Source organism: Panthera onca, chromosome C1, assembly GCF_046562875.1.
Source record: "Panthera onca isolate mPanOnc1 chromosome C1, mPanOnc1 haplotype 2, whole genome shotgun sequence".
NCBI classification, from domain to species: Eukaryota; Metazoa; Chordata; class Mammalia; order Carnivora; family Felidae; genus Panthera; species Panthera onca.
Window position 1 is genome coordinate 63444718 of NC_138346.1, and position 243793 is coordinate 63688510.

Sequence of the window (243793 nt, forward strand, 5' to 3'; positions counted from 1 at the left end):
ATAACTCAAAATGGGGAAATAATGACAAAAATAAAAGTAGATGTGCATTCAGGATAATCTTACATGTGTTCAAGTGATGGTCAAGAAAGTGTGGCAGTTTTTTTTTTTTTTTTTTTTAACGTTTATTTATTTTTGAGACAGAGAGAGACAGAGCATGAACGGGGGAGGGTCAGAGAGAGAGGGAGACACAGAATCTGAAACAGGCTCCAGGCTCTGAGCTGTCAGCACAGAGCCCGACGCGGGTCTTGAACTCACGGACCGCGAGATCATGACCCGAGCAGAAGTTGGACACTCAACCGACTGAGCCACCCAGGCGCCCCGAAAGTGTGGCAGTTTTTAAAAATTGGCTGCAATTTCTTTGACACCCCTACTATTGAGAGAGTACATTTCCCCTTCCTTTGAATCTCAGCTGGCTTGTGACTCACTTAACCAATAGATGCAGCAGAAGTGATGCTGTGTCACTTCTGAAGCTAGGCCAGAGAAGTGATGTAGATTCAGGTTTTGGAACCCTGAACCACCATGTAAGTTCCCATGCTGCCATGATGGCAGAAAATCTAGGTCACACGAGATGCCATGTGTAGCTGCTCAGCACCAGCTAAGATCTGACAGGCAGCATCACCAGCCAGACATGTCAGTGATTATACCTCTAGGTAACTAGCACTTCTTTCCCTCCCATGCCAGAAAGTCAGTCCTAGCTGTTGAATCTTCCTATCTAAGACATGAAATACCATGGAAGCAGAGGCAAGTCTTATTCACTGTGCCCTGTTGTAATTCCTGACTCACAGAATTCATCAGGATAATAAAATGGTTGTTTTAAGGTGCTAACTTATGGAGTAATTTGCTACATGGCAATAGTGAATAAAATAGAAGGGATCAAAGGGAGTAGATTCATTAGATTCCATGGGAAGAAAACTAGGTTAAGAGATGACTATTGAGTGGAAGCAAAATTTCTTTCTTTTTAATTAATTATTATTATTTTTTTTAAAGTTTATTTTTGAGAGAGAGACACAGACACATACACACAGAGCATGAGCAGGGGAGGGGCAGAGAGAGAGGGAGACACAGAATCTGAAGCAGGCTCCAGGCTCTGAGCTGTCAGCACAGAGACTGATGTGGGGCTCGAACTTACGAACCATAAGATTATGACCTGATGATCAAAGTCTGATGCTCATCCGACTGAGCCACCCAGGCACCCCTAGTAGAAGCAAATTTCTAAACACACGGATAAGCCATGAGCAAGGCTTCATGTGGTGGTCCTTAATTCTGTTGATACCACCCTGGGAACTCTCCTTCATGCATATTACTTTAACAGCAACCACAAGAATTGCACAAGAGTTAAAATACTAATGTTCTCTTTTTCTGTCCAGTCTTTCATGAGTTGCTCCAGCTTTAATGGAATGTTGCTGGGTGGTGTAGTTACCCTTTCTTAGAGCTGTTGGTTACATCTGAAACAGTGTTTTTAATACTGACAATGAAGTTATATTAAGAACATTAGTAAATGGAATCATATCAAACATTAGGAAGTTAAGTTCACACATGTAGGACTCCACACTGTACAACTCACTTATCTAATTTACAAATAATGTCACTTAACTCTTATAGGTGGGTAGTTAAGCTCATGGGCACACTCAGTCTGGGCTGTCACCCAGCATTTCCTGAGATGCCCAGCAAGCAGCAAATCTTGTAATTCAGAATTTTCTTTCAAGTTCACTCCATTGGTTTTTTTTAATTTAAGTAATCTCTATACCCAATCTGGGAATTTGAACTCACAACCTCAAGGTCAAGAGTCATGTGCTTTTCTTCCTGGGCCATCCAGGTGCCCCAAGTTCACTCCCTTAGAACCATCATTTCCCTTTACTGTTGCTCCTGACTCTGCTGTTTTTGTTTTTGTTTGTTTGTTTGTTTTTTGGCTGTGAACATTTTTACCTCTTACTTCCATTGAAGATACAGATGGAGCAGTAGGCATCAACTCACTAAATTATTCTCCATACATCTTTCTGGGGTTGCCGAGCTATGGGTACACAAACTATTTTGTTGTTGATGGAGGAGAGGACACCTGATCTTTTTGCAGATGGTTGCCAACTTGTTTATCCTTTTCTTTTATTGCTTTTTCTCCAGAGAGGTACTTTCTGTTTCCATTGGTTTTTGTTGTTTTTTTTTTTTTTTTTTTTTTTTTTTTTTTTTTTGTGGACCCCTGTTTTCCAGGACTCTCTTATTACATGCATATATTGTACTGAGGGCAAATAAGAATTGAGGTGGGTTAATACTTAGTCATAACTTAGATGTGTTAACATTTAACTTTCTTTTTTTCCCCCTCTATACTTAACCTATGTTGTTCATGAGTCCTTGTTTCCTCTAATAGTAGAAAACACTTGTAATAGGATCTATAAATGGAAGTTTAAGCTGGGATCTTAAAATGACAAATGCCAGATGGCAGAGTGGATTGTGAGATCACAGAATAGAATTTGTAAAATTTGAAGGAAGTTTCTAAACCTTTCTCATATTGAAGTTCTAAAGGATAGCATTGGAAATGGGAAGAAGGGATTGACAGAGGATGTTTTTGAACAGAGCTCTGTTGTAAGCTTTCTGTACCTCGTTTTCCCTCATCTCAAATCTGGAGAGAAGAGTTTCTCAGAAATCTTGATACATGATTCATGCAGTTTGGTGGGAGGAGGGTGGCAGTGTGGACTGGTGTCTGACTTCTGACTGAAAAATGTAAAAGGCAGGAATGTGGACTATCCAGCTGATCCAAGGTGGGAGCAAAGGATGCGTGTGTGTTTACTCCATCAGATACAGTCATTGGGAGAAAGAACAGACCTGGGGCTCTTTTAAATCTTGTCTAAGCCTGGACTGAGTGATAGGAACCCAAGGGAGAGAACGGATGGTGGAATGCTGAGGTGGAGCAGCTAGGCAAAGGAAAATGTATTCACCAGGACTAGAAATGAAGTTGAATATTCCCAGTGAGGATTTCTGAAGGGGCTCACAAAAGGTACTATAAGTTAGAGCCAGCTTTGGACATCTGTCAGACCAGAGGGCAAGGACCATGGATAGTCTTGATCAAGTACTAACTTTCCTGTTCTCCTTCCCTGCTCCTCTTTCCCTTTCTCCTCCTCCTGCTTTGACCTTTGATGAGTCAGAAAACACAGCTAGCAAGGTAGCAAGATAGGGGTAGAAACCTATGTTGGGGAAATAGCATCATGTTCTATTCTTTGGGGCTACCTATAAAGCCCCAGTTGAAAGAGGGGAAAGTTGAATTGTTAAATCAAATTAAATTGATAATTACTTGAGATTGCTTTTATTACCAGATTACTTTTTTTTTCCTGAATTGATATTTTGTTTGCAACTTGATGTAACCATTTGGGCTTTTTGTTATGTAAGAATGACCAGAAAAATTCTGGGACTGCCTGAATTTCATCCAGGGTAAAAGGAAGGAACCAAGGAGCAGACTATGTATGTGAACGCTCCTCTTCCCCCAACCTAGAAAGGTCTTTAATCCTTCTTGTGGGGCTAAAATTCTGCCCTTCCTTATTTTCTAAATGGCACTGTTGTTATAAACTCTAAAAGAAAAAAAAAGTCTTTTGGGCTTTGGCTGATATCTTGCCAGTCAAATCTTGTTGCAATTCAAAACAAAACCATTACTGTACCTTATCAAGCACTTGCAACTTAGTCCCTTTGCTTTTTTTTTTTTTCTAAAAAGACAAAATGTTTTATTTTAAAACATTGGAAAACCATTGAAAGACACATGTCCATTATATAACTGTGAACGTGAAATATTTGGAAACTGTAAATTCTCTAAAATGTGGTAGGCACTTCTAAAGAGCTAAATACTGCAAATTATTCTACTGTATGTCTTCTCTAATATCAACAATACTTGATATGATGAAAAATACCAAGAAGACCCAACTAAATATTCAAAGTCACCATCTTAAGTTCAATGTAATTACACAAGTGAAAGTTTTGTCCAAGATGTTCCTGACATGGGAAGCTTCTAGATGAATTTCAGAAATGTTAACAAAAGTATCTTCGTTTTCTGCCTCTGAATGTTTGAATACTGTTGTATGGTTGGTTAAAATCCACTACAGATATGGGTTCAAGGCCAGCCCAAGGGTCTTCAAGCATCGAAGGCTTGAAATAACTTTCCCACTCATTAGACATTCTTTTTTCTCCACCACACACTGATCCAAAGGGTGTAGATGTCCTTGAAGAACCCTCGGGGTGGGTTTCCTGCTGCCCTGGGGAATATCCGAATTGCAACCCCACGGGTGACTTGGAGTAGGAGCCAGAATAGCTACCAGGGTACTGAGACCCAAATCACCCCTCTTTCCTTCTACTCCAGGAAGCTGCTGCCCTGTGGTGGAGATTGGCTGCTCCTGTAGGCCTAGACCCGGCCCAAACCACAGGCAGCGTGTGGCACACAGTCCCCCACCATCACAAGAGGAGGGTAGCTGTGGTCGCCTACGCCCGGGTACCCCGGAAGCTGCTTCCCTTAGTCCCTTTGCTTTTGCTTTGAAACAGTTGTGTCTTCTGTGAACTGATGAAGAGACTCAGTTGGCCTCTTTCTTCTAGGCTATATGTAGGGAGCTTCAGGGAAACCAGGAATTACTAAAGGTTATGAGACCAAAACTGCATCAGTTCAATATTTTAAAAATATGATCCTGACACGTGCCAGTTATTAGGCAGGCCTATGGCATATATTTCCACTTGTCTCCATTTGGCTTATAATGTCAAGGAAGGGTATGGCATTCATAAAGTTGTCTCTGAGCTGTACAAACAACTGTGGAAATATCAGCTGACTCCATTTCAGCAATTGTAGTGACTAGGGAGGAATTAATGCTTCCCTGACTTTATGGAGTTGTGAGACCTTGGTTGGTGGAGCAGAATAGAATAGAATAGAATAGAATAAAATAAAATAAAATAAAATAAAATAAAATAAAATAAAATAAAAATAAAATAAAAGTAAGTAAAATCAAAGCCAAATGATACTAGAGGAGATGCTGGAGGAAGACATTTATTGTCAATCAATATGGCATCTGAACTTGGAACACTGCACGTAAGAGTCTTCATTATCTCAGTTATGGTTCCAGGAGCCAGGAGCTCTTTTTTATTCAGATCCTACTCTTGTGGTAAAAGAAAGAGAGAAAGAAAGAAAGAAAGAAAGAAAGAAAGAAAGAAAGAAAGAAAAGGAAGAAAGAAAGAGAAAAGAGATGAGTGAAGTTTAGGTGCAGATAGAACAGTGTCTCAACAGTTTGGGGCTGCGGCTCCTCAAGGAACATGGAACAAAATGGTTCAACCAGCATTGTGGAACTAACTGTATGTACAATTACACACATAATAGTATTTAATACTATTGTTGAACATGGAGTGACATTTTAATGGTACAAAACTGGGAAAGTCTTATTGGTCATGCTCCTTGAAAGATCTTTGATAATTTGTACCATTCTTTCAGACTGTTTACTTGGACAACAGTTACCTATCCATTACTTCTTTAATCTCAAGTTGGTATAAACATAGATGTTGTAGGAACAATTTTGTGCTTCAGTGAAAAACTATGCACTATCTAGGGGACACCCTTCTATGTTATCTGATTCTGATTCTATGGGGGCTTTACAGTTCTGTAAATTGTAGATAACTGATAGTCATGTAAAAAAAAATTCTTGTCTATAGACATGCAAATTCTGTCCTGTGTAGTAGAGGTTCAATTGACTATCCTCCACTGTGGAAGAAGCTAGTTTTGCCTTCATTTGCGCATTCATTTCCCATTTCCTTACTCCATGAAAATTTGTGCTTTTTTGACTTCTGCTTTGATTGGTTGTAAATCCTCCTCAGTTTCCTCATTAAATTAAATAAAATCTTTAATACACATTCATCTTTGTATCTATGAAAGTTATGATTTTATCTTTTTTTTGAAAATTATATTTAACCATGAATTGTCAAAATATTATCTCGTAATCCATGTGTTGCTAACCAATGTCATGACTCTGTGATTACTGTAGCAGAGGTTTGATACAGAACTATAAGTTTTTTGTTTTTTTTTTTTTTTTAATTTTTTCAACATTTTTAATTTATTTTTGGGACAGAGAGAGACAGAGCATGAACGGGGGAGGGTCAGAGAGAGAGGGAGACACAGAATCGGAAACAGGCTCCAGGCTCCGAGCCATCCGCCCAGAGCCTGACGCGGGGCTCGAACTCACGGACCGCAAGATCGTGACCTGGCTGAAGTTGGACGCTTAACCGACTGCGCCACCCAGGCGCCCCAGAACTATAAGTTTTTAATCAAAATTTATTGGTCATTTGTCTTGGAAAATCAGTGGCTTTGGTGATTATGTTGTGCAGCCTGTTATTTATGGGCAACAGGGCAAAGAATGTGCAGGTCTGGGGCAAGAGAATTCCTATGACTGCAAAACTACTATGGGATAGGGGCACCTGGGTGGCTCAGATGGTTGAGTGTTTGACTCTTGATTTTGGCTCAGATCATGATCTCATGGTTCCTGGGATTGAGCCTGCATCAGGCTCTGGGCTAACAACACTGAGACTACTTGAGATTCTCTTTCCCTCTTTTTGCCCCTCCCCTACTCATGGTCTCTCTCTCTCCCTCTCAAAATAAATAAGTAAACATGAAAAAAAAAAAAAAAACTATTATAGGATCCCTCAGCCACTTCCTCTGCTCACTGTCCCATTACTGAACCAGGGGACAACAGGAGCACAAAAGAACCAAAATATCAACATCAAATTGCAACAGGCAAAGGCTACCTGTACCTCCCTGTGCTCCGGGACATCCAGAATGAGTTCCCTTCTGGTAATATCAATAGAGATCATCTCCTAGAGGCTTAGGGAAATGTAAAGACCAGTTTCTATATTTAACTAGAAGACTTGTGATGTTTTTTGATGGCAAATTAAAAAGAATCAGAGTGGTTTCTTGGCATGAAAATCTTCTCTCAATACACACTATTGTTATAGCAGCAAGTCATGAAAAAGGCCTGATACAGGTTGACATCCATGACCTTGTCAACATTGATGGGAACTTGTGTGGAAACCAACTTTTGTCTTCTTTGAAGTCTGAAGTTTTGAGTAGACTCTAGCTGCTTTGCTAAGGCCCTGATGCTGATTAGTTCTGATCTCTATCCTTTAAGATTCTCTTAGCAATTTGGCTGCTGTATTAAGAGTTGCAAGGGACATGTTTTACCGGTCCTCACAAATAGGGTGAAGTACTTGGCTTTACAGTTTCTGACACAAAAGAAAACAATGCCAACGAAAGTGAAACACTATCACTTATTGAAGTAAAAGCATAGTCTAAGGGAGTATGTTTTTCCTATCCGGCTGGTCTTACCGAATCACTCTGCCCAAGTCCACTTTTGATACTTGATATTTGGTCATTCCCCAGACAGGAAGGGAGAAAGTGTGCATTATCTAATTAGACTTTAAAGTCTAATTAGAGCAAAGGTGTCATATGAGTCTGGTACGTTTCTCTGGGCACTTTTTGGTGATAGGAACAGAGTTATTCCCATGTAACCTTGATAATAGCTGTTTAGATAATTGTTGCACAGTTGCCTCAGATGAAACACATTCACATTTGAAGTTAGGAGTGGAAGCCACTTTGCAAGAGCCTTGCATTTACTTTCTGCTATAGGTCTGAATTTCAGTAAACTGTTTCCTAAATTTATATAATTGGGATCATAGCTAAGGCTTCAACTTTGGAGATAGCTTTGTTCACTAGAGCATGAAAAGTGCAGGATATTTCTTGTAAATCAGGACTTTTAAGGTATAGTAAAGTGACCTGTCACAAGTGTGTGGCATGATTCCCATTCTGTAAAATCTGCAAGGTTCAGTCTTACAATATCATAGTTAATTTTAATTTATGCTTTCTCTGTTTCTTTTTAAAATGCCTATAAAATGTGATTATAGTGCTTTTTTGCATTTCCCTGAACTTGGAGAATTAGTGTGAGCTCATTAAAATTTCACATGGATTGGGGTACTTGGGTGGCTCAGTCAGTTAAGCGTCCGACTTCAGCTCAGGTCATGATCTCATACTCCATGAGTTCGAGCCTCATGTCATGCTCTGTGCTGACAGCTCAGAGCCTGGAGCCTGCTTCAGATTCTGTTCCCCCCCTCTCTCTGCCCCTCCTGGCTCGCAGTCTGTCTTTTTGTCTCAAAATAAAAAAAATAAAGACATAAAAAAATTAAAAATTTCATGTGGCTTATTGCCCTCTATTGAGGCTTTATATCACTGTCCCTGAATTTTATTTTTTTTTTTTTATTTTATTTTTTTTTTTTAATTTTTTTTCAACGTTTTTTATTTATTTTTGGGACAGAGAGAGACAGAGCATGAACGGGGGAGGGGCAGAGAGAGAGGGAGACACAGAATCGGAAACAGGCTCCAGGCTCCGAGCCATCAGCCCAGAGCCTGACGCGGGGCTCGAACTCACAGACCGCGAGATCGTGACCTGGCTGAAGTCGGACGCTTAACCGACTGCGCCACCCAGGCGCCCCAGTCCCTGAATTTTAAAAAGCAGGTGTGTGTGTGTGTGGGGGGTGTGGGTGGGGGGTACCATCCCATTCTGTTCCCTGTGTATCTATAAATATTAAAAAGATTTTTGCTTTCTTGATACTCAGATGTTTTCAATTCAAATGACTGTTCTGTCATTTAAAAGACAGCCTAAATATCTGCTGTTTTTTTTTATTCTTAATGGTGAATCACAATTATCCATCCAAGGGGTGCCTTGTTGGCTCATTAGTTAGAGCATGTGACTCTTGATCTCAGAGTTGTGAGTTCAAACTACACATTGGACATAGAGATTACTTTAAAAAAAAAAAAAGCTTATGCACAATTACCCATCCAAATGAAATATAATATTTTCCAAGGTAGTGAATAATTTGTTAGTTCCTTAAGACATTATTTTAAGGAGATAATAAGGTGTTGTGTGTGTTGCTGCTAAGGCAGGCTCCGATGTAAAAGCATGCTGGAACCTCAGGAACGTGGGCTGGCATGAAAAGAAGGAAGCTGGGCTTGAGATGAGAGAGAAATGAAAGTACAGGTTGGGGGGGCCTGGGTGGCTTGGTCGGTTAAGCGTCCGACTTCGGCTCAAGTCACGATCTCGGCTCAGGTCATGATCTCTGGTCCGTGAGTTCGAGCCCCGTGTCGGGCTCTGTGCTGACAGCTCAGAGCCTGGAGACTGTTTCAGATTCTGTGTCTCCCTCTCTCTCTGCCCCTCTCCTGTTCATGCTCTGTCTCTCTCTGTCTTAAAAATAAATAAACGTTAAAAAAAATTAAAAAAAAAAAGTACAGGTGGGAATGCCATGCAACACGATGCTCTGGGTCTAAAGGGTGTAGCAATATAAGCTTGTCAGGCAGTTAGCGAATTAAGGTATATACAAGAGTAGGAAAATGCTTCTGTGGGCTCCAATATGTGCTCCATTTAGTAGATAAGCCTACAAGCAGGAAGTTGTTGTGTATGCCAATCCAGTGGTTCCTGGGAGGACCCCTGCAAAGTTATAATAAACAGGATCCAGAATGCAGGGATAAATCAGGCAGGATCAAGGCAGGGAATCAGGATGTGAAATATTTTATGAAGCACACATGATTTGGAGCCAGACTGAAATGGTTATCCAAGCATTTTCCCTTCTTAGCTGTGTGACTTTTGCAAGTTCCTTAACCTTTCTGAGTCTCAATTTCTGTAACTGTAAAGTGAAATAATAATCACCACTTCACAGATTGTTATAAGGATTGGAAATGCTATATGTAAAATGCCCAGCACAGTAGTAGACCCACAATATGACATCCATTCTTAATTGGTTAAGACATCAGTACTTGTAAAGGCTGAGAGCTCCAAACAGTTGAGCCAAGGCAGCTGCTCAGTCTTAAGGACTGAGATGACTTGGTCAGGGAGAAGTCAGGTGGGAAATGTTGTGACCTGGCTATGTGGGATTCCAAGGCTCATTCTTAGCAAACCATACACCTTGTCTACAGGCTGGAGGGCCTGGGGCTGCTGATAAGGAATGGCTCAGAATAGGTCTAGGACAGAGGCCAGCCCCTGTAGTAGTCAGAGGACAAAAGGGGGGATCTGAGAAGGCAGAAATGACAGTGATTTTTGTTGGTGAAACCCATGGCCTGGTGGAGTAGTCTATGGTCTCGTCTCTAAAGGGACCAGATCTTTCTTTTGGTCTGGGAAGAGTCCTCAAGTGTATGTGTGTATGTGTATGTGTGTGTGTGTGTGTGTGTGTGTGTGTGTGTGTGTGCGCGCGTGCGCGTCATTAGCAATGATTGTTATTCATAGAGTCCTTTCACTAACCTATATTATTGTTTATTGTATGCTTATGCTGTCCTTGCAATAAGTAAATTATCATTTCCCTTTAATACCTAGCTGAGGAAAATAAAGTATAGAGTGAGCAAGTGATTTGTTCACATCACAATTGGAACCAGAATCTAAGTTTCATTTCTTCTAGACCAGAGCTTTTCCTCTTCTGTAGATTTAAAAATAAAATATTTTGAAGAGATTTTTGGTGCTGGTAATAGGACATACTTTACTTTGTGACTTGTGGGATTTTTTAAAACCATATCATAAGAGTATATTGGTAATTGTATCCTTAACTGTACCTCTATGTAGATTACAGATGGGACAAAATTTATGGGAAATTTCATGGCAGAATTAAAATTCCCAATTCCAGAGAAAACTTGCCTGACAGCACACTTTTTGAGGTAGTTTACAGCTCAGTAAAGACAACAGGATGGTTCTGGATTTGTCTGTAGCTAGCTAGCTCTGTGGCTTTTGGCAAGTCTCCCAGACTTGAAAATCTGGTGGACTGTGTCATTCTAGCTTCAGTGTTCTAAGTGACCTTTGAAAGCTTCTTTCACCTCTAAGTAATAACGATACTATGCTCCCACAACTGTGTTTTATGGATAGTATCATATGCGGGTATAATCACCTTCCTTTGATAGAAGAGGACCCTGAGGCTTAAAGAGATGAAGAGATCTGTGAAGACTGCACCAGTCATAAATGGAAGAGCAATTTCCAATGCAAGAAAAGACGGGTCCTTAAAGCCCTTGCTTGTTCCAGTGTGCCCAATCACCAATCAGTTAGTTTCTCTGCCCTTCACTGGTGAGAAGTCAGAGAACTGTTAGTGTAACACCTCCAGAATGGGAGGTACCCTCCCCAAGCATGTGCAAGATATTCCATTGTGAGATAGAAAAGAATGTCTCCACTTCAATTTATATTTAGTTCATACTTCAAACATTTTTATTTTGGGCATATTTTATAATATGCGTAAGAGGTCAATAGTGTGTCTATACCAAATATAAGTAATTTACATATATCATACATGGAGGTTTATAGGTTTATTGGTTTTTTTTTCCTGAAAGGAAAAAAGTTTGGAGAGCCCTGATTTTCAATCTAATTTTAATTTTTGATTTAAAAAATGATTGTGAAAGTAAGTAGGCCATAAAAGTATCGTATAATAGAAACCCACTTGTAAGTGATTTTATTTGGATTATTTGATTTTTTTGGATTATTTATACTTTCAGATTATCTGGGACCCCTGTTCACCTGTATCAAAGCAGCTATTGGAAACTTGATTCAAGAAGATAAGTCTGGTTCATGGGGGTTTGACTTTAGTAACCTTGCTGTTTCTGGTATTCAGGTAATAATAAATACTCTTATATATTTATGTGCCTGGTACCGTGATAAGCATTTAAAATTATATCTCATTTAATCCTCACAACAGCCCTGCAAGGAAGGATTAATAGCTCCATTTTATAGGCGAGGGATTTCAAGTTTAGTAAAATGCTGAGACTTGTCCAAGATTGCCCAGTTAGAATTTGGACTTTGATCTTTTTGATTCTTAAATTCACAGCTTGTTTGGTAATCTGTGTTACACATGTCATATGTATTTGCTAAAATATTAACATCATAAAAATTAAGGTTTTTTTCTTTCTATTCTTTAGAACCATTAAAATGGATGCCACAATACAAATCTTACCACAAAATTTCCAGTGTTCATATAAGAGATTGATTTACAAAATTATACATGCTATGCATTTTTCTCCTTATCTTTATTTTTTAAATTATTATTATTATTAATTTGTTTATTTTTGAGAGAGAGAGAGAGAGAGAGAGCAGGGGAGGGGCAGAGAGAGAATCCCAAGCATGCTCCACGCTGTCAGTGCCAGCCTGAAGCAGGAGCTCAACCTCATAAACACTGAGATCACAACCTGAGTTGAGGAGTCAGGAGTTGGACGCTTAACCAACTGAGTCTTTCAGGTGACCCTCTCCTCTTTAAATAGAAGCAAACTTCATCTCTGATAGAATTTCCTAATTAGCATATTTTATGTGCAATTATATCACCCTCAAGATTTCAAAATTAAAATCATTAATGTTTAATTATCTATAAGTAACTTACCAATCAGAACAGGTAATTTTGCTATTTGCTTTAGGAAAAGTTAAGGATATAAATTATCTTGTTGTCCAATTAGGTTTGCTATGTAATTCTAATTTATTCCATTAGCTTCTACTAGAAATTGAGTACACTGTTTTGTCAAGTGAAGGCAAATAGTCTTTTTTTTTAATTGAAGTATAGTTGACACACAATGTTACATTAGTTTCAGGTGTACAACATAGTGATTGGACAAGTCTATATGTCATACTATGCTCACAAGTGTAGCTACCATCTGTCACCATACAATGCTATCATAATACCATTGATTATATTCCCTATCTGTACTTATCATCCCTGTCACATATTCATTCCATAACTGGAAACCTGACTCTCTCACTCACCTTCACCCATTTTGCCCATCCCTCTGCCCCCCCCCCCCCCAAATTGCTTTTTACTGTTAGGTAAGAAAATGCATAAAAAAAGAGGATACAGACATAAATCTATTAATTATGTGTGAAATAAGGCTTACTAGTTGAATCTGGCTTTATAAGATATGATACACTTTGAATAAACAAGACATAGATTTAAATAATATTTACAATTGAAAACAAATAAAGGGACATTTTAGAAAATGGCTAATTACCCAGAAAGGGAATTTCAGTGGAAAAAAAAGAAAGGATTAAATTTGGCCACTGGGTGTCAATCTTGATCCATATTCACAAGCAGTTAGGGACTGAGAAATAAATCTTAGATGACTTCAGCTTTTCTTTGTAATTCTGTCTCCAGAGAGTAGGGGAAACACTTTTATTTAATAACTAACACAACAACACATTTTCTCTTTTAGTCTTTGTGATTTCTCTTTCACAACCATGAAGATTTCAATCTTCAGAAAATCTGAGGGCCAAAAAAAAAAAGACTAAAAACAGCAGCAAAAGAAGCAGGTTTATTGAAAATGGACTGACATTTGCACTTTAAAAATCCTCCTGGGCTTGACTAGCTGTTTAAGACATCATTGGGTGACTTTATTTCTGCACAGTACTTTGTGTTAAATTTCAAAGTCAAATATTGGTCTGGAAAATATAACTCTCAATTAAATGTTGCACTTTATTTCACGATTACCTTCTCAACCCAGAAAAATTGTATAACTCTGAAAGGTGTATAGTGTAGGTGGATATCTCAGTCCCAAGATCCCCTTATCTGATCCCTTTATCTGTACCTCTTTCTAATGTATCCTTCTAGAATCTAGATATGCACAAAAAAGCATTTATGTATACCTTTCTCCTTCCCCCCCCCCAACCTTTAAAAAAAAAAATACACAAATAGCACAGTATAGATGACATTCTGGAACTTTCTTTTTTTAAATGTTTAATAATGTATCTTTGCAGTTGCTGCACGTCAGTCAATATAGATCTACCTCATTTTGAATTGAGACCATCCTTTTAAAAATATAATAAATAGTCGTCTGATGTTCTCATCTCTTAGGATTTTAAAAGTGGCACCAGAGGCAAGAATTTGGTCAGACATGCCAATCCAGATTAGAGGAAATGGAACGCGGAGAAGTTGGGCGTCCTCACCTCTGATGGTGTGCAAGTCTTTGATGCCCCTTCTCCTCCTCCTTCAAAACCCGTCCAACAACCCTGAACATACCGCTGACTTCTGTTTATCTTACACTCCCTGATAAGTCTCCTTAGAAGCTGGTGGTTCACTTAAGCCAAGTCACAGCCATATCTTGGCCCCTAAGACAAACTGTAGCAATGTTAGGGCCTAGAATAAAATATATCATAAAATTAGATAAAGCTGGATATTTGTGAATAACATTTTGAAAAACTCATTTGGATTAAAACAATGCAGCTTAATTTCATTTCTTTCTGAGCAATTGACTTGGATTGAGCATATTTTCATTTGTTTGAATTTAGTAGTTTGAGACTTCAATCTGTCTTCCTATAAATGGAACTGCCCCAAATGAGTCTCTATAATTATTGTGGGTTGCCATAGTCCCAAACTTACCTTTCCATTATGTTGGACTGGCACTGAAACCATTCTGGACAAAATTCCAGTAATCTTCTTGAAACAAATGCAATCATCACGTGTTGAGATGTAGCTTCAATGAGTAGTCAATGATCCCTTGCTTTCTGGAGTAGCTGTGTTCTATTGCAGGGTTTTGACATTCCTTCTCATCCCAAGCATGGTGGGAGATTGTACCTAGGTTTTGAATTAATTTTTGGTTTTGAGTACTTTTAGAATGTTGCATCATATATGTGGGAATCATTAGAGATACTCCCTTTAAGTGCTGGGGATACCTGTTACCAAGCTGTGTTCTCTTTCTCAGCATAGTACTTAGAACCCCTGCTTAGTAAAGGCCCTTTGAAAAGCCTCAGGGCTTTACAATTCTACCTACAGTATACAACAAGCCCTTTGGAGTGACTGCAGCATTTCCTTATAAGAATTAGGAGACATGGTCAGTGCTTGTGTTCAGAGGGGAGTTTTGGATGTTTTATGCCCTGTCAGGATGTTCAGAGGCCACTCTTGATTTATAGCTGAAGTCCCTATTAGCCTCAGAAGCTTCTATAACACGTTGGCTGGGAATGACTTTAAGTCAGGGCTGCCCAGCAGGTTGATCTGTAGGCCTTTGGGAGCAGTATTTCAATGCACCCTTAGAATTTTGCCACTCTTTAAGTTATCAGGGCCTTGATAGCATTAATGCAGCTTCTGTAAGGGTCTAGTCCGCAGGAGGAAGCCCAGAGCTGCCAGAAGCAGAAATAACAGTGGTTGTGTTTCCTTTCCTCTCAGGCCTTTACTACCAACGTTCCAGAAGAGTGTGTTCCCTTCCTGGAACTGCTCTGGGGAACTTTGGCCTCTCCTTTTGCCTTTGGTTGGTAACTGCTGCCAAACCCAGGATCAGACTGGCATTTCAGAAAGGCAAAGGTGGGATTTAGTGTCATTCCTTGTGTGCCCTTGGGCTAGGAACTAACAGCTTTTTCATCTGTGAAATAAAAATGATAATAATGTCAAAAAAATGATAATAGCGTCTGTGGAAATAAATGAGACGATGTATATAAAGAGGTTGGCACAATGTTGGCCAATGTAAGTGCTTAATAAATCGTGGCCACTAACACAGGGAGAGAAGTTTGCTTTAAGGCTCCCTGAAGAGGGTGATTTTAGTTGTTCCTTGTCTAAAAGAGGTCCTGCCCTTCTGACTCTCTGATATTTGAAATTCTGTAACCAGAAATTCATTCTCAAAATCAAAATGTCTTGGTCAGTATAAACACTTTTGTGAGAGAAAATATTCAGGTTTGGCAACCATTTACACATTAATGAGAATAAATTAATCTTAATAATAGGTTTTGATAGGGAGAAAGATAAGGGCGCTGACACTTTGGGGAAGAGAAGTTTTCACTGAGTAGAAAAAAAGAAAAGATTATCAAGGCTCAGACACTGTAATTTTTTTCTACTTTGGAGTTCTATATAGAGCTCCCTTATTTCCTTGAATTGTGTCCCTTTGGGAGGAAATGATCCATAGGTACTTAGTCCCATGGTTCCTTCTCTTCTTTATTTAGAGAAAAAAAATTTTAATGTTTATTTATTTTTGAGAGAGATACAGAACACAAGTGGGGGAGGGGCAGAGAGAGAGGGAGACACATAATCTAAAGCAGGCTCCAGGCTCTGAGCTGTCAGCACAGAGCCCGACACAGGGCTCAAATCCACGAACTGTGAGATCATGACCTGAGCCAAAGTCAGACACTTAACTGAGCCACCCATATGCCCTGCTTCATCATTAATCACTAATTAACTTTTTTGCTTAAGTTAGAGTAAAACTGGAAACAGCATGAGAGCAGGGACCCCATATATATTCTTATTACCCATGTATATTGGCCACAGTGCCATAATAAATATTTGTCTTTGAAGTAAATAGGCACAATATTTTGTAAATCTCTGTCTAAAGTTATAAGTTATTTATATATAATTATATGTAATTGAATATATGTTCAATTGAATATATAAGTATTATATTTGAATATATGTATGTATTTGAAAGGTATATGTAGTTGAAAGTATATATTCATGATATTTTCATGCTAAGTATATTCTTTCAGAAGAGACCTTATACCTTTTCTACTTAAATATACTTACTTTACAGACAGGTATTTAAGGGCCCAAATGGAAAAGTTACTCCATCTAGATCTCACAACTAATTTGTGGCAGAGCCACAGGGACAAAACCTGGGGTCTTTTGTTCCAAAATGGTACTTACTGTGTAATACTCAGTGTAGCTGAGTAGTCAATGAATGCCTAAGACAGCTAGGTTGGTTTAATATATATATACAGATTTTATCTGGAGCCAAGTACTCAAAAAGACATAAATTTAAGTGCATTAAAATATATACTTATTAAAATGAACCTATGTGGTTAGAAGTGAGAATAGTGGTGTCCTTTGGGGGAACAGAGTGACCAAAAGGGTCATGAGGGGAGCTTCTGGGATGTGGATAATGTTCTGACTCTTGTTTTGGTGCTGGCTACATGGATTAATTTATGAAAAATCCATCTAACTGTATACTTAATGATTTGTGTATATATTTTCATCTTTAAAAAGTTTACTGAGAAGGATGTAGATTGGCTAGGTGCCATCTATATGTAAGACCTTGAAGTGCTATGTTTTACCCACATGAAAGTAATAGTTGGAGGTCAGAGGTTCACATTTTAGAATGGTCAAATTTAATCCTCCACCTTTGTCCTTTTATTCTCTCCTGCTTTCTCCAAAATAAGCAAATTTATTTAAGAAATGTCACAGATAAACATCTACCCCATGGGTATTGCCCAAACTGTATGGAAAAATTATTGCCATGAGCCCAGGGTTAGAAATGCTTGTCTCCTGTTTGGTTACTGCATAACCTTTTTATGTGCCTTAATCTGATCTTTCTACCCCAGGCAGTAAAGGAGATGATCATTTTTCCTTCAGGCTTTGCAAGGACATTGTATGCGGATGGATGAGAGTGCTGGTCGCACAGCCACGAGTTGAATAGAGCTATTTCAAATGTTATCATGATTCTACTCTTGTGCTTCTCACAGTGTGCGAGGCAGGTCCAAGCATATTTTTCTTGAATGTTAGCACAGAAGGGAGTGGGAATTAATGGGTTTTTATCAAGAAATAGGAGGAGGAGGCGGCTGAATGCTCTTGATGTAGAACTGACTATACAGCCTGCCACCTATTTCTCATCCTTTGATCTTTTGCCATGATTTTCACCTTTAAAATTTTTACTTAAAGCTTTGCCATGGAAATAGGACATTCTTATAGGCCCAACCGGAACAAGTACAGGGCTTGCAGTTTTATAGATTTTTAAAATTGAAATTAATTCTAGAAAACCTGAGCCATTTTAGACTTAAAATAGCTAACAGTTTTCTACAAATACAGTGATAGTTGTCTCAAGGTTCTATATTCCCATTCATTAGCTCCTTTTTTTTTTCTCAACATGACAACTTACCATATGAAGCTGCTCTTTTTCTTTGCATCCAAAATTCCTAAAAAATTCTTTGGAAGTGTAAATTCCTTTGATTTCACTCTTCCTTTTCTGGTTGAAATAAGAAAAACATTAATTTAAAAAATTATACATGCCCATTTTAGCAATGAAAAATGTTCTCCTTACATAGTTGGAAACATTCAGAAATGGCAAGACGCTTGTCAACATTTTAACTTGGTTTATATAACCGTTCACTGCCTTTGGCTCCCTTTCCCACCACCCCCCCCCCCCCCCAGCTTTATTAAGGTATAACTGATGAGTAGAATTATAAGATATTTAAACTGTACAATGTAATGATTTGATATACATGTACATTTTGTAAGAATTCCCTCCATGGAGTTAATTGACACATCCATCACCTCACATATTAGCCTTTTTTGTTGTATTTGAGAACATTTAAATTTTACCCAGCAAATTTCAGTTCTACAATACAGTTGTTAGCAATAAAGTGATCATGTTATACATTGGATCATTAGATCCTCAGACCTTATTCATCTCACAACTGAAAGTTTGTATTCTTTTACCAACCTCTCCCTATTTTCCCCAGCCCCTGGCACCCACTTCTCTGCTGTTTCAATGCATTCAACTTTTTTTTTGGATTCCACATATAAGTGATTCCATGCAGTGTTTGTGTTTCTCTGTCTGGCTTATTTCACTTAGCATACTATTTGACTCCCTATTTAAGGTGTGCTAAATCTCCTAGGTCTTAGCTCTGTGCATCTCAAGCCAGACCAAAGGACCTATGAGTAAATAAAAAGACAGAAGTTCAAAGAGTAAACATTTTGACCTAATGCTGTTTAAAATTCAGATTTTACAAAATGTTTGCAATATAGTTCAGCAATTCCACTTATAGTCTACTCACTCTGTATCAAGCTCCATGTTAGGCATTATACAAAATAGTGACTTTCAGAGTTGCTTTTGTGTAGAAGGAATGTGATTCTTCCTTGCCTTAAGGATCGAAATCATTGTAATAGATAGAAACCCAAAGAGAAAATGGGTCCCTGAGACTAATTTTGTTCTGCACTTTTACTGTTTTGATCTTCCAGTCTTTCAATACATATTATTTGAAAACCGTGCCTTCACAAATGCAAGGATGGATCCACAATAATTTAATTACAAAGCTTCAAACACAGCCACTATTTTAAAAAGTATATGTAACTGAGAGGGGAAAACAAAGAGACAAATGAAAATATTATAGTTACTAATGCGAATGGCTGATAAAAATGAAATGGAGACAGTACTTTTTTTGAGGCCCAGAGATTAATTTTTTTTTTTTTTCCATTGAGGGATATTGGGAAACTTCTTTAAAAAATTTTGTGCTTAGAAGCACATCCATTGAAAAGATTCTGGCACTACTACTCCCATCTACATCCACATTCCAGCCGTATCTCTAGTGCAGAGATCTGAGAGTCAGAGTTAGAGAAAGATTTTAGAAAATAGGATTTTTTTCCCCCTTTTTTGCTGTAATTCAACCTGAGGGCTTTTCATTTAAGTTGTCATGGGGGTGGGGGGGGGGGTGTGTGGACAAAAACCTACCACCAAACCTGATAATGCTCTCTTGGCTGGCTGCAGATAAGATTGCTTTTGCCATAAAGGAATGAGTTGATTTTGATTTAGCTTTAAATTACTCCAATGAATTGGTCGTCAAAGGAGATATGCATAGATTTAATATAATTTCTATATTTCCAGTAATTGGTACACAACATTTTTATATGTTTACCCTTGTTGTCAAGGAATAAAATCTGATGGAAGATCACTAAAAATTATTTTCATGGTATATATATGTGTATATATATATACACACACAAATGAGACTGCAATTAATTAATGAGCTGTTTTTCTCCTACCATGTACTTGTGGCATGACTCCTTTCTCTTATTGTACTGTCTGGAAAGTCATTTATTTTTACCTAAATCGACTAAAGTCTGTCAGTAATCAAAAGGTAAGAATATCGAACAAGTTTTCCTTTTCTCCCTAGACTGTGTCTCACAAAGTTTAGCCTGTACATATTGTTCCATGTAGCATTGCTTTATTTTTTATTTAAAAATACAGAATTTTTTTCAAGTATTGTTCTTTAAAAACAAGTACCCTTATTGCCAACATCTGAAAATTGGGGTGTTTTTCCCAAAAATCCAGATTTCTGGCTTCTGTTACAAAATTAGGGGCTGGTAATAATAGGTCTAACTTCTCTCAGGACAATAATTGACTGAAGCTGAACAGTAGCCAAGTTATACACTGTGGAACAATGTGAGTTTTTTCTTAAATATGACCTATATTAACTTATTTGTGTTACCAGCCTAGGCCCTGTAGGCCTTTGAGTTTGAGACTCTTCTTTGAGTCAGGAATTGGTCTGGGTTAGATAAGAGTTTAAAGGTAGCAAAGGATTTTTGCTGCTGTTGTTCAGAAAGCGGGAATGACCCTAGAGCTTCACGGTGGAGTCTAGACTTTGGTTCAGACATATACGTGCCCTGGTCCCTGCCCTGACATTCCCTGCATCTTAGAACTTGGGGCAAATTCCTTAAATATTCCTAAGCTGCTTCCTCTTGTGTAAGTGAAGCTAATAACATCTCTCTCCTAAGGTTGTTGGGAGGAGTAGTAGAGAGTGATTGTGTCCAGTACAAAAAGTTTTGCGAATGAAGAAATCCTCTAGCTAATTTTAAGAAATTGTTTACAGACCATTTACTAAAATTCTGAGAAGGGTGATACATTTGCGTATTTTAGATGGTCATCTAAATATTATCTGTTATCTGATTATCCCTCTTACTCTCCAAGTTTAGAATTTTATTTTATTTATTTTATTTTTTGAAAGATTTTATTTTAAGTAATCTCTACACCCAACATGGGGCTCGAACTTACAACCCCGAGATCAAGAGTCATATGCCCTGAGCCAGCCAGGTGCCCCTCCAAGTTAGAATTTTATTTTTAAAATTTATCTATCTAAATTCAAGTTAGTTAACATAGAGTATAGTATTGGTTTCAGGAGTAGAACTCCCAAGTTAGAATTTTAAACCATTTCCCCTGTAATATAATTCTTTCAAGAAAGTCATAGTGATGGCTTTTAGGCTGAATAAAGTTTCCTACATTGTTTGGCTAGATTTCTGCATTCACAGTAGCCATGCTTAAAAGTCACTGTAACTTCAAAGGTCATTCTAGAATAGATAATAAGAGAAATGTTAAAACAAACAAAAAAGCCCTCAGGGAAGGATTAAGAATCCTTTTTGTGTGTGTTTGCACAGAAAAGGGTTAAATCAATTTCCCTACACTGGTAAAATAGACTGACCTAGAAAAAAAGCCTTTCCAAAAGAAACTTATCATTCCTAACGTTCATAGAGCTACTCTTGCTGGCTGCAATGAACTGAGTCTTCACTTATTTAAGTGACGAGAGAGAGATGACGTTGGGGCAGGTGGTTAGTGAACACTCCAGCAAGGGAAGAAAACGGTATCCACAACAGTATAAGACAGTATAAAACATTTGAAATGCATTTCATACTTGACACAGTATATCTCATTTGGTCACATCAATTATCTCTGAGATGGATGTTATTATTATTTCCAGTCTATGGATTAGTAAAGGAACCCAAAATAGATATGAGTTTTTCCATAACAACTTGTCGCAGTGTTTTGATATCTAAATTAACATTGAGTCTATTTCTGAATTCCTGTTTGCCAAGGTCAGTAAACAATTCAATATAAATCACATACCTGCCATGGGCCTGTACAAGAACTCTGGCCTTATGGACATGATGCGTCTTTGGACCATAGTGGTCACCATTGTTAATCCACTTTTTCTGCTATATGATGCCTCTGTCACAACCTGGCCCTTTACTGTTTGGCTCCAGGTAGACCACAGAGCAATCCTTCCCTGAGATCCTCTCTAATTTCTGCAGCTTGGCCATGGAGATCCCCATTGCTATTCCCAAGTCTCTTGTCTTCCATAGATATCCCTGTACCCATCCACTTCCTTCAACATCTAGAGCACTGTGGAGAAGCTAGTGGAAGTTTCCTTTCCTCATAGAGCCCCATTCGTCTCCCAGTCTTGCAAAGATCAAATATTTGGGAGTCCAAGCCAGCACTCTCATTTCCTAGGAAACATAGAAGCCTTAATACCATTTCCTTGCATGGGTCAAGACTTCCCAAAAAGAAAGCTTAGGAAACACACAAAACACTGTTATTCCTCCTGGGGCAAAGGAACCTAAAACTCAAACACAAAGACTTGGCTGTATTTCTTGAATAGAAAAAGGAAAAATAGCATTTTTTTTCTTTTTGTTGATGAATTCATAACAGCCCAAATGACACAAATTAATTATAGTAAATCCTTGGATTGTAACTTGTTCTGCAAGATGAACAGACATTTGTAATAAATTGTTTTGTACTTAAAACATTTTTTTTTAGTGTTCATTTATTTTTTAATTTTTTTAAATGTTTAGTTTTGAGAGAGAGACAGAAACAGAGCACGAGCAGGGGAGGGCAGAGAGAAAGCGAGACGCAGAATCTGAAGCAGGCCACGGGCTCTGAGCTGTCAGCGCAGAGCCCAACATGAGGCTCAAACCCACGAGCTGTGAGATCATGACCTGAGCTGAAGTCAGAAGCTTAACCAACTGAACCACCCAGGCGCCCCTCTAATAAATTTTAACTTGATAAATGAGCGATATCTTACAATATGAGTAGTATGTGATGCTGAGTGTCACATGATCACAATAGAGCCAATGGTTCTTGAAATTCACTTTGATATATGACTGCTTTGGATTACAGGCATGTTTCCCGAATGAATTATGCTCGCAAGCCAATTCACACTGGTGCAGTATTAGAAACTTTCCAAAGCAAGTGAGACTGCTTTCTGAGTGATTAATTCATTAAACCTAATGGGTCTTTATACTTCATGAGTAAAAAAAAAAAAAGGACAAAGGCATCTTTGGTGAAGATATTTGAAAGTTGATATTTGAAATTAGATGCTATATTAGGTCTTTGATAAAACAAACTACCTCAATTTTTTAAAAAGATATATTTATTTTTCAGAGAGAGTGCACAAGCAGGGAAGGGGCAGAGAGAGAGGGGTACAGAGGACCCAAAGCAGGTTCTGTGCTGACAGCAGCAAGCCCAATGCAGGGCTTAAACTCGTGAACCATGGGATCATGACCTGAGTTGAGGTTGCAAGCTCAACTGACTGAGCCACCCAGGTGCCTCAAACTCCTTCAGTCTTTAATGAGGCTTTTTTGAAACAGTTGACTTTTCACAGATAATTCTTCTACAACACCATCCCCCATGCCCCTCCCCTTTTAGCTTTGTTTTTATGAGACTTCTTGAGTACTAATAGTGGCCTTTGTCATTGATTCTTATTCTTTTTTTTTTAAGTTTTTTTTAATGTTTTATTTATTTTATTTTTTTTTGAGAGAGAGAGAGAGCGTGAGTGGGGAGGGACAGAGCGAGAAGGAGACACAGAATCAGAAGTAGGCTCCAGGCTCTGAGCTGTCAGCACAGAGCCTGACTTGGGGTGCTCGAACTATTTTACTGCAAGATCATGACCTGAGCCAAAGTCGGAAGCTTAACTGACTGAGCCATCCATGTGCTCCATTGATTCTTATTCTAATAGTCACATATCTAAGTTTCAGCCAGAGAACTATCTTTAGTCAACAAGGGCTTACAAATCCTTGGGGACCCTTGGAAGATCTAAGGGATCAAAGGGTATTTTTGGCCCCACTTTCAGCTATAAGACCTCAACTACAAATATAATATAATCCAGATGGTCATTAGCTTGACTATGCCATAATAGATAGAGACCTCTCATAAACAGAATTTTAGCCTGCTCATCCTTCTTGCAAGTTAAAAGGGAAGGCCTTTTCTGAGGCTGCTGTGTTAACATCCCATAAATGACCTCAGTAGGGTCTGATGAATGGTGATAAGAAAAGAAAGTGTACAGAATTGGATGTTTATACTATATGGTGAAAACCGTAGGACCATTAATAGAATGAATCCTGGGGAAGACTGAGGATTCTTTGACAGGAAGAGAAGAGTGACTATACTGACTTTGTGAGAACTCAAATATTACAGTCATTCATAATAACTGAGTAGAGTTGGGATTTGAACCTAGGCAATGTAGCTCTTAATTGTGATGGTTGCCTGATAGGCTCAGCAGCTTTATTACTGGGAGGATCTGGGGGAGCTTGATGAAAATAATGTCTTTCTATGGTGCCAGCAAACCTTCCCTGTGAAGAGCTGCCAGCCCTGATGCTGGCAGTATATTGCCCAGCAAATCTTGCCCATGAAGCCCTTTACACGTTGTGCACAAAAGCAGCAGTAAAAGCTAAACATTTCCTTCTCTAACCAACCCCATGGTTTATCAAGTAAAACAGTTACCTTAATCATCTCAAGTTCCAAAGGTTGGAACTTTGCTTTTTCCTAAGAGATTATTTTCTGAGAAGATTCTTAACTTGCCAAGAAGCAAACACCTTGGCAAAGGGGTAAAAAATTGACTACTTAGCGACCATCAATCCAGGGGGCTCAGGACCTTTGGATTATTGACACAGTTCATCTACTTTGGCAGTCATATAGGATTTCTAGGGACTAGCACATTTTTATTAACTGTCTCTTCAACCACCAGACATGCAATTGTAGACTTCACATATTTAAAAAAACAGTTATAAAATTTTGGGACATTTTTTGGGGGGTAGAGTGACAAATCTGAAGAGTAAAATCATACAAATTCATGTCTATTCAGATCACCAATAGTGTGGCTATTGACTAATCCAATCCAAGTGGATCCTATTTTTTGTACTATACAATTTTTTAGCATACTTTGCTGTAATAGTTCTTGCAATACACTAAATTTCAGAGAAGAGTATAGAATAAGAATTAAATAATATTTAAAATTTGATGTTTGTGATCGTTAATGATTTGCAGCATGTGATAAAGAGAGAGCAACCAGTAGGCTATTCGCATTTTTCATTCCCAGTAATTCCTTTTTTTTTTTTTAAGTTTATGTATTTATTTTGAGAGAAAGAGAGAGACAGTATGAGTGGGGAAGAGGCAGAGAAAGGGAGAATCCCAAGCAGGCTCTGCCTCACCCCACCCCCCCCCCCCACCTGCCACTGATGGGGAGCGTGACCCCACGAACCGAACTGTGAGATCGTGACTGTGAGATCACTTAACTGACAGAGCCACCCAGATGCCCCACTAGTAATTCCTTTTGATTATAGAGTTGGGGTGTCCTATCCCCAAAGCTTATATTTTTCCTTATCCTTTCTCTGTTCATACTCTTCCTTTGTTTAGAATTTTCTTTCCTGAATTATCGCTTACGGAAACCCTTACTATCCTTCAAGGACCAGTTTGAAAGCTGCTTCTGCCCTGATGTCTTCTTTGATCACCCTGCTATCCTTTGTAGGCTCCCAGCACTCAGAACCTGCTGGGTGTCACATGGTGTTTAGTCCAGCCTGTCTGAATTTGCTGTTATTTCCATATGCATTTCATGTCACCTTCTAGATTGGGTGTAGAGGTTGGCAAACTCTATAAATGGCCAGACAGTAGATATTTTAGTCTGTGTGGGCTATGTGGTCTCTGTCAGAGCTATTCAACTCTGGTATATGTAGAATGAAAACAGCATAGTCAGTATACAAATGAACTAGTACTCAAATAAACTGGATTTTTGGAAACTGACATTTGAATTCCACATAATTTTCACATGTCATGAGATACTGTTTTCCTTTTGATTTTTTTCAACCATATAAAATTGTAAAAATTCTCCATAGCTTCTGTTCTATACAGAAATAGGCATCTGGTAGATTTGGCCTGCAGTTTGAACTCTGTTCAAGATTGTTAGTCCCTGGAAGGCAAGAGCTACATCTTAGACAACTTCATGTCTATCTCACACAACACCTGCCACAAAACCTTTCAATAACCAGGTCCATGTTATTTGTGGAATTAATGTGGCATAAAAAGAAGACATATATCTATGCCATTGAAAAAAATCAGAAAACTTGAATGGTTTATGACAATTTCATTTATTGTCTTATTCTTTCAGCTACAAGGAAGTTTGGAGAAACAAAAAAAGTGATCAATTTTCCTTGTGCAACTTGACATAAGCAGAGTCAACCACTGAAATACTGTTGCCACGTAAAGGACCCAGTGGGTAATGTGGCAGTCCCTTCACCCTAAGGTTTATTAAAAAAGAAACAACTCATTTGGAGTATAAATGTTTTAAATTACACACTTGCTTTTGAAAAGTGTGTGAACAGGGGTTTGTATCAGTGTGAAGAAAAGAGCAAGAAATTCTGAGGCCTTTCAGGAGGACAAAAACACAGGAAGTTCCGAAGGCACTTTTCAGTCTATTTCGATTGCCACATAGATTTTTACAAAAAGAAAATAGAGTAAAGCTGGCTCTCTATTGTGGATTTTCATTTATTTTTTCTCTTCTTGTTGGAATTTTATTGATTGTAGCAAGATACACTTAAAATTTACCATTTTAGTAATTTAAAGGATACAATTCAGTGGCATTAAGTATATTCACAATGTTACACAACCATAACCACTATCCATTTCCAGAATTTATCATCATCCCCAACAGAAACTCTGTACCTATTAAGCAGTATCTCTTGGGTCCCCTTTTCCCAAAGACCCCAGTAACCACCATTCTATTTTATGTCTCTGTGAATTTGACTACTGTGTGCACATATCACATACATGTGGAATCATATAGTGTTAGTCCTTTTGTGTCTTATTTCACTTAGCATAATGTTTTCAAGGTTCATCTATATTGTAGCATGTACCAAAACTACATTCCTTTTTTGGCTAGATGATATTGCAGTGTGTGTATATATCACATTTTATTTATTCATTCATCTGTTGATGGACTCTTGGATTATTTCCACCTTTTGGGTATTATAAACAGTACAGAAGTGAACATTGGCATACAAACATTTGCTTGAGTTCTTATTTTCAGTGTTGTTGGCTATATACCCGGGAATGAAATTGCTGGGTTTATTGTAATTGACATTTGATAAAACACCAAACTGTTTTCCACAGTGGCTACATTGTTTTTATGTTCCAGTCATCAGTGCACAAAGGTCCTGATTTCTCCACATTGTTATTTTCTATTTGTTTGTTTCTTTGTTTTTTTACTATGATCATCCTAATGTGTTGAAGTGGTATCTCATTGTGATTTTGGTTTGCTTTCCTCTAATGACGAATGACATTGAGCATCTTTTCATGTGCTTTTTGGATATTTGAATATCTTCTTTGGAGACATATCTATTTGCCTGAGACAATCTCTTTGCCTGTTTTTTAAATTGAGTTGTTAGTCTTTTTGTTGTTGAGTTGTAAGAGTTCTTTATATATTCTGGATTCTAGACTTTTATCACATTTATGATTTATAAATATTTTCTCCTATTCTGTGAGTTCACTCTGTTGATTGTGTTCTTTGGGGTACAGAAGTTAAAACAATTTTTTTTTAATTAAAGTATAGTTGACCTATGTTATGTTAGTTTCAGGTGTACAACATAGTGATTCAATAGTTCTGTGCTCACCACTGTAAGTGTAGTTACAATCTGTCACCATACGTTATTATAATATTATTGACTAGATCCCTTATGCTGTATCATAGTCATCCCCATGACTATTTACTTTCAGTTATACAATAAATAAGAAATTTAAAAATTTTTGATGAAGTCCAATTTATCTTTTTTTTCTTTTGGTGCTTGTGCTCTTGGTGTCATATTTTATTTGATCTTATTATTAGTTAATTTTTTTTTAATGTTTATTTATTTTTGGTAGATAGAACACAAGCAGGAGAAGAGAAGAGAGAGGGAGACACAGAATCTGAAGCAGGCTGCAGGCTCAGAGCTGTCAGCACAGAGCCTGATGCGGGGCTCAAACCCACAGACCACAAGATTGTGACCTAAGCTGAAGTTAGACACTTAACTGACTGGGCCACCCAGGTGCCCCTCTTATTATTAGTTTTTAAAGATCCAAGTTGCAAAGTACTTTATTAACAGCATATTTAAAAAAAATAATCTCTATGCCCAATATGGGGCTTGAACTCCTAGCCCCGAGATCAAGAATCACATGCTCTACTAACTCAGCCAGCCAGATGCCCTGGTGTTATATTTTAGAAAGCATTGCCAATCCAAGGTCATTTGCCCGTATGGTTTTTTTTTTTTTTTCCTATGAGTTTTATAGTTTTAACTTAAGTCTTTGATCCATTTAGAGTTAATTTTTATTTACGGTACAAGGTGTAGGGATCCAACTTCATTTTTTGTCTATAGATATACTGTGGTCCCAACACCATTTGTTGAAAAGTCTATTCTTTCCCCATTGAATGGTTATGGGTGGCACCCCAACCAATTGACCACAGATGTACGGGTTTATTTCTGGACTGTCAATTATTTTCTATGGATGTATGTCTCCGCTTATGCCAGAAACACATTGTTTTCATTCCTGTAGCTTTGAAATAAGTCTTGAAATTATGAAGTGTGAGTTGTCTAACTTGATTCAGATTATCTTTTTTCAAGATTGCTTTGGCTATCTTTGGGGTCCCTTGCAATTCCATATAAATTTTAAGGTTGGCTTTTCCATTTCTGCAAAAAATGCCATTGGGATTTTGGTAGGATTACATGGAATCTGAGGATTATTTTGGAGACTATTGCTATTTCAACAATATTGAGTCTTCCAATCCATGAACACAGGCTGTCTTTTCCTTTATTCTTGCTTTCTTTAATTTGTTTCAGCAATGTTTTCAATCTATAAATCTTTTGTCTCCCTTGGTTAAGTTTATTCTTATGTATTTTATTCTTTTTATGCTATTATAAGTAGATTTTTTTTTCTTAATTTATTTTGGATTGTTCATTGCTAGTGTATAGAAATACAAGTGATTTTTATGCGTTGATTTTGTAGCCTGCAACTTTTCTGAAATCATTTATTAGTTCTAACAGTGTGTGTGTGTGTGTTCTTTAGGGTTTTCTACATATGATATCATGTCATCTTTGAACAAAGATAATTTTACTTCTTCCTTTCCAATTTGGATGCTTCTTATTTCTTTTTCTTGCCTAATTGTTTTAGTTAGAACCTTCAGCCCTATGTTAAATACAGTGGTGAAAATGGGTATTCTTGTTTGTTCCTGATCTTAAGAGAAAAGCTTTCACTTTGTTCACCATTGACTATTGTATTAGCTGTGGGTCTTTCAGATAAATTCTTTATCATATTGAGGAAGTTTCCTCCAACTCCTAGTTTATTGAGTACTTTTGTTTATCATGAAAAGTGAGTTTTGCCAAACACTTTTTCTGTACCAACGGCAGTGATCATGTGGTTTTTATCATTCATTTTGTTAATATGATATATTACATTAATTGATTTTTATTTATTAAACCACCCTCACATTACAAGGATAAATCCCACTTGGTCATGGTGTATAATTCTCTTATTGTATTACTGAGTTCAGTTTGCTGGTATTTTGTTGAGGATTTTTACATCTATATTTATAATGGATATTAGTCTATTATTTTTTTTTCAAAATTTTATTTAAATTCTAATTAGTTAACATATAGTGTAATATTGGTTTCAGGAGTAGAATTTAGTGATTCACCACTTACATATAACATGCATTGCTCATCGTAACAAGTGCCCTCCTTAACACCCTCATCCATTTATAGCCCATGCCCCACCATCTCCCTCCATCAATCCTCAGTTCATTCTCTATAGTTAAGAGTCTCTTATGGTTTGCTTCCCTCTCTCTTTTCTCCCCCTTCCCATATGTTCATATGTTTTATTTCTTAAGTTACACATTTGAATGAAATCATATGATATTTGTCTTTCTCTGACTTATTTTGCTCAGCATAATACACTCTAGCTCCATCCACATCATTGCAAATGTCAAGATTTCATTCTTTTTGATGGCTGAGTATTATTCCATAGTATGTATATACCACATCATCTTCTTTACCCATTCATCAGTCAATGGACATTTGGGTCCTTTTTTCCATAATTTGGCTATTGTTCATAATGCTGCTATAAACATTGGGGTGCATGTGCCCCTTTGAATCCATATTTTTATATCCTTTGGGTAAAATACCTCATAGTACAATTGCTGGGCCATAGGGTACTTATATTTTTAACTTTTTGAGGAATCTCCATACTGTTTTCCAGAGTGACTGCACCAGTTTGCATTCCTACCAACAGTGTAAAAGGGTTCCCCTTTATCCACAGCCTCACCAACATCTGTTGTTTCCTGAGTTGTTGATTTTAGCCATTCTGTCAGGTGCGAGGTGGTATCTCATTGTGGTTTTGATTTGTATGGTCTATAATTTTCTTTCTTTCTTTCTTTCTTTCTTTCTTTCTTTCTTTCTTTCTTTCCTTTCTTTTTTTGGTAATGTTTATTTTTGAGAGAGAGAAGCAGAGCACAAGTAGGGGAGGGGCAGAGAGAGAGGGAGATGCAGAATCTGAAGCAGGCTCTGGGCTCTGAGCTGTCAGCACAGAGCCCAATGTGGGGCTTGAACCCACAAACTGTGAGATCATGACCTGAGCCAAAGTCAGACGCTTAACTGACTGAGCCACCCAGGCACCCCTATAATTTTCTTTTCTTTATAGTATTTTTGTCTGGTTTTGGTATCAAGGTAATTCTAGCCTCATAGAATTAGTTAGGAAATGTGTCCTCCTATTCAGTATTCTTGGAAGAGTTTGAAAATGAGTGGTGTTAATTTTGCTTTAAGTGTTGGGTAGAATTCACAAGTGAAGTCATCTGGTTCTGGGCTTTTCTTTGTTTGGAGGTTTTGATAACTAATTCAATCTCCTTACTTGTTTTAGGTCTATTCAGATTTTCTCTTTCTTCTTGAATCAGTTCTGGTAGTTTATGTACCTTTCAAATTTGTCCATTTTATTCATTGCATTTTGTTTTTTCTAGGTCCAGGGAAATCTCCCAAATTTAGCTAGAAGCTAAAATGATTATGATATATAAAATTTTTATTTTAGGAGTCTTAAAGTTTTCAGATAATGTTTTAATATCTAATGAATAGGTAAATAGGTTTTTGCCTGAGTAATATGCTTAGTGCATAAATACTTAGTGTTTCTAGATTGCCCTTTTTCTGAGCATCCCAATTTCTAAGACACCTAGCTTTTATGTTAAGTATGTACTTTTATCAATGAAAGACTTTTAATGAGGGAATTCATAATTTTACTCTTCAAAAACATACCTAATATAAGAACCTGGATATAGGGCTGCAGCTCCTGCACTCGCAGCTGCCTGCCTGCCCCTCCCTCTCCTCCTACCAGTGCCACAGACCCGGAGACGGAGCCGCCGCCGCCACAGCTACGGACACTATGGCTTCTGGAGTTACAGTGAATGATGAAGTCATCAAAGTTTTTAATGATATGAAAGTAAGAAAATCTGCTACACAAGAGGAGATCAAAAAAAGAAAGAAAGCTGTTCTCTTCTGTTTAAGCGATGACAAAAGACAAATAATTGTAGAGGAAGCAAAGCAGATCTTGGTGGGTGACATTGATGATACTGTAGAGGACCCCTACACATCTTTTGTGAAGTTGCTACCTCTGAATGATTGCCGATATGCTTTGTACGATGCCACCTACGAAACAAAAGAGTCTAAGAAAGAAGACCTAGTATTTATATTCTGGGCTCCTGAGAGTGCACCTTTAAAAAGCAACATGATTTATGCTAGCTCTAAAGATGCCGTTAAGGGGCGCCTGGGTGGCTCAGTCGGTTGAGTGTCCGACTTCAGCTCAGGTCACCATCTCACAGTCCATGAGTTCGAGCCCCGCGACGGGCTCTGGGCTGATGGCTCAGAGCCTGGAGCCTGCTTCCGATTCTGTGTCTCCCTCTGTCTCTGCCCCTCCCCCGTTCATGCTCTGTCTCTCTCTGTCTCAAAAATAAATAAACGTTAAAAAAAATTAAAAAAAAAATAAAGATGCATTAAAAAGAAATTTACAGGTATTAAACATGAATGGCAAGTAAATGGCTTGGATGATATAAAAGACCGTTCAACACTTGGAGAGAAATTGGGAGGCAATGTAGTAGTTTCTCTTGAAGGAAAACCCTTATAAAGTGCCAGTCAAGTGCCATCTGGATCTTAAGGAGCTTCCATTTCTCCAGCTCAATCAATTGAAATAGTGTTAGTTGTTTTTTGTTTCTGTTTTTGTTTTTTTTTCTCTTCCCACTGGGTCCTTCCAATACAGTGAATGAAGGAAATACCATTCATGTAAGCAGCCTATCAGTGATTGCCATTAGACTGTTTAATACTGTTACTTTTATGTAGAACCCAAGGAATGCCTTCCCGTCATATTTTAGCCAAAACAACTGGTTATATGCCTCCCTTGCAGCAAGCACTACAGTGAAAGTGATTGTCAATGTGAATAGCTTAGAATACTGCAAAGGGTAAGCTGATTGAATGCCTTGAAAGTATTATCCACTGGTCAGATGGTAAACTTTATTCAGTATTATTTATAGTTTCACTTGATTGCAGTTCTGTGAGGCTTGAGCATTCATACACCTCATCTGCCTTGACAAGCCTATTTTTGTGACATGGCAGCACAGATATAACACTATGCATTGAAAGCACTTTTTTTGTAATGAGTTTAACTCACTCTCCATCCCCCAAAAGGAATGCCAATTAAGTTTTGTTAACAGTGTCACCAGCTTATCCTAGTACCTCAGTATTCATTCCTGTTACCTGCATATCTTAAAAGAAACAGCTGTTAATGCCTTTTTGTTTTCCATTGAGCGTACACTACTGAATAAGTGTAGGAGTTTACGTTTACCATGTAAGTTTGGCAACACTAAAAATATTTTGAATATCAGTCATGATGGCAATTTCTGTATAAAAGAGCCTTAAATGGAACATTGTTTTTCAGATCAAACTCCTTACCCTCACAAAAATGACCACATCGCAATAAAAGTTGTGGCATATTACCAAAAGAAAAAAAAAAAAAAAAGAACCTGGATATAAATAATGGAAAGGAGATCTTGGGTGGATAAAAAGGGTGGATAAAAATACTTATCACATAAGGTTGTTGGGCACTATAATGCATCAATTAAAGGATTTTATTATATTCCTTCTTCCTCATTTCAGCCATATGAATTACTTATCTTTCAATATTCAGCTTATAGATCATTTTATTCCCCAACCTTGATTTTTCCCTTTCAAAGGAGAGATAGGTGTGCCCTCCTGTGTGTGTCCATAGAAATTGTTTTTTCTCTTTTCATAAAGATGGCATATATTCTTATAGATAATTTAAATAACATAGAAAAGTTAAAAAAGATCACCTCAAATCCCACCATTTGGAGCTAAAGACTTGTACTGGTTCAGTGATCATTCTTTTAGAGTGGAGTTCAATCTTGATCTTGACCTCATGCATCTCTCTCTCTGTCTCTACACACACACACACACACACACACACACACACACACACACACAGACACATACAAGCCTATGCAACCTAACAGAATAGCATGTAGAATGCACGTTACTTTGCAAACTGATTTCCTAAACATTTTTATGAAGATAAAAATAATATTTAATATTTAGGGGCACCTGGGTGGCTTAGTTAAGCGTCCAGCTTTGGCTCATGTCAAGATCTTACAGTTTTGTGAGTTCAAGCTCCATGTTGGGCTCTGTGCTAACACCTCAGAGCCTGGAGCCTGCTTCAGATTCTGTGTCTTCCTCTCTCTCTGCCCCTCCCTGGCTTGTGCTCTGTCTGTCTCTCTCTCAAACATAAACAGAAAATAATACTTAATTTTTATCATAAGCTGATGCTTTAAATTTCTAGTAACCAAAGTGACATGGCAATTAAATTAGAGTTAATTTACAAGTAAGGAGTTTATGAAAAGCAAATAAAGTTGTTTTATTAACTTTAATTTGTAAGGTCACATTTATAATACCCTTTCGCTTCTATTCTGACTGAGGCAATTATCTAACTGTTGGTTGAAATAACTGTATGAACAGGAAGGTACAGCAGAGAGAAGTCTTCCTTTGACTGGTGAGTGAAGACAGGAGTCTAGATGAAAACCAGCCAACTCTGAAGGAGCAGAGGCAAAGGCACTCAGGTATGGAAAATATCCTTATCTTTATCTGCCCACTGGAAAGGGCTGTGTTGGAAGAAAAGAATTTGCAGTTCTCTCTTCTAAAACCTGCATTAGGAAGCACCTCCAATTTTTCAGTTTGAGAAATAGTAAGGATTTTGATTATAAAGAGTCATATAAGTAGTAAATCAATTTTAAAGAATAATTTTTAGAGCTATTTGGCCAAAAAGTTTTCTGTCAGTTTACCCACAATTACCAAGATCAGTGTAATCAGATGGTAGCAGAGTCAATGTCTCTGTGCTACTCACCCTCCCAAACATTATTAATGGTAGGTTTTATTTTTATTATAATTTTTTTTTTCAGTTTAGGGAACCTCAGCTGATTCTGGGGATGGGTAAACATAGGTTTATTGTAATGTGTTATCTTCCAACTTGTTTCTGCCATCAGCATCTGCTTCTGTGTCACAAAATTCAAGGGGACTGTGTCCAAATATAACCAATGACAGTATAATTTATAATGGATATGGGGAGAAGTAAATGGCCTTTCAAAGAGAAATCAAAAAGACCATATATAATTGCTATATTTTTACTATAATTTTAAAAACTTTTCTTAGCCTAATTTTTCTTTCAGTTTGAGGTATTTCTAGACTTAAATATTATTTTATTTTATTTTATTTATTTTTTATTAAATTTTTTAAGTGTTTATTTATTTTTGAGAGAGATAGAGAGACAAAGAGTGCAAGCAGGGGAGGGGTGGAGAGAGAAAGGGAGACACAGAATCTGAAGCAGGCTGCAGGCTCTGAGCTGTCAGCACAGAGCCCTACGTGAGGCTTGAACCCACGAACTGTGAGATCATTACCTGAGCCCAAGTCCTGTGTTTAACCAACTGAGCCACCCAGGCGCCCTGACTTAAATATTATTTTAAAGTTATTACTTTCATGATGACAGAATGTGCAAATTTTGGATGATATCTCATCCAAATGTTGTTTTGCAATATATTCAAATTTAGTGAGTTTTTATTTTTGTGCCATATTTGTTACTAAAGAGGTTCCTATTACAGCAGGGTGTACTGCAAATATTAGGCAGAACATATTATGCTTTGAATTGAAAAATTGGAATTTTGGAAAACTGTATCTGCCATTGGAAACTGGATAGCTTAAGTATACTGAAAGACTTTTTTCTTTTTTTTATAATGAGTTTTGTGGTAATATTAGCCAATGTAATTTAAAAAAATATTCTATAATGAAATACATCAACATTTAGAAGAGCTGCATATGAGTGAATTAATATTTTCAAAATGACTAGTATATAATGATACAAAATCCATTCAAAGTTAAAGACCAATGGATTTTAATGTAATTGTGGATGAAAAGTTCCTTGATGTGGTTTCAAATTCCTTATTGTAATTAACTCTTAGGAACAACTTGTTGAGTTTTGGTGTAGTATCAGAGAATAGTCACAATTATATGAAAAATATATTTTAAAGTTAAAAATATGAAATAACAGTAAAGGCATTTGAGAACTACAGCACACTCAGCATTTGAGAGACCATGAGCCAAGAAAGAAAGGGAAAACACTTAGGAAAGCTGGAAATTCTCTGCTACTTTTCTTCTCAAAGCATTTCCAATTTGTAAGCTGCATTGATCTGAGAAGTCTAATATAAATAAATGTTTACACGTTAAGAGTTTAATCAGAGCTTTTGGTAGTATGGTGCTGCTGAGATAAAGACTGGAATTCAGAGCCACTAAGGAAGAAAAGTTCCTGGAAAATGCTGCACATTTTCTACTGAGGTATTTGAAGGACAAACCAGAACTAGTTCAGCCCTCAAAAAGATTGAAATCCAGGGGTGCCTGGAAGGCTCAGTTGGTTAAGCATCTGATTTTAGCTCAGATCATGATCTCACGGTTTGTGAGTTCAAGCCCCATGTTGGGCTCTGTGCTGACAGCTCAGAGCCTGAAGCCTACTTCGGATTCTGTGTCTCCCTCTCTCTTTGCCCCTCCTCTGCTCACATTCTGTCTCTCTGTCTCTCTGTCTCTCAAAAATAAATAAACATTAAAAAAAAGATTGAAATCTAGTCTTAAGACACTTCATTCTGGTTGGATCAAAGATTTACCCCTATTTTAACTGCCTACTTGAAGGAAAAGAAATTCTCTTTGGAGGAGATAGCATCATCTATAGCTTACACAATATGTTATACTCATTTAAAGTATTCAATTAAAATTTGCCAAGCATACCAGAAGCTAGAATGAAATGAATGGAAAAAAAAAAAAGAAAGATAAACAATTGACAGTTTCAAAAGATACAATTCATATGTTGGAGATGATGAAATGGACAATTTCATGTGAGAACTGGGCTCTTTAAAAAAGGATTTGAATGAAAATTCTGGAACTGAAAATATAATGATGGAAATAAAAAATGTAATAAATGACTTTGACAGTATATAAAACCTAAAGTTAGTAGAAAGATGGAAATAATGAAAGCAAAGATATTAATGAAATGCAAAACAAAAATAAAAATGTAATTGATGTAAAAACAAATCCAAAGTTGGTTCTTCGAAAAGACCAACAAAATTGGTAATACTAGAAAAGAAAAAAAAAGGAGGAAATAATCAACCAATAGAGTAATGAAAAGAAGGGCAGTACTACAAATCACGCAGATTCCAAAAAGATAAGAGGAAATAATGAACAAACTTATGCCAATATATTTGAAAATGTGAATGAAATGGAAAAATTCCTAGAAAAGCAAAATTGCCAACATTGACATAAGAAAAAATAGAAAAATCAGTCCCTTGGTGGCACATTGATTACATTGGACCCTTTATATATGGAGGAAGAGGTGATTTATTCTTTCCAGAATCTACTGGTACTTTGAAGGTGGTTTTGTCTTTCCTTTTCACAGTGCCTCTGCCAGCACCATAAAAATGCCTGATTTACTAACATGGGATCTTGAATAGTGATGCCTCAGAACAAGCAGCTTATTTACAAGTGAAGGAGGTTTAATACTGGGTATTTGACCTTGGAATGCTTTAGTTTTATTATACAGCTTGTCCCCGATTTAGGATTTGACTTACGATTTTTTGATTTTACAATGGTAGAAAATAGATATGTGTTCAACAGAAACAGTATTTCAAGTTTTGCATTTTGATTTTTTCCCCTGAGGTGGCAGTGGGTGGTATAGTGCTGTGTTGTGATGCTGGGCAGTGGCAGCTTCAGCTCCCTGTCAGCCAGGCGGTGATGAGGGTACACAACTGATAACACTTACAACCCTTCTGTACCCACACAACCATTCTGTTTTTCACTTTCAGTACTCTGCTCAATGAATTATAGGAGCTTTTCGATACTTTATTGTAAAATGGACTTTGTGTTAGATGATTTTGCCCAACTGTAAGCTAATGTAAGTGTTCTGAGCACGTTTAAGGTAGGCTAGGCTAGGCTAGGCTATGATGTTCGGTAGGTTAGGCGTATTAAATACATTTTTGACTTACGATACTTTCAACTTCTGATAGGTTTATCAGGAGGACGTAACCCCATAGTAAGTTGAAGAAGGTATGTATACCTCATAACCCAGAAGGAGCTTCCCTAATAGTACAATAGAATGACTTGTTCAATTTGTATTTAAATTACAAGGACAAAGCTTTGTAATTTGCTCAAGGACAAAGCTGTGGGATTGGGATATTGTCTTCTATGATCTAGCATGTGGCAGGTATATGCTGGTGCCTCTCATCATCACAGTAAGAGTTTGTTAAATGACAAGAATGCAGTTTAGGTTCTGCTGGATCAGAGATCCTGATCCTTAGACAGAATGATTTCACCAGGGGACACGGTAAAAGTACCACAGAACATTAAGGTATGACAACTGCCTAGTCACTTGACTCCTTACACGGGTTTCACCTCACCTTTACTGCAATCACTATGCTTCAGGTGTCTGTGGCATTTCTTTCATTTTGTGCCCAGGAGCTTCTCCATTGCTGCAGGCTCTAGTGGCTAGGGTGAACACACGTGCATACCCCAGGTGACAGGGAAGGTAATGCCCCCCATGATCACTCTTAACCAATAGGGGATGGGAGCTGAAAGAGAAAGAGTTCTCCTGTTGATCCAGGGGAATAATTCTGAGACTCGATCTAAATTCTCCTTAGGAGGGTTCTGGGAGATCTAAGTGCCAGATATCACAGCAGTGACATTGATATAGCGCACTCAGTCCCGGACAGGGTCCCGCCGCCTCGCCCTTCCCAGGGGCTAGAACCTGCCAGTTATTGCCACCCCTTCTCGCTGGAGCACCAACTGACCGTCTGGGACTCTGCTGACTCCCAACAGTCCAGACTGTACCTTCCTACCTTGTGTACCTTCCGTGGGCTTTGGTGATTGGTGACACTCTGAGGGGAGGAGGAAGGGGGAATTATTTTAGAAACACAAAAAGAGAGGCAGAAACAGACACAGAGAGGAATAAACCTAGAATTAAAAAAGAGGAGGGCTGTGAGAAAAGGTAGCAGTCACTTCGTGGCTTTCTTTTTGAGATTTCTGGATTTGGAAATGCAGAGCTCTCTGCTCTGACCCAAATCACTGGAATGTGGTTGGCCTCCCTGCACTGTGAAGTGGAGGAGAAGGTGGGATTGGGGACTGGAGGGGCAGAGGGGTCTGGTGCTTCCTGACTCTGGTGAGTTCTGGCTTGATCAGAACATCTGTGCATGCCTTAGGCTCACCTGACTCCCAGGGCTTCCTGTGATTGGGTCATTAAGTCCTAACATTTTTTAGCAGAGTCCTAATTTTATTCAACTTTTTTTTTTTTTTCAATCCGTGAGACTTACTAGATTCCCTGTTGTTTCTTTAAAATTCTGCCAGGACTTTTCATATGACTATATTTGCAAATCAGGAGGATTCTCCTATGATACTATATCTGGTGTCTCCATTTTTGGTTTGGAAAACGTGGCTGCTGCACTGGTTGTCCCTTTAGGTGTTGCTGTGGCTTTCTTGGCCCTGGCTACCTACCATGAACCGGCAGCTGACTTATGGCTCAGGACCTGGTTACAAGTTATTTAAAAAGGTAGGCGGTGGGAGAGTCATAAACGCAGTGTTTTTCCTTTTTGGATTGCAGTTGTTATTACATCAGAAGCATACTGGGGCTGCCTGGTAGGTGAGATACCTTAAGATGTCTTTTTGGTACTTTTTGATGGTTTCAGTCTTGCTCTGTTTTGCATGTGGCAGAGATCCACTCAAGTTGCTCGAGCAAAAGAAGGATTATTTTAAGGATATAGTAGGTTAGGAGCTAGACCTGGAGTGGAGTCAGGAGTTTAGGCAGCTCCAAGAACCTCTGCCTATCTCTCCCCTATGTCTCTGAATCTCACCATCAGTGCTGGGAAAGCAGATAGTATATTTGAGAAACCAAGAGGAGGCCAGTGTGTCTAGACTGTCATATGAGATTCAAGAGATTGCCAGGGGCCAGATCCTGCAAAGACTTGTAGATTATGCTAAAAATTTTGATTTTTATTTTAGAATAATGTGAAAGCTACCAAAGTGTTATAACCAAGTGATCTATGTAGTCTGCATGACTGCAAAATATTATCCTGGTTTCAGAGAGAAAACTTTGAGGAAGTTACGGGAATACAAGTGTGATGACAGCTGGACTGAGGGAAAAAGAGCTGTGAGGACACATTAGAAGGGACTCCTAAGTCACTATGTGGGGCTTGGGAGGTATTCCTGGAAGAAGAAGTATTTTAGATGAGATTGGAAAGTTTAATCGGAGTTAACCAGATGAAGAAAGGTGTTGGGAGGGAAAGAATGGACACAGGCAATAATAGGAGTGAACACTGGGACATAGGAGGGGAACTGTTCATGTGGATTTATGATTTCCAAGTTTCTCAAACTTGAAAAAATCATTTGATTTCAATATAATTTCAAACTCACAGAAAAGTTGCAAGAATAGTGCAAAGAAACCCTCACATACTCTTTGCCCATTTGCTCTCTCTCTCTTCCTAACACACACGCATACACACAAATTTTGCTTTCTGAATTATTGGAGAATAAGTTGCAAAGTCATGTTTCTGTACCCCTAAATCCTCTAGGATGTATTTCCTAAGAACAAGGACATTCTCTTTCCTAAGCAATGTCAGACAATTTAACATTACAAGATACTATTATCCAATAGATAGTCGACATTGAAATGCCTCAGTTTTTCCTATATTTTTCCCTAGTCCAAGTCCAACCCAAGCCTGTGTGTTGCATTTAATTACCATATCTCTAAAAGGTTCCTTAGTCTTTGTCTTTCATGACCTTGCCATTTTTGAAGAATACAAGTTGGTAATTTTATAGAATGTCCCTCAGTTTGGGTTTGTCTGCTGCTTTCTCATGGCTATATTATGCATTTTTGTCAGTATTACCATGAGGCATCTGCTATATTTACCAAGTTTCTAGCTTCTGTAATCTTTAAGATGCTTTAACATCTGCCCTGCAGGCATATGCTGGACACACCTTGCAATGGACAACCTGATGGTATGCCCTAGTCACCTTGCCTTGACCTCCTGCCTCCCTCAGTGCCTCCCTCCTCTGAGAGTTCTCCCAAAGGAGTGTTTTTCAAATACAAACTGGCCAACCCTGAGCGTGTTTACCCTCTCTGCGTATTCCTTCCTTCAGAAACCACAGAAAAGCTGCTTGCCCACATTTTTCCTCCTCTCCCTCTGGGAATGCTCACTTTGGTACTTCCCTGTGTGGCCCCCCAGTGGTGTGACACGTCTTCCCTCTCTTGGCAGCTGGACGCATATAATACACTACCTTTCCAATGGCAGTCATCTCCTGATCTATTGACCATACTATACCTAAATAATAATAAAACCTACTAAGGTATCTGCCAGGTTTCTCCACTTCTCCTACTATGTGTAATTTGTGGAGAGATACCTCAAATTTTTTTGACTGTTATCTATAATAAGGTGACCATATATACCTATATATACATATGAATGAACCAGTTTTGTGAAACAATACGTATGCTTTCCACATGAAAGTTATTTTAGTTTCTATTCTGTTTTATTTAATTTGAAAATAATTCTTGTCTGAACTACTGAATTGATTTCTTACCCTCTACTTAGTAATGATCTTTGTTTGAAAGCACTAGCCTAATGCAAATATCACTTTGGATCATCTGATTGCAGAATGGAAAATAGATGGATAGATGGGGGGGGGGGGCAAAACTGACAACAAGGAACTTGTATAAGGCTCTTGCCATCATTCAGGTGAGAGAGTCTAGGTGGCTACTGGCCATGAAGTTGAGAGAAGTGGGTGGGTTTGGGAGTAAAGAAAGTAGATTGAAGAAGAATTTAAGTTAACAGCACTTCATGATTGATTGCATATAGGGGTGGGGAAGAGGGAGGGGTCAAGAATGACAATTCAGGCCTTGGCCTCTGGGCTGGATGGTGGTGTCCCTTTCTGAGATAAGGAACAATGAAGGTTTACAGTTCAGGCTCCACCATGTTGAGTTTAAGGTATCAAGGACATTAGACTGGAGCTGTTCAGTGGGCAGTTGGCTCAATAGCATTTAAGAAGCAAGTCTGGGTTGGATTAATAGCAAATTGAAGTTGAATTTTACTCAAGGAGATTTTACAACTTTATGCCCACTGCAGGAAACAGAAGTTTGTTCAAGATAGGAACAAATTCTCTGAAAATAGTTTTAATGATTTGTTATTGAGATGCATAAGTAAAATAATATGCACAAGTCGAAAATGTTTCAAGGAAGTCAATTAACGTAAATTTAATAGAATATCACTTTTATGCACTGTTCCTCTCTGTCTCCGGTTAACTGTAAAGTCTTACATGCATATATATAGACAGAAATGTGGAAAACAAAAGAAATTGCTCTTTACATTATATAGAAACAATGTTGGCTTAAATCACCACTGTGGTAACTCGGGCTTTCCCGGATGCTGGTCCTCAGATTTAGCCCTCCAAATCTAGATTTTCTCAGGTATAGATACCGGAGATAAACAGGCTGCAAAAAGATGCTTATTTTCAAGCGGCACCAGTTTGGGGTTGCACTGAGAAAATGAGATTTTCTAGTGGAAAACTGTGGATGTGTGAATTTACACCCACAGCGTTGGGAGTGATGGACCGTGCTCCGTTAGTGGTCACTCATTCCCCATCCCCACCCTTTATCTGCTCCCCTCCCTCCCGCTCTCCCTCCATTCTCCCCCCCCTTCACTGCGTTATTCTGGGATTAACGGCGGGGTCGGCCCCGTACACAAACGCAGCTGGCTCGTACGGTCAGCCTGAGCCCCGCTGTGCAACCACGTCAGGAATTCCAGTAAGTTGGCAACACAGGAGCACAAAGACAACAACAATGAGGAAAACCCTTCAGTGCAGAAAGGAATGTTTGGAGCCCTGGCTGCTACAGTGAAAGGACACACACACACACACACACACACACACACCCCACACTCGCGCCCGCGCTCACCCTCCCACACCCCCACGCGCCCACACCCGCACTGGGAGCCACCCAGCCCCTCCCGCGCACGCCTCCCCAGCGGCCGCCGCAGCTCTTTGTAACTCCGTGGTGCGGGGACGCTCATTGACTATGCAGCGCGGCCTGGGCGGGCGTCAGAGCCGCCTGACCCCGGCGCGGTCTCGTACCATCGCCTCGGCCGCCCGGAACCGGCATAAATCACCAGCCGAGACTGAAGTGCAGCTTCTCGCCCCCTCGCCGCTTCCCTCCTCCCACCGGCCTCAGCCTCTTTACTTCCCAGACCCCTCTGCCCCTCCGGTCCCCAATCCTGCCTCCTCCTCGGCGCCGCCGCCGGACAGCGCCAGTGCCTTGCAGGGAGGCCAACCACGTTCCAGTGACTTGGGTCAGAGCAGAGAGCTCTGCATTTCCAAATCCAGAAATCTCGGAAAGAAAGCCACGAAGTGACTGCTGTCCCTTCTCACAGCCCTCCTCTTTTTTTAAGTCTAGGTTTTCCCTGTCTGTGTCTGTTTCTCTCTTTTTGTGTTTCTAAAATAGTTCCCCTTGCTCCTCCCCGCAGAGCGTCACCAATCACCAAAGTCCACGGAAGGTAGGGGTCCGGACTGTCGGGGGTCAGCAGAGCCCCAGACGGTCGGTCGGTGCCCCGGCGAGAAGGGGTGACAATAACTGGCAGGTTCTCGCTCCTGGGAAGGGCGAGGCGGCGGGACCCTGTCCGGGACTAAGTGCGCACAGGGCTGCCGCCTCCACTGTTCTGGCCCCTCTGGCTGGGGGAAAAGGGTTCCTGACTCCTTGGACCGGGACCTGGCCCCCGGGGCCCTGCTGCGGAGTTAATCCAGAGCCCGGGACAGGAGATTCTGGGGCGACCCCCCGCCCGAGAACGGCCCCTTCTCATAAGACAGGGATCCCAGGTCCAGGAAATAAGTCGCGCCACCCCTCCTTTTTTTCTGCCGGCTCTAGAGTCACGAACCGCCTGAGGAAGATGCTCTGAGGGTGGCTGTAAGGTCCCTCCGCAGGGCTCTTGGGGGCCGGAGTCCCCGGCAGCCTAACGCTGCCTTGCAGGAGGGAGCTTCAGGGCTCCCTGAACCCCTTACGTCTCTCCCTCATATAAAGGCGCACCAGTCAATCCAGAGGACATTCATTCTTTTCCAATGTTGCTTCAAATGGAACAGATTTGTAAGAAACGCGATCCGGCGGTGACACCTGTGTATGTGCTGCTTAAGAAAAGCTGAACAAGGATCCAACTCTCCCCCCAACATTGATCTGCCCCTTTTCTCTTGGAAAAAAACAAAAACAAAAACAAAACAGCACCCATCTCATCATCTCAACTCTATGGGCGAAACCGGGGTGTCCGAGAAGCCTAGAGATTTCAGACTAGAGAATGGTCACAAATCGCTCCCAGCGGGCTTATTCCTTCCGTTTTCTTCTCTTCTTTTTCTTCCTTTTTTAAGACTGTCGGTGGTAGGTTTCCCCGCGGACTGCGTAGCCGACTTCTGTTGCGCAGGCAAACCCGCGCAGAGGCTAGGGCAGAACGTGCCCGTGTGTGTGTGTGTGTGTGTGTGTGTGTGTGTGTGTGTGTGTGTGTGTGTATGTGTGTGTGTGTCAGGCGGGTGTTCGCACAAGTGTGAGGCTTCCAGGAGTGAGTAAGCGTGTGAATGCCTAATTGTGAAGTGTGCGTGCACGTGTCGGTGTTTGTGTGACTGTGGAGTACCGCACGCGTGTGCGACTTAGGAATGTGTGTGCCGGCGCGCGAGTGAGCGCGTGAGACTGTCAGTTTGTGTGACAGTGAGGAGTGTGGGCTACGGTGTGCGCGCGACCCTATGAAGTCGTGTGTGAGTGTGTGCGCGCGCGCGTGGGGTGTGCATTTGAGAGCGCACGTGTGTTCGAGTCCCTACTCCTCCCTACGCTGAGAAGTGCAGGGGGCGGGCCTGGCGGCAGGGGGCCTGCCCCGCTGGATTCCCGCATGCTAGTTCCGGGGCGGTCGGGTCTCAAGGGCTTTATGCACTGTCTGGAGGGTGGGGACTTGCGCGGGTAGAAAACGGGATGCCTCGGGCGCTGGGGCCGGCTTTCTGCCACTAGGAGCCCGCCGGGGTGCAGGCCTACAGGAGCGCTCGCGAGCAGAGGTGCCGCCGGTGCTGCGGGCTACGCGCGCCCACCTCCCGGGGAAGGAACAGCGAGGCCGGGGCCCCGGACGGTCGCGGGGATGGAGCGCGGGGCGGCGGCGGTGGCGTGCACGCTGCTGCTGGCTTTTGCCGCCTGCCTGGCGCCGGCCAGTGGCCAAGGTAAGCGCCCGCTGGCCGGAATTCCGCGCAGAGCTCGGGACTTACCCGGCAGTGGCAGGGGTCGAGTCCGTGAGCGCACAGAGGGGACCGCGGCCGGGAGGGGCCAGGGCAGGGCGGCGGCGTTGGAGCGGCTCCCGCCGGGGCGCTCAGGTTGCTCAGTGAGGGGCGAGCGCGAGCACCCCTCCTTCGCCCGCCCGGCAACCGAGCAGCCAAACTTGAGAAAGCGGCTCCGCCGGTTTCGGTGACAGCGCACCCCACGGGGACCCCGTCTTTGTTCCCACGGGACTTTCTCCTGACCCTCTGGAAAGCACTCTGCAGTTGGAACCCGGAGAATGAGGTTCTCTCAGCCTGTGCACAGTCTGTTCCCCCCACTTATTTATTCCCTGGGGGTGCTGAGCGGTCCTCGGAGCTGCTCAGTGCGCAGCTTTCCACCTGCAGCGCGCAGCCGGGGAGATCCCTTCGAGGGCTAGAGCACCCCCCCCCCCCCACTTCTTTTCCTCGGCGAAACTTGGTCCCGCGGTGACCCTCAAGAGACTGCATCTCGATGCAGATCATTTACGAGCCGAGATAAGGCAAAGAGGCGGGATTGGCGGAGAGAGCGGCTGATATACTGGAGCATTTTCTTGAAGGGTTTTCCTTTTCAACGGGGAGGTGGGGGCTTTTGTGTTGATGAATGGGGCCCCGTCTGCGTGGCCAGAGTTTTGAGGGCTCGAATGCAAAAGTTTCTGGTATGAAGCGCTTTAAAATTCTCTCAAGTTGTCAGAATTTACGTTTTTATAGAAACAGAGGCAGAGAAAGAAAGGGAGGAAGCAGTGGAGAGAATAAAAACAGTAAGGGTGAAAAACAGGGAAGACAAGTAGGGAGAAAAAGGGAGAGAAGGGAGAGGAGCAAACGAAGACAGAGCAGCGAACAGAGTGGGGGGTGGGTGGGGGAGAGAGAGAAAGAGAGAGAGAAAGAGAAAGAGAGAAAGAGAGAGACCAGGGATGAATGGGAAGGGCGAGGAGGAGGCCGGGGAACCCGCGAGCTCTCTCCAGGCTTTGCGTTGCTAGGTAGCAGCCCAGAGCTGCGTGTGACCGACCACCAGACAGACAGAACGGACGCTGCTGCCTCCACAGGGACTAATCTGTCTGTGGGGATGGGAGAGTTCTCCCCCCACTTTTCTCCCCTCCTGCTCCTTCCTTCCCGTCGGACAACTTAATTGCCCTACAATGAAAATGAAACCCCTATTGTTGTAGGATTAGCCAAAGCAATAAATTGATTTCCCTGGATCACATATTGGGGTTGACGGGTGGGGACTGTAGAAGTCCCCATTTATGGCAGAGAGAGGGAAAAGCTTGTGGATGGGCCGTGGCATGTATTCAAATGGTTAATCTGCTTTCTTTCCTCAATTCTTAGCGTAAGCTCCTTAGAGGGAATCAACTAAATAATTATACAGCAACTCCTAGCAGTACCCATTTCAGACTTCCTGAGAAGTTTGGAAACGCCAACAAACCTCACTGGTTTGTAAAAATCTTTGGAGAGGGAGGGGAGGCGGGGAGAGACTGTTAATAATTCTTGCTTTGCACACCTTTTTCTCAGGGTTGGTAACACGGAAAGAGGATTTATTATTATCGTGGAGGGTTTGCCGCAGCTCTTAGGGTGATATACATCGTATGTCCTAAGTATAGCCATAGGATTTACTCTATGTTCCTGTCAGTGCCTGGCAAAAGGAAATCTTGTCCGGATTCATCTGGGATACATCTGGATTGTTCCCATACAACCCAAACAGGTGTTTTCTCCCCTGGATTGATGGTTTAGTCACCAATAAGGTGTACTTAACTTTTTTTTTTTTTTAATTTTTAATGTTTATTTTTGAGAGAGAGAGAGAGAGAGAGAGAGAGAGAGAGCGAATGGAAGAGGGGCAGAGGGAGAGAGAGAGAGAGAGAGAGAGAGAGAGAGAGAGTTGGAGACACAGAATCCAAAGCAGGCTCCAGGCTCTGAGCTGTTAGCACAGAGCCTGCACAGAGCCCAAACGCGCTGAACTCAGGAACTATGAGATCATGACCTGAGCCGAAGTTGGACGTTTAACCAAGCCACCCAGGCGCCCCTGTACTTACTCTTTTTAGTGGTTTAAATCCATCCATCTTCTCTGATAATATACAATAATATGTACAGTAATAATAGCATATCATACACTTATACATGTGGCAGACCCTGTTCTAAGTGCTTTACACTAATTGACATTTAATTTTTATAATACTATAAATACTATAATGTTGACATTTAATCTTTATAATAACCCTTTGATGTAAGTACTCTTTCTGTATCTGTTTTACTGATGGGAAATGGAGGCATGGGTCAATGAAGTTAACTTGCTCAAGGTCATACTGCTAGAAAATGGCAGAGCTGTGAGGCCAGTCCAAGAGATTCTGAGTCCAGAGGCTATAATTTAACTGCTATAGTGTGTGGCTCTCTCCTCTATTTCCCTGTCTCTTATTTTGTACTAAAAATGTCATGCTCCCTAAGTCACTACCCATGTATGAGGTTACTAAAGAAGCTGAGTGGTATTTTACAAGTCTTTGCCACTTTGCACCATAACTCTGGATATTTTTTCAGAAATTCTTTTCAGGTTTCTATCACCTGACCTCTAGGTAACCTTCCTGTAAGGTTAAGGAGATTTCTAGATTCCTGTCGTATTGACTTATCAGGTGAAGTAAAGTATGACATTGTAAAGATCCTTATTTGAGCACACACTTTAGGTAAGATCTTCCTGCAAAGTTTGCATCATTAGAAATTGGAAAAGACCTCTGAGTATTTTATGGTTAGTCTTTAAAAATATTATAACACATCTATAGCTAAAATTATTTGTATTTTCTTCATGTTTTGTAGAATGCTGTTAAGAAATATTGGGAGAGCCTGAACTCTGGAGTCAGGCTGTCTGGGTTCTAGCAATGGCTTTACCACTTTCTAGCTGTGTGACATTGGGGAAGTCACTAAACTTTCATGGCTCAGATTGCTTATCTGCAAAATTGATATGATAAGAGAATCTACTCCATGACATTTCATTAACATAAAGAGATAAAAGGGCTGAATATGTAAGGCATATAGACAAAGATCGTAACTACAGCTATTATTATATTGACCAACTCTAAAAGTAACATTTCTTTTTTTGTTTTCTATTCGTATTTCTAATTTCCAAGTGCACATAAGGAAGCCTTAGGCATTTTCAAGTAACATTTCTTTGAGGAATTCCCAGATCCCAGTACATGACTGAAAGTTTTTTTGAGAAAATGGTATTGGTCTTTAAGTTATATTCTTTCATTCAATAGAAGCTGGGTTATGCCTTTTATAGTTAGTATCAGCTTTATGACAATTACACTTTCAGGTGAAGTTTATGTATTTAAAAGGATTATGGGCCCAGTAACAAACAGGCAATATTTTGGTTCTGTCACATCTCTGATACTGCTGCTGCTTTAATTTCACAGCAGTTGGCTTCTTTTTCTCTGCTTGAAGTTCTTCCTAGCCATTTTTTATAGTATAGGGCTTCTGCTCAAACTCCCTTCAGTCTTGTGCCTGTCCTGTTCTAATAGAAAGTTAGACTTTTATAGATGGGGGAAACCTTAGCTATCAGCTGGTCTACTTGCATTATTTTATAGAAAAGTAACTAAACCTGGAGGGAAGAAAGGGGGACTGACAGGAGGGAAAGGGAGGGGGGTTAAGCCCTTAGCCTAAGGGCCTGTGGCCCAGGATAGAACCAGCTCTCCTCTTTGTGTCTTCCTAATTGATCATTTTTAATTTTTTTAAATATTTATTTATTTTTGAGACAGAGGGAGAGACAGAGTGTGAGCAGGGGAGGGACAGAGAGAGAGACACACACAGAATCCGAAGCAGGCTCCAGGCTCCAGGCTCCGAGCTGTCAACACAGAGCCCAACTTGGGGCTTGAACCCAAGAACCATGAGGTCATGACCTGAGCCAAAGTCAGATGTCCAACTGACTGAGCCACCCAGGCGCCCCTAATTGATCATTTTTAGATATAGGGTGGGTCACATATCCCGGGTCTAAGAGGAATCTCAAGTCTAAGAGGATAGGTTAATACAACCATGTGTCATGTCCAGCTTGGTTCAGAACTTATGCCACGTTAGTGCCCCACCTTTCAAAGACCATATCTCTGGATCCATTTTTCAAAATCTTGGGCCATCGAAACGTGTTACTAAGGTTTATGGATTTCATAGTACAGAATAGGTATTTATTCTTAGTTGAAGGTAATTGTTAGGTCATTTTTTTTAAAGTTTATTTTTGCGAGAGGGAGGGAGAGAGGGAGAGAGAAGGTGAGCAGGGGAGGGCAGAGAGAGAGGGAGAGAGAATCCCAAGCAGGCTCCTCAGTGTCAGCACAGAGCCCTATGCAGGGCTCCACAAACCAACTGAGCCACCCAGGCACCCTTAGTGGCTACAACTTTAAATGTTAGTCTAGATTCATATTTGTAAATGACAAATCTAAATTAAACTTCCTGGAGACAAAAAAGGAAATTTATTTCAATACATAATTGTAAAGATATAACTATTAGGTTGAACCATATGGGATTGCTGTTTTTCTAAGAAAGACTCAACCTAACATAAAATTTTATATTTTGCTCAGCCTAATATAAAGTGGAGGCTCAGCCTATGTCAAGCTAATCTGGTTTCTCTATCTTCTGACTCTGAGAAGACTGTTCTCAATCATGTTCTTTAGTGTCTTAGGATGGCTGTCAGTGGCTCTTGGAGCCACGTTCTTTCTGGGAAAAAGCAAGAGTTTTTGTCTTGTCTTAAAAGTGTAAGTTGCCTCTTGGGCTCTGCTTAGGTCACAGACTCATTGCAGAACCAGTCATTGTACCTGGCATGAAATGTGCCCATGGCTTAGGCTTTGGGTCATATGCTTGGTTCCTGCAGTCATGGACTAAGGTCGACCATAGAGGGAAATTTGGATAGGGCTCCCACGTGAACAGAGGCTGGGCTGCTGCAAAAACCAAATCTGTCTAGGACACTTTATCAGGTAAAACCAGCTGATGCTATTTTTGTTTTATCCATGAAGACAGACTTAAAAGGCTGAAGAAATTTCTCAAGAGCAGTCAGTGCTGGAAAAACTCAATGAATTGAAGGGGGGAAACGTATTGGAAGTATTAAAGCAAAAGGGATGAAGTTTTATGTTCATGTGATCATGTTGCAATTTTAAGTTTAGGAGAACAGGAGAAAGAAGGACTTCTAGAAGATTTACGTGTAGCCTAAAGGCTTCTTATATGGAACAGATCTTTGTGATGGATAGGAAAGTTCTGAAAAGTGAGCTGAGAGAGCAGAGTACAGGAGCTCTTGAGTCCATTATATGATTCATTTTTCAGTGAATCCTACGTCCTTTCTCCTTTCCCAGCTAACTCTGCTTTCTTGCTTATATTTCTAAGACTTTGCTGCTTTTCCAGGCAGTAGGCCTTGGCTATGAGAATGGGGTGGAAAGAAAGAAGAGAGGAGGTTTGGAGACATTAAAATGCTTCTTTGGAGGGGTGCCTGGGTGGCTTATTCGGTTGAGCGTCAGACTCTTGTTTTCGGCTCAGGTCATGATCTTATGGTTTGTGTCGGGCTCTGTGCTGATCCTGCTTGGGATTCTCTTTCTCCCTTTCTCTCTGTCCCTCCCTCCCCCCCCCCCCAAATAAATAAATAAAAGCATCTAATTAGAGAAAAAAAAAAAGCTTCTATGGAGACAATACATCCTGGTGCAAATCCAAGAGTCCTTAGCATTTAACCTAAGAACTTCTTCAATAATGGTAGAGCAGGTGTCTTTCACACCTCCCTGGATTGATTCGGAATGTCAAATATATGTGCTCTATGCCAATTATTTTGCTGGTCTTTAAGTCTTATTTCTAAAGCATGTGCTGAGAAACTAGAAACATTATCATTCCAAAATTAAGATGGTTAACTTTTATATAAGGGTACTTCTGACTTAGTACAGTGCCAAAACCCAATGCAAGGAAATAAGAAGTCTCTCTAAGAAAGGTGACGGGTTACACAATGTGAAGTTTCATGATGAAAGCTCTATGCTTTTAGTCATTAGCCCTCAGGTCATGCCTGACCCCCAAGGTTATTGGGAACAGGGAGAAATGAATGAAAGGAGGAAATGTAATTACCATTCTGTGCATTGAAAAGTTAAGCCACTGTTACCATGGATACAATGGCTTGTTTATTGTCCAGATCTTGAGATCCAAGTTTGTAAGCAATACCAGAGGTCTCCTTTAAGTGTATGTACTATCGGTCAATAACACATGAAGATTCTTTCTTAGTAACTTTGAACAGAAGCCTTTACTCACTAATCTACTGATTGACATTAAATGAAAACCTATCTACTTTTGACGTTCCTATAGGTGTTAAATGTGAACAAGGGGAAGAAGACAATAGCCAGTTCTGTTATGCTAGACTTTCTTGGATTCTTATATAAAAACATCCTGTCCTATAGTGTCAGAGATTTGATTGTCTCTTTGGGCCCAATTTTTGGTTTTTGTTTCATTAGCAAGGAGAAGCTTTTTTGTGTAAAGGCTGAAAAAGCAAAATAATTTATTTCATTAGGGAAATCCTCAAAGTTGAACTGAAGAATGGAAGGGTTTTTCTAAAATATGAAATATATCAATCCTATGCACATTATAATCTCACTAAAGAAGAGGAGAAAATGCTAACATGTGCTGCCACACTGGTTTAATTTTGATATGGGGAAGGAAGGGTGTGGAGGATACTTTTTGTTGTGAGAAACAAGAAACTGAAAACCCACCTCAAACCGGCTTAAACAATAAAGGGTATTTATTGGCTTGTGTAAGAAAATTCTGAGGCTGAGTGGGGTTCAGGTGAGGTGCAGTCAGGGCTCCAGTTCTCTTTCTTTGTGTTTTTCTTGACTCTACTCTCTTCTAGGTTTCAGCTTTGTTTTCAGTCCAGCTTCCCCTATTGTTATATTATAGCTGCCAGAGCAAATGGGGCTGCATGTTTTCTTGATCATATCTAGGGTGAATTCAACATTGAGAGTTTGCTTATGTTCTCAAAAGCACTATTTCACCACAACTTAAAGAATGTTATAATTTTTAGGAACCCTAGATAGAAGTCAGCCAGTTCCCCTAACTTGGCATTATCATCAAAGTCACCTGGGGAGCTTTAAAAAGTGTATAGATTCTTAGGCAAAAACCCAATCTTACTAAATCAGGAGTATGGGCATCTGTTTTTAAAGAGTTTCCAGTTGATTCTGAGGGTCAGACAATTTGGAAACAGCTGATCTAGGTAATCTCTCATTTTTAGTTTTGTAGCTAAAGGTATACTAACATGCCACTGTAAATTCCTTCTAGCAGGCAGTTAAATACACTCTGTTAAATCCATACTTTCTTTTGAATGGGGATGTTGCAAGGTAGCTACAGTAAGAAGGAAAACTACTCTTTTATATCTAGTGCTGCCCCCATTTCTGGCCATCTCCTATCCTGCCTAACATGACCCTCCCTCCCTAGAGCTACTGTTTGTGTCTTAATTGTATTCTTTGCTCTGTCCCTGGACACAATTGAAGTCCTTCCTCCCCCTCTCAGAACCTTTGATTCTTTAAGCTGAGCAACTGTTGGATGGATCCTCTAATCCTTTCTTACCCAAATTAGGCAGATTTCTCTATAACCACTGTAATCTCTCTCCTCCAATTTATGTCAGGGCATCCTGACAGAGCCCACTGGCATCTAAAGCAGCCATCAATTCCATGGTTGGAATGGGAGTATTGGAAAACCTTGTAGCTCATTTCTTTTATAGCCTAGGCTCAATTCTTTGTTGACCCCACTGGGACTTAGAGTCGGTGATCCTACCACGTGTACACTGTCCCTCAAATCCCTTGTTTATTTACTTCCGCATCTTATATTGTTATGACTCTTCATTAACATTACTTCCTTGCCTATACCGCCAGCAGTCGGGCCCCCCTGTCCCGTTGTCTTGCTCTCTTGTGCTCTGCCAAAGCTCAGTCCTGGTTAAATCTAATGCTCCACATCTGCATTGCTGTAGCTAAATGTGGCAAGAGAAAACACAAAACTAGGTTGACTGATCTCATTATAAATTTGTGAAACTAATCTCAACCTCAGACCTGCTGTCTGGTGAGGCCATTCACTTTCCTACTTCCTTATATCTCCTCTTTCCTCAAACTTCCGACACCACCTGCTCAGATGACATTGCTTCTTATAAATGTGAAAATAGAAGCAATCAGAAGAGAACTCAACAAGCTCCCATAACTCAGCCATCATCACCTGCATACATCCTGTCTGTATATTCTGTCTTCCCTCTGGTTACACTGGATGAACTTTCCATGCTCTTTAAGTTCAAACAGTTCATTCATGTCCTACATTGAATTCTGTCTTAACCTCTCACTAATTAATTGTCTACTCTCTTTCCCCACATTTCTGTTCCTATTTTCTCTGTTCCTCTTTATGGCAAAATTCCTTCCCAGATTTGTCTATACCCACTGTAATTTTTCTCCAATTTTTCTCAAATCCATGCCTTTCAAGTTTTTGCTCCCACCCTTGGTAGATACTTCTTTTGCCAAGGTCACTAATGACCTCCATGCTATTAAATCCAATAATCCACTCTCAGCTCTTGTTTTGTTTAACTATCAGAGGCATCTGACACTGTGTATCCTGCTTTCCTCCATGAAACACGTCATCTGGCTTCCAAGAAACCAAATTCTCCTGGTTTCCTTCTTCCTTGCTATTTTATTCCTGCCCATCTACCTGACTGACTACTTTTCATCTCTGCCTACGCTACGTCTTTGGAGACTCATCCTGTCTCATGGCTTTACCATCTATATGTTGACAACTTCCAAATTTGTGAATCTGATCCAAATCTAGACCAATACCATAACTCTGATCTTCTCTAATGCCCTAAACCTGCTTTCCACATAGGCTTTTCCATCTTAGTAAATGGCTGGACCATCCTTGCCCAGATTCCTTTTTCTTTTATATCTTACATTCAATCCATCAGAAAATCCCATTGTTTTAATCTTCAAAATGTATCTAGAATCCAATCACTTTTTACCATGTTTAATGCTACCACACTGATCCACATCATAGTCAACTCTTACCGAGATTATTGCAATAGCTTCCTTACTGATCATTCTGCTTCCCTTTTGTCCCTCTTCTGTCTACTCTTGACACCTATTTAGAATATCAGTCAGATCATGTTACTACTGCTCAAAAGCTCCAATGGCTTCTGTCACACACAAGTTGAGTTGTCTAGAAACAGACACTAAGATGGAGTTTGGGGTAAAAGATGTTTATTAAGATCATTGCCCTTGAAGAGAAATGAGGAAGCAGGAATGGCAGAAGTTAAACACTCTGAGACGGCCTCAGTCAACCTAGTGGGGAGCTCTGGAGCAAGACTTGACTGTGAGAGTGTTCTATGGCAGGCTGCAATGACCTTTTTTAGTTACTAGATGTGGCCTGCCCTCATAAGGGCATGACCTTGGGCAAGGTGCCTTTCTATAAGTGAAGTGGACCCCAAAAGAGCTGAGTGAATGTAGAAAACCCTTTCTCCTCTCCCCCTCTCACAATGCTCTAGGCATGGTGATAATCCTTGCTTCCTCCCCCCCCACCCCCAACATAGTGTGTACCTTAAGGCTTTTAAATTTGCTTTCTCTCTGAGTGCTCTTCCCTCAAATTGTGCATGACTCACACTCCTTGCTTCCTATAGGTCTTTGCTCATAGGTCACCTTATCAGTGTGGTCTTCAGATTTTTCTTGATTAACTCTCTTCATTGCACTTATAACCATCTGACACAATGTATGTAACTTATTTATTTATTTACTTTTGTCTTCCTTTCTTTAAGATGCCAATTTCATGAGGGCAGGAATTTTTGTCTCCCTTGTTTATTGCTTTATACCTAGTATCTAGAATAGGGCTAAATAAATAAATATAAGTTGAACAAATGGATAAATGCCCCATGGACTCTAAAGCTAAGAAGGGGCATTCAGCTCATCACCATGTCCCTGGTATTGCCAACCTTTAATTCCCCCAGGCTCCATCAAAAATCCCATGGAGGGAATAAAAAATTGCTATCTCTATTAAAACAAGTGGCTTAGCAATGCTGTTTCTCTCCATTTGACTCTTCCCTTTCCTCTGCCTCGCTGACCCCCAACACTGATGATTCCCAATGCATTTGAGAGTAGCTGATCCTGCATCAGTCTCTTTAACCTTTCTAACGTTAACTTAGACACTTGGTTACCCTGTGAGAATCCCCTGTATATACAGAATGTGTCATTCTGCTATTTTTAGGACAGATTTGATACAGTAGCTTTTACAAAAAGATAAGGCAAAGTTTTTGACATTATGTTAGTGGACTGCCATTCTGCGTTTAAACAATACAAAAGAAAGCTGTCTGAGGCCACAGCACGGTGAAAACAGCCTTGATCACACAAAAGGGCCTCTTTGAAGAGGGGAGTGGTTTCCCAACTCAGGGAGGCGGCATGGACTATGGTGGAAAGAACATCACATGTCAAGCCGAGACATTCATCGGTCTTGTTCCTGATGAATGAAGGAAAAATGGGCTCAACCAAAGAAGGACCAGACTGCTGAAAAATGCCCATGACTGCTTGTCCTGTGGACACAACCTTTCTCATTCCAGGTCCCATTCTTTTGAGGACTCTATATACAACCATGATCAAATAGGTTAAAGGCAGAGGAATGGCTCAGTTACATGCATGAATGGGTAGTGAAGTTGCAAGAATGAGCTAAAATAATTATGGATAAATTTTTTGGAGTGCTTGCTACATGTCTGACACTATCCTAAGTGTTTTACAGGTATTAATTTACCCACTTCATTAACAATCTGAATTTATGGATAAAAGACCAAGGCAAAGACAGGTGCCCAAAGCCATCCACTTACTAAGTGGTGAAACCAAGATTGGAACCCAGAGCCCTTATTCTTACATATTGTCACTGTGGATAAGTAGGAGCAGGTGGAAGATAGTGCCTGTCTACACAGTTAAACAAAGCCTTATTTAATGGTTCATGTTATGTTACGGTGACCTCATTTCAGAGATTGTTAGCTTTGCAACCCAAATGTCAGATATTTTTGTGTGACTTTGGCAATCATTCATGTAATACATGTTGATCAAGACCTTATGCTCCCAGCGCGATGTAACTAGTTATATCAAAGGATAGAGAGATTCCTGTGACATATGCCTGTCCAAAATACCTTACTATTCAGAAGAGTACACTTCTATTTTAACCTACTTTTTCCTCTATACTCCTTGGGTATCCATTGATTCTTGCTTGCTGGCTTCCTCCTGTACTGCCATTCCTTATCTGGCAGTATTCTCTTCTCTATAATTACATGTCTTTTCATTCAAAAGATGACACCCAATTAGAGAGTTCTACTCTAACTTCCTCTTAGGGATGACAGATTTTAAAAGGCTGTTGTTATTTAATATTGATGGAAAAATTCTTAGTAAGTTCTCTTATTCAATATCTTAAAAGATAGTAATGAACAAGTGAGAGTGGAGTCCCTATATCTGAGGAGGCTGCTCTTTTTTTTTTATTAAAAAATTTTTTTTAATGTTTTATTTATTTTTGAGAGAGAGAGAGAGAGAGAGAGAAAGAGAGAGAGATAGAGAGAGAGAGAGAAAGAGAATGAGCAGGGGATGGGCAGAGACAGAGAGAGACACAGAATCCACATCAGTCTCCAGGCTCTGAGCTGTCAGGGAGCCTCTGAGCTGTCAGCACAGAGCCTGATGTGGGGTTCAAACTTGTGAACTGCAAGATCATGACCTGAGCCAAAGTCAGACACTTAAAAAAATTTTTTTAACATTTATTCATTTTTTTTTTTTTAATTTTTTTTTCAACGTTTTTTTTTTTTATTTATTTTTGGGACAGAGAGAGACAGAGCATGAACGGGGGAGGGGCAGAGAGAGAGGGAGACACAGAATCGGAAACAGGCTCCAGGCTCCGAGCCATCAGCCCAGAGCCTGACGCGGGGCTCGAACTCACGGACTGCGAGATCGTGACCTGGCTGAAGTCGGACGCTTAACCGACTGCGCCACCCAGGCGCCCCAACATTTATTCATTTTTGAGAGACAGAGAGAGACAGAGCATGAGCGGGGAAGGGGCAGAGAGAGAGGGAGACACAGAATCTGAAGCAGGCTCCAGGCTCTGAGCTGTGAGCACAGAGCCCGACATGGGGCTCGACACAGGGCTCGAACTCACGAACTGCAAGATCGTGACCTGAGCCAGAGTCAGACGCTCAACTGACTGAGCCACCCAGGTGCCCCTATCAGACACATTAAAAAAAAATTTTTTTTTTAATGTTTGTTTATTTTGAGAGAGAGGGAGAGAAAGCACGAGCTGGGGAGGGGCACAGAGAGAGGAAGACACAAAATCTGAGGCAGGCTCCGGGCTCTGAACTGTCAGCACAAAACCTGACATGGGGCTTGAACTCATGAACCGTGAGATCACGACCTGAGCTGAAGTTGGACACTCAACCGACTGAGCCACCCAGATGCCCCTTGAGGAGACTGCTCTTGTAGAGATGTGGAAGGCATTTGCCTATGGGCTGGAGGTGCTAAAAGGTCTCTTGGCCCCCAAACGTCTCTCATCTTGGCCAAAGATGTCTGCTTTGTCATCGTTAGAACCAGTCCTTAGGAGTAAGACATTGTTTCCTCCTGAAACTCTGTTTAAAAGGGTAGAAATGTTTACCCCTCTAGAGCAGAGGAGTTTGGTGAGATAGCCATGCAGGTAAAAGTTTGCTAGAGCAAGGTTCACTGAGAATGAGATCCAAAACTGGTATGGTTTGATGGGGGATGAAAGTAGGGAGGAAGCTGCCAGAGGTGAGAGGTAGTCTTGGAAGGGAGTCAACTTCATCTCAACTGGGTTGCCTAAATCAGCATTTCTAGGAGAAAAAGGTCTTAGGATGATTTTACAGGGAATTTCTATTGTGAATCTGTCAAGTGGACTTCAAAGAACTTCTTACCTTCTACTATGGCTCTGCTTCCTCAAGTTGGCTGTATTTGAAGTAGGACCTTAAAAGCAACAAAGTTGTAAGGCTCTATCAGTCATTCCTTAGCGATTCATCAGTGCCAAGTAAGATGGAGAGGAGGCTTCTGGATTGTACGTTGCAGTTATGATTTTTCTAGACCATAATGATGACTATTGATAGGTATTTCTGGTTTTGTTTTTAGCATGTAGTAAATAAAAAGAATTTGCAAATGAATAAAGTAAAATGCACATATTTCTTAAGTCAATTGTTAAATGGTTGATTTTTTAAATGTTTTTTAAAATTTTTTTTATTTTTGAGAGAGAGAGAGAGAAGAAAACTGCAAGTGGGAGAGGGTCAGAGAGAGAGGGAGGCAGAGGATTCAGAGTGGGCTCTGTGCTGACAGCAGAGAGCCCCACACAGGGCTTGAACTCACAGACTGAGCCATGAGATCATGACCTCACATGAAGTCTGATGCTTAATAAACTGAGCCACCCAAGCGCCCCCAATAAATGGTTAATTTTTGTGTACCAAAACTCTGAATTTTTTTTCCAGTTCACTTCTGCCACAAAAATTTACCTCTTCCCTAATATTTGGTGCAGTGAGGTGTTGAAAGAATTTGCAAAGTAATCATTGAAAGCCAAGATTCTGGTGAAAAACAAAATGCGTGGTTTAAAAATTGAACATACTAACTGGAAGGCAGTGAAAGTTAGATGATTCTCACTGTAAATAATTAAACCCAGCAGTGCAGACAAGAGAAAACGTGGGACTTGAGCTCAGAGGGATACATCTTGTATTGAAGGCTTTCACTTCTCTGTAAGGGAAATCCTAGAGGTCTTTAATAGTTGTTGCCGATTGTGAATATGTGCAACAAAATCCCACTGTAATCCAGATTTATTTTTCAAACACTTTGCTGTGATGGAAGGAATGAGAAAAGGGCGGGAGGGGAATCAGGTTTTATCAAGACCCTTGCGCTCTTTCCCTTTAGCAAGTGTAAGCGTGATTTGTCACAGTGACCTGGGACTTTGGTTCCCTCCAGAGCCCTCTTGTACTGTGGGTGCTTTGGTAGATCAAAGACAATTGGCTTTATTTTATTTTTTTTCAGAGAAGCAGTGGGTCTACTAATTGAGAACTGGGTAGCCATGAGAGACATGGGTTATATTCCTTCTGATTGGTTTTCTTATGCCTCCCCACCCCCTTTTCATTGAGGTGGGGGGGCAGGTGATTTGTCTTAATTTTTCTATCTTTAAAAAAGGGAATAAGGTTTCATAGTTTTTATGAATATTGGCATTATGAAGTGCTTTGTTTTATTTAAAAAATTAACACAGACTAAAATAGACTTTGTAGTGTGCAGCTCTATCAGTTTTAATATGTGTATATATTTGTGTAACCACTACCACAGTCAAGATTAGAACAGCTCAGGGGTGCCTGGATGGCTCAGCCGGTTGGGCAGCCGACTTTTGGTTTCTGCTTGGGTCATGAACTCTGGTTCATGGGTTTGAGCCCCGAATCGGGCTCTGTGCTGATGGTGTGGAGTCTGCTTGGGATTCTCATTCTCCCTCTCTCTTTGCCCCTCCCCTGCTCGCTCTCCCTCTCAAAAAACAAACAAAAAAAGACAATTTAATTAAACCAAAAGAAATTAAAAGATTAGAACAGCTCAGTAATAACGTGCCCCTCACCCCCATTCCCTCACACGATTTCTTTGTAGTCACACCCTCCAAATAAGTTCTCAAGTTATTTTTTTGAAAACTCACTTTCTCATGTGAAAGTCTCCATTGCCTTTCATTTGCTCATTTTTACTTGAAGAGTGTTCCTAGCTCATTTTTTAAAGTAATTCAAAATGACATGGATGGTAGGGTTGTAAGGCTGCTTCTCCCTTATTATAAAAGAGGAAAAAACCCTGGAAAGATGGCAGCTCTTTCAGTATAGCTGTATAGGGGAAAACACACACACACACACACACACACACACACACACACACACACACGCACACGCGCGCGCACACACACACACACACACACACACACACACTAAACTTGGCTTGTTGCTAGATTGGAATCTGCAAAGAAAACATGCTCAAGAAATCTCCCTTGAAGAGGGGGACAGAGGTTTATTTTTTATTTAACGATTTACCCCTTGACACCTGGGAAATGATTAGTTGATGTTTTCAAAGAAGATTAAGTCAGTGTGGTTAATTAACTGTAGTAATCAGGTGACTTAAATCAATTAACTCCTTGTTAACAATTTCCATCAATTTTGTAAATAAATGACTAAATCAGTAAATTGTACTCTTGAGATTAAAGGGTATTTCCTGATTTATTTTATTGATGACAAATTAGAGATTTTCTCCTTCTCATCTCATTTCCTCCCTGCCAACCTTACTGTTACAAATGAGAATTCTCAAGGTAGCTATAGTTTGAAAGAACACACCAGGTTAAGTTTTAATATATGACTTTAAAGAAAAGTCAGGCTGAAGGACACCTTTGCTCTATCTTAGCAGATGTTGAAAGAATCACTTAGGGAAATGAAACTTAATGAGTAAGTGTGTGCATAATAATATTAAGGGAGAATGTGAGTAGCAAATAAACTGACTGCAGGATAAGCTCTTACTATTAAGTTTTAAAAAATTTTATTTTCCTTCCTTTTTCTAAGTTAAAACTGAATGATGGATATAATAAAATGAAACAGAATTTGGCTTTTAGCTAGAAATAACCTTTGGATATCTTAGGTGCTCTATTTAAAGGGAACTTATAAAAATAATTGGATTTATTGATTGTATTAGTCTGTAAAGCTTAACTGCGTTTTAAAAATATCATATAAATATACAAGAAAATGTTGTTTTTAGAATTTTTTAATTGAAGGGTGCCTGGGTGGCTCAGTTAAGCACCTGACTTGGTTTCAGTTCAGGTCATGATCTCCCGTGTGGGATCCAGCCCCAAGTAGAGCTCTGCGCTGACAATACAGAGACTACTTGGGACTGTCTCTCTCCCTCTCTCTCTGTCCCTCCCCTACTGATGCACTCTCTCTCTCTCTCTCAAAATGAGTAAATAAACATTCAAAAAAAGAATCTCTATAATTGAAAATTCACTTCCCCGCCTATAAGATTTTATTATGTCTTCATCTCCAATGAAACATGTGAGGTGGAACATTAAAAAATGATCTCCCATACCCTCAAATACGCCATTGCATTTCCTAGAAGACATGGAATATTCCAGGGATTTGCCCTGTATACCAGATGTTTTAAGGTTGTTTAGGATTGCTTCAAGAAGGAATATTTGGCATCTTGAATAACTTTTGAGGAATTAGTATGTATTTGCAAAAATTCTATGCTAAAATAAACCACATTTTCTAAAGAGAAAATTCTTAAAGTTTCCTTGAATGTACAGAAAGTAGCCTAAATTGTGGGAATGCACTGAAGCCAGTGATATAAATTTAAATCTCTGGCTGCTAAGTAAAACTTTGGGCTCTTCCCGCTGCCCCTTCTCCACCTGCCCAAGGATCCTCAATCTCAAGGGTCTACCCTGGACATGGTTAACTTGTGGCCAAATCCTTTCTGGTGCTGGGACACTGCCTGGTGTTGGAGTTTGGAGACTTAGCTTGCTTACTTTCCAGATGTGTGCCCCTGGGCCACTAGATCTCTCTGAGCTTCAGTTTCCTTGACCTATACAATGGGTGTTAGTAATTTCTACCCTGCAGGCTCCTGGGAATATTTAAAGGACACTGTGAACATGTAAGTTCTTGGCACTTGGTGAGCATTCAGTAAACATTTGGCCCTACAGGGAACCTGGTGTTAAATCATTCATAGTTGACCAGCTCTTGGTTAGGTCAGTGCAGCAGAACAGCCACCATGCTGTGGTCTTTTGAAATAAAGGAACCACTTGTCAAATTCTCTATCCATACAACTTTCTGGGGAAAAGTATATCTTTTTTTTTTTTTTTTTTTTTTTTTTTTTAAGGAGGTGAAACTATCAGGCAAAGAAGAAACATTAGAAGACAGGCCTTATAATCTGTCTTTCTACTCCAAGAATTTTTGGTTCTTCACTTTTCAGGTCTTGAAAGCACAGATCCCAAAATGTAATGTTACAGAAGGTTTCAAACTTCTGAATGGATCCAGTATTTCCATTTCATGTGTTCTGTATGTGTTTCCTAGAAACTTGATCCCATGCAGAGTTTACTGATGAGGTCTTTGTAACTGAGAATGACAATGATACTCTCTACTTAGCCCAGTGAAGAACCTTGGGGCTAAGTAGAGTTGGGTGTGTCCCCTGGTCAAGGAGAAGGATTTCTAGGGGGAAGAGTATATTTGAAGATGAACACTTGGCTTTGTGAGAGGTTTTAGACAGAATGTGTAAGAATCACAATCAATGATGTGCTTTTTCTTTTGTGGTAGTGTCTTTTTGTTGCATGAAACTAGAGCAAGGTCAGTGAGGGGTGTTCAAGGTCAGTTCAAGGGGGTGAGAAAGCTATCAGCGAATCTAGTTTTGGTTAATAATCAGTGAATATTATCATTAATGTATTTATTCCACAAACATTTACTGAGATCCTATTGTGCCTAGAAGTGGAGACACGGAGGGATAAGACGCGTAAATAAACACTTGTGAGAGGTGCTATAGCAGAGGTTTGGGAACACAGGAAAGGATTGAAGTCAAGTAAGGCCTGAGGGGGCCAAGAGCCAAGAAGACCATAAAGATGGCTGTTTGAACTGAGTCTTCAGGAGGGTGTGCCAGCAGGAGATGGAGTTGGAAGAGTGGAGTCTGGTGACACCGTGGAGGACTTTGTCTGTCAAGAAGTTTGGTGCCTTTGAAGAAATGTAAGGAGGGAAGTGCAACAGACTTTTGTTTTGTAAAGATAATGCTTGCTGCAATGAGGGAAAGCAGATCAACCAGTTAAGTTAGAGGAGCCACAGATGATGAGGGTGGAACCAAACCTGTGGATCTGCAGGTGATAAGAAATGTGGAGAGTCACCATGGGATAGAGAGAAAGCTTTTATTTGTGGCTTTTTGGGGATAATTCATGTTATTTGTTTTATAAGTTGATATGCTTATTTATGGGAGTATTAGACATATCTTTTCAGTGTACATCCATATTATATACATTTATAACTACTTGATAGTATTTTCTTGAATCCTTTGTTTTAAACACTTCTACCTCATTGACCATCTAGGCATGGTGTGTGATGTCTTCTGTGGTTTAGCTCACTGACTCCTAGTTGGTACAGCTCACTTAAGAGGCATCTAGAAATGTGTAGGCTTTTTTTTTGGGGGGGGGGGTGTTGTCATAATGCCTGAGTGTCACTGCTAGGCGTTGAGAGGAGGGATGCTACACTAGCTGCAATATACAGGACAGTTCTATACTACAAGGAGCTGTCTAGTCCCAAATGCCAATACTATTTCTGTTGAGGGTCCATCTTGGTTGACAGGGAGTGAAGGAAGGAATAATACTATTACTAATAACTGACATTTTACTGAAACTTACTATATGCCTGTGATATAGTCACCATAGTTATATGTTCAATCCTTGTGTCAGTTTGGGGAGGTTCTATCCCCATTTTATAAATGAGCACACTGAGACAGAGTAGGAGGACTGGCTCTGGGTCTTGCATGCTTAATTAACTCTAATACCGACTGAACCATCCAAGCGCCCAATTCTTTAACTTTTATTGAATACATACTCAGTTTAATACAATAGATTGATCAATTACAAGAGGACAGTGAGAAATACATTTGCATGGTGTGCTTATACTTTATTAAATATCTCAGAATACATCTCTTGGAAACATTTCATCCAGTTTAGTAGAATATTAGCAAAGTATCACCTCCAAGTATTTTTTAAAATATGGAAAATGATCACATTTATTGATTAGGAGAAACTCTTACTTGATGGCAAAACAGTTGGTGCTCTATAGATGTCTTGTAAATTGAATTGACTCTATGGAGGCACTAAGTGGTTTTAGAGGGTGCTATGATCTTGAAAATTTGGTTTTTACTTCATGTAAAAGGGAATCTGCCTCAAGCACTCAAGGTCTTTGTAATTTGAAGGCATGTGTCAGTGATACAGGATGAAAAATGTGTCTCTTTCTTGGACATGCCTTACACTGTCTGGCCTCTGCCAGTTCCAGTTTGTTTCCTCTGCCAGAAATACCCATCCCTCAGATCTGCGTACTGGGGCTTATGCGCTCCTTTCTCCACAGGGCCTTTCTCGATTTCCACTCAATGTTATCTAAACCTCTCTTACAGCACTTATCATCATACCATGAATTATAATTATTTATGTATGTATTTTATCTCCTCTAGAATAGGACCACTAATGCTGAGTTATGCCTGCCTCCCCTGGTATCCTGTGTCTGGAACAAAGCCATGTGGAAGCAGGAGCTTGAGAAATATTTGTTTTGGTAGATATTTAAAAGAACCACATGAGTGTAGTAAAGCAACTCCATCACCTAGGAGAGGTGATAGGACTGTTGTTGCAGAGAGGATTTTGTTTGGCTTGACCGGATAAACATTTGTTTTTCTAACCAGCAGTAGAAGGCTGGCTTGGTACTCCTGTGACTCCTGTCTTCCTGCTCCACCATACTCTGGTGGTGCAATCCATCCCTAAGGTCACCTCATTGTCCGAAATAGCTGCTGTAGCCACAGCCATCACTGCTCCGTGCCAGGTAGTGGAAATGGAGGAGGAAAAGGAAGAGTGTGCCTTCTGTCTTTAAAAAGACTTCCCAGAAGTCCTGTACAACACTTCTGCTTGCATTTCATCTCCTTGATTATGACTTAATCCCATGACCACACTTAGCTGAAGTCTGGGAAATGTAGCCTTTCAGCTGAAGACCTGTTCACCTGAATAAAATTGAGATTCTCTTTCTGAATAGGAAGGGGGAATGAATATTGGGGTAGGCTACTTTGGTCTTGGCCATAGATGGCCAGGTAACACTGGGCATTTGTTCAGTGTTGAGGATCACATTTTGGGAGAGACAGAGACCATTTGAAATGAATTTGGAGGAGAGAAACAAGGATGGTGAGAGAACTGGAGGCTATGTTATGGGAAAATGGCTGGAAAAACTAGAGCTTCTTGGGGAGATAAGAGGGAACAAATGGCTGGCTTTCCCCAGACATTTGAAGGACCATAATGTGGAAGAAGGATAAGCCTATTTTAAATGGTTCTGAGGGATAGGAAGGAAATTGTTGGTGCATAGCATGCACCAATGGAATGTTGGAATTCTACTTTAAGGTCTCTTTTAACCTTTGACCTTATGTAGTAGAGCTATATTACTGTATATATGTCTGTGAGTCTCTGATTTTAAGGTTAGAAATACTGCTTGTTCCCTGGTTTCTTTATATCAAAATCAACCTCCCGCCTTAAAAAATATTTTTTAGAGAGAGAGAGAGAAAAAGGGAGAGAGCTCAAGCAGGGGAGGTAGGGAGGGAGAGAGAGAGAGAGAGAGAGAGAGAGAGAGAGAGAGAGAGAGAATCCCAAGGAGGCTCTGTGCTGTCATCACAGAGCCTGACTTAGGGCTCAGGCTCACAAACTGCAAAATCATGACCTGAGCCAAAATCAAGAGTTGGAAGCTTAAACCAACTAAGCCACTCAGCTGCTCCTAGAATCCCCCTTTCTTTCTTTTTTTTTTTTTTAAAGTTTTTTTTAATGTTTATTCATTTTTGAGAGAGAGAGAGAGAGAGAGAGAGAAAGAGCACAAGCAGGGGAGGGTCAGAGAGAGAGGGAGGCACAGAATCTGAAGCAGGCTTCAGGCTCTGAGCTGTCAACACAGAGCTCGATGTGGGTCTCGAAGCCACCAACTGCGAGATCATGACCTGAGCCGAAGTTGGACGTCCAACCGACTGAGCCACCCAGGTGCCCCGAATCTTTTCTTAATGGTTGTTTTAGTGGTGATACAGTCAGCAGTTTACATTTTGCAAAGCACAGGAATTTCCTCTTGCCAGATGTGGCCTCGGTTTCCTTCATGCTTGGCTTTCTTCAAAATGTCGTGGAGTAAGAAACAATTTCCACACTTAGGGTGTAGTGAGAATTGTTAGGTTGTAAACACTTAATATGAAGGTTTAGTAACTTCATATTTTTTAACTCAATAATACAATAAATACTGTCACTCTCAACTTCTTTGGACTGAGATATCTATGTACTAAACAATTTAAATACCCCTAAAATGTAATTGTTTAAATGTCTTAAAAGCAGCTATTATCAACAAAAAAATAAGCTTTCAGAGAGTTTATTTCACTAAGTAGTAATGTATTTTTGAAAGTGCATAGAGTAGACACATGCCTGAAAACTTGCCTATCTTTGTGAATTAAGTTCTACTCTTCTAGTTCAGTTTTATTTTGAATGCAGATATATTTTTCTCTTCTAAACTTCAGATATAAGAAACAGTTAAAGAGAGAATATAATTAAAAATTTTTTTCTTTTAATGTTTATTTTGAGAGAGAGAGAGAGAGAGAGAGAGAGAGAGAGAGCGCAAGTGGGGGAGGGGCAGACAGAGAGGGAGACACAGAATCTGAAGCAGGCTCCAGGTTCTGAGCTATCAGCACAGAGCCCGACGCAGGGCTTGAATTCACTGCAAGATCATGACCTGAGCCGAAGTTCGATGCTTAACCAACTGTGCTACCCAGGTGCCCTGAGAGAGAATATAATTTAAGATGAAACTGATAATTTAGTAATAAGGTATTATTCAAATTTCAGTATTAAATCAACTTTTTTTGGGGAAAGAAGCTATCATAATTAAGTTAATTTAAAAAGATTTTCAAACTATGTTGCAATTATGAATATGGAAATGCTAGAGTATGAGCAAATGTGTATGAAACAAACTAAAATTCAAAGGGAGACAATATATAAAGGACCAGAAAACACTTGTCTAAAATATTAATAATAACTAACATTTGTTGAACACTTAGTAATGTGCCAGGCTTATACTCCTTTTTCTATCTTCATATTAACCTCATAAGTAAGAGCTCTTATTATCCCATCTAAAAAGATGAGGAAAATGAGGCGTAGAAATTAAATAACATACCCGCCACAGTGTTATTAAAGCAAGAGCTGGGGTCTGAATCTATCTAGCCTGTAGGACTCCAGGGGCTGGCTTCTGGAAAATTACTTGGCTTTTGAACAGTCAGTCTTCCCTTCCTCCCTCCTTTTTTAGAGTAGTATATCAACCACATTGCTGGCTGGTTATTCAGACTTTGTGTTTTAATCTTCAACAGAAAAGCTGTTGGCTTTTAGACATACTGGGCTGATTGGAAGAAGGGAAATACAGACTATTACATTTGCTATGCATTCCTAAAGTTGCTCTTTGATCAGCAAGCTTTGATCAGCATTCCTTGATCAGCAAGCTTTGTAACACTGGGTGGGCCTCCTTGTGTGTACCTGTATGTGTATACAGGCGTATGTACGTGTAGATTCCATATTGGGTGGAATTGGTAAATCTTGCACTTCTAGTGGAAGGAGTTCTTTGAGTTACAAATAAAGTAAGGGGTTTCAGTTTACAAAAGAACCCAAATAATAGTATTTCAATAAATCATCTTCATTTGTTATTTGGGTCTCTCTAGGCCTTTGGAGTCATTGCTTTTGCAGTATTTCTTTAGTGCCTTTCTCTTCAGCCCAGAGTAATCTAAGACACGTTCACTGATGCAGAGATGACACCAAATTCTCCCGGGAAGCCCTTTGAGTGTGTTTTAATTGGGCTGTGCTTTTATGGAAAAGTGCTGTCTCACTGCTGATGAGGTTTTGGCACCAGCAAAGATGGCCTTGTACAGGTACCACCACCTATGTGGAGTCCTGATAAGATACTCTATCCCCCTAAAATCTGCCCCACCAAGCTGGTGAAGAAGGTATTTGTGCATTAGAGAATACCTAAATGCCACCATCAGAAAATTCATTCCTTTGCAGAAGGGCTCCCTATTTTCTGCTGTAAATGCAAATACCCAAGGAAGGGCTTTAAAAACCACTTAAACTTTGCTGTTAATAAGTCACTGGGAACAGATTTGGGGGTCAGGGGTGAGAGCCATGAAAGCTGTAGCCACATTATGGGGATCCAAGGGACAGAGAAGAAAAGGATTTTTAGACAGGAGTGTGGGGAAATGAAGCGGAGGTGGGGCCATTTAACTAGATAAGGCCCTAATTGCCTCATTCCTGGACTATCAGATGAGCCTTTTAAGTTTAAGTTGCTTTTCCCTTCTTCGTAACTTTACCCACCAAACTTAGTGAAGTGTTGAGTGCTCTTAGTAAACGGTGAGCATAGCCCTCCTCGGGGAAGAACTGGCTTCACTTAAGTTTCTGGCAGGACTTGGGGTGGTTATACTGGTTTGCTTAAGGAGAGCCAATCTGTGGCCTTGTTCTCTTCACAAAGGTGTCCTGCCAGTTGTTGTTGTACCTTCTTAAGAACACACAGATGAAAAGTCTGCCTGAGCTTCAGTCCGTGTTGGAATTTGGAGCCTCTGCTCTGTGAGGTTGGAGAATACTTAGGAAGGCGGTAAGGCCTCAGGGAAGCCTAAGGCTGGGGTCATGTCGCTGGGATATTTTACTCTTCTTTTTGAAGGGATTGGATGTCCGAGTTTCATAAAGCCTTTCTCATTCAGCTAGAAGCGAACAACTTTGTCATCTCGAGTTTTCCTTTGAATGTATTGTAAAGGCATGATCACACATGATTTTAGTCAAAAAATGCTTGCATTTTGTAGCATTTTTCTATAATATAGGAGAAAGTTTAGAGAACTAGGATAATGAATATCTTAATACTTGTAGGAAGAATTTGAAATACCATTCTTTTGAACCTAGGACCTGCAGCATTTCTGAACTTTCTAAATGGAACAATTTTTAGCTTAGTTTCACTTGATTAAAATCCTGAATTTCTTGGGACGCCTGGGTGGCTCAGTTGGTTGAGTGTTGACTCTTGATTTCTGCTCAAATCATGGTCTCACAGTTTGTGGGTTTGAACCCTGCATCGGGTTCTGCTCTGACAGCATGGGGCCTGCTTGGGATTCTCTCTCCCCTTCTCTCTGCCCCTCCCTCTTACCCTCTCTCTCAAAAAATAAATAACTTTTAAAATCCTGAATTTATTTATGACCTTCATTTCTTTATGTCCATATAGAGGCATACACTGAGGTCAATAGGAAAACTTGGGAGTTCATTGTATAGTGTAATAATGACTCAAAGCTCATTCTGGGAAAGCCTTTATATGTATCATCAAGTGTGTGTGTGTGTGTGTGTGTGTGTGTGTGTGTTGAAATTATACACTTAACAGTATTCCACATACAAACTCCAGAGGATCACCTAAAGAGAGTGATTTTAAAATAGATGAAATAATAAAAAATGGTCATTGTGGGAAAACAGAAAGATGCATAAAGAAAAGGGAAACTGGTGGCAGCCTTGGTTTTGGGTCTAGCTTGACCTTTGTTTCCTAGAATAAATCTTGATTTTCAGTCTTGCCCTTGACTCCAGACTTGGCTATTGGATACTTTGTTCTTGGGCTGGAGGCAAAGCAACCACCTTGCTCTCAATGCTGAGTGAGCTTCCTGGAAGCAAAGTGTGCAGGGTTGGGAGGTTTTCTCTCAATTAGAACAAACAGCTCTTATCTGGTGGAGGTATTGATCCTGGAGTATTTTATTACCTAGACTGTTACAATGTTAGAATTGGATGACAGGTGGGAGTACCCAGGAGGGAACGAGCCTTCGTGGAAGGACTGTATTTCTTTTTTTTTTTTTTTTTTAATTTTTTTTTTAATATATGAAATTTATTGTCAAATTGGTTTCCATACAACATCCAGTGCACATCCCAAAAGGTGCCCTCCTCAATACCCATCACCCACCCTCCCCTCCCTCCCACCCCCCATCAACCCTCAGTTTGTTCTCAGTTTTTAACAGTCTCTTATGCTTTGGCTCTCTCCCACTCTAACCTCTTTTTTTTTTTTTTCTTCCCCTCCCCCATGGGTTTCTGTTAAGTTTCTCAGGATCCACATAAGAGTGAAACCATATGGTATCTGTCTTTCTCTGTATGGCTTATTTCACTTAGCATCACACTCTCCAGTCCCATCCACGTTGCTACAAAGGGCCATATTTCATTCTTTTTCGTTGCCACGTAGTATTCCATTGTGTATATAAACCACAATTTCTTTATCCATTCATCAGTTGATGGACATTTAGGCTCTTTCCATAATGGGCTATTGTTGAGAGTGCTGCTATAAACATTGGGGTACAAGTGCCCCTATGCATCAGTACTCCTGTATCCCTTGGATAAATTCCTAGCAGTGCTATTGCTGGGTCATAGGGTAGGTCTATTTTTAATTTTCTGAGGAACCTCCACACTGCTTTCCAGAGCGGCTGCACCAATTTGCATTCCCACCAACAATGCAAGAGGGTTCCCGTTTCTCCACATCCTCTCCAGCATCTATAGTCTCTTGATCTGTTCATTTTGGCCACTCTGACTGGCGTGAGGTGATAGCTGAGTGTGGTTTTGATTTGTATTTCCCTGATGAGGAGCGATGTTGAACATCTTTTCATGTGCCTGTTGGCCATCCGGATGTCTTCTTTAGAGAAGTGTCTATTCATGTTTTCTGCCCATTTCTTCACTGGGTTATTTGTTTTTCGGGTGTGGAGTTTGGTGAGCTCTTTATAGATTTTGGACACTAGCCCTTTGTTTGATATGTCATTTGCAAATATCTTTTTCCCATTCCACCGTGGTTGCCTTTTAGTTTTGTTGGTTGTTTCCTTTGCTGTGCAGAAGCTTTTTATCTTCATAAGGTCCCAGTAATTCACTTTTGCTTTTAATTCCCTTGCCTTTGGGGATGTGTTGAGTAAGAGATTGCTACGGCTGAGGTCAGAGAGGTCTTTTCCTGCTTTCTCCTCTAAGGTTTTGATGGTTTCCTGTCTCACATTCAGGTCCTTTATCCATTTTGAGTTTATTTTTGTGAATGGTGTGAGAAAGTGGTCTAGTTTCAACCTTCTGCATGTTGCTGTCCAGTTCTCCCAGCACCATTTGTTAAAGAGACTGTCTTTTTTCCATTGGATATTCTTTCCTGCTTTGTCAAAGATGAGTTGGCCATACGTTTGTGGGTCTAGTTCTGGGGTTTCTATTCTATTCCATTGGTCTATGTGTCTGTTTTTGTGCCAATACCATGGTGTCTTGATGATGACAGCTTTGTAGTAGAGGCTAAAGTCTGGGATTGTGATGCCTCCTGCTTTGGTCTTCTTCAAAATTACTTTGGCTATTCGGGGCCTTTTGTGGTTCCATATGAATTTTAGGATTGCTTGTTCTAGTTTCGAGAAGAATGCTGGTGCAATTTTGATTGGGATTGCATTGAATGTGTAGATAGCTTTGGGTAGTATTGACATTTTGACAATATTTATTGGAAGGACTGTATTTCTAGCATTGTGCTGGTGTTTTACAGTTCTCTTCAGTCCTCACCTGAACCTGATGTTGTAGGTCAGAAAATTTGCAGGTTAAGGAAACTGTGTATCAGAGTTCATTAATTTTTTTTTTTTTAAAGTTTATTTTGAGAGAGTGAGCAGGGGAGGGGCAGAAAGAGGGAGAGAGAGAATCCTAAGCAGGCTCTGCAACTGTCATCACAAAGCCCAGTGAGGGGCTTGAACACACAAACTGCGAGAGATCATGACCTGAGCTGAAACCAAGAGTTGGATGCTTAATCAGTTGAGCCACCCTGGTGCCCCATGTATCAGAGTTTAAATCCAGGTCCCCCAAGGTAAGTCAGTTAAGCAACAAATATTTATTGAGTGAAGAGTCAATTGTTAGTAAGGCAAATAGTTCCTACCCTTATGGAACTCAGAATGATGTAGGGACAGTCAGTGCTATTGCAAGGGTTGAAACCCATGTGTTATGTCTCTTGGCTCATAATCTAGTATTTTCTGTATTAGTATCTTGTTTTAGCTCTTTTTTGTAAAATCTGAATTTGTTACTAAATTTAATTAAAAATTTCTTTAATTATTGCAATACCTAAGGACTCATTCTGAATATCAGCACATTCATTCATTATCTAATTTACAACTGTAACCATAGATATCCAATTTCCAGAATTGAGACAGCCAACTAAAAATTCTTGTTTTTGACCAAATCCTTCATGTCAGTTTATTTTTTGGTTGCCTTTTTAAAAAGTGTAATATAAACAATATTCCGATAAGAGATGGTTTTAATTATTTATGTCAATAAAGGTTTTATTGTGTGTACTTTCTAGTATAGTTTATTACTGGAATCATTACTTTTTTCCAGCATTGAAATTCTAAGGTTTTATTTTAATGCATGGTTAAAAGTTTAAATTTATAATGACAGTAGGTTTTTTACTATCATTATTTATTGTGTTTATAGTACAGATTAGGTAAAAGCTTAGGAAATGCACTCCACATTGTTTTTCCTGCTTCTGACAATCACCACAGATAAACTTATAATTTTATTTAAGCTGTTCTTAATATTAGGACACTAGAAATTCACCATATGTAGTCAGAAACCCACACCCCATTTTATCACACACAGGTATCAGTTGGAGACAATATAGTATCGTTGATTCTGTGTCAATAAGCTATTGAGTTGTTTCGAGTCATGGTAATCACATTATAATACAAAGTGATGACATTTATAGAGACTGGAAGTGATTTGGAGACCTATAAATGCTCTTCAGCACAGGCATAACAAACCCGGGCCAAGGGACTCTTACTATAACAGATAACCAGCTGGCGAGGCATGTCCTAAAGTTATTTTTGCTCAATCTGTTAAGATCAGTACAGCAGAGAAGACAAGAAATTCATTCAAACGTGAAAGTCTTTGCAAATATAACAGATCCTATTTTATAAATTCCCAAGTTAACAAAGGCAGCCCTACCTTTGACTCTGTATAAGGAAACCAAAATCATGATTATGTTGTTAGCAAATTTCTTATAATAAAAATTATAGCTTTTGATTTGTGGAATCAGATGTTCTTATAGGCTTTTGGGGGGGGGGGAGTGCAGAGTACTTTTTCCACTCTAGAGTAGTGCTGGATATAAACACGGGATCCCATCCTTTAGTGAATAAGCAGAGAATAATCTGAACATATAAACAGGCTCCCAAGTCCGTCTGGTGTCTCATGCCAGGTCAGTATGGAAGATGATTGTTGAAATGTTAATTAGATCAGAAGAAACAGTGCCTCTAAACAGTGGCATCCATTATCAAAGTTCAGAAATTACCAAGATTTCAAGCCTTTATCATCTTTTGGAAATCATCTTGGCCATACACACACACACACACATAAATTTTTTTTAGACTTTTCTTTTTAAGTTTATTTATTATTTATTTTGAGAGAATGAGAGAGAGAGAGTGGGGGAGGAGCAGGGAGAGAGGATGAGAGAGAGAATCCCAAGCAGGCTCTGCACTGTCAGCACAGAGCCCAATATGGGGCTCCAACCTACGAACCATGAAATCATGACCTGAACCCAAAATCAGATGCTTAACCAACTGAGCCACCCAGGTGCCCCTCATCCATATATTCTCATGGATCATATATAGTTTATTTATTGAATGTCATCTGGGTACTAGCAGGTACTCTACTAGGCACTAGGATTACAGAAGTATTTAGTCCCGCCCTTAGGAGCTCGCAGTTTAGAATTATGCTTTGTTCATGGTAGGATTGTAATTGAATCCTGCCACCTTAGCATTTACTCTTCCTTTGGTCACTTGATCTCTGTTCTTTACTTTTCATATATCAGGTCACGGTGGGAGAATTTTGAGCTTCTGTGTATAAAATTCTTTCTGAGCTATAACTTGTCACTAGAAGGGAAAAAATACAAAAAAATGTGTAAAACAACAAAAATTGGTTAATTTTTTAAGAAAGATAATAACACCATACATTTTTATTAAAAATAATGACGTCAGTTTATCAGATGATTAATTATCAGTACTTATTCCCAAGAACAGGTTTTTAAACTTACTGGTGGAATTATTTTCACATTCTTGCTGCATAATATTTAAGAGTTTAAGAAAGTTCTTTGTTGGCAGAAACCCTACATGCCCATAGCTAAATCATTAAGGTTGAGTCATACGTGTGTGTACCCCCATTAGTCTCCTAACAAATGAACTATGATAAAAGTCACTGTTTGTGTCAATAACAATGTAATGAGCCCCACAATAAGTATCAAAACTCCTGATCAGAGTTGTCATCACACTTGTTTATTGACATGGAAACATTGTTTGCTTCAGAGTAAATTATATATATGTATATATGTGTATTTATGTATGTATTTTATATGTAGTATATCTGATCTCTACTTTTTGAAAATGTACACATTAGAATCAGAGGGTTGTTTAGTTCCTAGCATGAAATTTGTGACCAATAAACCCACTTAGCAATTACATCCTGGTCCAGTCTGGATTTGGGACAAAGCTAAATAAGAATGAGTTAACCAAATTGAAGTTAGGGTTCAAGATGCTAGCTCTTATTAAATTCAGTGTCTGGACACTGATTATTGACCATAACACCTCTCCTTTCCTCCCTCTTCCTTTTTCTCTTCCTTCTATTTTTGCCTCTTCTTGCTCTTTTCATGCCGTCAGAGCTTGTTGGTGTAACTATTGTAATAGTTAAGAATGAAGTAACATGGAATAGAGGAGAAAGAGTACAGTGAGGTGTTTGTAAGATTCAGTCAAGAAGGTCTATTTAGCAGTTACAACTGATTTAGTCTGCGGCTGTAGAGAATCACCAAATCCACCACCAGTTGGGAATTAATTTCTCCTTCCGCTGCTATTGTAATTTCCAGTATCAAGCCATTGTCCATTTGATAATCTGGTGATCTAATCTGCTTGTTAAGGTGACCAAATTAGTAGTGATATTTGCAACTTTAACATATCTGTTTCAATTTGATTTATGGTTCAACACTTGGGGCTAATGCATCAAGAAAACCTTAGTTTGTTGCTGTCTGTAAACTTTGGGTTGAGAGTGGGTCTTTTGCACCATTTATAAGCCATAGGCAGGAAAGCTGCCTGCCTGGAGATGACTGTAGTCCCTTATTTCTCACAAGTGCCTAGTTTCTTTTTTAGTGTTTGATTCCATTCAACCATTTTCCAGTAATTCATATTTGCTAGTCACTAAGCCATATAAGAATACTTGGGGCAATTGGGGTTGGAAGTCAGCACTTAAATCAGGGTGATTTATAGTTTTTGTACAAGGCCTGTTAAATTATTATGTGCTGAAGGGTATTTTAGACTTTTCTTGTGTATAGCGTGATTCATTGGTTCCTTACTTACCTGAGCAGGCGACTGTTTCAAATTTTCTTCTGTTTGGATAGTGTTCTTTATGGCATCCTGTAAGTATAGCTCTTTGGCCATTAGAGAGGTAGAAAACCAGGTAGTCCCTTAGAGGGAGTGGGGTTGAAGGTCTTGGACTTAGTTTTCTTCCATGTGGAGGAGGAGTCCATCCACAGGAAACACAGTGACTGAGCTGATACAGAAAATACTACATGAATTACTTGGGGAAGTACAGAAAAGACTAATACAAATATAGTGTCAGTGTTTTGGTAGTGGCTGCCAGGAAGTTTTCATTGCAGAGTGTTCTGGGTAAAATCTTGGAGAGTCCTTTGAATGTTTTAAGCACTCATGTGATTGCCAATTTATATTTTATTTCAAAATTTTTAAGTGTAGCAGAGATCGGGTAAGGACATTTGAAGAAATTTTTTGTTACGATAATTATACAGGTGGAAAAAGTTTGCCCCATAAAGCAGATGTGTCTGTGATTTTGTTTTTCATAACAATGATCCTTTTACATTAATGAAGAACTGCCTGAGGATTTCAGATTTTCAGCCTTTTTTTTTTCTCTGTGTGACTCCCCCCACCCTTGAATGGGTAAGCCTGTGGATGCACTGTGGAACATTCCAGGGTAAAGTAGGCCTCCCTGGAACTTAGATTCTTTATCACACTCCCAGGGGAGTTGATTTCAAGCTGCTGGTACTAGGAGCTGCAACATATTGCCCAATCCCAGGCCCTCTTATTGCTGGGTGGGAGGGAGTGGGATTGCTGTTTAAGAAATTTTATTATCTTCAGAAGGGAAGAATTTATTATAGGGGTTTTGGTAGATGATCTCTTTCATGTGGATTAAGATGTTTTGAGCTCTGAATGTCCAAGCTGCTTAGAGGTTCTAAGTTGTTCTCAACTGGGGGTGGTACCGCCACTCTCGAGTGATGTTTGGACATGTATGGGGTGTTATTGTTGTCACAGTGACCCCGGGGAAGGGCACTATTGGCATTCCACATATGGGGGCCAGAGGTGCTATACATTCTGCTTTGCCTGGGGCAATTAAATAATTGTCCCACCTTAAATGCCAACTGTGTTCTCTTGAGAACCCCTTGAGAAGTGTGGTTTTATTCATAATGCTCAGGAGTACTGCCTGAAAGTCTGGTTGTTGGGGTAGGAGGTGCTCAATGAAAAATAAGTGGGATTTGAGAGACTAGGGGGAAGGGGAGGAAGGCAGGTAGCTTGTGTTTAAATGAAAATGGGAAATAGCTCAGTAAGTACAGGTGGAAACAATTTCCAGATTGAGAGGCTGCTCTGATAGGGCCTCACATTATTCTGCTGGCTTTTGGTTATTGGAAAGGCACTTAAAAAATCATTAAGCGAATATTTAAGCAATGACTGAGATCAACTATCTTTTTTTTTTTTTTTAATTCTTAAGTTAGTTAACATACAGTGTAGTCTTGGCTTCAGGAGTAGAATCCAGTGATTCATCTCTTATGTATGACACCCAGTGCTCATCCCAAAAAGTGCCCTCCTTAGTGCCCATCATCCATTTACAACCCTCCGTTTTTTTTCTGTATTTAAGGGTTCTTTTCTGGTTTGCCTCCCTCTCTGTTTTTATCTTATTTTTCCTTCCCTTCTCCTATGATCATCTGTTAAGTTTCTCAAGTTCCACATACAAGTGAAATCATGTGATATCTGTCTTTCTCTGACTGACTTATTTCACTTAGCCTAATACCCTCCAATTCCACCCACATTGTTGGAAATGGCAAGTTTTCACTCTTTTTCACTGCAGAGTAATATTCCATTATATATATATATATATATATATATATAGAGAGAGAGAGAGAGAGAGAGAGAGAGAGAGAGCACGCACATCTTTATCCATTCATCAGTCGATGGACTTTTGGACTCTTTCCATACTTTGGCTATTGTTGATAATGCTGTTATAAACATCGGGGTGCATCTGCCCCTTCGAATCAGCATTTTTGCATCCTTTGGATAAATTCCTAGTGATCAGCTGACTGTCTTGAGGGATGACTGAATTCCGTAGGCTGGATGCTCAGATGCATTCAGCTGTGAGAGGATGGTGGGGAAAGGACAGTAGGATACTTTTGGTGTACCTGTAGAACTTGCTGATCATTTAGCATGCAAGTGGACCAGGCCTGGGGCAACTTGAGGGCTTCAAGATGAGACTCATCTCTGCTAGCAGCCTCTCAGTGAACCACTGACCAGCTTGCTCACTGAGCTCATTTATGCTCTGGGTCGGTTTCTGGGGAAAGAAATAGAGCCCCAAGCCCTTCTCATGGTCAAAGTCTGTATCCTCCTCCAGGCTTACATCTACCCAGAACCACTGTTAGTTTTTTAAAAAAAAATTTTTTTTTCAACGTTTTTTATTTATTTTTGGGACAGAGAGAGACAGAGCATGAACGGGGGAGGGGCAGAGAGAGAGGGAGACACAGAAGTTTTTTAAACAGTTACTGGCACTAGTGATCTCTAAGCTTTCTTAAAGTTGACCCGTTTGATCACGTCACTCTCTTGCTCGACATTTTCGGCCCTTTATTGTCCATCTTCCCAGCCTTGTTGTCTTCCACTTACAAGTAGTTCCTTATGCTGTGGAGGCCTGCCCATTAGGCCTTTACCCATGATAGGCTTCTTGCAAGTTGTTTGGATGCTACACAAAGGACTGGTCCTTCCTCTTCACTTACCCAAATACTGCTCATCCACAAAGGCCCAGTGAAGTCTTATTCTCCTTCATGAAGCCTTCTCTAATCACTCCAGCATGTGGTATTAATTTTATTCTCCTTGAGACCAGTTGATTTTTATTGTCTATGTTGCTTATTTGGAACCAAATCCTCTACAGTCATATGGCACAGCTTTGGAATCAGTCTACCTAGGTCTGAATCCCCACCTCACTACCTACTAGTTGTGAGATTTTGTCAAGCCTCAATCTCCTCATCTATGAAATGGGGCTTTTAATACAATCTCACAGAGTTGTGATAGATAAGTGGGATAATCTATGGAAAATACTTAATACATGGCTAATTTATATTATATGTTACTTTTGTCCCCCCAGAATTTATAAACTCTATTAAAAAAAAACCCAACCATATCTTAACTTTCTTTGTGTCTTCCACAAGCTCTAGAACAATGTTTTGCATGTAGTAGGTATGAATTTTTTTTTTTTTTTTGGTGGCTTTAGTGAATCTGACATATTCTTTTGGGTCTCTCTCTTTTTTTTTAACTACACTTACATGATGTGTATACATGATCACTCATTGAGTGGCTTTGTGAGTTCTGCCTCAAAGTCCTTGACTTCTTGAAATGTCTTGAAATGAATGTCTTCTTGAAATGAATCAGGTATCAGGGCTCTGAAACACTATTTTGGAAAAAACAGTCAACTTAGTGGTTTGTAAACTACATTAAAAAAAAGCCCACAAGAATTCTGGCCACCTATTTGACAATCTGTTATGAAAACCAGAATGTTGCACAGAAAAAGAGTAGTAGGTTGGTTTGCTGGGCATGTCTGGTTTCAGTTCCATCAATCGAGTCCTTGACAATTTCACCAGTTGATGTTAGGCAGAGCAGGTCTTCCCCACAGTTTGTTACCCTTGCCTGTCATGGCTGCAGTGGTCAAGTTTTGGAAATAAGCAAGTGACTCTAAATCTTTGAAGGGAACTGGCTTTGTTGGTGGGGTTAGGGTGTGAGAATTGTAGCGAACCATCACCCAACTTACAAACACTGAGTGTATGTCAAGGGAATAAAAATAAAGTACAGAAAAAGTGAAGAAAGAATTATGGATGAATTAAGGAATTGCCTCTTACATTTGTTTGAGCACAGCGAAGGTAACACTATTAACATGTCATGTACTTTTACATGACGTATCTTTATTTTTTAATTTTTTAATGTTTATTTTGACAGAGACAGAGAGAATGAGTGAACATGGGTGGGGGAGGGGCAGAGAGAGAGGGAAACACAGAATTTGAAGCAGGCTGCAGACTGAGCTGTCAGCACAGACCCCGATGTGGGGCTCGAACTCACGCCATGAGATCATGACCTGAGCTGAAGTTAGATGCTAAATCAACTGAGCCACCCAGGTGCCCCGTCATATCTTTAAAAAGAGTACATGCACCTCCTCTTCCTCAGGTAGACCAAGAATCTGGAAGAACCAGCACATGTTTAAGAGGATCTAACAGGAAAATAGGATTTGCCGTAGAAATTACCTTACTCTGTTCACTTTGGACAATGTTCCATTGACTACAACTTGCCTTTCTCTTTTGAGAAAAGAATTTATGAGAGGGAAAAAAGAAACTTTTACAGGAAACGGTAGGAGAATCAAACCTTTCAATATGACTCAATTTTTTCCTTTTTCTTTTTTAAACTTCTGGACATTCTTCTTTCAAGTAATTTCAAATTTTTCCAGATCTCATTTTCCTTTCTTTGGATTTAAGATAGCAAACAAACTCTTAGAGTGTTACTGCTTGCCTTTATGGTTTTATATGTCTAATGGTTTTACATATATGATACCAAGAGGCTGAATCTTACGAAGAGGAATTTTCATTACCTGATGGATACGTGTTGATTATTCCATGCAGGCCTAGCACTGTGCTAGAGGCTAGAAAGAGTACAGAAGTGGTGTTCTAAATTCAGTACTATTTCCTGCACTGGGAAAACAAGTGACTTCCTCCTCCCTCTAGGCATTATCTGTTTCTCTAACACATTCTTGGTCCAACACTTAGACCAGGAAGCTTGGGATATGGCTATTTATAAAGAAAGGATTATTCTTGTTTTTCTCCAGCTTGAGGCTTTATAAGGTTGGAAAACAAGCTTATTCTCATGTCTAATATAATTTTTCTTGAAGAGATTGAAACTGTTGCTTTTGATTGGCCAATTTCCCTAGGCCCAATAACTTTATATGCAATGTTTGTTGCCAGTTATACCACTCTTCTCCAACTGAATCATACCACATATGATGTGGTCGGGATTCCACACAAGCCCAGTTCACAAACTCAGTTAATGTTGACAGCAACTTTGGAAAAAAAGTCACATTTTTACATTCATTCTCGAGCTTAGTGGAATCATTTCTGTTTCTTTTCCTTTTTGCTTTTTCTCTTTTCTTTCTTTGGTGTAAGGGAACACAGAGCAGTGGTCAATGCGGCACAGATGCCTTTGGACCTGAACTATAGGTGTCAGGTCCGAATTCTTGCATTGCACATGTTTGCTATTTGATCTCGGGCAAGTGACTGAACTGCTCTGTGCCTCAAGTTCTTTATTTGTGAAGTGTTCATAAAAATGACATCTATCTCATAGGGTTTTTATGGAAATTAAATGACTTGAAGTTGGCAAAGTGCTTACAGTGGTGCATGCCATTTAAGCACCATGAAAGTATTTTTCTTTTCATTTATTTTGATTCTTGGAAAAGGCCAAGGCTTGTGCTGGGGAAATAGTGTGTTTTCTTGGTCCCAGTGGTTTCTTGTCAATGGCTGCCTGGTTCCTAACAAAAGATTTTTATTTCAGTGTGGGTTATGATGTTTTCCTCGTTATTGCAAAATTACCTCTTGGTTAAAACTGGATTGACTGGATATGAATGTTTAGAGACCGTTTGTTGAAAACAATTTTTTTCCTTTTGCTCTATTTAGATTTTTTTTTCTTCATAAACTGTTTGGCTCCAGTGTATGACATCCCTCTCCTCGCTTATTTGGACTTCAAATTATTAAACAATAAGGTGTAGATACCTGTGGCGGGTTGACTTATGTAAAACAAACCGAAATCTGAAAATAAAGTGCATACAGATGAATTGAAATCGGGGGCACCTGCCATTGTTATCAGACCTGACCCAGACCTTTCCCTAGTAGTTTGCTTCTAAACAGCACATATTCTCTTTATAATAGAGTGAATGACAGGCTTCTGACACCAGTGGAGCACTTTGTTTGATTGCTGGGAGGCCACCCAGCAATGATATAGTATGGGTTTGTTTTTCCTGGAGAGGTATTTCCAAACAATAGTCATTTGGGAGTTACAACAGGCATAGAAGGTAATACTGAAAAGGTGAACTTGATGGATGAATTATCATGGATCTGTTGATAAAGTGAGTAAATGGAGTTTGATATATTTCTTTAGATAACTGAGTATCTGGGAGATCAATTATGAAAAAACTCTAACTAGAAAGGATTAATTGCAAAATTCCTCCTACCAGTTTTGGTTTGCATGTGTTTTATGCACTTGGCTTTGAAGTGCTTTAAAAAGTGACTTTTGGGTATCTATTTCTTTTTATGATGTGTTTAACTTCATATTTTAGGAAAAATGAAAAATAACCTTAAAATCTGACTTGTAATAAAAGTTGCTTAAGGATTATATATATTTTAAAACAGGCAATAAATTGCTTTTTGAGAATTTTCTTCTGTAAGCTCAGTTTCTAAGTTTATGCTTCTCATTTTTTCATAGCAATATGAAACTCTTTGTAAGTAGACTGACCTTTAGATTGTTACCATTTTTCAACCAGAAATTATTAGATACTAAGAGAGACAAATGTACTGAACCTACAAATGTATTATGTTGGATTCCTAACAATAGACCTAATTGATAAAAGTGATTTAATATATGTTGTGTTAATAGCTAAACCTCCAAAGCCCCTAATCTCCCATGGAAATATTGCTTTGTAGAACAAAATCCAATGAGAAGTTCTGGGATTCCAGAGTGAATTTGTACATTCCTTAGGGGCATTTTTGCAAGGGAGGTTGTTGTGTTTTAAAGGTAGTTGATAAGAGACCTGCACCACCAACCCCAGACCTGCACCACCAACCACCATCGTGCATTAGTCTATAGAAGGTATTTGGGTGTACGTATTCCTGTACCACTCGGTACCACCATTTAGCCAAGGGAAGTTTCTGACCATTTGCAGCATACATTATAAATCAGGATGTCACTACCAGACAATCAGATTTGAACATTCCATGAACAAAGTAGCCTATATCCCCTAGGAATAGATCACTTAACTATGTTTATGTCATGCTGTTGATATGCCAGCATTTACACAAGTCAGGATAGCACATTGTTTATTTCTCTTAGGAGTAGATAATTGATCTGTATATTTACCTAATTTTTGCTTAATTAACCAATAACTGAAATAGGTAATTTAGCATGATCACTGAAATACCTGGGGAGAATAATTGTATTCTTTTAACCCCCCAAATTACTCCTACCACACTGGGCTTGTGAAAGAATAATTTTGTATCTTCTCCAAGTTGGGCTGATGTTGGCTGCTTTCTTTAAAAAAATTTCCTACTTGGCACATGATACCTGGGGAAGTCACTGGTCACATATTTGGGGACTCAAAGGATTTCCAACTGCCTAATTAGTCCCCTGGGGAGACCTAGGATAATTGCTGGTTATATTGGTTGTATGAAATAAACTTGTTTAAGTTATATTCTCTTTCTGGTATCACTAGGGGATATCACTGCCACTTGGGAATGTAGTAACTTTGGGGGGCAAATTTGTGCCCTCTCGTGGGGTACAGAGATTTTTCTTTTGTTTGTTTTTTTGGCTTAAAACAAGCAGAGATGAGCTTACAGATCTGGCATCCTACAAATGCACTCAACAAAAAGCCAAAATATTGGTCTGAATCTAAGAATGTAGGACCATAAATTGCTATATATGATTTAGTAATAAAAAGGCACTTAAAAAAATAAAGGGCGAAGAACTGAAAAAAGGCACAGTCAAGCAAATAAGAAGTTACTCATGATGTTATCATTCAGAGATAAGCACCAATAACATTCTGGTCTTTCTCTACACTCCGTATGTAACTCTGTTAAAGGTAAAATTATACATCCTTGTCTTTGTTATATGATATAAGTTTTTATCCAAATCATTTAGAAGTTCTACATAACTATTTTAATGAGTTCTTCATATGTTAATATAAAGATAATAATTTTATCCTTTTTTTGAAATTATTGAATATCTAGGAAGCTTGCAATTTAGTAATGTTGTGATTAAAATCTGCATACAGAAATCTTTGTCTAATTCTCTGATTAGTTCCTTAGGGGGGAAAATACCTAAAAATAAAAGAACTAAGAAAAATCACTTTTAAAAAGCAAGATATATGTTGTCAAATTGCTTTCCAGATTGGTTACGTCAAGATATACTGTAGTGAACTGTGCACAAAAATGACCATCTTCCTGCAGACCCTGAAACAGATAATAAAATAACCATTATAAGAATGTTTTCTTCATTTTGTTTTATTTTATTTTATTTTATTTTATTTTATTTTATTTTATTTTATTTATTTTTTTTTCTTTTTTCTTTTTTTCTTTTATTCATTTTATAAATAATTTACGTTCCTTTGATTACTAATTGATTGAAAACTTTTATTTTTATAAAACATTTGTATTTCTTTGAAATATCTATGTGGGTAAGTTTTTTTACTCGTTTTTTTTTTTTTTGCATGTGGCATTATAAGAATGTGACAGTGAGCATTTTCGCTGTGAAGATGGGCATTGTATCCCTGCAACCTGGAGGTGTGATGGGACCAGAGACTGCTTGGATGACACGGATGAAGTTGGCTGCCGTAAGTGAGGAGAGGCCGGGCCAAACTCTGTTCGAGTAATATAAGTGCTTCCTGGTGAATTCAGCTGTACCAAAGATACAGTTGTACCTTTAGTGATAGATTCACGACTGGGCTCAAGTCTTTTGAGATGTCTGTTGTTGAATAGAGAACTGATGGCATTAATGATTCTTTTAGTTCTTTGGAGGAAGGGCTTCAATTCACATCCATTTCTATCTTACCCTTATCCCATGACCTTGATATGGAAACAAATTTGTGAGTAGTTTCCTAAAGCCTATAATAAAGTATTTCAGATTATTCACTCTGGAAATTTTGTGCACCAACTGTGATTTGTAATTCAAGGAGGAGTCTTTTGTATAAAGGACGTTGTGTAGCTTATGCAAATTACACAAAGAGATCACAGAAGAGGTTAGTGTGGTCTTAAATGTTTAAAAAAATTATAGTTAAAAACATATATTGTAAATCCAAAGTTTAATAACAATCACTTTCACATATATTCACATATATTTCTTCATTTAATTCTGTCAATATTCTGAGATAGGTTTCAAATTAGGAAACAGGCATAGTGAAGTTGAATCATTCATTAAAAGCCTCTTTCCTGCACAAATCCCAGCCCTTAACATCTTTTGCTTTCCCAGCTTGCCGTAGATGATCAATCACACCACTGCAGTTTCATTCATTCTGATTTGTGAACAGACAAGGGTTATCATCTGAAAACCAAGAAATCAGGGAAAAATTAATTTTGTTTGCAATTGTTGGCCATCCTGTGGCACAACAGAACAAACTTTGGTGTATTGTTTGGATCGTGATGCATTTGACAATGAGAGGAGGGTGGGGAATAGGTCCTATTCAGTGCTTCTCAAACTTGCACAAATGGATGCACAAATGGAGCATCGGGGAGCTTGTTGACGTGCTGGTTTCACATCCATATGTTTGGAGTGGGACCTGAGATTCTGCATCTCTACCAGCTCCCATGTGATGCTCATGCTGCTAGTTTGTGAATCATATTTTGTGCAAGGGAGTAGTTCTATCTGCAGAGACATGATCATGTGCTATCTGTTTGCCTCCTATGGGATTACTGAGTTCATTTTTAGATTAAACACCAGGAACAGAAAAGCAAGAACTGTGTATTCTGGGACAGAGGAACAAATACAGTTGTACCAACAACTCTTTAGAGATTGTTAATGTAATAACAATGTTCCATAACAACGATAATAACAACAGTACCAACAACAATAGTGACAGCAGCTAACATTATACTTCACTTGCACATAAATTATTTAACTAATTTTTTTATAGCAAACTATGAGATATAGTCCCCATTTTATGGTGCACACATTGAGGCTCAGAGAACCTGCCAAAGATCTTAAGTCAAGAAAATTATAGAAATAATAATTATTCAATTCTGGGTCTTCTTTTCCAAATAGCATGTTTTTTCAGCTCATCATGATGCTTTACTATTAGTTATTACAAAGCATTTCAAATAGTTTAGCAATAACTCATGGTTAGTTTGTATTTAAGTTACATTCTTAATTTGGTATTTTTTGGTCATGCCTTTGTGTTTTGGTTGTTTTATTCTTTGTATTTAATCTTGGCATCATCAGTTTGTTGTGATGCCTTTGTTGCAATTATTTGGCATTGAATGCTGATTAGAGTCCACAGGCTGTTTTATAGGATTGTTTACTATTTGCCATCAATGTGTTAAGCAGGAGTTGACACAGATTGTTTTGAAATAAGCATTGCTTGCTGGTGTAATAGGGTGGATGTTTCACACAATGAGTTGAGTCCTTTCCTGGTTTGTTTTAGCTCCCCCTTCTTGCAAGTCGAACCAATTCCTGTGTCAGGGTGAAGGTCTATGCATCCCTAACTTCTGGGAGTGTGACAATGATGAGGACTGTGAGGATGGCTCCGATGAACATCAGCATTGCCGTAAGTAATTGTAGAGGAATTTTGTTTTGGCCCCCTGGACACCTAAAATTTAAAAATAATAATGGGATGATTCTTTATAAATGCTGAATTGGAACTCAAATCACAGGGGGCACCTATGCGGGCAATCTCACCCAGGGTGAGAAGATATTGAAAGTGTGAACGTGCTGAAGAATTATAAATATACCCCAGCGATTTGGAAATAGGATAGGTTCTCAGTATTAAGAATATGTCACACTCAGTAAAGAAACAGAACATTTATTGGTATCTGTGGGGGGCGGGCAGTCTTCATTTGTGTGGTTGGCGGTTGGATGGGTCCTTTGGGTCCTGCAGTGCACACTGCATAATAACCTTCCACCCCTTCTGCCTTGGTGTTAAACTGCCTTCTTTTTGATTAAGTGGCAGTGTAGCGAGGTCTGTTGGAAGCATTGTTGCTTGTTGCTTCAGTGACTGCTGGTATAGCTTGCGTCGGATGAACTGCAGGAAGGAGGGAAACGGTAGCCCTGAGGAAGACCTTGGCAGCTGCTGCATTCCTGGACACTGAGGGAGTTCAGGACAGTAAACTGGAAGAAACGCTCCCATTCTAATTTCGTTGGGATCAAACTGTAAAAGAGTTTGAAGTGGGCTTGAAAATAATTTTGAGCAAGAGAGTAATCTTGGGTAAATATTAGATGGCAGCATATGAGAAATATGCCATGTGTAGCATTCCTTTGCTTTCTCTATTAAGGATATTTGTATAATTTCAAATTATTCCTGTATCAATGAGGATGTTTTTGGCTGCAAAGAATGAAACACACGTCTCAGAAAAGTTAAGCAAAGGGGGGAATTTATCTCACACTATAAGAAGCCTAAGTGTATTGTTGTTCCAGGGTTCTTTTTGTGATTGTATGAAAGCTGTAGAAGTCCTGGAATTCACATCCTTATAATTTCAGCTTCTAGAAGGGAGAACATAATATCCATTCCGTGTGTGTGTGTGTGTGTGTGTGTGTGTGTGTTTATAAGACAACCCCACCCAAAGCCCCCAAAGTGAAAAACCAAAGATCTTTTAGAAGTCCAGGTTAGACTGAGATGGAAATTGGAGAGCAGATATCTGACTGTAAGGAACTGCTTCAGGCTCTTGACCCCAATTGTTCTGTGGAAGAGTCTAGCTCTGATCACTGTGTGGCATTCACCTTTAAGCCTCCCCCACATTTTGTTTCATTAAATACACATCCCACAAATCATGGGCATCTATAATCACTTTGTTTTTTGATTTTAAGATGTCAGCCAAGATCCTGTTGGCATTTTTACAGTCATTGTCCACAAAGATCAAAGAAGAAACAGATGTTTTTGATGGCTACTTCATGTGAGAACTTGTTTAGTCATTATATGACTAGTAATGGAGATTCCATGGCCTTTCGTTGGTCCTGGATTCATTTATAAGAGCTTGGAATTTAGCCCAGTACTTTTGAGTCCAGCATTGACTGTGAACTCTTTTCAGTCGGGCCAAGGGTCTTTTGAGGAAGAGAATAGGAATTCTCAAAATACCCTTTAGTTTGACTTCAGTTTACTCCTAAAATGAAGACTGTATAATTAAACAGCCTGTTAGGGCTTGTAAGTGTTGGTCATGGGGACTTCCAGCAACAAAGAGATGGTGATATTTGGGACAAAGTGATGAAGAAGAAACCAGCAAACTGTGTAGGGCTGTGGAGGGTGGTGGTGACAAGTGACGATCTTGAGGAAGGCATGGACAGGAGCTAATCAAGGCCAAATGGGAGCATGGGATGTCCAGATGAGGTCCAGTTATGTTTCAGGATGTGAACATGTTTCAGGAACAACAAAAGGGGAAGAACAGATCTGAAAAAGGGAGATGGGGGATGATAGTTCAGAAGTAGTGAAGGGAGGAATTAAAAGTGCCAGGCATAGTAGGGCACAGGAAGAAATCCTTGTTTGTAGGAAATCTGTCTGGGCCAATACTATTTTCTGGCCAATCCCTCAAAGGTCCTAGGGGAAAGAAGCGATGACTGCAGATAGTGAGTGCTCAGTGAGAACAGGATGGGGCTAGATTGTGAATCTCTGGAGAGCAGTGAATATGCTTTTTGCAGCTCGCATCCCTACTAGCAGATAGTAGGTTCTTGATAAGCGGGTACTGAATGAATTAATGACTGATGAGTTATTTCTCTTTTGGCTAGATAGACCATTTTGGTTCCATTTTCTCTTGCTCCCCACACAAAGTAGGGAGAAAGCTGAGCTGTAGATTGTGATACAATGTAATGGATGACCCCTTGCCAATAATAATATTTACAGAGGGTATGCGAGCTCCTAAGGACAACCACTTGGGAAAAGAGACTGGAGAAAATGTTATAGCAGCAATTTATTTATTTAATTTTCGAAAATGTTTATTTATTTTTGAGAGAGAGTATGGGGGGGGAGGGGCAGAGAGAGAGGGGGGGGGGAGAGAGAGAGAGAGAGAGGGAGAGAGAGAGAATCCCAAGCAGGATCTTAGCTGTTAGTGCAGAGCCCCATGTGGGTCTCAATCCCATGCACCAAACTGTGAGATCATGACCTGAGCTGAAATCAAGACCGTTAACTAACTGAGCCACCTAGGTGTTCCCATAGCAGTAATTTATAAGCAATGTTACATGCTATTTTAAATGAGTGTGGATTTCACAATATAATTCTTGCATTTTTAATGTCATAAAATTCTTTATTGGGCATCTTTAGCTGCAGACAGGATATGCCACCACCATATTCACTAAGGTCACCAGGGAACTCCTCAATATCGGATGGACTTCCCTATTGCACAACTTTGGCGATCACGCCCTCCTTCTGGACACTACTATCTTGGCTGCCATGACTCCTCATTGTCCTGGTTCTTTTCTGAACTGCTTTGATCATTCCATTTTGTACTCCTTTTCTACCCAGACCCTAAGTATGGCTGTTGCTTAGAGCCCTGCACTTACTCAATGCTTTTCCAGGATAATTTCAACCAACCTTATGATTTCGATAAATCTGGATGACCTGGTGACACCCAAATTTATGCTTATGACCCAGATTTCTTGCCTGCACATCAGTCTTGCATGTTCAACTGCCTGTTGGAGATCTCCAGGATGCCTCAAATTCAAGGTGTCCCAAGTGGGATTAATAATCTTCTCCCATGAACTGTTTTTTGTTTTTGTTTTTTGTTGATCTACGTGAATTACCTTTAAAAAAATTTTTTTTAATGTCTGTTTGTTTTTGAGAGAGAGAGAGCATGAGCAGGGGAGGGGCAGAGAGAGAGGGAGACACAGAACCCGAAGCAGCCTCTAGGCTCTGAGCTGTCAGAACAGAACCCGACATGGGGCTTGAACCCATGAGCTGTGAGATCATGACCTGAGCTGAAGTTGTGTGCCACTGACTGAGCCATCCAGGCACTGCTATCTTTTTTTTTTTTTAGCTTAATTTATTTTTTTAATTTACATCCAAGTTAGTATATAGCACAACAATGATTTCAGGAGTAGATTCCTTAATGCCCCTTACCCATTTAGCCCATCCCCCCTCCCACAAGCACTTCAGTAACACTCTGTTCTCCATATTTGAGTCTCTTATGTTTTGTCCCTCTCCCTGTTTTTATGTTATTTTTGCTTCCCTTCCTTTGTGTTCTTCTGTTCTGTGCCTTAAAGTCCTCACATGAGTGAAGTCATGATATTTGTCTTTCTCTGACTGACTAATTTTGCTTAGCATGATACCCCCTAGTTCCATCCACATAGTTGCAAATGGCAAGATTTCATTCTTTTTGATTGCTGAGTAATACTCCATTGTATATATATATATACCACATCTTCTTTATCCATTCATCCATCGATGGACATTTGGGCTCTTTCCATACTTTGGCTATTGTTGATAGTGCTGCTATAAACATTGGGGTGCATGTGTCCTTTCGAAACAGCATACATGTATCCCTTGGATAAATACCTAGTAGGGCAATTGCTGGGTCATATGGTAGTTCTATTTTTAAATTTTGAGGAACTTCCAAACTGTTTTCCAGAGTGGCTGCACCAGTTTGCATTCCCACCAGCAGTGCAAAACAGATCCTCTTTCTCCACATCCTCACCAACATCTGTTGTTTGCTGAATTGTTAATGTTAGCCATTCTGACAGGTGTGAGGTGGTATCTCATTGAGGAACCCTTATCTTTTTATAGAAATAAAACTAACTCACTATAAGGTACTAGCAGAAAATACAACATCAGTCTTAACTACTAGAAATAGGCAGAGTGAGTCTTTTTCCTCGTTAATCTAGAATTTTATGAAACATATTTCATTTTTTTCTAAATTTTTAATGTTTATTTATTTTTGAGAGAGAGAGACAGAGAGACAGAGAGAGAGAGAGAGACAGAGTGCGAGTGGGGGAGGTGTAGAGAGAGAGGGAGACACAGAATCTGAAGCAGTCTCCAGGCTCTGAGCTGTCAGCACAGAGCCCGATGTGGGGCTCAAACTCACAGTGGTGAGATTGTGACCTGAGCTGAAGTAGGACTCTTAACTGACTGAGCCACCTAGGCGCCCCTATGAAACATATTTCATAATGAAAGCGTTAGAGGAAAAATAAAGATGGCTGTTAGTGACATTAAAGATGTAATCAATTAGCATGGAAAGGATAGCACAATCCCTTAGGCACCCAAGCTGGAAATTTGGAATTATTCTTGATTCTTCTGCCCACACTTAGTCAGCCAGCTCTGGCCTAATACCTCTGAAGTTCATCCCTTTCCCATTTATAGCATCATTTCCAGCATCTATCTGGGTGACTGCAGCAGCCTCTGGATTGGCCTCCCTGCCTCTAGTCCTATGCCTCCTCAGGTTCTCCCTGACACTGATACTACAAAGATTTAACTAAAACCCTTGGGTATCTCTCTATCCATCCCAAGAAGAAAGCTCCAGCTCCTTAACATCGTTTCATGGTTTACAGTGGCTTCTAAGACACTGCCAGCACTTATTTTCCCATGTCTATCACTTGCTATTCATGCCCGGAAATTTCCATGTGGGGTCACAGCGGTGCTTCTACTTCCCTTGGGCATATGGTGCTGTGTCCCTCTTTCACAACTGTGCATGCTGGCTGAATGCTTGTTGCTAGACAGTCCTTTCCTTATGACCTAGCTAACCTCACTGCTTCTCCTTTAAGACCCAGGTGAGGTGTTACCTCCTAAAGGAAGCTGTCCCTGTTCACACTCTCATCTCAGAGTGAATTAGGCACACCTCCCTGATCCTTCTATAATTCCTTGTATGCCTATAATTCACTTTCATCATTGTTTTTAATTTTTTTAAAAAAGTTTATTTATTTTGAGAGAGAGAGCCAGAGCAAGCACACAAGTGGGGGAGAGGCATAGAGAGAGGGAGAGAGAGAGAATCTCAAACAGGCTCTGAGTTGTCAACACAGATCCTGATGCAGGGCTTGAGCTCACAAAGTGTGAGATCATGACCTGAGCTGAAACCAAGAGCTGGACGCTTAACCAACACAGCTATCCAGGCACCCCTCTAATAAATTCTTAGTGTCCCCTAGAAAGCCATGAGCTCCTTGAGAGTAGGGAGTGTCCCTCATTCATCATTATATTCCCATTATTGGTGTACTTTGTGGTATATAATAGGCCCCCAGTAGAGGTTTATGTAATGAATAAGTGAATTCTAGCATCAGACTGGTTCATGGAACCATATGTTTTTAATTTGTCATTTTTCTGTGTTTGAACGAGCATTTATTTATTTATTTAAATATGAAATTTATTGCCAAATTGGTTTCCATACAACACTCAGTGCTCATCCCAACAGATGCCCTCCTCAATGCCCATCACCCACTTTTCCCTCCCTCCCACCCCCCATCAACCCTCAGTTTGTTCTCAGTTTTTAAGAGTCTCCTATGGTTTGGCTCTCTCCCTCTCTAACTTTTTTTTTCCTTCCCCTCCCCCATGGTCTTCTGTCAAGTTTCTCAAGATCCACATAACAGTGGAAACATATGGTATCTGTCTTTCTCGGTATGACTTATTTCACTTAGCATCACACTCTCCAGTTCCATCCACGTTGCTACAAAAGGCCATATTTCATTCTTTTTCATTGCCAAGTAGTATTCCATTGTGTATATAAACCACAATTTCTTTATCCATTCATCAATTGATGGACATTTAGGCTCTTTCCATAATTTGGCTATTGTTGAGAGTGCTGCTATAAACATTGGGGTACAAGTACTCCTATTCATCAGCACTCCCATATCCCTTGGGTAAATTCCTAGCAGTGCTGTTGCTGGGTCATAGGGTAGTTCTATTTTTAATTTTTTGAGGAACCTCCACACTTTTCCAGAGCGGCTGCACCAGTTTGCATTCCCACCAACAGTGCAAGAGGGTTCCCGTTTCTCCACATCCTCTCCAGCATCTATAGTCTCCTGATTTGTTCATTTTAGCCACTCTGACTGGTGTGAGGTGATAGCTGAGTGTGGTTTTGATTTGTATTTCCCTGATGAGGAGTGACGTTGAGCATCTTTTCATGTGCCTGTTGGCCATCTGGATGTCTTCTTTAGAGAAGTGTCTATTCATGTCTTCTGCCCATTTCTTCACTGGATTATTTGTTTTTTGGGTGTGGAGTTTGGTGAGTTCTTTATAGATTTTGGATACTAGCCCTTTGTTTGATATGTCATTTGTAAATATCTTTTTCCCATTCCACCGTGGTTGTCTTTTAGTTTTGTTGATTGTTTCCTTTGCAGTGCAGAGCTTTTGAATGAGCTTTTAATTACCCCCTCATAAACCCCTTTGAAAGGTTAAGCAGAAAATATACAATTGCTTTGGGTGTCAGTTTAAGAAGAAAGCCAAGATACTTAAAATACTATTGGCACTTGATTTAGTTTTTCTACGTATTTGTTAGTACTGCTACTCATGACTTGCCGTTTTGTGAATAAGAAAAGTTCTTTAGGGGTGCCTAAGTGTCTCAGTCAGTTGAGCCTCCAACTCTTGATTTCGACTCAGGTCATGATCTCATGGTTTGGGAGTTTGAGCCCCGCACCGACAGTGTGGAGCCTGCTTGGGATGCTCCCTCTACCTCTCTTTCTGCCTCTCCTTCTCTCTCTCTCTCTCTCAAAATAAATAAGTAAACTTAAAAAATAAATTAAAAAAAGTTCTTTAATTTTATGTGGAAATTGTCAATACATACTTAAGTAAATTATATGGGAATTTAATGAGGAAATATTAATCTTTTTAGACTTATTCAGATAAAATTGTGTCTGCTTTGGCTGAATTCAGACGTTTAAGTGACTTCTAGAAAAGTTGATCTATTCTAACTTTATTAATACAAGGTACCAGGAGAAAATATGAAATCATACTGTTGAAGTGTCAGAAATAGGCTGCCTGGAAAAATCTTGTTTGCTATTCAAGAATTACATAACACATACATAATGAAAGAATTTTCTTAGAACGGGATGACAAGATATAGTCAATTAAACACGGAATGTCTTATCATATGATAACCTGTATATGTTTGAATCTCAAGTGTCAGCTCTAAAACTGTGATTGATTATCCACTTGTCTTTTTGAAAGGTTTTTTTTAGAAAGTTTAGATGATGGCACACCCCTTAACAGATACGTAATTTCATCAGAAAAGCAAATTTTGCCAAACTTAAGCATCTTTACCATATGGAAGTATAGGAAACTGTAAAAATGCAGGGGAAACCTTTTTTCTTCAATTTGAGGACTATAATTTTTTTCAGTGGGTCACATTTCCCCCAAATGCTTCTCTTTTTATGTGGACAGTTGAAAAATCCCATGATAATTCCTGCCTCAGGCTTCCCAAATAGCATTCACATGGTGCTTGCAGCATCAACTCCTTTGATTTTTATCTGTTTTATCCAGAGGCAAATTTGATAAGCTACTGATGTCCTGATTTTACCTACCCTAATCAACATAGGCTAAAAACAAGCTAGTTTAAATTGTTTATATATACAATTGACACATGTTCGATGTAGAAAGCTGATATAATAGGGAAAAACTCACCCATAGAAAAAAAATCACCTACAATTTTATTACTCAGAAATAACCACTGTTATAACCCTTTGGCATATTTCCTTCTTGTTTAAGCAAGTATTACGATGACAGGTACCTCAACCGATACTCGGCTACTACTTATATCTGCAAAGTTTTTGTTTTACCATTTTGGTTGTCAATGTATATTGTATTCTCAACACATGTTGATCCTATAATTGTCTACACTCACATGCTTGAGTGTTGATGTGATTCTGTGAGCATTTAGATATGGTATCGTGATACCTTTGCTTTTGCATTGTAGACAGCTCACACTGTCTACCTTGGGGTAGGTGGGTACCCTGCTTTCTAAGCCTATAAACTTTATGTTCAATATACTCTCTTGCCTTTGCTTTTAAATTTTCCTCACTCATCTTTGGTAAATGGCAACGGATTGGTCTGTATTTGGCAGTAATTATAAAGTAGTATCTTTTCCCCTCCACAGCTGGGAGAACATGCTCAAGCCATCAGATTACATGCTCCAATGGTGAATGTATCCCAAAAGAATACAGGTGCGACCATGTCAGAGACTGCTCAGATGGAACCGATGAGAAAGATTGCCGTGAGTTCCTTTCAGTCTTTGCACTGTGTTTGCTTTCACCTTTGTCCCTTTGGCATTTTAATCAATTTGTTAGATCTGTTGATGGACAGAAATGCCTACAATATGCCTCTTGTTATTGAAATTTCTTGGCAGATTCTTTTGTGGATTAGAGGTGATATTCTGATAGGAGACTATTTTTAGCAAGACATTCTAAGTGTGTCCTGCCTTAGCATGTCAAGTTTCTGTATTTTTGGAAGAGACTTTTAACATTAGCATAGAATCCTGAAAAGTTATTGAATACATTGAATACAAAATCCAGTTTGGTCAATGTTGGGTTTTATTGAATTATGATGTTAAACCAAATGTCTCATTAGTTTTCTGCTCTTATGGACTCAGTATTTTCTGGGTTGCCTTTGGAAAAGTGTTACATTCTGAAAATGGCTTTCTCCAATGATGACATATTAGTTTGTAACTGATTACAAGATAAGGCATAGAAATCACACTATTCTATGTGTAATGTTTAGACATTACCATAACCAAAATAAGAGAGTGTATAATCATAGTGCATCATGTACTTCTTACAAATAAGTAATCTGCCTCTCTTGAGGTTTATGTGGAATTGTTAGAATGTGAGAATATTGGAATTATTCTACTATGTAAGTTCTGTGGTCTGTCTAACTCTATCTTTAGTCTCAGACATATTCAGTTTTGTTTAAAAGTTCTTATAAGTCTATTATTTATGCGTTTATCATCTGTGGTATCATTTATGAATCAGAATGTCCTTGAGGTTTTAGACATTTTTTCCTGAATTTCTTTTGATAGGCTGCGTCTCATAAGTTTACTGTGAGCTAAGCACAGTTAGTTTCTTTCTTTTGCTCTTAAATTTATATTTCGGAGTTTAGGGAATTGTTTTAATATTTCAGTATTCCAATACTCAGTGGATAGATTTTGAATGCCTTGATCGTAAACTTAGTTATGTCTCCAACGGAGATTTAAGTTTTAGTCTATTCTCATGGGACACCTCTATTGTTTGATCATTTTGATTTAATTTTAATTTTCTGGACTGTTCCTAAACTTCTTTCTTTGGTCCAATTGGTATATTTTATGCTTCATGAGGAGAGAACCATCTTCTGGTTCTTTTTTTTTGGTACATTTCCCAATATGGTGCAGTGCCTTGGGAGGGAGCTAACATAAACTGGTTATGAGCAAATCATTCCTATTTCACCATACTGTTCAAACTGTACTTTTCATGGAAGAAATATTGTGAAAGGGAAAGATCTGGCTCCAAATAGGTCCAGATTCATGTTGCATCCATACCATCATCACATGGTGCATTTTAATGTTTATTTATTATTATTATTTTTATTTTGAGAGAGAGAGAGAGAGAGAGCATGAATGGCAGAGGGGAAGAGAGAGAGAGGGAGAGAGATAGAATCCCAAGCAGTCACGCTGGCTTGACTTGAACTCTCGGACCGCGAGATCATGACCTGAGCCGAAATCAAGAGTTGGATGCTTTCTTTCCTTGGGTCTTATTTTCCTTTGAGAAAAATACTGTGATTTGTTTTTGTATCTCCATTTCCTAGCAGGATTGCTGGTATAGTTGTGTTGTGGTTTAATTTCCAACTTAAATGTTCTCTCGGAAAGAGATTATGTTGTCTCTAATTTGGATCTCTTTTCATTTTGGAAATTTTACAGAATTACCGGCAATTTTAAAGATAGTAGTGTATGCCTGGATGTCACAAAATATCAAGTCCATGAGTCAAGTACTGTCAGTACTTTGTAAAGCAAACAATAGGTCGTTCATTGTGGCAAGTGAAGAAAATGTTTTTGACTAAATAATAGTGATGAATCATATATTTTATAGTATTTTGTAAACTGTAAGTGTTATATAAATGTTGGTTGTTATTCTTAATTCGGTTCCTCAATGAGGACAATCGAGCAGGTGTTATTATTCTCTCACAAATAAAGAAACTAAAAGTGCAAAGAGTAGACTGGCTTGTTCAAGGTTGAAAATATGTGGCAGAGCTAGGGCTAAATCCATCTTCTGGTTCCAAGTCTGGTGATTGCTCTTCATGAAAGACTTTATTTACAGAAGGAGAAAGTTCTACCTTGTGCAAGTTTAAGAGAGAACCAGAGGCTGTGCCACCAGCCAACAGTCCGTGTCTTTATCCCTAATTTACAAGTGGATAAAAATGAGTGCTTTATTGGAAATGCAATGGAACTGAAGGAAATGCTACTCTAGGGAAAATAAAAGGCAACTGAAACAGACTGTTTGGATTTATTCCATGTGAACACCCTGCAGCCAAGTCTAAAGTCATCAGTACAACTGCCTCACAACTTTGCCAATAGACCTTCCGGAAAAAAGCTGGCTGGGTACAAGTATGCAGGCTGCTGTTATAGAAAGGGGTTATGGAAAGGAAGTGAGTGAGCTTTATAAAATATCTGAGCAGGAATTTTTAATCAAGGTTTTGTTTATTTTTTTAAGTGAAAGTAATAGGTGCAATAAGGATTTCTTAAGAGAGCCAGATTTATATGATAGTTAATTGCTCCTGGAATCATACAAGTCATGAATCCTTCAGGGTTCATGGCTCTAAGATGAATCTGACACATGCAAAAGGGGTTTGTAATGAAGTATTCTTTCCTATTTCTCTTTACCTTATTTATTTATTACTACGTGTTATTTATGGAGAAGTATAAAAAAAATCTAACAAATCAGGAAGTTAAGAAAAGAATCTTCATGCTTTGTGCTTTGATCTCCTGGCCACAGCCAGATTTGTACAAGAAACAGAATAATGGCCTGGATCAAAGTCTTTAGAAAGCGCTAATATAGGGAGACAAATTGGCCTCATTTTGTTTTCCCTTTGTTTGGAACCCTTGCAGGAAGTAGGGAAGAGAGCTGCCATTTGCTGGGCTCCAATCACTATTTTATGCAATTTTTACCTTAATGACACAAGGTAGGTGTGATGACCATCTCCTCAGGCTTTTAACCTAGGTCTAAACTGTATGCCCATGCAGGTTTTAAATATAATCAAAAGCAGAGTGAATTGATAATGAACTCCTTTGTACTCATCACCCAGTTATATCAATTACCAACTCATAGCTAATTTTGTCTTACCTATATCTCTTTATTCTTATTTTGAAGCAGTTTTCACACATCGTATAATCTTATCTTTATTTCATTTATCTATCTATCTATCTATCTATCTATCTATCTATTTACTTGAGGTGGGGGGAGGGGTACAGAGAGAGAGGGAGACACAGAATCCGAAATAGGCTCTGAGCTGTCAGCACAGAGCCCAATATGGGACTAGAACTCATGGACTGCGAGATCATGACAGGAGCTGAATTCAGATGCTTAACCAACTGAGCCACTCAGGTGCCCATATTTTATTTTTGAAATAGAGAGAGAGAGAGGGTGCAAGTGAGTGAGTGGCAGAGAGAGAGAATCCCAGGAGGGGCAGAGAGAGAGAGAGAGAGAGAGAGAGAGAGAGAAGCGGGTTCACCGGAAGTGGGGATCCTGTTTTTCCCGAAGTGGGGCTTCAACTCACCCACTGTGGGACTTGAACCCATGAACAGCGAGATCATGACCTGAGCTGAAGTCAGATGCTTAATGATTGAGCCACCCAGGGGCCCATAATCTTATCTTTAAATAATTTAATATTTAACTCTAAAATATAAGGACTGAAACATAGCAATACACATAACATAACAATATCACAACCCACACCTATGAGTTAACAACCACTAAAATAATCAGTTCTTAAAATTCCCCAATTGGTTTTTTATTATTTTTTTGTGGCGTCATTTAAAGCAAAGTCCAAATAAAATCTATGCATTGGAATTAGTTGCTGTCTTTTGATTTGTAGGTTTACCTTCCATTTCTGTTGTTTACCTCTTGCAATATATTTGTTGAAAAAACCAAATTACTTGTCCCGAGTTTCCCACAGTCTGGGTCTTGCTCATTGCATCCCCAGATGTCCTTTAACGTGCTCTTCTGTCCTGTAGTTTTTGATAGCTATATTTACAGCAAGGTTCCTCAACCTTTGTACAAATGACATCAAGGACCAGGTAGGTCCTTTTTGCACGGAACATTATGCATTGTAGAATGTCTAACAGTATCCCTGACCTCTGCCTACTAGAAGCCAGCAGTACCTCCCATTTGTCACAACCAAAAATGTCTCCAGACAATGCTAAATGTCCTGTGGGAGCAAAATCTCCCTCCATTAGTCTAGTTGGGAATAACATTAGTCTAGAGGCTTGAACAGATACAGACTTCTGCGTGTGTGTGTGTGTGTGTGTGTGTCTGTGTGTGTAGGGGCACAATACTTTGAAAATACAGGTGCATATTTCCACTAGGAGGCACATGTCTAACTATCAGCCATTGATTGTTGCTAACATCCATTTAGTCATAGTTACTTCACTTCAGATATGTAACAGCTATTTATTAGTTGTTTTAAATTGGAACATTACAATATGATGAAGGATTAAACAAGGCTTGCCCAGAAATCATTTTCATGAGACATGACACTTTATTCTATTGTTTCTGCAGTCATGGTGCATGGGAATCATTACCTGTGGACAAATGCAGGATCAGCCTATGAGTGTGACTTTCATTTCTCTATTTCTCAAAAGTAAGATTGTCTACATGAAGGGGTCTAAATACGTTATGCCCCTAGAAATCATTTAAATATAGTAATGATGTTGGAAAAGCTCCAAGGAAGGACCTAATTCTTTTCCCCAAATATTTGAAAGGATCAGGAAGCTCGACCCTGTAGTTCATAGTCCTGACTGTTGGATCAGACCCCTAGGTTATAGTCTTTACCCTTTCAAGCTTTCTAAGATCAAGACACTGTGCTCCAACGTAGAGCACCTTGTGTCTATTCCAGACATTCCTTGTACAGAACAAAGAAAAGTGTATAAGAGTTCTCTCAGGGAGGCAGGGAGAGGGGAGGGAAGAGAATGGGCCTGATGATGAGGAAAGCAAACATAGCAAGATTCCACTAAAAAGATTATCCTTGAGACAAATTTGTGTTGTATGAAAGCTTTTCATATTGTTTGGTCTTTTTGTCTGCTGTGTTCCAATATGCATAAGGTATTTTTTGATTATTCTACTATGTGAGAACGATTTCTGGTTATGTCTACTATAAAAAGCTGTGAAACAGGTAAAAGTTCATTTTCTCCAAGTTATTTTATTCTTCAGTCTGGCTATCTATAAAATGGCACCTACTATTAAATAGCTGTCAATTAATTTTTCCCCCCAAGGAACAGGAGATTCAAAACTGCAGTCCATTTTACTTCTAATGGGATTAGCATCAAGGAAAAACCACTCATGCAGAGTCTAAGATAAACATCAGAACAATGCAGCAATTATGGGTCATTCAGTTAATATATTACAGTGACTTTAAGTTGCTCAAAACTAGTACAGTTTTTCCCAGTTAAGAGAACAGATTATTTTGTTTTTATCGAGTGCCATATTAGAGTGATGTTGGTGTGAGTAAAACTATTGCTAATTATCACTGGTTTGCAGTACTTCTCTTTTGATACTTAGGAATGCCAAAGAAAGGGTAAAATCCCTATTACAATGAAGGCTTTCTTGCTGGTAATCAGCAGTATTTGGTCTGCCTGCAACTGGGGCCGCTTTGTCCGTGAAGTTTTATTTCTATTGACTTTCTGTTCTTTAGAATTCAAACATTTTCCTTTATATATCTAATTGCTGAAACTCCAAATGGGAAACAGAGGAATAAAGAGGATGATTCAAGTCATTCTGTAGACTATGATGGCTCGTAAAGAACATGCTTTTCTTCAAACTCAGTTCCACGGTTAAGCTGCCCCTTCAGCCTTGCTCTTACTGTTCTCTTTCTACTACTCCAGGTGAGAAAGCAGAAGCAGAGAGACTGACACCCTTACCTATCACATCACAGACATACCTGTTTTGGTGTTCTTACAGTCGAGATAGAATTCAGAGCCCTGAAACCTTGGGGAAATAAAAATTTCTTATTTAAATCTCCATCAGGGGCACCTGGGTGGCTCAATCAGTTAAGTGTCAGACTCTTGTTTTTGGCTCAAGTCATGATTTCGGGGTTCATGGGGTCCACCCCACGCTGTCAGCACAGAGCCTGCTTGGGATTTTCTTTTTCTCCCTCTCTCTGCCTCTCTCCTGCTTGCACGCATGCTCTCTCTCAAAATAAATAAACTTAAAAGAAAATAAATCGTCATACAAGCACATTATAAATATGTATTAAAAGCTCCCAAGGGGTGCCTGGGTGGCTCAGTCAGTTAAGCGGCAGACTTCAGCTCAGGTCATGATCTTGCGGTCCGTGAGTTCGAGTCCCGCGTCAGGCTCTGTGCTGACAGCTCAGAGCCTGGAGCCTGCTTCCGATTCTGTGTCTCCCTCTCTCTCTGCCCCTCCCCCATTCACGCTCTGTCTCTCTCTGTCTCAAAAATAAAAAAAATTAAAAAAAGTTAAAAAATAAATAAAAGCTCCCAAGACCCCTCTCAGCTGTTGTCCAATTTCTTTGCTCCCTTTTATAACAAAGTTACATAGAGTTGTCTTTAATATCACTGCCTCCATTTCCTCTCCTCTTTCCTTCTTGAACTCCCTGAAAACAGCAGTTTCCACCAATCTCCTGAAAGCATTCTTGTCAATGCCACCAATGACCTTGTTTTACTAAGCCTAATGGCTCCTGTTCAACTGTCACCTTATCAGAGAGCTGGTCCTCACTGTCACTCATTTATTTTTGAGAGAGAGAGAGAGAGAAAGAGAGAGGGAGACAGAGTATGAGTGGGGGAGGGGCTGAGAGAGGAGGAGACACAGAATCTGAAGCAGGTTCCAGCCTCTGAACTGCGGGGCTCAAACTCATGGATTGAGAGATCATGACCTGAGCCACAAGTTGGACGCTTAACTGAGCCACGCAGGTGCCCTGATTGAATAAAATATTTTTTAAAACATTGTGGGAATTTCTTTTTTTTTTAAGTTTATTTATTTGTTTTGAGAGAGAGAGAGAGAAAGAGAGAGAGAGAGGGTGTGCGAGCAGGGGAGGGACAGAGAGAGGGGGAGAGAGAGAGAATCTCAGTCTCCTCACTGTCAGTGAGGACCCTGAAGCGGGGCTTGATCTCACAGTTTGTGAGATCATGACCTGAGCCGAAATCAAGAGTTGGATACTTAACCAACTGAGCCACCCAGGGCCCCCCAACATTGTGGGAACTTCTACCTCACTTGTAATTTTAAAGTTTATCTCTTTATCCAGTTCATAGCAAAGTATCCAGGGAGGTGGATTTCAATAAATGTATGTTGGATAGAATGAAATTCTAATGAAAAGGAACGTAGCACTCTGTAGAATAACTAGCTTTCAGCATAATGACGTTCATGCAGCAATCATTTGCTGATGAATCTTCAATTATCTGGAACAGTTTCTCGATAGGAAGACTGAGCCACGCCATTTCTAGCTATGGTTTGCAAATGGCCACTCTCATAATTCTAGTGGTGCGGGTACTCTTCCTGTCTCTTCAGTTAAAATTTGCGTGTTTGTTCTGCCCAGATGAGTCACAGAGGATCACTGTAAGGAACAGATAGGAATAGATAATGTGTTTTCTCTTTTTGGCTTCTGCTTCCTGAAAGCTACTTGGATTAAACTTGATTTTAGTCCCATGGTACTAGCCCTTGGGATTACTGTGTTTGCTTTCTCTCTCTCTCTGTTTCTTTTTCTTTCGTTTTAATGTTTATTGATTTATTTTGAGAGAGAGAGCAGGGGAGGGGCAGAGAGTGAGGGAGTCACAGAATCTGAAGCAGGCTCCAGGCCCTGAGATGCTTGCACAGAGCCCAACTCAGGGCTCGAACTCACGAATGTGAGATCCTGACCTGAGCCGAAGTCGGACGCTTAATGGGCTAAGCCATCCAGGCATCCCTGCTTTCTCTTTCTAGGGTGCTGAATTGCTATTTCCATTTTATAAAACTTGTTATGTATATGCTTTTTATTGAAAGCCATTGTTAATTATTTTTGAAGAGTGGCAGGAAATACTTTCCTCTTGTTTTGTTGTATGTTGCTTTATTTCTTTGGTGCTAGTTCATGATGGCAGTCACTTTGGGGATTTGAATTTAACTGGGGAGGGGGTAGAGTGAGTTCCCTGCTATATTGTGGTCTATTTTTTTGGTGCCGACTCTCTTGTTTGTTCTGGTACTCCTGGAAAGCTTTGTTTCCTAGCATAGAGTTTCCTTGAATTCCTGGATCATACCAGATTGAAGTCCTTAATAGAATATGCCATTACTTGCTGAAATCTAGAGTTGGCCTCACCACTCCAGACTCCCAATGTGGGATGGGAAACTGAATGGAAGAAACGAAAACTTTGCTTTTTCTCTAGAGTTATTTATTTTCCTTTTAAAACTATCTTTCTAAGAGTTTCTATTTCTTTCATTCAATTTCATTTTGTTTCTCTAATTTTTTGCTTCTTCCTACTGCTTGCTGTGAAGCTTCTAAGCAGTAGCTACATCTATTGTGATGCTAGGGATGTGCATTGTGGAGCCACATTGCCTGAATTTGAAATCTGGCTCTCCAGTTTACTGGTTGTATGACCTTTTTTAAATTACTTAACCTCAGAAAGGTACATATATAGCATCAATAGAATAGAAATCTATAAATGGGAGTAATAGAGTCTACCTCACAGGGTTGTGATAAGGATGAAATGAGTTCATACATACTGAGTACTTTCTGGCACCTACTTTTCAGTCTATGTTATTGATGGCTTTTATTGTCATTGCTTATTTAACTGTGGGTAGTACTTGCAACTAAGTGCTGGTGGCCAAACTAGCAAACTTTTTCTGGCAAATCATTACTTTGACTGGATTAGCCAGAGTAACTAACTTACAAGGATGAGGCTAAGACCTTGAAACGTCTCAGGTATCTTGGGCAAGACTTTTATCAGTAATTTCTTATTTTCCTTTAAATCTTACCTTAAGTTTCATAATCTACCTTTAAGATGTCTCCCCTTTCTTTGTAATAAATTTGTCTTCTTTTCTATGTGCTTTTTGACCGTTTTGCCAAATTCTGAGACTAGAATGTACTCACAGCCCTCTTGTCAAGATAATAAAGAGTAGTGTTAATATTTACATCTTGCTCTGCTGTGAATGATTTCCATTCTGGGAGTTCCATGAAGTCTTCAAGCCACTTCAGACTCTTTAATTATTTGATTATCTAAACATGGTACTTTCTTGCTCAAATAAAATCATTAGCATAGAAAAATTTTAAAAATCTTCAAGCACCACACCAATCTTGTATGGATATTTGGGGGAAGCTCCCATTTGTAGGGGAACAAACACATACATTTGGCATGTGGAGAAAGTAAGGAAGGGAGAGGGAAGAGGTGGTGTGAGCAAGTGTGTTCTTTTTGTGAATTTTTATGTCAGATAAGCTTTAGAGGTCTTGGGCTACTTGATCGTTGTCAATCTTTCCATTAAGACAAAACTTAGAAGGTTGGGTTTCTCTGGTTTCTTGTGCATTATCTCTTCTCTTAAATTTTCTCTCTACTTAAAATCTTGCAGGACATTTCAGATACATGATGGGTTTGCTCCATGGGAAAAAGTTTATGAGGTTAGACTCTTGACCTGGTTAGGAAATAAACCAAAAAAATAAGATTTTAGGTATCTGCCAGTCCCAAAGTATTGTGACTTCCTATTTCCTGGAGTTGGTAATAGAAATCTTTAAGGGAAGTAGAATCTGTTCATTTCTTATTTTGTTCAGGGTGAATAGTTTGGAACCATTCCCTCTGTGTGGGTCTCCAAATATTTTCAGTATTTAGCTGAGTCGGGTAGTTCCATGCAGTCTTCCCTATGGGCATATACCGCAGTTAACTATGCACAGAATAGACCAGAAGGCTTGTAGGAGTTGAGGCAGGTTCTTGGCTGATTGAGAAGAGATTCATTATCATTGTGGATGGAGACAAGAAAGCTGTTCCTCATTCCTGGTGTTTAACTGCTGACCTCTGACCATCACAATACTCTCCCTGACGCCCTCAAGCTGGCCTTGTTGTTTGTTGGGGGGAATGAGGCGTGTCAGAAAACTTTTAGTCTTGTCAGTGGATACTGTTGTAGTTCTTCCCTTTCCGGTTTTATGGCACTGGCTCTCAAAAGGCAGGATGGCGAGAACAAGTGATCCTCTCAGTATATTTGTCCCAGATCCTTCATATCTGCCATAATCACCTTAAGTGAGGTAGTCACCCTCCAACCCCAAATAAATTTTCCTCGAAACAGATATCTTATCTATTACAAAGACAGGGTTTTCTAAGATCTTTCTCCTGCTTAAAAGGCTACACAACATACTCTAGGAGCTGTCTGGCACACAGGGAGGGGAATTGCTGGCCAGACTCAACTGGCCTCTTGCATCTCTTGAAGTGAGAATTAATAAACAGAGCTGTATGACCCTTTGAAGGCACATTTGTAACGCATACCTTCTCAATGATGAAAAGACAGCAGTAACCCTAAGCTGATTCTTAGACTACTAAAAAAATAAATTAAAATTCAGAAGAAATTAAAAATTTTAATCAGCTATTTTAAAATGCCTTCCATTTTATTATATGATTAACTAAATGGAACTTTGGCTATTTAAGTACACCTAAGTATTAAGACACTTAGTAGTCCAGTTTTAAAGTTTTGGAGATGAGAATATTTGGGGTTCTTTCACTGTACAAAAAATGGAAAAGTATCATTTGAGAGTTCATCTTCCATTAAAGTGCACGTTGTTAACTCAGGATAAGTTTAATAAAGTTTCAGCACAGGATTTTGTGCACTGCTCATGCTTGAAGGAGACTTTGGGACTGTTTAAGGAATTATCTGTCCACATCTATGAAACCTCAAAGCAGGTTCTTAAATGAAAAATTGAGCCACAAAGTGGGACTCTATTGTCTAGTCTTTGAGCCCTTATCTAAGGCATACCTTTTGCTTAAAGAGAAATTTGAAGATAATATGAGAATCATTATGAGAACAATCTTTAATGGAAAAAAAAAAAAAAGACCAAGAAAAATATCAGTTTGAGAAGGAGGATATTGAAGACCATAAAAGGCAGAAGTTCAAAATGGTTTTGAAAGCTTTTTACCTAAAAAGTTCATCTGTGATAAGTCAGTAGCAATATCTAACATATCTTGAACACCTTGAGTAATGATCCAGTCCCTGCACTAAGTGTTGGGGATTCTAAAATGGGTAAGACAAGAGGCACCTGGGTGGCTCGGTCGGTTAAGCATCTGATTTCGGCTCAGGTCATGATCTTAGTCTGTCAGTTCGAGCCCCGTATCAGGCTCTGTGCTGACAGCTCAGAGCCTGCTTCAGATTTTGTGTCTCCCTCTCTCTCTGCCCCTCCCCTGCTCATGCTCTGTCTCTCTCTGTCTCAAAATAAATAAAAACATTAAAAAAAAAATTTAGATGGGTAAGACAGGATCCTAGAACTTAAGAGGGTGTCATTATGTTGTGGGGGAAACAGATAAACAACCACTAGAATGAAGCCTTCATTCGGAATCACGAGAGGTATGTGTTTCAAGTATGGGGACACACAGGAGAGGGACTATCAGCATGTTATTCCTGCAAGGGACATCCTGATTTTTTCCATCTTGAGCTAGAAAACCAGAGTTAAGCATCTGGTTAATAGCATATGTGTATAATGTGGTAATAGTTACTTGTGCTTGTAGAACACATTATGCTTTTCAGAATGCGATAGTAGACATTGTGTTTTGAGGTCCCTCTACCCTGTGAACTAAATTATGTAAATGTATGGATAAAGAAGTGGTAACAGAGACGATAAGCAGCTTGAGTAAGAGTAAATAGCTACTGAGTGGTCCCATCCCTCCTAACTTAGAAGCCTGTTTTCAGAAAGGAAACAACCCTCTGGCAAAAGAAACAGCCCTTCACTTCTCAAAGCCTGTTTGGTAGTACACTAGCTATCTGGGATGTTATCTGTATTATGTAAAAGAAGGTTCCATTTTGGAATAAGTTAAATTCCTTCTCATTCTTTAGCTCTGAGCTCATAGGTCACTTCTTCAGGGGAGACTTCCCTGGGCTCTGGACTCCCCCCTGCTATGCATTCTCATAGAACCCTGCACTTTCCACATTAGCACACAGCCCAGTTTGTAATTTGTAAAAGGAACCGGGTCTCTTTTGTTTTCCAGTATATGCTCAGCATTTAGTGTCTAACATGTAGTAGTCACTGAAGAAGTGTATGCAGAAGGAATGCTTAATTTAAGATTTGTGTGTTATTTTCCTTTTTTTAGAATACCCAACATGCGAACAGCTTACCTGTGCCAGTGGAGCCTGCTATAACAGCAGTCAGAAATGTGATGGGAGAATTGACTGCCGAGACTCTTCTGATGAAAGCAATTGCAGTGAGTAATGTATACAAGATGTGCAATGGTGTGCACAGTCATTTATGCTGGCCAATTCCACAGTCTTTTCCCAAATTTGTGTTCGGTGAATTCATGTTGGTAGCCTGAAGTCAGTATTTGGAAGTGGGAGTATTTGCACCATGGAAATTGGCAAACACTACGAGTCAGGGCCTTTTTGTTCCTGGAGAATTGGTTGTTAAACATTTACCAGCATGCTGCTGCATAATAAAAATCTCTTTTTAAACTTGAGACAGAATCTTCCTGTGAAATTAAATGGCTACAGTGGAATTGAACTTCTCTTTCTTCTTGCCCTCGTTAACTTTGTGTCACAGCTCAGGAATGTTCACAACACGAGTTCCAGTGTGACATTGGGGTGTGCATCCCTCGTATCTATGTCTGTGACCATTACCCTGATTGCGAAGACGGCGGTGATGAACGTTCTTGTGGTACGGTGATTTCCTTATGCTGGGTCAGGTTGCTAGGAGTGTTGCTGTAGTTATTTTCTGACGAATGTACCACTCTTTTCAAACAAAAGGGTCACTATGTCTGATGGCAGATGGAGCCAGAAGATCACTTAGGCCTCATGGCATGAGTTTCAGCAGTGTAGTTAGACCTGGACTCTTTTATCTTCTAAGGATCTGTGTAGAGTTGAAGGATTGCTGATGGACAGTGTGCATTTTTCCCCCTTAGGCTACAAGGGTACAGGGTGTATTGTATCACTAGGCTCTCAAATTACCCATACCTCAGTAATGGGTCTGATAACCTTGATAGTTGAATGAGAGAAACACTTCGAAGGGAGAGGAAGTTCCCTTATCGCAGTGGTCCTAGCTCCCCTCTTTACTTTGAAATTCTTACCACATTGATATTGGAGGGGCAGGAAAGTTTCAGTGTGGTGCAGGTGGATTTTGTTGCCTCCACTTTTTAACTCTGTCCCTACTTTTTATTTTCCTTTTAATTGCCTATGAGGCACATCACCTCTCATGGTTGCCAACTGTGGACTAATTTTTTTAATGTAATTTTTTTAACATTTATTTATTTTTGAGAGAGAGAGAGAGAGAGAGAGAGAGAGTGAGAGAATGCGAGCAGGGAAGGGGCAGAGAGAGAAGGAGACACAGAATCTGAAGCAGGCTCCAAGATTTGATCTGTCAGCGCAGAGCCTGATGCAGGACTCGAACTCATGGATTGTGAGATCATGACCTGAGCCGAAGTTGGACACTAACGGACTGAGCCACCCAGGCACTCTCACTCTGGACTCATTTTATTGGAATATGTAGTTTGAAGTCTCTGTGAGAGAGTTTTACTGATTTCACAAAATGAGGTGGCACCTTTTTGTGGTCATTTATGTACTAGAATGTTGTGATTTTTGTAACCACACTCATTTTGATTGATTGGCACCTATGCCTTGCTAAATTATTTTCAGTATCATCCTAATTTTTCTTTAAACATTTTTTTTTGATGTTTATTCATTTTTGAGAGACAGAGAGCATGAGTGGAGGAGGGGCAGGGAGAGAAGGAGACACAGAATCCGAAGCAGGCTCTAGGCTCCGAGCTGTTCAGCACAGAGCCAGACGTGGGGCTCGAACCCACAAACTGTGAGATCATGACCTGAGCCGAAGTCAGACGGTTAACCAACTGAGCCACCAGGTGCCCCATCACCCTAACTTTTTATGAGCCATGCCTGACTTGCTTTCTGGCCCCTGGGCTTATTTCAGTGACTGTATTAAAGAGAATGTGACAACACAGAATGGGTGACTCAGAATCATTTGGTCTTAGATAGCAATTTCGGTGCTTGTGATAAAGTAAGGGCATGCTGGACGTTGACCTGTCTGTAGCACATTTATCAATCTGCATTCTTTGTTCTGTGTCAACCTATAGCATACTGCCTTGTAATTTTGAGAGACAGACTGGCATCTGAGTTCACATCCTTGACCCAAAGATGCTGTTATGTTTTCTCCCCTTCTTTTTTCCACTCTTCCCCCTGTTCTTTTCTGGTTGTTTTTGTTTTGTTTTGTTTTGTTTTGTTTTGTTTTGAGATACTTTAGAGACTAAATTGACAGAGTCAGTTTCGTTTCAGTTTAGGCAGTGAGTTGAACTTCTTGATTTTTCCCAAGTGATTTGTGTCTTTGGAGTGCAACTGCTGTTTTCTTCCAGCCTACGAGACCTGCAGAGGCAACCAGTTCACTTGCTCCAATGGCTACTGCATTAGTCAAAATATGGTTTGTGATGGAGAGGATGACTGCAGAGATAATGGAGACGAAAATGGATGTGGTAAGGAGAAGAGATTCTTATTGGAAAGCATTTTCTTAAAGTGTTTTCCAGAACTTGTATTCCTACTCTCCTTGTTAGAAATTATCTGTGATAAGCAAGTCTCAGGATTGCCTGCATTTTAAGTAACTTAGTGGGTGGGGAAGAAGGAGGTGACTCCCCTGGCTTTTCTTAAAAGGACCCTGGACCCAATTATAGAATAAATTATGATTTCTTCCCTGTCATCATTAAAGCAGAATAGGTGGGGCAGTCTGTCCCTCTTCTTTAACATATGCTGACTTTTTTCTGTTTTCAAATTCGGATTTTCAACCACACAAGCCACTGACATCCAGTGGTAGAAGATAGGCAACGTGTGAGAGAAAGAGTTAGGGATTGGTAGTTGCAGGAGACTCTGCTACCCAGGGAATTGTTTCAAGATTCTTTGAGAAGGAAATTGACAATGATATTCACCGCCTTCACCAGCAGTACCTCCAACAGTTCAGAAGTTACTAACGCCCACAGCATAAAGCAAGTCCTGTACTGTTCCAGCCCCTGATATAGTAAGAGTGATGCTTGGGGAAGATCCATTGGTTTCAGTGTTCCAGGCAGCAGTCTTCCTGCAGTTTAGTTGTAGTTTTTCTTACATTGATGACATTTCACTAAAGAAAAAGAACAACCAAAAAAAGGACAGACAAAAACAAAATAAAAACTCAGGAAACTTTCTATTACCTTGATAACCCTAGTTCTATAATTCAGGATTTAAATTAACTGCATTTTCTTCTAGGGGTTATTAATCTAGTTTGTTTGATAATTCAGGTCCATGTGTCTTCTTACTCTTATAATCTGTCTGCCTATCTTAGAACAGAACTTGAATAATTCCATTTGCCACTTCTCATCTCAGTAAAAGCCCAGTAGTACAGTTAGAAATACTAGTTTACTAAGAATACTTGTGGACTTCTCTTGTCCACCTGGTCTATATTCTCTATATTGATTAAAAAGAGTTGGCTCCCTCTCCCATGTGGCCTGTGTCTCTTTTATTCCACCCCCTGCAGAAAGCAGTACTCATCATATTCGTGAATGTTACCCAGGCGAATGGGCTTGTCCAGAGTCTGGAAAATGCATCCCAGTTTTAAAGGTTTGTGATGGGACTTTAGATTGTCCAGGAGGAGAAGATGAAACCAATATTACCAAAGGACGATTTTGTGGTGAGTATGGAAATTTATCTGGGTAGTTTTCAGATAAAGACTGTTTTTGAGAGAGAGCACACATGAGAGGATGACAGAGGATCCAAAGTAGGCTCTGTGCTGACAGCAGAGAGTCTGATGTGGGGCTTGAACTCACGAACCACGAGATCATGAGCCAAAGTAGGAAGCTTAACCCACTGAGCCACCCAGGCACCCCTCAGATAAAGAGGTTTCTGTTTTTCTATAATAGATTGCCAAATACAGAGAGTATTGGTGTTTGCATAACTATCCTAAAACTTACTGGATTAAACCAAGTAATATTTATTTCTCGTGGTCCTTTGGGTTGGCTAGGAAGTTTTGTGGCCTAGACCGGCTCATTGACACATCAAAGATGTTAAAATGAAAACCCAGTCTAGTCTTTTTCCACATGGTGATAGAAAAGGCAAACCCTAGCGAATGAGCTCTTTTGAACCTCTTCTTAGGTCATGTTTGCTAAATTTGTTATTGGCCAAAGCAGGTCATCTGGCCAAGCTTAGATTCAATGGATTGATGAAACAAACTCCATCTCTTAATGGGAGGAGCTTCAAAATATTTGTGGTGTTTCTTCTTTCACCCAAGCAGAATGGTTTTAATGGCAATTTTGATGATTCTAAAGGTGTTCTGGAGATTTTATTCTCTGGCTTATACTTATGGAGAAGTCTTATCTGGCTATATTGGAAAAAAAAAAAAGAACCTTCTGGTTTCTGGGATATATACCTAACTTTAGTTTTTCTTTTTTTCTATCTATCTATCTATCTATCTATCTATCTATCTATCTATCTACTGAGTGAGTGGAGGAGGGAGAGACAGAGAGAAAGAGAGAGAGGGAGAGAGATACACACAAAATTCGAAGCAGGCTGACAGCTCAGAGCCTGATGCGGGGCTCTGAACCATGAACCATGAGATCATGACCTTAACCAAAATGCTTAACCTAAGTCAGACTCTTAACTGATTGAGCCACCCAGGCACCCCAGTTTTTCTTTTTTTTCTAAATGGTTGTAGAATATCCCCCCACCGTCAATCCATCAACTGTATGGACAATTGAGTGTCCTATATGGGAATACAATTTATGACCTGTAGTCTATAAATTATCTAGTAGTTGTTTAGAAGTAGCCATGGTTAACATGTTTCATGTTGCCAATCCAGTCACTTGGGAATTCTTGACTTTTTTCTACTATGTAAACAAAAAGATAGGCTTATGAGTTGATTTTTCCATAAACCGCCTTTAAGATGACTTGACTTGCATGTAGTTATAACTTTAAAAGGATTTATTTTTTTAAAAATAGGATTGAGCTTTTATTGCATAAAATTGCAGGAAGGCTTGAATGGTAATAATTTCTGTGTCTCTACTACATGCTTAATTAACTTTTAGGTTTGATAAAGGAAGCTTTCACTTTATAGGTAAATCAGTCTTGTCCAGAGTTCACTATTTATTTAACAAAGTGTTTTTCTCTGTTTAGATGTGAATTTGTGTTCTATATTGAGCTGTGAGTACCAATGCCACCCGTCACCAAATGGAGGGATATGTCATTGTCCCCTAGGTTTTATCCTTGACCAAAATAACACCCGCACCTGTGTTGGTAAGTGACAGGTGGGAGTGCCTTGTGTTTCATCACAAGTGCAACGCTGTGACACTGATGTGTTATGTGATCTCTGACATCAAGGTGTTTATGCTTGTGGATAGGAGTGACTATCTTTATAACAAAGACCAACACAGTCCCCATAGAAAACCTGGACAATAGGAAGTTTTAAGTCTGAGAAACTTGTGAAATGCACAAGGCAAAAGAGTGGTTCTTTTGAGTGGGTTGACTAGCTACATGGATACTTGTCCACAACATAATGAAGGAAGAAATCTCTTCGTGTTTTTTAGTATTTGGAAGCAGGGTTGGTGTGGCCACACTGGTTGTTTAATATGGTATTACATGCATGTGGATGTATTACCACATGGCTTCTTCTCACCCCTGGCCTCTTCTCCAGGATGCTCATACCTCTTCAGGACCCAGCAACTAAAGAGTGGTCACGTAACACAGATCATCAGCTCTCTGCTCCACTGGCCACGGTGGCCAGTCAGTACCCATGCCATGCTTCTTGTTAATCCTATTGATTTCACCTGTGTTTGAAGATTCTTGAAACTTGGTTCAAGAGTAGACACTGTCATTTTGCTTCATTTGGCTGGCATTGAAGTAGATGCTGGTGTACCAGATACTTCTCACATCTCTCTTATCTGAATTGTAACAATGATTTTTCCCACTAGGAAATTTTTGAGTGTGATGTGAGCCAGCTTTGCATCCTTCTGAGATTAGGATGGGGTCTGATGATAGGAAAATTACTATGGCCAAGTAACATCAATTTAGTTTTTGTAGGATTTAAACAGTGATTTTTAATGCTCTGATTTCTTTCCTTCTTTCTGATTTTTGATACACAAACAACAAACGTATTAGCAGAAAGTGTCCATAGGGGTTTCTATTTATTTATTTTTAATGTTTATTGTTTATTTTTGAGAGAGAGAGAGAGACAGGTGCAAGCAGGGGAGGGACAGGGAGAGAGGGAGATGCAGAATCTGAAGCAGGCTCCAGGCTCTGAGCTTTTAGTACAGAACTCGATGTGGGGCTTGACCCCATGAACAGTGAGATCATGACCTGAGCCAAAGTCAGATGCTTAACTGACTGAACCACCCAGACGCCCCCAGGTTTTTTTTTTTTTAACTTTGTTTTTACTGTTGTTGGCAAAAGGGCATCTGGAAGGTAACTGTAATGATTCTTTAAAATTAAGTTTGGTAGTCATCTATGGATCTCCAAAAGATAGATAATTCAGATTTTTCCTAGGATATTTGTGTTCTTTTGATATTCCTTCCAAATAAGGGGTTCTTCAGGGTTTTCTGAATAAAAAGACATGGCATATGTAAGACATACTTTTACAAAAGTGCTTCTCCTGAAGTAATTTCCAAAATATTAATATAATTTGGCCAAAAATACTGAATTTGGGTAAAAGTAATGAAGTTATTCAGTCTTTAGTCTCAGCTCATGGCTTCCAATTTGGTTATACTATATCAAATATGGTTGATCTTAATAACTGTTCACAGCCAGAAAAAAATTTAATGCCACAAATTAACTCTGGTTTATAATTTTAACTTGAAACTTTTGAGAAAGTCTATTCCTCAGTGTTATTGAGAACCATAATGGGACTCACTTATGTGTCATATGCCAAAGAAAAATAAGATTTTTATATCCGCTAAGCAATCCAATTAAGGTGGTCCTTGTGGTGTTCAAAGGAGGCAGTTTTAGGTTTCTAATGTTGGGACCATGCCCCAAAGTTTGCCCATGATCTGATTGTTCCCCTGAAGTAACAGTATAGTTACTTGTTGAATATAAGACATGTCACAAGACAAGACATGCATATAAGATAAGACATGTGCTTTACACAAATCACTCCAAGAGATTCTGAAGACTCAGAGACAACTCAAAATTATTTAAGGAAGCCCCTAAATTTCTAATCATTTGAAAATATTCTATACAGAAAGATGATGATCTGTTACGGGCATTAAATGAAATCAGGACACTTTTTGTGTTTTATTATTACAATCATCATCATCACCACCACCATCATCAGATTGGGGATGCAGTCAAGTAATTAAAAAATACCGGTCACTTGAGTGTTCTCAACTGTTAGGTGGTTTTCTGAGCCCCTGCCTGTGCTGCCTGGCTTCATTGTGAAGGCAGCGTCCCCTTTTCCTCAGAGTGCTGTTCATCTGTGGGTGCGAGGCTGCTCCTTTTGTCTTTGGCAAATGTCAGGGTCTACCCCCCCTACCCCCCGCCCCACCCCGCCACTTATTGCCACCCACCTGCCAATTCGATTTCTAGTCTTTTTAGTTCTCTAGGCATTTCTCCTTTCTCTTAGTAGAAAAGGAATTCCAATAGAAATACCAGAAGCCACATTCTCAGTATTCCATCAGCTTCTCTCTTTTTTCTTCTCTCACTCCCCGAAGAGGGGACTGAGACGGCTGCTGAGCTGCGTTGCATTTGGAACTTGATAGGCCGTGAAGTCTATTCAGTAAAAGTGATTGCTCTTTCAGAATCCTTGGCTTAGTTTTGTGATGCCCTACAACCTGTTCTTAGACATTTTCCAACACTTTTCCCCCCAGTATCTAAGTCTATGATGAGCTTTGGGTTCTATTTTCAAGTGTCTAGGGCTACTTGTCAGAGGTCTGGGCCACTTTGTTTTGAAGTCTGAAATAAATGAAAACTGTCATAATGAGTTTTTAAAAATACATTTAACCTATTAGTGAATGTAATACAGAAAATGCCAATGTTCTGCTGTGGCATAAGATAATTTCAGGGTTTCTAAAACTCACCCAGTTCCTAGCACACTGGAAGTCGTTGATCTAATACTACGGCACTAGTTTTAACTTACATGATGAACATCTTTTTTTTAATCCCTGCAGTGTGTGCCTGGGACTTTAGTACAGATGACTTCATTTGGAGATAAACTCAAAAGTCTGCAGTTGGGGGCCTTTGTGATTGTCAGGTCCCGTGCCACCTGTAGAGACCTTTTCTGTGATCTCTGTTTTTCAAAGATGTGTTCTTTGAAGCTGGGTTAACATTTATTTCACAGACTGTGTTTTGCTCTCTTTGTAAAGAGAACACATTAGTTTTGATATGTGACATTACGAAACCAGTTACACTTGTTTCAGCAGGGCTTTTAGGAAAATTCTTTTGGTTTGCTCTTTCAAGCATTTCAACTCAATAAACACTCTCTGTATGACTGTGACCCTGCATGGCTGGCTCATTACAGAGGCTTCAGGTGTTGGAAACCTATGCAACATCTATCATCTTAGACATGGCTCCCCAGTGAATGCCTCAGTGGTAATCAAGAATAAAATTGAATAATCCTGACAAGTAATCTTGTGGACTTCTACCATTCATCTGCCCCTGGTAGTCTTGACCTGGCTGTGGAGCCTCCGAGGCATGCTGAAGCAGTTTACCAGGGTTATTGTTTCTGATTGACAGGACATGCTGTTTGTTGACGGAATGACATCATGGTATGGAGTTAGGGCAGGGAGGTCATTCAGCATGGTGGGATTTCAGACAACCTGACGGATCAGAGGGTGTTCAAGGGGGTCTAAGCTAAAAAGGGGTTTTTGAATTATTTTCAAAGCAGTATCTGTTGGTATGAGGTGACAAAGAATAAAAAGGAAAGAAAAATAGGTAAAGGTAATGGCGTGGGCGGTGGCATTATAAAGCAGTGTGTTAGGGTTTTAGACAGTTTGCACTACTTTTCTATTCTCATCAAAAGCCTCAAGTCTACTTTAATTTTTCTTGTTTTCACTTTGGCTGATGATGTGTAGTAATTATCCTTCATTTTTCTCCGTAATGCAGACTGTAATCTTATTCATTCATTAAAAGTGACAGTGATTTTATACACTCATTCAACCTTTAAAGTACTTGTAGCCCAGGTGATAGGAAGGGCATTTGCACCCGAGAATTCTTAGTTATGACTTCTTCACCTTTGGTTTTCTTCTGTTTGACATCAGAACTCCTGTTCCCGGGGTGACTGCAGGCCCTTAAGACATATTCTCATCGGTCTTGCATTCAAAATGAGGTCATGACATTCTGGGAATTTGAGGGCGAATATCCTGTACTTTCATTTCTACTGAGGTGAAGCCTCAGGTGGTGCTTTCTCAGGGCCGAGGTGAGGGCACACAAGAGATAAGTCATGAAAGGCCTTTTATTTATACACACATGCCTTTTACCTTGTCATGTCCAAATTGGATTAATGTTTTCCTTTGGTTAGTCACAGTTCTTGGAAAGGGCCATGTAGGCCCATGTTGTTGTAGTTGATCTTGAGGGAAAACTCGAAACTTCAGCTTCATCCCAGCGCTTTCTTGAGCTTTGTAGTTGGGGAGTTGTGAGATAGAGGGCCACGCAGCAAGTATAGTAGAACCTAATTCACAACTGTGACATTTGTTGCAAATGTAATCGTGTCCTAGAAATGTGGAGAATTCTAGACCCTAGGGTACAATGCTTTCAGAAATTATAATTTACTGAGAACCTGTTGGTATAGGATGTGATGGTCTTCCTCCCAGGTGAAGAGAGCAGGGTGAAGGAGACTGAAGAGTGGATGTGAACTTGGAGGGTCAAATGAAATATTTGGCAACAATCTACTAAGGATAGGCTACAATTTCTGTAGCCCTTAAGGTGTACAATCTTTGAGAAAGACTCGATATATTTTATGTTGTTCCATCTGCTTCTCCCCCCCCCCCCCCCATACTGTATTGTTTATATGTCAGTTTTAGAAAGTAGAACTAGGACAATGGTGACAGTAAACCCTACTCAGTCATATAATGGACTTCCAATGAACACTTATTAAATGAATGAATGAATAAGAAGTTAATGAATAAGTAGAAGATATTTTAAAAATGTCTTAAAAATGATTTAAATTTAATTTTTGTTTTAATTTTTGATGTCAGAGGAAAGGCAGCTGGGCAAATGAATCTTTCCAAATACTTTATTGCAGTTACAGTTTTGTAACTTCTTGATGGGATAGATATAGGGCAGGTCTTACTTTATTCTGATGTAGCACTGTCCAATAGAACTTTCTGCAATGGTGGAAATGTACTATATCTACACTTTCACATATGGTAACCCTTGATCATATGTAGCTGTTGATCACTTGAAATGTGGCAAGTAAGACTAAGAACATGAATTATTAATTTTATTTCATTTTATTTGATTTTAAAATGTTTATTCATTTTGAGAGAGAAAGAGAGAGAGCAGAGAGGGAGGGGCAGAGAGAGAATCCCAAGCAGGCTCTGTGCTGGCAAGGTGCAAGCCATGAGATCACGACCTGAGCCGAAATCAAAAGTCACATGCTTAACCAGTTGAGCCATCCAGGCGCCCCAATTTTCATTTTAATTAATCGAAATATAAATTTAGGAAGCCACGGTGGGCTAGTGGCTGCTATATGGGAAAACACAGTTTTGAAGGGAAGAAATTCAGGTATTTTGTAAATCAACATTAAAAAATGAAATGCAATACCATAAGGCTATGAATCTAAGCAGTGCTGTGCATCCTCTGTAAAATTATCCTTTGTGCAGATTAAAAAAAAAACTGTTTAAATCATCTTAGATTTTCCATAATATGAAGATGCCTGTTCTGAATTCCTATTTTTTATTGTATGCCTAGAATCTGGGCTACCTCCAGAGGGTACTTATTTAGATATGGGCATCACCACATTCCTATATGGCCCGTCCAAGACTTCTGTCAGAGTGTGTTCAAAAAATGCTGGTAAACATGGTTATAAATATTTATTTCCCATGTGGCAGATTTTAATGATTGCCAGATATGGGGAATTTGTGACCAGATGTGTGAAGACCGAATTGGCCATCACCAGTGCCACTGCGCAGAAGGGTATGTCTTGGAGCATCAGCAACATTGCAAAGCTAATACTTCCTGTGAGTAAATTAAGTACGCTTGCCATATATTGGAACCGGAAACAGGAAATGTCCTCCTTCCATAGCAGATGACAAAAGAAATATCATCATTTATGTGGATAGCAGGGTTTTTTCATCACAAATTAGGAGTGGGCGCTGCTGCCAGAAGAACGGGTCCACGTAAATTTTATACTTTGTTTCTTAGGGACCAATTTGTGGATTAATTATGACCATTATTCATATAGTTTTTTAATTGGTTGCTTGTCCACTTTGAGTCTGAGCTTTTGTGTCATCCACAACATTTAATTGTGGTATGTTACTTGTACATTTAAATTTTAATTTACCTACCACAAATGTGGGTGACTAGTATCTATAGAAATAATTTTGGTATTGTTTATGAAACATTTAGGGGTGGTTCCAAATGGACCTATGAAACTTGGGTTGGAATTTTGGGGAATGCCCTCATTCTGGATGTTTGGTTGGAATCAATCTAAGAGTACTGTAGTATAGAAAATTTATGGGGAAAATCTGTTAAAAAAAAAAAGAAAAGGTATTTCCCCTCCTCCATTTATCATGACATTTTGTCATTGAATCATGCATTTCTGGGATAGAAGATCTTGACTTTGTTTCTTTTCGCCAATGTTTTTTTTCACATATTATTTTGAAGTGCCTTTGGCCTGACATTTATCTGTTCATATAATTGATCAATTGCCCATTTCCAAGTTATTTTCCTGTACGAAATCTGACTTGCTGTGTAATAGCTTTTTGGTACAGTTGATTTTTTAACAATTAAATGTAGTTATTTTTAAATGGATAATAAATTCATATGTTCAAAAACTCTATAAAAATGTCTTTCTCCATCTCTGTTTCTCTCTGCCCAGTTTCCACTTCCCTTATCCCATGGATATCATTGTTTATTTCAATTCTAGTGATTGTTAAATACATAAATAAGAATGTACAAGTATAGGTATTTAATTCTATTTTTCTATACACACGGTTGTGCATTTTGCTGATATGTATCAACACAGAGAACTTTTCTTCACTTTTTTTATGGTAGCATAATAGTCCATTTTTTTGATGTATATTATTTATTTAGCTATTTCCCTACTAATGGACTTTTATATCATTTTTTATCCTTTGCATTTTTGATCCTTTAGCCATTGCAGACAAGACTGTGAGGAAAATCTTGATACTCATGTCATTTTGCAAGCCTGTGAGTTTGTAGGTAAAGCAGATTTGGATCATCATTGCCATATTTTTAACAGTGATTTCCCAGTAATCCTTAAGATATGTTCTGTGCTTTACATAATCTGAAGTTGCACATGGGGTAAGGTGCCCATATCACAGAGGATTCTTGAAAATACCTGATGTATTCCCCTCAGTGTCCTTGAAAGCACATTGGACTAGCAGTCAGGACACTTGAATTCTTGGTAGACTCTGTTCCTAACTTACTTTGATTTTGAACACTTCATCAAACATCTTTTGCCTCCATTTGCTTATCTGTAAACTGGGTAGAATGACACCCATATGCCTGCCTCAGAAGTGTATTTTAAAATGAAATAAGATAACATAGAAGAAGTTTTTGAAAAGGCAGGAAGCCTATCAGTTGTAAGTTCTTCTGAGAGAGTGATATGCATATGTTTGTTCACTTAAAGGTGTGATAATACCTTCCTTCTTCACATTTAGCTGAGCAGGCCTCCGTTATTTTCTCCAACGGTCGGGATTTGCTAATTGGTGATATTCATGGAAGGACCTTTTCCATGCTGGTAGAGTCTCAAAATCATGGAGTGGCTGTGGGTGTGGATTTTCACTATCACCTACACAGAGTCTTTTGGACTGACACTGTGCAAGATAAGGTAAATAGAAATTTCAGGAGTGTAGCTTGGGAGTTGATAGAACCCCAAGCACAAAGTGTTGATAGCTTTCATTTTTGGGGGAGTGAAGGGGAAAGTTCTTTTGTTTTCTAACAAAAAAGGCCCTTGAGATATTTTGTGTTAATCAGCACCTTTTCCATGCTATACTATTACATGTGACCTATTAAACAAAGCAGTCTATTATATGGATTAGCCTTGAGCAACTTTTAATTTTATTCGAAATGGAGTCCAAAAGCCTAATTAAAAGAAATAGTAGACATTCTTTCAAAACTGGACAGATATTTGGTAGTAATTTTTGAAACTTGATCATTTAAAATGTAAAAACTACTCTGTTGCTTTGGATGATAAAAATCAGATTTTACCTGCATCTTCTAAATGGAACTGTAATGGAAGATTCAGTAACAAATATTGACAACACTTTGTTTAACAGCCAAAATTTCATTATGCTGTCTTATTTGGAAAGTGTGACAGATTTAATTTCAACATTGAGTGTTGCAATAGAGATTTTTAAAACAAACTTTAGAGGCTTCTAAAGAGTTATGGAATTTTATTTCTTCCTGTCACATTTTCTGTACTATTAGTAAAATTTTAATTCAATTATGTGATGACTTTTGCATAAAAATTCTAAAAAATGAGAATTTGGATTATTAATAATACTGATTTGATTACAGCTAAAAATCAAAACAAACCATCACCACCTCTTCCACAAAAAAATCCACATTCTTTAATGAAACTTTTGATAGTTACCAAGAATTAGAAATGCAGGATTTTAAAAAAATCCAAATTTTTATATTTGCCTTACATATACTTTGAAATATACTTTTCTCCTTAGGAACCCATTATATGAAATATTTTAGCAAATCTCAGTGAATTTTTTTTTTTAAGTCCAGCTGACTGATTGGTACAGCATAGATGATAAATATACTGAATGAATATAGGAAAACAGTGCCCACAGCTTAAGACATGTAATTTTGTTTTTTCTTTCTTTTAGGTTTTTTCAGTTGACATTAATGGCTTAAATATCCAAGAAGTTGTTTCTCTTGATGATCCAGAGAATCTGGCCGTAGACTGGATTAATAATAAACTTTATTTAGTAGAGACCAAGGTCAACCGCATAGATATGGTAAATATAGACGGAAGCCACCGGCTCACCCTCATAACCGAAAACTTGGGGCATCCTAGAGGAATTGCCGTGGACCCAACTGTTGGGTAAGAGATGTGGAAACATACTGATTTTAGTATTTTTGGAGCTTTATCTCTCCTCTTATACATAAAACATCCATTGGATTAATTAAAGGTTAATTCTGATTTCTTGTAGGCTCCAAAACCCATGCTTATTTTATGTCTCCACTCATAGAAGCTTTAAAGGAGTACCTCTACTGGTGTACTAAGAATATATGATTTTTTAGGGATATGAATTTTATTTTTAGTGTTCGCCACATTTGTCTGCTGAGAGAGTAGACTCTGTTCTGACTCAATCTAATAATGTTGTTACAACTAGATGTTGCTTTTGATTCACCGTGATCAAGATGATCATTCTAACATGAATTAGCTGTAGTTTTTTAAAGAGGGGAAAGAAGATCGGAGCTATTCTTTTGGCAATTGTTACAAACTGGGATTGAGATGACAATGGTAATACCTAATTACAAGTTGTTTAATGTGCGACACACCATCAAGATTGGTAATGCTTACTTGTCTGCAGGTGTAAATTCAAATTTTCCTTGTGTCCACATTTGAAAACAGTTATAGGAGACTTAGCTTTCTCCCAAATTCTCAAAGTTGGATCTTAGAACACTTGGGGGTGCCTGGGTGGCTCAGTCGGTTAAGCGTCTGAGTGGCTCAGTCGGTTAAGAGTCTGATTTCGGCTCAGGTCATGATCTTGAAGTTCGTGAGTTCGAGCCCTGCGTTGGGCTGTGTGCTGACAGCTTGGAGCTTGGATCCTGGAGCCTGCTCACACTCTGTCTCTCCCTTTTTATCAAAAAATTAGAAGGCTTGTCTGAACTTTGGGCTACTGAAATGTTGGTGAATGATGATTATTCATTTGCACTTCATGACATGAATTTTTAGGCTGCCATATCAGTGCATTTTAATGGTTGCTATTTGGAGTTGTTGACTCTCCTGATTGGCCTTCATAGTCTCTGATTTTTTTCTTTTGTTGTTTTATACTCCGATGATTCTGGAGAAAATTTCCATTGATCCAAGCAACCTAAAAAAATATTTTCCAGAGAAACTTGTAAAATAACTGTCATCTTTTGTTTTTCTTTTGTAGTTATTTATTTTTCTCAGATTGGGAGAGCCTTTCTGGGGAACCTAAGGTGGAAAGGGCTTTCATGGATGGCACCAACCGGAAAGACTTGGTAAAAACAAAATTGGGATGGCCTGCTGGGATAACCCTGGATATAGTATCAAAGCGTGTTTACTGGGTGGACTGCCGGTTTGATTACATTGAGACTGTAACTTATGATGGAATTCAAAGGTAAGAAGTATTTTTTATAGCTTCATAAGTTTGGGAAAAAATTATATACATATAAATATAAATATTTATAAATAGTATATATATAAATTTATGGAGAGGGGTACATAGCAGGACCAGAATTAAAATACTTTAATTAAAATTAAATTACTGGGTGGCTCAGTTGGTGAAGCATCTGACTTTGGCTTAGGTCATGATCTCATGGTTGGTGAGTTCAAGTCCCCCATGGGGTGAGCTTGAGCTCTGATTTGGTGAGCCCCGCTTCTCTCCCTCCCTCTCTCTCTCTGCCCCTTGCTCACTTGTGCTCCCCCCTCTCAAAAAAATACGGACTTTGTGGGTTCAATATCTTGAATAACTTTTGTGTTGACATTTGCATGAAGCGACAAGGTTTTGTTTTTGGATTGTTGTTAACTTTTCTTGTGTTCCATGTTAATACTCATTATTACGAAGAGCATTTGTTCTTTGATTTCTCCTCTCCAACCTTTCCCCCACTCCCAGATGGAACACATTATTTTCATTAACTCCTGAGTCCATTTATTTCTCTGGGTCCCTTATGGTTTGTTTCCAAAGAACACTTTATCGTTTAGCTTTCTAACTTTCCCCCAGTGAATAAGTACGTTTTATTATTTATTTAGCATAATCTGGTGGGAATTAATTGGATTTTACTCTGCCCTTATGTATTTCAAATTTCAAAGAGAAATTCTGACTTGCTTTTCACCTGATGTACTTCAAAGATACTTAAGAATATTTGAGCATAAACTATAGCATACTTTTTTTTTTGCATTTTTAAATTTTATTTTATTATTTAGATTTTATTTATTTTTTTAATTTACATCCAAATTAGTTAGCATATAGTGGAACAATTATTTCAGGAATAGATTCCTTAATGCCCCTTACACAACCTCTCCAGTAGTAACCCTCTGTTCTCCATCATATGACATACTTTTTATTTCATCTTTTTAGTCTGATTACAGTTAACTGTATTAGTTCAATTGTTAACTGTTTTAGTTTCTCTCTTTTTCATATTTTCAAAAATTGGTTAAACCATAGCCTTTAAATTTGACTAGCAAAAACTACTCTGTGGATTCAGCAAATAAACTGGCCAATTTAATTTTCCAAATGACTTGATTTTATTGTTTTCTTAATGGAAGGAATATTATATTTTTTCTTCTTTATATTTTAAGGGTATCACAGTTTACCACTAGATTTCAGATTCTTAAAACAATCTCTACTTGATGAAATGAAGTGATTGGATATTAAGACTGTGACTTCTTATCACTGAAACTGGTTCCCATAATGAGAATATGAATCAATTTAACATAAAATATCAATCAACCCAATAAGTTGTACAAAAACAATTGAGAAATTGCCCAAATTTTTTTTCTCTTTCACAGGTGTTTTGACATTATATTAGATAGCCTATTTTTATGCTAAAGTTCAAGTAAAACATAAAACATAAAAAAATAAGTGTAGTTTCAGAAATATTTGAGTGCTTTGCTGGCTGTGAAGCAACATCAAAGAGCTATATTAAAGCTCATGAGTACAGCTGAAATCATAAAGTCACTGCCTATTGCTGTGCCAGCAGGTGGCATTCAGGGTTCTGGAATTTGCTAAATGAAAAAGAAAAACCATTCTCTAATCTTAATGTGCCATGTCATTATTGAGTGTTTTAAAGTGTGTGCTTACTTGCCCCCTTAGGTTTCTTTGTTTTTGTTTTTTGCTTTTGTTTTTTTTTTACATTTTGGTGTGAAACCTTAGCATCTTCAGTTCTTAGAGTTCTATAGTGCATTTTTGTTTTCAGGGCTCTTAAGATTTTTCTTGAAGGTGTTTCTATTTTGTCACGAGGCAAAAAATAAGTTTTTTTCTCAGAACCAGCTTCTACTTCACTTTCTTTATGTGGCCTAAGTGAATTATCACTGATGCAGAAGAACTTATGGCAGACATTGTCCTTGCTTGGCACCTTTTACTTGTATTTTCTTCTACATAAGCAGCTCTGGCCACTAAGTGCCTCCACTACAAGTGTGGTGAGCAAACAGGTTTATCCTGAGGCATGGCAGTAGTCGTGCTATTTTTTGGTTTTCCAGAATGACATCAGGAATAGGTCTGTATGGTTGTTCTGGAATTGTTCTACTTACTATCCAGCTCCCTAATTGCTAAGAAATGGTTAATGCTGCAGTGTGAAGTAAGTTGAAGGTATCTGCTACTACATTTCCATTCCCTTGTTATATTCTTTCACCTATGGATTTCAAAATGGTATCTCACATCTTAACCCCCTTCCCCTTTTTTGTGAGACAACCTTAAAGAAGCATGTGAGAAAACAGTAATTTTTCAAAAAGTCTAGAATAAACTAGGACTGGGGATAGAATTTTATTTTCAAGGGTCTTTCCCAAGAGACACATGAAAATCTTTCTATCAAATGTAGGTGGAGATATACCTACAACTTAAAAATATTTTTCTATATATTCTACATTTGGATCAAGAGATTACTTAGCTTTTTATGCATTTACTTGAACTAATTCCACCTTTAATCAAAATGAAGTTATGGGGCACCTGGGTGGCTCAGTCGGTTAAGCGTCCTACTTCGGCTCAGGTCATGATCTCACGATTTGTGAGTTTGAGCCCAAAGTCGGGCTCTGTGCTGACGGGTCAGAGCCTGGAGCCTGCTTCGGATTCTGTGTCTCCCTCTCTTTCTGCCCCTCCCTGCTCGTACTCTGTCTCTGCCTGTCTCAAAAATAAATAAAACTTAAAAAAAAATTAAAAAAAAAAGAAGGTAAAAAAAATTGTGTGATATACATCTTTTGCAACAGGAAGACGGTAGTCTACGGAGGCTCACTCATTCCTCATCCCTTTGGAATAAGCTTGTTTGAAGATTATGTATACTTTACTGATTGGACAAAGATGGCTGTAATGAAGGCAAACAAGTTCACGGAGACCAGTCCACAAGTGTACCTCCAGACCTCCCTGAGGCCCTTTGGAGTGACTGTTTATCATTCCCTCAGGCAGCCTTATGGTATGTTTGCCCCACAACAATGAAAATCCTGCTCAGTACTGGCCTTGGTAGAAAGATTTTTTTTCACAGCCATGGAAGTTAGTGATGAGATTTAGGTGGCATTTTCAAATATGTGGAGGGTTATCTAGAAAGTTAAACTCTCTGAAATTGGCTCTGTAGATCCTGGGCCTTCTGGAGAAATTGACGTATTTCAGAGTTAAAATGCCAAATCTACAGGGAACTTAGAGATGTCTTTTACAGATATTAATTGGCACCAGCAATGTGCCAAGTCCTGTCTAAATGCTGGGGACAGACAGCAAACAAAGCAAACCAAAATATGTATTCTCATTCTACTAGGAGAAATCTTGTATTCAATCCTTTAATATTAAATTTGAGGAAATCGAGGCCCGGAAGAAGAAAATAACATGCCCAAGTTGAGGTGACGTCAGAACCAATTTCTCTTCTTCTCTGTTGTATATGTATGACACCTGTTCTTTGGTTTGCATTGGGTCTGTCATAGGCTGACTGTGTTTGGTGTCATAGGCTGGTCACTTATCAAAAAAAAAGAAATTATTTTGATTCAGACATTGTATAGACTTCTGTTATTTTATAGTAAGTCTTGTTTTAAATTGGCACGACTATGACTGTATATGGCTCTTTTTTGTGTTGATAGAAAGTTTACAATCAATGAACATTAATTCAGGGAAAGGCAGATTTTACTTTAAAACTCCCTTGTTAAGTGGCGGGTTTGACTTTACAGTGGAGAAAGACTATAATTAGGTTTATTCATTTTTTTTTAAACAAAAAAACAGCCACTAGAACTGATACATTCAGGTGAATATCCTTCAGTGTATTCATCCTGGGAAAACATACGTTGGCTGAAAATGCATGCTGCCCCTGAAAACATTTTTGAAATATTTATTTGCAATAATCAGTTTATCAGCTACTAAATTCCTATTTGTCCTTGACCAAAAATATTACCCAATTTTATCATCCAAATTAATTTTCTTTGTAGTTTCCCTAAATCAATCCACCTGAGAAGGTAAAGAGATAATTTTAAAGAGTAAGTCAAAGGTTAAGAAGGTAATTTTCAAAGCAGACATGACATTTTTGGCCATGACAAAAGCTTTGTGTACAGTGAGCTTTTTCAGTCATTCCTTTGAGAATGGGTTTTGGAAGTATAAACTGGTTTGTACTGCAGGCATGTAAGGTTTTGGAATAGATCTGGTTTTGACTTCCAGTTCAGTTGCTGAATAATCTTGGGCAGTTATAAAACTGAGATAATAATATTTAGCTCTTAGAGTCATTGATTGTAAATTGGCTTACTTACAAAGCGAGCATCCAGTGAATAATAGTTATTTATTATATCTTATGAATGGTAAAAATAACCCTAAAGTTTTTTGGGGAGAGGCAGTTACTTTCTAACCACTGAGGCTAGCAGACAGGGTCTGACATAATTGTCTTGGGGAGAAGAATTCCCAAAGTTATCCAGCTGTGGGAACCCTGTGTGTTGCAGTTTGAGAGTAGGTGGGAGAGTCAGAGCAGGTAAATGTGGATGTACACAGCAACAACCAGCAGTGGTGTTTCTGAGTTTCAAACCCATTATTCTGTTTCACCTACAGGGCTCAAAGTGGTTTCACATGTCTTGGGCAATCATACATTTCTAACTGAGATTTAACCCTGTATATTTTTTCCTCTAGTTAACAACCCATGTGGAGATAACAATGGGGGCTGTGAACAGGTCTGTGTCCTCAGCCACAGAACAGATAATGATGGTTTGGGTTACCGCTGCAGGTGCACATTCGGTTTCAGCCTGGATGTGGATAACCACCACTGTGTTGGTAAGAAATCGCTTTTGGGCTCTCTTTTTGGCAAGCAACATAAGGGTATATGCTGCTTTTGGACAGGACTGGACCAGCTGTCATACTTCTTAATGGGGAATAAGCCTTTGGTAGCTGACAGAGCATCTTCCTCAGTAGGCACTACTCCCTTCATACACAGAGCTGTGTTTGAAGATGTACATTTCTGTCCCATGGGTCTTTCCTTTAATTGCACATTGAGGGTTTCCTTGGACTTCCTTTCCCCTTTGTCTCCTTCCTGAAATCTTTGTCTCCTTTTAAAACTATTCTCTCTCTCTCTTTTTTTAATGTTTATTTATTTTGAGAGAGAGACAGACAGACAGACAGAGTGTGAGCAGGGGAGGGGCAGAGAGAGAGAGGGAGGCACAGAATCTGAAGCAGGCTCCAGGCTCTGAGCTGTCAGCACAGAGCCCGATGTGGGGCTCGAACTCACGGATCGTGAGATCATGACCTGAGCCAGAATCAGACGCTCAACCAACTGAGCCACCCAGGTGCCCCTAAACTATTCTCTTAAAATTCCATACAATTCAATTTTGAGTTCTTTTCTCTATTGTGTATACCTTTTCCACTTTAGCTGGTAGCCTTAACTTTATTGGGAATAAAGCCTTGCCTTTATTGTTGCATTCCACAGCAAACTAAGTGTTGGGGCAGCTCATTTACTCATCTAGTTTTTCATTTTTCAGTTCAGATTTTATTTATATCTGCGTCTATGCTCTGGGATGCAATTCAGTTCTTTTCTTCTTTTTCTTTCTTTTTTTTTTTTTACATTTTTTTTTTTTACATTTATTTTTGAGAGAGAGAGAGATAGAGAGACAGAGAGAGAGAGAGAGAGAGAGAGCAGAAGTGGGGGAGGGGCAGCAAGGGGGAGGGAGACACAGAATCCAAAGCAAGCTCTGAGCTGTCAGCACAGAGCCTGAAGCAGGGCTTGAACCCACAAACTGTGAGATCATGACCTGAGCCGAAGTCGGATGCTTAACCGACTGAACCACCCAGGTGCCCCTTTTTCTTCTTTTGTTGCCTACACATCTACTCATGATTAAGCTCTTGCCTCAGCTTCAGCGATGAAATGCACACTCCTACAATTTTTGTTTCTCTTGTCTTCACCTTGAAAACTCTCCTTTTTAATGCCTTGACAAATTCTTGCTCCCCAGATGGTGCTGCTTTGGGCTTGGAATGTAAATTCTCTAATTCTACCAGGGACAAATTTGTTAACTTAAAAAAAAAAAAATGTTTATTATTTTAAGAGGGTGGTGAGAGAGGGAGACACAGAATCCAAAGCAGGCTCCAGGCTCTGAGATGTCAGTACAGAGCCCAATGTGGGGCTTGAACTCACAGACTGCGAGATCACAACCTGAGCCAAAGTTGGCTGCTTAACCAACTGAATCACTCAGGCACCCCAAATTTGTTGACTTTGTAGGTAATCCCAGACTCAGATAAAAATCACCCACATTTAAAAAGCCATGTATTTCTGACTGTTACATTGACACTACATTGTGTAATGATTTTGCACTTAAACTCCTGCAATTTTAGTTTTTTGGGTATACCTCTTGGGTATACCTCTTTTTGATTTCCTGACATACTATTACTGTCTCCTACTTTGATTTTAAAATCACTCCTTTTCCCCTATTTCCTCTATTTTTCCTCTCCCCTCCCATCTTTTCCTTCTTTGTTTATTTCTAAATAACTTACCTGGTTACTGTTAATTCTTCCTTCACCGGTCTTAATACCTTAAAAACTGCAGTAGGATTCTTGGTATAGATCTTTATTCAAAAGTTAATCCAAATCAAGGATTTTGATGGAATTACTATGCAGGTCAGTTAATACTGCCTTAGAAATTCAGCCTATGGACCATGTTTTATATAAATCTTAAGGATAAATTTCTCGGGAAGAAGAAAGATTGTAATAGTTATATTGCCGTCATAGCTGCTTATCTTTTTTTCCTCTGTTCCCATTGTTTCCAACTATGTTTTCCACAGATTTATTTTTTATGTTTATTTCAGAAGTACATTTCTGAATTATAAAATGTGCATTGTGGATGTATAAGTAATTTCTCTGGAATTCAAGAACCAGCCTGTGGCTCATGGCGATGTGTTCTTCTTCCTACAGTTGTTAAGCAGTTCCTGATCTTTTCATCTGAGGTGGCTATTCGTGGCATCCTGTTCAACCTGTCTACCCAAGAAGATGTCATAGTTCCAGTGACAGGAAATCCTTCTTTCTTTGTTGGGGTTGATTTTGATGCCCAAGAGAACACTATCTTTTTTTCAGATACATCAAAAGACATGATTTTTAAACAAAATATCAATGGCACAGGTGAGAATACATTAAAATTTTTTTGCATGCTTTGTCTGTTTTTTAATAATAACAATAATAATAATTTTCTAACTAGAACTTACTTGGCTTGCTAAATATTTTTAAATAAGGAAAGAGAGCCATTACTTTTCTTGTGACTTAAGTTAAAACAAAAACTTTTTCTTAAGGGTATATATATATTTTTTTTAATTTTTTAATGTTTATTTATTTTTGAGACAGAGAGAGACAGAGCATGAATGGGGGAGGGGCAGAGAGAGAGGGAGACACAGAATCGGAGGCAGGCTCCAGGCTCTGAGCCATGAGCCCAGAGCCTGACGCAGGGCTCGAACTCACGAACCGTGAGATCGTGACCTGAGCTGAAGTCGGACGCTCAACCGACCGAGCCACCCAGGCACCCCTTAAGGGTATATTTTTAATGATGAGAAATTTTAATATAAAAGAAGCTGACATTCCATAAAAGGAGAGTCAGTAATGGGTTAATTGATTAGAAGCTATTCCTCATATTCAAGCAGCCAGAGGATCTCTCTGGGAAGGATGCTGGGCTTGAAATAATAGTAAAAAAAAAAAAACAACCCCCAAAAACAAAAACATGAATTATATGTGAGTGTCGATTTACTATAAATTTTCAATTGATTTGGGTTCTGTTAATATCTTCATAATCATCACAGAGAGACACATTATAATCATGCACACTTTACTGTTGTGTACTTTATTGGATGATGACATCATCTTATATTTGGATTTTATAACCCACTGGAGAATTCTATCAAATACCACAACCAGATAAGGATACCATAAGAAAAGAAAGCTCTAGGCCATTACTTCTGGTAAATATTGATGCAAGGCTTCTCAACAAAATAAACAATATTGCAGACAGAATTCAGGAACGCATTAAAAGGGTTATATACTATGACCAAGTGGGATTTATCCCTGGGATGCAAGGATGATTCAATATATGCAAATCAATAAATGTAATACACTACATCAATAAAATGAAAGATAAAATCACACAATCATCTCAATAGATGCAGAAAAAGCATTTGACAAAAGAAAACATACTTTAATGATAAAAACTCTTAACAGAGTGGGTATAGAAGTAACATATCTCACTATAATAAAGGCCATGTACAACAAACACACAGCTAACATTATACTGAATGGAGAGAAATTGAAGGCATTCCCCCTAAGATTAAGAACAAGGCAAGGATGCCCTCTGTCAATATAGTGCTGGAAGTCCCCGCTAGAGCTATTAGGTAAGACAAAGAAGTAAAAGCCATCCAAGTTAGAAAGAAAGCAGCAAAAAGGCAGTTATTTGCTGCTGACCCTATATATACAAAAAATCCCAAAGAATCAGTCAAAAACTGTTGCAATTTAATTAATAATTTCAATAAAATGGCAGAGCAGAAAATCAACATACAGAAATCAGTTGCTTTCCTTTACACTAATGATGAAGCATCCAAAAAAGACGTAAAAACAAAACATTCCATGCACAATAGCATCAAAAAGAATAGAATACTTAGGAATCAATGTAACCAATGAAGTAGAAGATCTGTAAAATGAAAACTACAAAACTTAGATGAAAGACATTGAAGAAGACACATACAAATGGAAAAACATCCCAAGTTCATGGACTGGAAGAATTGATATTATTAAAATGGTCATAATACCCAAAGTCATCTACAGATTCAGTGCAATCCTTATCAAATGACCAAAAGCATTCCTCATAGAAATAGAAGAAACAATCCTAAAATTTGTAGGGAACCACGAAAGACAATAATGGAAAATTAGGACAAAATAGAGAGCGCAGAACTGAACTCTAGCATATATAGCCAACTAATATTTGAGACAGGTTTCAAGAATAATCAATGGGAAAAGGATAGTCTCTTCAACAAATGGTGTTGAGAAAACTGGAGAAACACATGTAATACAGTGGAATTGGATCCTTACTTCACACAAGTCACAAAAATTAACCAAAGTAGATCAAAGACTTAAAAAATTATTTCTGATACCATAAAACTCCCAGAAGAAAACATAGGGAAGAAGTTCACTAGTATTGGTTTTGGCAATAAGTTTTTGTGCACAAACACAACAGCAAAAATGAATGAATGGGACTACATCAAACTCAAGCTTCTGCACAGCAAACTAAACAACAAAATGAAAAGACCACCTACAGAAAGGGAGGAAGATATTTTCAAACTATATATTGGTTAAGGGGGTTAATATCCAAAATACATAAAGAACTCAGTCTAACTCAGTAATGATGACGACAACAACAGTCAAATCCAATTAAAAAATGGACAGCAGAACCAAATAGACATTGTCTTAAATAGGGCATCAAAATGGTCCAAAATGGTCCACACACACATGAAAAGATGCTTAAGATCACTAATCTTTAGGGAATTGAAAATCAAAAGTATGATGAGACATCACCTGCTACTAGTCAGAATGGCTAATATCAAAAAGACAAGAAATAACAAGTATTGGCAAGGATGTGGAGAAAAGGGAATCCTGATGCACCATTGCAGGGAAGGTAAATTGGTGCAGCCACTGTGGAAAACAGTATGGAGATTCCTCAAGAAATTGAAAAGAGAACTAACAGATGACCCAGTAATTCCACTACTGGTATTTACCTAAAGAAAATGAAAACACTAATTTGAAAAGATATCTGCACCCCTAATTGTTGCAGCCTTATTTCCAATAGCCAAATTATGGAAACTGCCCACATGTCCATTAATAGATGAATGGATAAAGAAAATGTGGTATATATACAATGGAATGATATTCAGTCGTAAAAAAGTAAATCTTGTGATTTTCAACACAGGAGAGTATAATGAGTATAGAGTATATGAGTATAGAGAGTATAATGTTAAGTGAAATAAGGCAGTTAGAGAAAGGCAAATACTGTATGGTTTGCTCATAGGTGGAAATTAAGAAACAAATGAACAAAGGAAAAAAGAAAAAGACAACAGAAGGTCTTTCTTTCTGTATGGGCCTCATCAGCTGGATAACTTCAGATATTGAGGCAGACTTTCTGTTGGGGAGCTTCCAAACATCAATATTAGTAAATCTTTTTCTAGGGATAGTCCTTTGTCCTTATTAGATGTCTCCATTCTCCTTGGTATGGGGATTAAGAGGTTCTGAAGGTAGCTTGCCATCTGTGTTATAGGAGAAGTACAGAGGACAGGGGGCCAAGGACCGACCCTTCAGTTCACTAGTCACACAATTTGCCTGTATTCAGTTTTGTTCCACCCAGCAGATGCAGTTCCGTTGTGCATTGTGGTGTCTTTGAGCCCACAGCGTCTCTGCATCATTTCCTCCAGAGAACAAGATTGCTGGTCTGTTAGAAGAGGTAGATGGACAGAAGTGGCAGAATTGCTTACGATCCGGGAAGGACCTGGTGGTCTCACTGCTTCTAATACCAACTTGTAACTAAGCACTTTAGTTCTTCACCCTTGTGTGTTGCAGAGCCCGGTATCTCTGACCACGAATATGTTGAAGTGTCTGTGTGTGTGTGTGGGTCTTCCCCCTGCTGGACTTAGTTTGCATCTTCCTCCCCCCCCCCCCCCCCCCTTAGTGAGTTATTACCTGCAGTCCCTTTCTCTTCCAAAGTGTCAAAATCTCTTATCTGCTGTGCCTTTGTTGTCATGTTAGTAGAGTTTGGAAGGAAGAGGAGAAAAGATGTGTGGTCAGTCTTCTACTTTCAACCAGACTGCATCTATCTGAAGACTAGAGTTAGGTCCACTGAGCTTGGAGAACTCCAGTCAATGTTAGCTTTCACCAAAAAGCAGAGTTAGGTTTTTTGCCACATGTAGGCTCAGTCTCCTACAGATCAGCTTCCTTCTGCTTTGTCAAACTGGAATTCTCATCACGCTTTTTGTCAGTCTACATAATGAGCAAGTTACCTTTTAAAACACTCTATAGTATGCTTTGGTGAGAGAGGTTTTACACTGCTGTTTTCCATGAATAAGTGTCATTGAGTACATATGTAGAGAATGAGTTGTCAGAGATCATGTTAAAGTCAAGATCAGCTGAATGAAGCTCTCAAGGGACTCCGATATGATCAAATCTCTCCCATCCTAAAAGTGCAACCCACATCTCAGTCCAAGTGTCTTTCTAGTTACAGCTCTCTCTCTCTTTCATTTCATGGTTGGACTTCTTGGAACATTGGCTTACATGTTCCTGTTCTCACTTCCACATTTATACTTTCCACTTATTCCTCACTCCATCTCAATCTGCCAACTATGTCACTTCACACTCTTCTCATCTTGGTCACCTCCAATCTCGTTTCCTTATCTTTCTGGTGTTCTTCAGAGGTCGTTCCTTCTTTGCCTGTTTCCTATATAGGCGTGTTCTCTATGTTCAACATGTGGGTCTCTTCTATTTTCTGCATAATTTTGCACCTTCAGTGTCTTGGATTACCATTTATGTAGCCATTATAAATTAGAATGGGGAGACTTATGGTAAGGCATTTACTGAATGATTTTCCTCCTAACCTGGCAAATGAGGGAAAGATCAGGGAAGGCTTTTTTCAGGTGATATAAATATCCCTCCATAAATCTCCCTCCAAGCTCTCTGAGATTCACACCCATAATGCCAACTGCCTTTTGCATATCTCACCATATATCCCACAACTACCTCAAAACCAACAGATGTAAGTAGACATCTTTACTCCATGTAAGACTTCCTGCCTTAGAGCATGTAGAGCATGACCACTGTCCCTTTCCCTCTTATCACCCCTCCCCACCCCCATTCCTCCCAGGGTCTGGTGGTTACCTAAATTTCTCCCTTTCTCTTAACCTCTGTCATTAACTGATTAACCTCTAAAACACATGGAGTTCTCAATCTCTCTCTTTCTCACTTCCAAGTCTTTCCTTTCCTACAGCACCTAATTCACCCCTTCCTTTGGGAAAACTGTCCACACCTCCACCTCACCTTGTGCTTCATTTGGAGTCTGTGTTTCATACCATTCCATGCACATCTGTCAAAATACCCATTACTTTTTGATTTCTACCTCTTAGTTTAATTGCCTCCACTTCATTATAAATCCTTCAAAGGCAGTGTCCACACTTCTTTCAAGATGCTTCACTCTTCTATGACTCAGTTTCCTCATCTACAAAATAAGGTTGCTAATAATACCACCTTCCTTGAACTGTTGTGATGATGGATGATTCCATGTAAAATCTTTGGGCCAGTTCCTGGCTTGTAAGTGCTCAATATAAGCTATTATTACAAATACTATTAGCAATATTATGTTTCCTAAGTATCTAGTATGGTGTCTGGCACATAGAAGACTTTCTTTTATAATTTGCTAAGTAAATGAATGGAAAAAGCACTACGATGGTTTTCCCTACTTCAAAAAGTGTTATTGACTGTGATTCAGATTTCCTTAATGAAAATAAGAAAAAGGGGAAAAGACTTAAAAATTTCACCAAGAGAAAAGTGGTCTTTTTTTTCCTCCTGTACCTCTGATTTCCATTTGGAATCTTTGCTGGTCTTTTCAAAATAGGGCAACTTTGCAGTTTGAAAGGCTGTTGAGAAGGTTGGGTGGTCACACCTCAGAGATCTCCTGCCAGTGGTACCTGGTGGCTTATCAGAGCTCTCTGTGGGTGGTGCTTGTGAATATGTGAACTCAGGTATCTTCTCTTCTTTCAGATGTTCTGCAATGAGAAATTTTTTTCTGGAAGGTTGAACAAGGGAGTAAATGTAGGGCATACCACTTCTGGTTCAGTTTATCAGAATCATATCTGTTTTTTGAGATCCAAACTTTTGGGAATGGATAGATTCTAGTTTTATCTCTGGTTGCTCAGCAGTGGTTTTGTTTTGTTTTGTTTTGTTTTTTAAGAATTCCACGTGGGTTACTGAAATATGTTATAACTTTGACACAATTTAAATATGCAGTAGTTGGAAAATGTATGGCATAAAATATATTTAGCTTAAACCTTGTTCATATTTCAACTTACAGGAAGAGAAATTCTCACCGCCAACAGGGTGGAAAGTGTTGAAAGTTTGACTTTTGATTGGATTTCAAAGAATCTTTATTGGACAGATGCTTCTTACAGGAGTATCAGTGTCATGAGGTTAGCTGATAAATCGAGACGTGCAATAATCCAGAATTTAAATAACCCACGATCAATTGTAGTTCATCCTATTGCTGGGTAAGTGTGTTCATGTTTCCTGAAAAGCTTGAAACTGTATGTCTTTTAAAGTTATTGAAAAGTGATGCCACATTTATTTGGCAAGCTCAGCAAATATAAGATTGAACTACATAAATTGAAATCACCTTAAATTTTATCCCTGTAGCATAAGTTTAAGTAATCATTTCATCTCCTTGAAATCACTTTCTCCTTAGTTTCAGCTTTCCCAGTCTTCACTGAAGTGTGTTTTTTTTCCACAGTTGAAGAGGACCAACAATGTGATACAGATTCAGTAGAAAAGGATTGAATGTGCAGTGGAATTATCAGGAAAGGATCAAATTCTTTCCCCGCTTTAATGTATTGATACAAAGCGTGGCAAAACTTGCTTAATCATTCAGTAGTTTTCAGAATAAAAAGTCTTTCAGACCACAGACTAAGTTTCATGTTTAACCATTCCGTGATTGGTGGTGTCAGACAAGAAAAGGCAGAACAGTTTATACTATTCCTTTTAGGTTCTTACCTTTCTTATTTAAATCCGGTTAATAGCGAATATGTTTGTTTGGAACAAGTCTGAGCTTGGTAGCTGTATTTGAGTGGAGTTTAAAAAGAAAAAAGAAAGTGAGTGGTAAGTCACTAAAACCTGATTTCTGGAGGACACAGAGTAAGCACTTGACATAATCTTGTCTAATTCAAAAGCTGGTTTGTGAGGCAGGAAGATATAATACCTGATAAACAACAGTTAGTACTCAAATTTCAGACCTATCTGACTACAAAGCCTTTGTATCTAAAGAACTCTGTATGATGCCTCAGAGTGTTTATTTTGTATTTAAATTTCTTCCTGTGAAATAATGTAAGAAACATTTAAAAACTGGTGATATTATTAATAATACATTTTATTGCCCTGTAAAGAGTTGATTTCCTAATGAACTTATCTTAAACTAAATCTTAGCCATTTGGTTTTGAAGAGCTGTTAAATTCCTTTCCTACTGACTCCTTCATTTAAATAATATGAAGTCACATTTCAGAAAATTATGTTTTGGAAAGACTAATTTTAAGGGTCACATGAGAGAGAAAAGTTTTGTTTGTTTGTTTGTTTGTTTTTTACCCCTAGATTTTTCTTTTTGTCACTCCTCAGAATAAAAGTTTACCTTGGATAGAGAGTGAGAGTTGGTTTGGGTGCATTCTTCAACCGAGATGAAATGCTTTCCTTGTGGAAGATGACTAAAGAGCTATCTAGTGTGACCTAGATGTTTAATCCAGAGAGGAAAGAGAGATTAAAATCTGTATTCTTGCTCATAGTATATTATTTCATTTCAACAACTTGGGAGTATTTAAAGTAACCCAGGGGTGCCTGGCTGGCTCAGTCAGTGGAGGGTGTGACTCTTGATCTAGGGGTTGTAGTTTCGAGCTCCATGTTGGGTTTAGAGATTACTTAAAAAATAAAATCTTAAAATGTAACCTGAATTATGTCTTTTTAAAGAATCTACTTGGTGACAATAGTTTCATGTCCCAAGTCTAGCACATTGGTTCTTTGCTCTGGATGCCCATTTTAATGCCATTGTATTTATGACTTTAGTTATATATTGCTAACTGAATTTTTAATTAAGAGATCGATAGTACACTAAACTTGCCTATTAAACAGATTTTATTTTTTCTGCATAAGCCCAAGAACATATACAGAAAATGAAATTGTAACATGTCTCTGGAAAATCTGAGTCATGTAGTTTGTTCCAGTGTTAACATTTTTGATTTATTACCTCTTTTTCTAGGTATATATTCTTCACTGATTGGTTCCGTCCTGCTAAAATTATGAGAGCATGGAGTGATGGATCTAACCTTTTGCCTATAGTAAACACTACTCTTGGATGGCCCAATGGGTTGGCCATTGACTGGGGGTAAGTAGGAATCATTGTGAATTATTAAGTTCCCTCTTAGTGTGGACCACATGAAGCAGTATGATGGAGTGAGGAAACTGGTACTACTTGCACTCAGATATTTTTACATCATTGGCACTGGGAGAAGGACATAGTATGATACAAGGACACAAAGAACACATAGTTAGCCAACTTCTGCTGGGATGAAAACTAATGCACTCATGAACATTCTGAGGATATTGATAGAGGGAGCAGAATGATAGGACCTTGTGGGAGGTCCGTACAGAGGAGGCAAGACGGAAATCACATTAGAAGTAGGATAGGGGATTTGATGAAGTCCAGGTGATGCGTAATTTTCATAGGGAGCATCTTGTGGGTAGGAAATCTTTAGTTTCAATTAATTAACAAATGTGTATTTGCATATATATACTCTGGGAGAATTTTGAAGTATAAGATAGAGTTCTCAGGAAATTGATGATCTAGGAACATAGGAAAAGATAACGGGGTAAAAAAGCTTACAGAGATTAATGCCAAAGTAGTCTATAGAAGAGACAAAAGGAAGAAATATATGTAGTCTTTTAAACATAGATTACTACCAATATTTTGTTAACTTATGGACTTAACCAGGAGAAAAATAAAATACCTAACTGGAAGATAACATTAAAAAATTTTTAAGACAATTAAAAATTGCTTCGTTAGAACGTATGGTGGGGGGCATAAGTAAGGTGATGAAAAAGAATGAAATCATGCCATTTTCAAAAACTATCACATTTTTAGTGAGTATAATCTAATCTTTAAAACTTTGTTTAATAAATGTTTCAACTGAACATACCATTTATGATTGTCCTCCGTGGAAAGGGTGCATTACTAGTTTCTGGATAACAGATAACTAAGTATTTTATCATTTTAGTGCTTTACGGTTGTACTGGGTAGATGCCTTTTTTGATAAAATTGAGCACAGCACCTTTGATGGCTTAGACAGAAGAAACCTGGGCCATATACAGCAGATGACACATCCATTTGGACTTACTGTCTTTGGAGGTATGCTTTGAAGCAATAAAAGTGTGTGTTTTTTTTGTACTTTGCAAATTGTTAACAGTAGACTCATCCTCATTTGGCAATCTCACAACTCCAGAAAAGTTGGTTACTTTAGAATACAAAAAATGAGAATGGTGCTATTATGTGTAGACAAAACATTTGTTTTTTTTGACTGACCATTTTCACTTTGTGAATTTTTTGTTTTAGACGCTTTTAGATAATAATTGACAATTTATACAGGTATAGCATTTTGTAGATTACATGTATTATAAACTCCCCAAGTACTCTATGATATAAATATCTCCCAAAGAAATAAACTACTGATTTCATCACTTTTAAGAATAAAACACTAGGAGTGTTTGTGGTGCCTTGCGTTTTGTTATTCTTTGTAAAAACCTTCTTAGAATCCATGTGGGAAAGCTACTACACACGTTTATCAACTGCATAGGCACTGAATGACTCTGAAACTTTTTAGACACATATTGGGTAACTGATATCATTGTTGTTATATAGAAATTAGTATATGTCTTGTGAAAAAGAGCTAGACGTAGTTGTTTTTTCATGAACCTTTCCGATAATTTAATGCTGATAGTAAAGATTGCTTGGGGGTGTGAAATTCTGGGAAACACAGCAGCAATGATCACAATGTTTCAGTTTTCCTTGTCCTGGCTCCCCCCTTGAGTGGAGTTGTGGTATTGAGTTGAGTGTAGCTTGGCATTGTGAAACAGGTGGTTTATTTAGTCTTGAACACAAGGTTTCTGCAAATGATTGTATAGCTTGTGCATTGTACAAAATTGCCAGGCCAAGAGGATGAAGAGAGACTCAAATCTAACCTGGTTCTGTTTGACAAACCATAATTAGTCCAGTTAGTGCCGTTTTGTGATCCACGAAAGGCCCTGGACCATATGTACTTGTGTACTTGGATGGAACATCCTACTCTGGATAATTAGCAAGGTGCTTTAACAGGCTAGATACTGACTGTAAATCATAAAGACTTTCTCCCATGCATATAGTGTGGAATGAATAGTAGTAAATATATTGCATGTTCCATCCTGCTGTCTGTTTATCTGTGGAGGAGTGCATGGCATTTAAAAATATTTTAAAAATGCTCTTGAGAGAGTAAGTTTTTATGATGAGATGAGTCAATTCTACATACTCACCCCTTTCTATTTATGCCTTTCCACTTACTCACGCCCTTTTCACTAATGATGTCAGACAGCCATTTGATGTCACATAGGAACATTGTAAGAATGTTAAATTTTTCCTGCTCCTTGAGGGAATGTTTTGGGATTGAATAAAAAGGCACTTTCAATACCTTTTGGTTTCATCAGTATGAAAAAAATTTTAGTGCATACTCACAAAAGCAGCACCATGTTCCCCAAATAATAATAATAATAATAGTAATAATAATGATGATAATAATAATAATAGGTTTCTCCCAACACTGCCCTTCATTGTGAATTTCTTATAGAAAATTATTTTTTTTTTAAGTTTATTTTGAGAGAGAGGGGGAAGAGAGAGAGAATCCCAAGCAGGCTCTGCATGTCAGTACAGAGCCTGATGTGGGACTCAAACCCACAAACTGGGAAATCATGACCTGAGCTGAAACCAAGAGTTGACTGAGCCACCCACAGGCCCCTGGAAAATTCTTTGATTGCACAACACCATAGAAATTATCCTTCTTTTTATGGAAAGGCTAGATATGCCTGGCTATCTGTGCACCACACAGGAGTGAAAGGTTTATGGAACTTCTTATCTATTTAAGTATAGTAAGATACCTTCATGAGTCGTGGAATTGAGATTGTCAGTCAGTCTAGATAAGGTTTAGTAACTCCAGTGACTGATTAGTCATTGATTAGGCCACAGATAAGGGAAATTGGTCTAATGATAAAATTTGTGGCATTTTTGGCATTTTTTGGTTAGCTGGGAATTTTAAAGTATTGTTAAAAAGAAAAATCCACTGATTCTATTCAAAATGTGTGTGTTTACTTTCTTGCTCTGGTAGCATAAAGGGAACATGACTAACTATTTTGAACTTCATGGAATATTACTACAGTTGGAGAGGTAGGCACACTTCTGTGGATAATTTGATTGATCCCCAGAGCTACAAAATTAGTGTCCTCAATTAAGACATGGGATATATACAAGGGTTGATCTGGAAGGGAGCTTAGAGATGTAGTTATTTCCTTAATTTTACTAAAAAAGAACCCTCATCCAGTTAAGTACTTGCCTATAAGCACTGAGAAGTTTAGTGCGTTAGGTGGGATAAGAACTCGGTCATATGAGACACATCTAATGCTCTACTGAATAATCCAATTTTTTTTTTCAACGTTTTTTTATTTATTTTTGGGACAGAGAGAGACAGAGCATGAACGGGGAAGGGGCAGAGAGAGAGGGAGACACAGAATCGGAAACAGGCTCCAGGCTCTGAGCCATCAGCCCAGAGCCTGATGCGGGGCTCGAACCCACAGACCGCGAGATCGTGACCTGGCTGAAGTCGGACGCTTAATCGACTGCGCCACCCAGGCGCCCCCCAATTTTTTATTTTTACCTATGGAAGTCCAAACCTAATTGCTATTAAATACCATCACAATACTCCATACATGCCTGCCTGAACCAGAACTCTGGTATCATTAAATATGTAGCCTTCTAAGGAGCCATTTCTAGAGAGTAATAAGTCACAGAAAATGATCGCAGAAATATATTACAGATATTTGTGGGAGAATCTTCTCACATTTGCAAGAAGCGTTACAAGTCTATTGCATTTTCCAAAGTGAGCTGTGATGATAATACTAATCACTGGTATTTCTTCTTAGACTATGTGTTTTTTACCGACTGGAGACTGGGTGCCATCGTTCGAGTGAGGAAAATGGATGGTGGAGACATGAGAGTTATCCGAAGTGGCATCACTAATATAATGCATGTGAAATCATATGATGCCAACACTCAGACTGGTGAGGTTGCCAAGTTCTTTTACATGGTTGTATTTTGTTTAATATGGTGGCTCCTTTACTTTTTAGTATGTATGATTTAATATAGCTCCTGATTGTTATATATTCCTGCTACCCAGATAGTTAAATAGTGTAAGACTTAACAATCTCTGTTCAACTTTGTTAATCCTAAAGATATTGTCAGGAAAAACACATTTTAGGACGTTTTCTGTGTTTAAACTGAATGTTCCACTTGGCATGTTGATTTCTAAGAAGCAGCTACTTTTTAGTGTTGGGTATGAACACTGTTCTTTCCCATTTGTTTTCCTTCACCACTAACCCTGTGATCAACCCAGTGGGAATGTACATAACTCACTGTCTCCCTCATTGCTTTTGCAGGTTCTAACTACTGTAACCGACCCACACATCCAAACGGTGACTGCAGCCACTTCTGCTTCCCAGTGCCAAATTTCCAGCGGGTGTGTGGTTGTCCGTATGGAATGAATTTGACTTCTAATCACTTGACATGCCAGGAAGACCCATCCCATGAACCACCCCTGGAGCAGTGTGGTGCCCTTTCCTTTCCATGTAGCAACGGCAGATGTGTGCCCAGTCACTACCGCTGTGATGGAGTAGATGACTGTCACGATAACAGCGATGAGCACCTATGTGGCAAATTTAGTAAGTAGCTTATACATAGGAGATACTCAGTGACGAATAGAACAGAGAGGTGGACCTTTTTTTTCTTTTTTTTCTTTTTTATGGTTGGGTTATCTCTGTGGGGGAAAATATCTTCTAGAAGTTCGGATTTTTTAATATGTACCCCCAAGGCTATAGGAAGCTAGATAGTAAATATCATTCATAGATCATGCTATAGTTGATTTCTACCATTGATTTGGGCTATCTTCAGCAACATTTAGTTTTTATCTGACATTGGATGTTTGGACCAATGCAGTCATTACAAGCTCCTCCAAAAGTCAAGTCAGAATAAATAGATTATAACCTTTAGTATCTGAAAGAATATATTTCATAATCGGTACTTGTAATAATTGCGTTTGAAAATTTCAAGTGGTATATTTCCTTTCCCCCACTTTGGAGTAAAATAGGGGTGAACTGATGGTCTTAATGTTTACATTCTTCTTTCCATGGTAATCTGGTGTATAAAGTCGGGGGCCTAATGAATGCTATTGTAGAAAACAAAAGCATTCCATTAAAATTTAAAAAAAGAATCATTGAAATCTAAGAACTCTCTATCAAGGTGAGATCAATAATAATGATAACCTGTCTTTTTGGAGAGAAAGAAGACTGCCAGATTTGAAAATAAAAGTGCCCACTTGTCTGAAATTTCTAAAATTTTCTTCTTGTTTTAAATGTACAAATTTTTACCTGAATATTTTATCAATTTGTGTTTTTCCAATGACACCTTTTCAAGGTTTCTTTAGACTAAGTGTGAAATTGAGATTAGACGAAGTGTAGCTGAGAAGTACGGGATGGGTGTCAGGTCACACCAACTAGAGATTGAATCTTAGGGAGATTCCTAAATCTCTCAAAGCCTCAGTTTCCTCATCTGTAAAATGCAGATACTTATACATACCACACAGTATACTTGTGAAGATTAAGAGAGAAAAAGTATGTATAAAACACTTAGAAAAATGCCTGGCTTATGACAATTGCTAAATAAATGTCAGCCAATGGTGATGATAAGAATGACGTGCACGTCTCTCTTTATTTTGTATATATGCTCCCATTGAAGAACCGGGCTTTTACAAGGTAAGAACTCACTTAATAGGGCTGTAAAAGAAAATGTCTTTGTGACCAGTTTGTTTCCGTTGTAGATAATTCCTGTGCATCTTCAGCGTTCACCTGTAGCCACGGAGAGTGCATCCCTGCACACTGGAAGTGTGACAAGCAGAATGACTGTGTGGATGGCAGTGATGAGCAGAACTGTCCGTCCCAGGCACCCACTTCCTGCCCTGCATCCTTATTCACCTGTGATAATAATCTGTGTATCCCAAGGAGCTGGCTCTGTGACACAGATAATGATTGTGCAGATGGATCTGATGAGAAGAATTGCGGTAAGTTTTGCGCAGACTTCTCTTGGTTGGTCAGCCTAATGAATAGATTTGAACAATTAGTAGGCCTTGCACATTTTCCTCTGAGGCTCACACAATTTTTGTTGGATTGTAATCATTATTCCATCTGTCAATCCCTGTATCAATAGGCTATCAGAGTAAAGAGTAAAGATGCTTAGAGTCCTCTGGTCACTGAGTTTTATGGATGCAGAAAAAGGACTGTGTCTAACATCCAGACACAAGTGGGAAACAATTCCTCCACTATATATCCACTATATGTATGTATGTATATATAGATAGATATAGATATCTATATCTATCTATATATATATCTATATATCCACTATATATATATCCACAGATATATATATCTATATATCCACTATACATCCACTATATGTATGTATGTATATATAGATAGATATAGATATCTATATCTATCTATCTATATATATCTATATATCACAAATTTGTTTTATTCTAAATCATATAAGACATTTGGCTATTGGTTTTTCTTTTTGTTTCATACAGGCAAAAAGGGAATAAAGCGCAGAAGCACAGAAAATTTAAATTTCATTGGTGCTGTCTGCCTGCTTTTCATCTTGCTGTTCTGATTTCACTTAGGTTGTTGTTTGTTTTTGTGTCTACAATAGTAGTTGAAGGTGGATGGAGTTCCCTGGACCAAGGTCTAGTCTTGGTTACATGACTAGGCAAGTCACTTCCCTCTGTAGCAGATGGGTTTTCAGACCTCTTCTAGTTTTCACATTCTGTGCATCTATATTTAATATAGTTTCATATTGTGGATGGGACAGCCAGCACATCTGACTCTAAGGGTATGTCTCTTTAGCAAGGTAGGACCCTGGCTTCTAGAAACGTTCTGCTTAGAGTTTGGACTAAATCCAGTCATGATCTGTCTATATACTGTTGCGGCATGTGGGTCAGGCTGACCATGGTGCCCAGTTGGGCTCCGTTGCTTAGCTTTGGTGGAGAGTCATAGACCCAATTGTATTCATGAGGTATAGTCCAGTCCAAGCCCATGATGCTCACTTTGGTAAGCGTAATGTATTTTTCAAGGTTTAATCACAGAATCTGACTCTGACCTATAATCTTCTTATTCCTCTTCCCTCAAACTGTCCTGGCTTTGAGTACTCTTCTGGGCTAACTTTGGCTATATGGCTGATGTGAAGGAATTTTGAACACATGTACAAATGAGATAACTTATGTATCTCCTTAGCATTTTGCAGCTTCGGTCCGGTACCCACTGAACAAGAAATAAACTGTTACTTGGTTTTGTTTTTGAATGACGTTAGAATTTACAGAGACATGCCTACCTAGTCAGTTTCGTTGTCCTGATCATCGATGTATTGACCTATCTTTTGTCTGTGATGGGGACAAGGACTGTGTTGATGGATCTGATGAAAATGGTTGTGGTAAGTGGATTGCTTTATTTTTATTCATGACATTTAAAAATGTGTAGTCATTTTTTCCTTGAGCTAATTTCGAATGCTTTTTTTTTTCATTCTTAGTAATTAATTGCACTGCTTCCCAATTCAAATGTGCCAGTGAGGGTCGATGTATTAGCAACATATATCGTTGTGATGGTGTTTTTGACTGCAATGACCACTCTGATGAGGTAGACTGTTGTAAGTACCATATTCCTACATGTTTTAGGCCAAGGAATCATTTCATATTATCATAGGTTTTTTCTAATTCGCATACACTGGAGAGAAGACAGCTTAAATTACAAACTATTATCAAAGAGTATTGAATATACAGTATTGAATATACAGTAGAGTTGACTAGGTATTTCCAAATAATAACTTAAATTTGTGAATCAAGTGGTTTTACAAATGGGCACTTTCCAGTCTCTTAAGTAGGTTCCATGTTTCTTAGATATTTTTGTTCTCACTATGAATATTTCCTAGGACATCCCAAATTTGTGGGTTTCAAGTTTTTGAGGCTTGCTATATATAATGATATATCTTAATTGTTTCTTTTAAATTTCAGTAGATCGGTCAAATCATGGTATAGATAGGGTGTGGAGTAGTATTTGATATTGACTCGAATTCTTTTGTAGCTATTTTTTGCTGAATATCTACTAAGATGTTATGTGTGGTCTTTGTTCTTAGAGTAGGGTAAGAGAAATTATATAACATAAGAAATAATTGAAGCAAGGTACATATTAATGAAGGCCTTAGAAATGATACAGATAAAATTCAATTGGGTTCATGGAAAAGAAATTCCTTCTAGTCATAGGATTCAAGGAGAACTTCATAAAATATAAATCTGATGGATTTATAATCTCCATGGGCTAGAGACCTATAGTGGACATGATTTTTTATTGCTCACTAATTATGTCAAATGGATTTAAGTTGATCACTTGTTAGAATAATGGTGTTTTAGACCATGAAAAGCAGGTGTTTATCAATTTTCCTCCCCATTCAGAAAATAAGTTTTTAAGCCTATGTATAAAAAGAAAAGTTAAATAAAATGCTTAATACTTTATAGATGTATACAACACCCAGAAATTCATAGTCACTGGTGTTCCTGTTTTCTGTTGAAAACATGGAATTCTTCTGTGATGATTTGTGGTTAAACTACCAATTGCCACTGACTTGTGGTTGCCTTACAAGGTCCCTGGGAGGAAACTTGGGTTTACCCCTGTGATATACGGAAGCAACTCTCATCTTTCAATGAATAGTGGAAACTTAGCAAAGAATTAAGGACTTACTGTCACCCTTTGTTTACTTATCGTGTGCTGGTTTCATTGGATGTAGTTCATTTGAGGGAAAATTAATAACATCCAAATACTTGATATTAAACTGATCAATTCAAAGTAACAAATTAATGGCAATTTGAATTCTATTGAAGTGAACTGGTGATTATTTAATAAAGAAGAAGATGAATTTTATTATTAACCTGTAGTTGAACGAACGTCAAAAACACATGAAACGATTTTCTTTTGACTCAGGGACAAATCGAACTCGTAGAAAAATTTTTGTGCACTGCAATGTCTGAGAACCCTATATCGTTCTAGATTTTAATATTAAATTTGTTATAGTCATTATCAGAAACCCACCATTGCTCCAAAATCATTTCTTCTTAATCTAGGAATTATATAAAAAGGATTATGAATTACCTTCATAAGCTCATCTCTCCCATGCATTTATCTTAGCAACTAGGCCTCCTGGGATGTGCCACCCAGATGAATTTCAGTGCCAAGCAGATGGTGTCTGCATCCCGAAGAGCTGGGAGTGTGATGGGCACCCAGACTGCATCTTTGGATCTGATGAGCATCACGGCTGTGCCGCCAAGACCTGCCCTTCAACTCACTTCCTGTGTGATAATGGAAACTGCATCTACAGAGATTGGCTCTGTGATGGGGACAATGACTGCAGGGATATGAGTGATGAGAAGGACTGCCCTACTCAGGCCTTTCACTGTCCCAGTTGGCAATGGCAGTGCCCTGGCCATAGCATCTGTGTGAATCTGAGTGCAGTGTGTGATGGCATCTCTGACTGCCCCAATGGGACAGATGAATCCCCACTTTGCAGTAAGTTTCCTGACCACAGTTTAATGGCCATGAATTCATTCTGAGCAGTGGCCTTCTGTGCATCACCATTGTCAGAGTCCCCATGCAGCTTTAAGGAAGGGATTTCAGTTCCTCTATGAATTCAAATCTGTGTAGGGATAAGCATCATGGACTTCAAATAAATCACCACTGGATGATATTTCTCATTAAATCCTTTGCACTTGGTTCTGTGTTTTTACTTCTTTTTTAGAAAAATGGGACTAAATGAGGCCATTAGATTGTCAAATTAATTTTTGTTTTGGATTGTGGTCCTAAGTTTTTCTAACTTTAATATTTTCTAATTTCAATCAGAACTTGCCACAAAGCAAATGAAGTCCGGGGATTTGTGTTTGCTGTGATTAAAATCCTGTGATTGGCATGCAATCCTAATTGCTGTCCTTTCTTTCTTTCCTCTTTAATCAATGCTCACTCTCAGATGAACCCCAGCCAGGTATGATTGCAAAATATTTTAGATTCTTATGATATTATATGGATTGTGTTTGTGCTGAAAATATTCTAGTAATTTTGACTTACTTCCCTCTCTGGAGCATGTTTCCTGTCATGTCTCTTAAAAATAAGTTAGACTACACATGGAAATAGAGGCATTTGCATACCAGCCATGTGAACCAACTTTGGGTGGCTTCAGGCATTGCTGCTGTGGCCCTGAAAGGAAGGAGTGATGGCATGTTGGTGGATCTGTGCCCTCTAATGTTCTTATTTCCTTTCCCTTTCCATTTATTCCCTTTCATAGACCTTCCAGCCTTGCTCTTGAATGTCTCATCTTTCATTTCTGTATAGGTAGAAGAATGTCAGAAAGCAAGCAGGAAGTAATTTAGGTCTCTTTTCATGCTTTCTCAATGACAGTTGTGTTTTTTGATGTTGACAGTATTTCCCTAAGTTTCTCTCATTGCACTAAATGGAATTATAATAGAAGTGGTAGTGAAAAAAAGTGGTTTAAGTACAGTGATTGTGGAGGAGAGTAAATCCTTAAGGAAATTAGAGCAGATACTGACTAGCCTGTGGAGCTCATCCAAGTGAATAGCTGCTCTTAGCTCTTACCCAGGTATTACAATGAAGGTGGCATGAGACCGTATGATAAATATTACAACAGGGTGGGACAAAAAAAAGCAAAGATTCCTGACTTTTTTTCCTTTGTGATTTCTCTTTCTTTATTCTAGACCAGGACAGCTGCTCAGATTCCAATGGTGGTTGTACTCACCAATGTGTTCAGGGGCCCTATGGAGCTCAATGCGTGTGCCCATCAGGATACCTGCTTGCCAATGACTCTAAGACCTGTGAAGACATCTATGAATGTGATGTCCCAGGCTTTTGTAGCCAACATTGTTACAATATGAGAGGTTCTTTCCGGTGCTGGTGTGATAAAGAATACACGTTAGACACTAACGGAAGGACTTGCAAAGTTACAGGTAATAACTGAACTTGAAAGTGAACTACCTCCAGCCAGAATAACAGCACACTCCAGAGTTTAAGATCAAATGTTGCATGCAGGCATTTGACAGTGTTGGAGTTGAATCCTGGATGGGTTTATTGTGCGGATTAAATAAGTTAATAATGGTAAAGATCTTGGGATATTTTGGAAAATAGAGAGTAAAATATAAATAGGTAGATGATTTTTATATTATTTAAAGTATCAGTGGCTTTTATATTATTTAAAAATTATTTCTATATCATATTTAAGCATTTTATATATAATGCTTAGTTGATTCAATTCAACCAATATTAATTCTACTATGTGAAAGTGATTATACTAGCTATTAGGATATTGATTTGGATGGTTCACCTAAAAAATGACCAAAGAAAGAAGGTTATCATAATAGTTTCTTTTTCAAGTAAGAGGCTGAATGGTAGACAGTCCAGGGGTGGGGGAAGGCTGTGCACCATGCTAAAACTTGGTATGATTTATTACTAAAAAGGAAGTGAAGAGATATTGAGAGATAATTAAAAGTGTCTGCCACAGCTCAGTGCCTCAGGCAAAACAAAAATATTTAAGACACAATTCTTATCAGGAAGAATTATCAGGAAGCCCACATTCTAGGAAGGAAGATAAAATTCAAAAGTAACTGCAAAAGTAACAAATAGTAACTGGAAGAATGCAAGTGTAGTTTGCTCCAGATTGATATTTAGGCAAACACTGGGGGTATAACTCAAGGAAAAAAGATATTTTGGAAAAAGCTTGTTTTAAATACTCATGAAAATGAGCTAACTATCAAGATAAAGAATGAAGTGATTAAATTATTTTTTTTTTAGGAATTTGCTTTCCCTATTACGATAGTTTGGAATTATATCTTCCTTCTGTCATCAAAAGTATTGCATCAAATATTTAAGAGATGTTTTAATTTAATTATGGTTGCTCCCTGATTCATTGACATTTTTGCATTTTCTTCTTGGACAGCATCCGAAAGTCTGTTGCTACTTGTGGCAAGTCGGAACCAAATTGTTGCTGACAATATCACCTCCCAGGTTCACAGTATCTATTCAGTTGTCCGGAATGGTTCTCACATTGTAGCTATTGATTTTGATTCAATCAGTAGTCGTGTCTTTTGGTCTGATGGAGGTCAGGGTACAATCTGGAGTGCGTTTCTAAACGGAACAGATAGAAGAGTAGTAAGTACATTTCTACTGATCTATGGCCTCACTAGTCCCCCTGTCTTGGGATTATTACTCTTACTCATCAGTGAGAACAGGTCCTACCTCATCCTGGGTAGCTCTCATTTTTCCTTTTGGGCCACATTGCACCCAAGGGGCCTGGGCATTCATAACTCCCAGTATATGTGTGTTTTAGAAAAGAATGTGACCTCTGAAGGTAGATCCATGATTCTAAATTCCAGGTCACATGACGCAGAGACTTCAGAAACTCTCTGACATAGCTTTTGTAATTTTTTTTTTTTTTCCCTAGTGGATGAGAGCAGAGGAAAATGCAGGGTAGTTACGGGGTTGCTTTTCCTTAGCTTTAATTTAGTTATATTTCTCAATCCATCTCCCACAGTTTCAGTTTCTTGACCCTTGTTGGTTATGTTTCCTCTGCCCCTTAGGACTTTATTTTTGTAATTGTTGGCATTTAATCAATAAAGATATTATTTTGGCATGTGAACGTTATAAAGTTTCATAGCGTTGCCAATTTAGCGAATGGATAGAGCTTTTGTTTAAATGCAAAAGCTTTGAAACCAAATGAAAGTACACACTCACCCAACGGTAGAGTTATCCCAGAGTATTCAATTCTACAAAATGTAGTATATTTTTCGTGGAATGCCGTACTGTTGATTTGGTGGTTGGCTACATGGAAGACATTTTCTAATCCTTACAAGCAATCCTAGGACAAGTTTAGTTGCCTGATTCTAGATTTTCATAGAACTTCAATCTATTCATATAATTGTTTACATAATTTCAATTTATTCATTCTCCGTAGAATTCACTCTTAATTCACCTTTTTTCTTTAGCTACTTAACAGTGGTGTCACTATGACTGAAAGTATGGTGGTAGATTGGGTAGGTCGCAATCTTTACTGGACAGACTATGCTCTGGAAACAATTGAAGTATCTAAACTGGATGGGACTCACAGGACTGTGCTGATTAGTCATAATGTATCAAATCCAAGGGGACTAGCATTAGATCCCAGGACTAGGTAAGATTTTTTTTTTTAATGATATCGCCTTGAAATGGTTATAAGGGAAAAACAATAATAGCATGATCTGGCCTATACGTGTATCTTAAGATTTTAAATGAAACCTTGTTTAAACATTTCTATAGATATGGTAACCATCCAAGTAGTTATTGGTACCCTTCCTTTATCTGTATACTCTTCTTCATAAAGTACATAAGAGCCATTGGTTGTTCAATTTAAGAACACATTGATTTATTAGCTTGGTAACACAATTATTGAATTGATTGTCATAGAATTATATAATTAGGTCTCTAATGAATGCATTCAGTGGTATTCCATAGACGGGCCAGTTTGCTGTAACATGGTTATACAACCAAAAAGGCAAGATTTTCCTGCTTCAATTTCATGTTTATTAGAACTCCGTTTTATGTCATGGAAGGAAGAAAAGTTTTGCCCGCTGGTCGTAACGGGAAGAAGAAATTCTCCCATGTGCTTAGAAACCTTTGATGGCTTCTTTCCTTGAATTTACTTAAAATTCTCTAACTTCAGTTCTTCTCTGTAAGATCGTGAGTTAGACAAATTATGCTTGATGCAATATAGATTTCCTAGATATTATAAAGTAATACACACCAGTGAAATTTATGATGAATCTCTGATGATGAATAAATTGACTTTTATCTTAAAAAATGACAGGGTAGATAAACAAGGCCAGATGGATTTTTCTAGATCAACTATTTGTGGATTGTACAGAAACATGAATAGGCATTGAGACATTTCATTGTCATTATGTACTGCATGTTTTATGAACATTTTAGAAACACCCAGATGGCTTATGATTGTATTATGATTACAGTTTTACTTTGTGACACTCAGAGGAAATAATAAACTCTGTATAGATGTTCTGAATTAGAGATGATTTACTTTAAGCAGAACATAAAGATGATGTTGTATTACTTAAAATGGCAGTTACTTTCCCTATTGAAATATATCCTTTCTGACTGGTAACTGATTTCTTTCCACAGTGACCATTTGATGTTCTGGTCTGACTGGGGCCATCACCCTCGTATTGAACGAGCTAGCATGGATGGCAGTCTGCGCAGTGTCATTGTTCAGGACAAGATTTTCTGGCCCAGTGGCATAACTATTGACTACCCCAACAGACTGCTCTATTTCATAGATTCCTATCTTGACTACATAGACTATTGTGATTATAATGGACAGCATCGGAGGCAGGTGATAGCCAGTGATTTGGTAAGTTGGTTTTGAGGAAGACCACGCTGAACCCACAATAGCGGCTTAGTAGAAAGCAAATAGAGTTAACAAGAGAACTAAGAGATTAATTTTTGTATCTTAGACATTACAAGGTCAATCCAGGAAATATCAACAGGAGTGAGGGCCAATCCATCTTTCCTACTAACAGAAAATAAATATTTTTATTCTAGTTCATGGTCAGATTGTGCCATGTCTGGGAACGATTTGTGTGATTAAGTTGATCTGTAGAGGCTGATCTGTTGCTTCTACACTTTAAAAAAGTGCGTTGAGCAAAAATTAATAATTTATATTTAGCTTTCTCAGTTAAATCATAGCCTGTTGTATATTTTGTATTTTTTAATTTCAGTATAATTGATATACAATGCTATATTAGTTTTGGGTGTACAACATACTGATTCAACAATTCTGTACATTAATCAACTTTTATTCAGAAAATTATGGTGAATTTATTTTCACAATTTGAATGGGAAGATATAGAAAATATATATTTTAGCAAAGAGCCATTATTTAAAATTGCCATTGGTGATAGTTCTATGGCTTTAAGGGGCCCTGGCAGGGCCTCCCTCCCTTCAGGAAGCATGCAAGTAGGCTCGGTCAGATTAATGTGAATCTGTAGTGGCAGAAATAGCACTGGATAACGAGTGGTGATAACAGAGGAGGGGGGGGAGCTAAGGGTTGGGAGTAGGGGATACAGATAAGTCACCTTACTTTCTGCCCTTCAGTGTTGCTTTCATTTGTAAAATGGATGCCCAGTGTAATGACCAGAGAAAAAATGAAGACTGAGCGACACAATGTGAAAGTGCTTTCTCAATATGAAAGCGACAAAAATGTGAAAGTATCTTGAGTGCTATAGTGGGATAATTATAGGTCAAGCAGTGTATTTTTTGTCTGTCTCCTGAACAATGACTTCCCTATGTCTTAAATGATTAAATCCTAAACGATATCCTTTTCTACATTTTTTGCCTTGGTTTGTACTTGTTGGCAAAGTCTCATCTTTTCTCTTCGCTTCACAGATTCTGCGACATCCCTATGCCCTAACTATCTTTGAAGACTCTGTGTACTGGACTGACCGCTCTACTTATCAGGTTTTGCAAGCCAATAAGTGGCATGGTGGAAACCAGTCAGTCATAATTCGTAATGTTCAGCAGCCCCTGGGGGTTGTTGCAGTTCATCCTGTGAAACAACCTAATAGTAAGTGATACAGAGACACTTGCCTGGGAATAGCTTGGAAAGCACTTATTCTGAGAATGCTAAGTGTACAATGTTGTAGACCTATTTGTTTGGGCAATATACTCCCTTCTTCTTTACTAACCACCGCAGTCCTAACATTTTCATTACTTTTATTTATCATGGTAAACTAAAAACTTGTATGTAACAACAACAGACCTAAACTGTGTCATTTTATTCAGCAATTGGCTACTGTCTCTGTGACAATTTCTAAATCCCTGTTTCCTCGGCTGACAAATACTGCATAGACCAGATAGTCCCTTAGATCCTTTCATTGCTACCCTTCTGTGATCTAAAGGAGCTTATTCTTAGGACTCGTTTATTATGGCGCCAGTGCTCTGTAGGTGTAGCTATCCTAAGTCTTCCTAGATGTAGATGTGATATATTCCACACATCCTAGATGTGTGTGTGGCTAGATGATTTAAAAATTTGGCATTGGTAGTTTAGTTCTATCTCCCTTTTTTAGAATATCTGCTCCCATGTTTATAGTATTCTCAGTGCTTAGAATAGTGCTTAGAGCACAGTGAATGTTTTTTGAGTGAATGAATAGATTAATGAATCTAATGCAATATATATAATAAGAATGTATAAGATCTAGAGGACATCCTGTGAGCCTGGGGTGCACATAGGTTCCCTTATTTTAAAAAGCAGAGTTGCACAAAGATATCATCAATAGAAAGATAAAAGATTACTATTTAACCAAAATTTGGACAATAGTGGATAAATTTCAAGGTCACAAAGGGAAAATGCACATTGATTTCATTTAGTGTAAAAAGATCTTTTAGCTTAGGCAAGGAGACACATGTTATTTGGCATCGTATTTCTATTACTGAGCTTTGGGTTACTCAGTAGCTATTTGTTCATAAAGGATTGACCTGTGACCTTGGGCAAGTCATTTCTCTCTCTTATTTCTCTTATGAGTTTTGTGTTGAAAGCATGATGCCAGGGAAGGGTAGAGTAATTTAGGAAAAAACCAAACCAACATAGGTTAACTTAATCTACTTGAGTCTCTACTGGTGGCCTCCAGGGGGACAATAACAGCATGACTATGTGCATACTTAAAAATTTATTTATTTACTTACATTGAGATAAATTTGACATATAATATTATATTTTAGGTGCACAGCACAATGATTTGATAAATGTATATATTATGAAATGATAGTGACAATAAGATTAGTGAATATCCACCATTATACATAATTATAACGTGTGTGTGTGTGTGTGTGTGTGTGTGTGTGAGTGTGTGATGAGAACTTTTAAGATCTACTCTGTCAGCTACTTTCAAATGTATAATACAATACTGTTAATGGTAGTCATAATGCTTCACATAACATCCCAGGACTTATTTATCTTGTAATTGGAAGTTTATACCTTTTGACCACTTTCACCCATTTTGTGCACTACCTACTCCATGCATCTGGCAACTGCCAATCTCCATATGAGTTTGGTTTTTCTTAGATGTCACGTATAAGTTAGAGCACATAGTATTTATAAGTTATATATCTTATAGCATAAGTTATATCATATAGTATATCATATAGTATACTATAGTATAGACAAGTATATTGTCTTTCTCTCTTTGATTTATTTCACTTAGTTTATGCTGATTGCAAATGGCAAGATTTTCTTTTTTACGGATGAATGATATCGCATATGTGTGTGTGTGTGTGTGTGTGTGTACACTACATTTTGCTACATTTTCTTTATTAATTCATTCTGTGCACTTCAATGTGGGAGGTTTTCCATTCACCAATGTTTTCTTCTCTTCTTTTTCCATTACAGGTGAAAATTCATGTGCTTCTTCCTCCTGCAGCCATCTATGCTTGCTTTCCTCACAGACGCCGCACCTTTATTCTTGTGCTTGTCCTTCAGGATGGAGTCTTTCTTACGATTCTGTGACTTGCTTGAGAGGTACCGTATGCCCTTTAAGTGTGGAGGCTGCCTTAGTTTAGCAGAGCAGTGTGAGCTCTAAGCCACTTGCTAACGGAACGTGTGCTGTGTTCCCTTTGATTCAGCAAGTCTTTGGAGTACGCATGCCATGTGGGACGTGTGCTGTGTTCCCTTGGAGTACGCATGCCATGTGGGGTGATTTAATTGAGCACCTCAGTTGTAATAGTTTCTGTATATAAAGCTCATATTGTGTGTGGATATGATTAAACAATCCTTAAGCTCACGTTTTCTTTTACCTGGTTACAGTTAGACAAGCAGTGATAATGGGAAGCTCCAAATTCTGCACTTAGGAAGTAAGGATTCTTAACACTTGTGTATGGCTTCCTTCTCTCAGGTTCCTTATCTCATTTTTATTGTTGTCACTAATAGTCAGTGATGAGTGTTCTAGCATAAGCCTTCTGACTCCAACTGCAGTAACTTTAATATCTGGTATTTTAAAAATGAAAGTTTTCTTTGTATGAAAGATTGTTAAGTGATTATTTGAGCAATTTAATCTTTGTGTCATCCAAGATACTTTACTGGGTTGATGGAGATCTTCTTCTTATTAGTATTATTAGGGAGTGAGAACAAAAGGGAAAGATATAGTCAATCCACAAAAGAGATTTCTGCTGGAGTATGTACGTGATACAAAATAAAGTCTTTTTAATGTTTATTTATTTTTGATAGAGAGAGTGTGAGCAGGGAGTGGGTGGAGAGTGGGAGAGAGAACCCCAAGCAGGCTTTGTGCTGTCAGTGCAGAGCCTGATGCGGGGCTGGGACCCACAAACTGCGAGATCATGACCTGAGCCTAAATCAAGAGTTGGACATTGAACTGACTGAGCCACACAGTTGCCCCCAATAATAAAGTCTTTTTAAAAATCATTTACCTTTGCTTAAAAATCTAGAGAGTTATTCTAAATTCAAGGTCTTTGACTTTAGTTTTTGAATGTGTTTTGGTCCTGACAAAAATGGTTGCAGACAAGTTAAAATTAAATATTTAATGATAAAAAATCCTTAAGCTAAGAGAAAACAGAATCTTAATCTAGAGGGAAAGTTATTTTTCAAGTGGAAAATTTTTGCTGAATCCAGGAAATTAATGGTGTTTACAGATTTTGCAAATGTAGGCCTACTGAAAATTGAATTCCATCAAGATATAATATTTTGCAATGATACTTTCATGATGAAAGATTTTAATTATTGGTAATGCTTACAAAGGGATTGGCATTTGCCATTTTTCTTCAGAGACTTATTATGCACCTAATCCTTGTTGACACTGTTTAATTTAGTGTGTCCTCAGAGTCTTTCAGCAGGAGATTAAACTGAGCTAAAGACATTTTGGATACAAAGCATTCTTTCACCATGCAAAGGTTGTTGAACTGTGCATTGGGGATTGGTGTAATCAATGTAACGATCTGATGGTGATTGATATCTAAGTAGTAGCTTTTGTTGTTTCACAAATAATTCCACTAGTGGGTTTTCCATTGGCTGACTTTACTGAGGTGGAACTTTTTTAGTATTGCTCAATTGATTTTTGAGTACCACTTGGGTAACTGAATGCCAATATATGTTAACTAAGAAAAAGAGGGGCACAATTTTTTCAATCAGAAGCTTAGAAGACTTGTTAACATTTATAGATGAAAACATTTTACTTGATTTACAGGTTAAATAGCTTTTAAAATATTGTTTACTAAATGTTTGGAATATCTTTGGAAGTGCATACGATGAGGTTAAGTGAAAAGGCAGGCTGTTCACCACTGGCCATGTAAAAATATGCATTAAAAAGATCTGGGAGACAACACACATAAGCACCAATAGTGGTTACAGTTGGGTAAGAGAATTATGAGATATTTCTATTTTTTCCTAATGAGGTGACATAAAATTTTAAGCCAAGATCTTTCTCTGCATAAAATAGCTTTTTATTCTTTCAAAAATATGTTCTCCACAATGCCAAAACCAAATAAACAACAACATTTTAGCAAACCGAAACATCGCCCAGCGTCCTCTACAATAAACAACCTCCAATCCAAAATGAGTTTCCAACTCAGTGTGAGCGAGACACAAGACAATTGTCTCAGTGATTATGTGCAACATAAGAAGAAAACACTCCTTGCACACACTGTTAGAAAGGTTGAGGCGCTGATCATTTAGTGCAATGTCTGAGTTAAGGGGAACCTAGCTAGGAAGTAGTAAACATTGCTGTTCAATTACAACATAAATTTCCCATTACCAACTGCTTCCTCTTTACTTCTTGCCCTGCTAGTGCTAATCTTAATGGGATCATGACATAAAGAATAAAAATGAAGTAATGATTTTTAATTTCAAAAGACATACTGTGGTAGGATGGCTTAAATATCACCTCCTTCTGAACTCCTTCCCATCCCACCCCAGGTACTTTTGTGCATATTCCTTCATGGCCATTATGATCCAGAATCCATATACTTTGCCTAGTTCTGTAGACTCAAGTTCCTTGATGATTAAGCCTCCACCTGATTCATTGATATTTGCTTGTTGCACGCAGTAGCACTCAGTAAATGTTCAGTGAATGACAAAGCCCTCCGATATTCTTTCTTGCTCCTTCTTCATTCCTGTGTTTTCCGCCTATTTATTCCCTTATGGCTGTATTGTGTCATCAAATCACTCGTTTTATCTTTCCCACAGAACACTTTTCATGCACTCTCTCTGGTATCATCCTTCGCCTTGGCTCTCACACTTTCTGCCAGTGCAGCACTAAATGACTCCCACCCTCTGGTTCATTGCCCATAAATGTTCACTAGTGGTAAGTGGTATATATATTTTCTCAAATATGCCAGCAGCGATCAGATCAAGAGCCTGAGACTTAGCCTGACAAAGGAATAGTGGCCAAAGGAGTAGAGCTGGGTAGGGCTTGAGAGGAGTGCTTCTGGGAAGAATCAAGAAAGCCCATGTTCGATGGATGAGAAATGCAGTTCTTTAGGTGCTTTGGTTGAGAATTCCTCCAATTAAGCAAAATGAAAATTACACATTAAAAAGAGCAATATTCAGTTTTGAGTAAGTAGAATTTATAATCTCTACTGTGAAATTGGGGAATACTTCTTGTTTTTACTGAACCAATGAACACTTACAACATATAATCAATAAATAATTAAATATCTCAATATAATTTCAAGGTACATATAAACCCCCAATATAGCTTACACATTTTATTACTGCGTGTTAAATTAAATGAATTGAGTGGTAGTTTGATATTCAATAACTAGTACCCAGTCTAGACTAGACCCAGTTTTGGAGTCTGAGGACCTGACAATTGTTTAATTTCTTTGTGCCTCATTTGAAAGTTGGGTGTGGTTGGGGTTGGTAACACTCTAACAAACAGGGTTTGGAGGCTTCTGGGAGATAAATTAAGTGAAATAATATCTGGTGCATACTATATGGCCCATATTCTCAATAAATAGGGGCGATTATTATGGCTCTTTCATTTGTTCAGAAGAGAGGCAACGTGGAGCAGTTAAGAGAGAATGGGCTTGTGAACCTACACTCTCACTAGCCCCTGCAAGTTTCATTGGCCTCAGCTGAAAACAACTTCACAGGTTTAATGGAAAGACGAAATGCTATATATTGTAGGACTTTCTAAAATATAAACATTAATAGTTGCAGTATTTACTTTAAATTTATTCCAGGTTTATAAATGCTAAGTAATTTTTAGTAACTGAAATGCCAGGAAAAAGGAAAAGCTAATGAGATGTTAAAATAAGTTAAGAGCCAGGGGCACCTGGGTGGCTCAGTTGGTTGGGCATCTGACTGAGTTTTGTCTCAGGTCATGATCTCCCGGTTCGTGAGACTGAGCCCTCAGTGCCGACAGCAAGGAGCCTGCTTGGGATCCTCTCTCTCCCTCTCTCTCTGCCCTCCCCCACTCTTGCTCTGTCTCTCTCTCAGAATAAACTTAAAATCACATTGAGGATGGAAAATTTTCCAGATTATCAAAATAATGAAAGCATCATTTTTAGCAGATGAAAATTATGCAATGATTAATCATTTTATATTTTGCTTAATATGTGGTATATGTCATATACATGTCTTCATAACATGAAACTCACACTCCAGTTTTCCTTTTATTTAAAAAATTTTTTTTTAATGTTTATTTGTTTTTGAGAGAGAGAGAGAGACACACACACACACACAGTGTGAGCGGGGGAGGGGCAGAGAGAGAGGGAGACACAGAATCTGAAGCAGGCTCCAGACTCTGAGCTGTCAGCACAGAGCCTGATGCGGGGCTCGAACTCACAAACCATGAGATCGTGACCTGAGCCAAAGCCAGACGCCTAACCGACTGAGCCACCCAGGTGCCCCCCAGTTTTGCTTTTCTGAGAGAATTTAAATACGTCACTCTTGACTTTCATCATTTTGGACTTTTTTTTTTTTTTTGATAAAGCATCTACAGCTAGGATAAAGATTATCTCTGAAAAAGGACCTTTAGACCAGAGAAGAGACAGATGGCCAGGGTGTATCCATGTCTTTGGCACTGGGAAGGGATGAGGAATCTGGGTCATCAGTTCTGGTCCCTAGCCAACAAGTTTCCAATCTGAGAGAAGACATCAGTCTATCAAACCTGAGTGGCCAGAGTCCATATTTGAGGCTCACCAAACAACTTCAAGTATGACTTTGTGCTTTCCTATGGGCTGAAGATGTGTGGTGTTTCTACTGCAAGCATTCTGTTTACACAGTGGTTGGTTTTGTCTTGAAATAAACCTTGGAACCTGTTTAGAAAAAAAAAGCAAGAAAAAGAAAAGAAAAAGGACCTTTTATCTATTAAGGAGGTTAAGTGAATTGCTAGTTTGAATAAGATATTTTGAGGATGTTTAAAGTTGCAAAATACAGATACTTTTGAGAACTTTAGAAGACACTATTTACACTTCCACTTATGCATCCATCCATTTATTCATTTATGTGGTCATTCATTTAGTTAGCAAATATTTATTTGGCAACGATTACATGCGAGGTTCTGGGGACATAATAGTGAGTAAATCAGACATAGTCACTACCTTTTGGGAGTTAGAATCTAGTGTGAAAGACAGCCATTGGGCAACAGCAATTGGGGAGATTATAAATTGGATTTCATTTAGTAATTAAAATATCTAATAAACACCAAGCCACACGTGGTAGTGTTTTTATTTTTTGAGCACACTTAAGACAAATTGAATAGTCTATATGTTTTCTTTCACTTTTTAAATTCAGTATTAGTGAGGTTTCTCTATGTGTAGAATGTGATGCTGAACACACATGGATGCTTTAACCATGTAAGTAAGGAATTCATGAAGAGCAAGGTAAATACTGATCTACGTTGGGAAAGTCCAGAAGTGTTGCATGTAGGGTTGGAGGTTTGGTGACCTAGCAACCCACTGAAACCCAATCAAAGGCCCTGGATTGTCCGATGAAATATCTACCAAGTACGGTATTTTTTGCTACAAAGCTTCAATGGCATTTTATCCTATGAGATGGTAACAATCCACTGCTTTCCATTACTCTAAATGTCTGGGAATAGTAGGATATAATTTTGACTGATATCTGCTATTTTCACAGATGATCAACCTTTCTTAATAACTGTGAGATACAGTATAATTTTTGGAATCTCCCTCAATCCTGAGGTGAAGAGCAATGATGCTATGGTTCCCATAGCAGGGATAATGAACGGTTATGATGTTGAATTTGATGACTCAGAGCAGTTCATCTATTGGGTTGAGAATCCAGTAAGTTTTGAATAACATTCAAAGTATATAACTTGTTTCAAAGAGCTTACCTACACTAATGCCTTCTTATAAGCCAACTTTTGCTGGGTGGATAAAAGGGAAATGGTCCAGAAATAAATTAATTTACCACTAAGTTTTTTTGAATCAGTGAAGGATGTAAATAGGAGGCTGACCTGGAGCAAAGAGCAGATAATAGGCACATTTAACCTATTGGATGTTATTTATTCATTCAGCAAGCAATTATTAAGTGTCTACTTTTGCTCTGCGCCAAACTAGCCACTCCCAACTGGAGAATACACACCAAGAATCAGTAACAAAGATTACTCCTAAGGAGCTTTAAGCTAATAGAAGATACTAGATGAATATAAAAATGATTATGAATCAAAACAAAAAGCAATAGTTCTCTGAAAGAATTCCAGGAGAGCATTTGATGTGGCTGCTGGAATCTTCTCAGCATCTTTGCCCCCAGGATAAAAAGAGCCCTCCTTCAGTTCCCTTTCTATTGGAGCTCACCCTTTAGAGGAGAAAGCTGTGAGGAGGGGGAAGGGGCAAAGAGATTACAAATAAAGAAGAGAGGAAGATCTTTCTGTTTGAGGCTTGTCACCTCTATGTAAAATATGCTTCTGGCCGCCTGATTTTCACCTTTGATGGGTTATTTTTATGACTATGGCCTGTGGTAGTTAGGAAATAAATCTCTGTAGCCAATATCAGAAGCAACCCGAATGATAAGCCTTGCAGAGTCCTCTGACACACTGAAAAAATCATTATTTTTGAAGTGTTGCTGGTGTTATAGTATTATACGCAGCGAGCCCACCCAATGGCGCTGGACCTTTGCCTTTCCTCCAAGTGTGAGGAGTGTTCAAGAAACATAGCAGCCAGCAGTGGCTGTGCTTCCATGTGGAAGCTGTGGCCTTTGAACCAGCTCACCTCTTCTTGTCCTTCTTTCCAGGGTGAAATTCACAGAGTGAAGACAGATGGCACCAACAGGACAGTATTAGTTTCTCTGTCTAGGTTGGGTTCTTCCATGAGCCTGGCCTTAGATTGGATATCAAGAAACTTATATTACACCAATCCTGGAACAATGTCAATTGAGGTAATGATTCCATAATACCAGTTACACAAACACTGGTTTTTGATGCATATAAAATCTATTCTCAGGAAATGCTTTCATTGATTTTGAAACTATTTTTAAGCAGAAGCAAAAGAGAGGAGCTATTGGTATTAACTATCAAAGTCTTAGAAGCGATGGAGTAAAACCACTTTAGAAATAAATTATTGGAACTTTCTACTGCCCTATTTTGTTTTCTTCCTAAGCATCAATACTAACTTGTTCATATAAAAGGATTTTAGATAATTTATAAAAATATATAAAAATAGTTTAAAAAAGGAATTCAGCATTAGGTATGGAAGGAATATAGTAGGCAGGAGATTTTCCTCCCTATCTTTCCTCATCAAGTCTGTAATGCTGTTTCAGTCCCAAACCAAATTTATAGGTTACTTCTGTTCTAAGATGGAAATCTTTCTATGGCTCCAATGCAGTTTTTCTAACAGTGCAACAGAAAGTAGAAACTTGATTCTAATTCCTTTGATACTTTTCCTCGGTGTGATAAGTGTTCTTTTTACTCTAATTCCCAGAAGAAATTCTAGATGGGGCACAGGTATGCAATTGCATGGAGTAAATCAGAGGTAATTCAACTAGTATTGGTTTGTTCCATTCTGGGACAAGGTTATTAATTCATAATAATTTTGAAAGTGAAAATTTCTAAAGCAAAGGGAGGGTTTTGTGAGAAGGGCAGTCTGCAGGACTGTGTAGAGTGATCCGTTCACTGTTCAGGGTGAGGCGCCAGCCAGTAAGTAAGTTGGTTCTCTATGGGGTATTCAGAAAGGGAAATGCTGAAGGTGAGAAAGGCACATAGCAGCCAAGTGGTGAAATTAGAGCAGATTGGTCAGAACAGTGGTTACAGTCTACAAAGTCTTCTACAAACAGGATCTCTTTTAGTCCTCTCAACGTTCCCAAAGGCAAGCAACACAATTAGAGGGGAGTTTGCAATTTGCACAAATGCTAACCTCTGAGTTATCTCAAGCCAGGTAGAATCATCAGCTCTTAACAGGGGAACCTTGGAGGCTCATCTGGTTCAAACCCTTTGTTATTTAGATAAGCTCCTGAATTTTACATAATTTAAGAAACTGGCTTAAGCAGTCAGCTTCACCGCCCTGCTTCCCAGGCAGTGTTCTGTTCTGACTTTGCCTTGTTATAATGATAACTCCAGCAATCCAGTCTGCTTTAACCCCCTTTGACCGTGACAAAAGGTAGTTTTTCATGATCTCAACTAAAAATATCACTCTCCCATCAAAACATTGGCACAATTGACTGCCTAAAACCCTTAATTCCAAACACATCTCTAGTGTCTGCTTAACAAAAAGCTGTCTTCATTCTGAATGGCAATGAATATGTTCAGACTCTGTCTTTTGGTCTCTTGTTTTGTAAACAGGGGTCTTCCCTTTTAAACTGATAGTTTTCCAAAAGCAGGGGACATGTTTCCTCCATCAGTATTAGGTACAATGACAAGGCACCTGCTGATGGATAACTGTGTGAGTGTGTGTGTGCAAATGTGTATCTTGGTAAGTTCACCCTAATCATATAAACCTATAAACATATAAAGTTAGTAATTGTGCCCCAATGCAGTGAGGCACAGAGGAAAGATAATTTGCTTTGGAGTCAAAAGACCTGCTTTGAGTCTGACTTACTCATTGAACAAATACTAGTAAATGAATCCGTCCCATTGTTAGTCCTGGATATTCAAAGATGAATAACATATTTTTTCCTGCTTTTAAGTAGTTCGTGCTCTGAGAGCTAGACATATAAACAAATAGCTTTGTTCCATTGTGCTAAGTGTGATATGAGCAGTGACTACGAACTGTTCTGTGGCTAGGGGCAGAAGTAAAAGTGTGGAGAGGGAGAATGGCAGGAGAATCAGTGACTTGTGAGCTGTGTCTTTCTTGAAAGAGGGCCAATATTTATTGCTGCCAAATGAAGAAGTAGGGAAAAAGCACCCCAGGCAGAGAAAAGCACTTGATAAAGACTGAGACTTGAAAACTCACTGTATTTTCTCTGCTCAAAGGGTATTTGATATTGCACAAATTGCTTAACTTCTCTGAGTCTCTGCTTCCATATCTGCAAAATGGGGTTATATCTCAGTAACTAAAAGTATGTCTTGAAACTAAGATATCCTGTGAATACAGAGTCCTTTTTCCCTCAAATCATCAATATATTTGAATATCCACAGAGGGCCCATGAGAATAATGATCTAAAGGTAAATTGTCCTTTTAGCATTGTTTTTTTTAATTGTTTTTCTCCTTTCGTGATATCAGTGGTGACTCAGGTGAATGTTAGATTGCTTAAGGGCACAGAAATACTGTTCACTTACCGTTTACTCGAATAATATCCTTCCAGGGTAAGAGTTACTCCTATTTGATTCAAATTTGAAAATAAGAGAAGTACTGAATAAATGCTTTCCACTAGGGGTAGCTGTGTGCCCGTTCACTAAATGTAATTTTGTAGCTGAAAAGAAGTCTACAGAATGGTTGTGTGAGAGAGAACTTGATGTATCCCCCAAAAAGGAAAAGAACTTTCCTTTGAAGCAAAGAGATCCTTAGCCTTAAGAAAAGGAGTGAAATTTTGGCAGAAAGGGGCAAGTTTAAAAAAGACACCAGAGAGGAAAGAGAAAAATTTAGAGAGGAGAGTGAGGGATTAAAGAGAGGGGTGTGTGTGTGTGTGTGTGTGTGTGTGTGTGTGAGGTAGGAAGAGAGGGAGGGAGGAAAAAAATATAGAGAGACAGAGAGAGGGCAAAGATAAAAACATAAAAACTGTGGGGTCCGTGGGTGGCTCAGTCAGTTAAGTGACTCTTGATTTCAGCTCAGATCATGATACTGAGCCTGGGTGTGGAGCCTGCTTAAGATTCTCTTTCTCCCCGTGACCCTCCCCTGCTCATGTGCTCTCTCTCTCTCTCAAAAACAAAAACAACATAAACACTGATACACAATCTATTTGCATTAAAAAGCAACTTTATAGAAAAACCTTTGTGCAAAAAATCAATATACATTTTCTAATTTCTTACTAGCTGTTTCTCTTCTCAGACTGTCTTAAGTACATATTAGAATAGCCTTGTTCCTATAAGAAACTGCTTCTAGTCTGGTAATCCATATTTTTCTGTGATGTTTCAGAGTTCTGTTAACATTAGCAATTAGAGCAATAATAATTAAAAATGGGTAACTTTGAGAAAGCCACTAAATGTCCATAGGCCTCTTTCATCATCTGTAATATGGGTATCTATCTCACAGAACAGTCGTGAGGATTCAGGGCAATACTGTTTAGTATAATGCCTGCTACATAATAAGTGTTCAATAAATGGATGAATAAACAAAATAGGAGACACACTTGTACTGAGCACTGTGCTAAATGCTATACATGTATTATCTCACAGCTCTTTGTGCAATGTGCCATTATCATCTGCACCTTATTCATAAAGAAACTAAGTTCAAACAGGTGAATTTACTTGTCCCAGTCAGATCTAGATGGGCAGGGATTTGAACTCTTCTGTTTTAACTCAGGCTGTTAACGTGGCACAGAATTCACTTTAACTCTGAGTAAATTTGGACTGTCTGGTCAGCTGTGTTTTCAGTGAAGGACCACCAGGTGCCTTGGCCACATCACTGGGATGCAGGAGAGCTGTGGGGTTTTCATTTGTCTTCCAGAGTTTTCCTGTATCTTTTTCTGAAGACGTTTTTGTAGCTTCTCTTAGGCAGTGATTTTGTATGTTCACCCATTTGAATCCTTCTTTGATCCATATAAATGTCCTCTCCTGAAACATTAGGTGAATTGAAATAGGAATTTGAGAGGTGATTTTGCTTTTCTTACTCATTTTCTATTGAGGGGATTTCCTCATAGCCCTGAAATGCAATTAGGGATTATTGGAATCTCATACAAACCCTCCCATTCATCTCAATTTGTTGTGTATGTAAGTTCTCCTTCACCTCAGCCTTCTTTGTTTCCCGTTTTGATACTCAGTTCTAATAAGTGACTTTATGCTATAGGTTTTGAAACTCCGGGGAGATGTCAGATACAGAAAAACACTGATTACCAATGATGGGACAGTTCTTGGAGTTGGTATTCCAGTTGGCATAACTGTTGATCCTGCTAATGGGTGAGCGTTCATAAATGACACAATCTGCTCTATGCAGCACGATTCTTGTTAATGTTGTGACCTGATGAAATGGAAGATTTCAGACTTAGGACCTTTTCTGATTTCATATGCCAACATTTTGAAAAATACAGATCTCAGTGAGAAAGAGGAATACCTCTGAGTTACATCTAACATGAAAGATGTAAATATGTGTTTTGTTCTATGTTCTTTAAATTAGCAACACTGGACTTAAAATTAATTCCAGGAAAGAATTTTAGACATTTAAAAATGGAATTATAGCAATTAACAATGCATTCTGACTTTGAGTGAATGTGGAAAGCTTTAAGGAGCTAGATAACATTTGAAATAGAACTTGGAGGAGAAGGCTTCCCATGGGTGGAGAATGGGTTGGGAACTGGGGGGTGCTACTTGAGGCCAGACAAGGAAGGCGCAGAAGCATCACAGTATTTAGCATGATTGTGTAAAGGGCTGAAGCCAGAGTCTTAGAGGTTAGTGACAGTTGACAAGATGGAAGCCAAAGGAAGGACTTTAATGTCCTCTTGCTAAGGAATCGCACTTCTTTCTTTTGAGAAATAAAGAGTCGGGAATTTGGAGGAAGGAAATGATAAAATCAAATTTGTATTTCTGAAGGATGGGTCAGGATCAGAGTGGAAGAGGCCAGGAGCAGGGAGACCAATTAGGAGAAAGTGTTCAGCTAGGGAGGAGAGTTCTCAGATAAGATAAGGTAGCTTCAGTTTTTAAGGAACTCAGAATTCACAAGAGTTTGTGACTTTGTCCAGCAAATTTTTGATAGCCTGGAATTTAAGAAAAGAAAGAAAATTATGACACAAACTCAGGGCTAGTTGTTAGTGAGGTAGGCACAATGGGACATGATGAGAATAAATAAGGATGTTGCTAAAATGGCTATGCGTGAGGTCCAGGCAGAGAGCGACAGAAGGCTTGGAAGCTCAGGCAAGTTTTAAGGTTGAAGAACAGGCTCAGTAGAAGAAATAAAATGGGGGAAGGGAAGAGATTGGAGTTTGGTTGAGGCAGAGAATGTCAGAGTTTGAGAACTTACAAGTAGGAAGTTTAGACTTGAAGATGAGGGGCATGGGACGGGCATGCAAGAAGTATGCAAATAAAGATCAGAATCAAGGGGTTTGAAGACTTGTGTGGAGTGTAAGAGGATTGTCTCATGAGGCTATGGCAGCAGCTGAGATAGAAAGGAGTGGAAACTGAGATTCAAATCTAGACAGTGTGTCCTCAGTGGAAATAGAAAGCAATCCTATATATTTTAATGAAGTTTTATATATCATGGATTTGGCAATTCTGTGTGGTAATTAGGGTTTGTGTGTAATGTTACATTTTCCATCACAGAAATCAGAACAGAAAGTAGCTGGTCTTGTGCTAGATGATGATTTAGAGAAGAATTAAATAACAGGCCTGAGAGTCGAGCAGGGAGGTACTTGCCAACTTTTACATCAGCTTTGTCCTTCCCAGGGCACTGCACAGTGCGTGATTCTTTGAAAGGGATTGACCATTGATGTAGGCAATTTCTTAGTCAGTCATAAGCTTCCAAATTGTCTGACCATGGTAAAATATTCCCAATGCAGGGTGCTAGCATCCTACCCCAATAATAACTAGGAAAAATACAGACATTGATAGAACACTGGTTATGTACTCTTCCACATTGTATGTCACAAGATATTAATGATTTAGACTTCTTCCATTGACTTGAGCACATCTCGAGGGCAATTCTCTTAAATATTCAATGAAATTGTTTTATTAAATGCTGGTGTTCTTTCATCGTTGTAGGAAACTGTACTGGTCGGACCAAGGAACGGACAGTGGTGTTCCTGCCAAGATTGCAAGTGCTAACATGGATGGCACATTTCCAAAAGTTCTCTTCACTGGGAACCTTGAACACCTGGAGTTTATCACCCTTGATATTGAGGAGCAGAAACTCTACTGGGCTGTCACCAGCACGGGAGTGGTATGCACACCCTACTGGTCTTTATTGCTGAGCGTGTATAGCTGATAATGATTGTTCCTTGTGTGGCTGTGTTTCCTAAACAATCTCACTTGGCCACGTGGACCAGTGTTGTATTATCCTTTCTCCCAATAACTTTTTTCCCTAGAGCAGATACTGCTGTAGTTGAATATTTTCTAGTCCAATATTTTCTAGTATGTGCACAGTTCTTTATAGAATAATGTTCCTTGCCATTTTCATCATCCTTTGTTTTTTTTCAAGATCAAACATTTCCATTTCACATTTCTTACTTGACTTGTAAGAGCCATTTCTTTCATGTTTTAGTGATTTCAGTGCTTTTCTTTGAAAGTTCTCTAGGCTCTCCAATTGTAGAGACTGAAGGGGAAAAAAAATGTACATACCAAGTTCCTGTGCACAGCATCCCCTCTTAGCTACATGTTATTTTCTAGTGTTTTGATATGGTTGGCACATATATGAAAACTCCCCTATAGAGGTAATTTTATATTCTGCAATAAGAAGCAGAAACTATATAATTTCATTCATTCACAGACATAGTATTTGATCATCACTGTTGTGCTTATGCAATTGAGCTGGGACAAGGCACATAGAAGGTGCTCAATAATAACTTGTTCAGTTAAAATATTGCTATGGATATGGAATCGAATGTGCGTTAAGTCTCTTCCTTGCCTTCTAAATAGTAGTGACTTCAGATCTGGTTTTGATGTTGGTGTTCACCATAATATTGTGCAGTAGGTTTGGTTTTCAGTTCATTATCAGTTCAACAAGTGCTAATTTCATTCCTAGTATGTATTTATCATGGTGATAAACTTTGAGGATTAAAAAGGAGCAGTGATGCTTTAAAAGCACTTAACAGACTTTGATGCCCATGTGAAATGATGAGGGAGCTCTTGTCCCATCTCATGATTTCTGGAACAACTTAGCCTGTTCCAGACAGTGCCCACCACCTTTCTCCCTTTTTCATCTGCTCTGCACTCCTGACTGTGTGAGCTTGTTATTTGTGTGACTCTCCATCTTTTCTCCCAGGTCAGAACCCTCATGTTTCCCCTCACTCGAATAATTGTGTCCTTATTTAGCCATTACAAAATCCTGACAAATTGTCCTCTGCCTCTTTTCTCATGTTCTGCCCTTTTCTGCCACTTCTACCATACTGAGCCTCTTCTCTCTAGCCTTGAGTGGATGACGGCTGTCATTAATAAACCTTGCTTTCATGATGGAGGCCTGTTACCTTCATAAAACCACAAAATAGGTTTGATCACTGCTCAGTCTATAGGAGTAGCTCCAAACACTTCAGCTGAGCATGGTCAGCTAATCTGGTCCTGGTCACCCCTTCAAAGCTCCCCTCTAAGCGTATCTTCCCTGTGCTCTAGCTTTCTGAAACTTCTGTCAGTTTCTAGGGCATAACCTGCTCTTGTAACTGCTGGGTTCCCTGTCAAGCAAGGCAGTGAGCCAAACCTCATTTGTCTCTCTTGCCAGAACTCAGCTCATATCCTGGCACAGAAGAGGCACTTGAGACAAGTTTCTGGAATGAAATCAAACCAGTTATGTCCACATTTTATTTTTCTTCCAAAAGCAGACAACTTGTCATTTCTCATTAGGAACTTCATTTTTGTGAGCTCTTTTCCAGTTTTCCAGAGTCATTTTCACTAAGACTTGTTAGCTCTTCTAATATAACAGCATTACCCTTTGCCCCATTCAAGTCTCGTTATCTTGTCATTGAGTGGAGCATATTTTCTGTTCCCATTGCAGAAATTGTTGGTGAAAATGTTAAATGCAGGGTCAGTCAACTCCTGGGTAATGGTCTACGGTTAGATATTGAATGTGTATCCTTATCCGGAATATCACATGCAGGGCCTAAAGAGGTTTATTTCCCTTTCCTTCACCGTGCCATTTGACAAAGTTGTTGGACTTACTTGAGCTCCAACTTCATCATCAGTGAAATAGGCATAATGACATTTGCTTGATCTATTGCTCCTTGTAATTGTGAATACCACATGAGAAAACAAATAGGAAAAATCTCTGTAAAGGATAGAGTGCTATATTGATGTGAGGTATTATTATTACGAGAATGTTAGTTTTTTCTCTCATTTCACCATGAATCAGTCAATGACAACAATTCTGATCTTTTTAGATTGAAAGAGGAAACGTGGATGGTACAAATCGAATGATCCTGGTAAACCATCTTTCCCACCCCTGGGGAATTGCTGTCTATGATTCTTACCTTTATTACACTGATGAACACTATGAGGTCATTGAAAGAGTTGACAAGGCCACTGGGGACAACAAAGTAGTCTTGAGAGAGAATATTCCAAATTTGAGGGGTCTCCGAGTTTATCACAGACATGGTAAGTATTTGTCACTGAAACCTACATATTCACAAATGTATAATGCATATTCCACACATCTACACACTTACATATAAAAATACGTGCCCACACACAGACCTGTATATGTACACATGCATGTAGGTTGAAATTACCTCAAATATTTAAAAAATGATAACCCTCTCATAAACTTGGCTAAATGTCGAAGACTAATCTGTCATTTGGAAAGCCAGGTTGATTTCAGAATAAGCTTATTCCCATTCCTTCTTCATCACTCCTTACTTTGTTTTTGCTTCATAGCAGTCCCTGACATATTATCTATGTTTGTTGTCTCTGTTTCTCATTAGAATATAACCTCCCGGGGCTTCTGGGTGGCTCAGTCGGTGGGCATTGACTTGGGCTGAGGTGGTGATCATGAGTTTGAGCCCTGCATCCGGCTGTGTGCTGACAGCTCAGAGCCTGGAGCCTGCTTCCGATTCTGTGTCTCCTTCTCTCTCTGCCCCTCGCCCCCTCACACTCTGTCTCCCTCTCGCAAAAATAAATACACATTAAAAAAAAAAATGTAAAAGAATGTAACCTCCCTAAGGACAGGCGTTTTGTCTATCCTGTTTCTTGCTCTATATACAGTAACTAGACAAGTTGCTGGCACATTGAAGGTGGTCAGTAAATATTTGTTGGATACCTGCTAGGAAAATGTTAACAGGATAGAATTTTTAATCTTAAAAGGAATACTTTCTGATTTCAACATTTTTTCATAGATAATGTACTTTTCGATTTTCCCCTTAGAATAGCAGTATGATCTAGAGGTGATTTTTTAACATTTTGACATATTTTACAGCTTTTAGTCTGTAACTGAAGTTTATTAAATGGTTTGTTTGCTGTCTATAACCTAGGTTTGCTACTTGGCATTTGTTTTTATTGCATGGGAAAAAACCTTTAAATGTTATTATTTAATATATTCTAAATCAAATGCCGATCACATTGTTGATCATATAATTAAACGGATGTAATTTTAAATGCCAGTACATAGGTCGAAAGGGTGAAGAAAATTAGAATTTGCATACTGACCTCTCTAATTCTTCTAATTCCTATATGATTTGTGGAAGAAAAACCATTGATCCTCTAATCTCTATTAAATAATGGTTGTGGTACCTTTATGTGTTAGTTGTATAAGCTGCAGTTGATTCAATGCTGTTTTTATGTTGTTAACCCAGGTATTGTGTTATTGATTAATTATTATTTATTATTAATTATTTGATGACCCAGTATAAAGTATTTGAGATGGAGTGGCAAATATGTGAGGTCAAAAGTTACAAACTAATTTTGATTTCATTTAGGCACATCCTTCAATGGCTGTAGCAACAATGTGAATGCCTGTCAGCAGATTTGCCTGCCTATACCGGGAGGATTGTTCTCATGTGCCTGTGCCAGTGGAATGAAACTCAATCCTGATAATCGGACCTGCTCTCCATATAGTTCTTTCCTTGTTGTTTCAATGCTGTCGACAATCAGAGGCTTTAGCTTGCAATTTTCGGATCATTCAGAAGCCATGGTGCCAGTGGCAGGCCAAGGTATGCCAACTCCAATATAAGTAAGATTTCACTCTGTCTTGTGCCATGTTGAATTCTTGGTGCCATAAAGCATTTCTTCACGTTTGGATCCAGCATGTAATGAGGTTGTCTCCTGAAATAAACTGGCTCTGCCTTGAATAGTTCTCAGACATTAGTGTGCATCAGAATTGGAGAGCTTGTTAAAACCAGGTCTGGACCCCATCTCCAGACTATCGCATTTAGTAAGTTGGGGTAGGGCCAGAGAATCTACATTCCTAACAAGTTCCCAGGTCATCTGATGTCACTGGTCCATGGACCACACTGAGAATGACAGGACTAGAGAAAGATAGAATGTAGCATGAGATTGCAAGAAGTAATCAGAGTTGGTGTTGAGAAGAACAGTTAATGGAGATTTAGGGTCAAGATTATGCTACTTAGAATAGTAATGAAGTAGTCCATAATCTGATTTGTTAATATCTGTTTGAGGAGTTGAAATAAGTTGACAGCATTAGTATCTCCTTAGTAACTGTATTTTTGCTTTATGCTTATATACAGTGAACATAGAAAATAATCACTTGCTTTCTAGATGAATCAAGAGATTTCTAGGTGTGTGTTACCACAGGGGGAACTAAATGTCTACTTGCATCATAAGGAGTGTGCCACAGGATAATGATAGAAATAAAAGATAGAAAGGGAAGAAAAAGAGTGAAGGGAATGGAGGGGTGGATGGTCAGAAGAGGTGGCAGAGTATATAGTGTAAGAAGTCAGGGAGTATATGTGCTGCTGAAGCGAGCACTGTTTACTCATATCTAAAAAGTTATGGATCTAAGTTACCATCTTCTAAAGATAATATAAAATCAATTAATTTTTCTCATAACTTTTATTTTGAAAATTTTCAAACACAGGAAAGTTGAAAAAAAGGTACAGTGAACATCCTTATACCCTTCACCTGGATACAAAAATTGTCAATATTTCAGCACATTTGAACTCTCAGTCTGTGTGTGTATGTACACCTGCACATACATTTAGTGTTACTAGTTTCAGGTGTAGAATGTAATCATGGACTCAAGTTTTTACTTTATTTTTTTTTCAATTCAATATATTATAAATGTTTACCACAATTACTCTTGATGCTCTGTTGAATTCATTGTGGCCAGGTAAAACCTCTTAAAATGGCTACCTGTATGATGTCATGATCTCATTAGTGTTTGAGTGCTTCCTTGCTTCTGTGTATAAGAAGGTGTTCTAGGCTTATCTTATAACCTTCCATTCCCAAACTTATAATCAGCTGTTTCTCCCGGAAGCCAGTGTTTCTTATCGTGGGAGATGGTTTTTAGAAACCACGATCTGGGTGGTAGGTGTGCTCATTGCAACTGGGAAACAGTTTTATTTTGCAGTGGGGGGCACAGTCAGAGAAGGGGGTTGGAAATGATGGTGTGAGAAGGAGGGCAAGCATTTTAAAGTTCTAGTTCGATCCAGAGTACTGTTTAATGATCTTTTCTTAAATGTTTCAGGACGAAATGCACTGCATGTGGATGTTGATGTATTCTCTGGCTTTATTTATTGGTGTGATTTTAGCAGTTCTGTGACATCTTATAATGCAATCCGTAGAATCAGACCTGATGGGTCTTCTTTTACAAACATTGTTACACAAGGAATAGGAGAAAATGGAGTTCGGGGTATTGCAGTGGATTGGGTAGCAGGTAGGTAAGCCATATAGTGATTTTATTGAGAAGTCTCTTTTTGTGTTTGCATCTCTATCGTCTTGTTTTATGCCAGAAAGTTTAATCTGACACCATATGCACTACAAAAATATTTTTCTAGAGAATTATTAGTATTATTTAAGATAAATTGAATTATGCTTTTAGACTAAGCTATACTTTTATTAAGTTAATTATAAGGTACTTCCGTGGACAAATTCATAACAGCTAATGCATTTTCTTCTATTATCAACATCATCAGAACTGTAGGCAAAATGATTGGAAAAATTATGTTGATTTTTTTTCACACTTAGATTAGCACCTAATTTCTAAATTAGAAATATATAAATTAAAATTTAGGGTATTAAATAAGGATATTAAACTATGTGAACCATAAAATGACAATAATTTATTTCAAAGCTGAACAATTTTATTAAAGAAATTTTTTTTAATGTTTATTTATTTTTGAGAGAGAGAGAGAGAGAGAGAGGGAGCACGAGTGGGAGAGGGGCAGAGAGAGAGGGAGACACAGAATCCAAAGCAGGCTCCAGGCTCTGAGCTCGAACCCACAAACCTCGAGATCATGACCTGAGCTGAAGTCGGATGCTTAACTGACTTAGCCACCCATGCGCCCCAAAGCTGAGCAATTTTAGCTGACAAATTCTTAATTGCTTCCTCTTATTAATGTGTTAAAACCCTTTGATTATTAGGCACTTTCTCTGTTTTAATTTTATTGAAATTTATTTTATTTTTTATAATGAAATACATAACATACATTTATTAATATTCTAAACAACTCTAAGAATGTAAATAGGATCTCCAGGTGGTAACAGGACTCCTCATCACTGACTTATTCCCTCGTTAGCCATTGTTGAAGCTCTCTTCAACCCCTGCCTGATCATAACCCTTGTCTCTCCTTTGATATGCTGACATTGAATTGGTTGGTAACTATCCTCACATGTGACTTGACATTTTCCCACTCTTGCATATAGCAAAATCACCTGCTGTTTTTTATTTTATTATTTTTTAAAGTTTTTATTTAAATTCCAGTTAGTTAACACACAGTGTAATATTAGTTTCAGGCATCATGTACTTACTTTTAAATTAAATTTTAAATTAATTTTTGTTTAATGATATGCTGAGAAACAAGTGTATTAAATGTATTATAATTTTTAGAATATGATCCTATTCTATAAAAAATTGGTATCATTGTGTGTTAATCAAGTTGGGTAAGTAGACAGCACTTAAAAATATTAAAATATATTATGAAAATCTAAGTACTCTAATAAGAGTTTATTGTAAATAGTAAATATCATAGTATGGTTAGATAAGGGTTTAATTGGGTTCCTAAATCCCATTTCTGATTACAAATTCCTATATTACTTTTGAGAGTATAGCGTCAACAGTCTATGGCCGATGGGCCAAATGCAGCCCACTGGCTGTTTTTAGTTCCACAGTTTTATTCAGAAATAATTGATATACATCACTGTATAAGGTTAAGGCATAAAGCATGATAGTTTGATTTTCACATATTGTGCACAATAATTTACAATAGGTGCAGCTAACATCCATCATCTCATATAGATACAGTAAAAAGGAAAGAAGAAGAAAAAAATATTTCTTCTTGTAATGAGAACTCTTAGGATTTACTCTCTTAAATACTTTAATATATACCATACAGCAGTGTTGACTATAGTTATTATGTTGTACATCCTTAGTACTTATTTTTTTATAACTGGAAATTTGTACCTTTTGATTATGCCTGTTTTGTAAGTAAAGTTTTACTGAGACACAACTGTGCCTATTTGCTAATGTATTATCTATGGCTGCTTTTTGTGTTTACAGTGGCAGACCTGAGTACTTGTGAAAGAAACCATGTGCTCTATAATGCCTGAAATATTTACTATCTGGCACTTTTTGGAAAAAATTTGCCAAGCCTGGATTGAAGGATTTAAACATACACAGAGTAGATCAGTAACATATTGCATATTGGCCTGATTTCTCCCGAGCAATTTTGATTCAGACCTAGGAACAAAATAGATGTTCCTTGGTAGCAGATTTGACAGTTCAACAATAGGCTTTTGACTACATGGAATCAATATGGGATCAGTATCTACTCATACTGCCTTCACACCATTGTGGGGTTTTTTTTCTTTAATTTATTTTTCAATTTTTATTTTTGAGAGAGAGAAACAGAGACAGAGAGACAGAGCATGAGCAGGGGAGGGGCAGAGAGAGAGGGAGACACAGAGTCTGAAGCAAGCTCCAGGCTCTGAGCTGTCAGCAGAGAGCCCGACGTGGGGTTTGAACCATGAACCGTGAGATCATGACCTGAGCTGAAGTCAGATCCCCCAACTGATTGAGCCACCCAGGCGCCCCCCCCACAGCATTGTTTCTTTCTAGCATTTACATTGTTTTGTAATGTCAAAAGACAAATGGGTTTTTGTTTTGATGGCTGTAGAAGGTCCATGTGATGAAAACTGCTACACTGGTTAGAGTATACTATTAACTCATGTTAATTCTAAGCACAAAGAGCACTTGATGACATTGATAATGTCAGAAACTGCTGGCTTTCCCTCTTTACTCCTTTCCTCATGTTGGGAGTAGAAGATATGTCATGATAATATGTATTAGAGTCTTTGGAGATTTAGGTGTTAAACATTCAGTTACACGTTCTGAAAAATACATTTTTCAGTAGAAAGTGGGTTATCACATTTGCTATAAATTCCAATCTGCTTTAGAAGCTGAAGGTAGGCACTGTCTCTTTAAATTTGAAGAAACAATTTCTTTAATAAATAGTTATTATCTTGGAAAAGATAACATTTACTGATCCAAACCTCAACCGTATATATTTTGTTCTGAATTTGAAAGGTACCCTCTTTTTCCTTCTTGGTTTTGCACTTACCAGCATGCTCTTTCATTTTCCTGCAGGAAACCTTTATTTCACCAATGCTTTCGTGTCTGAAACACTGATAGAAGTTCTGCGGATCAACACCACCTACCGCCGTATTCTCCTTAAAGCCACAGTGGATAGACCCAGAGATATTGTTGTAGACCCCAAGAACAGATATCTCTTCTGGGCTGACTATGGGCAAAGCCCAAAGATTGAACGTTCTTTTCTTGATTGCACTAATCGAACTGTGCTTGTATCAGAAGGCATTGTCACACCACGGGGGTTGGCAGTAGACCATAGCAATCGCTATGTTTATTGGGTTGATGATTCTTTAGATATAATTGCAAGGATTGGTATTGAGGCAGGGGTGTCTGAAGTGATTCGTTATGGCAGTCGTTATCCAACTCCTTATGCCATCACTGTTTTTGGAAATTCTATCATATGGGTAGACAGAAATTTAAAAAAAATCTTCCAAGCTAGCAAGGAACCAAACAGCAATGAATCACCAACAGTGATAAGGGACAATATCAATTGGCTAAGAGATGTAACCATTTTTGACCAGAGTGTTCAGCCCCGGTCACCAGCTGAGGTCAACCACAACCCTTGCTTGGAAAATAATGGTGGATGCACCCATTTCTGCTTTGCTCTCCCTGGATTGGACACCCCTAAATGTGGCTGTGCGTTTGGAACCCTAGAAGGTGATGGCAAGAGCTGTGCCATTCCAACAGAAAATTTCCTCATCTTTGCCTTGGAAAATACCTTGAGAAGCTTACACTTGGACCCTGAGGATCATAGCCCACCTTTCCAACCAATAAGTGTGGAAAGAGTTGCTGTAGACCTGGCCTATGATGACATAAGTAACAGAATCTACTTCACACAATCTTTAGGATCTGGAAACGGTCAGATTTCGTATGTCAATCTAAATTCAGGGACCAGGTCTTCTACTGCCATTATTTCAGGTAAGAGCACTTCAGGAGCAGCTTATATTGGAAATTGACACAGTGTAATCAACACATGTGGATGACCTAGAGGTTCTAAAATGCTTTTTGAGATTCTAATACCTTTGTGTGTGTTTATTGGTATATGTCCAGGTAGAGGGAATCCTGATGGCATTGCCTTTGACTGGATCAATAGAAGAATATATTACAGTGACTACACCAATGAGACAATTAACTCAATGGCCGAGGATGGGTCTAAGCGCACTGTGATAGCCCACGTTTCAAAGCCAAGAGCAATTGTTTTAGATCCTTGTCGAGGGTATGCTATGGTCTCGTTTATCATATTTCTGTATGTTTATTTCTGGAGGGAGTGGGGCCTGAAATTATATTATGTTCCTAGACAGCCAACATTTTATTGGCTTGAAACTCTATAGCTGTATATTCAAGTGTGAAAAAGCATGAATGATTTTGACTAGGAAGTAACTCCTATTGATGCTGGAAAGGCTGGCCGCTCATCAGGAATCAATGTTCTGACTCAGTAAATCCCTTTTAGGCAAATTGTGTGGGTGAGAATGGAGTGGGTTTCATTTGCCATATTAATGTCAAATTTGCAGGTAAAGAAGACCGCCATTCTTTTAACCTTTTTAATTATTGTGAGCTTCCTTGTGGTGAATTAATTATGACTCCTTTTGGATGACTAGGTACATGTACTGGACTGACTGGGGTACCAATGCCAAAATTGAGAGAGCCACACTGGGAGGAAATTTCCGGGTACCTATTGTGAACAGCAGCCTGGTCTGGCCCAATGGGCTCACTCTGGACTACGAGAATGACCTTCTCTACTGGGCAGATGCCAGTCTGTATGTGTCTTTCATTATTCTTGTGCGTGTTGATAAGACTTCTTGTTTCTACTTCTAAAGGAGGGATTTGCATAATATGATGAAAATATAATATGCCAAATAGACATGGCCAAAATGTAGAGTCACAGTTTTATGAACTATGTCTCAGCTTGATGAATGTACCTGTGAAAATTGGTCTATCATGAGATTGAATAATTATGAACTAGAAAGCATCTAAAGACACATTACAAGATGGGTTAATTTCAATTATAATTACAAATATAATCACTCAATTTATAATCTCCAGGCCCCATGTAACTATTATAAAATATGAATGACTTTTAAATGCACGTTGATATTAAGTTTCCTCTAGGCTTTAGTCTTCCATATCTTGTTAAAAACATTTTCCTTTAGTCTTTGACTATTGGTCATCTTCTCAGATAGGTTTTTCTCAGCCAATTTTGCAATGTTTTCTTATAAACCTTGGTCAATTCTAATTTTATATGTAACTTATTTAAGTAGCCCTGAAATTACATTCCAGTCATCTTAATGGTACAGCTGAAAAAAAATGAGATGATTTCATTTATTATTGCTGGTGTTTCCGTGTCAGAAATCTTAACTTATTTTGCTTATTTTCTTAAGATTTTGGTCTTGTGACACTAGCACCTAACAATCTCATCTTTTCTTTATCTTCTCATTTGAAGCAAGCAGTGATGTTTAAGTGTCTAAGTTTGGATCATTTTAGGTAAATACCTCAAAGGACTAGGTACATGTCAAATTGAAACCTGTCATTAAGGGAGTAGGAACGAATAAGTAATTCACATTTCATTGAGTGACTAATATGTCTAAACATATGTACTAAATATATACTAAACATTGAATTCCGTGCTTTGCATGTATTATTTCATAATATTCTCCTGTTCCTAATTTCAGCCTGGTTCCCTGTGTAGGCTTACTTATAGGCTATATTAATGTTTGGAGATCAGGCCCTTGTTTCATAAGCAAACCAAGACCTTCCATCATTGGATGAAACTTTTTTTCCTGCCTTATACTACCCTTGAAAAGAAAGTTGGGGGCTTGTGTAAAGGAATGGTTGGAATGGTTAGCATTGGGTTGCCATTGGATTGCAACATGTTTCTTGCTTTATTTTAGGCAGAAGATTGAGCGCAGTACTCTGACGGGCACACAGCGTGAGGTCATTGTCAACAGAGCCTTTCATCCTTTTAGCTTGACTCTCTATGGCCAGTACATTTATTGGACTGACTGGAACACAAAAAAAATTTACCGAGCTAACAAATATGATGGGTCAGGTCAGATGGCAATGACCATGAGTTTTCCCTTCCGGCCTAATGGTATTCGCGTTATTGTGAAGAACCAACAGCAGTGTAGCAATCCTTGCAGTGAGTTTAATGGAGGCTGCAGCCATATTTGTGCACCAGGTAAGGCATTGCCCATGAAGATCGAATCATGTAGTATAATAGTGCTGATGACTGGTAGGGAAGGCTGAGTGATACTCAACTCTAAGAGGTGAAAATCAAAATTCTCCTTAATTTCAGGGTAATTCATAAAATAGATTTAGGGGTTTGTATGTTTAGAGGAAGACTTTGATAGGTTCTATTTGATATGGAGCCCTCTTAAAAAAGGCAATTTTAACTCAAGGTTGATGGAAGTAGAAACATGGAGTCTTTGGCCGCCAAACTTCATGAATTAAATAGAAATTCCATGAATGAGGGGCGCCTGTCTTACTTCGGCTCAGGTCATGATCTCACTGTTTGTGAGTTCCAAGCCTACATAGGGCTCTGTGCTTACAGTGCAGAGTCTGCTTGGGTTCCTCTCTCTATTTCCCTTCCCCACTTGTGCTCTCTCTCTCTCTCTCAAAATGAATAAACTTAACAAACTTTTATAAAAAAAATAAATTATATTACTGAGCTTACCTCCCTTATGAAAGGATTTACTTCTTCCACGTAGGAGGTACTATTATAGTTTGATATTTTATAGTGTGATATTATGTGTTTCATAGTGTGTTTTATAGATAGCAACAGGTTCATAGAAAGATGCATCTTTTGGTACTATTGCTGTATAGATTTTGCTGAGAAGGGAGAATGATTTCTATTGTGTCAGTGCAGGCAAGAGCTAATTGTTTAAAGATTAAGGTGAATTAGCTGTATTTATTAGAATTGGTGGTTGTTCTTCATGGAAAAAGGACTCAGAATATAGTTGAGAGTTGATGGGAAGAGTTTCTATGGCTTGTCTTGTAGCACATTTAATATAGAAATATTGCCACTGCTATTCTGGAGGGGAAAATAAGCAAATCCTTTGCTTATTCGGAAACTTTTTTTCAGGTCCAAATGGTGCCGAGTGCCAGTGTCCTCATGAGGGCCGCTGGTATCTGGCCAACAACAAAAAGTACTGCATTGTGGACAATGGGACACGATGTGATAGCTCCAAGTTCACCTGCCTCAATGGGCACTGCATCTCAGAGCAATGGAAGTGTGACAACGATAATGACTGTGGTGATGGCAGTGATGAGCTGGAAATCGTCTGTGGTGAGTTGGACTCTCAGAGCTTTCGTTAGGAAGCAAACTTGTCTTTATGCCGTGTTTTTGGTGCAGAATCCTTCTGTGTGTGCGTAGGTTTCAATTTTGTGCCAGTGTGTCCTGTTAGAACTGAAAACTGAGAACGCAGACTATTACATCACATAGAAGCTGGTATATCCGCCAGGGAGTAATGTATGATGTTTCAGTAGGAAGCACTTCCTCCGTGGTTGAGAGCAAAGGTGCTGGAATAAAATCCTAGCTCTGCCATTTACAGTCTGTGAAGCCATGGAGAAGTTACCCAGCCCTTCTGAGCTTCACACACCTCCTCTGGAAACTGGAGGATTTTTGTGAGGAGAGAGACCATATATAAAAAACACAGCATGGGGTTTGGTACATGTGAAGCATGACTTAGCATGGAACTAAGAACTCTACTAGGTGATTGTTATCATTTTATTAATTTTCATAGCAGAAGGATCATTAATGATTTATTGAAATCATTCAGTATTCAGCTTCCATGTGAGTGGGGTGAGTAAAACACTGGAAGTTAGCTACCTTTTCCCAATAGACTGTAGGGGCTGAGAGTTTTATTTTCCCTAAAGAGATTGTATTTGCATGCTTTTCTGTGATTGAGGTAAAATTTTAAATTGAGATGACAGAGAATAACGTTTGCTTAAGATAACTAATTTACTTTAAAAACATACACAATATGTTTTGATTAATCTAATTTAATGTTTACCTCATTTTGCACACAGTCCATTTTGCAGCCTATTTTGCTTTAGAAGGTAAACTCAAAGTACCCATTTTATTTGAGTGTATTTTTCTAGAAATTAGGATTCCTAATTTCTAAACAATATATTGTTTTTTTTAAACATTTATTTATTTTTGAGACAGAGAGAGACAGAGCATGAATGGGGGAGGGTCAGAGAGAGAGGGAGACACAGAATCTGAGGCAGGCTCCAGGCTCTGAGCTGTCAGCATAGAGCCCGATGTGGGGCTTGAACTCACAGACCAGGAGATCATGACCTGAGCCAAAGTCGGACGCTTAACTGACTGAGCCACCCAGGCACCCCTCTAATTTGTTGAATGCTTTAATCAAGAAGTCTCGTCAATGTCTTTTCTTCCTTTTAGCGTTTCACACCTGCCCTCCGACAGCCTTCACCTGCGACAATGGGCGATGCGTCCAATATCATTACCGCTGTGATCACTACAATGACTGCGGTGACAACAGTGACGAGGCAGGGTGCCTGTTCAGGGACTGTAATGCCACTTCAGAGTTTACTTGCAATAATAGAAGGTGTATTCCTCTTCAGTTTGTCTGCAATGGCATAAACAACTGCCATGATAATGACACATCAGATGAGAAAAATTGCGGTAAGTTCACCAAGTACTTGGGAGCTCTGCTAAGTTGGTTCCTCTGTTATTTTAACATGGCCCATTCAGTCCATAACCTATCTCAGACCTGGAATTAGCCACTTATCCCAAGAGACCTCATTCCTTTTTGTAGATTTAGAAATTACCACAGTGTTGAGTTGCCCTTCCCTATTTGGCTTTCATTGCTTCCTGGGCTTTTCAGTGTACTAGAGCTAGGAAATATAATTTTTAAGGGAGAAATTATATTTTAATTTAAGATTACATTTTTTAACTTATATTTTATAAATCCTATCTCTTTTGTGCTTAAAATTGGTTTCTGATTACTTTAACATAGTTACTTTATTGCTTTATTCTACAATAATTTCAAAATGCCTATAATAATTTCAAAATAACCACACACATAATACTACTACCAGTAAATCTAATCATACTCTAAGATTTTAGATCCCTCTTGTTCTTAGATTATGTCCTGTTAGGGATATGTAGCCCAAATACTGGTTTTTAAAGTCCTTTGAATTTTTTTTCTCTGAATTGTTATGCTATTAACTTGATGCAGTGTTTGCTTATGTTACTGTTTCCAAATTTCAGGAATTGCTTTCCTTCTTCTGTTTTTATTTCTTAGTTTTTATTTATACAAACTAATATACATGGTTCATGGTCAAAATTGTATCATGAGGTACATTCACAGTAGTCTTTCCTCCTTGTCCTCTCCACCCCACTCACTCTGAAGTATTCTCAATTTAACATTATTTTATTATTAATAATAATAATAATAATAATATTATTATTATTATTTGACACTGGCTGAAAGAGAACTTTCTATTACTTTTATAATGCAGAAACTTCAACAGCATCCACTTAGGCCAGTTTGATGGCCAGTTCCTTCCCCTTTGCCTTTTCCAGCTTGAGCCATCGACTTTGGTCCCAGGATGTTGCCTTCCCAGTGATGGTGGATCTCATCATATCTGTCATTATAATTGGTCCTGATGTCTTTCACCAGCTTAGCCAGAGGTCCTTTGTCTTCTAGGTTAACCTGTGTGACGTTGACAGTGGTGCAGGTTGTGTGGACCAGACATCCCAGCCTGGCCTTCCCCATGATAATGCAGTAGGGGACCCATCTTATGACACAGGGTAGGCAGGAAGACAACCAATTCAATGGCATCCACATCATGTGTAATCCCTACTGGCTGAGCCTTCTTATTATCCACCAAGGTGGTGACAGTATTAACCCCAGCTCCAAGGACAGGCAGCCTCTTAGTGGGCACATCCCCTTTGTTGGCAGCTTTCTTCTCAGCCCGGTCCAATAATCTCTTCTTCTTCTCTTGCTTTGTCTCTGGTCTGTATTTGTGGACCAGCTTAAGCAGTTGAGTAGCTGTCCAAAGCCTGGGTAAACTGGTTAATCATGGGAGGCACTTTTTGATGTTTATAGAGAATAGCCCTTTGCTGCTGCAGCCGGATATAGCTAGGCCATTTGGCAAATTGACTGAGGTCCCTTTTGGTCTGGATCTCCTGTCCGATGCCAAAATTCTTGGGACTTTTCTGAAACGAGGGATTAACCACCTTCTTGGCCTTCTTCTTCACAACAGCAGGGGCTGGGCTACCTTCTTCCCCTTAGCCATCTTTCCTTTCAGCATCTTGGATGCCTCGAGGAGGGACTGATTATTGTTTCTTTTTTTTTTTTGTAATTTTTTTTTAACGTTTATTTTATTTTTGAGACAGAGAGAGACAGAGCATGAACGGGGGAGGGGCAGAGAGAGAGGGAGACACAGAATCTAAAGCAGGCTCCAGGCTCTGAGCCATCAGCCCAGAGCCCGACACGGGGCTTGAACTCACAGAACGTGAGATCGTGACCTGAGCTGAAGTCGGATGCTTAACCGACTGAGCCACCCAGGTGCCCCTATTGTTTTTTATTATAAGCATCTCTCTCTCTTATTACACACACACACACACACACACACACACACACACACACACACACACACATATTGTTTTTCTTACACATATTGTTTTTCCTGCTGTTTTGAATCTTGCTTTCTTACTGTTAACATATATGCTGGAGATCATACCATCATTACTTGTCAATATATAGAGCTCTTCTTCATTCCTTTTTACAGCTACATATTACCTCATTGTGTGGATATGCCACAGTTTATTTAACCAAGAGTTGATACTCTTGTTGATGAGTTAATTAAATAATTAAAATTAAATAAATAATTGAATAATTAAAATAGATGGTTTACTACAGAGTAAGCATGCTCCCTTCTCCCCTGCCCTTACCAGCTAGAGATACCTCTTTTTAGTCTAGAATCTATGGTGAAACAACTGTCATGGTTATTGCCTCCGTGAAAGCTTTAAAAATGCCCCCCTTTCGGTCTTCTCAGCTATTTTGAGTCCAATAGGTCTATTTGTGTGGACATTGTTAATGCTATATATATATGTGGTAGATACGTTCCAATATTTACCTGGCTGTCTTTTCTAAGCTGAACGTGCCTGCCTGCCTGGATATGTAAAATGTCAGACTACGAATATTTGCATTCCTCATTTTTACTTGTGTGACGAAGACAATGACTGTGGAGACATGAGTGATGAAAGCCCTGTTTTCTGTGGTAAGATAAACTTGTTTCTCTTTCTGTGGTTCCCGTGACGCATGTCTTCCGCTAATACATAGATATATGGTCTGGGTGTTTGCGCTTTTTGTCACTGGAAATTGACCTCAATGGTAGATGCAGTGGGCAGTTCTTTTAGGATGTGATGAGAGGGGCAGTCCCACTCTCTGTTTTCTGGCTGGATGCCCTACTCCACATATTTCTTCCAGAGAACTGCTCTGACACCTGATCTTTTATAGTTGCAGAGCCATTTCTCCCAGAGACGAGGGCCTTTTGTCTTCAGGAACCCCAGGCAGAATTTGTATGTCAAGTCCTTATATTTACTCCTAATCACCATTAGTAAATGAAATACCTTTTCTGTCTTTTTTAATATGCTTGAGTTTCAGAAATCTTTATTCCATATTTAGCAATTTGGTTCAAATATTTTTCCTGGGTTTGTAGACTGATTTAAAAGGCCTTTCTCATGCTTGATAACTATTACTATAAATAGATGCATAATTTAAGAATTTAATAATTCTCGCCAGGCCAGGGTACAGTCTGAAAGCAAGTGTCAGTTGTAGTATAATAGCAGCAGGAGGAAGCAGAATTCAGGATTTAGCCATCAGACAGGGAGACATAGATTGGAGACAGGGCTGACCTTTGAAGGACCTCTGCTTCCTCATCAATTTTACCCCTGGAAAATCATCAGATATTATGGATCAAAACAAGGGAGCCTCGTAGACCAGAAGATTTCTAAAACTTGATTCTAGTTCGTACCCACATAACAATTTAGAAAATACATCTGAACTAGAGTTACCCACGTTTACACAAGACAAGAATCAATATTCAAACATAGGCAGAGTCATTTACTCAAAGGTCCCATATAACAAGGATGAATAAGAACACAGATGTGCTAACTTTTTAGAACCATGGTCTCAACACAGCCAAAGGATGTGTGTGTAGTGAGCTCAGATATGGTCTTATGTTGTTTTTGCTTTTAATATTATTTCAGTAGAATTTATTTCATTTTAGGTTACAGCAGAAAACATAGAACTAAGTCTTCTTATACATTATTTGTGGTTTCGTGTGTCAAAGAGATATTTTAACAAATAAAATTTACTTTTGGGTTTCTAGAATCTAGAAAGAAAAATTCTGGAAAACTGAAGCAGTATTGCCTGTCTTCTCTTTCTCACCTACATCTCCCTTCCTGTGGAAAGTTTATAAAAAACCCTTTTCCCAGGCCTCAGTCTTCCCTCCCTGGCACCTGTTACTTAGTTCAGAGATATAGGCAGATGGTTAAGAATGATGGGAACAAGCTTGTGTTTTACTCCTGGGTTTTACCTTCTTTTCATCCTCCAGCTACTCACACATGCAACAATGAGGAGTTTAAATGCACGTCTGGACGTTGTATCCCCAGACACTGGTACTGTGACGAGGAAGCAGATTGTCCTGATGGCTCTGATGAACCTGACACTTGTGGTAAGAGAGTAATAAGCAAGCATGACAAGCATTATGATGCAGCTAGAGAACCTCTTCTAGCTACTTCCACACACAGAGTAGGCTCATGGCTGCCTAATGTTTGCACTCTGCTCTTACTCTCAGTTAAGATGATGAAACCACTCAGCAGACATTCATTAAAAACCCATTTGTGTAGGGTACTGTGTGGGGAGCTGATCAGGGTGTGGAGGTTGCTGCCTAATAATCATGAAATGAGATTATGTTGGTGATACCCTAATACTGTGCCTGGCTTTTAAACTCCATTAATTTTAATTGACTGTGAATTGGAATTTCTGAATTTGTTTGAGTTCTGGCCCATAAGGCTGTGGGAGGATCCAAGAGTGATTGGAATTATCATATATATGGGGAAGGGGCATATTATGGGCACATGTCCTCCTCCAGTTTATGTGCCAACTTATGAAAGGTAAGGTCCCAGGGTCTTCTGAGTTTCCCAAGAAGTTTCAGAGACCCTCTGGTTGTATTCCTGGAGACAGTTGTGCCTATTTATTTGGGGGGTGCTATTAACCTTAAAAGTTCTAATCTATATCCGTGCACATTTTTTTAATATAACTGTCATTGCTTTTTTATCTGTCAATAAATCAGTCTACAAACTATGACCATGGCCGGCTGCCTGTCTTTATGATGTTTTATTAGAATGCAGCCACGTTTTGTCTATGGCTGCTTTTGTGCTACAATGGCAGTGTCAGGTGGGTGTGACAGAGAACATATGTCCTGTAAGCCTAAAATATATGCTATCTGGTTAAGAGAGACCTGTGCTATCTGGTTGCACAGTCTTCACATTCCTTTTTAATGGCAGTATGATATTCCATTGAGTGGTTATATTACCTTTGAGTTAACTGCCTCTATTTTAAGCACTTCGATTGCTTTTATCTTTTCCCTTACTATAAATACAGCTGCAGTAAAATCATTATATATAAAGCTTTTTATTTGGGGGGTATTTTCTTAGTACCATTTTCATAATTTTACAGCTGAATCCAGACTGTTTTCTATTCCCGTTTTTTCTCAGGTTCAAATACTGTGGCTAATAGTTGGAGAGTGGTATTTGACGCTCTTTGCCAAGTTCTTTTTTCCCAACATTGAAAGTTTTGTAGAAAGCAAAGGGCACGTAGAGTTGTGAGGATCTATACAGGAAATAAATAACTGTTAGGTGAGTAGAATAGTGTTAGAGATTGGTTTAGATATATGACTGATTGGTTCAAATATATGAAGAGTAAGTATAGTTTCCAGACTTCTCCATGGGAACCAAAGTCAATAACTGCAGTTGGTACCAGCTGCCTGTCACAATGAAATAAAGATAAACTCAGAATCTATATAGGAATACATTCTCACAATACGAAGGAGTTTTATTTTATTTTTATTTTTTAAAAGTTTATCTATTTTGAGACAGATGGGGGGGGGGGTGGAACACTTGGGGGAGGGGCAGAGAGAGAGGAGAGAGAAAAAGAATCCCAAGCAGACTCCATGCTGCCAGTGAGGAGCCTGACGTGGGGCTCGAACCCAAAAACCGTCTGATCATGACCTGAGGCAAAATCAAGAGTCAGTTGCTTAACTAACTGAGCCACCAGGCACCCCGGGAGTATTATTTTAAAGAAATAGTAAGATGTACACAAAAAAGCGAAATTTTCATTTTCTTAGACTTCTCTAATCTCACTCCCCAGAGATAATCACTGCTAAGGGTGAGTGTGAATTCTCCTTACCTTTTTCTGTATATCCTAATATATAGTTTCAAAAACACACACAAATGGAGACCTCACTATGCATATTTGTCTGCAGCGTTGCCCATTTCAGCTTAACAACATCTTGTCAGCACTTTAGCAAACACAAAGCTACTTATTCCTTTGCCCTGCCATCTCAAGGATGGACGGCCCGTGTGTTGTTTCCTTTTCTTAACTGATGGATGTTGAGGATATTTCCATTTTTTCACTATGAAAAATAATACTGGAATGAACATCCTTTTAGAAACCTCTTGGTGCATATGTGGGAAGATTCTTAAAGGCTGGATTTCTAGAAGTATGTTTTGTGTGTGTGTGTGTGTGTGTGTGTGTGTGTCCGTGTGCCAAAGGGACCGTGTCTCTTTGTAGGCTGTAGTCATGCGTACTCCTTCCTTAGCAGCTTATGAAAGGTCCTGTTATCCTTACTCTTATCATTGGGCTGCCTTTTTCATAGTTAAAATTTAATGTACTTTGCCCTAGGTTAATTTTGAGAGGTCCCTGGGTGTATGGACCTGTGACAAATAGTTGATAGGGACATGTGGGGTTATGATGGAAGAATTTGAATCAGTGATGGCTAATTCAAAGCATAAGGGTGTCTTATCAGTTTAATTCAACAAATATTTCTTGAGCACTTAGGTTCTAAACACTTCCAGACTATGTCAGTAAAGAATTCGAAGATCCCTGTCCACACGGGGCTTATATTCTAGTGAGGGGGGACAGGCAACAAAACAAGTAAGTGAATTGTATAGCATGTTGAAAGGTGATAAGTGCTATGGAGAAAAGCAAAAATGAGAGGAGGAATACGGGGATCAGGCATGCTGGGAGATGGTTTGTGCCAAACAAAATGTTTTTGAATGAAAGTAGAAAAGAATGAAATGAATGAAATAGTTATTTATACCCTCTTGGGAAAAGACTGTTATTCCTCTATCATGCCTGAAAGGGAATATCGAGTCTCATCCTGGTAACAAAAGATAATGAGAGCTTTGCACTGTCAGTCAAGTACTTCAATCTCAGAACACTGGTCATTGGTACAACACTCGTTGGAAGACCCAGCATAGCTGTACACAGCTGGGTAGTGCTCTGTTTCAGGTTTTTAGACAGTCTGTGGGATAGCAGGCTTCTGTTAAGATTTTTGGACTACAGACCACTTTTCCCCTGAGAGTGTTTTATATCTTTTCTCAGAGTACCATGAAGCAACATGTTTAAGTAATGAGTTCAAGTGTGACAGTGGGAGGTGCATACGAAGAGAATGGATCTGTGACGGTGATAATGACTGTGGGGACATGAGTGACGAGGATGAAAGGCACCACTGCGGTAAGTGAAACCATTCATTCCTCTGCAGAGTCACATTCCATGGAAGGTTGGGAGATTAGTTTTTGTGTCTTTGGAGAGTATGATTGTCAGCAGATTCCTCTTTGGTTGTGTACTAGTAAAATGTTACCATTTTTTTCCACTCTGAAATTGTTTGATAGCATCCACTTCAATGCTTTAATCTGATAAAAATTATTTTAATATTTTTTTCTTTCTCTTGCATTTAGCTAACAGAAATAATGTCCTACATTTCTGAAGCAGATAAAGAGAACTCAATCTTTTTTTAAAACTTTTTTTAAATTTAATATTTTTATTTTTTAAGTTACATCCAAGTAAGTTAGCATATAGTGCAATAATTATTTCAGGAGTAGATTCCAGTGATTCATCCCCTACATATAACATCCAGTGCTCATCCCAACAAGGGTTTTCCTTAATGCCCCTTGCCCATTTAGCCCATCCCCTCACCCACAACCCCTCCAGCAGCCCTCAGTTTGTTTTCTACATTTAAGAGTCTCTTATAGGGGCGCCTGGGTGGCTCAGTCGGTTAAGCGTCCGACTTCAGCTCAGGTCATGATCTCGCAGTCTGCGAGTTCAAGCCCTGCATCAGGCTCTGGGCTGACAGCTCAGAGCCTGGAGCCTGTTTCGGATTCTGTGTCTCCCTCTCTCTCTGACCCTCCCCTGCTCATGCTCTGTCTCTTTCTGTCTCAAAAATAAATAAATGTTAAAAAAAAAATTAAAAAAAAAAAAAGAGTCTCTTATATTTTGTCCCCCTCCCTGCTTTTATATTATTTTTGCTCCCCTTCCCTTATGTCCATCTGTTTTGTATCTTAAATTCCACATATGAGTGAAGTCATAGAATATTTATTTGTCTCTCTCTGACTGAAATTTTGCTTAGCATAATGCCCTCTGGTTCCATCCACGTGGTTGCCAATGGCAGGATTTCATAAGAGAACTCCATTACCAACAGAGCATGGAACTCTTAGCTAAGATGTCTTAGAAGAGCATCTTTCCATGGTAAAATGATAAAAACAATGGTTTGCTGATGTTTGCGTTTCATCGTAACCCCTTATGTCATTGACTTTGGTGGTTGTCTATAGCTCCACATGTACTCAGTCCATTAAAATGGGGAGTTGGCAGCTGCACAAACAGACTGTGGCATGTACTTTTCTCCCAGCTCCACTCAGCAAGACACCCCCTCCTTTTGTCTCCCATTCATCCACAATGAAATTGGATAAAATACCAGTTCTTTTATCCTGCAGGCATTAATGATTAGCATCTCATCTTTTTCCTAACAGTTGTCATGGTTGCTGAAAACTCTTGTTGACATATTTCTCTCCTATATACCCTAATTCTACTTAGGTGGTAGCTGTAATGTAGTTGAAAAAGCCCTAAATTTGGAGGAAAAAAAAAAAAGACCTAGGTTTGAAGCCCTAGGTCTTTAGAAAGGTCTGTGACTTGGACTCATCTGGTTAACCACTTTGAACTTTATTTTTTATCTGAAGAATTGGCATAAAAATACCTATCCTGCATTGTGTTTTTTTTAAAGTATTTATTTTGAGAGACAGAGTGTGGGGGAGGGGCAGAGAGAGGGAGATAGGGAGAGAGCAAATACCAAGCAGGTTCCGCACTGTCAGTGCTGAGCCCGAAGCGGGGCTCGATCTCATGAACTATGAATTCAAGAGTTCTATGCTCAACTGAATCACCGAGGCGCCCCTCACGTTGTGTTTTTGTAATTACAGTTTGTTAGCCAAAAATTGTTATCAAGTATAGGGCATTTTTGGTGTAAAGATAACAAAATGGGAGTAGTTTTCTGAAGCTCCAAGAGAAATACATGATTTTAGATCAATTATATGGAAAACTAAGCAAGGTATTTATTTCCTACTTCTGAAAAAAAAAAAATCCAAGGTCCAGAGCAATTAAAATGGAATTTAGAAGGTATTTTTTATTATAATCTTTTATTATGATAGTGATTTGTCTATTTGTCAATGTGTTTTTACCCTCATTTGCTTTCATCCCTCAGGCTATTAAATAACATAAAGCAAGAGAAATAATGGCTCAGAATGAATTCAACTGCTAGAATGAGTTGTCATGTGGTTTCTGATTCTTGTGTGCTTTGGTTTCAGACAGTCACAGCTGCTCAAGTTCTGAGTTTCTCTGTGCAAATAATGTGCCTCCATCCAGGAAGTGCATTCCCCAGTCCTGGGTCTGTGATGGTGATGCGGATTGTACTGATGGCTCTGATGAGCATCAAAATTGCACAAGGAGATCTTGCTCTGGAAATGATTTCACCTGTAGTAATGGACGGTGTGTCCCACACTCATACAGGTGAATTGGGGATTAACAAATTTCTCAGTAACCTCAAATGTCCAAAGGGGCAGGGGTAGCTTATCCATTAGGCATAGTGACCACAATGCCTAGGGTCCATAGAAATTTTAGTGGCTTATAAAAATTTTTGGATTTCTTTCAAAATCAAAGGAAAAAAATGAGAGTTTAGATCAAATAAAGTATTTTAACATATAATATTAATATATTTGCCTTTGTGCCAATGTGATCATTAAGTACAATTTTTAATATTTTCATGGAGAAAGGGGCCCATGATGGTAAAAGGGTTTATGGCTCATGAAAGTTACAATGTGGACCTTGCATAGAGGGCCAGGGAGATTAATGAAGTGGGCTTGATATAAGAAAATTCTTTCCAGAAGTAGGTGACACTCTTGGTTTTCCACTTGGAATAGAGGAATGGGTACAAGAAATTCCTCGTTTTCTTTTCTCTGCTATAAGGAAAATAACAAAAGAAACATGATCATAAATGGAGCTTGGCACTTACAGCCAATGAAACAGCGGGGAGAGGAAGGTGAGGTAAACTGAGAACACACCTTCTAGCTAAGAGATACAAACGCTGTTCAACATTGTGTGGGAGTGCTGATCTGTTTTTAGAGAAATTGGAAATATGGATTTTCATATGGAATAGTCTGATTTTAAGTGCTGGAAACAAAATTTAAAATCCGAAGAGCACTACAGGTCAAATAGATTCAGTGCCCAGCCTGCCAGCATCGGAAACCTCTCCTGTAATATTCTGTTGCTTGATTTCTTGTCACTTTCTCCAAATGGGCCATTCCAAAGGTTTATACTTTTTTGGTGCCCCGCCTTCTCACTATCCCCACATGGCCAATTTTTGGATATACAGGGAAGTAGAGCAGAAAAATGATGTGTAGATTTCAATCCTGATGGACTAGGGGAATAGTAAGAACATTAACAAAAGGAGGGGGTTCAGGAGGGAGTTGGCTCTATGTGGACAGCAAGTCTGATGTCGTGGGACTTCCTGAGGTGAAAATGTGTATCGGGCATTTGGACACATAGAACTGGAGCTAAGAAAAGATGTTGCACGTGCCAAGGTCTGTTAAAAGACATACATGCATACGGATAGCAACAGGAACTGTCAGCTTACAGTTTGCTAAGGAAGGAGATGGAAAAGATACACAATGCTGGTGCAAGATTAGAGCAGCCGAGCTTCTGGAACCATGTGCTTTGGGGCAAGCAGGCCTTCAACAGTACCCGGAAGTACTTCTGGAATCCAGTGTGGTATGGAACTGTGTGTTCATGATGGTAGTCCTGAGGAAGCCAGAGAAGGTCAAGTTGCGTTCTGTGAATGCTGCAAAAGGAGCAGGGACTTGGCAGGATGACGAAAAAATGGTAGTGACGAAGCCCAAGTAGACACAGCTGAGAGCTGGTCGTATTGATACCCTGAAGACATTCAGGAGACAGAGCTGTCTCTTTTAGTAGTGAGATTGCGTTTCCGTATGCTTTGTCTATATTTAATGGATATGGATGTGTTCTGTAGATTTTAAATTTTTGTAAATGAAAGTGAATAATATATTTTCTCCTTATTTGCTCAAGAGTTCTTTTATGCTCTTCTGCTATTTGTTCTTCTGAATTCAGTAAATATTTAGTATCATCAGTCTGAGATATATTCTGAAAACCTAGCCTTAGGAGCTACAGAAGAGAATTGTATCAGATCTTAATTTTTTATGTCAGATTCTAGATTTCTCTACTTCCTTTCTGAACTTTCTGAGTTCTGTCTCATTACATTACTACTGTGATCTTTCAGCTGACTTCCCCTGTCCTACCAAACTTTTATTGATTGCATCTTTTCCTTTCTTTGTTCCTTACTTCCTCCCATTCTTCCTCCCTCTCTCTCCCGCTCTCCCTCCCAAGTGGTTGTTTTTTGTTTTTGTTTTTGTTTTTGCCTCAGCTTTCTGAATTGCTTAGCCAAGAGCTATGGCAGAGCAACAACAACAAACAGCGACAAATACTTCTTATCTGGACACATGAGCGATAGAGTCTAACATAACCTTGGGTTCTCTTCTTTTTGCCAGTAGTGGCTACTAAGAGCCCTCTTAATGTGCATCCTTTTGCTTGCTTGGCAGAGTGTGTGTTCCCCCATTTTGTATGGTGATATAGGAGATCAGTTTTCCTATTGATTTTTTTTTTCTTGGCTCATTATGATGTTGCTGAAGAACCTGGATGAGGCTGAGTTGTGAGCAGCTTTCTGGAATATTGATGTGCTGTGATGTCCAAAAACCTGGTGATTTGCTTTTCTAAGTTCAGAGTTGGATCTAAACTAGAGGATAGACAGCATCGGTGTTTCAGATCATTTGGAAATGAGTTAAATAGGTCCCAGGACACCAAATGGGGTTAAACCAGCTTCCTCTGATCACAGCTTTTTTTTTTTTACCGTTACATGCACTCATTTTGTTATGAATCACTTTGCCAGTGCCCTAGGTTTGTGGGTGGCATTGCTGATTAGCGACCTGACCATAGATCAGTTGTAAAATTGACCACATTCAGCTTTGGTACCTTAACATCTTTTAATACTGTGCCTCTAGCTCCTATGCCCTCCATGGTAACTCCTTTTATGAACTATCAAACATTAGCTTTACCAATCCTTGTTCAAGATTCCTTTATACTTATGAATTCCTTTATTATGAATTTCATGATTCCTTTATACTTATGTTTTGTTACTGTCAACGAGACCCTCATCAGTAACCATAACTTTCATGGGATTTTGAAGTAATATAGAGAGGAGAGACCAGTCTCTCCTCTGAGGAGAGACCCACAGAATTTCAGGGAACTATGTTGTCCTCGTGATGCCTGGGAATGCTAGGTCCACGGACAATAATAGGAAATGCCTTGTTCCTTTGCCCTTAGCCCATACTTAACTTTTAGTTTTTCTTCCTTCCCGTCACCATGACCACTCACATCTCATGACAGGTGGCAGGGTATCATAAATAAAGATGGAAGAACAGGACAATGAAAACATTCCTGCAACTGGAAGATATGTTAGGGGACACATAATAATCTCATCATTTATAATATATTTTCACTTGGGTATGGCCACTTCTATCACATGGCTATGCAGGATATTTCCCGTGCCCATAAGTTGTCATCATTATCTGATGATTAGATATTATGAACACCAAATCTATAAAAGTTGTGTTTAATTAGTCAACTGCTTAAAAATGAATATGATTATTTTTAATATCTCTAGATCCACATGTCTAATGGTAGCAACCAGCACCTGGGGAAATCATATGGAATGCTAAATGTTAGATTCTTCTTGAGCTGGAGATTGGTGGGGTTCCCTCTCTGGGGGAGAGGGAACTAAGGACATGGGTGGTCTTGTTACTGAAATGGTTCACCTGATGTTCAGGTAGAAGAAGAAAGCAAAGTCCCAAGTAGGTGATAGTTGAGACTTGTCAACCTTTCCAAGTGTGGTACTGGGTCTCATTACACAGGTGTGACCGGCGCAATGACTGTGGTGACTACAGTGATGAGAGGGACTGCTTGTACCCCACCTGCAGTGAGAGCGAGTTTACCTGTCAGAACGGGCTGTGCATTTATAAGCAGGAAGTCTGTGATGGGGAAAATGACTGTAGAGATGGATCTGATGAGGAGGAGCACTTGTGCCACACTCCAGAGACTACGTGCCCCCCTCATCAGTTCAAGTGTAACAACGGGAACTGCATCGATATGGTAAAAGTCTGCAACCACCTAGATGACTGCTCAGACAACAGTGATGAGAAAGGATGTGGTGAGTATAGCAGAAGCTTCGGGAAAAGGAAAACAGGGAGACTGAATGTGGATTCTCAACCCTTTATGACTCACAGGGACTTCCCAGTCTGTCCTCTAAATAGTATATCACTAGGAAATTACTATTGCTTGTCTATCAGAACGCAAGGATTTCTTGGTATATAAGGTCAGTACACAAACATTGTTCAGCTAATTCATCAGTTGGGCAGTTATTACAGAGAATGGAAGATGAACAAATTCATACCATTGGTAGTTAAACAGCATTGTTAAACAGGGCAAACAGTGTTGATTCTCTTTGAACCCTTGAAATGACTCGTTGCCTGAGCTGTCCCTCTGCTAGGATTCCTTTGCCTATTCATTTTCATCCTCAGGTGACCGAAGGGGAGAGTTTTAAACCCCCTCTCACTCTAACCTCCCCAGGTAAACCAGTTGAGCATTTACAAAACATAGAATTAACGGGAACATGTTATCTTCCCTGCGTAGTTTCTGGGTGAGCTTGGCTATGTGTCACAGGACCAGCTACAAGTACACTTAGGAGACTGCTGGCCGGCTCATCCTATCTTATGAGAGCCAAATGTCTACATCTCTTCCCAGCTCCCTGTTCAGTGATGTCGCCCTGGTAACCTGGAATTGGTCATGTGAGAGAGTCATACCATGGAAATGGGAGATGCTACAAATCACAGCATTCCTCTACCTACCCGCCCCCCCTCCCCGAGATGCTGTTTTACCAGCATAACACCTGCCAGGCTCTTTCCTTTTGCTCTTCTTTCTCCTCTCTCCCGCCATTTTACTTTTTAAATTATTAGTTACAAGGAGAGTAGCAGGTATAGGATTAGAAGTCAAACTTAATCTTACTAGTTATATTAGTTGTTCAAACCACCAGTGAAGCATTAAGTAGGGGAGGAAGTTGAAAAATGGTGACTTTTGAATAATCTATGGCCTTTAGAAAGCCCTTATTGTCTGTCTTCCTTTAGCATGTTTCATTAAGAATTGGGCCGTCGAGTGGGAAGCTTGACCCATTATGGTGGGTCCTTGGTGGACATTTTAGCTTCTCTAATACCTGTCTTTTACTTACAGGTGTTAACGAATGCAATGACCCTTTACTAAGTGGCTGTGACCAAAACTGCACAGACACCCTCACCAGTTTCTATTGTTCTTGCCGTCCTGGTTACAAGCTTATGTTTGACAATCGGAGTTGTGATGATATTGATGAATGCAAGGAGACGCCCTTTGTCTGTAGCCAGAAGTGTGAGAATGTAATGGGTTCTTACATCTGTAAGTGTGCCCCAGGCTACCTCCGAGAACCAGATGGAAAAAGCTGTCGGCAGAACAGTAACATCGAGCCCTATCTCATTTTTAGCAACCGTTACTATTTGAGAAATCTAACTCTAGATGGCCATTTTTACTCCCTCATTTTGCAAGGACTGGGCAATGCTGTGGCATTGGATTTTGACCGAGTAGAAAAGAGACTGTATTGGATTGATGCAGAGAATAAAGTCATTGAGAGAATGTTTCTGAATAAGACAAACAGGGAGATAGTCATAAACCACAAACTACCAGCTGCAGAAAGTCTGGCCGTAGACTGGGTTACCAGGTAAGAAAACATGGAGGAGCTTTTTAAAAGTTAAAAGGCTTTTAAGAAATATTATAGGCAATGTTTTCAGCTTTGTAAAAATATTTGTTTGTCTATTTATTTGAGACAGAAAAACAGAGTGAGCAGGGGAGGGGCAGAGGGAGAGAGGGAGACATTCCCAAGCAGGCTACGCACTGTCAGCTCCGAGCCCAATGTGGGGCTTGAACTCAGGAGTCGTGAGATCATAACTTGAGCTGAAACCAAGAGTTGGACGCTCAACTGACTAAGGCACCCAGGTGCCCCTGTTTTTATCTTAGAGAATTGAATCCAAGCTTGTGGACACCTCATTCATCAGGATTTACCCAACTGAATTAACTGGCAATGCTTGTAGATTTATGCATACTCATTTCCTCATTCTCATCCTTAAAAGGATGCTGCCATGCTAATAGTTAAATAGTCTGAACATCCAGGTTGGTTGGAACAGGGGTCCCCTCTTGCAAGGAGACATTCATTCTCCTTCGAGTTGGAACTGACCATCAGATCTTAAATGACCCTCAAATTCTAGGGGGCATTGAATCCTTTGCTTTAAGACTCTGGTGAAAGTCGTGAACCTCTTGCTGGATAAAAGCACTTAGAACATTTACACTCGCACAACTTTGCATTGGTTTTAGAAGGTTCATAGATCCCTCAAAGCCTCACCTATGCTGATGGTAGATTAAGGACCACAGATTAAGAATAGAAAATAAATGGATTTTACTGAATAGCAATATATTTAGAACTGAAATATCCTTGAGATAGAAGTTTCTAAAAGATTCTAATAAGTGTCTGAAGGTTCTTAAGTTTGATTAAGTAAGATTGCCCAGAATAAGCAACTCATTTTGTCAGCCTAGTCTGACAGGGCCAGGGAGGGGTAAGGTTTCTCTGTATCTTAAGGTTGTCATAATTCAGAGTTCCTTCGCGCGGTCTCAATAATTCACTTAGACAAGTCTGCTTCCTTGGCTCTCTCATATGACACTAATTGCTTTCCCTTCTGTGACCCTGCTCCTCTAAGCCTTTACATTGCCTGAGAAGGATGCCCTATGCTGCATTAAGAAAGTAAAGCCAAAATCCTTATTCGAGGTGTGGCCCCAGAATTCCCTATGTGACAATCTCTTTAAGGTGGGAATTGTAGTTCACAATCTTGAATCTTCTGTTGCCTCATTGCAGGAAGGTTAGTTTCCTGTTTCCCCTTGCCCCTGTTTTCTTGGGAGAAAGTGCCTTCTAGCAGTGGTCTTTGTGATTCCACCATAGTACGGATAGGAAACTTGGTAGCTAAACCGTTTAACAAGCAAAATGGCTTTATCGGTAACTCCTGGCCTTTCATTTCAGAAAACTCTACTGGGTGGATGCCTACCTGAATTGCCTCTCTGTCTCTGACCTTGATGGTCGATACCGCCGCAAGTTGGCCGAGCACTGTGTGGATGTCAACAATACCTTCTGCTTTGAAAATCCCAGAGGAATTGCCCTCCACCCTCAATATGGGTATTGTCTCCCTGTCATCTTGGGCTCTTCTCTCATGCCCTTATTCTGCCTCTGTAACCAAAAAGGCTGTTCACATACTTATCTCAAGGCCAATGTCTTGCTGGGATTTGTCTTCTGCTTTTCTTAACTGGTAAATGGTTTAGTTATAATGGGTAGAAGCATGGCGTACTCAAATGATATTCATCAATTGTTCTGTTTGCTATGACATACCATTTCACTTTTCAAGTCACCTGTTTTGGCTGCATGCAGAGAAAATTGAGGTTAAAAAAAAAAAACCAAAACACCACCTCTACTGAACTCTCCATGTGAAACCCACTGAAATCCCTAGTTAATCATGTTCATTCTTGAGCATTTCCTATACATCATCCTTTTTAAAGATTGTTTTCTGTTAGTTCTCTTTCCTTTCTGAGAGACTCTGTAGCATGTCAGTTCTATGTCTCTATTTGGAGAAAAGCTATGTCTTTTGGCTATTGACTTCTTTCGGCTTCAAGGACTGACCCTTTGTGTTTTCTCCAACAGGCATGTCTACTGGGCAGACTGGGCTCACCGAGCATACATTGGGAGAGTAGGCATGGATGGAGTGAATAAGTCTGTGATTATTTCTACCAAGATAGAGTGGCCCAATGGCATCACCATTGACTACACCAACGATCTACTCTATTGGGCAGATGCCCACCTGGGTTACATTGAGTACGTACAGAAAAAAGGATAAAGTAAACTGGGCAACTGTTTATTCCAGGGCTTCTGTTGCCAGTGTGTTATTCCCAGGCAGCTTCTAACTACCTGTGTGTTAGAAGTCACTTGGAAGTCATTTCTAAACAAAACTGCCTATAGGCAATTCACTGAGCTCTGTGGTTATGGTATAGTAGAAAGAATGTGAAGATTGAAGCCAGATAGATTAGGTTTTTGTCCTGGTGCTTTCATTTCTTATTGCTTTTTCATCTAGGAAATGGAGGTAGTAAACTCTCCCTTATTATAGACAGCTTGGTGCTCAACTCGTCTTAATTTTCTTATCCTTTTTTTAACCTTTTTTTTTTTTTTTTAAATTTAATGTTTATTTTAGAGAGAGAGAGAATGCACGCGTGCACCCGAGTTGGGGAGGGGCAGAGAGAGAGGGAGACACAGAATCTGAAGCAGGCTCCAGGTTCTGAGCTGTCAGTGCAGAACCTGATGTGGGGCTCAAATTCATGAACCGTGAGATCATGACCTGAGTTGAAATAAGACGCTTAACCGACTGAGCCACCCAGGCACCCCTAACCTTTTTGTTTTTAAAATTGAGACATATAACATTGGTCAAGAAGGTCTTGAAGTTTTCCTATAAGTTACCATAAGTTATCATGTTTTGGAGATATTTTTAATATTGTATGTCTAACATCAAATTTCTTAGCTGCTAGCTCGTTCCACTTCCCATTTGAGTTTTAGGGTCTACTCTAAAATTGATACCAGTATTTTGACATAGACTCATAGCAATGAGCAAGGCAATAGAACTGGAAGGACCTGGAAATCTGGCCATAGATGCTCTATGATATCTTGAAATCAGAAAACCTCCTCTGGAATTTTATTTGTCTGGAAAAGTACTCATCAATAGTGCCCAAGGAATGATTCATAATAAATGTGCTGCCAGGGTATGCAAAGTGAAGCCTTCAGGCCTATACTTTCACTCAGTTAGTATATTCCTTGCAGGTGACACTGAGAACCTCGCTGTCTCTTAAGGACAGCTTCTCCTCAGAAATGTTCATGAAAAGGCAAAATCCCAGCTTTATATTGCTATCCTCTGATTTCTTCCAGTGACTTAGGAAACAAAAATTGTGTCCATCCCAGGATATCAAAAGGATGTTGAATGGAGAACATTAATGTAAGAGGTTATAAGCCTATAAGAGCTGAACCAGCTGCATCTGTAGCAAAGCAACCATGGTTAGGATTTAGGGATTGTTGAACTCCTGTGGCTATTCCTATTTTTTAAGCATGGCTCTTTCAATTTTTACATCTTGTGTTCAGCTAAAATATGTTTTAAGTTTGGTTTTTGTTTAATTAGAGTCTAAGAGTTTCGGGAAGGATCTGAGTGGGCTTCAGTTACCACTAGAAGGTAGAATTTTATTAATTGATTTTTCAGTTCATCTATCCCTAAAGCTATTAGAAGAAAGGAGTTAGCTTCATTAAGTGACTCTTCCTCCCACCCTAGGTATTCTGATTTGGAGGGCCGCCATCGACATACCGTGTATGACGGGACACTCTCTCACCCCTTTGCTATTACCATTTTTGAAGACATTATTTATTGGACAGATTGGAATACAAGGACAGTTGAAAAGGGAAACAAATATGACGGATCAGATAGGACTGTCCTGGTGAACACAACACATAAACCGTTTGACATCCACGTGTATCATCCATACAGGCAGCCAGTTGGTGAGTACGTGACTGAGAAGCCTGGCCCAGTTGCTTTAGTTTCTGTGCATGCCATTCTTATTTCTTTAAACATAAACATAATCTATAAAGAGAATGACATCACTTGTTAGTGTTTCCTGCAAAGCATATGGGAAAGGCTGCTTATAACTTTTTTTTTTTTAATTTAAATTCAAGTTAGTTAACATACAGTATAGTCTTGGCTTCAGAAGTAGAACCTAGTGTTTCATCACTTACATATAACACCCAGTGCTCATCCCAACGGGTGTCCTCCTTAAAGCCAATCACCCATTTAGCCCATTCTCCCACCCACCTCCCCTCCAACCCTCAGTTTCTTCTCTGTCTTTAAGAGTCTCTTATGGTTTGTTTCCCTCTCTGTTTTCATCTTATTTTTCTTTTCCTTTCCCTATATTCATCTGTTGTGTTTCTCAAATTCTGCACATGAGTGAAATCATATGATGTCTGTGTTTCTCTGACTTATTTTACTTAGCATAATACTCTCCAGTTCCATCCACCTTGTTGCAAATGGCAAGATTTCATTCTTTTCATTGCCGAGTAATATTCCATTGTATTAACATACCGCTTCTTCTTTATCCATTTATCAGTTGATGGACATTTGGTCTCTTTCCATAGTTTGGCTATTGTTGATAGTAGTATATAACTTTTTTTTTCTTAACATCTGGTTTATTCTGGGCTTTTGTTTTTAATAAGAATTAACAATTGTTATGTTGCTGTAGTTACTGAGCTGAAGTATTCGGTGAGAGGACTGAAGTATTTTAAAGTGGGTTAAAAATATCATGACATTTCACCCCTAAATACTTAAGAAAGCACCTTTGAAAAATAAGGGCATTTCCTATGTAACCACAATAAATAGTTATTCCATAATACCAATCTATTAAATGATTGATTTAAAGGAAATGTTTAAAAAGAAAATTACAATAATTATAAAACATCATTTATTAAATGTCTATTTGTGTATGACATTTTATGTGTTAAACATATGTTATGCTTGTCATCTGGAAGGTAATAATGTTAAGAGCAAGACAGTGTCTCATAAATTAGGGAAAATTTTTTCTTTTGAACTAATATTCCTCATCATGTAGTTAAAACCATTGTATAATTTAAAGATAATCTAGCAAAGGTCTGGAATATGCTTTGGGGATAGAATGGATTTTGTGGGCCTGCTTTGTTGTGGTGTTTTGTTAAAACATGATAAACTTATAAGTAAGGAAAAATGAGAATTGGCAAAATAAGGATATTCAGGTCCTCCCACCCCCTGGAAGTAAATACTTTTGATATTATTTAAACAGAAGTTCAAATTAGGGGCGCCTGGCTGTATTAGTTGGTAGGGCACAGACTCTGGCTCTTGGAGTCTTGTGTGTGAGCCCCATGTTGGGGATAGAATTTACTTAATAATAAAATATAAGTTCAAATTAATCTTTACCTCCAAGTGATGACCCATAAAATTAGTAAAGGTGCTACTGCACAGTTTACCTGTTCGCTTCATTCTTGGCCATACTTCTATTGCCCATATTCTCAGAATGAAAGAAAAATTTCTAGCATCTGCTAGAAATTAAAACTGTTAGGTTCTGGGCACATGAACTTAAGCTAAGTTCCCCACCTGATCTCCAAAGACTTTGAGAAACACATATTTTCTAGTTCTAAACACCAGTGGGTATGCCTTACTTCTGGTAGCACATAGATCAGTTTTCTCAAAGCATAGCATTGCTTACACAGTTCTACCATCTGTCCTATTTATGAATTTTTGGAAAAAGCATGTAACTGGGATAATGATTTTTCTTATGAGAGGTGACTAGTTTGATTAGGTGAGCAGTCAGCTCACCTGTTCTTGATATTTTAAATGAATGAACATATATTTTCCTTCTTTCACTAGTGAGCAATCCCTGTGGGGCCAACAATGGTGGCTGTTCTCATCTCTGCCTCATCACAGCAGGAGGAAATGGATTCACCTGTGAGTGTCCAGATGACTTCCGAACCATCCATATGGGTGACCTCAACTTCTGCCTGCCCAAGTGCTCTAGCACCCAATTCCTGTGTGCTAACAATGAAAAGTAAGGCTCTCTCTTCCCTCACCCCACTGCCTCTCCATCCCTGTGGACACCCATTGAACTTCGAGAGTCCAAAGGATGGGAATTTCCTAATAAACTCAGATTTTGGGTAATTAATGTGGTTCATTCGGAATGCACCAAGACTCTCTGTCTCCAAGTTCAGATAATATCTCCCATGAATAGAAGCTATTTATTAACCAAAAGGTCATACCTACATATGCAAGTATTTATATTTTAGAGAGAAAGCGAGCTGTGTTTTTTATTTCTAATAAATTGTTCTAGGTGTCAGGCCCAAGACTGTATATGTGCACACTGAAAAATAGTCCTCAAGAGTTGTAGAATTTCTTTCTTTCCCACTCATATACTGGCCTAGCTTCTTAGTTAACTATGCCAGAGGATCCAGGATTATACATTTAAATCCATTTTTGATCATTTGTGTCTGTTACAAAACATGCCCACAGGTTATTTCCCTAACAATGGCTGTAGGCCACTGATGACTGAGTCAGGGGGAGGTGTTAATTCAGATCATCGCATGTAAGATTCAATGGCCGATTAGTCTGCTTAAGTAAAATACCTTAGATTAAGGATCTAGCATATGCCTATCTTGACCTAGGCTGTCAATAAATGTAAGTGCCCTCTACCTTTCCAACCAATACCTGTATGCCTTTTATGTCACCCCAGCAGATATTGCCAACCAATTCCTGCTACCAGAATCACAACCCCAAACACACACTCCACTGTCTTCTGTGGCAGGAATTCAATCGTTAGGTCAAAGCATTTTTTCCAGCATGCATTTGAGTCTTAACCAACCTGTTCCATCTTATCTAGTTAGTTATATTTTCTCTGAAAATACACCACAGTAAAATAGTCCTGCGTATTATCACCTGGGATTCAGGTTTGACATCTTCTCTCTGGATAGCCTCTCCTACCAAGTGTTTTGCTAAGAGAAGTGCTGCGTTTTGTCTGTCAGGTGTATTCCTATCTGGTGGAAATGTGATGGACAGAGAGACTGCTCGGATGGCTCTGATGAACCAGTCCTTTGCCCACAGCGCTACTGCCCATTAGGCCAGTTCCAGTGCAAGGATGGCAACTGTACCAGCTCGCACTTCCTGTGCAACGCTCACCAAGATTGCCCTGATGGCTCTGATGAAGACCAGATTCTTTGTGGTGTGTTGAATTGCTTTATGCCTTCTTTGCCCATTTCTTTTTTTTTTTTTAATTTTTTTTTTAACGTTTATTTATTTTTGAGACAGAGAGAGACAGAGCATGAACAGGGGAGGGGCAGAGAGAGAGGGAGACACAGAATCTGAAACAGGCTCCAGGCTCTGAGCTGTCAGCACAGAGCCCGACACGGGGCTCGAACTCACGGACCGTGAGATCATGACCTGAGCTGAAGTCAGACGCTTAACCGACCAAGCCACCCAGGCGCCCCTCTTTGCCCATTTCTATAGCAGATTGTGTGCGATTGTGATTCTGTGGGGATCTTCTGCATGCCGTAACCCAAAAACTAGTCCACAATCCTAGAAGAAATGTCGCGTCCGTACTATATTTTTATAAAGTAAGGTCTTTATAGGGCAAACAGTTGAGGTAGGTCGTATGTCATCTGCATTCCGTGATTCTTTACCATGTGCTCTGCATGGAAAGAATGCATGCAGGAATCCTCCTGGGGCGCTAACATTGAGGGCGAAATGAGGGTTTCCCACTCTCATTTTAAACAAGGACACTCGTGTGTAATATTTATTTGTGTTTTCATTTTTAAAAGCCAAGAAGGAAACCCTCCAAACGAAAAACAACACATTAATAACAACAAACGTGAAGTTTGAAACACGTTGTCCATTAGGAGAACAGGGAGAGGAGAAGGTGAATTTAGTATGCCATCAGAGAGTAGTCTTGAACCCCTAATTCTGTATGCAAGAGAAAGATATTTATGAATATAGGAGACGGTCATAGTCAAAAGAGTAACTGACTATGTAGTTGTGCTGGTTGACAATAAGCGCATTAGGACGTGAGTCCTCTGAAAAGAAATTGTGATCAGGCTCTCCAAGATCCATCAGTGTAAATTAGGAGCTTCTTTTCCTGACACCTTGCAACGCAATGCCCCTGCTTGCAGAGCATCACCGCTGCGAGTCCAACGAATGGCAGTGTGCCAACAAACGTTGCATCCCAGAAGCCTGGCGGTGTGACTCGGAGAACGACTGCGGGGATAACTCAGATGAAGATGTTTACAACTGTGCCAGCAGGATCTGCCAGCCAGGCTATTTTAAGTGTGCCAATAACCACTGCATCCCTCAAGGCTGGAAGTGTGATGTGGACAATGACTGTGGAGACTACTCGGATGAGCCGGTGTCAGAATGCAGTAAGTGCGAGGGACATGCATGACCCGGATCAGGAAACCAAGGGGCCCCTGCTTTGGCCCCATGGCACACTTCCCGTTGGCTCTCCCTGCTAACTCTGGCACTGCAAGGCCAAGTATGGCTTGCAGGTGGAACCAGACCCAGTTTTGAAAGTGTCTGATTCCTCCTCTCAAGACCCCGAATATCTTACTACCCAGAATATTTTGTATGTTTAGCGCTTTCTCATTTGAGCCTTAGGGCAACACTGTGAGGTAGGGAATGTATTACCAATTCCCACTTTACAGATGAGGAAACTGAGGTTCACATTAAGTGGATGATCACATTTGTATTTCGTGGTAGACCTGACACCCAGGTTTCTTTTTGCTTCAAGCCTGGTTCTCCCCCACCCCAGCCCCCATAGTTATCCTGTAACTGGGATAGTGAAGAAACTTAAGACACTTTCTGTTCTTGGTAAATAGATCACACCTAAAACAGACACATGTTGCCAGAATTAATCCAGTTGGTAACATGATAATTGTTTACTCCTTAATATGACAATGGGGTGGTATCTTTTGGTGCTGTTTTCATGCAGGACTGAGACTTCAGTTCTGACTTTGCTATTTCCTCTCTTTTCAGTGAGCCATCGCTGCGACAACCATACAGAATTCAGCTGTAGGACGAACTACCGCTGTGTCCCACAGTGGGCTGTGTGCAATGGTTTTGATGACTGCAGGGACAACAGTGATGAGCAAGGCTGTGGTAGGAGGGGCTGCAGGGGTTGTGGGGGGAAAGCAAGAAAACCTAAGTGTCAGGTGCCATCTAGGAGATGAGAGTGCATTTCCCGTGTCATTATTGTTCGTCTGTTTAGCTCTGGAACAGTGCCTTCTGATAACATGGCACATTTTTGTAGCATTTTATCAGATAATGGGGGGAGTTTAATGTATATCATCTTAAATGAAATCCCATCCCAAAGGATGTTGTAATTGGGCAAGATGTTAAGATATCAGGAACTTATATAATTTCTCCTAAATGTGGCATCCTTATTCACACTTGACAAATTTAAATTGTCTAATTATATAGATTGATTAAAATTGATGGAAAGATGGTACAGAAAAGATGGGGTATCTGTCTCTAAAAAAATGATTCATCATCAGAGTATTTCTTGTCTGAAGATTTTCATATTCTGAATGTCTCTCTGTCCATACCATCTATTAGAAAGCTGAAGTCACCCCAGCAACATTGACAGAACTTAGGGGCAAAAGGCCCAATGAATTAATAGAATCTGTCAAGGTTAGCCATATACTTTTCACTTGAAACCCGAATGTCTGTGAGTGTATATGCCAGGCTTAGTTGGAAGAGAGTAAGGAAGATAACAGGTTATTTTAACACCGAATTTAATAACACTGAATTTAATCAACTAAAGGCAATGAGATGGAAATGTTCTATTAGCTCGTGGCATCACTTAATCTTCCTTTCCAGGCCTTTGTTGCAAATTTACAAGCCAGATACCAGTTCATTTTTTGAGCAGTTTCTATGAAAGAGAATGAATCTAATTTGTAGCAGTTTCAAGTTTAAGTAGGATAGGTTCAGGTTAGCCAAAAGAGGGATATTGATAGTACATGTTGCTGGTGTTCCTCTCCGGGAGCTTTGAGTCTATGGTAGCATAATTCTCAGATTGTCTCGCAAGAAAGCCAGCACTACCTTGGCATTTCTTGACCTTTGGCTTCTGAAATCTTGGCAATGACTGTGCTTTGTAGAGGAGAGGACGTGCAAACCTTTGGGAGAATTCCGCTGTAATAACCACCACTGCATCCCTCTTCGCTGGAAATGTGACGGGCACAATGACTGTGGAGATAACTCAGATGAGGAAAACTGCGGTGAGTGTTCAGGGTTTTGTGTGCCACTAGAGCTGTGATGCTTGTTCTTTTTGTCCATAACTCAGTTGTCTATGCCATTCTTCCTCGATGGGTAGGATGACAATGACCTGACCTCTTGCTTTCTGCTGACTGCTACATTTCTACTTTTTCTTTGGATAAAGACATAAACATCTCCTTTTAAGATGCTTATAATGAAATTTTGGGGAGAAGGATGTTTACCCAAGTATGTTTTTTGCTTGTTAAACTTATTTATATCTAACTTTTTCTACAAAGAACTTGAGGTGACTTATAATAAATCAAGAACAAATATAACAAGATAAATAGAATAGGAAGAAAAAAAATCAGAATGAAGAGAAGTTAAGGAAGGAAAGGTGCTAACCCAAAGACTTTGCTTCTTAAGCACTTGCCCCAAAATGGCCTTAATAACAGAGGAAAGAGATCTTGAAGGCTAATGGTTAAATGACTGGTCAGGTTTTAGTTCCTCTCTCCCAATGAAGGTGCTAACTACAAAGAATTGGATAGGGAGGTCAAGAAAAGGAATCCAAAGGTCTGGATCATATCAAACTAGATAGTCAGTCTTGAATAACTGGATGCATTCTGAAAACAACTTTGAGACCCTGCCCTGAACGTATTATTAGTGATTCATGATATACATGTCAATTTCAGATCGACTAATACGGAATGCATTCTTTTTTTTTAAGTTAGCCTCACACTCAGTTTGGGGCATGAACTCACAACCCTGAGATCAAGAGTCATATGCTCTGCTGACTGAGCCAGCCAGGTGAATTGTAATATGGAATATATTGTAACTTTGGTCACCTTTTGGAAATAAGAAGTGATCACCGTTTGCCATGGGCAATTGAGAGAATCAGAATGCTGATTGCACCTGCAAATATCAATTGGCTAAAAACTTCTTACATGAAAGTGTGATCCACTGGAATTGTAAATTTGAGAAAGTTCATGTTTAATGCTATTGGAGGTTATCTTGACTATCATGAAATCAACAATTATCTTGAGATTAAATCATATTTGGACAAACCTCTTAATAAAGGTCATTCTTTATATTCTTAAAATTGAGTTAGAAGGTCTCATTTTGGAGGGCAGACAGTCGGCCAGCCCAAGCAAATTGCTAGGACTTGGGACACAGGAGTGCCTCGCACACTGAGGGTATTCAGGCCAACTCACAAGTCTGTCTTCTGTGTGTGATTCCTGGTCCTCACTGATGGCTGTGTGGCTTTCCTTTTCAGTCCCCCGGGAGTGCTCAGAAAGTGAATTTCGTTGTGATGATCAAAGCTGCATCCCCTCTCGTTGGGTCTGTGACCATACCAACGACTGTGGAGACAACTCAGATGAACGAGACTGTGGTAACTGTCAGAGCGCTTTGAGAGGCTTACCAGGGGTGGTGGTAGTAGGGTCAGCATTGTTGACAGAAGTAGGGACTTCAAATGCAACTTTATATGTTTTTTCAGGGTAAAACAATTTTTTTTTTTTTGTAATTTGTGTTATATATAAACCTTAGCATAACACAGTACTTTCTGTTCTGTATTTTCTATGCTTTTATTCTTAACTTACAGCAGTCTTGATTAATACAAGGGGGAAATGGCAAGAGATTTTTAAAAATCTCATTTTAACTTAAACATTTCCTAGGAGCAGACTTCAGTCTGCATTGTCCTTATAAATGACAACAACAAATACATTCATTTTTTCCTACTGCTCCCCAGAAAGTGGCCCTCAGGGATATATTACTGTAGTTCCCTGGTATAGGGGCCAGAGGATTAGAATAGGAATCATAAACCCCAAGCGATTTTTTTATAGCTCTTTACTCATTAAGGGTTGGGTCTGGGGATTCCGATTTGTGAGAGAAAGCTGGAGATTATTTAATAGAGGAGAGATAGGTTGTTGAGTGGGGAAAGTGTATTTTTTGAGAGTTTATTCATTTGCTAACCACAAGTTGTGCATTTGCTGTGAGCCAGTCACAAAGTTTGGATAGTAATGTGATGAAGTACTTACTATATTCCATGGACCTGACTGAGAATGACAAGGCCTTCTGGAATGACAGTCTTTTCTCTTCAGAGTTGAAGACCTGCCAACCTGGATATTTTCAGTGTCAGAGTGGACACTGTGTGCCTGAACAATCAAAATGTGACGGAACCGCTGATTGTCTGGATGCCTCTGATGAAGCCACCTGTCGTAAGTTCTAGGCACCTGTGGTGCTGTTTATCTGAAATGAACACATATGGCCTAGTAGAACCTACCTCTCCATCAGCCACCACTTCTTAGATGAGAACGCCATAGGGATTTTCTATGCATTCATTGATTATCTATCAATGCATTCATTGATAATTATCAGTTCACTTGGGATTTGAGTCACTGTATCCAAGTAGTTCATAATAGTCATTCAAGTGCATTTCATTAACAATATTTTAAATAGAAAATATAGTAAATATCTGTACTAAGAAAAATAGTTACACATTATTAACTATGATACAAATCATTAATTGGAAAAAAACACAGGTAAACAAGAATATTTGAGCAATGAATAGATGGATATAAAGAACTTGGATTGGGTAGTAGAGCATTCTGAATTTATAGCACTAACATTTTTCTAAAGTGCATGATGGCATAAAAAAGTTCTTTAAAACGAAAGCCAATGTGATTATTCACATTTTAGTTTTTATGAATCACTGAATGTATATTCATTGTTGTTGATTGTCTGTGATGGATATTATTGATGTGGTTGCCACATCTTGAAACCTGGTTTCAAAGAAACTGTATAAATAGATGATGGGTAAAGCCAGTACTGACACAGCTGAAGAGTGGCCTTTGCCTCTAAAGAAGAAGTCCAGTGCTATCCACAGAATGACTCACGTCTTTGAAAACTGGGATTGGACAACTGTCCTTAAGAAGTATTCCCTCATTATTCCCTCATGGTTTCAGACAGGCAACAGAACATCTCGATGAATAAGGAAGAGCAGGCTATAATGGAAAGGGCTAAAGGAGAAATAGAAGCTAACTTTTCAAAACTAGTACTTTTTCTAATAATTTGAATTTGTCTCCTCCCCACCCACAGCCACTCGCTTCCCCAATGGTGCATATTGCTCGGCTACTATGTTCGAATGTAAAAATCATGTTTGTATCAGGTCATCTTGGAAATGTGATGGTGATAATGACTGTGGAGATGGTTCTGACGAAGAACTTCACCTGTGCTGTAAGAGGCAGAGAAAGGGCGGGTATGGGAGTGGTGTTATCTGGCAAAATCTCAGAGTTTCTTATGTGGAGCATGTGATACCAGAGAGTAGTTGGACAATTTTTGAATACTGGATGCATGAGTGGCATCACTGTGATTGTACTTGGTCTTTTGCCTTAGATCTGTGTTTGAAACATTCATCACTATTCATTTTTAGCCCAAGGATTTGACAAAAATGCCATGTCAGAATATTTCCTTCCCTTCAGAGAAATTTGATTAGGATGCATTGTATTTTCACAGTGGCATCTCAACATTTTTCTTGCTACCTCTTTTCTTGTTAGGAACTGAGCATGTTTTGTTTTGCTTTAACTTAATGGATCTTGAAAAATATCTTAAGTATGTGTAACTTTCAAAGAAGTCCTTAGGAAGTTGCTCCCTCTGTAAGATCAAGTGCCCCCAGCTACTAAAATTAAATCTTGGAGAGGCATAGACATAGCCACATGAAAAAGTAACCAACACTGTTTTATAGTGTTGCACCTGTCATTCACAGCAAAGTATTTCTGCAACAGTTCTATTAACAATAATTCCAGTGCCCCTGGGTGGCTCAGTCAGTTGACTATCTGACTGTTGATTTTGGCTCAGATCATGATCTCATGGTTTGTGGGATCAACCCCCCCCCCCCCCCCCAATCAGGCTCTGTGCTGGCATTGCAGAGCCTGATTGGGATTCCCTCTCTTCCCCTCCCCTGCTTGCACCGGTCTCTCTCTCTCTCTCTCTCTCTCTCTCTCTCTCTCCCCTTCTCAAAAATAAATGAACTTGAAAAAATAAATATTAACAACACTTCGAAGAATCAGCTCTTGGATCTGACTCCCCTCCCTCCCCCCCGCCCCCCGCCAACCAACCTTATTACAAGTTTCTCCTTCTGCTCCTGTGTGTGGTGCAAAAGCAGAAGGAAAATAAAACAGCCAAAGCCTTCCATGTAGAAGAAGAACACATATGTGTGTTGAGTTTACCCAATTCCAGGTACATGCATGGAGGACCATGCCCCTGTACCAAACAAGTAAGGAACCTGGGTTCTACCTTTGGGTTCCTCACAGGTGCACAAGCATCAGCAAGAAGTCTAATTCAACAAAATGAGACAGGGTTCAAATGTGAAATAGCAACTTTAATGTAAGAGAGGTGAGGGAATTCAGGAAGGAAAGTCTGTCATGGTGGGAAACTTCATGCTCTAGAGAGTCAATGACAACTGCAGTCAGAGGGACAAACAGTGGCCTCCTTGCTATTAGGGTAAGAGCTTGTGTAGGGTCCTGCCAGCCTCTCCAGCTTCATGGCTGTCATTGTCCCCCTCATTCCATGCTCCAGCTACAGAGATTTTGATTCAGGCCCAAACACCTGCCATGCTCTTTCCCCACTCAGAGCCTTCCCAAGTGAAGCCTCTTCTTATCCCTCCTCCCCCGGAACTGGATCAGGTCTCGCCAGTAGATGCTATCATAGCACATCTAGTTTGTGGCTCACAAGGACAAGCATTGTGGCTTTCTTTCTTTTTAAAATTTATTTATTCATCTGAGAGAGAGAGAGAGAGAGAATGAGCAACTGAGGGAGGGACAGAGAGAGAGGAGGAAGAAAGAATGCCAAGCAGGTTCCACACTGCCAGTGCAGAGCCCGATGAGGGGCTCAAACTCAAAAACTACCAGATCATGACCTGAGCTGAAATCAGAGTCAGAGACGCTTAACCGACTGAGCCACCCAGGCACCCCAGGACTGTGTCTTTCTTGTTTGGCATTGTATCTGGTTCCTAGATACAATGCGTGTACTCGATAGTCAAGATGTATTTGTCAGTTGGTTAATTGGATGAACAAATGAATGGATGAATGAAGCCAGACTGTTGCTGGCCGGGGAGCATTTTAGATACTGACCCGTTCTACTCTTAACGTGTACTTTTGTTTTGCCATCTTTCCTTTCTCAGTGGATGTTTCCTGTGATTCACCATACCGGTTCCGATGTGACAACAATCGCTGCATTTATAAGCACGAGCTGTGCAACCATGTGGATGATTGTGGAGATGAGAGTGATGAGAAAGAGGAGCAGTGTAAGCAAAAGTGAAAAAGAAGAAGGAAAGACGAAGGGCCCCAAATTATCTTCAGTTTGCAAAATGTACCTCTTGGATTTCAGTTCATTCTGTAGAGGCTCGAGTTGGACCTATGACAGTGGATCTCCGTTGACAGTTCTTTACAGACGTATAAACCTACGTGTTACTCAGTTGCATCCCTGCCCGCTTTTTCCTGTCTGATTTGAGCAAGTCCCTTAATTATTCAGTCTTCATTTAAATATTCAATAAGCTTCCACCCCCCCCCCCTTTTTTTCTCTTAAAATGAGAACAAACACTAATTGCTGGTTGGCACTTCACAAATTAATGGTTTATTTGTTTTAAAGAAATGAAGTTTGACTACTTTTTAGCCTAGAGTTACTTCTTGCTAATGTAGGCATATGAACTTCTCAATGTCCAACCGAAAAGATCATGTTAAATAAGGCAGCCCCGGTGTTAACAGATCTTGTCTTACATGCATCTTTAAAATGAAAATTCATTTCTCAGAAGAGAAAAATAAGGGATTATTTTAAGATCGAAGTTTCAAACTGGCTGCATTTAATGTTTTAGATATTGAAAAAAATCTCTGCTTCCCCATTTTGAGAATGTTTTAAAATCTATTCATTGGATGGGAGAGTTAATTAATTTTTTGGATAATTTACTTAGGAAAAAGTCAGCGAGGAAAATGATTTCCCCAGACTCCAATTATATTTTTTCCTTAAAGGATACTATTTGGGAAAATTGACATAAATGGCTAATTTTTCTGTTTTCCATCCCTTGTATTGATGTGGCCTTAGAATTCTCCCTGCCAGCTCTCATCCTGGAGGGGACATTGGGGAGGACACTGACACTATTGCAGTCCTCCAGTTGTACCCATTTTATGTTTTTTTTTTTTTTTTCCTTTTGGCAGAGGCTAACCTATGGTTATAACATTGTTGCTATGTTTATTTGAGGTAGAGAACAAAAGGATGAAAACCCAGAAATAAAACACTTAAAAATTTTTGGGCAAGTTTCCCCCTACCCCCCTTCCCTTTCCATTTCCCTTACTGTTAATGCCATTTTTTTTTTAAATGGATCAAGACAATTATAGCACATGGGAAAATCTGAAAGTGGATAAAAGGGGCTGTAAACTTACTCTTCCCAAAGAGTAAATTGTTAGTTAAAGGAATCATGGCTTGCCATCACAACAGATAAACTGCAAATTTCAATAGCTGAAGATTGCAGAGGTTGATTTAAAGTTCAATGAAGGTCAGGCAGTTCTCTGTCCTGTAATTATGCCACCTGGAACACATAGTCTTCGAGGTTGCTGAGGCAGGAGAAGAGAGAAATGGAAGAGGTACACAGGTTCTTAATCTTCTGGGCCTGGAAATGATAGATGTTGCTTGTGCTTGCGGTCATTTGGTTGGAACTGGTCACATGGCCCCAATATGACTGCAAGGGGGACTGGGAAGCCCAGGGAAGTGCATGGATATTTAATGAATAACAATGATTTCCACCACAGTTTACCCTTATGTCAGTAACAATCCGTTTACACATTTCTTCCCATGCATAGAACTCCCTCACCCTCACTCCAAGGGATGTGACTCATAGTCCCATTCAGTAATTGAAATCTAGGAGCCCTGGACGGGTAGGCTGTAGCCCTGCTGTCAATTCCAGATTCGGTTCCCCTTGGTCCATAAATAAGTTTTATTTGTGTCCCCCTTGCCCCCAACAGATAGTGGTGGATCAGGGGGAAGCATAATAGAAATAAAGATTCCCACTGGGCAAGAAAGAATTAGAGATCTACTGCCTTCACCACTCTGTAGCAATTCTGAGACACCAGGTGACACTAGGTGACACATGTTGGCGCATGGCAGTCCTGATTTATGTCTGTTGCTCTGGTGGAGTTATTAACAGTGCCCTTTTACTCTCGACTGTATGGTTACCCTATGTAGACTTTGTGAAGGCCACTACAGTGGGGAGTGGAGGAGATTCACTGACGAGGCCATGGCTCTGCTCTGAGAGGAGCGCTGGGTCTATTGTCCCTCATTGTCTCCACCCCTTGGGAGTATTTCCTTGTCTTTTTCCCTCTTCGTTGAAGAGGGAACAAGAGAATAAGCCCTTTTTAGGAGCTGCACAGCTTTCAGCCACTCCCTGCTTGTAGGTTTGGGGGCCCACGGGTTTTAGAGTCCCCATCAGAGTATTTTGGTTTGCTTGGTCATATATTTCCTGGAAATTGACAGGCTTTTCATCTGTTTGATTCCAGTCACTTCTAAAAGTGAAGAACCTCACTTTTGAGACATAGTTTTTGAATCTGCTTTCTTTTTTTGCCTTGTTTTCCCCATGTACCTTTGTCTCAAATGATCATCAGTTATCTTCAGGCCATCTAGAAAAACAGATGGGCTGTCATTTCATCCAAGTCAGGTTTTCCTGGGTCTTTCTGTCTCAATGACTTCTAAACAGCAGAATCTCACTGTTTGGGATCTAAATGCAGTCAGTTCTTCCCATGCATCTAGACTTTACTTTATTTCATTTCTGCTTATAAATCATCTGGTTCTTCCCTGAGCTTTTCTCTGTCTTAATACTATCTGGCCCAACTGGTAATGACAAGGAATGCACACTACTAACATTCTGTTTTCTAACCTCTTTCCATAGATTGACATGCTCATCGAGCAGTTGGTCTGCCTTCTGATTTTTCCCAAGTCACACTTTTACCAGATGTTTTGCCATTACATAATATGGGTCTCCATCTTTCCTGCCTCCAATATCACTTTCCTCATTGCTTGCCTCCTGACTATGAAGCCAGTGCCAAATAATTTAGGTGTTTATAATGGAAGCGCTTTATATATATACGATTGAAGGTAATTAATACTAGCTGCTGCACCCAACAAATTTCAAACTCTCAGCAGTGAACCTAATGAAGACTTACTTCTCACCCAGGTAAAGGCCTGTGTAGGTTGCCCAACCCTCCTCCATCTTGTAACTAGGCCACCTGAAACACATGGCTTCCCAGGTTGTCAAAGCAGAGAGGCACGTGGGCTTTATTTGTTTCAGTCTAGCAGTGACATATCTCGCTTCCTACTCATAGCCCATTGACCAGAACGAGTCACATGGTCCCAACATAACTGCAGGGGGGACTGGGAAATGTAGGGGAAGCACAGGCTTATTTGTGAACAATAACCATCTTTGCCACAGAGGGAAGCATCTTGTTGCACAGAAGAGAAGGTTTTGACTTTGACTTTAACTTTTGTTCTTGAATTACAGGTGTAGCTTCGACCTCTAGACCTTGTAGAGAAGATGAATTTAAGTGCAGCAACGGACATTGCATTTCACAACATCTTGTATGCGATGATGTCGATGACTGTGGTGACCATTTTGATGAAACAGGTTGCAGTAAGTAAATATTTATTTCTAGAGTTCATTGGAGTAACTCAGGTTTACCTAATGAAAGCATGCAAGAACATAAAGTAGATGATAACCACATAGTTCTTTTTAATTCAGTTTGTGCTCTGAACTGCAGTCATAGCTACCTGTTACTGAGCCTTCACTCTACCAGACGTTGGTACCAGACATTTACTCTGTACCAGACATTGTGCTAAACAGTACATGGATTATCTTATTTCACCCTTGTAACAATCCTATGAGCTGGGTATTATTCTCTTCCTCAATTTTTTTTTTTATTTTTAATGAAGAAACTGGGTTACAGGTTTAAAAAAACTGGCCATGCCTTTTTGCTGTTAAGAGGTTGAGCAGGAATTTCAATTCTGATCTACCTAACTGCAGAGTACATCCTTCTCCCGTTAACTAGGTGCCTCTCAGCACCTGAAAGCTGTTTTTCATTTATGAGTCTGCATACTTTTTGACCATAAGCTAGATGCAGTATCCTTTGGCACTTAGGGGAAAAGCTTCTAAGGGGAGTTGATAAAGATGGGGATGTCACAGGGAGCCTTGGAAGGAACATTTATTTTTATTGTTAAAGTTGAGGGAGGATTTGTGTAGGAAAAGAATGATGAACACAACCAATGGGTGGTTCTAGTTCAATATTGTGACGGAAATGTTGGGATGACATGTTAATAATTTACACTTTTTTAGTCCTTTAGAGCTCTTATGAAATTCTTGCACATACATTATCTAATTTGTCACTCAAGTCAACCCCATTGGGTTGCTATTACTATGTCTGTCTATATAATCTCAGAGAGCTTTATTAGGACGTTGCTTGAGGTCATGCAGAGTGGCAGAGGCAGGATTCGAATAGTCCTGTGAGTCCCAACAAGACCTCTAGTTTGCTCTGCCACTAGCTGTGCCCTTTTGATCATCAACCGACCTCTCCAGGCCTCCGTTTCTTCCTAGGAAAGAAAGTTCTTCAAACTCTAGGAGCCCATGACTTAATCATCCTAGTTAGTTCCACAAGATTTCAACTTCTTGGGCTTTAAATGCTCTTTCCTGAGGCATCCCAAGGATTTCCTGGCAAATTTTCTCCTGTGTGAGTTACAAAGGAGGGTAAATAACTGGTCATAATGAGTTGATTTGCCTTTTATTTTACCCACTTCCTAGTGGGGCTTGGAGTTTTTGACATAACAATGTGACTTGATGAAATATTTTAAAAAGTATGAACATGACAGGATTTGCAAAACTAGGTGTTAGATTTGAGTCTAGATTTGGTGCCACAACTGACATGTGAACTGTCCCAGGAGTTTGGAGAATTTCCAAGTTGGGCATGGGTCAAACATTAGTTCCTCTTTTAGTTGCCATGTAAAAGGCTCACAATAGACCACAGTACTTTTAATTCAAAAGACATTTGATTAAAAGCAGCCTTTATTGAAAGGGAGTAAGTAGCATAAACATTAATTTAGGTTTGGAAGCAGCATTTTTTTTTTTTTAAGGTATTAAGTGGATATGTCATAACGAATTCAGTCTTCTGTGGGTCAATAATTTAAGACATAGAATTCTTATTTAAAATATCAGTTCTCAGGTGCTACTAATCTACTCGCCTTTCTTTTCTTTTCCCTTTCTCCCCTTCTTTCTCCTTCTCTTTTTAATTTTACACTTGATCTTAGCCAAAAGGCCAAGAAGCAATCCTTTTAATTTTAAACAGGATCCCTGAGGTGTTCAGGGCATATATTTGCTTTTTAAAAAATATTTTAAAATCAAGAGAGAAAGACATTAGTATTTTTCTAGCATCATTGAAGTATAAAGAAAATAATTAGCCCCATAAAGGTAGATTGACTTGCTATTTCTCTGCTTAGTGTTCTTATTCCTTCATAAAATAGAAAATAGAGTGCCTATATTATAAATACAGTGTCATGTTTGGTTTTGGATAGATCTGTTGTTTGTGGATTAAGATGGTGATTGTTTTCAGATGAAAGAAGTTATAAGTTCCTCATATTTGAGGAAGAATCTTATAATGTTATATGGTTTCTGCTCTTGTTTGAAGGACTATTGCTTCATAAGAGTATAACTCACTCAAGGAGGCAATTGGTCTAGAAATGTTTACTTCATGGGACCTTTAGTCACAGAAGATTACAGAGTCTAATTATACTCATGAGACCCAGAGAGGTTATGTGTGTAGCTTAGGGCTGTCCAAATTAATAAAAACAGGTCACACTTATTAACATTGTAGTGGTGACATCACTACCAACCTTATAGAAATTTAAAAGAAATTTAAAAGGGAATACTATGAGGAACTTGATGTCAGCAAATTAGACTACTTAGGTGAAATGGCCAAATTCTTAGAAAGACAAAACAATGACATGACTCTAGAAAAAATAAAAAATCAGAATAGACTTATTTAGCAATGTGTAGTTCTTGAGAGCTAGACAAGACCTTTATTATAAGGCGTTCATGTATATAGCTTTGAAGTATGAACTTCAATGGCAACATTCTATTGAATACCATGGTACTTTATTTTGTGATTATTTTTCTTTTTTGAACTCAATGCTTTTAGTCATTTCAAACCTCATATGCTTAAATAGTCATTGTACCCTAAGGAACCCTCATTACCTGCTATAGGAGGCAGATAGATACAAATCTATTTTGCTTTAAAAGGACTGAGCCAGGAGATACCACAGTCTCTTTGGCTAAAATATTCAGAAGCCTGTGACCAAGAGAATTTCATTTGAGAGGCAGACAAAGATTGAATCCTTTATGGAAATAACCACCGCCCTTCCCACCCCTGGTTCCCCCATTGTCTCTCACTAGGTATGTTCATCTTTGTCAGCTTCCCTGTAAGACCTGGGTTTGAGGGTTAGATGGAGACTCAGGATAAAAGATGCAAAGTTACAATAATACACAAATGAAAGCCAGATGGCTTTGACAGATATTGGCAGAGACAAGAATTCAGGGCAATGAGGAACAATGAACTGTGAGGATGGAGTATGAGTTATTAAAAGTCTTCCCTGGAGTATCTGGACCCCAGAACAGTAGGGATAACAAGAGTCATTCATAGACCCTATAAAAATGGACTATTGTTGAATTTTTTTTGTATTATGAAAGCTATAAAACCAAGAAAATAAATATTAACCATCAAAAGTAAACATCACTTGAATCCTATAACTAAAAGACAACTAATCTTAAAGTTTGGTGTACTTCTGTTGTCTTTTTTTTGCACATGTATGTGTAAAAATTATTAATATTAAAAAAAATAAAGATACATAGTCTTTATGTAGTGTTACAATCTTTCCCTCCATTTTTGTTATAGATATTTCCCATGTCAAAGTATCATTTGAAATCATGAATTTGAATGATTGCCTAACAATCCATCATATAGATAATCATAACTCATTGATTCTAAGATGCATGTTTATTTTCACATTTTAACATCTCTGAAACAAGGATCATTCTTCAGTTGATAACATGCCATAGTGTAAGTCCCAGAGTTTTTCTTTTTTAGTATTACATAAAGTAGTGCACCAGTGGTGGCTTACTCAGATTTGATAAAATGCAGTGTACCATAATTGTTCAAGTTTTCAAAATTTTATTATCAATAATTTATAATCCTTAGATAAATCATAGTGCACATTTTTATTTCTTTTTGAAGGAAAATGTATTAACATGGAAAATTGGATAATAGGGTCTGAATATTTTTAAAGTCCTGGGTTCATATATGTTGTTGCAAAATTCCTTTTAATGCAGGCCACTCTATGGTTCTTATAGCAGTGGTATGACTTATAACTGGCCAACACTTGATATATATGTGTATACATATCTCAGTTGGTCTTCTTATAACTTTATAATTTCCTCCTATTTGTTATGTTGCTCTAACCTGTATCAGTGTCCTTAATTACACATATAATAGGATATATATTACATATATCATTTTATATATCTTAATCCTAATATATATAATATATCAGATATTACATATCTAAATATATATAATAGCAGAACAGATGGTTACAGTTGTAAAGAGCCTCTGACTTCATAGTTCTGGACTCTGGAATTGGATGCCCTGAGGGTAAGCCTGGCAGTGATGAGTAAAATGGAAAAATTGCCTCAAGAATCTAACATTATATACATTTGTATAAGTGGCATTCAGGGTGTTACCAGATATTTGAATACAGGGGTCCTCAATCCTTTACAACGACTTATGGAAAGGGGTTATCTTGAGATGTCCTATAATAGGCTATAGATAAGTGTTTATACCTTTCATTTGTAACACTAAGATTGTTTTTCCAGATACAGGAAAAGAAAGATCATGTGCGGAGAATCTATGCGAACAAAATTGTACGCAGTTAAGTGAAGGAGGCTTTATCTGCTCCTGTAGACCTGGGTTCAAAGCCAGTATTTTGGACAGGAACTCCTGTGATGGTAGAGTATATTTCCTACAATTCCTACTTTTTAGGTTTTCCACTCATTCCCTTTTATTAAACCCCTGTTGAATTCCCTTAATGGGGCCAAACTCTTGGTTCTTGCTCATGAAAATACTTAAGTGCACCAGTAATTTTACTGTTAGAGGGTGACGATCAGTTCTGAGAGTATAAACTGTACGTTCATGATGTATGTAACCAATGATGATGTTAAGATTTTGCTCACTAATTTCTTGGGACATGAAAAAACAACACTCAGGAATGCTGATTACTTTTTTCCCATGCTATCTTGCCAATCCCTAGCAGATGGCTAGGCAGATAGCTCATCCTTAGTAATGTCTGCCGAAGACTTCAGTAATGCTGACTGCTTATTGTATCAGTGTGAGAGACCAGTTTTTTTTAAATAAACACAAATTTTATTTTCTTCATCAAAGTCCAACAACATATATTTGTTACACACTTTCTTATGCCAAACATAAGTGAGTTCTGAGGTATGGGGTTAGAAGCTAGCTTATCAAGATGGTAAGGACTGAGTATGATTTTAAGTGTCTTTTCTTATTTGAATTTTCTGTTTCTAACTCATGATGTATCATACTCAGATGATTGGGACAGTTCTTTTGGAAGCTGAAGCTTAAGAACTCAATCAAAAAAAAATCAAATGAATGAGTCCCTTTCCTGAAGCTAGTGAGGGCAAGGGAACTGGAACTGAACAACACCAACACACAGCGGCTTTCCAAAAGTGAAAATTTTATTCTGCTATTGTAGAGCTGCACTGTTGCAGTTGAACCCCATCTTCATTGCTTCCTAGCTTTGGGACTTTGGGTTTAGGAATAGTCCATATTGCAGAGTCGCTCTGGAGGACTAAATGAGGGAAAAACAGCAGAGGCATGTGAAACCACATCTGACTCTTAGTAAGTGTTCCACAAATGATGGTGTCATGGCTTATTTTTGTCTGCAGCTTTCTCAGTCCGCATTGTTTATGAGTATGGATTTAAACAGAAGCAGGGTCTCTAAGGAATGGTTGGGAGCAGATTGTGCATATTTGCTTTTATTGTATCTACAGACATCAATGAATGTGAGCAATTTGGGGTTTGTCCCCAGCACTGCCAAAATACCAAAGGAAGTTATGAGTGTTCCTGTGCCGAAGGCTTCAGGTCTGTGAGTGACCGCTATGGAAAACGATGCGCAGCTGATGGTATGCTGGGGTCTGCTGGGATTAATCAATCGACTTTTAGAGAAATAAATGCTGATGAGTACAACATACCAGAAAATAAGCTTTAGGCTCTCAGTCTTATTTTTAATTCACCAGCTACTTCTCTTCCAACACCCATCCACTCTCTTCTCTCTCCTCTCCTGCCAGATTAAGACAGTAACTGCAATCCCACAACAAATACGTAGGAATTAAAATGAGAGTCAGGTATTATTTATTATTCTGGGCTTAGCATCTTGTCCACCTTGATAAAAACTTCAAAAAGTGGACAAGATGTCACCTTCCAGAATATTTACACAAGAAAAGCTTGCTTATAGGGTGGTGGTCAACGGAAGGAAATTAATGAAACCCTCCAGCTCCCACTCTAAGGTGTGGGAACCCTGTAATTCATGAAAAATAGTCTCATTCAGTTGGGGCAAGTCAAGGACATTCTGTTGGTAATTTCTTTTTTTACTGTTCATGGACTGCTGATCATAGACAGAAAGAGTCTGGCTCATTTATAATTTCAACCATTTGTTCTACATTTTAGGTTAATGCCAGTATCTGAGAGGCCTGATAGAAAGCAGTAATAAGTACTAGATAGAAATGACAAAAGAGAAAGACTGTGTGGCAGAAGTATTATATAGTCCAAATTTCCAGAGTTCTGACCAAAATCAGCATATCCCCGTCGAAGGGTATAGGTCTTCACAAGTCTTACAGATTTGAATTTGAAGTTTGTACTGGAGTTTAAAGAACTTGAAAAGGAAATCACATTTTTAAGATTTAAGAGTAAAATGGCTGTTCAATTTCTTTATACAAATTGGGCTTTTAAAGCATACATTTGATTAGCATACTTAAATATTTTACCCCCCAAACCTTCCTGACATTGAGTGAAAACTAGAGTAAAGGCATTTGAGCAGTTGGTCTGGTAATTAGGCAGCAAATTAAAAGAATGTTCAAGTCGTTTAACTAAGGAGATGACTGAAATAAATTCTCGTAGTCACATAAAGCACAATGTCAAGACAGAGGAAATATATAAAGTGAACTTTCAAAAGTTACTTAAATGAGATTTGATTGATATTATTGCAAGTAAATTAAATTTTAAAATTCAAACAGTGCACTTCGAGATGAGTAACCATTGAAATAGCTGCTTTGGGTAAGAACAAGGATGAGCTGTTTTTGTCATTAGCTGGAAGATAAATTGAATTGTGGAGCTGATTACCTGCTAAAACAATCATAAATTCTGTCAGTAAAGAGTAAGGAATGAGGACTTCCTGGTAAACTTTTAGTAACACTATACATATTGTATTTCTTCTGTGAGATTGTCTACAGTCTTGTGTTTTATTGCCAGTGAATAAAGAAAAAAAATCAGTGAAAAAGAGGACACAGTCTAGGGGTCTCAGTCTTGCCCTGTTCTAAACCATCACCCACCGTGGATAGGAATAAAGAACTGATAACATCCCTAGCAGAAATATTAGCTTTCCACCTGAAAGTGGAGGCAAGAATGTCCACTGTCACAGATCTGGCAACCCAGTTGGGTAGTTAGCTCTACTGATTAGCAGAGATAGTCAGATTTCTATAAAAACTTATTTTTTTTTTTAAAGGTGGGAGGATACTTGCTATTTTATATCTACTTTATACAAAAAAGAATTCAGATAGAATTCAAACAGATAAAGAGGCCCTTGTCTTATTTACAGGTAATCCTCCTTTGTTGCTACTGCCTGAAAATGTGAGAATTCGAAAGTATAATCTCTCATCTGAGAAGTTCTCAGATTATCTTGAAGGCGAGGAACGTATTCAGGCTATTGATTATGACTGGGATCCTGAGGGCATAGGTCTCAGTGAGTATGAACTTTCACATCTGTCATTGATATTAATTGAATTATAAGGTGTTGAACTTTGGGGAATTTATTTTTCAATGAGTGAATTTTGTTGCATGAGTGGAAGAGGGAGCTCCTCCTGTCCAGCATGTTCTGGACGCCTTAGCATGACGGTGGGTCCCAGCCAAACTTTGTCAACTTCTAACCAAACCTTCTCCCATCTCTGGGGATTATCCTTTCAGGACCACCTCATATCTCTTTGTCTTTGCTCAGGTAGGGACTGTTCTTCCCCATCACTGTACCTTTCAAAATTTCTACTCAAACTCAACGTTTCTACTCAGTTCAAATGTCACCTCCTCTGACATCTTCTATAATTCTTCCTGGGCACAGTTCCATAAGTACTCACTCATGAGCCCGTAGTGTTTTATATATGCTTTTACTAAACCACCTTAAATAATTGTAACAATTCTCTGGTTCTCCATTTCTTACCTGTAAAATAAGAACAGTATTCTTGTCTGCCTGACTACCTCTGAGAGTTCTTTTGAAGATCAAATGAGATAACATGTGAAAATGCTTTGCATACTATCAATAACAATGCAATGTAAGATTTCTTATGGTAGTGTCTTCACACTTACACAATACAATAAAATTTTTAAGCATGGAAAATACCTAGGAAGCCATAGTCTTCCTTTGATTTTTAAATGCCTGCCATCCACTATCCTGTAGTCTATACGCTAAATAGGATTTCTCGTCTACATAGCTCCTTTACTGCCAGTTATTGAATAGTCTGCCCCTGGTCTATCCATACATTTTTTTTTTTTTGAAACTAGAACTTGATCCTAATGAGAGAAAATAGGCTCTTGACTGAAATATATTTTAATAAGTTACCTTGAAATAGAGACAGCTAAGTCAGTATCAATAAGCTATCAGTTGAAGTATTTGTAGCTAGTAGCTCAAGTATAATGTGTTGAGTTTGATCAGATATATGTAATTGAATTACTAGTCTTATAGGAACAATAAGGAAGTAGAGATGTCAAGGAAGGAACAGTAGTCCACCCGATTAGACCCCAGTTCCTCCCTTACCTGATGTTCTTAAGATGAAACTCACCTGTTTGTCTTCCCTTGCAGGTGTCATATATTACACTGTGCTAGGCCACGGTTCTGAATTTGGTGCTATTAAACGTGCCTACATCCCCAACTTTGAATCCGGTACTAATAATCTCGTGTCAAAGGTTAACCTGAACCTGAAATACATAATGCAGCCAGACGGATTAGCAGTGGACTGGGTTGGAAGGTAAATTTAGCCACGTTCCCCTCTTGTCAATTCTATTTTCCTGACTAGATCTCCCTCCTGCTTAACTCACACCACGTGAGTTAAGCTGACCCAGATATGGGTGCACTCAGCGCTGGTGCAGCTGGCTGATGCCTGGGCTTTCTCTAGCCCCAGCAACCACCTCTGCTTACCCCAAGGTGTCATATAGACAGTATCATTTCCTATAGTCTATGTATGCCATGAAAAAGTTTGGGAAAGCACTGAAGTCAAGATTTTGTATTATATCTAGGAGAGCTTTCTTGCCGACAGAATTTTGGATTCCAAAATTAACTTCCAGTATGGCAGCACTATTCATTTTAGAAGAAATGGAACAGTCTCACAATTCTACCAGCAAGGCAGTTGAGATGAGACATTTTTCTCTGGTAATTATTTTGAGGAGGAACAACCCACATCTTGTGTTTTGAGCAGACTGTATTGTCTGAACAGATTGGAAATTTGACTTCCCTGTGTAGTCTTTGGGTTGAGTTAATAGCAGTGTCAGCTTTGTTCTGCTCTTTTAGGTCTCCTGGAGCCCCAGGGACTAGAACCAGAGCTTTTGTATGATCTCTAAATAAGAGCCTTAAGTAGGTTTATCATCAGGCAGATTCATGACATGCAAACTGATGTGGAAAAGTTCATAAGCTCCTTTTTTGAGGAGGAGCCTTGCATTGGAGTGGCATTTATGGGAAAGTGATTATGTTGGAATCAGAAGAGCTCACGCATTCATAGACTCCCCCATGGACTTGGAAAGGAATGAATAATGAAAAAAATGTTTGAGAGGGGAGTCTCAGGGGCTTGTTGCCGACCTCTGGGAGAATGAGAGTCATTTGCAGCATAAATTAGTTTTCACCTTTTAACAAACCTGTCTAATGCTCCTGGAAGACTTGAACATCTCTGAAGAAGTTAATTAGGTCCCTGCTGTGCCCACAGGCTATCAGGACAGTCATTTCAGCATTTTTTGTCAGGAAACAAGGCCTCAGAGAGTCAGTAACTTGAAACTATATAGACTGTAGCACTTCCTTCTGAAAACCAAACAGGCAGTAGCAAATCTGTCTTCATGTGTGAAGTTTTGCTTCTTTCTCAGCCTTAATGAAAGAGCGAGTGAAGAAGCTGACGAAGTCTTTCTGCTTGTAAGAGACTGAGACCTGCAGCTCTAATAGTGAAAATAGGGCAGGGTGGCCTTGCTGAGTTCATTATTTTGGAAAGGCTATTTCCGCTCATTGGAGCTGATGCCAGATTCCTATTAATTCCACTGGGGCTCTTGGTTGAATCGAAACAGATTCACAGGGCAGTTGCAGTTAAAGGACCAGCTAAACAATGCCTGGTGACTTCCACCTGGAAAGTACATGTCTCGTAGTAATGCCAGATGTGATGTCCAGCATCATCACTGATCCTGGCTGATCAGGAAGGAGTCCCCTCTATCCCTTACTCTTCCACTTGTAACTTTCCAAAGATGCTCCCTTGGCTGAAGAGATTGGGGCATTCCTGATGGAGGGAGACTCTGCTCTCATCATGAGTATCTAAGTGGTTGTCTTGTTGGCCCCAGCTTCCAAACTGAATGCTTTCATCTTCAAACCTCTTCCCTCGAAATGACCAGTCCAGATTTTTTGGATTTTTAACTTTGTCCCTTTAAATTTAGGCATATTTACTGGTCAGATGCCAAGAGTAAACGGATCCAGGTGGCTAAACTTGATGGGAGGTACACAAAGTGGCTGATTTCCACCCAACTGGATCAACCAGCTGCAGTGGTTGTGAATCCCAAACTAGGGTAAGTACTTATAGGAGTCCTTTTTTTTTTTTTTTAAGTTTATTTATTTTGAGAGAGACAGAGAATGCCAGCAGGAGAGGGACAGAGGACAGAGAGAGGGGGAGAATCCCAAGCAGGTTGCACGCTATCAGTGCAGAGCCCAATACACCGTGAGATCATGACCTGCCTGAGCCCAAATCAAGAGTTGGACACTTAACCAAGTGTCCAACTTAAACAAGTTGGACACTTAACTGAGCCATCCAGGCACCCCAGTACTTGAAGGAGTCTTTCATTTTCTAGATATTTGCCACTGGATTTTCAAGAAATTATATCTTTAATTATTTTTTCCTAATTGTACTGAAATTGACTTTGAACTTTTTGCATTGACATCTATGACTAATTTCAGATGCCCTAAAGATCTTTAGGACCATCCAAGCTTCAGACTGATACTGTGTAAGGGGAAGGCCTCTGGCCACAATTTTTTCCATAACCCAGTTGTCCAAAATCCACACATTTCTCAGTAGAATTTAAGGATTGGTTTATACCTGGTGATTGGTTTAGACTAGAGGCTGCAAAGTGGTAGCTGAATATGGCTCACAGATATATTTTACTTGAACTAAACAGAGCTTTAAGGTTTTTTAAATTTAATTGCTAACACACACACACACACACACACACACACAAATTTTACGCTGTATGTTTGGCTTGAAAAACCAGAACAACTGGTAACGCCAGTTAGGTATCCCTTCCTTGATGCAGTATTGCCTGGAACTTGTAGACAGGGCTTTGCTCTCACCATCGCTTGATGTTCATGACTGCTGTGCTCCAGTCATTTTTTTTGCCTGCCTGGTCTTTTCCAGGTATTTGAGGTGGTGCAATCCCTGGTCTCCATTTTAAAATAGGAATTCTTGTTTTGTTCTCTGATACATGTTGAACACAGGACAGTGCTGCTCACACATAGGCATTCAATAAATACTTTATGAAGAATGAACAGCTTTGTCATTATACATTTTAAATTGTCTGAATGTATATACTTGGACAGGGCTGGGCAATCTCTATTGAGGAAGTTTTCAGGAAGGACTACAGATGCACTGGCCCCTCCTTTTCTCTCCCTTTCTTCTAAAGTAAAGTATAAAAATAGCATCACTTAGCACCCAGATCTCAATGAAAAATAGTTGATTTCCTTTTTGGAAGTTCATGCTCTGTTTCAGTGTAGAAGCCTCACTAGAGGAAACTTTCCATTACAGGCTTATGTACTGGACTGACTGGGGCAGAGAACCTAAAATCGAGTCTGCTTGGATGGATGGACAACATCGGAACATCCTGGTGCAGGAGGACCTTGGTTGGCCAACAGGCCTCACTATTGATTATCTGAACAATGACCGGATCTACTGGAGTGACTTCAAGGAGAACAATATTGAAAGTATAAAACATGATGGGACTGATAGAAGAATCGTTGCAAATGCAGGTTAGAAATGAGTTACAATTTACCATGTTAAATAATAAATATATTTCCATTCTCTGCCCATTTTCTCCAGAAGGAATCTGAATCTTAGGAACCGATTGATATATTTTCTTAGATACTGCTCCCCTCAGCTTCCAGCTGCTGATTTAAATGCAAATGAATCCATTAGTAGTAATTAAGGTTTTGTTTTGTTTTTATCCTTTTAACATAATTTTTAAAAGACACTCTTAGCAACAGATATTGAAATAACCAAGTTTCCTATTAGGTTGCCCTGATAGGGGCGACAGTCATGTGTACCAATGGAAATCCATGTCTAACCATTTCTAGACCTATTTGTTTTTATTATGCTCAATTGTTTATTATGTACAACTGGAAACATCTAGAAGGAGAGAAACATTTTATTTTCTAATCCAGATTTCTGCAGAACTGCAACGATCCAGTATCTACCAGCTTTTCCTGATAAGTGGTATCTTATGTTCAAAGAAAAAAAAAAAAGGATCTCTGCCATCCAAATTATTGTCCAAAGAGAAAATCAAATCAGCAACTTGAAAGCAAGCAAGTACTCTATAATTGGCATGAACCAGTAGACATTAATCTAGTTTAATGTCTGTCATCTTGATCTCCGAAAGTAGAACACTTTTGTGGTCACATGTACAGAAAGTCTGCCTGAATGTTCCTGGATTTTCAAGGCATTGAATTAGGGAATAACTCAAGCATAACGACATCTGACATAAAAGAGGGGTAGGGAATTTTCTGTTCAATTATCTTGCTTTGTTTTGGTTTTCCTCTGTGCGTAAGCAGCAATGAACCCATATAACCTGGACATCTTTGAAGGCCAGTTTTACTGGATATCTAAGAATAAGGGAGAAGTATGGAAGCAAGATAAATTTGGGCAAGACGAGAAGGAGAAAATGCTGATGGTGAACCCATGGCTCACTCAAGTTCGAATCTTCCATCAACATAGATACGATCGGTCAGGTAACATCCCTTGGAGTAAGATGTTCCTCATTATCTAGAAATCTTATTTCAAATTAATGGCTATATTGTTGGAAAATGGTAGTGGATTATAATAGTCTGATCTCTTGGTGCATGAAAGGTGTGTGTGTGTGTGTGTGTGTGTGTTTAACCATTTCGACCAAAGAAAAATAAAATTGGCGGTCAAATGTAATTATATACACCACCAGCAGATATGAAGTAAACATATTTCAGTCCTGGGGCGCCTGGGTGGCTTAGTTGGTTAAATGTCCAACTCTTGATCTCAGCTCAGGTCTTGATCTCAGGGTCATGAGTTCAAGCCCTGTGTTGGCCTCCACACTGGGCTTGGAGCCTGTTTAAGAAAAAAAATTTTTTTTGGCCCTCATTGTTTGGAGTTACAAGTATGTACTTCTAGGCCACAGAATCCAGTAGGCATCAAACCCTTGCTAGGTGTCAGGTGGGTAACAATGGGTTTCGTGAACATCAGGCTAGTCAAGTTATCCTGAGCTACGTGAGCTTCAGTTTAAAATTGTCAGTCATGCATTTCTACCCCCTCCCCTCTCTCCCATTTTCTTAGTTGTGGGTCCTGCTTCACCAGGTTACCTGTGTTCTAATTCATCCTTCACCACTGAATCAAGCTAGATAAAAGGGAGGGAAATTTTTGAAGTGAGGAAAGGAAATGGGCTTTTATTAAGCTCTATAAGTCAGATTCTCTCTTCAAGTGTTAACCCAGACATTTGTTACTTTAGTTAATCTCCAGAATTATAATTAGATTTTATTTTCATCTCACATATAGGGAACCCACCAGTATAATAGCTCGTAAGTCCTCCATGCTCCTGGGGCTCTCGTGCTGGGCAGTTTTAAAGGCAAGAAGGGAGAGGACGGTACATGTGGTGAGCCCCCTCTCTGGCCTTTGTAGAAAAGGCTACCTAGGAGTCAGTGGAGTTGGCTGGGCCCCCTTTGGAGAATGCTGATTGCTGTGTAGGCCAGAAATCTAGACCAAGCTGTGCCAGATTAACATTTACTCTGGACCAGTCGTTCTCAGATTTTAGCATATATCATAATCATCTAGAGGGCTTGTTGAACACAGATTGCTGGGCCCTACCTGAGAGATTTCTGATTTAATATGCCTGAGGTGGCCTAAAATTTGCATTTCTAACAAATTCCCAACTGACGCCAATGTTGCTGGTTCAGGAACCACATTTGAGAAGTCCTGCTCCAGGCCCTGCTCAAGTATGGGCCGTGGGCCAGTAGCACTGGTGAGACATGCAAGTCTCTCAGGCCCCACCCAGCCTTTTTCAATCAAATTCCCCAGGTGGTTTATATTACATTCAAGTTTGAAAAGCTCTTTTCTAGAGAGCTGAAGAAATGGTAATGGGGCAGATTTTGAGTGAGACTTTGGAATATGGCTTATTATTTTATAGCCATTTCCTTGTCTGTAGTTATAGACCGGATGCCAGAGAATCAGGATCACAGAATGTTAGTCTGAGAAGAAGTTTAGAGATCATCTGTACCTTGGAGAAATCATAGTACATGCTAAGGTAGAATTCAGATGACTCTAGAATTACTTGAGGAGCTTTTAACGGTAACACTTGTAACATCCTAGACCAATTTAAATCTGAATTTCTGTGACTGGGCATCAGTAGTTGTGCATAGCTCTCAGGTGATTCTGATAATAACAGGTCTAAATTCCCTTGTTTTTCAAGTAAGGAAAGTACTTGAAGAAAGTACTCCTGTGCGGGTAGGGTGGAAATCATATGTAATATATAATTTGGACACATTACGATCTATCCAAATTTAGGTAACGACAAATCTTGACATAATAATAGGGTCTTTGTGGTCTTTTGAACTATCTCAAATTGCTTTGCGTTGATTAGTTTTTGTGGTCGTGCAGTGGACTGGACACCTACCTTCCAAATCTGCCAGAGACGGGGAGGAGATAAATGATGGCCAGTAGACAGTGTGAGTGTAGGATGGTGAGAAGTAGGAGGGTGGCTGTGCCACTCTGATGGGGTGCCATGCGGACGGTCATGTAAATGAGGTGAATAGCCAGGTGCCATGTGGCCTAGAAGTGCTGGGCTTTGATGTCACCTGGCAGGGCCACAACTCAGTTGATGGGCGTATCTTTGGTTGGTGAATTCATTCCCTCTTCAGACCCTAACCACTGTCCTCATGTGCTTTCCAGTGCCTAACCGCTGCAAAAATGTCTGCAGTCACCTCTGCCTCCTGAGACCTGGAGGATACAGCTGTGCCTGTCCCCAAGGCTCCACCTTTATAGCAGGAAGCACCACTGATTGTAACGCAGGTAGGGGTGCTGTCTGCACAGCCATGGGGCCCTGGGAATGCTCTTCTGCCTTCTTCAGTAGCTTCCCTACTTGTGCTTCTCTTCTTGCAGGAGCCTGGAAAAAATCCTCGTGTGGCTGGGTCCTTTGCAGGATAGAGCGGGGGTGGCTCGGAGGAGGGATGAGAGATGGGGAGATATGAACAGAGCTGAGTAGGACTTAGGGAGCCAAACAGAGTTGGTGTTCCAGTGATTGCTGAGAATTATTTGCTAGGATCTGTAGGGTACAAATCCAGTGCCCCCAAATCTACCACTGTTTTGTTTTGTAAGGATATTTGGAAGAGTGGGTTTTCAATAAGGTCTCTACCTCCTTTCTTTACCTCCATACTGGATGTCTGTTGCCCCAGAATCCATCTGGCTTTAATTGGGGTTCCTCAAGTGGGGAACCAGGTTCCTGAGGTGGGGGACCTTATCCAGTGCAGATGGGAGGGCAAGAGGAGGGTCACTCTTTTCCTCACATGCTCATTTCAAAGTTTTGACAAATGAAAAAGGTACATTTAAAAAGACACCTTACGGGGCGCCTGGGTGGCTTGGTCGGTTAAGCGTCCGACTTCGGCTCAGGTCATGATCTCACGGTCCGTGAGTTCGAGTCCCGCGTCGGGCTCTGTGCTGACAGCTCAGAGCCTGGAGCCTCTTTCAGATTCTGTGTCTCCCTCTCACTCTGCCCCTCCCCTGTTCATGCTCTCTCTCTGTCTCAGAAATAAATAAACGTTAAAAAAAAATTAAAAAAAAAAAGACACCTTACATTGTTGGAGGCTGGAGGCTGGAATAAGGAAGCAGTGCTTTATTTTTCATCCCAAATGCTGTGGATGATCTGTGCCTAGCAGGACCTTTCTTCAGTGACTCTTAAATTAGGGAGTATATATAAGTCCTGGGGAATAACTAGTGTCCCTGGCTAGTATCCAATTCTTAATAATACTCATTAAAAAAATCATCCTGTAGTTTGCTAGCAGCCCATTTTGTGGCTCACATCCTTGTTTTTATTTTTTAGTGGCCCATTTTATGGTTCCCTTCCCTCAGTTTTAGCTTCTTTTCCCCTTCTTTTCCCCTCTCCCCACTCTCATCCCGAGGCTGGGGGAAATATTGGCAAGATGACAGTATTTAGTAATATTTTGAGCCAAACAATTTCAAGCTTTTGACATTTGTTGTATGTTGTAGACAGATGGTTCTGACATTTATCACAATTTGGCACTCATGGGCGGTGTTGTCCAAGATGTTACTTCATCTACTACTTTCCTCATTTACATTGTTTGCCAAGTGCATTATAGTCAGATTCTTGTTTAAAAGAACTTTAACCAAAGCAAGCACGATAATGGTGGTAGTTGTTCCATATGGGGTCTTAGTTTGGCATTTTAATTAATTAATTTGATAAGTATTTATTGAGAGCCTACTATGGGCTAAGTGCTAAGTGCTGGAGATAATGAAAGTGAACAAAACAGATCCCTTGCCTTTGTTGAGCTTATATTCTAATAGAGATTCTAAATAGAGACTACCCCTCCTCCCCAAATGTATAATGTCAGATAGTAAAAGCAAAAGGAGAAAACGAAAGCAGGGTAAGAGGGATGAGGGTCGGGTGGGAGTTGGGTGGCCTTTAGGTAGAGAGCTCTGGGAAGGCCTCTGTGATAAAATGAACTTTGAGTAGAGATTCAAATAGAGGGACTGAGCCAGGAGGATATCTGAGCTCCTTAAATAAGTGCACATGTGACAGATACTTACTGAGCATCTTCTAGGTATAAGACATGAAAACGCTAACAGCCCCATCAGGCACCTCCAAGGAGTACGTGGGGGCTGAGCTGGAGCAGGGACCCAGAGCAAGGGCAAGTTGGAGGACTTAAAAAATAGGAAATCTCTAACCAGCTGTCTATCAGGCATCTGTGTATCTGCATTGTTGCTTGATTGATGGGTCCCTGATGCTTTGAAGACTTCAGATGAAGTGTTGAGGTGTGCCCAGATTGAACTCTTGTGTTTCACTGGGCTTGCAGAGGAGAATTCTGAAAACTTCAAATGAGAACATGAATGTCCTAAGAGATTTCTTTACCACAAGTTTCTTTTAAATGTTAATATATGTTCTGGAGTGTAGCATCTCTCCACTGGGGTAAAAATGCTATAAATTGCCTCTTTCTTTCCACCAAATGTACATTACTCTCCAAGACCTTATTATTGATAAGGATATTCATCTGACTTAAGTGGAAGGTAACGTTTTGATGAGGAAACTAATTAGCTGCCCTACCCCCATCCACTCCCCACTCTGACCCTGGGCCTGAAGCACATTTGCATGGTTTGGGTGCTCTGCTGAGTGTGGCTGACTAACACATGCATGGCTTTCCCTTTCTGCAGCCATCGAAAGTCCTATCAACATGCCCCCCCCATGCAGGTGTATGTACGGAGGAAATTGCTATTTTGATGAGAATGACCTCCCCAAATGCAAGTAAGTCTGAATGTTGAGGTCCGAGTTGTAGGCCTTGGGGGAATTTAAGACAAAGTAGCCAGAAAAACAAGTACAGGAGCCTTGCCAGTTCACTAATTTTCACATCGTGACCAGCTTGCCCTCCCTTGGGAGAGTCCGCAGAGAACTAAGGCAGTGCTTCTCAAACCATACTGTGCATAAGTATCATCTCATTCACAGGGATTCTGCATTTCCAACAAGCCCCCATGAGATGCCACAGGATTGTGAGCCAACTGTAACAGGGATTAGAGAAGTGACAGCCCCAATTTCTCTACTCACCTGGTGTTAATTACATTTGGAGTGTGGGAGACCAGCTGTCAGCAGAGCTGAGTCAGCCCAAGCACTTGTGATGAGCAGAGACTGGGCTAAAGACTTAGGGGAAAAAAAAGAATTCTTGAGAAAGCTCTAACGTGGCGCAAGATAAATGGAGGTCTTTAAAAACTGTTTAATGGAAACATATCAGCGGAAAGAATACAATCTTTGTTTCCATTTTCATTCTCAATGGAAACATTGCATAGAGTAGACACCAATACATTTATTTGATGACCTTGCAGGTGTCATAGCCACAGCATTGAAAGTGAATTTCATAGTCAGATCAAAGTCAGTTGTTCTTGCTGCTCATCATATCTTGGCAGAATAAACAAAGTCGTGCAAGATACACTGACTGTCCCGTGTGTAATTTGCTCAGTCAAACCTCTCTCTACCTGAAGATGTGCTTGTACAATAGCTATGGAAGCCTAAGAATGCCACAGCTTATGAGCAGTTCTCCTTTCACTTTCAGGTGTCCCAGTGGCTACATGGGAAAATATTGTGAAATAGGACTTTCAAAAGGTGTCCCTCCAGGAACAAGTAAGTTTTAAGAATATGAGCAACCTGGGGGCGACTGGGTGGCTCAGTTGTTTGAGTGTCCGACTTTGGCTCAGGTCATGATCTCGCAGTTTGTGAGTTCGAGCCCCACATCGGGCTTCCTGCTGTCAGCGCAGAGCCCACTTGGGATTTTCTGTTCCCCCCTCTCTCTGTCCCCCACCTCTCTCGCACTCTAAACATTAAAAAAATATATATATGAGTGACCTGGAAATGCTTCACAGCTCCTAAGTTGAAAGCTGTTTATATTCTATTTAACTCAGTCTTTGAATTGGTTCTGCCCTCAGCTTCCACTCTTAAGTCTATTGGTTCCTTTCCCTTTCCCCATGCTGATATGGTCACTTTTCTTCCCTCTTCGGTGGCAGCAGTGGCTGTGCTGTTGACAGGCATCCTGATCATCATAATTGGAGCATTGGCAGCATTAGGATTTTTCCACTACAGGAGAACTGGCTCCCTTTTGCCTTCTCTGCCCAAGCTACCAAGGTCAGTTTCATCATGTGGAATATTGATTTTAGAAGCTTGGGTGATGTGACTATGTGAATAATTCAGGGTTTTTTGTTTTGTTTTGGTTTGGTTTTTTTGTAAGTTAAAATAGCATAACGTGCAGCTTAACCTATTCTGTAGAAACAAAAAGTATTGAACTTAAAAGCCATCATTTCAAATCACAACCTCTTAATCTAATGCTTTTTTGAAGCCTGAATGCAAATCACACTTTATCGTCCAAATAGTTATGCCCACTGGTGGGGATTCAGATTAGACTGGAACACAGTCTGTGGTTTGGACCAGGCTTTATTCCTGCAAGTGCCAAGTTAGCCCTCTCTTAGATGTCAAGCATTCAACAATGTGCTTTAACACTTCTGTGTAGCTAAGGCAACTTCCTACCATATTTGAGGTATGAATTCAGAGTGGGAATTGAGCGTTTCATTTAAGTAAGCTTTAGCAATATGGAGGAGAGGGTACTATTGCAACAGGTGGCTTAAAAAATCGTACACTGTTTCAATTACTTTATTTCAGCTTAAGCAGTCTAGTTAAATCCTCTGAAAATGGAAATGGGGTGACCTTCAGATCAGGAGCAGATGTTAACATGGATATTGGAGTGTCTGGTTTTGGGCCTGAGTCCGCCATTGACAGATCAGTGGTGATGGTGAGTGTGGCCGCAAAATGGCTGTATGCTTACTGTTTTATAAAAGAAACACTTTTTATAGAGAATAAAATTAACCTAGAATAAAAATGAAATGGTATGCTTCTCAACGTGAAGTCTTTACAAAATTAGGAAACATTACGTTTTTGCAGAAAGGTCTCTAACATATTAGTAATAAAATTGCACTTTACCCCGGCTCTAAGCCACACTTGAATCCTAAACAGTGTTAAGTTTAATGAGAATCTTAAAGAATCTTATGTTTTTTGGGGGAGAGGGGAGAGAGAGCATGGGTATTGTTTTTATTTGATGACTCTTTGTATGTTAAGGGAAGGAGTAGGGAAATCCATGTTTCCTAGTCTTCTGTATTTTCCCACCAATGTGTATAGTTGGGATACATAGTGATTTTAGATGCAGTGGTTGGTTCAAATCACAACTCTGCCGCCTTCTAAGAATGTAATAATAGGCATGAAGCTTGATCGCTCTGACCCTCATTGTCCCCATGTATAAAATGGATACAGTAATACCTCTTGTGAGGACCAAATGGCTACTTTATGAGTATACTAGTACAGGGTCTATAACCAGGACTGGAAAATAACTTTCAATATTTTGCCTTTCTCCCAAATCTTTGATGTTTAGCCTCCACATAAAAGTACAATATTACCTATTCTTTCTTCTTTCCCCTCTCCCTCTTCTCCTCTTTGCTCTTTTTTCCACCAGCCACCCTTTTCTCTGCTGTGCAGACCTATCCCCAAGTGAATATTTGCATCAACGAGCCAAAGAGAATGTGGGTGTAAAAGAGTGTTTCTGTTTCCTTGATCTGATGAATTAGTGCATTTGTTACTTCATGTGATGTTTGCCGTGTGGAGGCCTTGTGTCTCCTGGCTTTTTCTTTAAGTTCTTTTTGGATAAATTTGGCATAGCAACTAGTATACCTCCAGGTGTGAGGAGCGCACCTTCCTTCCTGTGTAAACCAGCTACTTCTTTTCTCCGTCAGAGTGAACACTTTGCCATGGAGATGGGGAAGCAGCCCATAATATTTGAAAACCCAATGTATGCATCCAGGGACAGTGATGTCAAAGTGGTTCACCAGCCAACCCAGGTAAGAAGTCACAGCCCTTTCTTTCAGGTTCTGCTACTACTGAATCTTGTGCTATTGAATAATGCCCTCCTGGTGTTCTCCTAACTTTCCCTCAAATGGAAGGAAGCAGTGTTCCCACCCTTCAGGTTCACTAAATGCGATAATAGGACTGACCCAAGGGTATGACACCAACGTGTTGCAGAGTCGCTGAGGCTTGGCAACCATTCTCGGAGTGCTGACCAAGAGCCTTGTCATGCTGAGTGGTCAGAGCAAGAATTATGAGTCCACTCAGGGGCTTGGCAAGCAGTGCCTGACTCACACAGACTCTCTGTAAATATTTGTGAAACGAACAAGTGATTGATTGTCAGGTCATTATGTGGAGATTTGGGGGATTGGGTATACTCTCTGGGTTCTTATTGGTATCACCAGTGTGTTATTTGAGGTGACCTCCTTATGCTTGCCTTTCACATACTTTTCTGAAAACTAAAGTCCCCAACGTTGATAGGCAGATACCTAAATTTCCTTTGGTGCAGCCCTGTTACTCACTCATCTTTAAGAGGAGCAGGGAGGTGACATAGGTGAGTAGATGAAGGGAAAGAACTTTTCCCTGGACCTGGCTCCCACACCACTTCTAGTGCCTGTCAGCATTTAGCCTACTTCCTTTGTTGAAACAACTACAGCGTCAGGGAAATGCAGTTTCATGGTTAATACCTAACCTTCATTTGAAATCATAAGATATGGTACCTTTTAAATATAAAAAGGTTTATTTTATGGATAGCATTCTTAAGATCAGAAACAGTTGCATCTTAAGCATTTTTCCTGATCCTTTGATATCCAGGTAGCAAAAATATGATCACATGATACAATAGATGTGGCATTTCATTTGGCATTTTCGCTCGAAATAAAATGAGGCCATGTTTACAAACACATGTTTGAGAAGAAACGAAACAGTGAATGTAAAAAATATAGGAAAAAGAGTGAATTTTTACCTTGTAATTTGTTAACTATATATTCATGGTAATTTGGGCTTAGGAGGGAACCTTGGAATCACATGAATGTTGCAGAAAATGTCTAGAGGGGTATTAATTCCATTATGTCTCTTGTTTCAGAAATTCAACCTCTTGTACGCAGTCATCTCAGAATAGTAATTTTATTCTAAATATCCAAAGATAAGAGTCTCAGTTCTCCACTGAGTTTGGGAATAATTCATGCTGTTCCTCTAAGATTTGGCTGCCAGTATACAATTGGAGTTGTTTGTCTGAAAATATGGTCAACAGTGGAAATAAGGCAGCACAGAGAACACGATAAAATTGTCATTACTAAGTGAGAGTATGACTGTGATGGGGTTTGTCTCCCAGGACTAAGGCATGAGACAGATGACATAGTGGTTGGTGCTTTGATTTTTGGGAGATGGGAATGGTGTTTAGTCCTAGGGCACGGGATTGTTCTCCTATTAAGACAAATAGTGCAGGGCGCCTGGGTGGGTCAGTCGGTTGAACGTCTGACTTCAGCTCAGGTCATGATCTCGCAGTCTGTGAGTTTGAGCCCTGCATTGGGCTCTGTGCTGACAGCTCAGAACCTGGAGCCTGCTTTGGATTCTGTGTCTCCCTCTCTCTCTGCCCCTCCCCCGCTCATGCTCTGTCTCTCTCTCTCTCTCTCTTTCTGTCAAAAATAAATAAACATTAAAAAATAAAAAAAAAAAAAAAGACAAATAGTGCCTGACCATGTCTGTGGGAAAGCAAGGCAGTAAAGAGAACCAAAGAGCTGATAAGAAACCTCACAGCAAAACTTCTTTCAAAACTGGATAATATCCTTTAATATGCATGCAGGTGACTGTATCTGGAAATGTGGATAACCAGAACTATGGAAGTCCCATAAACCCTTCTGAAATAGCTCCAGACACAAAGCCGGCTTCCCCAAGTGCTGATGCAACTCAGGTAATAGTGTCTGGCTACTGAAATGGTATGGGATTTGCAAAGGGCTTAGGAATTTCTGGGTTTACTAATGCTAGGGGAGACTAGGGAGACCCTGATAGGCTCATGGACCCAAGATAGGCAGTTAATAAAGGTAATTTTTAAATAATAATAAATTGAAAATTGTTCCACTAACTAAAACCACATTTCTAGCATGGATTGAGATGGAATGATATTCCTTGTGATGTGGGAGACCATATGGAAAAAAGAAGGGCAACTGGGGCATTGAGTGGCTGACTTTGGCTCAGGTCATGATCTCGCTGGGTTTGTGAGTCCGATCCCTGCGCCGGGCTCTGTGCTAACAGCTCAGAGCCTGGAGCCTCCTTCATATTCTGTGTCTCATCCTCTCTCTGCCCCTCCCATGCTCATGCTCTGTCTGTCTCTGTCTCTCAATAATAAATAAATGTTAAAAAAAATAAAAAAAAAAAAGAGGAGCAACAGATTTCAGGATCTAGTCTCTTCAGACTAGAGTTACTTGATTTTACAGAATGACTTAGAATAAAGAGTTCACTGTGTCAATCACACATATAGAAGACCTTTTCCTTTTTCATGTAATAGTTTTTCTACAGTCTACATCTTTGTTCCCTGAATAATGTACTGTGTTCTTAGCTCTACTGCTGTTACCTATATTCACCACGAGATGGCACTAATTCATACTCTCTTCATCTGTCCATCTATCCATCCAACCAACATTATTGCCCTCGGTGTGCCAGGTACAGGGTTTAACACTGGAGATTAAAAGAAAAAAAGATCACGAATAGAGCTTCTCTGTCATGCTTTCAGGCACTTTGAAATTTTTATATTGGTCTACAGAGAGAAATTAAATTAAATTTGATATGAAATTTTGTGTTAATATATAATCCATCACTAGTTTTAATGGACACATATGAAGCTATTTAAGATCTAGCTGTCTGATTTTGGGCAAAATATTTTTCCTCTGGTTTTTAGAGTCTTTATGTTTCTCATTGGGCTCACTATTGGCATAGTTCTTTGTGGTACAAAAGTTTGTCTATGCATTGCAAGACATTTTAGTATTTCTGGCCCCTGTCCATTAAGCATCAGTAGTGTCTCCCCCAATGCCTTGTGATCCCAGAAATCAGCCCCACTCTGCCTCAGCACCCCCATTTCCAACTGGGAGCAATAGGATCTGGAATGTCTCAGTTTTAAGGTTCTATGACCCCTGTAAAGTAATATAAAGAAACAAATCTAAGGGTAGTGATAAATCTGACTATTTACACAATCCTTGTTTCTGAAATAATCGGTAAGCATAACTGGTATCTGCAGAGTTAACTTGGAAGTCATGCTGAATTTTCAGCACCTCAGAAATTGGTTCCTATTCTTCTTGTTTGGATCAAAATAAAAGTTGAACTAAATTAATGCTAATGAAGAGTTTATAACAAAGGTCTCTACCTTTTCATATTTCATTTACTAATTCCTTCTTCTGATACACACATGCACGAACACACATACACACACACACACCAGACACATAAAAATGTCTTAGAAAGGAATTTTCAGTTTTATATTTTTTCAAGGGACTGAATTTTTTTTAAGCTACATTTTAAAATGGATTTTGAAGATTAATTTTCTACAGACACCGAAATACTTGGATGTCACAAGTCTTGAGTGTCGCAATGTTGTGTCTCTTGAGTGTTCCCTAAATCTGACTCAACCCCAAGGCAGTGCCAGATTTATTTTATATTCTCAACTTTTCTTTCAGTCCATTTCAAGTCTAGTGATCCTCTCCACTGGACAGAGCTCTCTCCCAGCCTGAGCAGGAAGGGGAATGTGGTGGAGATGTTGCAGCCTCTGACCTGCACATCTGTCATCAGAAACAATGAACACTGAAAGACTTTTCAGACGAGAGTGGATCTTCATCAGTTATAGTCCCTTTCTTTCTCATCTTCACCTTTGCAGTGTGTTGGCTCTTCCTCTGTTTTGTTGTTTTTAATCAGTTGAGGCTGAGACCCTCTAAGGTCTGTGCTATGTCTAGGGATCTCTCTCTATCGGTTGTCTCCTGGGCACTGAGATGGCAGCTAATGTGGCTTAAAGCAGTAAGGCAGCACTTGGTTAGGCTCTCTCTAGGTTGACATTAATGTGCCAAAGTGGCTCACAAATGTATGTTTCATCAGTAAATCTGCTCAAAAGACTCAAAGCTAGGAGCAAGAATTCCTATGACTCAGTTCTATTGTTTTCCAAGTCATGTTGACATGCACTGGATTTCCCAAGGAGATAAAAGTGAAAATCACCAGTTTCTCTTGTAAGTAATTGCTTAACTCCAAGGAGCCCATCCCATAAGTGTAAGCTTCCAGAGGCCAGGCTCTTGATCTAAATGTCTTTATCTTTTTCTTGGTGGCTGCCATGTACAGAGTAGGTGTTCACTTACATGTGGGTTATAGTGAATGGTCTTCTCCTGTAGTCATGTGCCCCCTACTTCCTCACATGTTGGCCACCTAATTTCACAGAGCAAGAGATGCCCCTAAAACATATGGGCTACCTTAGCTTCCTGCTGGAGTAGGCTGTCCGCGCCCTTGCTTTCTGTTCCTTTGTCTTCTTCCATCTCGAAACAGCCAGAGCTGTTTCCGGCACTGGCACCATGGGTAGCTTTTCAGCGAGACCTGGGCCACCAGCCGTAGTCTGTGGTGATTTCTCTTTGGGTTCTTCAGTGTATGGTCCGCTGAGTCCTATCATCATTGCCTACTCTTCCACCTACAGTTCAGTTATATGCGCCTGCTGTGACTCCTTCCTCATCTATAAAATAAGAGCACCTACCTCAGAGTTGCCAGGGAGATTAATTGGGAAAACTTGTAAAACTTTTAGACTAACCCCTGATACATAGTAAGCTCTCAATAGATGCTATTTTTTTGTTGTCACCATTGCTATTTTGATTACAGGAGGAAATGATGAAGGGGAAGGGATAGGTTTGAGTTGACCGAGGATCAAGACATCATTTTAGGAAATGAGAGTTACAATCTGGTTTTCCCCTTAAGTTTTAAGCAGCCCCTGAAGAAATCTCTTGCCTGTCTCTGTCAAAGCTTCTAGATTCTGTTGACACAGATTCTGTCAACTATACATGTCAAGTCAAGGAAGTCTTTGAAATTATTAGATGAAAAGAGCCCAGACACTTTCAGTTTCAGTTTGGGGACTGTCTGAGGAGGAACTGAACAATGTACCCATGGGTCAGGTCATGGGGTCCCAGGTCCCAGTTTGCTTTTTCCTTCACTCAGAAGACATTTTAAAACCTACATGGAGGTTGGGCGCCTGTGTGGCTCAATCGCTTGTGCATTCAACTCTTGGTTTGGGCTCAGGTCATGATCTCAGTTTCATGAGTTCAAGCCCTGCATTGGGCTCTGTGCTATTAGCACAGATTTTCTCCCTTTTCTCTCTGCCCCGCCCCACTTGTGCTCTGTTTCTAATAAACAAACAAACTTAAAATTAAAAAAAAAAAAAAAAAAAAACCTCCATGGAGGAACAAATCCATGCAAAAAATTCCATTACTGAAGGTTTTCTGTTTCCCCCTTTTCATTTAGGCAACAAAATGGAGTATCTTCAAACGAAAATTGAAACCAACTACCAACTTTGAAAACCCAATCTATGCGGAGGTAATTGTTGACCATTTTTGTTCCCACAGGCGTTCAGCATTCTTTCTTAGCAATAACTTGTCTGGCTAAGGTGGGTATGCACTCAGATTATTCTGAGCAAAACTGGTAAAGATTTGTTTTCTTCACACAAAACTGTTTCCAGTCCCACTGGGGGAATAAATGGCTGATTCGTTTTTCCCTGTGGTCTTAGATGGAGAATGAACACAAGGACAGCACTGCTGTGGCTCCCACTCCCTCTCCTTCCCTTCCTGCTAAAAGTTCTCCAAGGAGAGACCCAGTGCCAACCTATACCGCGACGGAAGACACTTTTACAGACACCGCAAACCTTGTTAGAGAAGACTCTGAGGTATAGCTATGCCATCTGTTTAGGGATCATTAGAAACACACTTTTGCACATGTATTTTTTACAAACAGATGAAGAAAAAGTTAACATTCAGTACTTTATTAAAAAAAATATATTTTTTCCCATTTGCCTGTAGTTGGAAGTGTCTTTGGAAACCGTGTCTTGTGTGTCTTTTTTTTTTTTTTTTTTTTTTTTACTTATGCTGTCTCATATTTTTACAAATAATTATCACAATGTACTATATGGATATCTTTGCACTGAAGCTATCTGAAGGTAATGCTATAAATATACTGTACATTTATAAATTTTGGAAAGATTATCACATCATTAAATTTGCTGAGAAAAGTCTCTGCTGAATTGGTTGGTGATCATTCCAGTAAATGACCCAACAAAGAAAGGAATTGACTTAGGGCCTTTCGCCATGTCGAAAGAAGAGGTACCACTCATATTCCCTATAGGATTATCAAGCAAAGAAACCCAGGCCCCACTCTTGGGTCCATTTTTACACCTCAGCACTTAATGTTCAAGATTAGCTGATTATTCGATTAGCTGATTAGTAGGCATATGGATACAGGGCACCGTGTGTTATCTAGACATCTGGGTCTGACCGTAGATGCCTCAGATAATGCAGAAGGTAGAAGAAAACCAATTCAATTTCACCCTTCTGCATGTTTGTGTTGTCTAGCCAGAACACTTTCACATGTGTTACCTCACTAGCTGTCAAGTCAACGTTTTTATTTGTGATGTCTGTGAGAAAATTCCATGTCAGGAGGTACAAGTGTCCCGCAAAGAGTTTGTATCCAGTTGAACGAGCTCTTTCGCCTGATGGACCATAGGGCAGTTTCCATCCTTGCCTGGCATCCCAGGCGGTCACCTACCCCAGACACTGGAGCTCACCAGCTGAATGACTAAAACCAAATCTGTGTCTTCATCAAGTAAGGTGCAAAGCGAATACCAGTTAAGCAAAGCCTCAACTGGGTTTTTGTTTCTGTCTGAAAATATCATTATAATGACTATTTATTTCCTAAGTTGAACATGAATAGAAAGGGAAACTGTTCTTATTGAGCCTTTTTTAGGTCCTTTTGGCTAAATTATACATTTGTATCGGAATGTACTGTAGAGCCTAGAGTTTCTCTTGAATAGTGGGCATATCTTCACAACAGGACCCATGGCAGGAATATACAAGTTCCATACTGAGTAGCATTTCTGGCTCTCTGTGCTAATATTGCACATTTTTAAAACAATGAATGGATGGATGGATGGATGAATGAAACATGTACTACTGATTATTTTGTTACCGAGTTCTCAAAATATTTGTGGCTTGTATTTTGAGAGCTTATTGTAATTTTTTGAAATATACTTTGATTAGAAAAGCAAACGGAAATGATGCTGCTGAAAAATTTCTAATAAATGTGTATTTTATCAGACTTCTTTGGTGTGCTTCTTAAGACCAGCTCATGAATTGGTTGTATTTCGCTGTGCAGAGAGCTCAGGGCTGTAAGTGCCAGGCAACCTGAGAGCTAGGGGTGTCCAGAGTTCAGGGAGGGGAGGAAGAATTCCCAGCACATGCAGACCTGACAGGCCTGGTGGGGTAATCTCAGAGGGGAGTAGGCTCCTTATGTTCCCACCTGAACTCTGGGAGGCAGCCCCTTTAATTGCCTTTCAAAGTCAATTTCCACCTCTTCTTACGCTGTAGGCCCTGAGCCAAGTCCCCCTTTTCAGATCTGATTGTGTTCCAGAGCTCAGTGAAAGGACCCACTGCTGAGGGATCTCCGAGCTCCTCATGCTGAGCCTGACAGAAGAGCAGTGAGGACAGTTGCAGCTGGAGAGAGTTTTGTTCCAAATTGGAATTCAAGCTTCTGTGGGGTGTGTATTCTGATGTATTAACATGGGGGTGGCTGCATCAGCCAGTAGAAAGTGTGAATGCACGGGTAAAAGGGAGCCAGGAGAACCTGCACTTGGAAATGTTTGTAATTTCCAGCTTTGGTATTTGTTTTGGGCATTAAGCTCACTATGAAATTGTTCTCAGGAATTTCTTTTATGAGAATTCGTTTTCTGCTCAGCTTCATTTCCTGGTATATCCCAGAAAGGACTCAGAGAGCCTGCTGGTGCCTTCCTGTCCTCTCCAGGGGACTTTG

General features: G+C 39.2%; 2 protein-coding genes and 1 long non-coding RNA gene across 8 annotated transcripts; 2 read left to right on the forward strand and 1 right to left on the reverse strand.

Moving 5' to 3' along the window:
* Positions 1 to 14390: 14390 nt before the first annotated feature.
* On the reverse strand, positions 14391 to 45158 carry LOC132671111 (uncharacterized). Its single transcript, XR_009606955.3, has 3 exons — positions 44659 to 45158; positions 17846 to 17932; positions 14391 to 14568 (listed from the first exon to the last, which is right to left on the reverse strand). It is a non-coding gene; the product is annotated as an uncharacterized LOC132671111 (long non-coding RNA).
* Positions 31124 to 32473, forward strand: LOC132671110 (cofilin-2-like). Its single transcript, XM_060621536.3, has 2 exons — positions 31124 to 31557; positions 31783 to 32473. Exons 1-2 carry the CDS (start codon positions 31181 to 31183, stop codon positions 31916 to 31918), a joined length of 513 nt encoding a protein of 170 aa, XP_060477519.3. The 5' UTR covers positions 31124 to 31180; the 3' UTR covers positions 31919 to 32473.
* LRP2 (LDL receptor related protein 2) lies at positions 44330 to 243082 on the forward strand. 6 transcript variants are annotated; one of them, XM_078451168.2, is made up of 80 exons: positions 44330 to 44613; positions 83233 to 83340; positions 85144 to 85266; positions 93716 to 93832; positions 106061 to 106171; positions 106504 to 106617; positions 108323 to 108439; positions 109468 to 109620; positions 111099 to 111218; positions 116960 to 117088; positions 118754 to 118923; positions 119933 to 120150; positions 121211 to 121417; positions 124222 to 124424; positions 126104 to 126244; positions 128369 to 128572; positions 134535 to 134727; positions 136476 to 136601; positions 137491 to 137621; positions 140435 to 140572; positions 140948 to 141229; positions 142384 to 142623; positions 143931 to 144050; positions 144147 to 144263; positions 145796 to 146173; positions 146628 to 146642; positions 147370 to 147618; positions 148605 to 148816; positions 149650 to 149834; positions 150836 to 151064; positions 152099 to 152276; positions 154098 to 154226; positions 159801 to 159967; positions 160917 to 161060; positions 165062 to 165171; positions 166966 to 167143; positions 169290 to 169503; positions 170820 to 171053; positions 172547 to 172735; positions 175664 to 176584; positions 176717 to 176882; positions 177265 to 177423; positions 178555 to 178841; positions 179745 to 179948; positions 181068 to 181310; positions 183791 to 183916; positions 185255 to 185374; positions 188308 to 188439; positions 190560 to 190761; positions 194232 to 194527; positions 195604 to 196120; positions 197468 to 197620; positions 198140 to 198310; positions 199803 to 200026; positions 201918 to 202095; positions 203063 to 203259; positions 204203 to 204448; positions 205062 to 205184; positions 206183 to 206302; positions 207550 to 207666; positions 208376 to 208492; positions 209373 to 209510; positions 211456 to 211578; positions 214819 to 214947; positions 219229 to 219360; positions 220423 to 220554; positions 222246 to 222389; positions 223497 to 223662; positions 225320 to 225448; positions 226675 to 226895; positions 227694 to 227870; positions 230053 to 230172; positions 232546 to 232636; positions 233436 to 233503; positions 233884 to 234001; positions 234533 to 234662; positions 235654 to 235758; positions 237567 to 237674; positions 241241 to 241312; positions 241503 to 243082. In XM_078451168.2, the coding sequence occupies exons 1-80, from the start codon at positions 44535 to 44537 to the stop codon at positions 241662 to 241664; spliced, it is 13956 nt and encodes a 4651-aa protein (XP_078307294.2). In that variant the 5' UTR covers positions 44330 to 44534; the 3' UTR covers positions 241665 to 243082. The 6 variants fall into 6 exon arrangements, with proteins under 6 accessions (XP_078307294.2, XP_078307295.2, XP_078307296.2 ...); XM_078451169.2 differs by having other exon boundaries at positions 233887 to 234001; XM_078451170.2 differs by lacking the exon at positions 237567 to 237674.
* Positions 243083 to 243793: the final 711 nt, after the last annotated feature.

Excerpts from the sequence above, each read along its gene's own strand:
- LOC132671110 (XM_060621536.3), top strand. The coding sequence starts at position 31,181 with ATGGCTTCTGGAGTTACAGTGAATGATGAAGTCATCAAAGTTTTTAAT. Across the intron at positions 31,558-31,782 it reads TCTAAAGATGCCGTTAAGGG|ATGCATTAAAAAGAAATTTA; the intron begins GCGCCTGGGTGG and ends AAAAAAATAAAG.
- LRP2 (XM_078451168.2), top strand. The coding sequence starts at position 44,535 with ATGGAGCGCGGGGCGGCGGCGGTGGCGTGCACGCTGCTGCTGGCTTTT. Across the intron at positions 83,341-85,143 it reads CACGGATGAAGTTGGCTGCC|CTCCCCCTTCTTGCAAGTCG; the intron begins GTAAGTGAGGAG and ends GGTTTGTTTTAG. Across the intron at positions 209,511-211,455 it reads CGAAGAACTTCACCTGTGCT|TGGATGTTTCCTGTGATTCA; the intron begins GTAAGAGGCAGA and ends TTCCTTTCTCAG.